General features: G+C 42.0%; 2 protein-coding genes across 3 annotated transcripts; one reads left to right on the top strand and one right to left on the bottom strand.

Annotated features, from left to right (window-relative positions):
• Window positions 1-64,889: 64,889 nt before the first annotated feature.
• On the bottom strand, window positions 64,890-206,734 carry LHFPL6 (LHFPL tetraspan subfamily member 6). Its single transcript, XM_075727689.1, has 3 exons — window positions 206,350-206,734; window positions 77,955-78,053; window positions 64,890-65,008 (listed from the first exon to the last, which is right to left on the bottom strand). Exons 1-3 carry the CDS (start codon window positions 206,732-206,734, stop codon window positions 64,890-64,892), a joined length of 603 nt encoding a protein of 200 aa, XP_075583804.1.
• An 18,902-nt stretch (window positions 206,735-225,636) lies between these two features.
• Window positions 225,637-286,649, top strand: COG6 (component of oligomeric golgi complex 6). 2 transcript variants are annotated; one of them, XM_075722260.1, is made up of 19 exons: window positions 225,637-225,759; window positions 226,384-226,527; window positions 226,892-226,963; window positions 231,355-231,413; window positions 244,062-244,173; window positions 246,188-246,270; window positions 246,511-246,581; window positions 248,111-248,204; window positions 251,842-251,970; window positions 252,072-252,163; window positions 256,312-256,376; window positions 260,431-260,522; window positions 262,269-262,386; window positions 273,118-273,249; window positions 273,789-273,956; window positions 275,930-276,037; window positions 277,579-277,632; window positions 280,398-280,477; window positions 284,132-286,649. In XM_075722260.1, exons 1-19 carry the CDS (start codon window positions 225,637-225,639, stop codon window positions 284,277-284,279), a joined length of 1,944 nt encoding a protein of 647 aa, XP_075578375.1. In that variant the 3' UTR covers window positions 284,280-286,649. The 2 variants fall into 2 exon arrangements, with proteins under 2 accessions (XP_075578375.1, XP_075578381.1); XM_075722266.1 differs by lacking the exon at window positions 225,637-225,759 and adding an exon at window positions 225,873-226,039.
• The last annotated feature ends 1,709 nt before the right edge of the window (window positions 286,650-288,358 follow it).

The following is a 288,358-nucleotide window of genomic DNA, read 5'->3' as shown; positions in this document are numbered from 1 at the left end:
TCCAGGCTTTTGTCCTGCCTTTGAGGTGCTCACAGCTACAAAAGGCCTATAGGAATATAAACATTCTTTTTCATTTCTTTGGTATGTCCTCCAATAACAACAACAAAAAAAATCTTTTCTCTTTCCCTGCTTTTCCAGAGGTAACAAAGAAGCCATTGTCTTAATCTCTAGCTTGGCAAGTTTCAGAGGGAGAGAAAGATGGGGAAAATCCCTACCTACAAAAATAATAGTATAAATTATTTTTATTATTACAATTTGTTATACTGAGTCAGTACCTAAGAGGCCCTCCTTAGAGCTAGGGGCCCCTTTGTGCTCTGGGTTGATACACAAAAGGACTCTGCAAAAAGCTGCTTGCTTGCTTGCTTTCTGTTAAGGCATTTCTGGCACTGATTGGATGCTGATGAAAAGCGCTGGCTTGGCAGCAATAGAGAGGAAAGTCTCCTGTTCATCTGCAGACAGTACAAGTTCCCCCTTCCCTCTGTCCTGCTGGCCATCAGATGGGGCCTTGAGAGCCCATCACAGGTTTCCAGGTTGCTGGGTAAAGTCCAGCACGTAGGTTCAAAACCCATCCGGCTGATTTGGGGATTGTGGTACAAAGTTTTCTTCCCTTGGGGGAATGAAGGTCACTCAAGCTCATACCCCAAACCTGAGCTTGAAGAAGACCGAGCACTGCCAGTCACGCAGAAAGCAGGCGCATGTGGAAATGTGGGTACAAGAGCACAAGGCGTGTGTCCTCAACCCCGCCAGTCAGTGGTTTTTTTTCCCATTGATTCACCCAAGACTTCACCCTCTTCACACATATCACACATGCCTATCGGTTTACTACCTTCTCAAAATATTTTATAGGATTTCAAATGCTCTGAATCCCCTGCAGTTTGTGCGCTGAGTTTGTGTAACTCCAGTGAAGCCAATGCACCCAAGCCAGTTTACGCTGGATGGAGAACCTGCTCTTGATTTCATTCTTAGGGGGATACGGCTTTGAACCTCGAGATGCCAGAAGCCACCTCCCTGTAGGGGCAGAGGATGCAACAGGAGGGAGGCAGGAAAAATCACTGACAGATGGGAGAGGAGAAGACATCTTCTCTATCACCTTTGGACGTGTGGGGGCTTTGCAGGAAAGCTGAAGAATTTCTTCCTTCCTTTTAACACCCCGATCTCAGGACTCAAACCGGTAGCTCACTTAGTGAAGCTGGCTCTAACATGGTGTGGGGCACAGAGCGACTGTAGCACTGTCATGCAGAGGGAGTGTACTTCAACTTCAGCATCGTGCCCTTAAAACCAGGGCAAAACTTAACATTCACAAGAAACAAAAATCTGCAGAGGAATTAAAACATGAAATTGTACGAGTCAATTTTTTTTTCAATGGTCTTTATTATTCCTAATCTTTCAGTGCCCAAGGTTTCTTTTGTTTGCATTCCTCTGCTTTGCGTATCCCAAACTATTTAGCTTCTGGTTATACTAAGTGTTTTTAAAGTGGAAAATAGGAGCTCAAATCCAGCAGCTATTCATTAATTTCAAAGAAATGTAATGTGGTTTTTAATATATGCTGTATTTTTTATAACTGATGCACTTTTAGGAATTGATAGTGTTAAATAAATTAGACGGTCCAGTGAATCTTTTCCAGCCCAGTGTGTTGCTGGGAATTTGGACCTGGTCCATTGCATTTCTTTGAAGCTCTTACTGCTTTTATATTTTGTTTTCTCTAATAGCCTAGTTAACACAAAGCACATTTCCTTCAGAGCCTCTAGTCAGCTCTGCATTTCACTTGGCTCCTATTTGATTTTTGGACTGTTTCTAATTGATTTCCATTAATAAGGTGCAAATGTAGGTTGGTGGTTTTTTTTGGTTTTTTTTTTTTCCTGGTGCAAAAAGAAACAAGTAATATGAAACATAAAGTTTGTTTGGATTCTATCCAAACAATTAACTCCTTTTAGTTTATACCCAGTAGAGGTTCCTTTGGGGATGCACCATCATTTCATCAGTGGTTTCACTTCTACTTCTGCATTTCTTCAAACAAGACTGACTACAGAGTGAACTTTGTTGCCTTTTCATGTTAAAGAGTACCACACTTACTTTGATAACACTCCAGGGTTGTACTATGAACAGAAATTATGCTGCATTTTGCATTCTGAGCATATTTTCTCCTTCCTCTAAATCATACATGTATGTATTTATTTGGAACTTAGTCCATGCTAATTTACAGATATTTGCATAGCCACAGAATCTTAATTTTATTCTTGATACCGTACCATCCTTTTTTCTTGACTGACTAGAGGGGGAAATTAGAAAGCAGACATGATCAAAAGCATTGTTTCTCAGCAGAACTCAATTAGAGCAAACGATGAAACATGATGTTATAAAGAAATGATTGCAAACATGGTGTCCTGTTGCTTACCATAGATTTTAAGTTGCTGTGCACTTTCATGCTTTAAAGATTATCTTAGTAAATATTTCTGACCTGGCACCTTGACTTAGCACTTGCAACAGATAGATTTGCTCCAGTATTATTCCTGCTTTCCTCAAGGCCCACTACAGAAGAATCAGGTTTATTGGGAGAAATACATTTAGATAAAATCAATTTCTTTTTCTATGCAGGAAATCCTATCTCTGGCTCTGGTACTATTAGGCTATGCCAGTCCCCTGGATTATTGCCATCTTATCCTCTGTATTACATGGGGCAGTCCTAGTGTACGGAACAAAAAGGTATTTCCATCAGCAAACAAAACGTTTTCCTATCAGACTGTGGATATTTGAATGTGTTCTCACTGCAGTGGTGTAGCATACTCTTTTCTGCAGCCTGTCCGGTCCAGTTTCACCACTGGGATAATGCAGGCAGCTTCCACACCAGAGCTGCGCCAAGTGCAGAGCCGCGGGAGCGCAGCAGGCAGATAGGGGTGTCAGATCTCCTACTGCATCGCCACCCCATCACTGGAAAGTGAACATGGCATTGATTGCAGACAAACAGACGAATCCTTCCCCCACTGTGCAGTGCACTGTCAATCCCCCAGTCTCAGCATCCTTTTTTAGGAGCCTCAGGTCAGTGCCTGTGAGCACCACCGGCAACCAGCACAGCCAGCCCCTTCAGTCTCTCTCTGCAGTCACTGCTCTCCAGAAAGAGCCGTGGTGCCACAGGCTCTGCTCTGGGAAAATGCCACCACCACCACCTTTTCTGACCCCTGGGAAGGGATTTGTTGTTGTCTCTGCTTGTGGAGGGAGAGCATTTGGCAGCAGCGTAGCACCATCAAAAGCTCACTCGTAAGTGCCTTCTGTGCCTTTCCTTGGAACAGCGGGAGCTGGGAGCGAAAGATTTCACCCGCATTGGCACAGCGTGTCCAACCTGGCTGCTTGCTCTTCACTGACCTACTTCAACAACAGGCACTCGTACTCATGAAGCCTGGGTGCTGTAATTCTTTGCTAGCCTAGCAGAAAGGTTTGCTTACTAGTGCATGGTGATTTTAAGCTGAGAAATAATGTGACTATCAGGCATCAGCTCTCCTGGTTGTGTCCTTGAGGACTGTCCTGGCTGACACATGAGATGTGGACAGCAGTCACTTGCACTGCCACCGGCCATTTGGTGGAGGACGTCAGTAACTGTGCCAGCCGTGGTGAGGCTGCAACATGCCTTCTCTCAACATGCGTCGGGACACAGCCTTTCCCTCCCTCCAGCATCACCTGCTGCTTGCCTCCTAACCATCAAAAAACCTTCTGCATGGCCCTTGTGTTCTCCTACTGAAGTCCCTCATTTGGCAAATATTATAAATATATATTATAAATATATAACTAAACAATATATATAAATATATAAATAAATATAAATATAAAAAATACTCTGTGTCAGTGGGGGTTCTACTGATTGTAAAGCTGGGCAATGAGCTTCTCACTTTTTCTCTGGTTTGTTTTCCAGAGTGGTTTCTTTTTTTTTTTTTTTAAATGCTGCTGGTAATTTTGTGTTTATAATGTTTTTGTAGCCTTTGTGATGTATCATTTCACTGCAACCTCACAGCAAGGCTGTGTGTGCTTTCCCCCAGCATGATTAATTATTTTAATAGAGGCAAGAGAAAGAAAATGGGGAATTTGTGGATAGTGGTCTGCCTTGCTTGGTGTAGGGAATCATTTCATTGTGGGTCATTAATATTCACTATAGCATAACTCAGTAATAATGTGGGAAAAAAGTCATGTGTCTGTGGACTGTGTGAAGTGAAACCACAAGCCATGTCCAAACCTCTGAGTCACCTATGCTGCTTCTCCATGCAGCTGAGTCCCAGGCAGGAAGAACTGACTGAGCAAACCCAGTGCTTAAAACCATGCATTCCAGACCTCTCAGTGGGTGCTCCTTGAAAATCTGTCCATAAGCAATTTTAGAAGGGTAGATTTAATGAGTGGGCTGAGAAAGGCACATATTTCCCCCCCAGCTAACACCTCTTGACCCTGTATGCCTGCTTCATACGGTATGGCTAGGGAGCAATTTCTTGCTAACCCCTGTATTGGCTGCATCCAGCCCTGGCTTGTTACTGTCCACACTGATGGAGTCATTTCCAGATACAAGCTTCACCTCTGTCACTTCCTGGCTTGAAGGCTGCAATAATCCATAGCTTCAGAATAGCTTTTTGACCATCCCTACACCACCTACTGTGATTGCCTATATTAAATGTTACTACTATGGTGGTGACTATGGTCAAGACTGAAGGATGGTCATCTGCATGACCCCCCTGCCACGCTGTGCTGTGGAGGCACTTACAAAGGCCTAAGTTCAACTCTGAGTTACTTATACTTACACTGACAGAATATTCATAAAAGTGTGCGGGTAGGAAAATATCTGAATGCAGAAACGGTGTATAGATCAAGTAAATAATGATATCAGTCTAGAAACTGATCTGGTCATTAGTACTTTGTTGTAAAATATAATGCCAGAAAATTCATGCTCCAGGGTTCCCATCATTCATCTGCACAGCACTACCTCAAAGAAACTGGCATTGCTCTAGCAAGGAAATGAAGATTTAATTTAAAATAAAAGAACAAAACAGCCACCAGATTTGACTCACAGTGGTTTTAGGGGATTTAATACTGTCGCCTCTGTTCCTGATCCACAAAGTGTGCATGTTTGATATATGGCCAAACTACAGAGCTTTTCAACATTTTGGACCCCAGCAACCACTTTTTTGGCCACTTACGACCTGTCATTAGCCAGGCTGATGGCCTCCATGCATGGGCTTATGGGCACAAACCATCCCACCATTACTCCCATATGTAGCAGGTCTGATTATTTGCCGTTGTAAGGAAACCTATTTTTTCAGTTCTGTTTAATGGACAAGTGTGAGCACCTGATAAATCAAGGGAAAAAAAGATATTTCTTTGCATGCTGCAGTGCACTAGGAGAGTTTACAAACTTCAGTGTTGTGGTTCCTAAAAGTTTGCAGGGGTTCAAAAAGCCAACTGAACAACTACATGGAAGAATGTCCTGGTAACTTGGGTAACTACCTGCAAAGTCACCGCTTTCGGTGACTTTGTCAACAAAGAAAGTTTCTTAGCCACAGTCTTGCTCAGGTATGCTGAAGAAGTGAATCATTCTTCTAGTTTTTCCTAGGCCATTGCTGTCAGTAGCTGTTGGAGGCCAGATGTGAGGCCAGATATTACGCCAGGTGAACCCATCATCTGACAAAGCAGAGCTGTTCTTAGATTGCTATGATGCATTCAGGGACCTGTGGAACATCTGGCACAGCTCAGGGTTAGAAATAAAAACGGGAGAGAAGGATGGACGCTTAGTTTGTGATAGGAAGGGAGCTCCAACATGTTATCAGAAAGCCTGGCCCAAGGGCGGTCACTAGACACCAAAGAGATACTAGCTCCTATTTGCAGCCCAGGTTTTACACAGCAGTGGCACTGAAGTCCAGAGAAGATCTAATTTTATATCAGTGAAAGCAAGGCTGAATGCATGAACGCAAACGTCCTCTCATCAAACAGTATCTCTGCTGAATACTGTCATGCTGAGTATGAAATTTAGCTGCAATATACATACCAGATCTGTTAAACATCCAGAAATTATTCATCTGTGATCACTAACTACAGAGGGCAGAAGCAAGGACAAGTAGCCTCAGAGGAATACAGAGAAATTGTTGAAGCAGCCAGGGATCAGGTTAGGAAAGCTAAAGTCCTAATAGAATTAAATCTGGCCAGGGACATCAAGGGCAACAAGAAAAGCTTCTGTAGGTACATCAGTGATAAAAAGAAGACTAGGGAAAATGTGGCCCCTCTCCAGAAGGAAGCGGGAGACCTGGTTAGCCAGGATATGGAGAAGACTGAGGTACTCAATGACTTTTTTGCCTCAGTCTTCACTGGCAACTGCTCAAGCCACACCACCCAAATCGCAGAAGGCAAAGGCAGGGACTGGAAGAATGAAGAACTGCCTACTGCAGGAGAAGATCAGGTTCAAGACCATCTAAGTAACCTGAGGGTGCACAAGTCCATGGGACCTGATGAGACGTATCCACAGCTCCTGAGGGAACTGGCGGATGAAGCTGCCAAGGCACTATCCATCATATCTGAGAAGTCATGGCAGTCCAGTGAAGTTGCCACTGACTGGAAAAGGGGAAACATAATCCCCATTTTTAAAAAAGGAAAAAAGGAAGACCCAGGGAACTACAGGCTAGTCAGTCTCACCTCTGAGCCTGGCAAGATCATGGAGCAGATCCTCCTAGAAACTATGCTAAGGCACATGGAAAATAAGGAGGTGATTGGTGACAGCCAACATGGCTCCACTAAGGGAAAATCATACCTGGCAAATTTGGTGGCCTTCTACAATGGGGTTACAGCGTTGGTGGATAAAGGAAGAGCAACTGACGTCATCTACCTGGACTTGTGCAAAGCATTTGACACTGTGCTGCATGACATCCTTGCCTCTAAATTGGAGAGACATGGGTTTGATGGATGGACCACTCGGTGGGTAAGGAATTGTCTGGATGGGAGCACTCAGAGTTGCAGTCAATAGCTCTATGTCCAAGTGGAGACCAGTGACGAGTGGCATTCCTCAGGGGTTGGTATTGGGACTGATGCTGTTTAACATCTTTGTTGGCAACATGGACAGTGGGATTGAGCACACTCCCAGCAAGTTTGCTGACAACGCCAAGCTGTGCGGTGCAGCCGACATGCTGGAGGGAAGGGATGCCATCTAGAGGGACCTTGACAGGCTTGAGAGGTGGGCCCGTGTGAAACTCACGAAGTTCAACAAGGCCAAGTGCAAGGTCCTGCACCTGGGTCAGAGCAATCCCAAGCACAAATACAGGCTGGGCAGACAATGGATTGAGAGCAGCCCTGAGGAGAAGGACTCAAGGGTGTTGGTTGACGAGAAGCTCACCATGACCCGGCAACGTGCGCTTGCAGACCAGAAAGCCAACCATATCCTGGGCTGCATCAAAAGAAGCGTGGCCAGCAGGTTGAGGGAGGTGATTCTTCCCCTCTACTCTGCTCTCATGAGATGCCACATGGAGTACTGCCTTCAGCTCTGGGGCTCCCAACATAAGAAGAACATCGACCTGTTAGAGTGGGAGATGATTAGTGGGCTGGAGCACCTCTCCTATGAAGACAGGCTGAGAGAGTTGGGTTTCAGCCTGGAGAAGAGAAGGCTCTGGGGACAGCTTATAGCAGCCTTCCAGTAGCTGAAGGTGGTCTACAAGAAAGCTGGAGAGGGACTTTTTACAAGGGCATGTAGTGATAGAACAAAGGGTAATGGCTTTAAACTGAAAGAGGGTAGATTTAGGTTAGATATAAGGAATAAATTCTTCACTATGAGGGTGGTGAGGCACTGGAACAGGTTGCCCAGAGAAGTTGCGGATGCCCCATCCCTGGAAGTGTTCAAGGACAGGCTGGATGGGGCTTTGAGCAACCTGGTCTATTGGAAGGTGTCCCTGACCATGGCACGGGGTTTGGAACTAGATGATCTTTAAGGTCCCTTCCAACCATTCTATGATTCTACAGAAATAATTAATTTCAGTATTTTCTTGCAACAAGGAAGCTGTCTGGCAAAATATGCCAGACAAAACATCCATACAGAACCATGTCAGTAACTTATGTGTTTAGTTCATTCACATTCTTAACCATGAATAAAAAGGAGAAATTAAATGAGAATCTTTAATTGTCTGTATAAGTCTTCTTAATGAGTACATTCTGGAGTACCATAACGATGGTTTATGAAACAGATCTATCTTCCCTTAATAAGAAAGAAGGAAATTATACTGTAACATTGGTTAATTATTGGATAACCTTTCACTCTGGCTTAAAGGTCTATGAAAACTCAAACTTGGAGAAGTAAAAAGATGTAATACATAAAAGCACAGATGTTATCAGAAAACTGAGAGAGTTAGAGGGAAAAGACCAGAAAGTGAAGAGAAAATAAATGACGTGAAAAATAACAGTGATAACTGTGGTTAACAGTAGAGCCATTAAGAATGGATCATGCAAGAATTATGAATGGGGCTGCTTGTCTTCTTAAAAATAAACACACAGAAGTGCTTTGCAGGGTCAGGACAGAGTGCTTAGGCCTGGCAGAGTCAAACCCATGGTCAGTGGAGATAGCAGATCCCGAGTCAGTCAGAGTCTTCAACTGTATAAAAATAGACATGAGAATAAATATGCTTGGAAGTTGAAAGCACAAATGTTGCGAGATCTCGATGGCGGTTTTTACTCCAGTTTGTATAGTGGTAGGGAATTGCCTTGCCAAAGCTTTTCAGCCACTGCCTAACTTTAGGCATGCAGAGAGCTGCATTGACTTAAGTCTTATCCGTCAGCATCTTCATTTTCCCACCTATGCATGCTTCCACAAAGTGCACGGCCATGTGTTTCCATGCTGCCTCTCGGTTGATAAGGATTTCTCTTCATGTATCTGTAAACTTCCACTTGCAACCTCCTTCAGACTGTGCACTGTGGTGTCTCAGAGACAGGCTGTGAAGGTGCTGAGGCCATTGCTTGTTGGATTAATCTATAGGGTTCATTGCTTACATGTCCTCACCCCTTTGTCTCATCTTACACTTGGATACCAGCTCTCCGGGAGAGGGCTGCTAGAGAAAAACACCCAGCGAGGATTAGAGCTCCTTGAGGCTCAAATGCAAGAAAAGCAATGGATTGAGTTCCTTGTTAAGCCTGAGCCTAGGTGACTGTACGAAGTGAATCAGTGAAGAAGCGTGGTCAGTCTGTTCCTGGGCTTGTTTAAGATGATACTTTATACTTCAACAGATATCTAAGTGCTTTATTAAGAATAAAGCAGGAGTCAGCAGGATAGTGGAGATGCACAGTTTCTTAGAGAAAGGAGGGAGAAGAGTTTCTTCTATCCTTGTCTAAGATATATGCATACTTCTCACAGACATACATTTTGGATATCTACCCTGAGGTCCTACCTCAGTGGTCTGCCCACATCAGCTTTCACTTAGCTCATAATGGCAAAACCAAGAGATTAATGGTGGAGGGGCTTCAGTATAGCCATAACCCTCATGGGCCATTGGGCACCTCTAAGGCTTGTCTCCAGTGGGATCTGTGCTGCCCAGTTTACATGCCAATGTCACCAGTGCTCACTGAATTACAGCCACACAGTGACACATCCACCCATGTGACACCTGGACTTGCTGGACTAGTCCAACACACCTTTCACTGAAACACCCTTTGCAGATGCTGGAAAGCAGTAAGACTTTTTCACCTAAAAAGGAGGAGAATGGATTGAGGAAATTGGATTTCACAGCTGGAAAGAATTTTGCAAAATAACCTTTTTTCACGACCACCCCTCACTGCTCCTGTGTTTCAAAGCAGGATATAGGCAAAACTGTGGCCTCCCTGAAATCAGTGGAAGCTTTGCCATTGTCTTGACTGGGACCAGAACATCCCACAGTACATTTTTGCTGCCAATGTTTGGAACAAGACTGGGGAGGTAATGTGAGGAAGTGAAAAGGAAAAAAAGGTGTTCGAACCCTGTTTCTATGGCCTGGGAGAAATCACCACTCTTCTGCTATGTGGCATTTTTAATGTGTTTTTTGTGAATCCAGAATGTAATATTTCAGTGGGAATTATGTGAGAACAGAACATAAGGAAATAATCACAAGGCAGGAGGGCATTATTTAGGAGTACATTCTGGTGACATTTCTGCTCCGGTACTAAAAGAGTAAGTGCAGCCTGACTCAAACTAAGTAATCTTTCAGGCATTCAACAAATATGGATACCACTGCACCCCCACAAGAGAAGAGTTAGGGCTGAGTGTCTGACCCACACACAATACACAGTCTCTCGTCTCCTGGTTTTTGCCTCTTCATCATCGCTGGTTTATTTATTACTCCTTAGGGATGATGTGGATACAGTAAGCAGGCTTGTGGGCTGGAGTAACCACGCAGACAGGTGGCGGGGGGAGGTCTTTGGGAAGGCCACCCTGAAGGTCAATGTGCTATTTAAAGATTTCACTGCAGCACTGTGATGACTGTAAAGCTCACACCTGGTTGCAAGCTCTGGCACTAAGCCTGGTTGAAGAGACAACTTCTAACTCAGTCCCTCCTTTCAAGTGATGCAGTGTCCTACTCTTGCTTGAGGCTTTCCTTGTCAAGCCACCCTTGAACACATCAAAGCTACTGCTGACAGGTGTAATTTGTATAATTTAGAAATCCGCATCATTAGTCAGTTAAAAGTTTTGGGACATTACTTAAAAAAAAAAAAAAGTGTTTTCTTTATTGTTGACCTGCTGGCTCAGGATTGCTTCCAGAAGGGCAGGGTGTTCTTCTGCTCACTTTGATGAAGCAGCAATATATTTTGTTGAGGTCTGAGCTGACTCCCTGTGGCTTTGGACCATTACTGAATTAAAGCCAATAAAGAGCATGCCCTCTTTTCTCTGCCTGCAAGTCAAGTCCTAGTGTGGCTCAGTAGGACATCCAAGTAATCCCTGATTAAATTAGATTTCTCTGAGCAGCGTTCAGGATGTAGCTGATGACACAAACCCACCCTCTGAACAGTAAAATGCTACTTCCTAGCAAAATCGTAGGCAGTAAACAAACGATTGTCAGAGAGACTTGAGAGGCAAAAAGCACTGTTATCAATTTTCACTTACAAATGCTTCACTCACACTAGTAACTAGGAGGAATGGCTATCTGGAGGCAAGTGGTGCAATTTAATCAGTATACTATGAATGCACCCCTACAAGACTTGTTTTCTGACCAGCTTCCTCATGTGCCCTGTACTACAGCAGCACCCAGCCTGCTTGCTGAAGCTTGCTAATGCTCAAAGGAAGCAGTTGCTAGTGTTTATGTTCCACATTCTTCCATTGCTCAATATCCAAATATTTCACAATGTAGATCCAGTTTCAAAAGTTCATTTAAGAGAGAATTCTTGTTCCAAGCTGAGTTTCCTGTTGCAGCCTGAATCCCAGAGCGGGTCATGTGCAGAATTTGGCTCATGACTCTCTGGAGATGCTGCACGGCTGATTTTATAAACAATATATAGTAGGAAATGGGTGAATATGTTTCTTATTTGAATAAATTAAATCTGGCAAATGTAATTCACTCCAACAAGAATACACGTTGCTCATGGTTTCCAGAGCATGCTGTGCAGCTCTCCCCGGGGGAACCTGGGGACAAATCTGTCTCTACACAAGCAAAACTCCCTTGCACGTCTGTTGGAGTAATGCTGAACAGAGACAATCGTTTGATCCTGGAGTCTGATTCCCCGCAGACCAGAGAGCGAACTCTGACCTGAATAATAGAAAGCAGCCTCTGCTTTCGGCAGCTGCGCTGCATGTGAGGAGCCTCTGGTGCGGTGAAGATATAAAAACTTCAGTCCTGACAAGAGCTGCTGCCTGGCTTGTCTGGTATGTGAGAGGGAGGCGAGCATGGCCACACTCACGATAGTTCAGGGGAAGTTCGCGTCCCAGCTCCTCATGGGAAAACCAAATTAATTCCTGCCTGGGACTCCCCCCGGCAGCACCGGGAGGCACGCAGGGAGCCTCAGTCAGAGCAGGGGATTACGTGTGTGCATACATCCCTGAACATGCTTTTCTGGATCTGGGCCTCTGCTCAGTATTGCATTCAAGCGTCACTCCAGTTAACAGGGACAGTCTCAAGGGCACCGTGGGGTAAATTGTCTTGTTGGCCCAAGCGACACATAAATCACAGTTCAAAGGGCTGTATTCAAAAAGCCTTTCTGGGACATGAGAACATAGTTCTATAAAGAGTAGCTCACGCTGCTGTTCCTCCAGTTCCTGATGGTGGTTGTGGAGGTACACAAGTGCAGCACAAGCCATTTGGCAGCCACATTTTGGAAGAGCACGGTCACTCTCAGCTTTTGCAAGACTCTTCTGTGTGCTTAAAGTGGAGCAGAATGGAAATTTTTTTTGTCATTACCTAGTCAAAAGAAAAATGTATTTATTGTTCTATACTGTAGGGCTTGGTGCTCCAGTTCTGCTCCCACCCTTTGGGCTCCCTTTGCCCTCTCTGCTTTGTTCCCAGGAGATGAGCAGCTCACTCCTTGTCAGTGTGCCTCATTGCCTGCACATCTGAACGTTTTCCTGGCCTGTGAAAGTTGGGAAATCTCCACAGGCTGTGAACGGCCCCAGACCCAAGTCTCCCACATCCACGATGAGTGCACAAGCAGTGAAAACATGGGTGGCACCAACAGCGTCATATCAATGGAGATAACTTGGGGCAAGCCCAGCGATGCCTGTTCCTCTACCCCCTTATTTGATTTTATTTTAGTTTCCTGGCTCTAGCTTGTTTCACCCTCAATATGTGAGTGCACTGCATTACCTCAAAAGAGGTATTTGATTCCTTATATAGTCAATGGAGAGAGGTATGCTTCTTGCCAGCTTCTTTATTATGGTCTTTGGAGATTTTCAGCTGTGGAAGGAGCTTGTGATATTTCCATGTGTGAATTTAACATTGAAAATAGTCGCTAGTATTAAAAAATGCTCATCTGAAACTTGGGCAAGGGTGTGCTGTGGTTAACCCAGCCCAGCTTTGCTGGGGAGCTTCCAGTGCTGGAACTCCAGTGACCCCAGGGGAGTTTCTCCTGAAACAAATGGGTGTAAAGGAGGTCAAAATGAGGGTGATATCCTACAGCAGCCTTCTGCCAACCAAAGACCCTCCTGCTGCCAACAGTGCCAGTCCTGCCTCTCTCGCTAGCTTTCCTGAGACTGTTTGTACAATGACGGCTCTTCTGTGGCTGCTGCACCCTTGTGATTAGCTTGTAGTGAGCTGCTGTGGCTCCCAGCACCCGGGATGGTGCACAGGAGCATGGAGCCAGCAGCTGGGCAGAGCAGCAGGCCATCCCTTTTGATGGCAGACTGCTGCCAAAACAGCTTAAATTTTCCATGGAATGGCACAGCAATCTCAATAGCTCCTACGGCTTTCTTCTTGTTAATTTTTTATTTTTAAATACACGTGTGTACCTGTCTGTGGGGGTGTGTGTGTGGAGGAGGGGGGGGTCTAGCTGTATAGTTTGTGCATGCACAAACACACACGCATATACAGACACCCCTGACCCTAATTATGCCTCAGGATACTTCTGTTCACCCCTGTGAGCCAGCTTATCTCTTACTCCCATGAACACAAATCCAAAGCAATTCCACTCATACACTGTGACTTCAAATAAGCTGCAGAAAGTTGAACTGGGCAAAACCAGACCCAGCAGGTGTTTGTTTTTTGAAGATTGTCTGAAATAGAATAACTCTTTAATCTTTTAACAACCCAGCTTTTGGCCTTTGAGTACTGCAGCATGTGCAAATGCACCACCTCCACTGGGAAATCTAACTTGCAACAATTTTGCACTGTTTCCCAATATTATTTGTTCAGGCATTGAATGATATAGACTTAGGGAATGAAAAAAAGAAAATCAGGGTATCCCAGTTCTCATGGCCTGTTGCCTTCTCAGTCTAGAGAAAGCTGTTGCTTACAGAGAGTGGTGCCTTGCAGCCAGTGTTAACATGACCTTTTGACTCGCAAGCCTATGGAAAGCTTCTTCTGTCTTTCCCAAGAGGTGTCACTATAAAGTATCACTTTACTGCCGAACAGTTCACGGGCGTACAAGGCCTGGCTTATGGATGAAACTGGCTGCCAGGGATCTGGCATGTAATTTTTCACCAGCTTTCTGATGCTCAAAGAACGAGGGCATGACTGAGAGACAAGAAGCCCTAAATATTTATCTTACGTATTGGCTTACAGGGCTTTGCAGTTCAGCTGGGTTTCTCAGATCCAACAGCATCTCTAAGCTACAGAAGATCTCTGATTGTTTAAGAGAAAAGGAGAGGACTGCTCGGTGTCTCAGACAGCATACCAAATCCCCACAAATGGTGATGCAAGTGCAATCCCATACTCTGGTTGCTTTACTGGAAACTTGGTCTCTCTTTCCTGTTCTTTCTACTAACTTGTTATGGGACTTCACCTCTCTGCTTCCCCATTGCCCTTGTTTCTCTTGAAACCTGGAGTACAACAAGCTGTTTCTCACCACATGCCAGTGAACAGCAAAATCGGGCCATGGCTCCCGTCGAGATACCAACTAGCCCAAGTGGTTGCTAGCACTAATGCCTTTAGGTCTGCATCTGCAGCACTTATGAGGAGCATCGCTCAGCAAAAGGCACTTCCTCCAGGCAGATCCAAGTCCCCTTTCCAGCACTGAACAAGGGACCTACTTTTCTGCACACAAAAGAACGAGGATTTGGCTCTCTGCTTCTTTTTTGCTTCCTATAAGCCTGCTGAGAGTAAGTTCTGTTTTATTTGAATACACCATTGTTTATTTATAATTTTGTTCTAGATGTGCGACAGATTCAGCATGTGTCACCCAGCAGGGGAACAGTAGTAGGCTGGAGAGTTAACAAATGCACTGCAGTGAAGCCAGATGGCCTGTTTTCATAAGGAGCCTCTGAAAGATGCTCTGCTGCGTAGATTCTTTTTCTTCCGTTGGTGCCCAAGATTCACAAAAACATTGTTACAGCATATTAACTCAAAAGCCAAAGCATCATGGGTCCTCACTCCACTCTGTATTTCATCTAACACCCCCTGTGATCAGAAAAACATACGAACTGACGCGCTGAATCAGCCCATCACCCTTTGTCCACAAGTGGAGCCAAAAAAAAAAGGGCTCCAGAGCACCCTCAGTTTCAGTGCACCAGGGGTGCTGAGGTGAGGGTCTCGGAGTGTTCGTGTCCACCGTGTGGCCACAGCCTGGCTGGGGGTCCCTTGCACAAACAGTTCCCTCTCTCTGCAGTCAGCAGTTGCGGAGCACCGCCCCAGCTGCCCGGAGGGTCCTGCCTGATTCCCCTGGGAGTGCCCATGCCTGTCGAAACATCCCCGCACATCAAGGGGACTCAAGTCAATGATTAGCTCCTGGGAAGTAGCTGACTTGAAAGCAATCTCAGAGTGTGTAGTAATAAAGAAGATGCTTGCTGGAAGAGTATGTAGCTGTGCTTACATTTTTCCCAAAGGACCATGCCCCTGAGAAGCCAGAATTTTTCCTTTTTTCCCCAGGATATCATTAAAGAATGTTTCATATTCTTCCTTATTTTCTCATCTCTTCCTCCTTCCAGTTCCCCACTGGGATGTTTCCCAGTTTCACAGAGCTGCATGCAGTTTCCTTTGGAAACCATTAGTACAAATTTCAGGTTTTAGCCTTGACTTGAAAGAGATGGGGAAGAGTGTCTCTTTCACAAACACTTTGCATGGAAAATGGGGCAAGATCTGAGCTGATTAGGTATTTGCAGCATCAGTACACCAGAAGGCTGGGTAATCGAAAAAGAGATGGGCAGACTGATTGCTATTATACATGATATGTCAGCATTTGTTATGATCAGGCAAGGAAAATGTTGATGTTATCGAACGGGAATGATATTAGAGATGGCTCAGTTTCTCTGCTCAGCTTTGAATTGCCTGTCTAAATGCAAAGGGTTAAATAAAAGGAGGCTATAAGTGGCTTTTTACAAAACTAAACAGCTAAGGACAAGCAATTTATTATAGAGATAAGGCAGCATTAATTGCATAGGTTTGAGGAAGCTTTTGTCATCTTTTTCCCATCTCTGCTTCAGAGGAGAAGCTATCCACCCACTCAGCTAGCCTCAATCAGCCTAGAAGGCGTTATTCCTCGCAAGGCTAGGCATAGCCAGCTAAAACTGAAATTACCATGAAAAGGGGGTTTTGAGGTGGGCCAAGAGAGGCTGTCCAGGGTGGACGTCAGAGAGCTTGAAACGCAGGAGACCAGGGGGTTGCAGGGATGGCTTCAGCGTGATGCAGAGATACCAGAGTTAACTTTAAAGGGCTTAGTGAACACTTAAAACAGGCAGTCTAGAAAAGGAAATAGTTATCTGTATCAAAGATAACTAGTGTGGTGTCAGCTCAGGGCCTTGTAGGGCATCTCACTCTGCAGAGCACAGACACTACAGGCTCTGTGAGCCACTTCCACTTGTCAGAGGTGAGCTTAGAGAGGCCCAGAGCAGCACACATGTAAGCAAACTCTGCTATTGATTTAAACTTCACTTTAAATGCTTTGAGGAAAAAAAGAAGTAATGTGTTGTTTTGAAGACACAGGCTCTACATTTCCACAAACAGACTGTCACAGGTTCTTGAAGGAAAGATTTTTGAAGGAAAGGAGTGTGTAAATTAATGAGTCCTTTTTTTTTTTTTTTTTTTTTATTTTTGGAGTTTGACAGCTAACTAAAAAAAAAAAGTGTGTGGTTTTTTTAGACTTCAGTCTTAAATGCTAGGCCAAACCAATTTGGGGAGATATATTTGAAAACTGGAACTACTTATTGGAAGTTGGCATTTCAACTTTTCTTTTCAACTTTTAAAAATAAAAGCAAAGGACTAAATTAAAAAATAATTTAGCTGTCATGCACAAACAAGTGCGGAGGTCACAGTGGCTGTCAATAGTGATGCAGAGAAAAAGGCCAGAACTGATTCTTATCACTAAAGTCTAGTGGCACCAATTGGCCTCAGTCCACACTGTTTAGGGTTAGCCCTTTCTGTAGCAGATGCGTCTTGGAGAGACACCATTACAGATATTCAAAAGAAACCCAGGGAGAAGGGTAACTATTTAGCATTGTGGACAATTAGGGCTCAGCCTCTTTTCCTCATCTTCTTTTATTTGGCAGTGTAGATGTAGCCACCATTGTTACCTTGCTTCCATTTGAAGCCTTACATTCAATATGCTTACCTGGGCTATATTTAAATTATTTTGCTAATTGATTGAGAGCAAGGATAGGATATATCCGAGTTTATTCAGAAAATGCCCCAAATCCCTATTGTGGGGTAAACCATTCTCAGTCTTTCCTGTTGAGGCTGCTCCTTTTTGCATTGCAGACTTAGATATTTATTGGATCTCAAAATATTAAATTAAAAAAAAAAAAAAGGAAACTACACTGTGACCCAATGGGGAAAGAAAAATGTTGATAAACAGGAGTTCTTGGTATCAGGACCTACTTAGACTTAGGCACAGAAAAGAACTGCACTTGGATCTTCAGGCAAAGATCTTGAACATGGAACTATCAAAACCAGACCTGGAAATGGCTAAAACAGGTCTTACTAACACTTCCAAAATGTTGGGGAGGAGTTGTTCTGGGTTTGGGGTTTTTTTTTGATAATTCATTCTGGATTACTTAGTGACTTCATCTCAGTTTAAAAAGAGTTTTAAAAAAAAACCGGCTTTGTTTCAGTGGTTAAATTATTCATTGTTCCCTCTTCTTTCCCACTACATATTGCCCAGACTTTTTGCAAGATCCAGAGCCCTGGTGGCCTGCAGTTTTCCACTTTACAACAGAGGGACAGCGCTGTAGCCAAGATCTTGCTCCAGGCAGAGGAAAATATGATTGCACTGTAAGAAATGGAAGATCCTAAGGGAAAGGAAAGATCCTACATACACATGCATGGGACCAGCTATTCCAGAAAATGATATAGCCAGGTAACTGCAGTTACAGCTCTGTCAGTATGGTTACAAAATCATCAGGATGGAAAGGACTTCAAGAAGCTATCTGGTCCTTTCTTCGCTTGAGGGTGATGTCATCCATAGGTACCTCTTCCCTGGTGTTCAAAGCCTTCTATAAAATTAAAGATAGCATCTATAGCACAACTTCAAACAGCAAATGCTTAAGCTTTGAAAAGCTAAACATTTAGGTGGGCTTTGAAGCAGATGCCTCTGTTAGAGTGCACGTTTATGTTGATATGTTTCATGTAATTGTCAAAGTGTTTTGGAAACATCTTGAGGACATTTGCCAAAGTAGGGCCTGTTTAGGTGGAAATAACAAGAGATAGTCCCTAAGTATTTTAACAATCTCACCTCTGTTTCTATGTCTGGCTAAGAGGCAGAGATGCAACGAAATGTGTATAAATGAGAGAAATAAAACCAAACATTTGGGGTTTTATCACAGGTATGTGAGCTTGGTTACACTTTCAAAGACGTATGAATTTCCCATGGTGTCAGAGCCATCTGATTATTTTCTAATTTGTCTCAAAAATAGGCAGCTGCCAAATTACAATGAAGAAAGAAAAACTATTTGATTATTTCATGTTCCTTTATATATACATATACACTTATGTGTATGTAAACATAGATACATGCACACATATGTATTAATGGAAAGGACCTGGGCTACTCTATGAAGTGCATTAGTACATGTAATAGCAACAGCAGTTATTTGGTTTAGCACACAGATGTACAGAAACTTCCCCAGCTTCACTGTAGGCAATTAGTCAAAAAGTAAATGTATTGCAGGTGTACTGATATGGTAGATGATAACGGTATTGTAAAAGCTGGTGTAGTGTTTTAGAATAGTGTTTCGGGCATGAAATAACCTTAGTCTAATTTATCTATATGCTTCCAAGCATAACTGAGTAGAACAGGTCTGAAAAACTGCATCTCTTAGAACCAAGAATCTTCCTGGTAAATACGAAATATTGTTCAGACTGCTGATCAGGTTTACAGTTACATGAATTCTATAGGTAATTGCACAACACCAGCCACAAAATTATTTGCAGAAAGATAGAAAGAGAGGAGTCTTTGGACAGTTAATATTTATTCATTTTATTTATTGATATCTACGCCCGAGGGAAAAAAGTGTTCATGATCACTTTTGTTCTGTATTAACTATGCTATAGCCTTGGCTCCTTGAAACACCAGGACATTGGAGTAAACCAGTGGCAGACAGTCCTAGCTGCTGTCTAGTTTCTCTTTGTTTCTCATGTGTTTTTTTTTTTTAACGGCAGACACTCACAGTTTTACTCAACATGATGCAGTACACAGTCAAGTGACTTTCAGTGATCCACTGTATTGCATACCAAGATGCACATGTCTGAAAGGCATGTAAAGAGAGAACATCCAAAGACCTTAGGTAGGCCACTTAAATGCACAGGGGCAATGCTATACATACCATACTTACATACATACATACATACCATTAGTCCTGCAAATGAGTTGTGAAAGAAGCAGTCAAGTTGGCTTCCTTCCTTCTCATGCTTAATTATTCAAAGGAGAGATTCTGCACAGAGTTTGGCTGTGTCTAGTACTACATTTGCAGTGCAAGTAAAACCACAGAGAGAAACAGAAGTTTCACTGGTAAGTTAAGACACTTTCGTTATCTAAGTTGGCATGTATGTATCTGTAGTAGGTGATTAAACATAGCTTCAGCTGATACTGAAATGCACATGAGAGAAGATGTACCTTCTGCTCTGTCTTGAAAATCCCCTGGGAAATGAAAGGTTGAGACAGACAAGGACAACCCATCTCCATGATGTTATCGGTGTTACTGGTTTATCTGCTTCTAAAGGCAGCCTGGTATCTGTAACCAAGCCTGGTTCTCCTCTTTTTGCTTGAGCTTATTACGCTGTGCTCTTTTTGGCTGCCTTTTTTTTTTAAAATATTGCTTTCTTAAAATAATTGAGAAAGAAGGAATTAGAGGGGAGTCAACTGCTTCCCACTTTGAGCTTGTATAGTCATTCCTGGGTCAAGTCCAAAGGAAATGTCTAATTGCTACGGGACCTTACTAGTTTCTGGTTAAGTTTCTCATGACTGTGGACCACACAACTCCCCCTTACACCTCTGCAGGATGCCAGAAGTTGTGTGCATACTGTACCAACAAATACTCTTGATTATAACTGGTCAAAGGTGGACACCAAATTGCTGCTCACTGCAGGGAGGACAATCACCAGTGTGGAAATTTCCAGCCTGGAAATTCTTTACTCTTGATATGCCTATCTTTGTTTCATTACTCCCGCCCCTACCCCCTGGGCCTGGAAAGTATATTCTGTGTAGTAAAATTTGGATTCCAAGTCTAAATGGCGTTTGATACCATACGGATATTTTGTACTAGCATATAACAGTTTGTTTCATTTCATTTACTCCTTGTAGGTAGCACAGAATTATCATGTAGAACCAGCCTACATCTCAAACAGGATTCAGGATGGTATATGATGTCTGTATACAGTGTTTCAGCAGATGGTGCAAGAAATCTTCATAGCAGATAACTGGAGAATAACAGACCCAGGCAGTTTGGTCTCAACTTTCTTTAGTCATTTTGTGTACTTACACAGAAATTTCAGCTAAAAGCAAAATCTGGAGGCAAAGGTGTAGCTTAATCCAAAGGTGATGGCGTCATTTAAAGAGGGAACTCAGTCATTAAGGAACAACTTCCTGCTGTCTCATCTTTTTCCTGTTCTTATATTTAAGTTGATCTGTTTCCACCTACCATAAAATCCAGATTAAATATTGTATCAAGCTAGTACATATACTCTGTCTACCAGAATTTGGCAGCAATCTTTGTTTTCATAAACTTATCATTTTATGAGAAATGTCTTTTTTGGATGATATTTTTTCTAATCACAGAACTTTGGGTGTATAGTTTGAAACGGAGTAGGGATAGGCAGAAAATATTCAGTAAAATAGTTCCTTTTCAGAAATAGCCATTCATCTCTGATGTTCATTTCATTCTCTCCACCTGGAGCAGTTCCACTTTCTGTAAATAAAGAAATAAGTAATATTCACTGGATTAGAAAGCAGCTGTCTCTAGAACCTGGAGGTTGGGGCACACATATGGGTTGAGGGAAATGTCCCTATGTCAGTGAATATTTAATTGGTTATGCAAAGTGAAGTAAGTCCAAAACACAACAGGAGTCCCTCTGCAGGATGGGAAAAAATCCAAAACAGGAAAATATTAATGAGGTACAAAATCTGCTTTCTACATTCCTTGCAATACAGCAGTACTCTAACGGCTTTTGAAGATCACAGATGCTTATAAAAATAGCCGTTTTCTGAACTTGGAACCTGAAAAGGTCTTATTTTAGATATAATGGCTATTTAAGATATAATGGTTGCTTTAGAAGTGGTAAGTTATGCACATGTAAAAAGGATGTACTTCACAGCGTGTTTTCTCTTTCCATCTCCTCACATTGTAAGCTGAAATAAAAGGTAAACATGACCACTTGAACAGTTTGGAACACTGCAACTTGCTTCAGGCCTCTCCAGTCTATCACAGTCTTCATATTTATTGTTATCTCCACTTGAATGCAACCACTTGATAGTACACTAAAGCCATCTTCTGTTCACCTTAGCAGTATGACTTGCAACATGTAGTGTCGAGGGAACAATGCACAATCTGAGATTGCAAGTCCAGAGCTCCTAGAAGGAAGACTGCAGGACTTCACTGCCCAATGCTATCTTGAGAGTGAGAGGACAAAGGAATCTTTCTGCCTTGCAAAAATGTAAGTGTTATCTTGATGGTACTCAGTGGTGGAGGTTTTATTCTCGACAGGAAGAAATGGCATGTTATGCTTCCCAGGAAAACTGCTCCCTCTCAGACTATCCTACCTACAAAAAGGCCTTCTGCTCAAAATGACATATTTCTGGATTTTTACTGAGCACTATGGCAGTCTGGAGTCATAGTATCTCTGGCTGCCAGGTTAAATTTAGGCACATGGTGTTACTACAAGATTTTTCAAACTGTTAGCCCTGTAATGCAGCATGAAGGCTACCGTCAGGCTGGATTCCTGCCCACTTATACCTAATTATTCATAGCAGAGGCTCTACAGCGAGTTCTCCTGCATGTCTGAGAAACCAGTCCTGTCTTGTTGCAGAGTAAAGTCAAAGAACAAAACATAAAGCTGAACTCTGAGCAGCACTTGTGTCTTCAGTTGCCACCCAAATGAGTTTTCATCCATATAGTCTGGCAACTGGTACAGTGTCCAGGTTGCCATATAACCAAGACACTTAAGACACAAAACACAAAATGTTGGGTGCCTAGATAAGTAATTTTCTATGTTATCAAGGGGGAGAGATGGGTTTCTCCAGAGGGCAATTCAGAAGAGACTGGTATTCCACACCACCATCCAGAGAATTGTAGTCTAGCCCTCCAGGCTTTATAGTTAGGCACTTAAAGTTAGGCAGTGTGGAAATATTTTCCACATTGGAAATTGGGCACCACCCCCTGTAAGTAACTGAAGTTCTTCCATAACATACTGTCCTGGTTTCAGCTGGGATAGAGTTAATTTTCTTCCCAGTAGCTGGCATAGTGCTGTGTTTTGGATTTAGTAGGAGAAGAATGTTGATAACATGCTGATGTTTTAGTTGTTGCTAAGTACTGCTTATGCTAGTCAAGGACTTTTCACTTCCCATGCTCTGCCAGGTGCACAAGAAACTGGGAGGGGGCACAGCCAGAATAGTTGATCCAAACTGGCCAAAGGGCTATTCCATACTACATGATGTCATGCTCAGTATATAAACTGGGGGGAGTTTGCCAGCGGGCAGCGATCGCTGCTTGGGAGCTGTCTGGGTATCGGTCGGCAGGTGGTGAGCAATTGCATTGTGCATCACTTGCTTTGTATATTATTATTATTACTATTATTATTATATTGTTATTATTATCATTACTATCTTACTTTATTTCAATTATTAAACTGTTCTTATCTCAACCCAGGAGTTTTTCTCACTCTTACTCCTCTGATTCTCTCCCCCATCCCACCGGGGCAGGGGGAGTGAGCGAGCAGCTGCGTGGTGCTTAGTTGTTGGCTGGGGCTAAACCATGACACATACAAATATATAAGCACTGCACAGGCAGCCTTATCCCATGCTTGAAAAGTGTCTTTGTGTTAGTGGGATGCCCAGCCCTCTGAAAATATCTATGGAGAAAACACCCAGGTGACTACCACAGATCAGATGCACAATTTTTCCATGGCTAAACAGAAATGAGATTAATCTCCCTAAAAGACAGCTCTGTTATCCAATTCAAATTAGGTGGGCAGCCGGCTGAAAATTCAGGGTAAGATTATATACCATTCCGATTGTGAAAGGCGTATTTTCCATATGGGAATTCCTATCTCCTTACAAATCACTACTGAAGTTTGGGTATCCTTGTATGTTTATCAAGGAGATCTGTTATGCCTTGGACTTAAAATGATGCAAACATTAGTGGGAGAGGAGTGCTTTCTCTTCTGAAGAGAAACTACACAATTTCAGGACCAGTGTTCTTTAATGTTTTTGTAAATGATCTGGACACAGGAATTGAATGTATATTAAGTAAGTTTGTCAACAATACTAAAGTAGGAGGAGCTGTGGACTTCTTCAAGGGTAGAGAGGCTTTACAGAGAGGTCTGGATAGACTAGAGAGCTGGGCAATCACCAAGCATATGAAATTTAACAAGAGTAAGTGCCAGATTCTCCACCTGGGATGGGGTAATCCCGGTTATACATACAAACTGGGGGACAAGAGGCTGGAGAGCAGCCCTGCAGAAAAAGATCTGGGAGTTTGGGTTGATGACAGGTTGAATATGAGTCAACAGTGTGTCCTGGCAGCAAAAGGGGTCAACCGCGTCCTGGGGTGCATCAAGCACAGCATAGCTAGCCAGCTGAGGGAGGTGATTGTCCCACCCTGCACTGCACTAGTTTGGCCCTACCTTGAGTACTGTGTGCAGTTTGGGGCACCTCAATGTAAGAAGAATATCAAACTATTTGAGTGTGTCCAGAGGATTATGACCAAGATGGTGAGAGGTCTCGAGGGCAAGACTTACGAGGAGTGGCTGAGTTCAGTTGGTTTGTTCAGCTTGGAGAAGAGAACAAGGGTGCTGTTGGGTGTGACCCAACAGGGGTCTGATCTGTGGTAGTCACCTGGGTGAGGGCTGAGGGGTGACCTCATCGCAGTCTACAACTTCCTCATGGGGGGCAGCAGCAGGGGAGGTGCTGATCTCTCTTTGGTGACTAGTGATAGGACATGAGGAATTGGAATGAAACTGTGTCAGGAGAAGTTCAGACTGGACATTAGGAAAAGGTTCTTCAGTGAGAGGGTGGTTGGTCACTGGAACAGGCTCCACAGGCAAGTGGTCATGGCACCAAGCCTGCCAGAGTTCAAGGAGCATCTGGATGACACTCTTAGTCATATGGCTTATTTTCAGGTAGCCCTGCAAGGAGCAGGGAGTTGGACTCGATGATCCTTATGGGTCCCTTCTAGCTTGAGATATTTTATGATTTATAATTCTATGAATAGGTGTTCCTTTGTACCTGGGAAGCTGAGGACAAGCTGTGTCTTTGTGGACATGCTGTGGTCCAGCATGGAGGGAACAGGGGTATGTTTAGGTGCTAGAAGAGGAATGGGAAACAAAGAAGGGGACAGGGCAAAAGCATTTTCTAGCAAAGGTGGCATTCATCATACTTCCACAAACAAGAGGTGCAAGCCGTACGTCTGAATGTCTCCTGGACAGCAGAGACTCTGAAGAAGTGGGGTCATAGAGGGCAAACAACATCAGTCTCCGAAACTAAGAGAAAACAAAATGAATGCAATCCTTCAATGCATAACTTCAGGACCAGCTAGTAAGCACAGGAAGACAATTTTATCTCTGCAAAGGAGACTTAAGCCATGGCTTCATATTTATCTCTATGCTCCTTCCAACCCCAAAGTTTTCCGCATCACTGTGCTTAAACAAGTCTTACACTCAACATTCAAGAACTGTGATAGGGCATGTGAGTTTCCTTCATCCATGTTATGAAGAACTGGTTGGCAAGTAATCTCTAAGTATCAATAAATTCCTGATAAGCTGCCATACTTAGCCCAAGGACAAGAAACTGTACAGACATTTGCATATCAAATTTCTACTGCTGGCTTTTACAATAGGAGCTAGACTTGGGCAGCCGCAGCATACATTTATAAAGCTTACAGCTGTGTTCAGTGATAAGATAAGAGGTTCTTTTGTAGAGACCACAGCAAAAGCTTTGTCTGTGACTGAAATGACACTTTTATCTCATCATGAAAGATGCCCCTTCCAGTGGAAGTCTAGCTGGCATGGCGTTATCATTTGAATTGGGTTTTTTCATGGAAATAAGAGGAAAGAAGCTTGCTGATTTATGAAGTAGTCTGTCCTTTTTTATTATTATTTGTAACATTAAAAGAAAATTAACTGCAGCAGAAAGATTTTATATCCATCTATAAACTTGGTTATCAGTATCCCAGTATTATCCAACACATAAATAAAACAAATAACTCCAAGGCTGGAAATGGAATATTTAACATCATGGTGCTGCAGTGAAGATGCTCTGGCTATGGCTGAGCAGAAACTTGCATTAGAAAGCTATTTTTTGTGGTTATTCTAATGCTTGTAATTTTCTGAAGCAGAATTTTCCTAGTCTTTCTCTAAACTTGCAGGCACATTTGGGTGTTAATTGGTTAAAAGTCTGTGAACTCTTTCTCAGTTGTTTGATACCAAAGAGAAGGACTGAGAAATCATCCCATAACTGTGAAGTCATCCATTAAGGAATGATTTTGTGGTTTTGATATACCATATAAATTTGTTCTCACCTAGCTTTAATTATCTGCAAGTTAGGCATCTAGTTTAAACTCATCATGTAGCTCTATGACTAGTGACTGACAGACAGAAAGCCTAAGAGGACAACTCTTTTCACCCATGCTGACACCTATTTTTCATTCACTTTTGAAGTCTCAGGATAGAGCTTAGATGAGCTGGTGACTTAATAGATAATTTGAATTAAATGAGATTAATTCCACCCCGAATTTAAAGAATGGCTTTGGTTTCAATTTGTAGGGGAGGGGTCCAGGACTTCTGTCTACATAGTCTATCAAAAAGAAGACAAACAGTCATACAGTCATGGTTTATATGGTCTCTTAGGAGATGTGAGCTTTGATTTTGTTTGCTTCAGCCTGTAAGGCAATCATCTAACGGCTGGACAGTGAGGTACAGTTTTTAATTGTGAGTAATTAAGGAATAGAAGGACTTACCAAGGGTGGTGATCAGTTCTTTACTACTGGCAATTTTAAACTGAGTCCTAGGTAGGATTTTTTTTGTTTGCTTTGTGGTGGTTTTGGGGGTTTTTTCCAGGGTTTTTTCTGTTTTCTTTTTTTTTTTTTAACTGAAATAAGAATTAACTCCAGGGTATGGTGCTAACTATTGTATAATACAAATGACAAGTAACAGCGTGCCTCATTATTACACTCTTACATTCAGTAACAAGATAATTTACCAGCTGTGCTCTTCTGCTGTGGTCCTCACACTGTAATTAATCTATGCATTAGCAATCAGACCAGACCTCTTGCCCTTTAATTTCAAAATCTCAGAGCTTTGTTTGGGTAACTAATATCTCAGTGGGTCAACTACTGAAATTTCATCCATAGGTATATAGGAAGAAAAAAATCCATCTTTGCAGCCTATCCAACAGCATTGGTCTGAAGGGCACAGATTTTGCCTCCTTTACTCTGGCAATAGAGAGAATTATTCTCAAAAAGATTAGGTGAGTATTATTGAGCTCTAGAGTTCACACTTCAGCTAATGACTGTTTTTCAGAAAGCTATCTATATGAAATTCCAAGACTTTCTCCATTCCCCGGGTGAGTGTGCTGCCTTATGTATAAAACAACTGCAGTCCAACATAGCATATCAGTGGGATTTCGTGTTATATTTTTATCTGTTCTCACACGGTCAAAATCCTACTCCTTTGCTTCAGCAAAACTCCCCAAAATGGCTGTGCAAATTTTGCTAGGATAAGGACAGTGAGGTTGGCAAGCAATGGCACAGCACAGCAGACACTGAACTAGAGCTTGAAGAAAAATCAAATTCTTTTTCCACCAGTTCTGACTCTTTCCTTTCAAATCAGGTCAAAAAGCTGAAAGAGCAGAACAAGCTCTGAAAACAGATCTGAAAACTCTCTAAAGTAATTTTTTTGATACACAGAAATGAAAGGTTCTGCAGTCCCCAAATTGAAAGGTTTTATTTAAAATTAAGCTGACATTGAAGTGCATCTGCCCAAGGAGCCATGGCACACATTACAATTGCAATTGCAATGCCTGAAATCCTCATTCTCCCCTTGGATGAGGCTACTTGGTAGATTATGAGAGCCCTATGTACTAAGATGAGACACAGAGCTCAGTTAAAAAGATTTACACTGTGGTTTAGCCTCAGTGTTAAACTGCCCACATCAAAACATTCCAGTGGATCACAGTACTTTATTTTTGAGTAAAACCAGTTTTGACTAAATCCAGTATCTCTGGGAGGTATTTTTTTTTCAGAAGAAAATTAGGAAGGCAGAAGGGTGTAGCAAGGAAAGCTAGACTTCCTCAGGAAATTATTTATTTTGCTGAAACAGCATTATCTCTAGAAAAATCATTTCAGTGGAAAATTCACAATATTCAGAACGACACAGAATTTTTTGATGCTGCCTTTCCACAAAGAAATGAGATACTAATTCATTCCCAAGAGGACTGGAGGGATTTGTTGTTTGTTTTGTTTTTAAAGGAGGATATATATTCAGTCCCATTGGAATTGAAAGAACATCTCAGACCTGAATAAAGATGCATTCCAAAAGATGTCAAGAGGAAAGCTTTTGCAGAGCCAGCCTCTTCAAGAGCTTGTTACAGCCAGCGCTTTCAACCAATAGCTTTAATAAGAGCTGGATTTATACACAAACATTTAGAAAGCAAATAAATAAGTAAGTGGGGGGGAGAAGAGAACTTCACAGCATTCAGTATAATATTATGAGCGCAGCATTACAGAAAACCATGCATCTGTTTTATAGTTGGTTTACATTCTTCCTTGTGTGTGCATTTTATGCACATAAAAATTAACAACCTTTGACTATCCATTTGTATTTATAACATCTGCAGTACCAATGGGTGCAGTTCTAGTTTCTCTGTCCCTGGCTTGCTAAGCATCCTAATTTGGAAAGAAAATGCCAGATAACTCTCCAGGGCAACATTCGCAATGTCAACGTCTCTTGATTCCTAGACACCTAATGTCACCAATGAGAAGTCTATAATGAAGGAAATCCCACTGACAGTGAAGCAGGATACAGATAGAAAAGGCGGTCTTTGCTTTTTCTGTTTGAACCAATCGAGGTATAAATAACTGCAGGTATTTGGTCTATCTGCTTTGGAGCAAAGAACATATTTTGACTATGTAAATGAAAAGATCATGGAACAAGATGAGCTCAGAGAATTATATTCATGCAATGACTGCACCCCTGATGGTCCTAATCAGAGCTGGGTGTTTTCCCCTGGAGACCTGTTGTTTGTGAGTAGTAAGGGCTCTCTATTGCAGTTTCTTCTCTGAAGACACTGCAGTTCATCACTGCCTTACAGAAAAACCCCCACAGCAAACAAACAAGACCTCCAGAGAACCACTGGTACAAATCCCTGAATTCAGCTGGTAGGACTATTATTGTGATATTTTTAAGTGAGATTAAAAAAAGAATTTTCTCCTCTGCTACAAATGGCTGCAGTGAAAATGTTCCAGGTGGTGTGCAGCTGGTTCAATTCAACTATTCCCATTTGCAGATAGATTCTCTAGCTGTGAGGAAGTTGCTAGTTGTTTTGCTGATAAATTCAAGATTTCTTTTGAGCCTGCTGTGCTGTGGAGGAGCAGAGGAGTACATCCAGAGGGAAAATGAAAAGTTTCTGATGAGCTGCATCCAGTAATACAGTGAAACTGCGTCTGCCTGGGATTGCCAGCACATACTTTTGATGTTAGCCCTTCCTCACCAGGAACAGACAGAAGTGAGATAGTGGATTATGATGGAAAGCTGTTTTTTTCAGAGAAGTATTGGTGAGGAAAAGGCCATGTCACAAACTTCAGGTGAACACTGAGTCTGTTGAGCTGGGAAATCCTCTTCCCAGTCTGTAGGAAAAAGTCCCATATACCCCAAAAGTGCATTGTACAAACCACAACATTTGATAAGGGTGTCTCTGAGACTGCTGTTGAGACTGGCTATGCCCAAGTCCTGTGCCCATACCCAGGCTCTGGGGAGCACACTGGGGGCTGTCTGGGGAGCACAGAATGTCTCAGAGCACTCCAGAGGAAAAGCCAACCTGGAGGCAGACCTTCATGAACAATGAGAAAATAGCCAAGGCATCCATGTGACAGGGAAATATGAATTTGGGCAAAATTTCTTTCACTTTAGTCCTTGTCAGCCATGAAAACCCTGCAGGTCTACTTAGTTGTTACAGAAACTCTCCTCCACAACACCGATGGCTCCTTTGCAGATTTTACATTTGAGAAATAAGAACTATATTTCAGCTTGAAAATGTGTTTTGCCAAATAGGGGTTTCTGTTTGTTTGTTTGTTTGTTTCAGCAAGATGAATAGCACCCAACTTAAAAAAAAAAAAGCCATAAGCTTCATATATTTATTTTGTTCATGTTTGCTGCACTGTGGGGTGAATTTACCTTGGCTAACACATGCTCACAGGAAATGAAATAAAAACTCCATGGAGAGGGATATCTCTAAAATGAGCAAAGCAATAGAGATTATTCTTAGCAATCAATATGGGTTGTGTGCAAGAGTGGAAAGGAACTAGGGCTCAGTGCTACTGTGTTGCTTTTTGTCTTGGTCTGGCTTCCAGTTAATAAGTTACAGGAAAAAAATACTAAAGGAAAAAAGTAGAGGAAAGGCATTTCTCTCAGGAAGAATGGAAATGGCTTTTTCTGTAGAGGTTTAATCTCCCATATTATTAAGAAGCAAAGAGAAATGATTGCTAAAGGGACAGAGCCAACAGGTGATGTAAATTGTCAGTAGCTGAAGTCAGAGCCCGCATATGCTTTCTGAGGATGCTGTCACTAAAAGCTGCAGTCTCATCTCACCTGCCAAGTGCTTCATTCCCCTCCCCGCAGTTCCTTGTACCAAATGAAACTCACTTTTCCTTTTTGCCATGTTAATTTTAAGCTGGAACAGGTCTTCCCACCCACCTTGCATCCAGGCTGTTGCAGGGGTGGAGGAGCTGCAGGGCTGGGAGTGAGCAGCAAAGCTTTTTTTGGGCTGGACCCATCTACGCTGGCTTAAAGTGTTTGTCAAGCACAGCCCCACTTCCAATGTCTTGCAGGCTTGGCCTCCAACTCTTAATTAGCCTGTGTTCCCTTCAGACACCCCTGGCAGTACAGGGCTCCTTTGCAGAGTCAGAAAGTTATAAAGAGCAGTTTATCCAATGACAGAGACATAGAAATATTTTTTTTCCCCCCCAATATTGGACAATTCAGGTTTTTCATTAAAATAGTGTTCTCCAGATAACATTAGTACAGAGATTTGTGTGTATAGGAACATTAGTTTCTGACTAGGGCTTAGAGAATACCAAACGTGTTACTTTACAATAATCTTCAGGAAGCAGGAAACTGTTGCTAAGACATTACTTCATATTTTATGATGAGCTTAGCAGCAAGCAAAATTTATACGTTTGTAAAATTATGAATCAGTTATCAAAAAGAGCAATTATCAGAAAGAATCTTCTCTCTTGTTACAAAATACATCTTTGGAGGGTGCTATTTAAATAACCTGAAATTCTATGCTCATTTTTCTATCGAAGTAAACGAGGTCAGACTGTACCTGGTATGATTTGTGTTGCAGAATTCTGGGAGTCCTCTTAAGAAAACTTTTCCAAGTCTACAGAAGTCTTACACACAATTACACAGTGTAACAGCTCTGGTTTTGCACTTACTGCATTTCTGAAACTGGCTGTTAAAAGAAATGCAAAGTTGCACTAACTAACCAGCAAGTTCGGTCACATGCACGTAGCTATTTCACTGTAATTTTCATGTGTTGTGTTCAAGATGTTTTCTTTAGCTTGTAAGATGCTGTATTCCGGTCACCAATCCATCCAGACAGCCAAAGTCTGCTTTCTGTCCCAGATTTGAAATGACTGAGCTCTTTTCTTTAGCCCTCTGATACCAGCTTCTGCTTCCTGACAACAAACTTGAAAAGACTATGTATTGGGTTTGCATGGCAAGGTTTTGGTAGCGGGGGCGGGGCTACAGGCGTGGCTTCTGTGAGAAGCTGCTAGAAGCTTCCCCTATGTCCGATAGAGCCAATGCCAGCCGGCTCCAGGACGGACCCGCTGCTGGCCAAGGTCAAGCCCATCAGCAACAGTGGTAGCCCCTCTGTGGTAACACATTTAAGAAGGGGAAAAAAAAAAAAAAACAAAACACCAGGACACAAACTGCAGCTGGAGTGAGGAGCGAGAATATGTGAGAGGAACAACCCTGCAGACCCCAAGGTCAGTGCAGAAGGAGGGGGAGGAGGTGCTCCAGGCACGGGAGCAGAGATTCCCCTGCAGCCCGTGGTGAAGCCCATGGTGAGGCAGCTGTGCCCCTGCAGCCCAGGAAGGTCCACGGTGGAGCAGATATCCACCTGCAGCCCAGGGAGGACCCCACGCTGGATTGTGCTAGCAGGTGGATGTGCCCAAAGGAGGCTGTGACCCCGTGGGAGGGGAAGACCATGCTGGAGCAGGCTCCTGGCAGGACCTGTGGACCTGTGGACCTGTGGAGAGAGAGGAACCCACACTGGAGCAGGTTTGCTGGCAGGACTTGTGACCCCATGGGGGACCAACGCTGGAGCAGTCTGCTCCTGAAGAACTGCACCCCATGGAAGGGACCCACGCTGGAGCATTCGTGAAGAACTGTAGCCCATGGGAAGGACCCACGTTGGAGAATTTTGTGGAGGACTGTCTGCTGTGGGCAGGACCCCACGCTGGAGCAGGGGAAGAGTGTGAGGAGTCCTCCCCTGAGGAGGAAGGAGCAGCAGAGACAACGCGTGATGAACTGACTGCAACCCCCATTCCCCGACCCCCCTGCGCCGCTGTGGGGGAGGAGGTAGAGAAAATCAGCAGTGAAGTTGAGCCTGGGAAGAAGGGAGGGGTGGAGTGAAGGTGTTTTAAGACTTGGTTTTATTTCTCATGACCCTACACATATTCTCACTCCTCTCTCCTACTCAGTTTTGACTGGTAATAAATTAAACTGATTTTCCCCAAGTCGAGTCTGTTTTGCCCATGACGGTAATTGCTGAGTGATCTCCCTGTCCTTATCTCGACCCACGAGCTTTTTAGTTATATTTTGTCTCCCCTGTTCAGTTGAGAAGGGGAGTGATAGGGCGGCTTTGGTGGGCACTTGGCATCCAGCCAGGGTCAAACCACCACAGACTAAAAGAGGTTGCTCTCTTTCAGAGAACTATCTAACTTTCTACAACGTGCCCTTTGCATGCTAAGCCAGGATTTGGGGGCTGTAGTCAACAAAGCATAAAAGCACCTGCAGGGCAATCCAGTGCCACTAAAATTTGTCTCTTGACTTCAGGGTATTTTGGAAATGACTTGCCACTCATATACAACTGAATATGAAAACCCGATAGCTCTGTATTGCTCTTTCAGATCCCAATATTCTGACTTCATTTGACTTAAATGCTTCAGTAGCCTGACATGAATACTAAAAGCAATGAACAAAAGTTCCTGAAGGCAGAATCCAGCATATTGTTGAAAAGAATTACCGCTAAAAAAGCTTCAGAAATTCATTTTTGGAAAACAAGAACTTCTCCTAGGCTTTCCTATATATATACCCCCATGCTTTTGAAAATTCATGCTGTCAGATTTTCTCACTCAGATGCAAAGTTGATTAACTTTGCCAGGCTGGAGTTGGCAACTCCAGCAATTTTCTCCATCCAGTGAAGCCAGGAAGTGTGAAAGCTGGGGAATTGTTTCCCCTTAAAGTATGTTTTCGACAATTCACATATGTGGTGTTGAAGATACAGGCAGAAGTCTGCTTTGCTTAGCTGACTATCAGAACTGGGCCTCCTGCCACCATCACATCCTCATAAACACGTTTGGCTCAAGTTTCATCACTGCTAAAATGAAGGAAACCAAACCTACTTTTTATGTCTAGTGAGTCAATACTTGACCTTGTGTCTTGGCCATACCACCCTAGGCTGCAACCTGGTTTAAGCATAAAGGCAGGTCACTAAAAACCTTTAATTCCTTGATGGTAATTCTAATATCGCATATTCTTCTTCATTTGGCTGCAGGCAGAAAGTCCAGTGAATGTCTTCAAAAGCGTGGTTTTGCCAGTTCTGCCACATGCTTCTCACATTTTCGGTGACTGTACCATATATGTGTCAGAAATAAGTGCAAGGAATGTGAGTACCTGAGGCAATACAAGGCAAGTTTTCAAGTGGATCTATAGTAGCTTTTGGAACAGAAACATGCTCCTAGCTGTGTGCCAACTAGCAAAAATCCGTCCACCCCACTCCCAAACAGGGGCTTTAATTACACTGCACTGCAGCAGATTCAACTGAAGTCTTTGAGAAGACACAACTGTCATGCTTTAAATAACAGAGGCTCAGCCCAGAGGTTGAAGCCTTACTGGAACTTATGCCTGGTGTAGACTGAGATCCTGATTCCATACAATTTGGAAGAAACTTTTGACATGATGTTTCAGAGGTCGTCTCTGTTCTGGCAGCACATCAGAGAAGAGAGTCAATTAAAATAAGTGTGCAGTTCTATGCACATTCTGCAGTGGGGGGCTTACCATAGAGTTGTTTTTTGGTATACCAAAAAAGATTTTAAACAGTCATTAAAAGTGACTTGAATCTAATTCTTTTCAGTACTACATTCCAGGGAAGGTCCTTCCAGGGAAACCATCTTTTTCTAGAGGAATGAAAAATAAACAGAGCCTTTTTAAGCAGAAAAAAAAAAAAAATTAAAAAGGGGGGTTAACATGACAGGGTGGGATGTGGCACAGGTGGGTATCTTAGCCCCGAGGGCTGCTCTTAAATTTGCCGGCAGATCCAAGGCTCTCCCATGCTTCACCCACACTAGGCCCAAGTAAAGTAATCTTTCCTGAACATGAACACGGCTGTGCTTTCAGCTCCATCACCTGAGAAATGTAAGTAGTTTCTCTACTTTAAAAGTAATTATAATTTTGAATTAAATTCAGGTGTGTACGCAAATTAGGTTCCAGTTGTACTTCCTTTCTATCTGCCTGCCAGGCCTCTCTCCAGTTTGGAGCTCCTAGGGTCATAGTTGTTTTTTTGCAGTAGCCATGCTGTTGTTGATTCTGCTTCATTTCTCTAGAACTCTTAAATACTTCTGCAAGAACAGCTGCCTGTTGTTCCTATTCCAGGATTTGCCCCTTTTATTGCTTGAGTGAAGCTTGCCCTTATTGCAATCCATCCATTCTATTTATTTTATCTCTTTGAACCCATTTGTCAAGATTTTTTGAATGTTAATCTTCTAAAAATTTTGCAGTCCTCAGCTCATCTACAAAATGTCACAGCCCTGTTTTATAGTCCATTATACAGGTCACCAGTGAAACCTTTGAACAGATCCTGAGATGGTTCACTGCAGAGCCCTGATCAGCCTTCGTGATGCAAACCATTAAAAATACTGTCCACAGTTAATTGTATGGTTTTGCTCCCAACTTGTAGGAGGACCTTCTAGGCCATATTCATCAGCTTTTCTTTTAGGGCTGAGAACAGGGAGCTCTGATATCCCAGTGCCATTATTTTTTTTATTATCTTGTGGCCATGATAAAGCCTTTACCTATATCTGTCTCACTACTGTCAGAGAAATGTGGGTAATGCTATTTTTTCATATGCCTCACAGTTGTGCTGCAGGGCTTCACTACTTGAATGTAAGATGCTCTGAAGATCCTCAGTAGTAAGTGCTCCAAATTGATACGGGTCCTAGTGGAGAGCATCCATCTATACAAAGGGAAAGAACATGATTCACCTTTCATCTCCTGTGGAAGCTGAATGGTTTAATTTCATTACTTCAGGGAATACCAGCAAGAAAACAAACACTAAAGAAATTCTTAAGTCAAGGCAATATTCATCCCCTCGCTACCAGCCACAACACAGGTCAATTGCTGAGTTTGCAGAAACCCTAAATGCTTTCCTTTGCCTCAAAACACCACTTCTTTATCAATTTTATCTCTCAGAATTTTAAGATACTCCCCCTCAGTGCACTTGCAAACACCTCGCAAATGGACTCTGCCACCCTCTGTCTCTGATTTAGAGCATAATTTCATGAATGACAAGTGATGACCTCTCTCTTGCTTCCTGTGTGGGCTGTTCTCAGCTGGCTTGTTCAGCATAGTTCTGGTCTTTATTGCATAGTGCTTCATCTTTATAGCTGTTATCAGACATTTATATCTCTTTCCTCATATGCTGGGTATTATTGGCAGAGGGTCCATTGTACAATGCATCAAACATATACTGGAAAATTGCTTTTGGCAATGATTCTGGATGGGGTTTTTTTGGTTCAGCAATCAGGCTGCAGCACACATGATTTGTACTTGTTGCTTTGCATGGGCTTGGGACTCAAAATACAGAAGGACAACAATGCTTTTCAAAATGTAAGTCTGGAATTACTCCTCACTACTCCAGTCTCAGACTGGTATGACTCAGAATAAGATCAGATGTGTCATATAAACATCTGATACCCCCCAAAATATCTGCTGTATAGATGACAGTTTTCATATACATAAGGAAATGTTCTTTAAGTATAGGTCCTCACCCTCTTGTAAATCAAGAATAAAACCACTGAAATTATACCTGCTCCTTTAGCACAGCTCTTACATGCAAGAAAGAACTCCCTGCTCCCTTTGCCCCACTGAGGTTGAAGAGGACACATCATACATAACATCATCCCAAATACCATGGGCACTTGAGAGCACTTTCAGTACAGATTGGCCTTCTTCCTCTCAAACCCAGCTCTTCTCTGTGGCAGAAAGCCTTACCAGAGCCTTAGACTCTGATGTTGGAGGGAACCTAGTAGATAATGTGGCTAAATCTTCTGAATAAGGCATGGATTGTCCCCTCGCTTCCCCTCCCATGTGAAGTCCACCACACAGTCTTAGTGAGGCTTGCCTTAGACCAAAACACCCTTGATGAAGTCAAAGGGAGGTGTTCCCATGTTAGTTTGTTCTACCAGTTTATCATCTTTGCTGCTGAAAATTCATGTTTTACTCCTAACGTGAAGTTGATTGGCATTAACAGCCTTACATTGGTTTTTATCATGTCTTTCTCTGACAGGTTAGGAAGAATAATAATAACTTGAATATTTTCTTGTCATATTAGAATGTAGGTTGCCTCTTGCTGTTGTATGCAATGAGTAAAGGGATGTCCTTGCATCTCTTATTATAAGGCATTTCTCTATTCCTCAAAAGTTTTTGTCACTATTCTGTGCATTGTTTCCAAGTTTTCACAGCTTCTTTAGTGCATCAGCTACATATATGGCTATTTGTTTTTGAGAAGCATTGTTTGCAACTCAGGCAATGTTTCACACTCACTGTCATCACCACCATTCTCATTGTTGTCAATCAAAAACCATACTAACTATTCAGGAGTAGGTCATAAATTGAAGTGGTTTGGAGATGTTGCACATCTACGCTTCATGGCCTGCCTAGAAGCATTAGGACTTTCTGTAGGTCTCCATCATCTTCCTGTTCCAACAGGTCAGACACATAGGAAGAAGTAAGCCACTGATGCATCTCTCCCCACTCTCTGCCCTTTCTCTATGAAGGAAAGAACTTTGGATCCCTGCCCCACCTGGAAAGGAGATTAGCTGCCATGCCTAAAGGGTGGAGAGTCATAAACCATATCAGGAAAGACCAGTACCCACCTAGACCACGAAATCACAGACCATAATGCCTGTTTTGCAGGTACTGCACTCTACAAAAGGCAGATTGTATCAGCACAATTTGGCTTCACACATTATATCACAAAAAGTGAATAAAGGCAATACATCTAAAATATTCTACTAAGTAGTGTCTCAAGCTGTTCACTATTGCTTTTTCCCTGTCTTTTCCCTACTCCTTCTATTACTTTGCCTACTCTAAATTCTGGTTGTAAAGTCTTTGGGAGAGGTGCTTTTTATGTCTTTGTGGAGTAGCTGGCACAATAGATCTGTCTGATCTAAACAAGGCCTTTGAGTGATGCTGCAAGGTTCATGAATAGTGATTATTGCTTCCAGCCACTAGAGAACTCAGCAGCTTTTTCAGAGAAGTTGACCTACTTAAATTGTATATCCAGGTAGTGCTTGCAGCATTTTATTAAATTGCTCTAACAAACAGTCAGAGAGAGAAATGTGGAGGATACCCAGCTATGCTCCAGGTCAAGATGTGTACCAAGAAATGAGAGCCTGCAATTACAGCGGAGGTTTTGTACAGAGACACATTACTGAGAGCTTGATACTATCCTTATGGGAGTTGAGGGATCAAATGTGAAGTACTAACACTGGATCTTGTGCTCAAGACAGTGACTGGTTTGATGGACTGAAATAGCTTGGAAATTAACTATTCAGAGCATGTCTAGCTTGTCAAACATTGTTAATGTGACCCAGATCTAGCACAGACTCGCATAGTTTGACAAGGATTTGGCTTCAGCTCAGTATTTCTCTGACCCTCTGTCATTCATTCCAAGGATTTCAGACTCTCAGTTCATCTTCAAGGCCCTGGAAGGAGCTTCTGAGATTTTTGGAAAAATTATATAGTGGTCCAGATCGAGGGTTTTAAAATGCTGATAGACAGCAAATCTACTTAGAGTCTTTCAGTCTGCTTTTCCATTCCTGAATTATATCAGAAGACATGGGGGAAAAAGGATAAACAGCAACCAATAAAAAGTGAGATGCTAAAGAACTCTCTTTTATGAATGAGGAAGTTTTCAGAAAGGTAGAGATAAAGAACAAGTAAGAAAAAGAATAGTCAAACACTTGCTTCCCCTCAAAACATGGAATATAGATTAATCATCCTTGTGCATATGTTATATAAACTCAATGGAAGAAAGAAAAGGGACAGATGTCATACTGAAAAATAAGCACTAGGGTGCTTATCAAAAGTGACAATACTCCTATGAAAAATATTGCTGCTTTGCTGCAACAGACGTTAGACAGTGTTCCATAAGCAAAAATAATTGTCTTGATATTTAATGTCAACAATTTACCACCTCCTACAGAGATGACAGCAAATATATACCTAATCCAAAACATTTTACATATGAAAACAAAAAGCCAAGTTAAGAAAAGAAGTATTTAGGCAGATGAAATGTAATGGATAAAACACTGTGTTAAAAAAGAGCTGTTGTTGAAACAGACAACTATATTTATACTTACAGGATGAGATGCATGGGCTACATCTATGTTAGCAAATAAAATAGGGCAGGAAGACGTGGTCATGGGGACAAAGGGGATGACACCCTTAGTATTCATATGAGTACAATCTCTTCCTCTCCCAAAGCAGAAGGTCTCATCCACTCCATCTGTTAGGAACAATCCTTGGTTTATGCTGTTTCCTGAGATGTACGCCAACACTGCTTGGGAGAGTATGAGTTGGTAGGGCCAAAGATGGGCCAGGGAGTGTGATATCCATTAACAGCACAGACATCCATGTGCAGGCATTCCTGCCCTGTTAAACTTAATATTGAAGCCATAATCAAGACCAGAGCTGGCCACCGGTGTCTGCATTGCTGTCCAGTAAAAACTGTGGGTGCAAAAGGCCTACAAGGGTAAAAGTGAAGAGAAGGTCACATGTGAGAGCTCTCTCACCAGACTGAAGTATAATGCAGATGTCTACCTCTGTGCTGGTCCTTCAGGGTTCCCTTCATAGTTAAAGAGGAACAGACATGCTGTGCCCAGGTTGTCAGATGACTCATGGTCTTGATATACCCATTTCTCTCTACAGATTGTACAGGGACTCTAGACAACTATTTCAGATGTGTATGTGTGCACCTGAAGGTAGGTGATATGACTCTGACCCCAAGAGATCAAAAATTAAAAAATGAGAAAGGGATATTTCTAATAGCTTGTTTCCAAGATATGGAAAAATCACGGTTATGGAAAAAATGTCTCTTCAGAGCTTTGTCCCATAGTAAGTGTTATTCTACATTTTACCAAAGCAAGAAACCACAATGTCAAGCAACCTTGTTCTAAAATAACCTAGTGTCCCAAAGGTATTGAGCCTTCTCCCTGCAAAAAAGAGAACCATAGCAGGCCGTGAACAGTTTCAGAGTAAATTTTTCACAAGGTAATAACAATTTTCTAAGTCCTCAGGATAAAAAAAAAAGAGCATCTGCATGATGGGTATGGAGCACAAGTTTATGTGGGTCACATTTCTGTCCATGGAGTATCTACAGATGTCTATAAAGCAAGGTCAGGTTAGGGTCTGGTGGTAAGTGGGGCTACTGGTAAAAATTACATGGTACTACCTGCTCAGCTGCAGATCTGAGTGTATATGTCACTAATAAAAAGGGACCAAAGCAGGCCTACACAAAATCAGGCCAGATATCTGCAATAATGATTTTGGTTCCCTCACTTTAGTGTCCAATGTTTGATTTTTATGGGAGTGGGAATTTTAAGGAGTCTTTGCTCATTAGCAAAAACCTGAGACATGAAACATGGAAAAATCATTGCCTGTTTCTGAAAATCTTACTTCAAAACTTTAAGTGAAATGCCTCTCTCATGTATAACAGAACTCCTGTGTTTCCACAATATGATAAAAAATCAGACCTAGCTTTCTATTTACCAATAATTTGGCTGTATTAAATATGTGGTGATACGTCTGAGCATTTTTTTGTCTCGTTTTTGTTACAGAAAAATGGAAAACTGTAATCAACAGCAAGAGATGGAAAATATTAATGTCAGCAAGAGTACAAGCTCAGCAGAAGGGGAATTTTCTACCTTCTAAATATGCAGCTAACATATTAATCACAAGGCTACGTGGCCTTTGGCCAGAATCCAAGGGTGGAAGATGCATTACTCTCACCAGCAGGGAACTCTCCACCGCCCCTGGCCATGAATGTTACAAAAAGATGCTGAGGAGTTCTAAGAGTATTAAGAGAAACATGGCTATAATAGATTTAACATACAAACATGAACATCCGTAGCGCACACCAAGTCTTAACAGCAGATATTATGGTTTACTTTGAAAAAGTGATTAAAGTATTTAATTATGTGCAGAGCATTCTTACAAAACAAAAACTATTAACTGTTGGGAACACAGTGATCTATTTTGCACACAGACAATACAAGATATGGAAAATTTCCAATAATGCTGTAGCTTTCAGTGGAGTTTGAATTTGCTTTGACTGCAAACAGTTTAAACACTGGTGCTGGAAGGCCAGGCTCTGCTCTTCTTTTAAAGAAATCTATCAGAATAAATGGAATTGCTTTGGATTTGCCCCAGATTCAGTTAAAGCAGTATCTGGTCCATAAAGTTTATTATGGTCATTTATACAAGTTAAAATGAAGCTCCAGGAAGATCTCTGCATTTTCTTTTATTTTATTATAAAATTACATGAGATTGAAAAAAGATACAGCTATGTTTTCATTAGGGACTACAGATTTTAAGAGAAAGGCTGCTCATTTGTATGTTTTAGAATTCCATGTTCAACTGCAATCAATTTTAATTTAATTGTAATTGCCTTTTAGGTTTCATTAAACAACAAAGCAAAACCAACACTGGTCTAAAAGCTCTCCAGACTTATCCTTCTACTCAGGTCAATATACATTTTCCTCCAGAGACAGCAAGGAGAGTGGGAGAAAGCCAAACCTGTGTCTCTGCAGCCCCAGAATTTCTCAGACTTTAGCTTCTGATTAAAATCCTCTGGGTCCTTGCTTGAAGTAGCCAAAGTATGCAAAGCTACTTATCACCAGCCAGTGACTTCCCTAAGCTCTTCTTTCTGCTTCTGCCCAGGGAGAGGCTTGGCAGGCCCTAGCTTCCTTAGGAGCAGACTTTCTCCTGTTCAGAAAACCAGGCACTTATAGGATACACTCTTGAATCATGCAGGGTGATGGAGGGAAGAGGAGAAGACTTTCCTACTCAGATTTGGACACTAGTCTCTCCTATTCTGTTTATTTGAGATGTCTGCCACCCAGATCTGAAGGGAGGGACAGATCTTGCCAAGCCCTTGGCCAATTGCTTCAGCTGAGGGTAATTGTTATGCATATCCTGTTAACTGCGGCATCTATCCTAGGAACTGCCTACAGGAGCATTACAGAAAATTTAGAATCAAACGTTTTAAGTATGTTGATCAGATTTGGCTCTAAAATTCTTTTGAAATGGGTCTGGATGGCACTGTGATGTGACACCATCTGGGTTTTTCTCCTGTTTGGACATAGAGTGGGTGGATGCTTTGACATTGACAAAATAAGAATGTTATTGGAGCAGTCCATGCTGACACTTCCCCAGTGAAGCCGGTGCCAAATCTCTCTAGGTGAAATCCTGGCCCTCTTGACATCAACAGGAACTTTGCCATCAACTTCAGGATGGCACACATTTTCCTTCTATCTTGAGTTAGTGTAAGCTCAAGCCTCATATCTGGAATAATCTCAGAGGACAGAACCTACAAGGAATAGATCATGATACAGCTTTTTACATGGTCTTCTGGCACAGATAAGACAGCAAGGAGCACTATTCCCTAAAAACATACAGGTGTAAAACACTTATTTGAAATAAACTTATTGTATAGTCTTTCTGCCATTCAGTTCATTGTGTGCACTAGCATGAAAACAATTGAAAACGGCCATAACTAGCTGAAATGTAAATGTTTGGCTTAAAGTCCTTTATGACATGGGGACTGGTAAGCCAACAAAACAAAACAAAAAAAGAACAAAATGCCTTTACTTGGCATGACTGCTGACAGAGTAACCTCCAAAAAAGATGAAACCAACAAATACTACAGTGTTTTCTACTTCACCAGCTACATTTTCTATTTACCTTGGCTATAGTCACTTAGCACCAATGAACTTGTGACAGAGAAACAGTGATGACTAATGGATGCTATGGCAGGTGGTATACATTTGAACTTTCCAGACATCAGGCAGTAATTCCTCACATAGAGCTGTGGAAAATGTGATAAAAAGGAAAATCTGGAAGGTCCAAAGGTCTTAGAAGAAAAACAACAAAAAACACCAAAAAATGAAGATTCATGTGGCTTTCTTTCCAGTAATAAAGCTGCAGATGTGGACTCAGAATATGTCAACAGCTAATTAGCTACATTGTGGCAGTGCAAATCATGTGCTGCAAAGTAATGAATGAGAAATCTCTTGCTGTATCATAGGCATTGTTAAAAGTACATATAGCTTGAGAAGAAAATACCAGATTTGTGTTCCTTAGTGACTCCTATTGTCATTAAGAATGCACCATTAATGCAGGCACAAAAGCAAGGAAAAAAAGACTTTAAAATGTTTAGAGGAGCATGTTCTTGTAACACCAAACCTTAGGCAGATTATTTAATTGAAATCTTTACATATCACACTTCATTTTTACACAGCACTTTTCATCCTGGAGGGCACATCCACGTGAGGACTGTAGCTGCAACACAAGCTCAACAAAAATCCTTGAAAATGTGCAAATCTAATTCCAATACAGCCAGCAAACAGAAGCATAAATTAGATTGTGAGATCCAAGGTGGTGTTCAAAGAACAAACACCTTGTAAGAGCAAAGAGTAAACATCAATAGGAGACAAATTAAGTACAAGTGAAGCAAGAAGCCCATGTAGAATCTGTGAGTCTAGTGGCTAGGAAGGAGCAACTAATTCAAAGGAGGAGATTGATGAGAATCAGGATGGTTCTCTGCCTCAATTTTAACCACCAGAACAGTGAGCAGTTCCCTGCCTCTCCTCCCTGATAGCCACGATGAAGTACTCATGAAGAAGATGACAGAAGAACAGGTGCTGGAATAAACTGAATACTTATGTGCCCCACACCACCAGGTCCAGGTGATTTACCCTTTAGGTCCCTTCTACAGATGTTCGTGCATGAAATAGCAGAGCTGCTGACTGCATTTGTCACAAACAGCAGCCACTTTTACAGGGACTGGAAAGTAGTAGGCATTGCATACACTTTAAAATTGATTCTAGAAGTAATCCAAGAAACCACAGTTAATGATTTAGATGTGGGAATTTGGTTGAGCTATCATGAAGCACAGAAGGCCATAAGCTTATGGACTTGGCTCACAATCCCTCAGTGGCAATGCAAAAGGCAGCAGCAGATCATGGTTTGCAGCTTTTCTTGACCCAAAAATAGTGTCCCAGCACTGGATAAAATAGGTATAATATAATGAATAACATAGTGCCAGAGCTTCTATTCCTACTGCTTCATGATGGAAGGATGAGAGGTCAAGGAAAATAGCAGGTAAGAAATTCAAATATGCTTCTTTGCACGTCTTCAAAAAGACTGCCCTGGGAATTTGCTGAGGCCGGGACTCCTGAGGGGATCCAGCGTACCTGAAGAGCAGGAACAGCCAGAGCAGTCCAAATTAACACCTCTGCAGCATTTGTAAGGTGTATGAAGTGTCATCCTTCAGAACTGATGGCTGATCTTGAGAGACAAGTACAAATGAGACTTATGGAGGCAGACAGTGCCCATTTGCCTCTTTCAAGGATTTAATGCCATCTGCTGAAGGCACCAAATTTTTGCCACGTCAAAGCCGGGCTAGATACTGACCAAGGGTTGGCAATGGTTGGATCCACTGCAATGCTACATCTGTGTGCCATAAACACTCAGCAGAGCCGTGGGATGCCACCTGGCATCATCTGCACTCCACATCATTCAGGTGATGGTGAGTTAAGGAAAGAATGATGGGTCACCATTTTCCTTGGGCAAGCACGTGGAATGGTCTGAAAGACCCACACACAGGGAAGTAGAGTTCAGCATATCAAACTCTATCAGATGGAGGGCTGATACAATTTATCTGTGTTTTCAAGAAGTCTAAGCACATAAAAAGCCAGTTCTAGGCCCATAAGTGAAACTGGCCAGAAGTGTACATGGGCCCTGAGTCCATGTGACCTTGAAAGCCCGTGTCCAGGCAGGTACACTCTCTTTGCTTCACTAATCCTCTCATCACCCTTTCAGTCCTCCCAGTGACAACATTCCCTTGCCCATGTTGGTCCCAGAACCATGCCTGGGTGAAGTCCAGGCAATTGCAGGCTGGCAGAAACAAAACCATGTCAAGGAGCCTGCTGACAAAGGATACAGGCAACCACATGTCAGCACCTGGGGACATGGCCTGGCCGAGTTTTTTTCATGTGTGCAGGTGGAGGGGCTTTGACCAGGTAGAGAGTTAATCTGATAAACACAGTCAAACATTTTTAGAAACATGTGTTCCCGAGGGCATAGATCAGGGATCATTTAATCTCAGCCTAAGGTAAGGACCTAAATCAGGGTCAAGCCCTTGAAAAGCCTATTTCTCTTCATGTGCATAAAAGAAAATTAGCTTGGGAGTAACATCTATAACTCAGACACTTAAAGTGACATAATCTTATTATGAAGCACCTGAATCTGACTGTATGAGTCAAAAGGTTATGATTTCCAGAATTGGCTCCAGTGCTGATTTTGCCTCTCACTATGCATTGCTTCCTCAGTTTACCTACCTGCAGCTGCAGTTAGGAAAGATTACGTCCTTCTGCAGCATTGAACCATAATAAAGATTAGTTAGTGCATGTGGCTAACAATAGTTTTGCAGAGCAAAGGGGTTATTAATCAAGTCTGATACTTAAACCAAGTCTCTCTATTGTGCTTTAACTATAGGAAAGCACACATCAAGCAAGAAAAGGTAGGGTAGCTGCAGACATGTCATCAGCAACTACCAGTACACGTTTGCTCTACAAGCCATGGCAACCATGTTATTGTGGCTGTCTCTACCCCTAATATGTGCTCTTGTTTTAGAGGTTTACATTGTCACCAGTATTGGATTGCCAAGCTCCTGCCTCTAAGTGAAGGCATTCACTCTTTTTAACCTGACCTCCCCCATCCACATACTTGTTGGCTCTTCCTAATGAACCCATCCATCTTTGCTCAGTGCCAATTCAAACATGTCAGTTCTTTGAATGGGAGGAAAGATCTTTAAAACATTTAGGAGTGATTTCAAAGCACTAGGATATCTTTGTTGAGCTAATAAATACCCAGCTAATTTTACAAAAGAAGCAGAGGAAAAGGAAATGTACATATGCACTTAGTGATGTCTCCAATTTTTTACATTTTTGGGCAGAAATGGTATTTTTTATTCTTATTTTAGTTCCAGTTAAGAATTATTCTAAAACATTTCTGGGAACTGGAAAAAGTGAGTCATCCTTGAGAGAAATTTATGGAATATTTATGTTTGGGGGGAGGCAGAAAACAGTCCTTGTGTGCCTGTTGCCACACATGGCTCGTGAGCATGAAAAAGGTGATAACATTTGGGAGGAGTGGCAGAAGCATTGCATTTTTCAAGTTGCTTGGATTTGGAGGGCATTTGCTCATGACTGTTCGCAGAATGCTACCACTTGTCCTGTGAGGATTTGCCTGCCTTTTCAGAAAAGAGCTTCAGTCAGAAAGCAGAGAAGAAATGGGCCTGGTGTAAACCGAATAAAATTTTTGGAAAAGCTTCACTGGGGAAAGGCAGAAGAAAGACAGATAGCTGCTGGTTTAGAAGCAACACAGAAAGAACACTGCACATGAAATCATTTGTAAAAGTTTTTTAGCAGCACTGGTTAAAGAAGTTTGATAAACAAAATTTGGTGTTTTGTTTTGAGCATGGATCAGTTAGCCCCAACTCTCCAGGAGTTTCAGCTTGTCCAGAAAAAGCAGAGTCGTAACTATAGTCGCCACAATGTGGATATGTACTTACATAGGTTGCTTACATTGCCAGTGAAACTTTCGTGCCAAGAATTTCCTCCTAAGAGACCTCTAATACACTGCATTATTAAAAAGACATGTTTTTCTCTGCAGGATGGCATGTTAAAGTACAAAATCTTCAACAAAATGACAAACACTAATCTAACTACCTCTTCATATAAGAGCAATCTGATGGCTCAGAAGAACATCTGATTTTTCTGTGTCTTAAAATACTGTAGGACTCTGTAAACCTTACTGATTTCTGAAGCCATAAAGAATAAAGACAATATATTAAATAATTTGTGGGCTAAAAATACATTTTTATTTTCAAGTACTTGCAGAGAGGAGGAACCTTAATGGATATATTCTTTTATCAATTCATTAGTATTATTGCTGTTGTTGTTTCTATTGCTGTTACTGCTGTGTTGTTATTCCTGCATCTATTTTAAGCCACAGTCAGGGTTGAGGTTTCACTGTAATTTGTATAAGTGATCCATAAAATCTACATAATAGATTACTGTTACTGCAATACATTAGAGTTTGCATGACGGGGGGCCCTTTTTGCAGTGAATGTTCTCTCAAAGGATTATGGAAGAGGGGCCAGGAATAAAGTGTGAGCAAGCCTTCTGCTGCCATTTCACAGCTCTGTGGCTGCGCAGTGGCCATGTGGGACAGCTTGTCGGGCAACACTTCCTTCCCAAGTTTTCCCGTCATTAAAAAGGCTGTGCTTAGTGTACACTTGTAGTAAGGTGGAAAAACAGACATCTTCTCTGCCTGCCTGGATACACACCAAGATATTAGTGCGTGGGATTTCAGTGAGAGCAGGGTCTTCTCAAGGGCTTAACTCTTTTTTGTACTGTCTGTGAAATCCCCTTTCATCAAGACACGTCTTTCAACATGGGCTGCTGCCACACGTACCTGAGTCCTGCTGTCTCAGTCTAGGCTGACACCTGGTCAGCTTGTGCTGTGGCTCCTGTTTGAAGGATGTGTGTGACTTCATTTGTGCATCGGAGCAGGGGAAAAGGAGGAATCTGCCTTGACCCAGTATGGGGTCAAGACACAGTTTGGACAGCTATGTGGAAGGGAAGGTGCTCCCAGATGCTGCAGTGTAGGCAGCGATTTCAATGCTAGTTATTCACCAAAAACATTAAGACAGATAACTTCTTCCACAAATCCATTTATTTCTTTGAAAGGCAGACCAGACCAAAGCAAAGCAAAACAAACCAAAGCAAACCACTTGGCTCTTACCTGGCTGCCAAACCTTTGGTGCCCGTGCACTGAGTGTGTTGCATTCTCCAGCGGGAAGCTGCAGAACAACAAAACTCCTTTGGGTCAGGGGGAGGCCAGGGCCATGGCAGTGTTACAGCCCCTCAGTCTCCACAACAAGAAAAACAAGGAGGGAAAAAAATAACTTGGTTCCAAAACATCATGGCTCTGATGCCAATATTTCAAATGGGAGCATATAGTAAGGCCAGTTTTATTTTGTGTATCTCTCAGCCTTAGGTCATATAAAACACCTAGTTCATATATGAGCCCCAAATCCCTCTTAATCCTCATGAACACTTCTCTGAGAAAGGTGAACAATATTTCTAGTTCCTAGGTGGAAAAGCTCTAGTATTGGAAAAGCTCTAGTATGGAGATTAATTCCTGACCACACAAATGGAGTGAGGAAAAATTAAAACTGCAGAGATTTTGCCAGCCTAACCATCTCTTTGAAGTCCAGAATCCCTAGGCTACCTACTGCCATAAATCCAAATATCTGCAGTGTTGGTTTAGCTCTCTTTAACCTCCTAAGGATGGCAAATGAATCTCCACTCCCTGTATGATGTTTCTGAATGAGAATTTGTGTCTGTTTTATCTCCAAGCTGGTGCAGAGGCCTCCATGGCAACTTCTACAGCTACCTGCTTCACCCAGATTTCCCTCCCCTCTGTGTGCATCAAAAGGCTGGCAGAAAACCCCGAGACAAACTGAAATACCCTCACTGACTTGCCAAGGCTCGAGATCAGCCCGTTCTGGAGGTGAATCCCACCTGCAGCTGCAGAGCTGCAGGCAGAGGCAGGACATGCCTTGCCGTGGCCACGCAAACCTGGGCTCACCCGACTCCAAAGCACAGTGGAGAGCACATGGTCCTCTCTGAGCACAAATCACAGAAGGAGATGTCGCTGCTTTCTTGGGTGACCAGGGACAGAAAGGAACCAGAAAAAAGGGAGAAACTACAGGAATTGTCCATAAGAGTATTTTAACAACATGCTCCTCACACAGCTTCAGCAAATTCATGTAGAAGCCGAGGACACAGATGTGTTTCCTGACAAATGCAGAGAAAATATTTAGAGCACAGCCCAGTGTCCAGCTGGTATATTGGAAATGTTTGTCAGACTTCATTGTCACATCCTTCTGGTTTCATTGTGAGGCCTTGACAATGCTGTCATTGTCTGAAATACTGCCTGTGTCCTCAAAAAAAAGAAGCCTTGAATAATGACAGTCCCTACTCCAGCCATTGTTAAAGGCATTTCATTTTTCAGACCCTCAAACACTATCCCCAGAGCAGATGCCAAAAGCTCTCTGTTCATAGGTACATCCCCACGTTCCTTTCAAGTCCTCAGCTCGCTTCTCTGTTCCCCTCTCCTCATGGGTCCTCTTCCAGTATCTTTCCCTCTTGATGTCCAGACAGTTTCTGACAGGGAAGAAATACCGGGAGATCCAGTCTGACAATGAAACTCTGCTGACCTGGGAGCACTCACCTCAACCAGCAGCACAGAAAATGTTCAGGAAAATATCCACAAATCCATTGCAGGCAATCTGGGTCATGCTGCAGGCATAGCATTCACTCTTCACAAAGATGGTATGTTGGCTCTGATCCTTACCAGACCCAGAGGCAAAGAAACATGATCAACAATGATGAAATGGAGTTAATTAAACATATCAGCTGAGGGTTGATCAGAAAGACTTGTCTTCACTTGGGAGCCAGTCACCAGCAGCCAGAACTCCATGGACCTGTTTCTTGCTTTCCCTTTTTCTCCCATGTGAATATAAACAAGTCTATAACCTTCAGCAATAAAGTTTTGCTCTGTTTGAAACCTGGCTAGACCAGACATGGGAAATAGTTGCCAGTGACACCTGAATTGCAGTGAATTCTGAGCAAAAACATGATCTGAGAAAGAGGTGACAGTGGATGGAGGGTAGGGCAAAGAATCCCAATCCTTGTATTTGCTGACAGCTGAAAAGGCAGCAGACGTCTTCATAAAACAGCTTTCCTCCTCCTGGGTTGACACACTGCTGTCGGATCCAAAGGGCACAAACACTGACTGCGTTGCCTGCCATGCTTCAGCAGGGAGAAATGTTGCAGCCTGCGTTTGGCAGGGTGATTTGCTGTCAGAGAATTTCATACCCTTGGGGTGCAATTACCAAAAGCTCTGGCGCCTGCCGCGTTCAATCTGTGTTTAGGTACAGTCGATAGGCAGGTACCTGAGGGGTACCCAGTGAGAGGCAGGAGGGCAGGATGGGGAGAGCACGCGGTGACCATCCTGCCCCACGCAGGGGGAGGAAAGCCAGCACCGGGATGTGGATGTGGTGCAAAGGCCGTGGAGCAGGCAGGGGAAACAGTGGGTCAGGTTTGGCCCAGGTGGTTGCTAAGCCTCACCAGCTGCATGGAGGACTGGGAGAAAGGGGCTCGGCAATGAACATATGCAAAAAGGCCAACCTGAAGGTAAAAGAGGAATGGGGAGCAGAACAGGGGCTGGCGACCTTCCAAGGGAAGGGGGTTTAATCTGGGGCTTTTGTTTTATTCAAAGGACTTTGATCCTCTGGTGGGAAACAGATAAGGGGACTGCAAGGTTTCCCACGGGTGCTATGCACGTGCAGTGAGTTGTCAGCCCATCCACCCCAGCTGCTGGGGGCTCAGCAGGCTTGGTCCCTGCTGCCCACCATGAGAATGCAGAGGCTGGAGCTGTGTTTGCCATAAACTGGGATATCACTGGGTTGTAACCGCAACATGAGGCTTGTCAAAGTGTCTCTATTTTAAGCTGGTCAGATACAGCTGATCCACTAAGGTCCTATCAGCTCCCTTGGCCTTTTACAGGTGTAAGAAGTCCCAGGAAGACATGAAGACAATGCAGTTTACTTTGCTGTAAAGCTACAATGACTCCTGGTTTTCTTCTACTCCCTGCAAGAGGGCCTCAGGATAAAGCTAATTCCACTCTGTCCTGTGTTCAAGTGCTCAGTTCCACTGCACACAATCCTAGGCTCATTTAAAAGCACTCAGCAAATAGCATATCAGAATATGTGTCAGACATTTTTTAATCTCAGGGTCTGAAAAATGTATGCAAAATCAAAATGAAAAAAAACCATGTAGTTCCATTTGCTTGCTTATGAAACCTCAGTGGAATATTTTTCTCTGCGGTCTATGCATAGAAAAAACATAGGAACAGCTGACGACCTTTTTTTTAGACTTCCTTTACTGAAAAAATCCTGCACTGATGAGTGATGTTACTAAATATAAAAGCGGATCTCTACAGTGGCCACATTAACAGATTGCTAAGTATTATGAGGCAAAAGTGTCTGTGCAGAGCTGCAAAGAGCGGAAAATAATGAAAACTTTGGAATCAGATAGAGGTGACCAGCGGGACCATGAGTCAGTAGTCACAGTACATGGAGTCAGAGCCAGCACAATCTGGATGAACCAAAACAAACACTGCAGTATTTTTGGAAGGGGAAGGCTGGCAAGCATAGCTTTACCTGGGCAAGACGAAATGCAGCAGATGGGAAGATCCTGAGGGGGAGAGAAACTCAAAGGTGGGAAATTAAGCCTCATGGTCTTTGGCAGTCAACCAGGAAGTTAAGAAAACTCAATTGAAACTGTACAACAGCAGTGGCTTCCCCCTACACATGCATGCTCTGAAGTCATGCCCCAAGCCAATGCAGCACTGTGCAGAGACGCAAGGGACCAGACTCAATGGACCAGTAGCTGCGTGCTGCTCACAGAACTTGCTGGGAGCCATGGCGGGCAACCATCCCTCTCCTCCTTGGCATTGGAAATCTTCCTACGAGGAGCTATGCTCACTGTGATACAATGAGGAAGTCAGAGTCCGCAAATGAGAGTCACGGGAGACACTTTTGTTTTTTCCAAGACTTAGACCATCCACCCAAGCTGCCAGCAGTTAGGCAGAATGTTCCTTGCACAGCTGACTCTGGTTGCTTGCAGGGCAAAGCTGTTGGTTGAGAGGGGACAGTTTTGTCTTACAGCTTCTGGAAGGGATAGAAGTGAGTGAATGGCTATTTCTACTATTGGCCATTATCTCAGCAGGCTTCCTCAGTAAAGATAGGCTGAGATCTACCGTGAAAGCTTACCTCTGTTGAGAACAGAGAGGGGAGAGTTACAGAAGTTGGGGAGCCATGAGAGTTCAGGGATGAGCAAAACAGAAATGAGCAGGGAAGGTACCTGAGTCAGATATCTAAAACCAGGGATATCTGAAGATAGGGGTGTCTAAATCAGGGATACCCACATATCTAAAACTTCCCTTGCCTGGGAAGGGAAGATGTGCAGAGCAGTGTCCATTGCACCCTGGTGGGCATCCAAAACATCCAAGGAGATAGTCAGCTTTGCCCAGTGTGGCTTTGCCTAGAGAAATGGCAATGGTATTGAAAGCGAACAGTCACCAGAGTCACCAGGATGGACTCCCTGCTCCCCTGCATCCACCTTGCATCAGTTTCCTCCCCTTGCTGTGATTTGAGGACAAGAAACTCATTCAAAATTACTGTGGAGAGCAAATGAAGAAAAGGGTAGAACAAACTGACTGAGGGAAGGAAAGTTATTAGCATGCAAATCAATGTAGATAAGTCAGGGGCCAAGGGGAATCTGAGTTTAATTCATTTAACAGAGTGGAGATGTGAGGATCAGATCTGACAAGAATTTTAACGGAGAGATAATGCCTATGTGAGTGTTACGTGTGTTTGTGTGCTTCAAAATGGCAACAGGGGACAGTGAAAGAATATATATGCTTGTGGGCTATAACATGTGCTAAAATGACTTTTCTCAACACCTCTGAGTGCCCCCTCCTGCACATGCATGCACTCTGCCAGCCCATCCAGCACCTGAATTCACATCATTGGAAAATTACCTAGCAGATTTTTTAGGAGGAAGGTTTACTGTAACTACTTGCAGTTAAGAGCACTTAAGCTGCATTTATTTGCCAGGTAGCATTGACTTCCTGATTTTTATGTGAAAGAGTTTTTATTTCAAAGGCAAGCCATAAAAGTAGATTCCCCAGTCTCTTTTCTCAGCAGCCCAAGCAATACAGCACTCCAAATCTGTCATAGACTGAGGTGGGGATATTTTTTCTGAAAACCTGTTGTTAAAATATTGGCAGCACAAGGCTGTTTTAACATCACTGATTCCAAACAAAAGGAGACACAGACATGAGGAGATTAAAAGACTAAAAACAGAAGCGTATTTTGACTTTCCAGAGAATACAAGATATGCAAGAGTTGTGTTTGTGGAGGATTGGCAGGATGAAGATTTGCCAAACTGGGAGCAGCTGTCATAGCAACCACATCCAGGCAGAGAACTGGTGTCAAGTTGGATGTCACCTGAAAGGAAATTTCCCCACTCAGAGGAACACTGTTACAGAAGGAAAACTTTTGAAGCTGTTGGCTAAGGCACCTTCATAAAACCCGCAAGATGCAGGTGAAGGAGTCCCTATCAGAAGGCAGTGACGCTTCATGGGAAGGGCAATGATTTGAGAAGAAAACCTGGCTCAGAGGCCTGGTTCTGCCTTTGGCTTGCACAGGCAGCTCTCGGCAAGATTACATGAATGCCTGCTTCACTTTCCTTGTTTCTCAAATGGGGAGAACCATTCACCGCTTTTGCAAAGGCCATTGAGACCCACCAGTGAAAAAATCCTGTGTATGCTGACATGAGCACCAGGAAAGATGTTCAAGTTGCATTAATGACTTCTGGTTTTCTAGCGGGTGTATACAGAGACATATATTCAGCGGACCCCTTTACCTCCCTTGTGGGGTGGCTTTTGCACAGCCCCACAGAGTAGCAATGCTAAGAGCTGCTCAGCAGTGACTGCAAAGTAGGTTGCCTTGCTGCACATCCTCTGTTCTCTGTTTAATGGTGTAGGGCATTTCTAAAGCCTCAGCAGAGCTGCTTTCAGCATGGACTGCCTGGGCTAAGTGAGACAGCAGGAAAGCCATGAGCTGGACACCACTACCCAGCACCCATCTGCACCAAACCCACCGGAGTCCTATGCGCTGGAAGAGAGCAGGGCAGAGGCTAGGTGGCTGTGATGACACATGCTGTAGTGAAGCTTTCCTCATGGCATGAGAGGCTGGCATCATGCTAACCAAGTGGGGGACAGCACCCACTGGGCACGCCTGGCTACCCTGGAACCAAAACCAGCCCCAAATCAGCCTGCCTCCCTAGCTCCAGCCATGCAAGATCTCACGTTTGTGCATGTTGCCTTGGTTGGGCTTGTAGTGGTGTGTAGATCCTGACAGTGCTGAGGGCTGCATCAGCCGGTGCTCACAGATTCATCTTCAACTTGCATGCTGTGGTCCTCTTTCAATGCCAAACAAGAAATATTTATCTGAACGGTGCTTTGTCCAGGCTAGCGTATCTCACTTCTCAGAGTGCACATGCCTGAGGCCATGAGTCGCTGTTCAGAGATGTCTTGGTATTGTTCATTTAGTGCCTTTAATTTAGCATAGCTGAGTGTATAAGACATATTATTATGAGAAATCTGGTTGCTTCCCTTTAAGTTCAGCCCTTTCATATTGAGAACAAAAATGATGTCATTGTGCTGAACTGTAGGATGCTAAAAGTAAGTGGGTACTTTGTCACCAGCAGTACCACTGTGGAAGGCAGTCCAATTTTCTTCTTGCCTCCCTCAGGTTGCTCCTCCACTGCTAAAGCTCCCCAGTGTGTCCCTTCATCATGTTCTGCTATTTTTAGATGCTACTTCTCCACAGGCAGTTGATCCACAAATCAAACAAAGCTATGGAATCTCCCAGTGTTATGGAGATTTTTGGAGGTTTAGTCCTGAACTGAGATCAGACAACATACGAGAATTCTTTGGCTTTTTTTCATTAGGCATGTCTCACAAGAGGGAGCCCATGCTGTGCCCATAATCCAAAGACTCCTTAAGAAACCTCAAGTTCTGTCAGGTCCCGGAAAAGAAACATCCTCAGACCTAAGGAATAATAATGCCATGGGGCCCATCATCCTAAAGGCAGCTCTCATATTCTATGCGAAAATCGTAGGTTTCTACCGGTTCTGGTTTTAATATCAGTGAAGTCAACAGCTATATCCTTGAAAAGCAGTAGCATGTTTAACATGTTTGTGGCAATTTTCTGTTTCCCTTGTATTAATTTTCAATACAGCAGTGCACTAGTAAGAAGCCAAGAGATACAATGGAACACTGACAATGTGGGAAAGTCATTACTATATCCTTCAGCTACTTGAGGTGACATTGTTTTCCTACAAAACAAATTGCTTATCACAGACTCCATTACTCAGGAGACAGTAAACAGTTTCCACAATGCATGCCTCTTAGGCACTAAAAGGATCTTCAGGACATTTGTCAGCCTCACTTGATTTTTTGGGGGAACCTTTTTTATGCAAATAAGTCTAACTTCATGGAATATACCGAGTAACATAGATGTGTTTCTTCTTCCTTTTTTAACCCATTAAGAAAACATAGGTGCCTGTAGATACTGGTGTGGATTCAGACAATTGAATTAGTAAGGAGATTGGTGAGGGGTAAACAGGTGCAAAGCTAGAGGTAAGTAGACTGGAAAAAAATAGTGCTAATATGGAAAAAGTTACCTCCTTATTTGGAGGATGACATCTTTTTGCTGTGTCCTGAAGATCAGCTGGTTCTCAGGGCAGTTAGGGTGGCAGTCAGGGTCCAAGTCTATTGCCTTGGCAGCTTAGCTGCTGGCACTGTCAGAAATGCTGTCCAAGACGTGCAGAAAAGTTCTCAATCACTTCTTTTTATTTGCTCATCTCATAGATGCCATGGTTCAATGGTCTACAGTCATCAGGTGCCAGGCACTTGGTCTCTCTTCAAGCCCACAATGTAAAGGAGAAAAAGATCTCTAATTTACCACTGTTCCTGAGATCTCTCCCCATCCACAGTGTTACAGCTGGTTAAAGCATCATCACAAGGTCAGCAGGAGGGAGCAATACCTGTGCTGCCTAAAACACCGGGCAGCTTAAAACCACCTGCCCCAGAAGCTGAGTTGTGAATTGCTGTATATCTCAAGAAATGCGTTTAAGGACTGTCAGCGCCTTCAGTCTGCATTGCTATGAAAGGAAATAAATGTTCAGATTGACTGAAATGGCTCCAAGCAGCTAAGAACATTTTATAATTTTGCTGAAGGCAGCTCTGAATGGTCCTGCTGTCTTAGCGGCAATGAAAAAGGAATAGCATGCTTTGCTGCTAAGTACATTTAGTTCTTGACTGTTGAAATCATCTGCCTGAATGAGGCTCAGGCAGCAATGTTTCCTAATTATGAAGGCCAGTGAAGTACCCTGCACTGAGTGCTGCATTCACAGGAGTTTTACTGTGGCTCCCAAAGGAAACTGCATATGAACTAGACGGCTGAGTCTTTTGTGAAAAGCATTTGCCTATGTCAAAAATACAGCCATGAAATATCCATGTATGGAGTGAGAGTATTTGCACCAGTGAATACAATGGCTTCCACCAGGAAGAGAAATATCTTGTAGGAGCAGAATTGGGGGAGGAGAGAAGGCAGAAGCCTGAGTCTTAATAAACATTTAATTAGACCTCAATATTGCTAATATTGGATAAGCTGGAGACAAAACCATCTCCATTACCTGGAACAGAAGTTATTGCAAAACTGAGCAGCAACCATCTTATGCTTATGTACATAAGTCTTCTGATGCAGTGTTGGGAATTTCAATACCAATTATTTTCATTCAGGTGTGTTATCAATAATGCTTAAAAAACAGTTTTCAGCTTATCTTATTTGCAGACCCTTATCATTTTTTCAGCAGTTTCTGTCTAGTCATCTGTTAGGTCTCTCTGATTGCTTGTTTGATAGCTGCAAGTTAGGCATAGCTACACCGCAGGCCGCAGGTCACACAAGATCGGCTCCTGAAAAGGTACGCTTCAGAGATCTGACAGCATTAGCTAAAATCTCTTTCAGAGCCCCCTTGAGAGACAGACTGGCCCAGAATGCTGCCCTATAATTTGCGTTACTTGATGTTAACAGTATGAGCAGGCATAACAACCTACAGAAGAGCCATGAAACTGCTCACCAGTACGTGACAAAATCAGAGTCACTCTTCAGACAGAGGTGAATACCACTTCTACATGTTGACAACAAATGCAGATTGCTTAATATTTCATTACAGATCTAAACATTTAATGTGTTTCCTCTTTGAAATGTCCCTGCACGTCTGGGCATGGCTGGCTTTATTTTCTACATGCTGCTGCATTGTAAAAAGGCAACTTCTTCCCTCTTACCACAGACAGGTCTGTCACCCGCAGTGTGACTTCTAGTATTGTTGCCCTCGGGACCTGAAAAAAAATAAAGGTATTAGTGATGACGACTGATACATTAGTGTTGTTGAATGGTGTGCAAGAGAGTGGGATGTAACAACAACTTTGAAAATGAAAGGACTTGCTCCAGTGTACTGTGGCATCTTTTGCTAATGGATTATCCTGAAACAAAGTACTCTGATCAGTTAGTGAGAAACAGCTTCAAACCTTCCAGAAGTGACAGCCATGCTCTGCAGCAGCAAGTTGTAGCAAAGGGCTGGAAAGCGTGATGTGGAGAATGGCAGAGACGCCCCGCTCACAGCAGGCTTTTCAGAAGAGGCAGTGTCAGGCACTTCCCGGGGTGGCTGTAAGGCACACAGTCTTGCTGAAGTCAACATGCAGGAGCAGGGTGAAACAGTTTCTGTGCAAAAGGAGTTCTGATTTTAGCCAGAGAGAGGTAGGTGCAGTAATGCACTCAGTCTTTTTAATTCCTGTGTGCACCATAATTAGGTATTAATGCCAGAAGTGGAGAAAACAAATGATATGTTGACAGCTACTTGAAAACAAATAATCTCCCACTGTAGTTCTTAATACAGCCACTGAGCTTCCGGCAAGAAGTATTTTATCCTTTCAAATGTATTGTCCTAATTATAGCTTGCATTTTAGCTGAGATTTCCTTTCTCTATTTCCCTACCAAAAGATGCTACCATTCAGTAAAAGAAAGTCTTTTACTAACCCTTACTCTTGCTGTGAAGTGGAGTTACTTTACTTTAGAATAGGACCCAGGGGCCTTACTGATAAATTGGGAAATATTTGTCTCAGGTGCTGTACAAACAGAAAGCTTACTGACACTTTCAGAGGTATAACATGGAGAAGAATAACCCAAATGCTTCATATGGAGAGTTACTGAGCCACAGTAAGTCATAGGTGCGGAGCATCTACTACCAGCCTGTAGTGGGGTCCTCATTAAATCCCCCAGTGTATGGCTAGGTTTCTACTTTCTGTTTCTTGTCCTTTCTATTTGGCAGTAGAAAGAGTCCCTTCGGACCTACCCAGCCTGGTAATATCAGCTAAGAACTGCAGCCTTACATCATATAACAGATTTTACTTTATATCCTTTGAAACGTTCATTATGTTAGTTAATCCACTTTTCATTTTCTTCCTCTGGAACAGGCAAGATAAGGACGTGCAGCTGTTTTGCTTTGCAAAAAAGGTGCTTTATTATCCAAATACGGCAGCTTGTTTGTCTACAAAATCAACACAAAACATTATTTTTTTAAAAGTTTCTGATCTTTGAAGACATAACTCTTAAATAAGTACTAATTGCCAATATTACGTGCCACATAGATTTTGCATTTGTAGGACCTTGTTTCATTTAATTCTTAAATGACAAGGAACATTTAGATAAGTACAAACCCAAGAAAGATATAGGATTTTTTTTGCTTATGAAATGTGTGTGTGTGTGTGTGTATATTTTTGCCATAGGAGAAAAGATGGACAGTTTACTGGAACATAATAAAAAGCCAGATATAGAATAGTTATGGCATTTTGCCCATTGAATCTGTGCCTGAGTTAAGCCAGTGGACTATTTACCATTGGCTCCTATAGTTTTGGGATCAGGGTCATGGAGTTTGGTCCAAGCCCATTGAAGTGACTGGAATCTTTAACAGAAACCAAAGTATTCACATGAACTGCTTGCTTTCCCTTTAGCAGCTACCACGCTTTCAAAAGCCCAAGGTTTTGAAAAATGGCCACATCTGGCAGAGGTTTAGGGAACAGGAAAAAATTATTGGGCGAAGGGGCAGAGGAATTTGTACAAAACCACCCACTCAGAAGTCCTGTGTAGGAAGCTGCCATCCATTACTTGATGAAACACTCAGTTCTTTGGTGACGAGCTGGAGCAAAAGTGTTTTGCAGCATGACTGTCTACACAGCCCAACGACATTTATTTATTAAGTGTACTTAAATATTGGTTTTGCTGGCCGGTGTGAAGAGAGTCAAAGTTACCTATAGCTCCTGGAGAATGAAAAGAGGATGAAGAAGACATTCTTGTATGCAGAGCAGGGCGGCATGTAGTTTTGAAAAGCACATGGAGCACCTTGGCCGTTGCCGTTGTCTATACCCTCTGGTCCTGGAGCTGAGGCTTGCTGCAAGGGTCTCACACACCAGGGCTGCTGCAGGAGCTGTACACAAGCATTTCCCTCTGCCCCAGGTGGGACTGCATCTGAGGGGGACAAGCAAGATGGGAGCACTCTTTGTCTTTGATGTGTTCTCTTGGGAACTCAGGCAGTGGCCTCCATGCATGTCCTATAAGAAAAATGTCTGGAAAGTTACCTGGGTGGTTACAGACTCACAGACTCACTCCTCGGGCTGCTAAGTCTTGCAGCAGACAGGAGCTAACAGCTCTTTCCATGGTGACAGCAAATTTTCCTCCCATCCCCATGGATAATGTGAGGCAGCAGCTTTCTGCCTGCTAATGTAGACCTGCATTTGAGTTAGGCTTCAGGTGAGAGGTGGTTTTTCTGTGCTCTAGCATTGCTTTACCATTCCCACTCTGACAAGCCAAACTTGTTTATAACCACTGGGGTCAAAATCATGCTTGAGGCATGTTTGGAGATGATCATACTTCTAGTGATGCCCAGTATGGTCCACAGTGCCTGTTGAGGAGATATTTGAGGGCCACAAGATATCCATGTGTGATGGAGGATGCTTAAAGCATAGTAACATAGTTTATTTTCTTTTAGGCAACCAGGAAAGCAGGCAACAACATGCTGGGCCCTGGTGATGTAGATATGTATAATGAAGTTGTGCCATATGTTCCTTTCAGATTATCATTTTCCTTGTGATGGTTTAATTTAATATGCTTGGCATAACATAGAATATCCCTAACATACTGACATTCTTAGCAGATACTTCTAGCAGACTAAATGGTCATAAAATTGTCCATGAAAGTAGTCAGAGCCTGTCTTTACTTGGCTAAAATATGCATATAAATATCAATGAACATTCTGTTTCTTGATGAGGAATATGAAAAAAGTCGACTTATTTATATTTAATGTAATAACCATCTTTCCTGCCACTAAAAGTACTGAACTTGAAACTGTTTCAAAATTTTCCTCATTTTCTCTGATCCATCATTATTTAAATCATAATAATAATAAAAACACTTAGCACTTACTCAAAAGCATATATTTAAAAGCCTGTCTGCTTACGGGATTACACTAAAATGTCACTTCTAAAAAAAGATATCTAATTTCACCATTGTCTCTCTGAAAGGTTAAGTATGTAGAGCAGAATTAATGCTTATGGTGATGTACAGATTATCCGTCTTGTCATTCAGTTTGAATTTTTTCATAGACTATTTCAAACTCTAGAATGACAGATAAATTGCAGTTGCAACTGATTTCTGAATTTTCTATCAAAAAAAAGGAAATAGAGGGGTTAAACCACCTTAGGAGCTATCTAACTCTCATGGCAAAACATTTTTAAAGGTTTTTTTTCATAGACATATATTTGTATTTTTGGGGAGGGAGCAAACTCTAGAGCATGTAGTGAAAATTTGAGTCATTTGTTAACTGTAAGTCTTGAAAAGTAATGATTTTTTTTAATAGAAAGAGCATAATGCCCTCTCAAACTCCAGAGAGGGCCTTCACATGCCTCATATTTATGCAGAAAAGCTTCTTCCTGACTTAATGCTTGAATGACAGAATTTGCATTTTCCCTCTCACAGAATACTGTGTTAGTGCTCAGGACAAGAGTCTTGGCACTGTATACTATGCTGCATCGGCAAAGTAAATCCCCAGCTGTCTGGGGTTTGGATGGGAGAATTTCCTACTCAAAATGAGTTCTCCTGAAGTCATTCCCAAAGACCAAACTTATGTAAATAAAGTATTGCACCAAGTTCTTCCACCTCCATTTGCCTCACTAGAACTTATTTATGAAGTAAATTTCCAACTCCCAGAGCTCAATTTTCTTCCTACCCTTAATTTTTCTAGATTTGTTGATGACCATTTTTTCTGTATTTAGCCATGCAAAGCAAAAGTTAAGTAGACAAAGGCAACACCTTATTTCCACTGGTAGCCCCGTATGACCGCATTTCAGTGACTGGGGGCAGTCAGCATGCATTTATCAAGAACAAACTGTGCCTGGCCCACCCGGTGGCCTTCCATGGTAAAATGACTGATTTGTGATTGAGGGAAGTGCAGTGGTTGTCATTTTTCATGTATTTTAGCAAGGCTTTTGACACAGGCTCCCACAGTTTTTTTGTACCCAGGCTGGGACATTATGGTCTGGATGGTAGGCAACCGGATGGCTAAAGGCCTGGTTGGATGACGAGGCTCAGAGGGTCATGGTTCCTGGTCAGACCCTACTGGGATGCTTGTGGTAAGTGGGGTATCACAGGTCTGTCCTGGAACCTGTCCTGTTTAATGGCTTTATCAGTGACCTGGGAGAGGTGGAGCAGTGTGCTCTCATCAAGTTTGCTGATGACACCAAGTTGGGGGGGGGACACAAGTCAATATACTAAGGGGTAGGGCTGCCATTCAGAGGGACTGAGACAGGCTGGAGGAACAGGATGACAGAGAACCTTATGAAATTCAAAAGAACAAATGGCAAGTTCTGTACCCGTGAAGGAAGAAGCCCCTGCAGTGACATAGGCTGGGGGCTGCCTGGCTGGGGAGTAGCTCTGCGGAAAGGACCTGGAGGCCTGGAGACAGCAAGCTGCACAGCAGCCAGCAGCATGACCTGGCAGCAATGATGGGCAACAGCCTCCTGGGCTGCATTGACAGGAGCAGAGCCAGTATATGGAAGCAACTGATTGTCCTCTAATCAGCACTTGTTAGACCACATGTGCATACCACATCCAGTTTTGGGCCCCCTGGTCTAAGAAAGGCATCAACAAACAGCAGCTGGTTCAGCAGAAGTCACCAAGTTGTCCGGCGGCTGGAACACTGGTACTGTGCAGGGAGGCCAAGGGTCGGGGCTTATTCAGCCTGCTGAAAAGAGGGCTTGTAGGAGGGGACGATAACCCAATAGCAGCCACCCGGTACCTATGGGGAGGTGACAGAAAATGGAGATGAGCTCTTCTCAGTGATTCTTAGTGGGAGAATGAGAGACAGTGGTCATTAGTTGAAACAAGAGATCAGTTTTAAGGAAAGCTGTTTCCCCATGAGGACAGTCAGGCTGCCCAGAGATGCTGTGCATCTCCATCTTTGGAGGTTTTCAAGGCCAGATGAGATAAAGCCCCGAGCAACCTGTTGTGGCCTCATAACTGACCCTGCCTTGGACAGGAGGCTGGACTACACACCTCCTGAGGTCCCTTCCCACCTGAATTATCCTGTGGTCCTAAGATAGCTTCTGATAATGAACAGTAGTCTGTGACCATACAGTTTGCTTCTATATAGCTCCTGTATTGGTTAGGAGTGACAGATGAAACTTGCCGCTCACAGAGTACTTTTTGGAAGCGGACTGCGACTTCTGACATCTGTGTTGCCAGAGAGCTCCAGAATACAGGGTGATCTGGACTTAGGAAGTGTCTAATCACCAAAAGAGTGTGATTTTGGAATAAATTTCCCAATGTAGTTGTAGGGGGAAAACACTTAAATATAGAGGTTGATAAATTTGTGAACAGGATTATGTGATATGATTGGCAGAAATGGCAGGGACAGAATTCAGTGACCTAGGAGCTTGTGCAAGCTTCCGTCTTTTGTTTTCACAAATGCAAGGCAAAGCTCCTCATCTTCAAGAGTAAATAAATGGGAAATTGAACATAGTAAATATTATAAATATTTCATTGACAGTTCATACTGTGAAAGTGAAAGCAATCTTTTGCCCAGTTCGAACTTATTGGTTTGTAGCTGTGAGTCTTGATAACCGTGATAATAAATGGTACTTATATTCTAGTGCAAAATGGATATCAGAACCAAAATGCACAAATACGGACAAAGTTAATTAAGCTGTGATTGGTTTATTCATATCACAGCAGCTGAAGGCTATATGATAAACAGCTACAAAGCAGGTGCAGCATATATCATTGGCTTGATTATTCAAAATTGGCATTTTAATCAATTCCAAATTAAAAAAAGGAGATTGTATACAAATTCAAAGAAAGTCAGTCATGCTATAATTGTATTGTAGCGTAACAAAAACTTAATTTTCTTTATGAAGTAATTGTGTAGTTCCAGTTTGTCATGATAAATCAAGCCTGAATCTGAGCACAGAAAATCTAAAAAAAGTCAAAATGTCCTCCATGATGCATAGGCCAGGATATAATCTAGAGAGGGTCAAATTTAGAATAATAACACTTCTATTTTTATAGCCAAGTCACTGAAACTTTGTATAGCAAACTGCAGTTTCAGTGGAAGGAAAGGCACGTTTCTGCAGTTGCACACTGTGCAAAGGCAGCATTTTTCTATTGCAAATACCTACCAAAGATCTTACTGGACCCAGGGGAACCACAGCCAAAGTTGTTTATATCTCATTCAGTTTTAACAAAGCAGCAGTCCACAACCCTAACAGGTATATTCAAACTTACTGTGAGGGGATATGGAATGCCACTGACCTCCCGCAGCAGGTTTGGGTACGGTCCTGAGCGCTTCACGAGAACGGACGAAGCCTGAAACCTGGAAGCAGGAGGGAAGAGCTGCATGTCCCACTGCTGCTGGTGCCACTGAAAGAGCATGCAGGGAGGCAAGCCCCGACGGCATGCTTGGTTGGCTTCTCAGCAGAAGTGCAGTCAGATGCGATAGAGCTATTATGGGCTAATCTGGGAGGGGTAAGGTACAATTTTGTTTTCACTGCACAGCACCATAAAGTGAATAAATAGTGCTTAGCCTATAATGAAACTTGATCAAATTCAGTTCAGCAATACCAGGACTGTAAGCTGACGTTGGTATTTCCATGCACCTCCAAAAAGCTGCCCAGTGTAATGTACAAAGCAACTGCACAACTTCAGAGTTGCAACAGCTCAGGTGTTATTAACCAGCAGAATCGCAACTAGAACACAGACGGTAACTTAGAAATATATATGACAGAAATATCACATTGGGAAAACAGAAGCAGAAAAACAAATTTGAAAGGGAATAACATCAGTTAATGTCATGATTGAAAACCCCTTACAAGTTCCCACGCTCTAAGTTCACATTGTTTTTCTTAAAGAAAATAAAAGATTGGTTTTGAGTTTTGCATGTACAGTGCCAGTGCTTTGTGCAGCGTATACTGCCTGGTAGGCATTTCATCAGTGTCGATGCTATTAAGAAAGTAAGGGCTTGTTTCAGTCACCTAAACAGGGATATGCAGTGCTGTGTGAGACGCTGAGTCTGCAGCAGCCAGGCCAGAATGGGGAAGGTCTGCCTGAAGTCCTGCAGAACACCTCACAGCATCAGGCAAAAATGTGGGATATCCTAGAATGCCTCCAGCGCCAATAGATGTCTCTTCTCAGGCAACGTAACCGAACCCTAAATGTACATGTTTTACAGGGAGAAAGGATATAGCATGGTTATAAAAGTCATGATTATTTCTGAGGATTTTTCCAATGGGAATCTGGGAAAGAAACTTTTTCATCTAGTGACATGACCAGGCATTGCAAATATTGATCAAGGAAAAATTTATTTACAGAGATTTTTCAAATACAAACATAAAATAGCACATATTATATATATATTTTTTACAAAAATGAATATTGAAATAATAAACATGGTACAGCACAATACAACATCAATGAGCTAAACATAACAGCAACAGAAATCTATGTCTGGAAGAAGTTTCCTGTTAGTTGTACGTAACCAACAGAGCTCTACAGTACTGTGAGTGGAATTTCCAATGGACAGAAAAACGTCCATTTACTGCACTTCATAAAAGTACTATAGGGAAAGGCTACATATGCCAAGTAATTACGTTGCATTTTTGTAATAATGTTGAAAACACAGAGGCTTAATAAAAGTTATATAGGGCTGAATAAGCAGTGGCTAAATGTTTGGGGAAGAAAAATGTGTAGAGAATATACAAAATACTGATAAAGTGGCTTATTGGTCCTTTTATTAAGTTTAATATATAGATTAAAAAGTGTTGCAACACTGAATTTTAAACCACCAGAGAGAAGTAAAAAAAAAAAAGGAAAAGAAAGAAGAATCGCACCAAAAAAAGTTTCCTCTCAACTCATTTTGTGCCATGGTCAACATTTGTGCGTGCGTGTGTGCTTTCAGGAGCGCCGTGCCGAGGGGCTGCGGGGTGCTACCCCAGCCCGCCGGCACCGCCGTCCCCTCACCAACCTCTCAATTAATCGGTGCACGCAGAATTTCACCATTTGCCAAAGCAGAGTTTTCCTTCCTTATATTTTTGTGGAGCAGACCACGGGCAGGCTTGCTTGAGAAAGCCCGTCCCTGTCCAGCCCAGCTGGGTGGCTTTGCACCGCCATTCACCTCCCTGCCCTCCCTGGGGCCACCCGCTGTCCCACCCCACGCCTGCTCCAGAGAGAAAGCACTTAAAAATTTCTTGTTCATCGTCATTATCCAGAAGACATCAGCAAGCCCCTCAGGCGTCTGGCAGCGCCCGCGGCCCGGGGCCGGCTCAGTAGGGGTACTGCTTCTGCTTCTTGCCCGAGAAGCAGGCCAGCCAGGTGCACACCAGCATGGCCGCCGCCGCTCCCCCGCCCGTGCAGTAGTAGGCCCAGCCGATGTGGCAGGTCCCTGCGAGGGAAACAGAGCAACAGGGCACAGCGTTAGCTGGGAGAAGGAAGGGCCACCGCCACCCTCCTTTCTGCCCACCCAGGAAAAAGCACTTTTCTAGGTTTCTGCCCACTTGTACGTCCACCTCAGACAGGGAATGTGGGGTGTAATTCAAGCAATTAGAGAAGACAAGCTGTTTAAAGGGCTCCCTTTAATTTTCCATAGTGGTTCAGCAGACAGGCCTTTGAGCTCACTTGCTTGGCCAGTTGCTGTTTTCCACACATGGGGAAACGCCACATGAGAGCAGAAGCAGAGGCTGCTGGCACCGTGAGCGCGCCATGGGGCTGGCGTCCCTCTGCCCTCCAGGCCCACGGAGCACCCATGGCACTGCACTCCACAGAGGCTACAGTCAGAAGACGGTTTTTCCCACCCTTCTCTTTCTTCTCCTCCTCCAGACAGCATCTGAGGACATTTTGATTATTTTTGACTGAAATTTTGAAGGTTTGCACATAACATGGGCCAGGGCCTGCGCCCCTCAGAAAGAGCTGGGTGGGTCCACCTCTGCCATCTCAGTGACAGGGCTCAAAACTGGACCCAGCTGCAAGGTGCTGGGTGACTATAACCCAGGACATGGCTGCAGGGAAACCGTTCATGTTCCCCTCTCACAGGCATCAATCCTGACCAGGAGGCTCCCGGTGGCAAACGATCATGGTGTTGGGGGTCCACCTGCATGGGGGCTGCTGTGGGAATGGAGTCCACAAATACAAAAATAGAGAAATTTCCCTATCCCCACCTAAGGTCAAAACTCATTGCTTAAAACTTCACTGATCTTGTATCTAATGTGTTCAATAGTGTCACAATATGGCCTCGAATACATTTAATCACCACAGTATCTTTATACAGCCAAACTCATCACCAACAAATGGTGTTGGGGAATCCCATGGTGGACCACAAAATGATTGCTCCCCTTCCAGGCACCACTGTGCCTGTAGTAGAGGAGGAGATCAGGAAAACAGCAGCTGCAGAAGGAAGGAAGCCTCCTCACAGAGATCTCCAAAAGCACAGAGATGGTTGCTGTTAATCCTCAGGATTTCAACCCATCTCAAAAGTAATTTTCACTTGGGCTGCATCATCTTGGTCATTTTGATCTTGACTATTTGGGTCTCATTACAACTGAGGTTCTCACTGTGTTGCTCTCTTGGGTGATATCGCCCTGCTTTGAGCAGTCAGTGGTCTCAGTAAGGCACAAGCAGCAATACAACACTTCCTTCTCACTCTCTGGAAAAAGCAGCAGAAACCATTTTCCCCTCCAGAGAACAGACAGTAACAACAGAGTTTCCATCTAGAAAGACAGTGCTGAAACGGGTGCCATGTCCATACTCTGTCCCAATCTTTGAGGGCCCAGCTTCCATTTCAGGCAATTATCAACTCAACTAATCCTGCCTTAGGCACAAGACATCTGTACATCTCAACATGTCCAAAGCATTAGCATGCCTCAAGGCAGACAGCACATCCATTGACTGTCTGCTGGATATTGTCAGGCCAGCTTTGTAAGGAGACATTAGTGGGAGGCAAGACTTATGCTCTTGGCCACTCTGAAAATCTCAGGTTGACACCACAGCAGGAAGTATAGTACTTGTTTCATTTTTTCTTCATAACCCTCAAAACTTTTTATTTAAAAAAAATGTCCAGTGAAATAAAGATCCAGACATGTCCAGAGGACTTGAGGAGCTGTAGCCTTGGCTTGAGCTCATTAGCCTCTCTCCATAATGTGCTGGAGCAGACAGAGATTTACTTGGTTTTGTAATCTGGTTGTGCTCTTGTAGATCAACACCATTCTTGGCTGCCTTACAGAAGACCACACAGAGAGTCTGACTTCCTAAGGAGAAGACCATCAGAAACCATGGAGAGCTGCCAAGCACCTGGCAATGTCACCAGTGCTGATCCTTGCCCAATCGCACAGCAGTCCCTGGGGAGACCTGTCTCTGGACCATCTATTGCTTTGCCTGTGTACACACACTGCCTATAGTTTCTGCTGGGAATTTAAAAACCAGACTTAAGCATACACCAGATGCCTAAATCCATCGGATTGCTTTGAAAATGATCACATTTATACCAGGGTGGGGTGTGCTAAAGCATTTCTTGTGATAAGATGGACTCCATCTGATAGGTCTTTTAAAATTGCTAAGTATTCCTAAAACTACTAGAGAATTGTAGTTGCAGCTTGAAAAAGTAAATCTTTCTCATCATGATGCTTCCAGGTAGAGAAAATAAATGTCAAAATGCTACTTTAAAAAGCATTTAAAGATTCACCTGGTAGCACTGCCCAAAGCTGTGACCTAGATGGGATTAAATGAAGTAAATTTGAACTTTTGCATGGTGTGACTTCAACTTTTCTGCCTTGACAGCGGGAGAGGGGGAGAGTGTACCTGATACATATTAAGAAGAAAGAACTGTTAAATCAGTGTCAGAGATGTGCTCAACAGATACAACATGCACATTCAGTCTTGGCTGAAGAAAATAACGTTTATTTCTCCATACCATGCTCCATTTACCCTAAGGACCACTGCCCTACTTAACGCTCTGAGGCATGGCAGGCAGCCTCTTGATCTAACAAATGCAATGTAGTTCACAAGTGTGAGTTGGGTCAAGATGAACAAATGAAAGAATGAGAGAGTGCAGGAGAACGGAAAAAAGAGCCGGGAGCCTGACCTTAGAGCAATAATAACACAGCAATAAACCTGGCCATTATTTCCAGTCTGTGTCAGGAGCAATGGGAGGCCTCAGATAAAATAGCTTGATCTGTACTTGGATGATGCTGAGCAGAACAGCGTTTCAAGCTATTGTGCTGAAGAAGAGCCTGCAGCAGGGAAGGTGTCTGAGGGTATAGGACTTAGCTATACTTTTTGTTGTAAGTATAGGTAAGTCCTCGGTCCATAGCTAAGTATAGCTTTAAGGCCAGAGAGAATCCATCTCGAAGGTTCCTGTTGAAATGAATGATTGCCCACGCTGCATAGCCATGTGTCAAAATGAAACAATGCTACCCCTGTAGCAATATAATCCTACATTGTGCAAGAAAAAAAAAGTATTTTTGAGTTAATGTTTCTGTTCTGGTGTTCTCATTTTACTACACGTATGAGCTATTTTAATCCATTGCACCCTAAAGAAAGATTGTTGGTTGTCAATAATTGGGTACTTTATTTGCAGTTTAAATTGTAAAATTACTCCTGCTTCACTTTGATATGAAACATTTTAAAAGGAAGATGAAGCTTTATAAAAAGTAGGGTTGATGAGTAAATAAATGTAACACCAAATGAAAAGAAATACACCTATAGAAATGTTATATGTAAGAGAAGATAGACCTTTTTTTCTAGCTTTATATTTTTATATTATAATAATGGGTACCATAGAAGGACCCTTTCTCATGTTCAAATTTTATTGCACTGACATCAGTGGGACTAGTCATGTATTCAGAGGTAAGCAAATGGTTAACCATTTGCAGAACTTTGCAGGGCTTTGCGGAACTGGGGCTTAAATTCAACCATCAAATAGATCAGTTTGCCTTCATGGAGCCCATCATATTAAACACCAGAAATGTTGCACTGAAGTTTCCCAGTTTTTTAAATGTCAAAACCCTAAACCAAAGAGCATCTAATTACTTGATAGAATTAAAAAAAATAGTGAAACCAGATCAATTTTCACACACACACACACACAGAGACATAAAAGCTGTTGTTTTCCTCAAGGATGCACAGGAATACATACATACAGGTAGAAGTGTGCCAGTCCATTGGGGGTGTGGAGAAGTGTGCTGGAATGTGTACATGTTCTTGCTCATAAGATGGGCTGGATCTGGTTTCATGCCAAAGTAAATTCCCCAGCAGCTGAAGTACTCTTCGAGCTGATAGAGATGACATGCACCACAGCAGCTTCCTTCTATGCACAGAACTGGTGTTGCTTTTAACAAATCAGTCTTTACCTGACAGGTCAGTATGGAGGGAGAAGCTGTGGCTTCAGTGTTTTCTTACTTCTGGATTTTTTTGTTGTTGTTGTTTTTTCCTTTTGGTAAAGGAGAGCATAAATAACTGGAGCTCTTGGTTGCTCAGTGAAGCAGGACTGTCCAAGTTGGCTCAGGTAAATTTGTAGCCAGCCATTAAGAACTTTGTTTTCACATTTGTTTTACTGGGATTGGCAGCAAGAGAGTGTCAGGATGAACTCTGAAATCACAGAATAACAGACCTTGCAGCTATAGGGCTGGATAGCCTTTTTCCAAGCAAATAAAAGAAGGAAAGAGTGGAAACATTACACTCCTCTCTTTTGTAAAAGGATTGAAAGAAATTGAAAGAAATCCAGTCCCCAAGGATAAAGGACAAAAGCAAGGTGAGTGAGGACTCTATCAAAAGAAGATTCAGCAGGAAAGACTCCCATAGAACATAAGACAATATTTGCTAAATCGAAAGAAATCAAAGAATGTGGAAGGGTAGTTTTGCAGTCATGGATGGGCTTATTAAAAAACACTTCCATGCCTTTTCTTGATTTCTGATGTGATCTTCAAGGCCATGATATGTGTCCCCTAGCTCCCCCCTCTTCAATATATAAAGCAAATAAAGATTAAGACAAATTTGGGAGTGAGTGAAATTTGGTAACAGAAACTCTGTGGATACTTGATCTACTGTGGAGCTGTGCCAGGATCCAGTTGCCAAAACAGAATTTTACCAGGATTTCTACTCATGATGTCTTATAAATAATTATCACATATAGTTATCAAGGTCCTGGAAATAACATATGATTTTAATCTAAAATAACCAATAATTGACACTTACAAAAAAATATCCAGAATATGAAAGTGTCTTGGATGCAAACCTGTTAATTGCAAGACTTAGTATCTTAAATATTTGTAACTTCTTTGCTGTTACTGTTGAGACTATCCTGGGCTTGCAGCCATGAGTATTTGGCAAACTGTAGTCGTTTAACCTTAAGTACAGCCTATTTTCCAAGATGAAGGAAAAAAGGTTTCAGAATTAGCTGGGCTGAAGAATACAAATGGTATATCTTCAAAAATATACCCTACAATTCCTACTTGCAAAAAATTGTGCAGGAACTCTAATTAACAGCTTCACATGAGAGTCCAGTACTACAGGGAATGTTAATTCATGTAATCAATCAAGGTGTTGATCAATCAAGTAATCAGAGAAAAAAGTAAAGAGTGTGATGTTAAGGGATATACAGGGATTTGGAGATACAAAAGCCACAAACAAATGTAAAAGATAATCAGCTAATTAATAAGAAGGCACAATTATTTTGAAACAAAGCCAAGATAAATTAAATAGCTGAAGAGTTTTTTCTTTACACAGTTACAATGAAAAACTGTCATGTGAAGTTAGCTACAAAAGCAGGAAAAGAAGTTAAAACTTGGAATACATCCAGAAAGGATTAAAGTAGTTATGTGAAACAAAGAACACTATATAAGGTAAAACTGCAGCTAAACAAATAGCTTCATACAAAATAATGTATCTAGTGAAGCTAGTTTCTTTGTCTGTTGTATGGATATGACTTTCTCAATGCATTTCTCTTTTTTTAAAAATACATGATTTCTTAAACATGCACAGATCAAGCTATTATAGTGACTTATAATTGCTCAAAGAAATTGTATGGGCATTTTGGTCTGTAATTAAATGCATAAAATCTTGTAAAGTTCAGAAGTGTAAAAAAGTGGAAAAAGAAGTGCCAACTTGAAATTCTTCAGTTTTGCTGTATGCAGATACTCACTCATATGATCAAATCCTCCTTTCTCTGGAGGATCACATAATTTTGTTTAATCAAATCTCAAATTTGCCGTAGGTGTGCATTTATCGTGGAACAATGAAGGAGAAACCAATACCTTGTGTTAATTACAACCCTCAAATTCCCAAATTCCCAAAAACCCTCAAAATAGCTTATGTCCTGCTAATGAGGAGCTCTATCACCCTCCTGGAAGAAGTCAGCAGAAAGCTCACCTACTGCAGGAAGTGAAATTAATTTCACCTCCCTTTGGGCATCCACAGTGCAGAGTCCCACACTGGACTAGTCCCCCAGACTCCCTCTGGAGACAACAAGGAGAAAAAGTCACTTATAAAAGTGTGTTACGTTTCATCTTAAGGAAGACATCTAAAGTACAGCAGGTGAACCCTACTCTAGTAGCACCTATTTTTCTCCCTTTCACTATGAAGGGATTCCAAGCAACTGGTTTAGCTGCCCTTTTCAAGTAATAAAGAGCAGGGACCAGGTACTTGCTCCCAGGTGATCTAAGTCCCTTTCTGGACGCTGCTGCTTATCTCCATTGACTGCAGAGGATCCGTGCGTGACTATGTTCTAACTCTGGCAACAAAGGTAAGTGCCTTATGTTAGACCGAATATATGTGGACCTTGATATAGTCACCAAAGGCTTACAAAGATTTAAGAATGGAAGTTATGCGGGTAGCACTAAAGAGGAAATGTTTCTTGATGAAACACTTTCTTTACTAGCATGTAGGCTGACTCATTTATCTAAGAACTCAGCAGCTGCAGCTCAGGTACACTCATAAAGATTGTGCTCAGCCCCAGTCAAAAAAATGAATTGGTAAAATCTCTGAGCTGTTTGCAGAGGATCTGCGAACGAAAAACCTGGCTTTGCCAGATAGATTGCTCATAGAAAAATACAGCTTTGAAGCCATTTCCTTTAATAGGATTCTAATAAATTGTCCTACCCTCTAAATCCTTTTCTTGATCGTTTTGGCACTGTATGTCAACACTCAGCCAGATGCTGAAATGATGCCACCTAAGGCCAATTAACTAGTTGACAAAGCTTTTTTTTACATTCACTGCTTTCTGTGGAGATTTTATGTTGTTGTTTTAGTAACTGCACTGTTTGCTTTTAAAGTGCTTTAAAGATCATTTACTCTAATATTTCTACAGCAAAAGTAATTACTGAGTCAAACAGTTCCCTTTAAGATATTTCAGGCCCTCTAAAAGTGGCAAAGGGGAATCTTAATAATAATAATGATTGTTGGAAACAAATATCCCTCAAAAGAGAAGTTTCTGAGAGCTTTGAAGGGCAATTCAGCTGCTTGTTTAGTTCAGGATGGGAGCCAGCCTTTTAAGTTCCTCTCCAGACAGACACTTTGGCCAGGGAAGCCCTTTCACAGTGGTTCACGGATGGATGGACAACCACAGAGGTCAAGCAAAGGTGTGCATTTGGAGCCGTCTGCTTTGATTGCTGCTGCAGCTGGGGCCCCAGACCTAGGATGTCTCTGTGCATGACAGGTAGTGATGGAACATGACAGCCAGAGAACATGAAACAACTGGAGAGGATCTAGGAGGACTTGCAGAAGAAACAGGGCAGGAGGCTATTCCCAGCCTTGTAAGCCTGTCAGGTGGCTAGGCAGGCACAGCATGCTGATGGCCACACCTGAGCCATGCAAGCCCTTGCTGCCAGACCTGTGATCTTCACTGCCCTTAACAGCAAAGAAAAGCATCATGAACCTCAAAGATGAGCCCCGAAAGTGGTTACACAAAGCAAACAGCAAGCCATGTGTGTAGGATGCTTCTTAGCACAAATGATCACCCAGCAGAATAAAGAAGTAGGTCCTAGGTAGGAAATGTATGACACAAAATGTAATCTCTCAAAAAGGGGTAGGACATAAAAAATTCTGGAGCATTGATCATCCAGGCTGAATCCTGACTGCCCAAACACACCATATTTCCCCAAAGGAAGACAATTTTTTTTTCCAAGCAGAACAACTTAAAAATTGGCATTTATCTTAAATTTAGTGTCTTCATTCTTTCAGGTTACTAAGGTAAGTACATAATATCATTTCATACATCTGGTGGCAGGCAAGTGGCAGCTGGAGGCCAGATGAAATTTCCTAGGGCACCTACAATGGCATGAATCATCTATGTTTAGATAAATTGATTGTACTTTAGATAACCATTTTGCTGTTTAGGCTCTTAGGTATTGGTCTTGTAGTGCTGTTTCACCAGACACCAACTGAGGCTCGATTTTGTGAGTTAAACTGAGCATGCCCTGTCCTCTCTGGGACCTTCTGTGGGATTTAGCTGCCTCCACAGCCACCACAACAGAAATGAGCATGCAACAACTGAGCAGCCTCTGCATGCACATTGAGGGCAATCAATGGCCTAAAATGAAGTCTCATATTGATTTTAGACATTCAAGACCACGACTAATGTATTCACATGTATACACTCACATTGCCCTTTAAAAAAGGCATGCAAGTTCAGAAGATTCCTTCATACAGTTTAAGTTTTGCAAAATGTGGAGGTTTTTGCAAATGTCTGATGCAGTCTTCACTTTAATGCATACTCTCACCTTAATGCAGGGTCTCTCACTTTAATGAGTTTCCTGCTAAACCCCTCATTTTTCAGCTGTTATTCTTGTGTGGTACATTTAGAAATGAAAACAAAATGGTATTAGTGCCTCTAGCTCAGCAAAACTGAATGTTTGCTATATGATATGCTATAAAGATGCTTGCTTTTGGGAAATTGCCTGCTAATTCCTTTTGCAGACCACAGGATTGTGTAGATCTGACTCACTTTCACACCCTTCAGTCAGCAGCTCTGTACTGCTATGCCACATCAGTGCTGTCCTGAATGGGCCCACAGGCAACTCCAGGGTGCAAATAATGCAGCATAACAATAACAGCTTGCGCAGTGACAAGAGATTAAGATGATTTTGATCCCTCCTCCAACACTTGGTAAAAGTGAAAGGCAGTCCCTGCAAGCACTGCTAGTTTATAACTCCAGTCTCCACCTCAGGCATTAGCCTGGGCCGAATGCTAGTTACACTAAAGACTTTGACTTGGTCACTGGGCAAACAACTGCGACAGTTTAAAACATAAGCATCTCCTTTCTCTTGCCCCCTTTTATTTATATTGCCCTACTTCTAAGAGTTACCACCCTAAAAACAGCAGCAGAAGACTGCTCCAGTTCATGGTCTGGTGTTCTGGTAGGAACTCTGCTCCATCCATGATCTGAGATGGGATGCTGCAGTATGCAGCAAGGCCCCAAGACCTCCATACAGATCCTGCTGACTGCCAGGGAGCTGGGAACCACAAGCACAGGAACACGGCAGAGACCTGTCATGGCCTTAACCCCCCAATAAGATTTCCCAGAGGTCATTTGTCAAAGCCCTGATCAGTCACCGTGCTTTTTTTCACAATGGCAAAAACAGATTGCTAGAGAAGAGCAAACAGCAGGCTCCTCTACAGGTGCACCAGTCTCTCTGTCTGTCTATTTATGGAGGTTACTCCCCATCCTCATTAGCAAAACAGCTCATCTATTGAATTCAATTTAATCAACAAATGGAGTTGTCCTTGGCAGGGTATCTTCAGTTGAAGAATGACTCCTCTTTGAAGACAGAGTTGTACAAACATTTTCATTTGATTGAAAAAAATTAGCCCAATTAAATACATAAATGTTTAAGTAAATCCTTTGGACATAGTTCACTTCATAAAAAACAAATAAATATCCAATTTTAAAACAAGCAGCAAACTGCTGGGCATTTCACAATGTCAGCTCAGGTTTTCTAGAAAAGACTATCCAAATCCACTTACATGTAAATTAAAGGCATGGTTATTTTTCCTGCAGCCTTTTTCAATATTGCTTTGGAATGTACACAGAAATGTGTGTGTTTCGCGAGGGCAGAGGTCCCCTCTTCACAATATGGGCTATCTATCTCAGCACTATTTGGAGTGCCTGTTACGCTAATGCCTTTTCAGAGTGCCTGAAGACATGAAGAAGCACTTCTTATCTAGCACACCCACTAAGGATTATGCTTTTTTATGGGTTCTTAGCATTGCTGTTTATTTATTCTATCTAGTTACAAGGATGTTATGGGAGGTGGGGGTTTGTCTTGTTTTGGTAAAGCAAAAATTTTCATGTAATTGCTAATTTTGCAATATTTCTGGTTAACATTACGTTTCACGGTGCACAATTCAGCTGTTTCTCAAGTGAGTTCTTGCAGTCCTTCCTCTGCACCTGCCTCATCTTTCTCATGCTCCTATAATGTAGATTGCAGTTCCTGGATTATCTTTTCTACCTCCAACCTCAATCATTTTTTCTCCTCACTTTTTGCAAGTCCAGAATGAATCTCCCTCACCACTGAATCTCTTTGCTGGCTCTGTGCTCAAACCCGGGGTGCTTTGACCCTCCTTTTCTAACCGCACGTACATGTTCCCTATGGCCCTAGCTGCAACAGTTGCTCTACCATGCTCGGAGAGGAGTCTGAACGCTGCCTGCTGATCAGCATCCCTTTGAACACCCTCTCCTTTGAGAGCAACCAGATGTGCTGAATTAGGCTCTCGGTGTCATCCTCACTAGCACCCGCAGCAGCAGGAGGTGCAGGACCAGCACTCCCACCACCATTTCTCCCATCAGCAAACCAGTGCAGGGCTCATGGCAGCTCAGCTTTTCTGAGGGCAGATTTTGAATACAGCATGTATATATGCGGTTCTTGAGACAACTCATTTCACAGATCCAGGAATAGAAAGCATACCATTGCAGCTTAATCAAATTAAATATTCAAATGAAAGCAATAATTACTTAAATTTGTCTTGAGACTTCGTGAGATTAAGTCTTTGAAACATCATTTTTGGCCTGTAGGCTATGAGTAAGCCAGTCTCTAATGATTCAGAAAAGACTATAGGGTTTGGGTTATCACCAACCAAGAGGTATATATGAAAGACAATGAGCAGTGTGGTTATTAAATGGCCCTTGGACAATACCTCTTCTTTTCAGATGACTCTGCTAACACAGCATCAACTTAGCACTGACATTAAGTAAAAAAAATCCTAGCCAAGCATTTAAATTCACTGCCAGTGCATGTGGAAAAGAGATATTTAGTGGCAGAGCTGCCTGGTGGAAATCACTACAAAAAAATTCAGCTGTCATTATAATCTGTTAATTAATGTGTTAACAGACAATTGCAGCAGATTGGCGAGACCAGCACTCCCGTCAAGTCTAGGCATGCAAAACACATGCCCTGCATGCTCCAGGTCCAGCAAGTACAGTAAGAGTACATGCCTTCACAGTTAATGTAATATAAGTCATGGTCCTTACGCATACCTGGAAGGGAAGCTGTCAGCTGAAATCTTTCACATGGGTTTCTTTATTGACTTTAATGGCAGAGGGATTCAACTTATGTAAATATCTGACTCATGAGTCAAGACTGAGATGGCAAAGGTGGTCTCAGAGACCCTGGTCTGATTGTGGGCACAACAATGTTTAAGGTCACAGTTTGTAACTGCCTAAGTGCTGTCTTCAAGGAGCTCAGACTGGCACGACACCCACCTTCTTGTCAGTTTGCAAAGAAATAACATGGAAAGGTAACACTTTTCTGCACTATGGGGAGAGCAATGACTGAAGCCTCGGAACAAGCAGGCTGTCAGGAGACACAAGCAGGAATCACAGAGCAGTGCTGCTCACATGCTTGGCGTTGAAAGACCAGGCATCAGCATGCACCAGTGAGGGTTTCAATAACAGAGAAGGATATTAGAGTTCAGAATAACAAGGTAAAGCTTCTAGAGCATGTTACACATCCCCTGGGCAACACCATTAGTGGTTGCTGCTAACAACAACATCAGCGTCCGTGGTAGAGATGGGTGCTGATATTGGTAATACAAATTTCTGGTCCCATGCCAGATCAAATGCACTCCAAAATGCCACAGGAATGGTGTAAGGGAGGGTGAGCTGGAGCATCTCTCCCAAAGCAGTGTTTTTTTACCTTTTGACCTCAATTCATTTGCATATCTTCACAAGAAACATCTCTGAGATGGAAACAAAACTCCTTACTCCTGAAGCCTGACAGAAATATCAGTGTGAAATTAAAAGATAATGCAGCAGGTTTGCATTTAACCCTAGGAGACCATTTTCATCCACTGTTCTTTGCACAGGGATTACTGCCAGGCTTCCACAAGCCCTGCACACACAGCTATGGAAAGGGCTTCTAACACTAACCGTAAGGTTTAGCTCACAGGGGCTGGAAATGGGGAGCTGTGTGTGTGCCCATGCTTGGGAGTGGGAGCTCCCAAGCCTGTGGAGGGTCGGAATGCTCAGTCTCTCATGCTCCTTCAGGAGGATTGCAGACCTTCCCCCACCCCTTCCTCAAGTGATACAGGATCAAAGAGCACTTATAGAGTAGGTTATCAGCAGCTGCATCGATCCTTCTAGCTAAACAAGGACCTGGATATGCATGCAAACATCAGTTCCTGATTATCCACATTGCTTAATCCTTAGCTCCCTGCTGGGCCCTTGTTTTCTATCAGGCCGGTGAGCTCTCTAGAGGTGGCTGTGAGCCTGGCTTTGCCACATCCCTGGCCTTCGTTCAGCGCTCAGTACAGACACCACCATTAAGACCAGTGGCTTGTTTGGGAAAGGGCTGACATGGGGAGCAAGTGTTATTTGCCAGCTTTCCAAGGATGTGAGTAACCAAAAACATACTCTTTAGCCTTGGGTTAGAAGGCCATAAACATGCCAAACTTCAAAAACAGCTGATTGCACTCATTGTGAATTACCCTCACCTGTGCTGTGGTGCCTCTGCCTACCCTGTCAAGATCTCCAGGAGTGTAAGCTCCCATATTGCAAGACTATTAAATCTGATGTCTTAAATATATATATACACATACATACATTCCTCCATTTTAGTGTGGACTTGGTAGTGTAGGTTAATGGTTGGACTGGATGATGTTAAAGGTCTTTTCCAACCTAAACGATTCTATGATTCTATGATTTTCTTTTAGAATGTTCTCCTGGAAAATATTTCCAGCAAATCTATCTGAAATCCCCTGCCTTAGCACCATACCAGAATGATGCAATATGAAACCCTAGCACACACAATTGGGTTTCTTCTCCAAGCCTGTGCTCATGTCCTCATCTTCTTTTATGCACAACACATAGAAGAGTCTAATGTGGCTGAGATGCCCTGATGATGACTCACCCAGTTCAAACTGGTTAGAAAGGTTACCACAGGTTTGTCTGACTTCTTCACTGTCCCAGCCAAGAGGATAGAGGGCACAACCAGAGCCAATCAACAAACCTATGGAGAGAAAAGAAAATAGAAGTTTATACAAGCAATTGCCATTAGCTTAAACACAGGCTGCCACTTGGGAATCAAAGTGTCAAACTGCCATTTGGGAATCTCAGGTTAAAAAAAAAAAAAAACAAAACAACTCTTCTCCTAAAAACAGTAGAAAATCAGTTGGACTTCTACTGCTGCATTCTGGTACGCTGCTTTACAGCTGGAGGCAGCCTTGGCAGTTCAGCACTAGAAGCCATCCTCAGCTTCTGGAGCTTCTACCTGAGAGCTTTTAGACTCCCCTTCTACTCTGCAGAACTGCTACATCTACTGTTTAGAAAACTCAACACGGGGTTAAACAGAAGCTGTGTTAATCACAGCATTTACAAGCTGATTGCTTCTGATTAATTAAAACAACAATCAACCATGGTCTATCAAGGTCTAGCAGGGAAAGTAAACTGTCAGTTGTGCTAATCTGTTGTCATTTTCCTTTGTTTTTCACCCTTTCAAAAGCCAGGAAAGAATGGTTTCATGTCACCTGATCAATTCATACCACAGGTACACACTCCACAAAGTTTTCTCAAATGATTTCAGCTAAAACAACTGAGCTCTTGAGCCATTTACTTATTATCATGCTTGGCTTAACATTCATAACGTGCTTTGCTTTCTCCAGCCCTCATGCTGCCCCAAACAGATGTGTTTTGGCTAAGTCTTTCCCTTCATAAGATCTTGCTGGGAATCACCCAATGGGCCCTGATTATTTCGCAGAAGTGGCATTTTTATCATATTGCATTCTCAGCTGTCGCTGCAGCAGCTGCCAAAAAGCGGGTGTAGCTTGGCAAAGCTTCTTACACAGACAGTCTAGAGACAACATTTCAATGTATGCTACAGCATTTAAATGTTACCTCCTTCATGTCAGACCTTATTTGCAAGACTGGAAACAAATCACTATGTAGATAACAGGCTGGGTGCACCTGACACTTCAGAGGCTGTAAAGGTAAGAAAGTTCTCAAAAAGTTTGCAGTGGTGCCTTTTGCCTGTTAGGTAGAGCATGGGACTGGGACAAGGTTTCAAGCCCTACAGCTGTCACTGGCTGACTTCGGGAAGTCCCTTGACCTCATACCACCTCACTTTTCCTCTCTTGACAATAAAGACAATGTGCTCACTGGCAAAGCACTTGTGCTGTCGTGCTCCTAGTGCAACAAGCCCTGGGTGTGGTGACAGAGGCACTGTGGAGGGCACAGCAGACTAACAGGAGTCCTGAGACTGATTCTGACGCATAGCCTGGAGCTAGCTGTGCATTTCTACTGTCTCCATCCTCAAGATACCGAGGCTTCTCATATTTCCGATGCGCCTCTAAGACACAGGAATCACCTTATTATGTTCTTGACTTGCTCAAAGACACACCTGAACAAGGCACTGAAGTCCAGAAGTGGTACCCTATCTTTCTCTTAGCATCTTAGCTGTTAGCAAAGTAGCTCAGCAACTCCTTTGCTGATCCTCCAAGCACATCTGCCCCTGTTTAGGGCCCAGTTTTAGCTCCTTAGGTCTTCCTCCACTAAGTTAAATTTTCTTCTTGCTACTCAAGTCTGCTTCTTCCTTTCCTTGTCGGGCAGTCACTGCCTGCTCCTCTCCCCATATCTACATCACATAATGGAAAAGAAATCCTTGAGGCAGACCCCTCTCAGATGGCACGCTCACCCAACAGCTGTGAAGGGAGAAAGGCAATTAAGGACACATGAATGCTAGGTATTTTCAGAACTTTGCCTGACCTGGATATGGTTACTTCTAATGTTCTCACTAATGGCTTTCACAGTGTCATCTGATTTTTTTCCCCAGGGCCGCAGAGCCAACGGCAGCTGCTAGAATCCATGTAAATGAGAGTTGCTTCTAATTAAATTCTCAGAAAGGATGTTTCTCAGACAAGAGAACTTAGGCCAAAACTGGGTCTATATTTGTTAAAGAGAGCTTAAGACTCTTTGAAAAAAAGACTTATTCTCACTTGAATTGTTAAAGCAAGAAGGGCACTGTGAAGCGCTGACAGCACAGCTGATGTGCTAGGAATGGGCAGGACCCAACGGGACAAGGAGGAACATCACCACTGATGATGAGAATGGTTGGGGAAGGGAGGAAGAGCAGCCAGATGCCAGAGATAGCCTCACAGGTGGGTGGACCATGGCAGCCCTGGCCACTCCTGCTCTGGTTCTGACCCCTTCCCACACTGGCCGTGATGCCCATGACCTGCCTGGAGCCAGCCCAGGCAGACCACAGCTCAGAAGCTGCTCTGGCTGAAAATGAACCATCCTGGCTGGGCTGGTTTCAATCAACTTGTGTCCTTGAACAGACTTTCTGGGAGACCTCGCAAATGCTGAGAGAGCTCCATTGCGAAGGGCAGGGAGATGTGTGCAGGGAGTAGGAGGGAAGGTAGGCTTGCAGCTGCCTGCGCTGGACCAGCTGAAACGGCAGCCAACCCTTCCTCACAAATAGGTCCTGGGAAAGCCTCCTGCCCAATTCTTCCAGAAGAACACAACAGCAGCACTGAAGGCAAGTGAAAGGACTATTAGCATAACAATGCTGCTGCTCCAAACCCAGGACAAGCTCTTACTCAGCACTTGCCAATTACTCTCCTCAGGTGGCAAGAGGGTCTAGTGCCCATTGCATTCACAGAGGGACGTTTGTTTTCAGCTCTCTTTAGGTTTTGTTGCAGTAACAGGTTGTTGTTTCGGTTTTTTCCCACCAATATTGCTCACAGCACTTTCCACTGCCACCCTCCAGAGCTCATCCTCTGTCAAACACTATGTACCTGTCCACTCTTTCTGCCTCCAATGCTACAGTGGATACAGTGGCCACAAGCCTTGGCAACTTATTTCCTTCCTTAGCCAGACCTCTTCATCCCCCTATCACACCCTCTTTCCCATTTCTGTACATCCACCTCTGTAAGTCCAAAGCCCAGTTTCAGTTAAAATAAATTCTGGGGTCAGGCTATGCCACTTACTCTGGGTTTTTGAAATACATCACAGAAATGTGCCTTGACCTGGATTAAGCCTCAACCTCTAACATTGGTCTAAATTGCAATTATTATTGATGAATAAGAATAATTACTATTAAAAATAATGCTAGATTTCATTGCTTCTTTCAAACCATGAAATTCTTATATGCTCTGCAGAGTAAACATCTTCAGACATAAGGCTTGCTTACGCAGAGACATAATATCTAGTCCTGCTCTCCAATCAGCTCACGTAAATCTAGAGAAATTGAATTGTGGGACAGGTGACAACATCCTGGGAGACTAGAATCAGGACCTACCTTACACAAAAATCCTGGCGATACAGTCAAAAATTCATTAGCAACCCAATATACTGTAATGTTAAATTGATCCAAAGGAGCAACTGCCTCACTCATATGTGGATGCTTGTCCTTAAACCCAGTCCATGCTGTCTAATAAGCAGCTCACTGCACCCACTGCTGAGCCTCACCGTTAGCTGTGCCTCCCAGAAACGAATAAACCCAATAAGGGCAAACCAGTGTGCTATGTCAGAAAACCTCCCTACCCCAGCAACAGCCGGCTCTCCAGTTGGGTATGGGCTTTAGAAGCGTTGAGTTTCATTTATGGAGCCATCAAGCACTGCAGCTTCTTTTCTGCTCACAGCCTGTGCTGACTGTGAAGATGAGATCAAACGGGAAACTGCTGCCTAATGCCAGTGCCGCTGCATGGCCCCAAAGCACGAGCGGCAGCATGCTTACGTGGGAAGGACAAGGTATAAAGCCACAGGCAAGCTCACACACTTCATTTAGCGAACACAAAACCTGCCAGAGACCAAAGGTGCTGCCAGGAGCACGGGGCTACATTCTGGTCTGGCAAAAAGGCTTATGCCTATAAATACCAATTTTGTCACAGGTACCAACTGGCCACAAGTCTTAAAGCTGTTGTTTTGACATCTCCTTTGGTATCACTGGTTTTCAGCTGGTTTTGATTCACCTTCAAATGTTTCCCTGTAGTGGTGTGTATGCGCCTGTTGTGGATTTAGGTCTATTGACAAAGCAATTGTGTTCCCCAGTACTTCTTGCAGGCAAGGTGCAGGCCAAACTCAGGGATTTACCTTCATTATAAGACTTCCACAAAGACTTAGAGCCTGCTAGTCAGTAAGAAAAAAAATCACGCATTTTGCTTTATGCCCTGAGGTATGCATATATGTTTGAGTGTGTGTGTATAATGTCCCATTGCTTTCAGCAGGATTCTGCATGACTTCCACAGGGCTGATACTGCCTTGGTCTGCATGGGCAGTGAAGTTGGGAACTGGCATTTCAGCTCCCTTATTTTATGCACTAAAAGTGTGGAGTTTGCCTCAAAGCCCATGGTATTAATAGGACTTGGACAAAAACCCCTCTGGACAAAAGGCCCTCAGCCCCTTCTTTCCCTTCTAATCAATCCACCCCTGTTTGTAAGCAACTAAATGTGTGGATCAGACCCTGCAAAAGCAAAAAGATTGCATACTATTACCGCTAATAATTCATACATGCTCACAGCCAATTTGTTTAATCACAGAGAATGTAGATCCTGCTGAACAGCTGCAACCCCCATTTAAAGATCTAAGTTGAATCCAAGGACTGCAAACCCAACGGAAATCCTTAAGCTCATTTTGCAGCTTCAGTGAGAGCAGTTACTGGTTTAGCTCAAGAGTCACATCCTGGCCTGCCCTATAGTTATTGTATTTAGCCAGCTATGCTACCCAGGACACCACACCCATCTTTACAGCTACTTAAAATTCTTAGGATGCCTATAACATTTCTTAAGGAAGTTAAAAAAAAAAAAAACCCACCGTGCTGTAATTACCATTGTCTGTCATCTTCCATTATCCACTACAGTCATTAGAAGAAATAGAAAGGTGAAGGAAATGTGCAGGTCCGTAAATGGCACCTTCTCAAAAGGGGCTGCAGCCTTGAGGTGCGAGGGAGCCAGTCAGTGGGATGGGGCCAGCCGGCAGCAGAGGCATGGGTGGCACTTGGCTGCTGTTTTGGATGACGTGCCATGCACCAGTGGAGGTGTTGGCACTGTCAGAGACCAGCTCTTCTGGAGCAGTTCTGCATTCAGGAATGAAATGGGCTCCGTGCCCTGATCCGTGGAACACTGCTGTTGCAAGTGCTGCAGCTGGCTCAATGCGCTAGTGAGGCACACGGGAGAGAGCCACGGGGCTGACTTAATGCAGCCACCTTCGGCAATGCAAAGCTGGAATTAAGTGCTTGGCTTCAATATTTAACAGGGTCCCATTTAGCCACTAGGGTCTTTGCATAGTCCATGCAGACAGCTGGATACCTTCAAAAAGTGAGCTAAAACCAGCCTATGTGCTAAGTGAGGAGCTGCCCAGATCTACAAGTTGCAAAACCACAAACCAGGGGCCAGAGGGTGGATGCCTCGACAGTAAACTACCCAGAGTAATCCTTGTCCATGCCATACTGCCTTCCCTGTCACTCTTGCTGCGCGTATAATGTGCGATCATATTTTAGTAACACTTAGCACTTGAAAGATGATCTTGTCTGTCTGGATTGGAGCTTGTGATTGAAAATAATTGCATATAGCAGGTTCTGCATATGGTGGATGCTACTGAGCAGGGGGGCGTCAGGGAAGGGGCGGTAATTACATTAGTGGCTTGGCACAGATCTAGGTTTCATCTTGGAAGTGATTAAGATATGATTTGTAGCATGCAGTAATCAGCTTACTCCAAGAGGTAAAATATTAACCGCTATTAAAATCTCCAAGAATAGCTTGGATATAGGCAAGTCTCAAACAATAAATACAAAAGGATTAATAAACCAAGAGACATTAACCAGATTTTCCTGTGGGCAAAATGACTGCACTCAGAAAGACCAAGATCAATTGGCAAAAGTCAATGCACAAAAGAAGCTTGCAAATTCGTGTGGTGGGTGGTCCTCAGACTGCTGCTGTGGCTCCAATGGGAGCCTCCACCCAAACATCTGATGTGCTTTAAGTAACCCATGGAGACGTCACACAATAAATTAATTGTCTGTAACTGTCCTCACAATTCATAGATAGCAAGTCCTGTTTTACAGACTCAGCTCTTCCTCTCACTTGCTGAGGTCACAGCGTGCCCCTGATTGCTATATGGCTCATTCTTGGTTTGTTGTCAATCCATTTGATCATTGCATCCTCAAAAGCCTGTTAAATAAAGCCAAACCTTCCCCAGTGTCCTTCCTTCTCCCTTGCATAGGGTAAACCTAAGCATATGATTCAGATAAATCCAATGGGGAAAACCATCGGTTTGATCAATAAAGAGAGGTAGTGATGGCAGTAAATGAGGCAATTTAGCTTTGGATTCAGCATCTTGCTGCTAGAAAATGCATTTTCAAATGGGAACTAAACCAATGGTGGCTTTCCTTGATTATGGGCTTTTTAAGAGCCTTCTACATGGGCACTGGAAATTGTATTCCTTTTTTGTATAACCTCAGCTCCAGTCACAGTTATACCCTATGAATGCAGTGAAAGGGACTGCCTGGGCACCGTAAAGGGCCTCCTTGGCCAGCTGGTTAGAGGGGGTCTGCACTGCTGTAGCAGGGGGGGGACAGGGAAGCCTCTCACGCAGGAAGGAGCCCAGTGTCATTGCAAAACCCCAATTTGTATTACCACCTAGAAAAATAAAAGAAATGGGTCAGGCTTGATATATGTACTGCAGAGAGAAAATAAAACCAGAACTGAATGCTGCCTTTTGTACAGTCACTTTTTAGTGAGAATAGTCGTCTTCAAAATATCTTCCTCCTTTCTTTCCCTGCATCTTCTACTTTTTCCCCTTTCATTTTGGACCTGACCAAAAAAGAAACCTTGCCATTTTTTTTTTTTTTGCTAGGCATTTCTAATGAATACTGCTTATCTGACAGATATTCAGGCCATCTGGAGAAGCTGACAGACAATAATTTGGAAGTCATCCTTTTCAAGACCATTTTAATGATGATTTTTCCTTTCACATTTTTTCTCTATTAGTCCATCTGAATCTTCAAGGATGATAGAAAGTTTTCACACTCCCATCTGCCACTTGAAGGTACAGTATTCTCTACAAGCAAAACAAAACCAATTTTTAGATGCAGCACAGACTTTGACTCTCCAGTTCTTGTGATTTAAAAACTCTCCTTGCTGTAATGGTTTTAAAGCATTTACCTGCTATAAAAGTGAGCCTGCAGCGTGAAAGTAAAATTGAGCTGGCACATGAAGATTGTCTGCTGCTTTGAGACGTATCTTAGCTAACAAACAACAGGGTTGAAGAAGAACTGGTTAAAAACCGTGATGTGAAATACTTCAGCAGACACAGCTTCTGAAGTCCCTGTTCAAGAAACTCTCCAGGAGCTGCAACCAAGCAACAACTGCAGAGTGATAGAAGTGGGTCAGAACAGGTTCAGACAAACTCCAGAGCCTGGGCAAAGCAGCAGGACCCACTGGAGCAAAGAGGGGAGCAGGGGGAGCGGGGCCATGCCGGCTGCAGGCAGCCTGGCTCCTGTGCCTGCAGAAGTCCAGCTTCAATTCAGTTAGCAAGGGATGATGTCTTTATACTGGCAGCTCCCAGCTCTTCACCCAGAAGCCTCCCCTTTTTAAGGTCACACTCCTACTGCTTCTTTTGACATCATCGCTCTGTCCTTTGGTTTCTCTGTTGTTCTTCCATTAGAAAAACATTATCACATCGGTCCCTTCCATTCCTATTAGTACCTGTCCCCAAGGAAACCCAGGCATGCACTTGACCTGGGCTTTTATTAGGCTTAAACATGAGATCAACACTTTGGGCAACAGTTCTCTGTTGAGTTAGTAGTCACTGAACACGGGGCATTTGGCTGATTCCTTATTGAGCCTGAACTGAAAGTGTATCATTTGAGAGAGGGTACAATTGCCTACAATGTGAACGAACACAATAAGGGAGTAGTCTGAGTGTCTAGGCAGGGGTCTCCAAGGGCACACAGACAGAAATGGCATTTATGCTGCGCCAAATTTCTCCCCACTCCTCCTCACAAGCATCACAGGATGGCAGAGAGCAAGTCAGTTCAGGGTTTCACTAAAGGTGAAGGCATTTCTGCCACAGGCTTTGCTATAGCAGGATGTTAGAGGGACTCTAGACACAAAACAAAATGAAACATAAGAACAACAAAAAACAGAGAATAAAATGCTACAACCTTCAGCTTTGCAGATGCTGCCTCCAGTAACACTACTTCATCTTGAACATGATGGAAATAGTATTCATGGGTTTTCAGGCAAAACCGCACCACCCTTTCCCTTCTGGTTTTGATCGCCAGGTTTTAATTCAATGCATTTGGCTTTGCTTAGCTCCCCTCCTTCCGACTGCCAAGCCCCATCCCTCAAATGAGACTTTCTGTTATTTTGGGTGATGCCACACCATGAGCACTCACTGCCTGGCAGCTGCTCGGCTCCGAACCTCACGAACAGCCACAGCGAGGAGCTGCCACCTGCCTGCTGCCGCTTCCCAGAGCTCTCACAAAGCAGGGCCGGTGGCAGAGGAAGCTGAAAAAAGGCATTACAAATGCGTGCCAACAGCAAAGTGCTTTGTCATGGGAGGGTCACAGCCCTTGCTTTCTCCCTGACTGCAGGTATGGGGCAGTGGAGGGTGCAGATGGGAGTTTTCCAGCAGATGAAGCATGACGTCGCTTTGATTTTCATTGATCGAAGGTGGTGTGCTCATTACTACAGAGATGCTTCAGGTTCAGAGGGGGAAATCTCCCCGCCTGAGATGCTACATTGCTACCCAAAAGCTAATGGCTTTGTCTGCTCTATTTGGCCCTGGGCATTTTTAAAGCAATACTGAAAGCTTCAGAAAATGGAGATGGGGGCTGGGAGAAACCCAAACGAAACAGTGAAGTAGGAGGAGTGGAGTGGAGAAATCAAACACAGAGCTGCTATTAAATGAAAGTGAATTACTAAAAGGCATTTGGTAAAAGGACAAGTGACAGCGCCGTGGCAGCTGCTGCTGTGGAAAGGAAAGATCCAGCACCAATTTCAAAGCCGTGCAAAATAGGTACTGGTACAGGGGATTTCAGGAGGCTGCAGCTCCCGACAGTTCCAACCACCGAAAATCACCACCAGAAATACTTCTTGTAACTAGATTTTATAAAGCAGCAGTAAACAGGCTCCACAGTCTGCACAGGTTGACACTAGATATTAAGAAATCCAAGAGTTTAATCCTATTTTATGTATGCAGTAGGAGTAATATGATCTTTGAGAACTAGTTGAATTACAGTGTGTAGCTGGATATTTCATTGAAAAGTCCTTTATTACCATTTATTACACAGCACCATTCACATGCAGGGGGATTTAAAGAGATCCAGGGAAACACGTACCTGCCTGTGCAATTTGTATCATCTTATTGGTTATGGTTAAGTAGGGCTAAGGCTGGCCACAGAGTCACAGTGGAGGGTATCTGGAGGATGCACCAAGCATTTAGGGAATGAATATTCACTGAAGCAGACTCCAGGCTGACTCCCTTACCACCAGATCACACAGTCCCTCTTACATTTTCATTCTCTCAGCCAATGATGATACAAGTATTTGGTACCAAGTAGAATATCCTTCTGATAGAAGCTTCACAGGTCTCAGGAGATGAGAGACCAAGGTTCAAATCACAAAAAAAAAAAAAAAAAAAGAGGAAAAAAAAAGGCTTTCACCATGGCTATTTTTCCTAGCCATGAGTGTTGGCTGTGGACAATTGGATATTAGAGGATTCCAGCATCACCAGGTTTTCTCCTTTGGGCTTCATGCAATACATACTGCTTATCTGCCCATGGATGAGATAAACAGAGGAGTATCAAGATTGTGAATACTCCAGTGTTTAGACACAAGGCACAGCACTAAACAGTCTGGATAAGCCCAGACTTGGCTGCTTTTTGTTTGCCAAAGGGGATACTTGGAGGTATGAAAGTGATTATTGTGATCATGATTCAGGGTTGAACCCGCTTTAAACAGAAGGTTGGACATCCCTTCCAACATGAAAGACTTCAGGAATCTGTTTTCACATCATTCAGGCACCTAAGCTTAAGGCAGCTGGGGCTAAAGTTATGTGTGTACACATAGGACTACTTGCATTTCAGCTGGGTAGCCCACCTGGAGACCAGCTCCTGCTCCAGAAAGAGCGTGGGTCTTCCTTTCTAGGTGCCTCAGATGGCACAGGGCATATCAAACCTATGGAGATGCCTCTGCAGCAGCAACTTAATTGAGACCCTTGTCTGTACAATCAGTGGAGTACTTGTCAGTGCAGTCAAAGCTATTTTTCTCATCCTAAAGAATACATACAGATAGGTCTATGACAAGGACACATCTAAGTCCACCTAACTCTAAGACAGCAAAGAAAGACATTCACATGGGACTGGCACACATGACAGAGCCAATAGGGAAAGCCAGACGCTCCTGGACTAGCAGCTGGAGGTGGGGTAGCCAAGGGCATCCCAAATGGCACTAGCCACTTGTAGGTTATCGACTGAATTGTGCTCCACTGGCAGTATCGACTCAGAGTGGGATTTGGCTGCCCAAAACAGGCACCTTTTGTCAGTTTAAGCACTGTTCTCACTTGATAAGCACTGTATCTCACTTGGCCTCCAGCTGCCTCTCCAGAGCACTGCAAGTTTCCCCTAAGTCCTCTGTCATACCTGCCAGCCCACACAGAGGTCTTGCAGACCCTAGGGTATCTCTCACAGCGCAAAGCATCTAGATTTAGGCTAATGAGTTTCACCGTAGATATCTATTGATCTTAATGTGAGCTTGGAAACCTACCTCAAGGGAAAATATCTGTATTGTAAACACCTTCAAAAAGTGTATGAATCCATAACTGAATCCTGCCCAAAGTTACTTACACTTTATTTTGTCTCTTATCATCTATCCTTTTGCCATCATTCTGCCCTTAAGCTGCAAATGCCTCAATTCCTGTCATGAATTCTGCCTTCCTTTATGGGAAATGACCTGAATGTTAGGGAAGAAGAGAAGATTAAAGGAAAAATCATCTTGCTCCTGAGTGTAAACCTGTATGCTCTACCTTAAAAGGAAATGATGTCTATGGAAACAAGTTGCTGCTTCAAAATGGCCTTGATCTGCCTCAGTTGGTACCACAGAGCTAGACCAAGTCAGGACTAGCTTTGTGAGTCTCTGCATCATTCCTCCCAGAGTTTTTCCCACAACAAAATGATTGACACATCTTGTTCTGAAAAGGATGTGGCATGGTCCAGTTAAAGACAGAGTGAATCTGAAGAGTGGAACTGAAATGCTTGAAGAAGTCCAGAAAACACTCTGGAGTTTGACTGTCAGCTCATTTTTTTTTGGCAAGCCATGATCACTGCTTGTACATTATAAGCTTTATGGGGGGGGGGGGGGCGGGGGGGAAAGCCTGAGTGTTATCACATGCCATCAGATTTCTTTATGTGACAACCCATCTGTGTACTCACCCCATCGTTTTGTGGCTCAGAATCAAATGTTTGACAGTTCAAAGAGTCTAGAGCAGCATATGGTATATGACATATTGTATTTAAATAGAAATCACTCTATTAGAAACACAAGGGTGCCTACTGTGATTAATAAAAGGTGGTTTAATAACTAACTTCCCGAAATACATAATTGTCCATGTAGTCATAGTAGATAAGGCATGTTCCTTTTCATTAATATGAATTTCAATAGCAACTGAAGGCTGGACAAAACTAGCCAGTGCCTTTGCTGAAGCTCCAGGCTCAAAGTATCAAATTTCCCAGTACATTAAATGATCTCACGAAGGGCCATGAGGAGAGAATGAAGGAGATACATCCTGTGTCAGTGAAGATGCCTAAGCAGACAAATGGGTAAATGGACAGGTATTGCCATATCTTTACAATACAGACTGGGCAGACTTAGGTTATTATAAACATTAAGGAAAAGTCTACAGCAGCCCAGCTCCTGAGCATCACTCCAGTGATTTCTACTCTAGATTCTCCCAGCCTTTGGAATTATTCAGGCACAGATTAAACGCCAAAGAATTGCTTTTCTGTGTCTGTTAGTCCACTGATCTGTGGAAAACAATAGTTTGTAGATGCTTGATAAAGCAACAAAGCTGCCCAGCCAATTCCTTCACTTCAGTGGCATATCCCCAAAGTAACAGGGGAACTGGAACTGAAGCAAAGCATACATCCAGTAGGGGAATACTGCATACCAGGCTTTTGCCTTTTTTGTTTTTTTGTTTTTCAGTTTGTTTTATTTCAGTTGAGCTGTCCAAGGATTAATGGAAGATCAACCACTGCACATCTCAGTAAAACTTCAGCCATACTCAAGACTTCAAAGTAGCATTTTCAGTACATGGTCTGCAGACCCTCTGGCAAACCAAGGAGTACTTCCAAGCAAGTTCATAGACACTATTAGGCAATCTATACCTGGAAAAAAGATTGAATGGGTCCACATTTCTACTGGAGAGTCTGTAAGATCCCTCAAATCAAACGAGTTTGGAAACCACTGTTCTAGATAGGAAATACAGTAAGATAAACTACTATAATGCTGTAAGAGTCAGTTGCAGTCACCAAACACAGCTGAGAATCACTTTTCCTTTTATACTGTTCTCACTGGTGCTTCACAGGTTTAAGTCTCCCTCTACTCTGCAAAAATTTACACACCAGCTTAGTTGATACACAGGCCTGCAGCCATCAAATGCATCTCCGTGCAGTGTAGAGCTCTCTGATGGATGTCATAGACAGCTAAGTGTTGTGAAATACATGGGAACTGGTGAGGAGAGGTCAGTTAAATTTATTGTTTGCTGCTGTAGCTGCAGCACTTTTTAGCAGCTTTTTAAATACCCTCTGCATCCACAAGGCTACTTGCAGAGCATGCAGCTAAGCACATGAATTAATCTCAGCTACTTTGTTTTCAGTAAGAGAGATGATAAGGTTCAGCACAGCTCCAGTGAGAACTGTGTGACACTCAAAATACTGTTCCCATACTATCAGACTGTCTGTGTTTTGTTTTGCATGATTTTTACATGCTCTAAAGTTTGCTTCACATGACATACCCACGAAAAGGATATTTTTTATTTTTAAAAACAAATGAAAAATATGGAATTTTCTGTGCTTTCTTTCCGAAGGCATTCAAACTCAATAACTGACCCAATTTGCAGAGGAAAAAATGCTCTATCAAGTCAATTTCCCTCAAATAGGTCCCATTTTTCAGTTTACCACAAAATGTGATAAATCATGATTTTGGATAGGAGCTGCAGTTTGTTACAAATACATTGCACATCTGCAGCTCAGAAAAATTTGGCGCTGCTGCTTATCCTCTCCAGAGAGAATCCATATGGACAACCTTACCAACATTTCAAACATACTTAACTCTTTCTGGTAGCAAAGACCAGTGCGAGAGAAGGAAGAACTGAGTAGAAGGGCATGCTTCTCCCATGATGAGCTCATGAGCCCACCTTTGATCTCATTTTGAAATCCTCTTCTCCCCACCCTCTTGTGAGTTATCCCAAGGCAATGGAGTAATGCCTCAGCACTGTCCAGCTCTTTGAGAGTCTTTTGCTTCCCATCTTTCTCCTGTATCATTTAGTAAACTCTTCTATGCAGAGAGCATACTTTGAAACATAAAAAAAGTCTTGGAAACTTGGATTGGAAGGGACATCAAGAAGTCATCAGATCCATCCTTCAGCCTCAAAGTCAGAATAAGTTCTACACATACCTTCCAAGAGAAATATTTGTTTAATCTGTTCTTAAAAAGCCTCTCACAGTGGAGATCCCACCACCTTCTAAGGCAATCTGTTCTTGTGGCTCTGCATCTGCAACAAAAGCTTTTCATGTTGTCTAACCTATATATTCCTTGTGGTAATTTAAGTTCGCTCCTTAAACCATGGACTTTGCTAAACCCCTACCAGGGCTCTGAGAGAGCAGTTTGTTTTCTTCCCCTTTTGTAGCACCTTTCTCTCCAATGGATTAAGCAGTCCCCATTTATTCATTTTTTCCTGCTAGAATTGGCTGTTCCATACAGCCTTCTCTATCCAGAGGATTTCTGCGGCTGCTGGCTTCAATGATTTTTCCTTCAAAAAACAAAAAGCAATGCCAGAATACTATCAGAGCAGCTGAATAATGAATCAAACTCGTTGCTTTCAACTGAGAGAAACCAAAAGGAGAGTTAAATCAAGTTAAATGAAGACCTTGAAGGTGATGGCAACACTAACTATCAAAACCCTAAAATGACCTGTGTGACTCTTGGAGCTCATTACTGTTGTCCCTAAAAACTTTTCTGAAATTATGCTTTATGAACAGCTGAAGACTCCAAGTACATCTTTGCCATAAAGGCTGTCCTTGATCAAAGCCTATCAGCGCCTTGACGCCATCCCCAGCACTTAATATTTCTGCTCCAATTTACAAGATCATTGGCTTAATGGATTAAAACTTGGTGACTGGAGCATGCAAGTGCTAGATACAAGAATACATTCTTATTCAGACCTAAGAGCAGTGAGTGCTAAGGAGCAATATAGCATTGGCTGGACCTCCTACAAGGACTGAGAGAGAATGTAAGAAAAAATGGAAACAAACAGAAAATGAACACGGTATGAGATGAACATTAGATGGCTGCAGAAGCAACTAATGACAACACTTAGACTATTTATAAAGTCTTCAGGAGGAAGAGGAAAAGCCCCTTATTTTCAACTCTCCTCATATACTAACCATTATTTGCATTCTTCATTCAGAACCAGCTGACTGACTCCTGTGGCACATCCAGCTCCTCAATGGCCACTTGTGCTGCTGATCCTTGCTTGAATCCCCTCAACTTTCACAGGTTCAATCCCTGCTTACTGCAGGGGGGGGTTGGGCTCGATGATCTCTCAAGGTCCCTTCCAACCCAAAGCATTCTATGATTCTATAATAACTTACACTTCAGATATGAAATGAGTGACCTGTGTTTGCTGTGATGCAAATAAAACCACCTGCAAGTGTTTCCAAGATAAAGTTATTTGAGAGAGTTATGCATTCACCAAATAGCTCAAGACTGGGGCTGGGGTGAGGTTTCTGATGTGCAGGTTGACCCGAGCTGCTTACAGAAGCTGCAATCCCTCCACTGCTCTTGGTCCTTGCAGCTGGCTCCTGCTTTCTACAGTTTTCACACAACTCTGTCCATACAAAATGGTGTTTTAACTAATGTATTCCAAAACATTAGTTTACTTTATGGCTTGGACAGTAGCTCGTGCAACTATGGCACCATAAGGGTTATGGGATATATATTTTAGCCTTGTGGAAGTATTACATTTAACATACAAAAGCATATGAGACCTTGCAGGCCCAGCCTTGTAACCTTGCCCAATCAAGTAGATTTAATGGGGGACAACTGGCCCCTGGGAAATCAATCAGTTTTGCCACAGATTTCAGTGAAGCCAGAGCTTTATCTATAGTCTTTAGCTCACTCTTTCTACAGGTAATTTCCACTGCTGGAAATTGTTCAACACCAAGTATATTGTACCATGAGAGAAACTCTGTCCTTCCTTGGCTTTCTATTTAAAACTAGAACAATACCCAGTAACTGCTTTAAGGGAAGTGATATTCCCTCCCTTCTGGATCTGACAAGCCTTTTCCTTGTCTAACTTACATACTCCAGGGGCACCTCCACTGTAGCACAAATTATATCCAGAAGCATCAGAAGAGCCCTATAACTAAGTCAGAAACATGGAGATCCCTTTTGTCCTGGCTTTTCTGAAATGTAAATGTTCATTTTAAAATTATACCTTCACAGCTTCCAGGACCAGCTGTTCATCCTTTTTTTCTTTGTATTTTACTGCCACTGAATCCTTGTTCTGAATTATCAGAACAATAATTAGATTCAGGAAGTGGGGGGCAGGCATTCATATCCCCCTGAGAAGAAGAGATAAAAGTTTCATTTCTAAAAGCTGATGTGCCAACGGTGTATAGTGGGGAACTGGGATTCCTTCTTAAATGCATGGGAGAGTTCAGTAAAGTTTATTAATAAAACAATTTAGATAAACTCCATTTATGCATTATTTGTACAAGTATCTTGGCAACTGCTTATTTAGCATCTTGAACACATCAGGAATTTTAAAGAGGAGGACTGAAATCTTGCCTCAAACTGTAAAAGCTTTGACAGAAGTGGGTCTGGGAAGTAATAAGGGTTTTTTCTTTTTCTGCTTCTCCTTCTTTTCCTCCTTCCTCCAACCAAAAACAATTTTCTAATATCCTTGGCATAACTACTATAATGAAGCATAATTTATTTGATCCTTACACAGCCCCCTTAGGATTACTTCTTGCAGATAGCCAATTATAAACTCTTACATACTTTATAGCCCTCATTATGTGTGACAGAGGCACACTAATAAATAATGCAAAACCCCTTTTATACCCAGTCTACCTTGTGAGAATACAGGGGTCTGGTATGGAGGGAAAAAGCACATTGTAATGCATTCTTATTTCCAAATGGACTGAAAAACTTTCTAGCTTCAGCTTGCTTCCTTGGGACACTTTCTTGTTTTCCCAGACTGGACTCCTGCGGCTTGATTCATTACTAGATAAAAATCAAGTTCAAACAGAAGTGGACCATGACACACAAACTGTCAATGCCCTGTCACTTCCTCGTGACATCCTGTCAGCTGCAGACAAGAAAGGAGGTCTGGAAGCAGGACAGCCAGGTTGAATACAAATGAATTGATATTCAGTTGTAGGCTTTTCACAGTAATGAAGCAGAAAGGGTCAAGGCCCAAGGAGCACATTTCACCCTGCCTGCTCTGCCTTTCTGGTGAAACTTCCAGACACCGCTAGTGCCCAGGTCAAGGCTCTGGATGAAAGCAAAGCAGCTCTGACTGTCCCTCAGCTGGTAGGATTCAACTGAAGGTGAGGAACTCAGGAAAGACATGGGGTTGAATATACACATACAATGTCCCGGTGGACTGCTTTATTTTTGTCTTGACATGATGCTGCTTTTTGAAGCAAAAATAGCTGCAACTATAATGACTGAGAGATGTTACTAAGATCACTACAGAGACCTGGGGAGTCATAAAGGCTACAGCCAACTTCTGTGCCCACCAGAGAATTCTGTGCAACCATTACATCACTCATATTGTTCCTTGAAACCTTCTTTTCCCTACATGAAGAACAGTGGATAATAGTTCCAAAAGGCACAGGGATTTCTTGCTTCTGTGTGGTGATTGCAGATCTTGAGGAACAGAGGGTAGGAGGAGGGAAGGTGTTCACACAAGGTTTGAACTATTGCCATCCAGAACAAAAGTAAAACTAACAATTGGATGAATCATGTAATTTTATTAGCAGACTTAGGCTGGACTCAAACTCATTCAACGTTCTTTCCTTCTATCTTTCTCTTTAACAGGGAAGGGGAACACTTAAAAAACCCAAACCATCAAGCAAATAAACAAGCCCAACCACAGCTCTTGCTCCAGGAGGCGTGGGCACAGCTACTTTCACAGCCTGTGATACGGTCTGTGGAAGCCTGAACATACAACTCTTGGCATCAACACTTAGCACTATTCACTAAATGACACATCTCTCCAAATAGTGTCTAGATGGCCACAGCTAATTACACAGTCTGAGATTCCAGCAGACATCTGGGTCTACAGCATTTTCCAATATCCCTATGTGGCTTAACACAGACATGGAATGAATGCATAGAAAGAAGGCAGAAGGAAGAGTAGCTGTATAACACAAATACCTTAGATACTGTTAAGTTTAAGCCCTGCCACTGAGTCCTGCTAGATTATGCAATTAAATCAGCAGCCCTTCATAGCTGGCTGTGGGGATGGCAACAAACAAAAGAAACAGAGACATTTGCCTTTGTGTGCAGCTACAAAGAAATTATCTGCCATTTCAACTACAGGGTTTGACTAATGTACACTGAAGCACGCACCTTCAATTAGCCATTTAACCTAGCAGATCAAGCTGTGATCTGAAGAGGCTGAGATACGGGTAAGTATTCCTCTTGCAGAAGCCATAGGGACTGGCCAGAGGATATGATAAGCAGGTATAATCCAACAGGCTGACAAATCCTGCGTTTCCAGGAATGAACAAAATCCACAGTATCTTTTCCATTTTGTACACTCCTCCACTTATGATAATCTCAGCAGCTACCTGCCTCAGTTGGGAGCAACATGTCCTTGGGAAACAATGCAAAAGTGTCAATTAAAGATACAATATACTACCTCACGGTTTATGAATGCATCTTTTGTTTGCTTTTAAATAAGTGAAATATGCATAAATTAAATGAGATACTTTTTGCAGTTTGCAGGCAGCAACAACAGCAAAACTTGATAGTGTAAACATCTGCTATTTTTGGTTAAACTGTTCCTGGAAGTCAGCTTTTATATAAAAACTAATCAAGACAAGGTTTTGGTGTCTACAGTCTGGGTCTGACTGAAAAATGTGTTAGCAGTGTCAGGGTAACTTCAACAAGGTCAGCAACAGGAACCAGAATAAGGCCATCTTCCCACCTGGCTGTCACTGAGGGGTGGTTTGAAAGGCTTCCTTCTCCCTGTCTGCACCCTTCTGCTGACAACTCTCCCATCATCACTTCTTCCTCAACTGCCTCAGCAGGATATTGCCACAAGCATTTACGTGACTTCTTGGGAACTGATACAATAGAAAATAAGCATTTTTTTCTTCCTGAGGACAAAGGGCAACATAGAGTCGGGCATGAGAGGTTGTCAGGTAATAAATACTTAAACCAATTTAAGCTATCAAAAAATAAAAGTAAAAAAATTGTGTCACTGTACCCTGCAGCAGATCACTGTGTTCCAGGTCTCTGAGTCTAACAGATCCAGCAGAGCCGCACAAACTGCAGATAGAAGAGGACAATTTGCATCCAGTCCCCACCTCACAAGGGGTGGTTCGTTCCCTGAGGTAGTCTGTTGTGCTTTGCTCCCTGAAGCACATTGCTTTCATCTGCGCTGAACGCCATGGTGTGTCCAGTTCAATTTCAAAGTTCTCCAAGGACTAAAGGTTTATGGCTTTCTTGGGGCAACTGTTCCACAGCCAAATGGATCACTCTGGTCTAACTTCAGGGGAGCCGTTAAATGGAGGCTTATATCTGTGTCTCACCAGGAAAACACATCTGCACTTAAGAACTCTCCTAGAACAACTTTTTGTATATATATACACACAGGAAGACAAGATCGCTTCCCAACACTACACAACAATCTTCTGTCCCATCACATTAACCTTTCATTCCCACTGAGGTGACAAAGACTCAGCTTGCCCCCGTCCTCACATTCACCAAACACCACACTGTGAGGACTAGCAGCACAAAACAACACCGATGGCATTCCCAGGCACATCAGCCTCAGCTGGAGCACAGCAGCTTGCCACTGCCTTTGGGAAATGTTCAGTGCCACTTGCCGTGGCCGTGTGGAGAGCTGAGCAACGGGGCTTCTCTTTCCCTTGGGTTGATTTCCAGGTGCTCCAGTTCACCACACGCAGTCTGTGATCAGCTAACAGGCAGAGGTGGCAATACGAGGGGCATTCAACAGGACCGCTCCTCCCCAAAGCAGCCTGCTCTTATGCTGGTTAATGGGCCACAAAATATGACTTTGGGGTGAATTTCATGTCACAGCTGAGCAGATCTAATGTTGTGCCATCTCTGAAAGGGATAGTTGGACATGGGAATGTATAGAGATACATTCCCAGCTATGTCTTCTTGCCCCCTTCTTGCCCCTTCCCTCGTGCAATTTCAGGCTAACAGTTCAGGGAGCTACACTGGCAAAAAAAATACAAAACAAAACAAAACCAAAACCAAACAAAAACAAAACCCAAAATCACTGCTTTTTATAGGGTTATTATTCTGCTGACATTAACTCTCCAAATTGGCATACTGATGGGTAACATAAGTGCCATGCCAAGGGCAAAGGGCCACCTCCTCGCAGGTAGCCAGTAAGCTTCTTGGGCAAATTACCAAACCCTAGTCCAGGTCAGTTTGTTTTGAGCCCTCCGTGCGATGACCCAAACAGACCAGGAGTCCAGTCTAGATACATCAAGGGAACAAGGGGCATCCAAACAGTGGTCTGGCACCTGACCAAGTCCTGGAGAGGTGGGCAGAGCCGAGGGGACCTTGCAGTGCTGCCCATGGCTGAGAGCGGCTGTGGAGCAACACGGTAAGTGGGGCTAAGGAAAAAGCCTTGGAGAAAACTGCACAGAAATGAGACAAAAAGGGAACTCAGTGCTGCAAATGTGACATCGAAGGATATTCAGAGACATACAAAATAGGAGCAGGATGAAAGCTGAAGGAGCACAAACGTTCAAGAAGATGGGAATAATTTCTATATTAAAGGCAGCTAAAAGGCCAAGGAGGAAAAGATTGTGATAGGAGCCATAAACTTAGATTACTTGCATCAATAAGGGAGAATAAACTGTTGTGTAATACAAAGGGGCCCTGCAGTCAAAAGGCAATTGGTGTTGGAAAGAGGTTTCTTAAGAGATAATCCCTTCTCAGTTCTCTGATATACAGCCTTGCTACTGTACTTCTCGCATTCGTTCGTTACAATGATCTGCCTAACTGCCTAATAAGCATCATTCCGTCTGTCATCGGAAAAGGAGTTCATGACTTCAATAAAAACCTTGGATGCAATTCTGCAATCCAAAATGCTATGGCTCTAATTTATTCATTCATTTAGTTTTCAGTGGTGCAATGACACTGGCCACAATAGTATTACATGAGGCTGGTTTAAGTATCCAGGAGAGCTCAGGGGGTGGAAAATTCAATTCCCATTGCCATGGTGAGCGATGTATACCACTGAAGAGAGCTTAACTCCCAGGGTAAGAAGGGTGGTCTCCCTGCAATATTCCTTTTGAGCACAGGCACTGTACTCACAAAGAGCATTATCAAAACTCAGAACTCATTACTCCGTCTGGGGGTGAAGATCCGTCCAAATCTCATTTGGGCGGAGGCTCCTCCCAGCGAGCGGCAGTACTGAAAACATGCTGCTAACAATCATCAAATAGATTGTATCTGTATTACACATTTAAAAAGTCCTCTGCAACGCTGTGCAAGGGCAATGTTTTCTAATTCCTTATAAACTGTCACAAGACAGGCCTTCTGAGGACTTCCCTGTCATTACCCTGCCACTCAGCTGACACTAATTCAGCTGATTTTGGATATTTCCCAAAGGCCGAATAGCGATGGGAACATAAACAACTTACTTTATTGACTCTCCGCACCATAAAAAGGAGTTGGGTGGACAGTTTGCAACATAAAGTCCCTGTGGTAGGTACAGCTTGTCTTTCCTCTGCAGAGCCATGGTAAAAGGTGGTTTTGACACCCACCTTCTGGTGCTGGCCATGATGTGATGCCTCGAAGCAGGGGTGCACGAAGCACCACACGCCGGCACTCGCTGCATGCCCAAAGGCTGTGGTGCACTGAATTAGCGGGGAGCTGCTTTGTACCCAGCTTTACATAGCTCCTGACAGGCCTATGAGCACAAGTCAAAACAATGTTATTCATATAATTGTAAAAATAACAGTGGCTTGCAAATGTTTACATGTTCAATTATATATAAGCCTTCCCCAGTGAGTACATCTGTCTCGTTTTGCTTTTCTCTGTCAGTCAAAATGCCTCTTGAATGCAGAAAGTGAATGCTGCAAATGAATGATGAAGATGGATGTCAGTAAAATTCTCCTGTCAGCAGGGTCCACGAAAAGCAGGGACAGAGAAATTGGGATTTGTATTCTCTTCTGAAGTGTTATCCAGGCTAGAATTGCCTCAGTTTGCAGCTTGCCCTTTTTAAGAAACCCTTTTGCTTTGATGAATGCTATGCAATGATTTTTTTTTCCTCCAGCATTTGAAAACAGGGACACCCCTTGGTCTGTTATCACTACCTAGAGCAAATCCCCCAGCCAGACCTCTTTCCTCAGACAGATGATGCTTTTACAGACAGAGCCACAATACTGATGCTTTTTGATGGGAGTGGAAAGAAAGGTGGCATGATATTTTACTGAAATACCAGTTTGAATCAGAAGGTAGGAGTGAGCTGCCTGCAGGAACAATCTGCCTCATACCAACAGGAGAGACAACGAGAGAAGGTCAAGGTAAGTCAAACTGTTTTGCATTTGTGGCAGGTAAAGTGCTCGCCATGGGGCTACCGCAGCTCAGTTGAGCTATGGGGCAATTAAAGCCCTGCATATTTAATGGTCAATGTGATTCCTGCATTTCATGGCTATTTCCAGTGAGTCCATGCTGCAGCCTCCAGGATCATTAGGGAGGGGCTGACTACACGCAGGTCCTGTGGAAGACGAGCAATTTCTATGTTCCCTTGTACCTGCTCAGTTTTCACTCACCCTCCCCAGCTATTAAAGGGGAGATGGGAAACTGGATGATCTATTTAACAGCATTTTCCAGATGAAATTTTGAAGTGGAGGTGTCCAGAAACAGGCTGACTCAGTCCTTGCATGGGGGGGTGGCTGCTACTTGCGAGCAAGAAATGAAACACTCAAGACATTTGCTTAGCAGAAAGTCATGAAAAACTCCAATTTTGCCCACAGTAGAAGAAAAGGAAAATCATCACAAGTTTTCTTGCCTTAACCTGTTATTTTTATTTTAATAAGACTAGTTTTTCTTGAGTTTCAGTACAGGAAAATCTTAGCCGACACATTTTAGGTCAGCCAGTGTGACTGATTTAACACAGACGGAAGAAGCTAGGGATGAAGAGTAGAAAAAATAACACATTAGGATACAGTAAATCCTATTTCAGCTCCTGGGAAGAATATTGCTTTCTCCAGAGAGCAAATGAAATGCTTGTGTCAGGGGAAAAAAATCCAAAGATTTTATTTGTGGGTCTCCTTCCTCGCCTCAACAGCAAAAAAAGAGTTAATGCTGCTGCTTGACATCAACTTTATAGCCAAGAAGATTATCATGATCCTCTTATGGATGTGGAGCACAGCAGCACCTTTCCTAAAAGGCAGCAGTCTGCAGGCAGTGCCAGGGATGGGACAGGCTTGGTGAGCAGCCCTGCTCTCTGCCTCGTGAAACTGTGGGCGGCCAGTTGACAGACAGAGCTAAATTAGGTCAAATCACTGCATCAAAGCCAGGCAAGAAAAAAAGGGGCAGATGAGGAGCAATAGTTGCGTGACCAATTTTAGGGGATGTTGTGGTGTGTGCAGAGGTCGGGTTAGATTTTTGCCTGAACCCTTGGGAGAAATGCATTATTTATTGGCATTATTTTGCCAATTATTTTAATGCAATATTTATTACTGCATTAAACAATAAGCCTAAGATCTTTGTAATGGAAGGGGAAGATGTTTGTTTGGTCTCAAGCAGAACACCCAAGCACAGCCAGGTCCTGCTTGTCCTCCCCCAGAAGTTCATTTAGTGAATTAATTGCTCCCGACAGTTCTGTCTCTCTTTCTTCCCTGCCCTCCCCCTCTCCCCTCTTGAACTTCCAGCAGAGAATTGAGTCTTTGTTACCGCTCAGGACGTTGGTGAACTATCACCTCCTCCAGCAGCCTCATGTGCCCCCATGGACCACGCTCCAGTCCGGCAGAGGGTAAAACCAGCCGCCCTCCATCCCGCCAGCAGGATCAGGACCCAGGGCTGGCCCGTGCCTATGTCTGGGTATGTTTCAGGGCTCTTCAGCACAGAAACCAGGAATTTGCAGCCATTGAGATGGTATCGTCAGAGGATTTAAAGCATTACTGGGGGGGGAGAATGAATTTAATGGATATTCCTTCATTTCTAGGCTCGCTCTCCATCATACACAGCCCAGTCTAGGTGATACATGGGCAATGAAAATGTAGGAAGAAGCAGAGGCCTTGGTTCTGTGACACTGAAGTGTCTCATTATTGGAGTTTATTTTTTCCCTCTGATCTTCTTAAGGACATTAAAAAATTGCATCAGATCCTGATCTCCTTTTCTAGATGTGAAAAATGCTATGAGGGGTACCTGCTATGCAACCCAATTACACTACTAATGCATCTGTGAAATCTAATTTGCAGGCACATTTTCAGACACAAGTCAGAAGGATCAAAATGCAGTTTATTAGGGCTGGGAGGGGAACATACTGTGGGGCCAGTTTTTATGCTGCAGTAGCTTCAAGGGTTCAGTAGCAATAAGCTGGACTACAAGGATAGAGAAGCTTTTGTCAAATTTCAATGTGCTTTGGATCATGCCTGCATTAAGAAAAAGATCACAATGGTTCTCATCAATGGTTGTGGAAACCAGATGTCACTGTTTGGTTATTGAGGTTTTATTTCCAGGAAGCATGTAAATCCTCTATCTTATCAATGCATCTCCTTTTTATAATATGAGTGACAGATGGAGTAAGTGGAAATTGCATAATAAAATGAGCAGAAGCTGATATCAGTTTGAATTTGTTCAGACACTGATGATTATCTCGTGCTTTGAATAACAGACATCTGCAGGCCTCTCATTGAAGCAGGAGTCTTTGAGCTACCATGTCACAGCTGCGAGTTTTCCTAAGTTTTCCAAATAAAATAACTCATTTAACCACCAAAACCTCAGTGTTGTGGTATCTCAATAAAATTAAACAGCTTTGACTTTTCAGGACTCACTGGCTCTTTTGCATTAACATCAAAGTCCCACAAAGGCAAAACCCACTGTGGGATTTATAGCATGTAAACAGTCAAATTAATCCAGAGCTCGGTGAGAGATTAACACAAAAGAACACAAAGGTGCAAAGCGCAGTTTAATTAGATCATCATATTCCACAATGACCAGCACATGGATTATGAAGATTCAGTTTTATTAAAGTCCTGGACTATGCTTATTTTGGTAGAGAGCTGATATTCCCATGTAATATCAAGTTCATTGAGTAATAATGATAATTATTACTATTACATGGCCCAGATCCAGTGTGATCACCTTATGCAGGGACATACCCATGGTTTAGATTTCCAGCACTCAAAAGCACTGAGCAGAAATAATTTAGCTGAAGTAAGAACTAGTGTTTCGAGACAGTGGAGAGAGAAACACGCCTGAACATCACCAGAGCATGATCCAGTCCTAAGTCAGATCTGCTTACACTGGATCTGGGCCCTAGTTATCATTATCCATGAAGTCCAGCTGAGGCTGTGATCCGTGGCTGATAGGCAATGAGCTTAATCTTGCTTTCCCCATCTCCTGAGGGTTGCAGGCTGCTGGGGCTGATTAGTCAGTCCAGCCTGCGAGCTAGGTGGGCTTGCCGGGCAATTTTAAGAAAAAAGCTGTTCTTTGGAATAGCCTTAACCAAATGTATCAAAGTCACAAAAAACAGACACAGCTAGAGAAGGAGTGATGGGAACAAAAGCCAAAGGGATGGCCGCAATAGGAATGCTTGTAAACTAGGAAATGCAACTTTTGTGAGATGAATGGCAGTGAGATGTGAGATAAGTGGTGTGAGCTAGCAAGGACATGGAGTGATGGGGAGGAGAGTTCGTATGGGAACTTGAAGTGGGTACGTGGGAAGAAGCGATGAGCACAAACAAAGTGTCGATTCAGTAGATTAATGGAGAGTGAAGAAAGTAAAAAGCAAAGGATGTTTTTTTGCTTAGAGGGATAAGTAAAATGCAGTTGTCCCATAGAAGTATTCACAGATTTATCTGTGCTGCTTAATAAACCCCATGCCAAGATGCACGGGCACTGTGTGGTAAGTGTCTGCACCGTCCACAATTCTGAAGCTTTAAACCTTTCCACCTGGGCCATGTTGCTCCCCTTAGCACCAACTCTGCACCTTCCTGGGGGGAACCATTGATGCAGAAGCCTGCCCAACAACTTCTCACAACTCTGCTGGTTTAGGAATACTTTTAACTGATCATAGAGGCCATTTATGCCTAACTTGCTGCTCCTTAACTCCATCAAAATGGAGGAAAATATTTCTAACACATGTAAAACTCAGGCCCTGAGCTTCTTCAAAGACCCCAACAGCTTAGTTACTATGAATCACTCTGTTATGAGTCATTATGAAATCTGTAAGGCTGCTTTTTGTTTATCTAAGAAGAATCAAAACCTTCATCACAGGACTCCCTTTGTGACAGACCAGTTGGGTATTGAACAGTTGCATATTGTGACATGAAATAATTTTTCTGAGAATGATTTTTTCTTGTAATAGAGCATTAACTGCATTTGTACAATACAGAAGTACATTATTTTCTGCATGGTTTTGTTTCCAGCCACATTACCAGGCAGAAAAAATACTTATCATTCACAAATGTCAGTTCTGAAAAATAATTCTAAATCACAATAAATCATACAAGAAAAATGCTCTAAGAAAGCCCCTTACTGCTTCATTCATGCCCTGGAGCTTGCTGATCATTACATATAAAACACATGCTTATTCTAATAAAACACATTAAGATTTTATGGCACAGTGTCTTGAAATCGCTCAGAAACAACCTAGAAATGTCATTAGTGGGTGACTGTGCCATGTGAATTATAGCTTTTTCTCAGTATATTATTTCATACTCTGAGAAATTTGATCTACTCAAATCATAATTATTTTCATTTTCATCTGAACATTAACCCTGCTCCGTCTATGGGTGAGTGACTAACCTGGCTCCAAGTTCATTCCCCTCAGAAAGCAGAGCACACGCCAGCACATTAGGAAAACAAAGAGCCAGTCTCTGTTTCATGTAAAGCTGAAAACATCTGGTAAAATAGTTCTTGTTATATTTGGTGCACCCTGAACGGCTACTTCGAGATAGCAGGACAAGCAACAGTATTTCAGAGGAAAAAGGGTAATAATGTGTTATTTTCTCACTTGGCAAAGAAGATGCTAAATAAATCATGCGAATTATTCAGTGCTGAGGGTCACGTTGTAATTTCTATTTCTGCTCTCTGCTCAGTCCGACATGACTTTAGCACATGCAGAGGTGAGAGAAAAAGTCCTTTCTTAATCTCTGAAGTATGGCTTCCTCAATACTGATTGCAAATTGGGTTTTTCTAGGTGAACAGTCAGAATCTGGGGCACCTGGAGCGACTGCAAGGAATGACAATGCAAGGTTAAATAAACATCTCCATCATCCTAAAGCTTTCTCTACAACTGGGCAGGTCTTCCCCATTTTCCTCCTTTTCCTTCCTGCATCTTTCCGAATGGTGTGCTGAGCCGAACACTTGTGCTGGCAAATCTCTCTCCATCCTTATGTCACCCCAGAAGTCTCAGCAGGGCGGATGCTCACAGTTGCTGTGCTTAACGTGCAGCCAAATCCCACTGGAGAGAGCACGTGGAGCGGATCTGTGTGTGGTGCAAGCAGCCTTCCCCTGGATATTTATGCCTCCCTGCTTGGGGCTCAGGTCCGACAAAAGTTATGATACCTGAAAGTACTCTATCAGAATAGCAATAAACATTCACTAATGCAACAGAGTGCCCGACTTTCATGAAGCCTTTCTTCACAGGCACTTTAAACAGTCGCCTTGACGTGGCATAAATCCTGGGTGACATGTTGGATGCCATGAATCAAATCCACACTCCAGGAGCTGCTGCCAGACAGCGGCTGGCTCCTGAAGGCAAGGGGAGAGGAGCGCAGGAGGAACGCCCCTTCCCTGCCTCACAGTGCTCATTCAGCGCAAAAGCTACAAAGCTACAAAGCTAATCAGCATTGTAAAAACATGATTTCAATGCCCCTAACGTGGGATGGTAATCTTTGCTCTGCTGCCCTGCTAATTTGTCTCAGCTGTCTTCTCTGGTCTTCCACACTGTGAGACATGCTAGATCAGTGCTCAGCACCTTGGGTAACCCAAACCTCCTGGGACGCCTGCCTTTTGTCCTGGGACATGTGTCCGTCACCAGCTGAACCAACCCAGCGACTCCATTCTGTCTGCCCGCAGATGCACACTTTGACCACAGGACTGCGAGGACCTTGCAGCTTTCCCCTCCTCTGTGTGTGTGCCTTTTGCTGTGTCCTGGCTGTATGCTGGGATGAGGATGGGTATGCGCATCCCCTGGCTTAACCCAGGGACACAAGCAGGAAGGGTAACCGTGGGACCAGGACTCCACAGTGCATTGGAAACACCACTGCTCTGCTCATCAGAGAGGCTAATCCCAAGGAACTGGGGGGGGAGGGAAAGGGGAGATTTTTATTGTTTCACGGGCCTTTATTGTTTTTTCAAATATACCCAGCCACGTTCATAAACACGTACGGGCTTGCATTTGGGGAAGGGGAAGGACTCAGTCCCCTTCTCAAAGGTAAGCATTTTGTCTTACATGCAGTACACGCTTTGAAATGGATGTTGTTTTGAACTGCAAAGTTAGACCAGATGTAATCTTGGACCAGGGATTGCAACTTCAGCTGAGAAACACATGCTTTTCAGGTGTTCTCACTACTCCTGATTTGGTTAGCTGATTACTACTTCTTTGGCAATGACTGCAAAGCAGAGTTTTTGTAATAGATAAATGGGAATAATTTCATATAACACAAATACAAATTGATCAAGTATAAATAGATCAAATATGAACAGATGTAACAATTACAGTAGACTGCATTTTGAGAAAGACTGCTTGTCTTTCTAAGAGGTTGGTTATAGTATCAGCCAGATACATTTCCTTGAAATATGATTGTCAAAGAATTGAATAATGGCTCAAAATATAGCTAAATGTTATAGTCATATTGTTTCTCTGTAAACGATAAGCTTAAAACTTAGAGACATCACATAAGTACCATATACCATATACTTCTGGTGTGAAACAAGAAAGCTTGTTTAGTCCATGGGGACATTTGAAAAGCATTAATTTTCATATTTCAAAGGCATATAGCCTTCCTATATGATATATCGCCTACGTGATGTTACAAAGTCATATAAAAAAACAAAGTCTCTTGTAAACTAGAAAGAAAGGAAAGATTCTAAGGAAAAATGTAAATGGAGGAAATGGCTCAAAGACGTGGAAGAAAATAAGTAATCTAAACAGCTGTAGTATTGCAAATGCAAAAAATAATTTCAGATATAAGACAAACATGGTCTCCAGTGATAACTATACAGCTGTGTAGATATAAAGATGAAGAGATACAAAATTCATTTTATAATGTCTTTTCCACTTGGAAAGATGCAGTCAACTTATGTCATATTTCCTTCTTTAGAATAATGACAGTAAAAACCCGCAAAATATGTCTTTAAGGAAAAGCAGTACTTAAATATTGTCATCTTAGGTGAAAAGTAATAAGGAAAAGGCTGAAGTGATGGGGAAGGACAGAAAAGATGCTACAAGAGCAGACTGAATTTAGTTCAACAATAACAGAAGATTCATATTGATCTGGAAATAAGAAATCTGTCATCCAAACCTTCTGTGGTGATGGTACTCCTGCTGCTACAATAACCTCAGAGCAACCAAGACATGGAACTCAAGTATAGATGGTGGTATAAGATAGATTGAATTAAATGGGTTTATACTGGAATCTGTCATTTGTCAAAGAAGAAACTTTTTTTCCCCTTTCACTCTAAATGTTTCTTAGACTGAAGATGGAACCACTGCCCCCAAATGAGGGTGAAAGACCTTCCTCTGCAAGGTCATGCCCCATAGTAAATTTATAGGACATGTGAACTCGAGGTTCTCATAACAAAAGTTTAAATTTTCTTTCCCTGAGATGACTGTCCCATCAGTCAGACTAGGGACTCTTACCAGACTGATTCCTCTCTTTTTAGCATCATTTGATCTTTCTGATCTACCATGTAAAAGCCTCACACCACCACCCAATGCTCACAGCTCACCGACCTTTCATTTAACCCATGGTTATCACTCAAAGTATGAGAATGATTTTGAATTCTCAGAAATGTAAATGAGAAAACCATGCTGCAAAACAGGAAGCTTTTTTTCCCTAAACTCTTCCATACAGCAACATGTAAGAATAAGTCCGAACAGACTGAAGTAAATTTAAATACCTTTTACATTTTTTATCAGACATTTCTTTCTGGGTTTTCTAAAGAAGATACTGCTTAATGTGCCTAGTTTTTCCTTCCAGGCTGACACAGGGGCTAATGTGCTAAAATTCTTGTGGATTCCTTGCTATTAGGTAGAAAAGGCTCATTTTTCTCTTTATTGAATTAGCTACAGAAAAGACAGAAGATCTTTTACACTTAACAATCTATACTCAAATGCAGTAAGATAGTTGCAGTTTTATAGAGCATCCTTCACTAAATGAAATCCTAACAAATGAAAGTTCAGCACTTAGAAATACGCATCTGTTCAAACTGTCACGTAAAATCTTTTGCCTTTAACTTCTGTTATATCAAAGTTTCCACTTATATCTAGAGCTACAAAGTCAGACTGATTGCCAATGTTAGAAATGGATGAGTCCTTTAAAAGCTTTCTCCTTTAAAATCATTTTATGCAGTCTTCAAAGCAATAACATCAGAGACATTAACAGCCCCCGAGGCATTATTTTACAGACCACATAGAAAAAAGGAAATATTTTAATATTAAAAAGTCTTTTATATAACCCTCCCCAGTCAGGGAGTGGGGGAGACAACCCCTGCTAAACCTTTTCAAAGTATGTGATCCAGCTTTTGCTGCAGATCCTGGAGTGTCTCAGGCTGGGTGTCAAACCGCATTAGCTCCCCTTCCATTGCTCCATCCACGAGGAGGGAAGCTGACGGTGTTACTGCTGATGACATATGGAGTGTGACAGCATCAGTATAGGAAGGTGTATCTTGGAAAGTGCAGCAGTCAATATGCAAAATATAAATCGATTACATTTCTTTGTAGCTTTAATAGCTGTTGCCTGCCAGACTGAAGCTGTTCAGACTTGGTTACGCATTGCTGATAGCACTTGGATGGTGTAGTAGTACTTGCTTTCAACAGGCATTACCTATCTTCTGTCAAATCTTTCTTAACCTGTCTGTGAAGCTATTCACACAGCTTCACTCCAGTAGCCACAAGCCTTTGTGAGGAAGCACACTACCTTGTTGCAGGCTAACTTCCAACAAGAAATATTTCTCCATGACCAGTTATGTAGTACCCAATGCAATGTCAACAACTGAGAATAATGAAAGATTCCCAAAACGCTCCTTAGACTGCTCTCACATCCAATGCCTCACTGTTGGGTGAGGTTTGCATCTTTTTGAAGTTTGTGCATCGCAAATGTTCAAGGGCCTCAGATCCTGAATCTGAACTAAGCTTTAACTCAGCCACATTTTCCTTGATGACAGGGTGGGAGCTGTGATGTGTTGGGATATGCTTCAACATTCAAATATTTTCAGGAAAAAGACAGTGAACTAGTAAGTATCAAAGCAAAGAGTAATTTCAACCATTACAATTGGCCTAAGAAAATTAAAAGGAAGGTTACGCTGATTTCCCAACAAAATCCACCTGATTCTTACTTTTTAATACACATACATTTCTAAGATACCCTCACCAAGCTTTCTGGCTAATACCAATAGATGTTATTATGTACAAGCAAGAATGCATTATGCGATACAAGGATATTGCCCTTAACACTTTTTCCTCAAAAAGCCAAAGTGGAACGCATTATGTTGTTAAGAAAACTTCTCTCTGAAGTAGTAAATCTCAAATCATGCTCACCGGTCTCAGTCTGTGTCCTTATCTGACACAGATATTGATCTGCAGTAAAAATGAGGACAGAGCTATGCAGAGGCCCCTTCAGCATCCAGATTGAAGGGTCTCCTCACATGCCAAGCGATTATATGAAAACTAGCTCACTGTTGGCTTGTAGCCCCCTACTCTCATACCAGGCCTCACCAAGCCATAGCAATTGAACAGGATGGCACCAGTCTGCTTTACTGCAATGCTCCAGTACTTCCTTCCCACTTTTCGTGACTGAAGCCAACCGTGCACGGATTTATTTCTCCTGTCCTTATTTATTGTTGGTTCACCTTGCTTGAAAAATGGCTGCTTCCCACCTTTGAAAGGTACCTAGTGTTTTCTAATATCATCTAATAGAAGTTCTTATCAACTGCTGTAATGTATTTGGCATCTCCGCAAAGCAGCACGCTCTGCTGGACCACAAGAGGAAACTGCAAGCCTGCAAATATCCCTGTCTTCTTGTCACTGTGCTCTCCAAGGGTGCACCTGCGAGGGAGGGTGAAGGCAAGAAGGCTGCCAAGGTCTGGACCTGTGCTGGGTGGTAGGGCAAGAAGCAGGGAGAACCCACGGTGGTACCTCAGGGGTCTTCTTGTCAGAGCTGATGTACAAGCAATCCCCAATTTCAAGTGCACACTCAAGAGACAAATGTGAACGCTTAGTTGTGTTCCTTAAGCAAGCCATGTGTTACGTGGGTTTGTTTTGAACTGGAAAAGAAAAATAGGGTGCTAGACATCTGGAACTTTCCCACTGGTGTAGCAATGCATCACCTGGATCTTTCCCTGATTCTTTTTATTGTAATTCTGCTGCAAAATCTGAAGGAAAAGTTCCAGTATATTTCTGACAATCCAGCTGCATCAAAAGAGCTCCCACTTCTAACACCTGACCATCAGGTACTTCAAAACTAAGCTTCTTTCCTTTTCCCTCCCCTTTCCAAGGCTTCATTCATGCCAGAGAATGTCACAAAACACCTGCAAATCAGACATGGCAAATAAACTTGTAGAAATGCTGAGATAAAAGTTCTTCTCTATAAGGTTAACATGTTACTGCTGAAGAAAGAAGGAAAGCATCTCCTCCCCCCGACCCCACCCAGTGTTTAATAGATGTATAGTCCATGTGCTGGGAGCAGATGTCATAAAAATGGTAGGAGCTGTGGTGAGTGAAATGCTTTGTCATGGACATTCCCAAAAGAGAGGGAAAATATGGTTCACAATTATCTGACAGGCAACCTGCAGGCCTTCCCAGTCTCTTAAACTTTGTTCTGGAAGCAAATAGTACTCTAAAAAATCATACTCTAAAAAGAAGGACTTGAAATATAATAAGCTTCTATGAACAGCTTTAAACTTATGATCTACATTTATGACACTTTAAATACAACAGATGGATCCACATAATTAGCATCTTATCTGCATACATTTGTACATATGAAAAGAATACTCTTAATGAGCAAGCAGGGAGCCTGTACTTTCCTAATACTCTGAAGTCTTTGGGTCACAGCTCTCTCTTTGCACCAAATATAAAATTTCTACTGGCATCACAAGGAGCACCACAGGTGGAGGATACCTTAATCCTTTAAAAGTGAAGAAGGCTGTTAGATGCCCTGCCTCTCTCACCTCCCCACCCCCTCACTTTCTATAATTCAAAATGTGAAAGGAAGAGTAAGAACAACTTTAGGAAAAACTAACCTTACTTCAAACACTGTCAGACCATCTAGACTTAACTTTTTAAAACCTCCACTAATCACATGGAGCCTGACAGAGCTCCTGCTACGAGCCTGACATACTCAGGTTTCTATTGTAGCCAGTAGTTTGCAGAAAAGACAAACCATTTTTGCTTGTATGTCATGATGGATGCTCCAGGCACAAGAAATACCAATGACAGATCATCTTATTTCTTCTTTCAGAGATCAAAATTAATCTTATCAAAAAGGAAGAGAAGTCAAGAGATTATATGGGCTTATAAAAAATGTATAAAGGAGAACTTATCCTTGATTTTTGAACATTCAACTTTTTGTGCTTTAAACTGCCCAGAGTTTGGGCTCCAATATTAACAGCATTCATACACTGACTAAAATGAGCCTACATTTCACTGACTTTCATTTATGCTGCCTTGAACTATTTAAGCACCTGAACCAAAAGTCATACATCAATAAACAACAAGCCAGTGGAGAGGTAAGGAAATAGTTATAATGTGGTCTTACCCTTACTCAGACAGGAAAAATACCCATCTGAATGTTGTTTTAGGTCACTATGGCTGAATTACCTCCCCATAAGCACTGTGAAAGAGGTAAGTATTGAGGAGACACTGGAGGAGACGAGAGGTGTGGACTGGTGAGCAATTTCCATGGGTGAAAGATGTGAAGGAAACACTCCCAATAGTTGGGAAAAGATGTGGGAAGGAACAAGTGGAAGCAATTAAAAAATGAGACCTATCACTCTTGTAAATCCTTTTAAGTTTGGGTTTTTGTTTTTTTTTTTCTGTATTGGCCCTGTATACAGCAAGAACAAGTCTGAACACTTTTCATATTTTCACTTGGAAACTGGACCAATCCTTTTAACTGACGTTTTAGTAAAAATGAATTTATACTTGAAATTGTGAATTTGATAGTTTCTGACAAACTTTAGAAGGAAAGTCAGATGTAAAGTTCAGATTTGAATAATGCAAGTACTGAGCAGCAGGGACAAGCAGTTACAGACATAATGTGTTGAAGACGATTAAAGTCAGAAAGATGTGTCTGCAGCTTCAGCACGGCAATTCTTCTGCCATTTTTTTAATTTGAAGAAAATTAAAGTAGGCACCATATGCCAGCAAGAGGAACTGCAACAGATCTATTGCTAAAACACATTAATTTTTTTTTCCTTCTTACTTTCTTTTTCTCTCTTTCTTTACATTCTCTCTTTCTTTACTTTCTTTCTTTCTTTCTTTCTTCCTTCCTTCCTTCCTTCCTTCCTTTTTCTTTCTTTCCTTTCCTTTTTCTCCTGCCTCCCTCCCTCCTCCTCTCTTGTTCTCCCTCTATCTCTCTCTCCCCTCCCCATCTTTCTCAAAAATCCCTTTTGCAAAGAAATTGTACAAAAGGAGCAACGAACAAAAGAAACTACCATGCTAGAACTGTATCAATAACAAGTTTGATAGTTTTTGTTATCGATTCAGCAGAATTTGAATCTACTAAAAATCTCTGAGTTTCAATGTATTCAAATTTTATAGGATTAAAAAATCTGAAATTTTGGATTGTTCTATCTCAATATTTTTCATCTCTGATTTTGTTTTAAGACACAAATGATAATGATTATCTTTTGTATACTAAATGATTTAATTTTACAGGAGGATTAAATATATTGACAATGATATACCCTTCCCAAGGAACAGAAGAAACTACAGCTAATCCACCACAAGAAACCACTACTGAGCTTAACAGAGGCATTAGCTAACACGTGATAGTGCAGAGCACGCTGCTGCTGCTGAAATAAAATTAAGGCACCTATTTGAAATGAGAACTTTTTGACAAAGCCGTGCATGTGGAGTGCAGACGTATTTCAGGCCTGTGCGGTGCTGCACCTCTCCCTTGGTGCAGGACAGACTCAGCCAGGTGATGGTAACGGAGGAGCCCGCAGGCAGCTCCCACCCGATACTAACAATTACACCACCTGCGTGGCCTTGCCTTTATCTGACAGTGCAGCAACAAGTTCTCATGTGGGCGTCCACTCTGCTTGGCAGTAAAAATGATGAATGGATTTTTTTTTCTCGTAAGAAAACCCTATAAGAGCTCGAATGACCAAAATGGGGTAACCACTGCAGAGACAGGGTCTGCGTGGAGTGCTGCGCCCCGACTGGAGCGTCACACCGCACAACTTGGCGTCCCCAGCATCTCACAGCAGACAAGATTATTTATGCTATTGCCTTTCTCTTTATAGTGTTGGAGCCAACAAATGGCACCTGAAGTAATAGTTTGCAGAGCCTGAGTGCCTTTCTTACCAAGGTCATAATGAACCAGCACCTCCCGGTACAACACAGGTGCCTATGTCTGGGCCACGGAACCAAGGCCATTCTCCCAAGAAGACCTTCTGCCTTTGAAAAAGTGGTTTTGAATGAAGCTATAGTGGGTCAGTGCCAAAGAGCAGAAAGGACAAAGCCGTTCTGTGGCCTTCTATACACATGGACACTGTTAATGTTACAAACCATATTTCAAAGTGACTTGCAGCTAGTGAAAAGATCACATTTACCATTTCACCCTCTGCTTTAAATTCCTATCAGCTTTTCTTATTTTTCACAAACAAAAGAAAAAAACACGTGGTGAAAACTAATGTAAAGAAAATAAAGACAAAATGTCCCTTTTCAGAAAAAACAGCAGAGATCAAGCTGCTGGAAAAAAACATCTGCTGCTTGGTTTCATGTTGACATTTCTCCCCAGAGGAAAAATTAAACTCTTTCCGCCAGGACTCGGTGAGACACAAATAATGGTTAGAGGAAAGCGGAGAGTTACTGCGCTATTTCATTTGGCAGCAACAGTTGTGTTACCCTCCCCAGTGACAGTAAGACACCTGGAGGGAGGTTTGCAGCAGAAGAATGACCTGGGCTGAGCGGCCCTGGAGCCACACGCGCAGGTTTTTAGGGTTCCAGAGAGGGTGGATTTGGTGGTAATTCCTCAGGATGGGGTTAGAGCCTCTGCAGCTGCACTCACATCAGAGGATCTCAAATCAACAAATGTCCATGGCATAAGTGGAGAGCTGTCCCTCCTGGCCAATGTCACTAGCAGGCTTGCCAGGGTAGGTAAATAAACATGACAAAACCTTATAAGGTGGCTCATTCTGCTGGCGGATGTTCAAGTAGGACTCCAGAGCGGACACCTCAAGCCCATGGCACGTGTTGCTGCCCCGCAGTTGCCACCTCTAAGCCTTGGACCTCGTTTTTTCCCCCAGATATCCCCATTCTTTAGGCATGGACAGGATGTAACACAGAAGGTAAAATAACATCTTGTGAACTTCCCAGCTGATAGCTGCCTGCTTAAACTAGGTCTCCTTGGGACTCTGCATAGCTCTCAGCTTCCTGGTCTAGTGCCATGCGAAAGTGAGCTGATTATTCGGGGCAGTTTCAGAAGAGTCCGGCCCCACCAATGCCGAATGCCACTGAGGATATTCTGATCCTCATGAGGGCTACTGACGCCTTCAGACATTGCTGAGTCCATTAAAGAAGTGACATAATTAACCAGCTCAAAATCACCTACAGTTAGAGTTCATCTGAAACCTTCCCTTTATTTCACTGACAGCTGTCTGCCCTAATAGTGACTGAGTGAAACTACAGCATTCACACAAAATCTCCATCATTCATGAAAAATCTGAGAAAAGTTTGCCATTAAAACAGGAAAGAGGTTAGAATTACCTGATATTTCATCTACGACACAGATGAACTGCATCTGTTGAGGAGAGCTCAAATGAGACACAGTAAGCAGTTTCCAGAGTTTCCATTTTTCATTCCATTTTCCAGCTGGTCTGAGTCAAGTTCAAGAGGCACAAATGACTTGTCAAAAGGGATCAGACATGAAGGAAATCAGTAACCCAGTCAAGGCTGAGAACCAGTTCCTGGAGAATCAGAGTATTTTACTCTTGTCAGCAAAGAACTGGCTAGTGAAATATTGATGTGGGATTCACAAAAAAGAGGTGTTGCTACACGAAATATGCATAATAAAGATTTTCCAGGCTATGAAGAGTATCGTCCAAAATATTTAGGATGTATAAACCCCCAAAAGCCAGAGATGCTGACAATGATGTTTGAATGAGTACAGAGAGAGTTTTAGCATTCCCTTGCTGACTGATATATTTTCTTTTCAGCATTTAGTTTCAACACAGGCTGGAGAGTCATTAAACGTCAGGAGAGATCCTGTTTTGGAAATGAAGATGTCTGTGTGGGCGTAAGATTAAATGTTCCCCCATCTTTCAAATGACTCAATGTCTGAAAGACCCAAATGCAATATTTTGGTTGAAATGCTGCTTAATCCAAGCCTAGCCATAACTTTAACCATTCATAAAGATCTGCAAAAGGGCAAAGTATGCTATCTGTCATTATACTGAATTAGGAGATTTTACGTCCCTTCTGTTCAGTGCTTGGTTCTGTTGCCTGTGTTGTCAGGATTAAGCAAAACAGCACAGACAGCAGGATTTTATAATATCTTTGACACGGCTGCTACCACCTCTAGTTATTATTGGAAAGCTATTTGTCTGAAGCTACAATCTGTTTAGCAAACGACAAAACCACAAAGTTGGGAGAGAGGAGAGCAGGAGGGAATTTTCAACAAAGAGTGTGAATTGTGGTTATGGGCTGCGACTTGTATATTCAGAATTTGAAGTATTCTGTGGGATTAAATGTGGGCACAGGTCCACAAGACTGTATCCAGTTTTAGGGTGCCTTGTATCAGAGCAAAAATTGCAACAGCCACACGACATAAAGTACTGAACAGGTAAAAACTCACTACAATTATTCAAATTTGGTAAAAATTTTGAAAGCATTGCTTTTTCCTTGATGACTTTGTTTCAAAGGACCTAAATCACTTCAACTTCAGGCTGGACCACATGTCATCTGTCCCCCTGCAGCCAGCACAAAACTCCATGTGCAGCTTGGCAAATTCAACAGGAATATGACCATGATGGCTTAGTGCCTGTCCTGGATCCCTCTGGTACAGCCAGGTGATTTTGCAGTGCAAAGATCCAGAATTAATGAATGCGGAATGATGACCTGATTTCTGTCCAGATAACTAATTGGTGATGAGCAGAGCTGTTCCCCCAGAGCGCGTCCAGAAACGCACACTGCAGCAGCCATCACTAATGAAACGAGGGGGGCTTAACACGCTTCAGCTGAGTCTATCTCCGGCATTAAGCACTCAGCCTCTGAAATTCAGCCTTCTGTAAGATCTCCACCAGCCGTGAGGCAACATAATCACTGGTTACTTTTGAAATTATTCACCATAGCTTATGCCCTCTGGATTTCAGAAAAAAACACCTGTGACTGTGATTTGTGGTGAGATTCCTTCACCAAAACCACTGCAGGCCATGAAGATTAAAACAGCATGCCTCAGAAACTGAGCGATTCACCCTCGAGTTATTTGATGGTTAGAGTGTATTTGTGTCACTACAGCATGGTGTTGAGTCACATCCACCAAACTCCAGTAGCTACTAATACTTGGAGTAGCAGAGAAGGGACTACAGAGGTGGGGGAAGACTTTCCCCAGACTGGAGGAAAGCCATGAAGATGACATCCCAACCCCCTGACATTCACAGCTCTCCATGAACTGCTGCAGGGACTTGAGGCAACGTTGCTGCCCCAAGGAGAGACCCAGGGAGCTGCCACCACCCACCTGTAAACTCACAGCCCTTCCCGATGGGTGCAGCCACGCAGCAGCTCCGGGGCTGAGATACGCTCCTCTTTCCCCACTGGAAACATGGGGTTGTGCTCCGGACCTTCCTCGGGGCTGAACTCAGCCTGCTGTGGGAAGGCAGCGGGGAGAAGGAGCTCAGTCCCACAGAAGCTCAAAAGTCATCAGGCGGATGCATTATGGAAACAATTACAGTTTCCTTTCTCCAGGGAACAAGGCTCTCAAATATTGTATTACCTTTCTTCTAGCAAACCCCATGGTATTTATTTTCTGCTACACAGTGTATACATTATCTACATGAATCATTAGTGCTAAACAGCGTTACAAAATGAGAAAGCAGATGATAGTGTTGTTTAACAGCATTAAGCTATAAAATGAAGGCTGCTTGTCAAGCAAGTAAAACACCAGAGTTGAAACTGAAACAGTTCAGCAATGAAAATACAGAGATAAATAATTATTGAGTAATCCCCTATATTATTTCTAGCAGGGTTACGTCATAATTGTCCCCTGCATCTAAAATGAAAACAGCATTGGCTTGGAAAAAAAATAAAAATCAGATAAAGCCAAAAATATGTTTCATTTTTTTTAGTATTTGTCAATGAAACAAAAATCCCAAACAGATTTATTTCTGTGTCAGCACTCTGAACAACAACAAAGGCCACGAAAAGCTCATTTTTGGCACATTTGCACCAGGGCAGTGCCAACAGCCCATCAGTTCATGCATCCACCCAGGGCACCTCAGCAGCAGATTTTGTTCCCTCCCAGCCTCCCCTGCCCCACGTCGGGGTCATTGCAGCCAAGTCCAGGGCTTGGACTTGCCCCCCTTTGCCTGGAAGAAATAGCTATTCAGTGAGACAAAGAGTGAAAGAGCCTGCTTGGGAAGGGGAACTCCTATTTTTCCATCCTAGTGTAATAACTATTTAAGTACATTATACTGAATAAAATAGCTTCCACAAGTAGAACCAAAACCAGCCCCCTCCGGAGAACAATTTAGCTCGCCAGGGGACAGTGAAGGCAGCACCTGGCTCGAGCTCTCAAGTCCTTTCAGAGACCTCCTGCTTCTCACCATCCCCCTTGGTGACCCTCGTCCTGAAAACATCTTCAGCAATTTCAGGGCAAGTTCCCAAATACTTTCAGGATGACTAAAAGTCATGCTTTTCAACACAGCAACTACTCAGCAAAGGGGAAAAGATAGGAGGAACGCTGCTCGGTGCAGAGGCTTGCACGAACCAGAGCGAGTGCTTTACGAGCCTGGTTTTGTCATCGCCTGGTTCACTGGCTGCTGGGGTTTCATTAATCAACAGAAAATATCATCCTTGGCTAATTTGGAAAAGTCAATCTGTTATGAGCTTTCACTTGCTAGAAATGATCCTGGATGAAGAGATCAGCGTGGATAGAGTGAGTTTTAAAAACAAGCTTTCAGCAGTAACCTGTATTGTCAGGTGTCAGAAAGCAGAGTCCCCTGCTAATGCGTTTTACAAGTAAATCCTCTCCTCTCCCCACACTGCCCTCACTACGATATCTATCTATATCACTATTATTATTTTCTTGACAATTCCTCTAGCTATCCAAAAAGACCATTTAAATGTCCTACCATTCCTCTGAGAGTTTGTCCTTTGAAACACGTTAAATCTTACTCAGCTATGTATACCTTAGAGAAAATAAACTGCTATGCCATGATTAATCGTCTTGGATCCAGATATATTTGGGAGGTGGAGATGCACTGAGAATCGGTGAAGATGTTGAAGGCTATTAGAGAAAATTGAAAAAGAAAGAGAAAAATGAAAGCCTCCGTGCACTAACTAGAAGTGGGGGCAGGGGGAATAAACAACCAAAAACGCAGATTAAGAAAAAAACAGAACCACAACCCAAACAGAACCTCTTCTTACTACATGCAAAATGATGTCACTGAACATCCTACTGCTCTTAGGGAGAGGGTGGAAATGAAAACACATGGCAATGATTAGTCACATGGAGGAAGACACTTGGATACTACAGGGAAGGGAAGGGAAGGGAAGGGAAGGGAAGGGAAGGGAAGGGAAGGGAAGGGAAGGGAAGGGAAGGGAAGGGAAGGGAAGGGAAGGGAAGGGAAGGGAAGGGAAGGGAAGGGAAGGGAAGGGAAGGGAAGGGAAGGGAAGGGAAGATGGTCTAGAAGGGAAAGCAGAGCTTCTATGTAAAGAAGAAAAGGAGAAAATGTTATGATAAAATTCTGGTACTTAAAATGAAGAGGAAATAAAGCTATAAAGATTAGATTCCTCTCCTTTTAAAATGAGATCTTGGTTTAATTGTACCTGGCTTTTAAATATCCTGGGTCCAAACCACTATCATCCTAACTGACTTTGAAATTGCATTTTCCAAGCAAAAACCACTGTTGTAACAGCTGCTTCTGGAAAATTTATGTGCCTGGAATGCCATATACCTGCTATGCAGTTCCAGCGGCAGTGATCTAGCAGGAAAGCCACTGGGGAGTGAGACCAGATGGTAAGACAGAAATAGGAAGTTTCTGCTTTTTTTATTTTAAATAAAGAACAAATGGAGGAAAAGCAGAGGAAGCTAGGAAAAGGCAAAGTGCAGAGGAAAAAAGAAAAGAAAATGAGAGCAAAGCCTGGTGGAACATGAAAGGGCATGCAACTTGAAATCAAGGTAAGATAACTGCTCGTGATCTGCACAGAATTAAAACATTCGCTACAGGTAACATGGACATCAAAGGTATAGTCTGCTTTTTGCAGTTTACATGTGTTTGTGAGCACAAGTTTCTTCATTTGGTGATTCTTCCTCAGTTTGACTCTTCAGACAACATCCTATGGCTTTAGTACCAGATATCTGAAATGAGAAATCACTAAATCCTGCTTTTTACTTGTATGGTTCCTCTCACCCTGCTTTCCTTGTTAGGCAGTTTTCACACACAAGTTTCACTCCCACAAGGAGTGCTGCTACCAAACGATTTAAAGGCTTTCCTATCTGAGGCCTGAATATATTATCCCACACACACTAGCAGTGCTATGGTGTTGCCCCAGAAGGAGATGCAGTCCATGACAGACCAAAAAGCCAAGAAGGAGTTCAAAAGTCAAATACAAACCTCCTCTGAGGTGCCATGACCTTGTCTTCTTAAATCTTGTTGGTTTACCTCCTCTTTATGGAGAGACCGCCACAGCCTCTTGTTTTTATAGTTACTTTTTAAACAGTGTCCAGCAGCCCCGAGGAATCCCGACTCCAACCAAAACCATGCTGCCACTGCTCCCAGCGGGCATCGCAGCAGCGAGGATCACTGACGGCCACTGACCGCGTGGTGTCTGGCACCGCACCAGCACCATTTGTCTTGTTTTGTTAACTTCACAAAGGGCCGGGCTGCCTCTCTGCCACAGAGTCCCATCAGAAAATAAGATCAGATTAAAAGGCTCAGGGCTGGTGCCAAAGTGATATTCAAACTATTCTGAATTCCTGCAATCATCTTAAATATTACAAAACAGCAAGCTGCATCCTAATTTCCATCCCTTCTCCCACTTCATTTATTTTACATTAAGCAATAAATTCCTCAAGTTACTACTGAAATCCTTTCTCTGAGCACCATAACTAATTAATCCCTCTGCAAATGGATAGTGTTGTTCCAGAGAAACTGCAAATATGGTGCTTGTCAGTTCATTTGATAGTGCTCAATACATGTGGCAAAGCCTCAACTTCATGATCAAAGTTGTATCGACACTTAGCCAAATGAAAGCCCTCTTAGAGCTACAGGGGAAATATGTCCAAGGCTGTAAGCAAGCACATGAAAATTACTCTGATTTTATTGATTCTCCAAGCTGGCACTCAGTCTCATGTCTTTCACAGATACACTGCCATTGCACATTACAAAGATGCCTCTTCTTTGGTTTCACCTTCCCCTCAACAACAGCCTTCTTTGCAGTAAACAGAGGATGTAAAACATGAATCCTATCACAGAGTGAATGCACATCAGGAACAAGGCATTGTCCCCACTGGCCGTCATGTCACAACTTTCAAGAAGTCCCAGGAACAACAGCATTTTGAGGCCAAGAATTGCTAAATGATTAAAACTCAACCAGATGCACTGTGAAGCAGCAGCAGCCTCTGTGGAAAATTCACGAAGGTTATCCTTTGAAAATGCTAATCAAAAGAAAAATGATTCGCTTTGGTACCAGCCACTCTTTAAAATAACAAAGAGTGTGCTCATTTGGATTGCAAGACTATTTGTGTAAAGAGAGGAAGAACATTGGTTTAGCATAATGATGAGGTCATGTTGTCAGAAGCCAGCCCAGGCGAATGTGTCCCGACGGGCCACTGGTTTAAGGCAACAGAAAGAATCACCGTACTGGACTGCAGGGATTATTTTTTAACTCTGCATATTTTATATTTATATTTTTATTTTTTATATATATTTATATTTTATATCATTATATTTATATCATTATATTTTAACTGCAAACAGCACACTTCACTCTGCATTAGTGAAAACTAAGGTACGGAGTGCTTTTTCACAATTCAGCAGCACGTGGGCTTTGGCATTGCAGAGTCCATATCCTTTTCTAAAGCCCAGTGAATAATAGGTATTGATAGGCATTACAAGAAGTACATGTACATTATTTCAACCAAATGTGCTTGGTTTTGATATCCGGGACTCTAGCTGAGAATGCATCCCAAAACAGAGAAGACATTATCTTTGTATTCTAGTAGTTCACCAAGAAACTCCCAACTTTCTCCATGCTTGTATTAAAGCTCCTACAACTGATGGGAAGAGAAAGAAAACCCTACTCACAGAGCAGAGCTTGACCAATATTTGGAAATTAATTTTAATACAGAGCTGCCGTAGAAAGTATGGGTTGGTAATTCCTTAGGTTGTACTTCCACCGGCACGAGACGGCCAAAGCCTGACTTCACTGATTGTCCCAGGAGGCAAAGCAGGTTTAAGTACAAAACTATTAAAATATGTTACTGTACGAAGAAGTATTGCTGGGAGAGTGCAGTCCTCATAAATACATCTCTGCAGAGATGAAGCAATGTCAACTCAAGCCCAGAGGGGCTGTGAGATCTCCATTCTTGCAGGTATCCAAAACTCACTTGGACATAGCCTGAACAACTGCTGGTTCTGCTTTGAGCAGGGGCTTGGACCAGAGGTCCCTTCCCATCCATGTGAACCTGTGGCTCTCTTAAGCCAGCTTGGAGCACAGGCAGAACTGGCTGCAAGCACCTGTACTCATGTAGATACATCTGTTTCACAGAGGAAAAGAAATAGAGAAGAACGTGCCATTTCAAACAGGAAAACACTCACCATTTAGCCTTCTGATTCCACTCCAGTGAGGTAGGTATTAGCCATACTTTGCAACTCGGGGAACTGCGTCGCAGAGGGCTAGACTAATGTACCCAAACCCACACAGTAAATCAATGGGCAGTCCTGGGTCTCGGGGCATTTCAGTTGGTGACCTTGCCCTTTATCCTTTATTCCATGCTATTTCTTAGAAGAATCAGGGATTGTCAGAATATGCCAGTTAAACAGAAAATGGTTCATATTTTGACCTCATTCAAAAGAGTTCTTTGAAGTGATTAGTTTGTTTGTGCATTGTAGTTTCATTTACACACAGTTCAAAGGTGGAGCATTCTCCTTTTATATGCAAGCAATTAGAGTCTATGCTTTTTCCAATTAAGTGACCCCTGGTCTTCTTCTAAGAGGCTGTAAACCAGAATTAGGATGATTCTAGGGGGGGAAAAGAATCCTTAACAGTAATTCATGCTAGTTGGCCCCAGATGAAGTACGAAATTCAGATGATGAAGTGAATTCCTCTATCAAAGGGTCTTATTCAACTGAGGTGTGGGAATACCCTCCTGTGATAAAAGCACATATTAGTCAAGAAATAGCTTTCAAGGATGGCTGCTGCTAACCAGCATAAATCAAGAACTGCAATTGATTAACTAATTTAAACACTAAAGACAGCTTTGGTTGCTATGGCAATAAAAGAAAGGTCGAAACCCTGATGACCTTGGAGGCTCATGATCCTCTGGAGATTTCAGAAACTAAAGTCTGGAAATATATTAAAAGATATAATGCTAGCCAGATTGCCTTGTAATGGCTTGGCTGTTTTGTCAGCTGGAAGACAGACTTCACAGCATGTTTCGCACTAGTCTCCAGTGTGCAGCTAGCTCTGACTATCTGGTATCTTTTCAGCATCAAAAATCAGCTGGGACATCTGAGAGCCTCAAACATTTCCTTTGAGCTCCATTGTTGGCCTGTTACTCTCAAATATCAGTTCCCTTTCTCATCGAGCACTTTATTAACAAGTTCTTATGGTTAAGTTAGCTTCCTGGGTAGCTGCTACTAAATTCATTGTACTTTTCATCCTACGTATTCCTTAGAGGTTTGATTCAGAGCCTTTTGATGCATAAAAAGCCACTTTAGAAAGTGGCAGAAAAGGAGCGCCTGAACGTCCCAGGAGAAACCAGCACAGCCCACGGAGCTCAGTGGAGCCTCGCCGATTTGCACGACCTGAGGATGCAGCCGGTGACATTTATGAAATACCTGGCCAAATGTTACACCTGACTGCCGTTTGATCTCCACTGTCTTCAGCAGAACATCATTAGGATCCTACTGCTTAGAACTTAGAAGCTCTGCCCGTACCAGGTCCAAATTCATCTGTCACGTTTTATTAACAAGCATCTGTGAGAGGCAAGAAAAAATAAGATGCCTCTGTGACCACAACAGCCTGATTGTGTAAAGCATTTGCCAAAAATGTCTCGAATTTCAACAATAACATAGGCCAGCCCATGAGCCTCTTTTGGGAAACATGTTCTTCATTTCGAGACATACAAAATAATCGCATGTCTTGTGTTTGAGTACAAACACTGATTCCTTTTGTCAACATGGTAGGCAGTTTTTCTGAAAACAGGGCTACTTCTATGCAGAAGGGCTTCACTGTTTCAAAATAAATGCTGTTTCCAAGCAAAAAGCCTCAGAACATCAAGATTATCTGTTATTCCCCATTGCATTCATAAAGATTCAGATTACATTCCGATCTTACTTTCTAGAAAATATCTAAGCCTGCTTTCCTCAGTTTTTATTTAAGAAGTTTATCTATAATTGGCATTACATTAGTATTGTATTGTACGTTAACCAGGGTAGCATCCACACTTGTTCTGCCTAAAACCACAGCCACCAAAATTACCTGCAAACTGGCAAAACCCCTGAAATACGTGCATTCTTGAGCACTTAATTTGTCTTTAGGTTAGCCATTTAGGCTTATTTGTCTGTTTACTGGTTTTAAAATATTTTAAAAGCTGATCAATAAATTGGAGTCACGTGCTTCTTACCCACCAGGGGATTTTACAGACTTCATGAAGAACCAGAAAAAGTCAGTTTTGCCTGGGCATCACAGAGGAAAGCAGGACAAGAAGGAATCAGTCAGTTCATTGGCTTAAGGAAAGTGGTAAGATGCACAGATTGAGGACAACGCTTGAGGTTTTGTGTTACAATGACACTTCAGACAGTGCCTGATTCCTCTTCAGCATGGCAGGTATAGGGCACCAGAGAGCATCAGTTCGGCTACAGTGGTCCCTTACTTTGCAGACGGGAAAGCATCCAGTTGGCTGGCTTTATTTTTCTGAACAAGAACACACTCTGGGTCAGCTCCATAGGACATCAGGCTCATTTGAATATTAAATATTTTAATTGCCAGATATCTTTATCCTCTCTTTTTTCTGCCCTGAATCCATGAAAGCTTCTGTGACAGCTGCATGCTGTTTATTTATGTGAGAGCAGATTATGGCTCGCTTGGGAATGTCAGTCTTGGTGCGCAGAGCTCCCTCTGCATTGCTCTAGCAAAAGCAGAGGGACCTCATCCTTCCACCATAAAACTAGAGGGTGCTGGAAAGGTTTTCACCTGTAAACTTTATAGCTATCAGCATGTCTATAACTTTCAACCTTACTGTACAGTACTGATATGTTATAAACCTCCACATCCACCCACAGGAGAGCTGCTGTCATCCAGATATCCACCTCTTTTCCCTCCTGGACAAGAGGGTTTCTGAGGAGGAATGGTAGACACTGCCCTGGTCCACCTCTGCATGGCACATCCACCCAAACCCAGTCTCACTTCACTGTCAAGCTGTGGTGATAACCAGGCATTTCACTAGGAAAGCTGAAAGTCTCACAAGGAGAAGTTCCAAATGGGAAAGTCTCAGGGAGCTGGGTCCCTAAATTCCCCTTCCTCAAGCAAGTTCCCATCCCTGGTTCCTCCTCCCTGTAACACTTCACAGTCCCCAGCTAAAAAAAAATAAAATAGCCTCCAGGTCTTTTTTACAACATTTCTAACTCTTGGCTTTTTTCCCCCATCAATAGGAAGACAGAGTAGACACAGGGGAATCGGCTTGAGGAGGAGGGAACCGCTGCCGTCCCTGTGCAAGTGCCATCCCATCTGCCTCCCCGACTGCCCTGCGGTGCCTGCCACACGTGGGGCTGTTGAAATGGCTTCAGCCCTTCCAGCTGGAGCCCTCCTCAGGCTGCAGCACCGGGACGTGGCGCAGTGTATCATCCTCATGAGCGACTGCATCCACAACAGGGGGGACAGAAAATGTATACAAGCCAGCAGTGAACTGTCTCTCCTTAGCATTTCCTCTCCCCTGCTTTTCCCAACCCATACTATTTCCTCCTCTTGCCTTTGCTCTCCTCCCCTACCAGCAGCAGATGATGTCCTAGCCACCATGTGCTGCCGTACCGTCACAAGGTAATGCGTCTAGGTTTCCCCCTCCCCTCTTCCCACCTCCCCAGCTGCGTGGTGCTTGCCCAAGGTTTACGATGGAGGAATGTTAATAGGAAAACCCAATTCAACCAGGCAAACATTTAGCAGATATTCCCCTCTGTGCTGCTGGCTCCACATGGCTCCACATGTGGAGCCGTCAGAGCGTGGGCTGTCGCTCAGGGCTCATCGATCGCTGGGCAGGCTACACACAGCATGTTTTATCTTCTTGCCCAGGTGCACCACGGCAGGAAGCAATCGCTGCCACCCAGCCGCAGCTCGCAGGTGCTCTATGTGCGCCCCAGGACTTTTCTACGAACCCCCTGTTGTGCACTCTGCATCCTGTGGCTGTGAAAGTACTATAACAAGTTTAAACAACAGCGTTTTACAAAGTGCAACTTGAGCCTGCGTACTTTTTTGTAGCCTTAGGGATTTTTTTCAGTCTTTTTCTTAAAATATATTTGGTCACTATAACTGTTAACCTGCAGATCACTGAGTTTCATAACGAGCCTCTGGATGTCATTTAATTCATTTTACTTAATTTCAGACTCCAGAGGCCTTCCCTCAACCAAAGTTTGGGCCCAGTTCACTGAGTGCATCACCTGAGGGTTGAATCCCACCTGCAAACCCAGCTGTCCCAGTGTCTCTTCTGTGGTGGCCTCAGTGAGGATGGGCATCCAAAGCCACCGCACCTGGGCAGGTGCTTAAAGAAATGGGGAAGAAAGTCCAGCTCGCACCTCACGCACCTTTCTCAGACTCATCCCTATGAAGCCAGAATGGGTTGAGGGCCATCTCACTGTCACCTTACCCCTCTCCTAAGGTTGGGCCAAACAAGATGCTTTCCACAGGGCCCAAGAGGAAACACTGGGGAGCAACTGGGAGCCACTTCTTATGGTGAACTGGGAGATAAGGAAAATGTTACGACAGGGGAGGATGAGGGCAGGTTGTATCTTTGGCCTGGGCTCCAACTTTAAGGGGGCAACCGATTTTTTTCTAAACATTTTATTTTTTGCAGTTTTCTCCCCCTCTGGTTCTTTTGTATCCTGTATGGAAAAGGTAAAAATACTGTTTATTACCAAGGATCTCCCGATCATTTTTATTTGGCAAACATTGCCCTCTCAAGAAGTCAGTCCCAGGAGGGAGTAATACCCAGTTGTTCCCAAGTGTTTAAAAAAGCCTCTGGTTTGATGAAGGAAATACCAGTGCCACAAGCCTCCTTTCGTCTAACACATTACCTCAATCCCACTAGCAAAACTGGCTCATGCATATTCTCCTTCACTCCATAATTCCCTGACATGATTCAGTAACCCTAAGGAAGGGCAACATGTTATAATCCATTACTAGCCCTTTTCCCATCAATGCCAAATTGTTATAATTTATCACTCACCCCAGGCAGTTCAAGTTTATTCCATTTGATATGCAGACTGACATTCACAGTCCTGGGATATTTGACGTTTCTTGCCTGAGTTTCCCATTTTCAGAGTATGTTTGGGCTATATATTCAGCTGACAAATACAGTAATAATATTAAGACAAAAGTCATCTTATGCAGTTTGGGCACAGGCCAGTTTATACAGCAGAATCTGATGTGCCTAAGCCTTGATTGATGCTCTCCACATAAATTCCCCTAGTAATTAACCTGGAATAATAACTCACAGCCATGCTTAGGAAACCACCCTCTTGCCCTCCCCAGCTACAGACACATCATTTAAAGTCAAATGCCTTAGTGGCTGTTCCTGGAAGGCTGGGGAGGAATGAAAGTATAAACATGTCTGAGAGTGAGAGGGAAGGTGGGGAGGAGGGAAATCACACAGCAGTGGGTTCCCAGTTGATATTTTTTTATTTTTGGAAGGATGCATTGTCTTGTTCATTTTGCTGATGTGAATTAGGGAAGTGGATGTGGGATGCAGAGGGTGAGCTGATGAGGAGGAGGATGGAGGAATTCCAAGTGACAGGGACAAAGGAGCTCTGGAAATTTCTGGACTGATGTTCACTTTGCCTGCAGCGGTCTAGCAGGCTTGATTCTCCATTATGCTAGGAATTTCATCCTACTCTGACCAACTAAAGTGAGCTTAGCTTACCAGCAAAAGGCTGCATTTTCATAAATAGGAAAATCCAAGAAGAAAGAAAAATCCCAAAGGTATTTAAAACCAGGAGAAATGACCCTCCTGCTACCTATGCAGGACTCCCCTCCCTTCCTCCCTCTCTCCCTTTTGCTGTGCCTCCTCAAGGAGCAGCCACAAGGAGCAGACAGAATAAAGGCTGTCACGCTTATGGTCCTCAGGATAAGGAGTGTATCAAGGGCATAATTGGAGTGTGCTGCTCTCCTGTTACTTGTTTCCCAAAGCCTGTAGAAAGATAAGCATAAATTAGAGCAGCTCTGAAGTACCTATCTTCATATCAGGAGCTGGCAGGCCCTGCAGTACACCCTAGAAAACACAGGACCCAAGAATTCCCCACGGTAGCTTATGCTATCTTTACCTTTCCATGTCTTTCCCCAGAAAAGAAACAGACAATTAAGCCCAGTGCACTTAGCTCATCAGTGTATGGCTGTGCTTTTATGATTGGGGAAAAAAAAAAGGAGAATAAACAAAAAACATGCTTTAAAAAGCACTCCAAACATACTTTAAAAGAATAAGCAAAGGATTTTGTTCCTTTCTGCACACCAGTCTCCCAGGCCGTAGCAACAGTAGCACCCATGTGGTTAAACCAGCATGCGGCAATGTGCACGTGGAAGAACAAGAACATCTTTAAAAATGTTTCAAGCTGGTCCTCCTACAGACAGGCATTTGGAACAGATGGAGAGGGACAGAAACTCTTCCTGAACTTTAAGACAACAATTATGGATTTACTGGGTCAGATCAAAGATCCTTCTAGTTCCCTATCTGGCCACCTGAAGAAGAACAGAGCAAGCATGTACAGACACTTCCCCAGATCATTCCTTGAGGCTTGCAGACTTTGCAGCTTAAGGACTTTCCCAGCCAGAGGCAACGTCCTTATACTCAACAGCCCTTGGGGAATTTTTCTGCCATGAGTTACTCTAATAAAAGAGGCAGTTCAGCAGTTTCAGCAATTGCTATGGACGTTGCTCACTACCTGTGTGAAGAAACACCTCCTTTTGGTTGTTTTGAACTGCCTGCCTGCTAATATTCTTTGATGCCCTTTAGTTTTTATAATGAATAGGAGAGTCTGCTATTCACTTCTTCTTATAACTCATTATTTTATAAGTCTTTCACATAACCTTTTCAGGAACCTCTTTTCCAGGTTGAATAGCCTTACCTACTTAGCCCTTATGTAGAAGCTATTCTGTAACTTTTATCAAATGTTACCATTTTTATTAAACTCTATTTTTTTTTCTCCTTCTATTACATCTTTTTAGGGAAGGAGGGGACAGAGAACCAGTATTCAACACAATAGCCACAACCTGTGGAAACCACAGTGTGAGTGAGTATGCCCTGGAGTCTTGCTCCTAGACAAAATCTGGACAGGGCCACCCCAGCCCCTGCATTCTAACTATGCTCCCAGGACCTTAGCAGCCAACAGTTCTTAATGAGAAATAGTATACCTAGCTCTTGCAGAGGCGTAATCCATCTCCCTCTTGGCTCCTGTCCTGGTTTCGGCTGGAATAGAGTTAATTTTCTTCCTAGTAGCAGGCATAGTGCTGTGTTTTGGATTTAGTATAAGAATAATGCTGATAACACACCAATGTTTTAGTTGTTGCTAAGTACTGCTTATGCTGGTCAAGGACTTTTCACTTCCCATGCTCTGCCAGGTGCACAAGAAACTGGGAGGGGGCACAGCCAGAATAGTTGATCCAAACTGACCAAAGGGCTATTCCATACCATTTGACATCATGCTCAGTATATAAACTGGGGGGAGTTGGCCAGGAGGCAGCAATCACTGCTCAGGAACTGCCTGAGTATCGGTCGGCGGGTGGTGAGCAATTGCATTGTGCATCACTTGCGTTGTATATTATTATTACTGTTATATAGTTATTATTACTACTACTGTTTTACTTTATTTTATTTCAATGATTAAACTGTTCTTATCTCAGCCCAGGATTTTTTCTGACTCTTACTCTTCTGATTCTCTCCCCCATCCCACTGGGGCAGGGGGAGTGAGCGAGCGGCTGCGTGGTCCTTAGCTGCTGGCTGGGGTTAAACCATGACAGCTCCAAACAACTTTCTGGTACCCCTTCCCCACAGGCCTTAAGGATCTTCCACTAGTTGTGGTCTCCTCAGCAAAGCTCTGAATGGACCTCCAGAGAGCCTTAATACTTCTCCAGGCTCCACGTCACAGTTCAGCACCTGCTGGGCTACCTCTGTGGCGAGTCGATCTGTCTCTCCTCCATACACCAACCACCCAGCTCATGTTCCCCCCTTACACGTCTACCACCCAGGCACATTTGCAGTGCTTAAGGGAAGAGCAGCATGAAACAGAAAGAAGGAGCCATGTCTTTTGGCTTCCTGGTCAATTTATCAGTGAGCTTGAAGAGGAAGCCAGAGTTCCTGATAAATACAGAATTAAAAGTAAAAAGGGAAGATCACCCCCAAAGAGTGTTTCCTGTCTCTCTGCACCAGAATGTAACACCACAGATGTCACGAGCACACCACTTCTCAGTGGAAGCTGCTGGAGCATGCCTGGTAAAGAAGCAGCCCAGATCCCCTGAGCAGAGGCAGACAAATGCACCTGGCACTGCAGAATGTCTATGAGCTGATCCACAGGACCTGTGTCCCCTCAGTTTACAAGCACTTAAAAAAAATTAATATGTATTATGTTATATTATATTATATTATATTACATTACATTACATTATATTATATTATATTATATTATATTATATTATATTATATTATATTATATTATATTATATTATATTGTATTATACCAATATTACATTTCAGGATGTTTCACAAGTAAGCAACAACGCGATAGCTTCCATGAAATCTTCTCTCTCTCTGCCCAAAAAATCTACTCAGCTGTAAAGAGATTCCCGTTGTTGCTCGCACATTGTCCCTCCCTTGCCTTCAATCCATTTAGGTGGAATTGCTGAGCCAATCCACCTTAGGAATGTGTGAATGTCTGCTGAAGCTGTTCCACAGCATTATGGAGAATCAGGCATTGATAAAAACAGAAAGTGCAATACAACAGTATACACAGCATATAAAAAGGGAATATTGATTATGCAGCTGAGGTTAAAATATTTTAAAACTATGTATTGCCCATCACCTAATTTTGAACAAAGCTTGTGTTGAATATCTTAGTTCAACTTTCTTTTCACTGTTTGTGATCAGCTATTTATGCTTGTGTTCGCTTAGTGCTGGCTTTCAACAACAGGGATAAAAGCCAGTCAGAGCATTAAGTATTACTAGTTATTGTGTGGCTATATAAAGTGATTTGAGGGCCCTAGGTTTGTTAGGGTCTTTGCATTTAATTTTGTTCACCTTGAGAAGGAGACTTACACAACCACTCCACTTCCATGCAGCTGGGATTTCTTGTGAGTAGGAACTAGCACTTTTGAGGACAGCATTTATATCAAGGCTAATGAAAGCAAAATAATTTGATCAGAAAACTGACATTCTACATGAAAGTAAATTCAGGTGTTGTAAGCGATGTGGATTCCACCTTGATAAATCACCAACCTCCTTTCTCGTTGATTTAGCACTGTAATAAAAGACAATGGGCTGCTCTTTTTTTTCTCCCACTGGGTTGTAATGATTTACAACTGCTTTTTTATTTCCTTTCACACAGCGCCCTGGAGCTGCCTCCAACCTTTTCCCCATAAGCACTAAGAATTCAGATCCTTTGTTCCAGGGGAATAAATGTAATATTCATCATCCGGCGGTGTGCTAACTGGTGGGAGGCCATCCGAACATGAGGCAGCCGCTGCCTTCCCTCCTCACTTTGAAGATGGGTTTCCTCGGCTGTGTCACGGGCAGTTTGCGCTGTGGGAATAAAATCGTCCCTGCCTCAAAGGGACTGATCTATCTTCTTTCACAGAAAAACCAGGAGGTGCTGGGAAGTGCCATGGGAGCACTAGTAAGTTGCTGTCCTGTTATGAATTCATTTGCAGGAGCGGGGAACCCATAGCAGATGGGCACAGGCATCTAGAAGCTAGAAGTCCTCTTTGCAGCAGCTGAGGGAAAGGCAGCATGCTCCCCAGGGGCCTCTTTGGAGAGCTGAGCCTAAAAATGACGTCCTGCTGCCATGGATTCACAGTGGCATGGCTGGTAAGGGAACATGGATCAAACCCAGTGATGTCTTTGGAGCCTGACTTCTGGAGGAGCTCCAGCTGGAAGTTAGGTGGCAAGTTCTGACCCAAATGCCTAAAGACAGTAGTGAAGCTCTTCTCCCTCCTTTTCACACACACCTGCCCATGCCTCCCTTTTAAGAAGTCTCCATGAAATCTTTTTAAGAACTAAACAAAGCAAGGCCTCCATCCAAGCATCATACCAGACAGGGCAGAATAAATTATCATCTTCATTTGCATCAGTCCTTCGTCCCACCTCTCCACCCTGTCATCAAAGTCAACAAACCTATTACCATAAGGAGCTAAAGGGTTAACAACATCATGCATTTAAATCCATATTTGACACCCAAATGAATAGACTTGACTTTGCAGTTGAGGCAAGAATCAGAGGGGGTTAAGCAGACTGCACAGCTCTAAATATCAAATGGATTTGATTTTGGGTTTGAGGCAGTGTCAGATTTTGGATTAAAGATGTCTGACTCCATAAAGTCTGCAGATGAAATATTCTCACTGGTAAACAAAACAGATCCAACTAGAGAGCAAAGACAGCACGTGTCTACTTGAATAGTGAAAAGACCTTGCCTTTCCCTATATTTAAAGCTTGATACACCATTCCACTAGTAAATAACAACTGTAAAATCTCAAAAGCATACTACTCAAGATAGGAAAACCCTGCACTTCTACAGGAGGGAAAACCATATTCGGCTCTCAAATGACTGAGTACGGAATTGTTCTGTAACATTGAATTTGCAATGTTGAAAACAAGTTAATCTCATGAACAAAAGACAAGGCTACAGGAAAGCAACTCATCCCTGTGCTGTTACTAATGATAAATGTGTGTGCTCTCAGCCTTGGCAATACAATGCACTCTCCCCAGATGAGTAATATGCTCAAACAACCAGCCTCGGAGACAGAAAATGGGACAATTTATTTCATCTTTATTTAACGGTCAGCAAACAACACATTATAATTAAAGCAGGTCCTATCTTCCATGGCATGCCCAAGGATTTTAATCAGATGGGCCTTCCATGGATACACTGTAAAGCAAGAGGGAAATTTCTGAGAAAGTTCATTAGTAAAAATGACCTTTTACAAATGAATTAAAATGTATATGCACAGGCTGAGACTACAGCTTGGACCACACACTCTTGCAAACGAATAAGAAACTCCTCCACTCGCTATTTCCCTCCTGTGGCTTATGTAGGCACAGAATAAAAGATATCCCCTCACTTTACAGGGCTGGTAGACAGCCAAGAATGGGAACAGGTGAAGCCTTCAAGCCTACTGGCCAGTAGCATGAGATGCTTTACTGCTAGTTCAGGGCAGTAGCAAATTACTTCCCAAGTGCACAAGTAGAATAATTGCTCTTTCTGGCGGATGCTGCTGAAAGCCATGGATGCATGCTCACAACACCACAGATCATGTCCATACCAAGGGTAGCAAAGAGAAGAGAGGTGCAAGGCCAGGAGTCCTCCTCTGCACTGTCTTTTGGAGTCTATGCCTCCCTTAGAAGTAATTCATTTATTTTACTGCATAGCCACTAAAAAAGTAAATTAATTTGGGGATAATTTAAGCTATTTTCCCTTTTTTCCAGCCACTAGAACAAAAAATAGGGGTGGGGTTATCAGTTACCCCTGGCTGTACTGGTTTCACATTTGTTTTTTGGATTCTGCTCCCCACCACTCACTAGGAGACACATGCAACAAGCCCTCCTGTGCACTGCTCCAGACCAGGTGATAAAGGCTGGGAGAGGACATCCACATGTGTAGTCATTGCATGTATACGCTGACAAGAGATCTTCACGCTTAGTTAACTGAAGTTAGCTGTAACTGCCTAAAGGTGAACTTTTAGAGAAATCCAGGTGCCCAAACACACACATCTAGTGCCATTTTAGACATCTCTGCAGAGTCAAGATAGCTGCACAGGCCTGGCAGCTATGGCACAGGACTTACCCTCCAGAGTGTCAACCAGAGACCAAGAATACCCTAAAGCACATGATGGCTAGTAAGCACCTATGTTTTGGCACCTGAATGGCTTCCTTCATCTAAGTTAGTTGCTTAGCCTGTATGTATGGTCAACATATAGAGACAGGCACCTCTGGAATGTGATTCATCCCGTGTTGCGACATACCTATCTTAAACATCATTTACAGTTTTGGCACTGGCAGCACACAATATTCCCATCCCTTCTCTTTTCTCCCCAGACTTCACTGCTCCTCAGAGATGTTGACTCAGCTTTTTGAGAGGACGTTCTGTAAATCAGATGACAGAATTAGTCCAGCTGAAAAACAATGGGGGAAAAAAAAGAAATACAAAGATTGTTCTGTATGGTTGTTTCCCCCCACCCTCGAATTAGGTTAACGCATTTCAATGCATAACCACATGAAGAGCAGCATTGACCCATCAAAAGGAGAGACATGAGAGAAGGAATGAGCAGCCAGAGCAGGAACTGCTTTAAAGCAGCACTGCTGCCAAGAGAAATATTCAAGGAACCACAGCTTTAGGCTAAATGTTTCACCTGAAGTCACCTGAGACAAAGCCCTTCCCTCTTGTCAGGGAGCCTCGCTCATCTGGACACTTTGGACCATATAACCATTGCTTTACCACTGACAGCGAGAGCTTTCCTGTTAAAGGAAAGGACATCTACAAAGCGCAGCTTTTCCTGAGGCAGCAATGGGAGCTGAGGCTTTGCAAGCCATTTGGATGGTTGTTCTGGACAGGTGGGTTTCTAGTGTCATTTGTCACCTGAGCACTGAACTGTAACACTTGGGCTATATTGCTATTTATCAATGAAAACATGAGCTTCCCCTCAGTGATTCCTCAGAAATGCCAATTCCTTCAGCTCCAAAGAGGCTGATGCAGTCTGAACGTGTCATGTTAAGAGTCTACCTACTTTGCTTCCTAACAGTATACTCTTCTCTTCCCGCTCCATAAGAGGTCACTGAAAATGTGCATAAGCAGGGTGTCCAGGACCTAATGTTGTATTGTAAATTAACAAAATTACATGAGCAGGTACTGACAGGCTTGGAACTTTTTTGAGAACACTTCATTAGTCTTTGATAAAATGCAAATAATTTTTGTTAACCTGCTGTACCACAGTCCACAGTGCTTAGGCGTTGTTTTCCTACACAGGCTAATGATGGGAGAAGAAAATTAGATTTCTCACAATAACACTTTTCATAGAAGGTTTATACACAGCAAAACTATAGGTACAGTATGACCATCACAGGTGTAGATGAAACCTTGATTGTATTTATATAAATGGGAGCACTGCCAGTGACTTAAGCAGGAAAAAAGGTGATAGGAAAATTCCACTAAACTACTTTTTTCTGCAGAATTTGGTGATTCATCATTTAAAAAATGTTTCAGATAGGCAAAGCTTCAGAAAGGTCCAAGGAATTCTGAACAGGAATCTGAAATTGGGGTTTTTTTAGTCATCAGCTCCTCTGCGGTCTGCCACGGGAAAAGTCAGAAGATAAGGACCCTCTGGGCTCCCAGCGTCAACAGTAAAAATACATGGAGAGTAGTTAACATATTCTTTTGTTTGTTATGGGTGGCTGAAGGCAGAAAGTCTTGCCTGAAAATATCCAGGTTTTGTGGGAGCACAAAAGACCAGTGTTAAAAAAAAACCCCAAGGTTACTTGATTTATTTTTCTGCCAGTGGAAACCAGATACTTTCTGAGGTTGATTTTGATATTGCTATGTGTTAAGACAAACTGCAACATTTCCCGCACTGGTGCAGAACAACTGGTCCTTCAAAATCCCACAGAAACTAAAAAGGTACCCTGAGTTTACCTCCTCTGATGATTACAAGTTTTCAGTTTTACTCAGATACCAATGCAGCATAACAACAAAGACTGTGCACAAAATAAATATAGTGATATTTACAGCAGAAAAGAACCCAGTAGCAAAGTTCAAATCTCCTGTAAAAAATAAGCATAGGACTTCAGCACTGGGCCACAACCAATTTACAGAGAAAGTAGACCTCATCACACTAATGACGGTTTTCATTTAGTTCTTTCACACAACACTCAACAGAAAAAAAAAAAAAAAAGGGTTTTGAAATTGCAAGCACATTTCCCAGTCCAGCAGAGTAGATGCCTACATTTTTGATGTCTCCATCTCTCTGAGCCTGTCAGATATAATCTGGAAGCTATGTAGTCCTATTAGTCTGGCACAGTGCTTGAACTAATTACATACAGAGACATGGCAGTTTTGCAATTTCCAAGTACAGATGGAGAATCCTTGGTTGGCTCAAGCCTACACCTACTAACCTTTCTGCACATTGGTAAGATACTTAGAAAAAGTGGAAAGCGTAGCAACATATACAAATAGCAGAGAGGAATATGAGTTTGAATGGCTCTACATTGTGCAGAAACTTAAAAGCAAATATCTCACCTGGCAAGGAGGTTGCATTTTTTAGTGAAATGCTCATAGGAACAACAGACTGGACCTATTTTCCAGGAGTCTAAAGAACAGGCCAGCAGTTTTATATTTGTCTTGGTGCTTTTAAACCAGTAAAGTCTCCTCCTTTATGTTCTTCCTCCAGCCGCACACTGATTTTCTCATTTCCTGAAAGCCAGCTAAATTCAAGTTTTTATTATGCTTGCTGGGTTGCAGCAGTCCGATTTCTATGGAATAGACTAACTTTTCCCACACACAAAGGTAGACTACACACATATGTGTGCTGCGGTTGGTATACACTAAGAGAGGACTCATCTTACCTCCATGTGGATGTCCTCATCTCATCTGCTCACCTACTCTTCCTTTATAGTCAGCTGAGAGAAAGAGAAGTTTCTGCGCCAAAGCAAGACGATTAAAGTCGGCCAGATGAATCACAGCCTAGAAGTGCACACTTCTTCCCCTTGAGTATAAAGGGTGTCTAGACAACTATTTCAGACATAAACATTATGCAGTAAGCATTCAAAGCTGGGATGATGAGTCCCAACCCTAATATTTTAGCCCTATATTTTTGTAACTTACTTATACTGTTTCTAGGGCCATTGGTTATCAGTTTGACTCCACCTCATAAATACATGATACATTCCACCTCTCTCTGATAATAGTATATTAGGCATAAGAAAGGAAACTTGTGAGCAGGTTTATGTCATTAGACAGCAATGCATGGGTCAAATTCTAGTATGCATCTGGTTTGACAAGAAAGCAAGAGAAATTGTGACTGAGACCTCTACAGATACAGAAGGGCAGGGTACCTCTTCTTGGATCCTTATTTACTGCGACTCACCACATTTGCAGTCTCTCTAAGGAGGTCCTGCTTTGTGGAAATACCCTGAAGATGAGCAAGTCATGAAGATGGTGTGGAGAAGCTAGGCTCTAGATCCTGTTCTCTCCTAGACACTGATCTAGGGATACAGTTCATCCCTAAAGACATAATAAAAGGTATATTAGGTAGAAGGTAGGTCAGCAGCCTTCTGACCTTGCTCATTCAAGAAGTAGGTACCACATCTGGGCAACCGAGGATGTAGAGGAATTTATGTGACTTTTTGGTGCTGTCTGAAAATAGCCATTCATGCAACTTATAAAGAGCTTCCAAAGCAATCCTTTCAAAGCTGTCAAAGCTTGGAAACTTTTCCTTTTGAAAGACCATTTGAAACAATCTTTAGAAAGTGTCATCCACAGACTTTAATCTCTCGATCACATGATATGTCCATTTGCAATAGCATCTACCACAGTGCTTTCTTAAGTGCTATCAATCAATAATGGATGATTCACCAATTGCCTGTATTCTTTTTAAATAAGTGAAGAGGCTCTGAGCATACCAAATTACCACATCATTTGTGATGTCCTAATGGAGTCCCCACTTAAATCAGTTAGAGACAGGAAATCAGGAAAGTGCAGTGATCAGCTGAGGTTTCCAAGCATAACATTAACAACAAAAAACCAGGCCCAGGAGCGAAATGATTTTACCATATTGTGAAAGGCTTTCCCTGAGTCCTCTGAGGCTACGCTAGCCAACCCTTCACAACGGCTGCATTCTGGGCCTCAAGTAGCACTGATGTGTAGCAGCTTACAGTGACACTCCTCTTGACAAACTTTAGTCATCTGAAAGTTGGCCATTTAATCTAAGCTACTCATCAAAGCTCCCCCTACAATCAGTGAAATGAAATAGGTGCCAGGAGTGTACAAAATTACTCCAGACTACATAAAAGTTGCTCAACAAGATACTCTCGTGGTCCAGTTTGCCACCTTCTCAATTGTGCCATTACAGCTATTTATGGGATGAGGCTGTAAAGCCTACCACTGAACAGAGCAGCATAAAAAGACTCTTTGTGGGGGACAGTCCCTAATCATGGAATCACATTACTGTTGAGGTTGGAAGGGACCTCTTGCGATCATTTAGTTCAAATGCCCTATTCAATCACGGTCAGCTAGTCCAAGTCCAGTCAGGTTTTTGGACACAGTCTTGGGCAACCTGCTTTAAAGTATGCAATAACCTTACCTCTCGCCCAGTGACTATGTAGTGGCTGGTTCCATGAGTCATTTTGCATCCATGGAAATAAGCACTACTACCAAGTTGTCTGGTACAACCTCCTCCACACTCTCTTCCCTAACCAACAGTGCTACCATTCTGGTAGGTGCAACAACAGCAAAATCAAGGACATAATAAAAAATCATTATGCTTGGTAGTGCTCATTTTCTGTTCAATTATTTCCCTGGCAAGTTCATCATGCAAGTGCAGGAGCATCGTGCTGACACAGGGAGAGGATGGAAACACATGGCTGGGCATGTAAGGGAGGACCAGACCATCCTGTCAGAGAGGAGGGCAGATGACCCAGACCTTCACCCTTCAGTGTAAATTAGCCACTAAATCAGCTCAGCTGCCTGTGAAACCATATCCTTAATTCCCATAAGACTCTCTTCTAAGGTTAAAAATAAGCCAAATCTATACAGTTTCCCTCTTCTAGCATGGTCCCAGCAACAGCTGTACCAGCACATCCAAAGGGAGGGGAACTGCAAATTAAGGAGCGGAAGCTATTCAAGCCAGATTTGCCATTGAAGTTGGCATCTCAGCAAATGAAACCTTTAAACACACCTTTATAGGATGAAATGAATTGCCCCTTGGAGGTGCTTCTTTCCCTCTACAGTGACTAAAGACATAGCCTAGATAACTAACTTGGATTAGACAGCTGGTGTGTAGACAGCTAAAGGCAGTTGAGATGAATCCCCCTCCTGTGGTTGTATCTTGCTGGTAAGAAAGCTTGGCCTTCAAATACTCTTGCATTTCACACATTTCACATGGAGAGCTGAAATACCCTGTCCCTTAGCAACCACCAGAGGCCATTCATTTAAACTCGCAAAAGCTTTTGACCAACTCCCTCACTAGAGACTGTTATGAAAAATGAGTAGTCATGGGATGAGAGGTAACGTTTCGTCATGCATTGGAAAATGGCTAAGAGACTGAGATCAAAGAACGAAAATAGTCAGCTTGCTTTTACAGTGGCAAAAGATTAACAGCAGGATGCCCACAAATTCCACGCTAGAACTGTTGGTTATTGCATTTATTAATGATACAGAGGAAAGAGCAGCAGTTAGCATTGACAAAATTATTTATGTTTAACCCTTCAGCAGCAGCCAAGGTATGGGAAGGAGAAGCATAAGGGATTTTGTATCACATACATGCTCCCAACTGATACAGTTTTGAAAGTGATCTTCCCATTAGCACCAATATGGAGCATCCAGAACTGTTTTCAGATGCACTGACTATTATTGGTGAGAGGATATTAGATTAAATTCAGTTAAAGCATCAGAACACACAGTTGTTTGCTCCTGCGTAATGTTGAAATGGGCCACTAGACAAAGACACAAGACTTTGGCATGGGGAAGATAAAAAGAAACACTCTATAGGCTCTCATTGTAGCATTTATTATTTAATGGAGTACCATTAAATTAAGTAACATTGTGAAGTCTCCTGTGAAAGCCACACTGCTTTGTCTTCTGCTGGTTTTCCATCTAATCTAGGTGATTGTCATCCAAGTCTTCCACTACAGCCAGCATCTTCTTTTCCTTTTAGTGTCTCATAGAGTTTACCTGCTCCTGCTCTGGGGAAAATAATTAAGTGTGGCATGTGGTGGTGTTCAGAGGCTGGGCTAGTCTCTAAAGCTCATAATACGCCTGGGACCCCAGGAATGCAATTTTTACAGATGAAATAGCCCATTGCAAGGAAAAATTCACATGCAATTCCTGAAGCTGCAGAACCATCACAACATAGCAATGGCCAGTCTATTGCTGAAAAATGGCAAAGTAATAAGGTAGAGAATGTTTTCGCCCCTTAATGTGGTTGGACACCTCTAAAGCATTCCTTTCAGAGGCAAAGACAAAAGCTGCAGAGTTGCCTATAGGGTATAATTAATCCTACATCATATTAAACCACAGGTGTAACAAAGTTGTCCCAGAACCCAGAACAAAAAATTGTCAGCCTTTTTAAAATACAGTCTGCAGGTGGCTACATGAAACCTTTGCACTAAAATGATAGGGCTTTGCCATCTGAAATGCATAAGCCTATACAAAATCTAACTACCTGCTGTAAATTGAAGCAATATAAAAATAAAATTGAACAATTACCTTTTGTGGGCAGTGTAGATTGAGCTATATATCAGCTTTAACATGACTCCAAAGCAGTAAAGTCCCACCAAATGCAGCTGAAAGGGCTCCAGCAATGCCCTATTTAAACTTTGGGCGAGGGGTACAGATGGGGTTCAGGAGACAGAATTATCAGAGGGATCATGGCAGTGGCTGGGGGCAGGGAAAGCCATTGTGTCACCACATCTATTCAAAAGCTTGAAATGACTGGAGGAGTTCAAAATGAAAAGAAAGAAATGACAGAGAAGCCACAAATGATGAGACCCAATTCTGCTGTCAGATGCATGCGCAAGACTCCTACAGATTTCACTGTTCTGGATGAAGGGAAATGAAGGTGTTCATGCTTATAATAGCTCTTCTTTCTTTCACTCCTTGCTTTGATCTCTCCTTAGGCAAAACTGGGACTGAACAAAATCATTCTTCTCGGAACAATGACAGGACTTTAGAGATATTTCTCTATTGTTAGCCAGCTCTCCACTAATTCAGAAGGTGCCTCGGTTTGTTCTTTAGCTTGGTTTATAAATTATACTGATGATCCTGCTTAGGTAGAGAAAGCTGTGGCAGGCAGTGGTGGAGTTTTAGGGGGAATAGGTTTTCTGCTTTTGGGCGCTGGGAGATCCTCTGTGGGATCTCACCTAGCTAAGTAAGAGTGTTTTGTCACTGCAGGAGCACGCATGTTCCAAGGCAATGATGTTAGCTGCAATCTTGTCCAATCTTGCACCAGAGATGTTTAGTGCATATCTAACAGACAGGTAGGCATACCCCTGAGCTCCACTACTTGTGTTATGAGCAGACTACTATCTACTCTGATCTGCAAGCCCTTACAGCTACATGACTGAAGTAATGTGCTTAAGTTCAATCTTCTTGCAAGCCTTTGAGTTAATATACTATGAAATAAGGCATGTTAAACTCAAACACATCCTGGCACCAGAGCAGCTTCACAGAACCTGAAGCCATCCAAACCAGAGTGAAGGCACAAGGCCTCGCCTCAGCCTGCTCTCACTTACATGAAATGTTTTTCCTATCCACTGAAATCCGATGAGAGACAATTAGCCCAAGGAAGGCTTACTCGTAGGAGTAAAGCTTGGCAGAAACAGGCCTTGTGAAGCTGAGATGGCAGCATCTCTATCACATGCTGGTGTGGAATAATTCCCACCTTGGCCCTGACAGTCTATCTTCAGCTGGGAAAGCCCCTGATCCCCAAAGGACTTTGTCTAAGACAACCGCCATGAAATAAACACAAGCTACCACCCATAGTCAGCTGCAGGCAACTTCAGCTTCTGCCCACGTTTATGGAAATATTTCCATGCCAAAGTATGCAGCAGACTTTTTTGTTATATCTCTTGGCCAAAGATAATCAAAGAGGGGGAAAATAAAATCAATGTGTGCATGTTACCACTTATCATCACTTACATCCCTCACGGCACCTAAAATTCCTATCCCTCCCCAGGTTTTTGGCTGTTCAGGATTAGGCTGATCTGGAAACGTGTCTTCCCATCCTCAAAAATTCCTGGAATTTCAAAAATGTTTCCTGTTCTCCTTTAGAATTATCTCAATATTGTTTCCTGAAAAATTGTGAAACACCAACACCAAATCCCTAAACACTCTTTCCCTAGAGGAGGCAGCAGGCAGGTTGATTAGAGCTTCTGTCTTGGTCAGAAGGTTGCAGCTGATGTCCCAAAATCAACTGATTCAGATCAAAGACCTGAGCCAGAGCTTTTCATGCCTGAATCTGATTAAATGAATGTGTGTCTCCTCAGAAAGCCCCCAGCCACCTCTGCTTACTATGCCTCTTGTCATGATGGAGGCAGGCAAGTGTTTTTACATATGCTTTATGAGTGAATCAGCCAAGATGCAAGTTTCAAGGTTTAACTTCTCTAGGGTCATCTTGGAAGATAATGGTAAGGAGTCTTCTCAGCTAGAAAGATGCTAAACATAACTTTGTGACCCTTTTAGAGACAATTGCTGCTGCTGAGCATTGTGTAACAGTGACCTCCAGCTGACCTGCCATCAAGCACAGTTTGACTAGGTCTCTGTGACTGCAGAAGCTCTCTTGAAGGCCATTTTAGTGAGCCCAGATCTGGGAATTTATATTCTGGCATGGCCAATGAAAAATGTGCCATCATTGAAGGGCTTCACCCTGAGGCTGGGGTCAGACAACCTGTAGCAACGTCATTTAAGCCAATGGGCAGCTCCTCACCCCCACCTCCAGTGACTTGTGTCCACCACACAGAAAGCAAATGCAGGGCATCCAATGACCTTTATTTTTTCCCTCCTCCCCTGTTATTTTTCTCAACCTGACCAGTTCCCTGGCTCAGTTTGCTATGCAGTTTCACAAACACCAGCACCAGCACAAGGCTGGTGCCACCAAGAGCTGTGGATGGAGACTGCTCAATGCAAGTGAAAAAGACTTAAGTGAAACAGTTTGGGCTGGAGAGCACTTAGCACAAGAAGGGGATGTTCAAACCTGATAGGAAAAAATTTCGATGGCCTATATTTTCAAATGTATTTGAGGCACTTAAAGATACAAGATTGATTACTTCTGAATAGTAGGGTAGACTCTACTATACAGTAGACTCTGGCATCATGTTTGGCTTTGGAAGTTAGCTTGGAGGTTTTTGTTAGTACAATCCCCCAAAAGCCATTAAATCTAGTAAATGGTGGTAGAGTCTATGACCTGCCCCTCAAATGGAGTACTTTACTTAATAAAGGTTGTCTGAGGTGCTATCTTGCTTGTTATGGGTTTAGGTAGTAATTCAGAGACCTATAATAAATACATTCCAGTGATTGCACCCTATCACAGTTTCCTTTGAAGATACTTTTACAAGAATTAGTAGGTTTCAATATTATCATGACTATTTAAGATTGTGTTTAAATGCCTCAAGGTCAGGTCTGAACTTTTTCTCCCATGTAGGAATGTAAGACCTCAATCACACCCCAGTGAGAGAATGCACTGTTTTTTCCCCTACTTAAAAATCCATAATGCCATTAAAAATGAATACGTTATTGTTAAATAAATGTATGAAGCTCCAATTAAAACTGTTTGTATTTCCTGCCCTCTGTCAATTATTAATATTGCCCATAATAGAGAGATTAATACCTACACAGTAGGGGATAAACATCCAGAAAACAATATAAGCTTTCTCTTTGGAAAGAGAATTATTTGCTCAGGTTTCACACCCAACAGGAAGCAATTCTGAAGCAAGGAGCCTGCTTTGGCACCGCTCAGCACATGATTGAGCTGAATGAGTTGCTGCTCAAAGTCCGGTCACAGAGAACTGGCAAGGGCATGGCCCATCAGTGGATAAAACCCATGTGTTTGCATCCACAAAGTCAATATGGGCGGAGAAATGTATTTATGAGAACAAGAACTGGAGTCAGAAGCTAAGCAATTAACATTGCTTTCATGCCCCTCTGTAATTAACGCAGATCAAAGAGGACCCGAAACCATCGATTTCACCAGAAACAGGAGACAGCAGAGTAAGCACCAGCGCTAGCAACTCCACAGCAGGAACAAAGCACCTATTGCAGCCACAGGCATGAGGCTGTAACACTAACACAAAGCACCCAGAAAAAAACTTTGAAACAAAAGAACAGAATTTTAACACATGGAGGTCTGTCAACATATGGACAGTGTATTAGAAAAGCTGTTGTTTTACAAAACAAGTAAGTAGAGTTTATGCTAATACCACTCGCATTTGTTATTCAAGGATGTGATGAGGAGGAAAACAATACGAGATGATCATTCTATGGGCAAAGACATTAAATACAAAACATATATATTCATCGAGAGAAGGAGGGAGAAAAGGAAAATGCATCATAGTTCTTTTGATTGCATGTTTACAAGCTGGTTTTCTTTATTTGCATGCCTCAGCTGCATTGGTAGTAGGATTTTGTTTCTGCAAAATGCGTTACATTTAAGTTCAGGAGTGATGAGCTGTGTGCTTGGCACCACCAGGCGAATGTGTTTTGACTTCCCATTTGTTTGCCCATGAGAAACCAACAAATACACGGTGCTTTGCAATTAAGAAGAATAAAACTCAGAAATTACATAGAAAACAAATCAGAAGGCATTGGTAGAACACGACTAATAAGCAAGAAAGACTAACTCAAAACCATGAAAGCAACACTCAAAGGCTATACTTCTCTAAAGAAGAGAATAAGAAGCAGCAAGCACTTGTCCACCGCATTGTTCCATTTCCACAATTGCATTTGAAAAGTGATGTCTGTGTGAGCTGCACTCACGGGTGATATTAAGGATAATAAAAGTGCCACAACTACAAATCAGCAAATCAGTGTAGTATACGTGAAGCACAGAACAGGAGGGAATTATAGAGCAGGAAAAATTCTCACCAGGAGATAAAGGACAATAAAACAGAAACTACTTTTGCCTATATCTGTTGTTCTTCTCTTGATAGCATTTCCTGGTGTCTCTTTTATCTTTCTTTTTTGATCTGAAAGGTAAAATTCTCATCTGTTCCATGACACTTTTCCACTGACTCCACAGAATCATAAAACACTGCATTGGAAGGGACCAAAGATATGATCCAGTCCTTGTTCTGAGGCAGGATCAAACATATTTTACAATTTGTGCTAATTCCAGGAAACTTTGGATTGGCAAGTAACCTCTGGGCTGAACATCAATTCCGCCCTTTTACATATGGCAGGTCCAATATGTGCTTTTTTGTCTAAATACAAAGAATCATAATGGATGTCAGTCCCTATTGGGATCATTCCAAGGATCATTATTAGGGTCTACTGTTATGGAGCTGCATTAGTTGTTGCATACTTCATGTTGGATCAAGCAGTGGGCTTTGTTGGCTTATACTGTTTCCTGAAGTGATCTTCATTGGCTGTACACACCAAGAGACTAATAATGGGGTTCTATTCAGTAAATAATATGATGTCTGGCACATCCATGAACTTCCATGTACAGTAAACAAACATCATAGCAGTAAATTGCAGTCAATTGCTTTGCTTGAGCATCTTGCCACAAATACTAATAAACAAAGTAAGAAATAAAAGGATGTTTAAAGCCTTTAAAATAATTCCCATTCATTGGGCTTTACAAAGGGCTGTGATCATTTACAAATGGAATCTTTTCTATTTAGATGCCAATAGCGGTTTCCTTTTGATCAATCTGCCTACAAATGAATTCAGACCCGCTGAGAGGCTTTAGGGGTAAAGATCCTGGAATTTCCATTAAATGCTGCTACTGAATGTTTGCATATATCTGATCAAAAATTACCATGAAATATTTCTGATAAGTGTTTATTAAAAGCTGGAGCATGGTAAATTGCTAAGTGTACTAGCTTAAAGCAGTTTAAGCAGAATATGGCTTCTTGTCACAGTCTTAAATTCAAGCAGCTATTCCAGATGAAGAGACCTGTATAATCAGGGAGCTTCAGAATCAGAGAAAAACCAGTTGTGTCACATAACCTCTGCACTCCTGTCTGCTGCCTGGGCTAAAGACAAATGCACAGCATTCAATGTGCGCCTGCCCGTGCCAATGGCTGGTGCTTTAACTATCAAGTGCTCAGCCACTATTTTTCACATTAAACTGTGTTTCTCTTTTACTCAGAACAATGCCGCCTACTTTTATGAAAGGCTTGAAAAAGGCTTCATCAGATAAAGCATAGTGAAAGTGCAGCTAGTTCATTCTTGTCTCTTGTGAAGGCTAGCAAAAGTGGCAATTTTAAGGCTGCAGGAAAGAGTCACTTTAACCTGGCTTAAATCCAGACCGCTCAGAAGAGGTCTTCTGGCACTCCCCTGGCTCTTCTTTCCAGCTCCATCAAGGTTCTAGCTCTAGTGTTCGTATAGCTGCATGGTGGGGCTCCTCTCATCAAGTTAGATAGTACTCTTCTTTTTTTTGTTTTTTTCTTTTTTTTTGTTTTCTGGCCAAGTTAGCTTCCAGCTGCACCACTTACATTGTATGTCTAGCAATGCAAGTGTATGAAAGCTTATACTGCTCAAGGGAGGTGGCAAGAATGAGCTACATGAGGCAGAGAAGAAGGTGGGCCCACCACTCTTGGAGGCAGCACTGGTGTCTCTGGAATGAGAGAGCCTCTATAACCACAGCTTAATGTTCAAAAGGCAAAACCCTGTGATGAATGTAGCATTCTCAGTGACATACCTTCCTAATTTAAGGAGGCAATCGACTACCTCAAAAGAAAATATCTACCTTTTAGGTAAGGGTGTTATATGATGTGATCACCTGCAGTAAAAGAAGACTAAACTCAGTGACACAGGAGCTTCCTTTCAGTTTTACAATCTTATTATTGCCTATTAATAATACACTGTGACTGACTTCAGGATGGGTGCTTCAGTCTAGTAACGACTATACAGTCACACAAAGACCAAACACAATTTCAACCCACTAAAAAAGAGAGGGGTAGGGACTGAGCTGAAGCTCTGGGACACTGCTTGTCCCCTTGATTGCTAAAGTTAACACACCTCCCAGCTCTGTTTTTGCTTGCTCCAACCAGCTTTCTCCAAAATAAACCTACTTTAGAAGTCCTAAGTATCACGGATGCAACCACTCAACACCATTTAGGCTGAGGGCCAGGGATTTAGCAGACACAGAGCCAGAAAATCCCTGCCTGAAGAAACTACAGTCTGGGGTTCCTGTTACCTGAGAGCCTTGCTAGTGGGTGCATGGAGCCTCTCTGAAGTTCTGGGAGCCCTATGGGGGTACCATGAGGGTTTGGACGAAAACTAGGAACTAGGAACTCAGGGCAGGCCGGGAAATGAATGGCCTATAACTCTTTGGGGATCAACAGGCTTGTTCACAGGGAAGATTTGAAGGAAAAAGGAATTAAGAAGTATGGGAAAAGAAGGAAGGGGAAAAAGTGCCAAGAAGCAAAAAAAAAAGAAGAGGCAGGAAGAAAAAAGAAAAGGCTTCGGGAGAATAAAAAGAAGGCTGTAGGCCAAAATGTTTGTCAAGCGCTCTGAGGAGAAGCAGGATTTGACAGTAGTTTGTAAGAGCATAATGCAGCAATGTGGCAGGGTGGATCTGAGAGAAGCAATGAGATCCCAAAGAGGGTGAGCATCTGTCAGAGTCAGTCTCTGTCCAATTTCACGCTCCAGGGAGAGTGGGGAAGCTCAGGCCACCTCATTTTCCACCCAACCAAGTCAGGCTGACACCCTGCGGCATGAAACTTTCCATGTTGTAGGCATTTATTCCTTGAGATTGTCACCCCATAATGAACAAGGACCACAGCTAGTCATCTGCTTATTCGAGGGAGCGCCGGGATCCTGACAGCCTGTTAAGCAAACAGCAAAGCTAGGGAGGAGTGGAAAAGGTGTGGAAAGAAATGTGAGAGATCTCACAGATAATGTGGAGTGGAGGCAGCGATGTAATTATAACCCTAGTTTTATTTTCACTTGACGGCCCAAAAAAGGAAGGTGAGGAGAAGCTTTTAAATGAAACATGACATTCCCTTATTAAAGTCTGATTTAGACTTCAGCAGTCTTGCCACTTTGCATACGTTCCAGTGCTCCCACCCCACGGGTAGCCAAACGGTAGAAGCTTAATAAAATAAAATAAATTTAAATGGTAATTTCCTGAACAATGAGGGCTTGTTTTCTGAGCAAACAGTCCGTTTGGTGTTGTTATAAAAGATGACAGAACTAGCCATGTTGTAAATATGAGGAAGAGAGATATGGTCTCATTTATAGACTTAAAAGTCCTGTTATGCATCTTTGTTTCCTGAGCAAACAAATCTCTTGTGGGGACCGCATGGAAAAATCTCATTATCCAGTTATGTGTGGGCTGCCCTCGTTGGAAATGACTGCATTGCTGCCTGTTTGTCAAAAGCATCATTGTCCAGCGTGGTCCACTGTGGCCTTGCCGAGGTCCCAGTATCCACTGTTGCAGTCTGATCTAAGCAGCTTCCACTCATGTCAAAGTGAAACACAATCAGCAGTCCCTGCCACATCTTGGGGTGTCCTTAGGTGGCAAATCTGCTGCGTTTCTGGCCTGTGAACCTGGGAGTCAACAAGGTTGGTTTGGGTCCAGAGACAGCAGTAAGTAATCCCTTTCAATCATTCACAGTAATCTCTCTTACGCCCCATGAAGGACATCCCAAGCAGAGCATTTGTATTAAGTAGGACATATGGCAGGTGGCCTTACATTTTAGAAAAACTAGAAAATAACTGAACAACCCTCAGGAACATTATTAATAACGCTTTCAGACGAGGAAGTGTGGGTTTCTCTATCTCATCAGCCTGCCACTGCAGCCACGGTTTGCCATAATAGGATTCAAAGCTCCTCCCGAGATTGTATCTGCCCTCAAGGGTAAATAAAGTCAGAGCTGGAACTTTCTGACACAACTTTGTCACTGGCTTATTAATATTGGCAGGCAGTGACCAGAGAAATGGCAACACCGGCGGCACAGCAATTTTAAGGAAACATTTCCTATAATGGAAGTAGCAGCAGTGGCAGCCAACAATTGCACAAATGCTGTTGGGAGGCTTTTCCTCACTTACTTTTCTATGGTGCCCACTTTTCTTGATAACGCGCAGTGGGACACTGCTCTGTTGTTGCTGAGTTCAATGGAAATTGCAAAGTTGCCACATAATTTGATATTATATGCATTGCGGGCCTGACCCAAAACGAACAGACATCAATGGCATGACTGCTACTGTAACTAGCAAGGACTGTGGTTTGGGCTCTCCTGGAAAGGTGTTCCCAAGCATAAAGCCTTACGGAAGATTATTAACTAATTAACAACAGCACTGGAAGGATGCTGTTTGGAAGGCACCATTAACGTTTCAAAATTACTCTCTTTAAAAACCAGGGTTTGGTTCAGGTTTGCAAGTCAGCCTCTACGTAAGGAGTGCTATGGGCATTCTTTAATCCTTATAATCCCTTCCAACTCACACATTTCTAAGGATGCTATTCTGGTCTCTCCTCAGGGAGATTTTTGGGCCGTCTCCCAAAACTGCAATGTAGTAAGCACACTGCTTTGAAAAAACTCTCAGAGGTCATGAGTTTATGCTTAGGTATTTTTAAATGCTTTGTTATTCAGTGCTGCAGTAAAAAAGGCCTGATGGTTGCCAAACTGAGAACGTAGCTCAGGGTTTATAATGGTTACCTGGGGTGTGGGTTAAAGAACAAGCTACTGTAGGTCCCAAGCCACATCTCCCTCTGTATCTGGCTCTGCATATGCTCTTCTCTCCATGGCAATGCCCCGAGGTGCATCAGAGCATCTTGGTCCTCAGGGAACAAAACAAGGTACCTCAATATCACGGTCAGGTACAGAAGTAAACACAAGTCTGCCAGCGCAAGTCTGGCACTGGGACCAGCTTTTCTTTCTGGCTGACCAGCCATGGAGACAAGAAGGCAGGAGGGTAGTGTTGCAAAAGTGACTCCGCCAGTGCCGCCGGCTCCTGCTCAGCAGAGCTTGATCTTTCAAAGCTATGCAGTTCTCTTCACAACTGCGTAACAAGATGTACGCTGTGAGAGGCAAAATCTAATTCATCCCGGCATCATCCAAAAGCTCATCAAAGCTCTTTCAATACTAGGTACCCTTTGCTTCTTAGTTAAGGAAGAAGCAAGTCTCTTCATCCAAGAGTACTGAGGGAGCTGGCAGAGGAGCTTGCCAAGCCACTTTCCATCATCTATCAGCAGTCCTGGTTAACAGGGGAGGTCCCTGATGACTGGAGGCTTGACACTGTGACACCCATCTACAAGAAGGGCCGGAAGGAGGACCCGGGAAACTACAGGCCTGTCAGCCTGACCTCAGTGCCAGGAAAGATTATGGAGGGGTTCATATTGAGTGAACTCAACAGGCAAATGCAGGTCAACCAGGGGATCAGGCCCAGCCAACATGGGTTCATGAAAGGCAGGTCCTGCTTGACTAACCTGATCTCCTTTTATGACCTGGTGACCTGTCTAGTGGATGAGGGAAAGGCTGTGGACGTCATTTACCTGGACTTTAGCAAAGCTTTTGACACCGTCTCCCACAATATTCTCCTAGGGAAGCTGGCAGCTCATGGCTTGGATGGGCGTAGTCTTTGCTGGGTAAAAAACTGGTTGGGTGGGCGAGCCCAGAGAGTTGTGGTGAATGGAGTTAAGTCCAGTTGGCAGCCGGTCACGAGCGGTGTTCCGCAGGGCTCTGTTTTGGGGCCAGTCTTGTTTAATATCTTTATCAATGATCTGGATGAGGGTATTGAGTGCACCCTCAGTAAATTTGCAGACGACACCAAACTGGATGGGAGTGCCGATCTGCTGGAGGGTAGGATGGCCCTGCAGAGGGACCTGGACATGCTGGATTGATGGGCCAAGGCAATCTGTATGAGGTTTAACAAGGCCAAGTGTCGGGTCCTGCACTTCGGACACAACAACCCACTGCAACGCTACAGGCTTGGGGAAGAGTGGCTGGAAAGCTGCCTGGCCAAAAAGGATCTGGGGGTGTTGGTAGACAGCCAGCTGAACATGAGCCAGCAGTGTGCCCAGGTGGCCAAGAAGGCCAACAGCATCCTGGCTTGTATCAGGAATAGTGTGGCCAGCAGGAGCAGGGAGGTGATTGTGCCCCTGTACTCGGCGCTGGTGAGGCCGCACCTGGAATACTGTGTCCAGTTTTGGACCCCTCAGTACAAGAAGGACATTGAGGTGCTGGAGCGTGTTCAGAGAAGGGCAACAAGGCTGGTGAAGGGTCTGGAGCGCAGGCCTTATGAGGAGCGGCTGAGGGAACTGGGGTTGTTTAGCCTGGAGAAGAGGAGGCTGAGGGGAGACCTTATCGCTCTCTACAACTACCTGAAAGGAGGTTGTAGTGAGGTGGGTGTTGGTCTCTTCTCCCATGTAGTTAGCAATAGAACAAGAGGAAATGGGCTTAAGCTGCGCCAGGGGAGGTTTAGGCTGGAAATTAGGAAAAATTTCTTTACGGAAAGGGTGGTCAAGCATTGGAACAGGCTGCCCAGAGAGGTGGTGGAGTCACCATCCCTGGAAGTGTTCAAAAAACATGTAGATGTGGCACTTTGGGATATGGTTTAGTCTAGTCTACCCTTGATTGGTTTAGTGTGGACTTGGTAGTGTAGGTTAATGGTTGGACTGGATGATCTTAAAGTTCTTTTCCAACCTAGACGATTCTATGATTCTATGATTCATCCAGTGGGATGAGACCACAATGTCTTCCCCCTGCTCCACTGGAACAAAAAAAAACCTTTTTAGAGCAAATGCTTTGAAAATCAGGGAAGTAAAGAATTCAGTATGCTGAGATACGACAGCTTTTGTACAAGCACCCTGATAAGAAAATGATTTAATATAGATACACAGTTGCATCCTTTGAATTCCCATACACTCCAAAGGCAACTCATGTCATACAGAAGGTCAGCTTGAAGCCTAAATGCACTAAAGACCTTGAGTGGTTCTTACCTGATGTCTATTTGGGTCTTGGCCACGTGTTTGGAATTAAATGCTAGGTGTGTGCGTGGGACTTTGAGGACACATGGGTTTTGTGCTGGCTTGAATGCTGAATTACTCCCAGTGAGGAACCCTTTTTGAATGTCTAAATATCAATATTTATCATGGTTGCTTTTGAAAGAAACCGAAGATCTCCTGGAAGATTTCTTTACTAATGCAGACATCATCAGTATATATGGGGTCATTAAAAGGGTTTCATTTTGTGACCTTTGTCATGAAACACTCTGTGCAGTGCAGTTTGCAAAGGGTTGTGCAGGGACTTCGAAGGAGACTGAACCAGTCACATAGCACTGGTCTTCCTTGAAAAGTGCAACTCAGACTCCATCAAGTTCTCTACAAGCTCCAGCATTTCATTCTGCCATCGTACCCACAAGATTTGGGGGCCACAAAGACAGAGGCCTTTCCCAGAAAACTATGAAGGGAAGTTTGCAAAGATACTGATGGCGGAGCTGCAGAGACACAAGATCTGCTGCAACTTCTCCTGAAAGTTCAGGTGCCCAACAGCTCTGCAAGCTGCATCCTCCCAAACTGCTGCATCCTTTTTTGAAGAGACTGGGAGGTTTCTGGTTCCCCAGAGATACAGAGGAAGGAGCTATATGTTCTGCACTGAATGACCTAATGTAATTTGGGGACAAAGCAGCTATTAATCACTTTTATTGATAAACAGTAGCTTTTTTAATAGAAAATCTGCCAGCAGTGTCAATTATTCATACACATACATATGCATATTCTATACAAAGAATGGAAAACAGACTTCCCCCTTCTATCAGCACTGTAACTGGTATAATAACTTCTGAAATGTGGGCATAGGTTTTAATAGTTTTACAATATTGTTTTACATCACTCTCATTCCCTAATTTATCTCTGCCAGGCAGCAAGGCAGGCTCAGAGCCATATGAATGCTGTGATTAGCTAGCTGGCTGATTATCTGTGTATTAACATCAGTGAGAGTTTCCTATTGCCATGCTACATATAGAAGCAGAGAAAAAGATGCGTTGATCATATTAAGGGCAAAATTCAATAATAGATGGATTGCATATCTGACGACAAGAGCAAGCTCTTTCCCCACACCTCCCTTGAACATAAATTGCAGCAGTTGGTGTGATTCAGCAGTTTAAACCTTTTTTCTCCTCCAGCTGTGAGAAGTTACCATGCTCCAGGGCTCTGCCCCAGACTGCTTCCCTACCTGTCAGGGTGAGTGGGTTGGAGGGGGCAGCAGGGATGCATCTGGGTCCCGGCCAGCAGCTGTCCTGCCCCAACAAGCCCTCTGCACCCTGGGTCCTTTTCCCTCCTGTGCCATGCTGAGGAACCAATACCACCAATGAATGCTACAGGAATGTTAAAAGAACAGGTTCCCTTGCTGCCGGTGTCATCACACCGTATGGCTGCTTGTATTAGAGGGCTGGATTTGATGATCCAGGTCGCCTTTTGTTCCCATGTAAGAGAGGAATGGCATTTAGGTACGGAAGAGGTTCAAGAGCAAAGCCTTCTCCTCCATGAATGTTGAATACTGTCGCTGACTGAGAAGCCCACCTTGGCTGGTTAAACCCTTGGTTTCAAAATACATAAATAAATCTAAGTAGTTCCACAATGCAGAGGTTCCTGAGGAACTAATTACAAGCTCTTCTTTGTTCACCGTAGGTATTTTTCCATTAAAGTCGCACCAAGTTTTCCCTGTGTTAACTTACATGCCCCAAAAGCCCAAATTCTGTGGAGGCTTAATTACAGTTTCACGCTGCCAAATCCCTTTGGTGCATCTTCTTGTAAGTCGCGCTTAACATATGTTATCAGCAAACTTAAGGCCCTGCAGCAACAACAACAACAACAAGGACCCTGAACAGCTATTCTGCACATCTAGGAGCCTCCAGGAAAGAAATGCAAAGCATTTCCAGCCAGCTTTCATATCATCCAAGTGATGTCATTTATTTACAAGCCACCTTGCATTCCTCTGTGCATGCCACAGATACTAGGCTGCAGAGAGGAGGTTTTAGCCCAGCAACACGCTTCATGCAAGGACTCCACCTCACCAGCATGAGGCTACACATCCCTTGGCTACACGTCTGCCATGTTACGAGCTATGTGACTCGTAAATGTTTCTCACCTTTGGATAAAACAAAGCACAAAGCTACAGCATGTTGAGACAGAGTTTTTCTACAGGCAACCCTGCCTTCTCAGCACAGAGAGAGCAGCTCAGGTGCTCTTTCACAGACTGAAGCATCCATAATGCCCCTATACCCACTGGGACCAGAGATCTCATCAAAGCTGACACATTAGGTCCCTGTGTGCCCTTGGCAAAGTCATCTGTCCTCCTTAAAGCTTAGTAAACCACGCCACAAAATGAGCTGAAAGAAAGACCTTTATAAAAAATACACACGATTTGAAATTAATCCAAACAAGCTTTTTTGCACAACTTAATAATTTCCACACGAGGCACAGAATAACATAGCTGGGAGGAAAAACATCTACACAAAACAGAGGACACCTTTTTTCAGCTGTCCACCCCTTCAGAAGAGACCTGAAAGATCAAATGGTGCTAGACCACCCTTCATTTTTGTTATCAAGTTGGAGGGGAGAAAAATTTGATGGTTATGCAGATTATCAATTGGAAAGTTCCTTTGTAGCAGCTGAAGGTGGATCCTGACCAGGTGGAGCACTAGCCTTATCCCATATGACCATACTGGCATCCTAATGTGACTTTTGACTAACATTGTTAGCATGAATACCTGTCTTAAGTTTTATACAGCATCCATCATGGGGATATTAAAGCAGTATAGCTCAAGGGGAGTGAGTAATTCTGAAGTCTCAACGTGTGGTAAGATGTAAGTTTGTTTCCTAGAAAGTTAATTTCAGAAATCCTACAGTGAGGTTAACAGGATTAGTTCTCCAGTTGCCACTGACTTGCAAGAATAATACCAGATAAAGACTGGAGGGAGAGAAGGAGGGGTGAAAAGGAACTGTGACTCTTCAAAATGCTGGTTAATTGCAAAGAATCTGCTATTGCTTAAGATGTGACTTGCTGACAGGGAGAAAAGTATATCAAAGTGCAGAGAAGATACATCAAAATATCAAAATTCAGCTGAATAAATCTCAAGGGATGACAGAGGATCCAACGCTTAGAACTCATCTAGAAGGATTTCTCATCCTGCTTGCATTAAGCAGTCTTTTTTCTTCTTTTTTTTTTTTTTTTTGCATAGTTGACTCCTATTACAACAGAGTGTGAACAGGTTTTTTTTCAAGATCCATCAGAAATTATTCCGTACAGACCAGGAGCTGGGACTTGAAGCTAACAGTTGGTGCAGATAAAATATCCATGAAAATAAGGTTAGGGAGTTGCACATCCAGTAGGGATAAGAGGTGGCTGATTGCCTACCCTTGGAGGTGCACTACATTATCCATGGTGAATGTTACTTCGAAGGTAGATTAACTTCAGCAGTCCAGAAGTGATTGCTTTAAAAATATGAATATGTCATGTTGTCTCATTTCCTGATGTGAGCGCTGATACCCTCCCATGCATTCCCCGCCCTAAGCTAGGGTGAGGCACCAGTCTCATGAAAACCTGCTTCGGGGACCAAGGGAAAGAGAGGGTGAGAAGTTTTCCCTAGGGAGCTGCCTTTGCCAAAGAAGCACACAGATAATCACTACCTGGGAAATTTCCACCAGCCTGAGTGACACTTCCAATAGCCTGAATCAGCTCAATTTCTCCACGCAAAGTTACAGTTCAACCTACTCATTAGGCAATCAACAGAAATCAATACTCTGCATTGGCAACTGACATCCTCTATCTAAAGGACAAACTGTCATCGCCGTGGTGGCTCAGTGGCATCAGAGGTGACAGCAACAAAGAAGCTGAAGGCAGAAAGAAAAACTCATTCATCTACAATTAACTGCCGCCAAAAAGTCTCTTCTTAAATAAAGGCAGGGTAGTGCTGGGCTCGGGCTTGCTGCAGAAGGGCATTTGCTATATGCCCCCCATCCCACTTACTGTCATGCACAGGTAAGAATCTGTGTGAAAGCCATCTTGCCCTCAGGAGGAAGCAATATGGAAAAAGCCAGCAGGGAAGAGTAATTTCTGGCACTGTGGTTTATCAGAGGGGCCGGTTTACACCCCAACAGCCTCACTCAGTTCCTGGGGGGCAGCAAACTCCATGTGGCACAGTATCCTACCCCCTATCTGTACATCACTCTGGGTGCTGCTGCATATTCTGTATCTATGTGGTCCTTCTCTTTCTAAATTTCTCCACCAGAGAACAACTGGGAGGACAGTTTGTCACCATCACCTTAGGCTTCCGTCAGTCAGAGTCCAGGTGACAATTCAGAGACACAGCAGAGCATTCAGATATACACTCAAAGACCCAGAGTGAGCCACCTGGTGCAATTAATAAAAAATGATGGAACAAGCATAGGCCATTTGGTTCATCAAATTCACTTAGCTTTTCTATTTAACGCTCTATTTCCTCCAAGAAGGCAGCTTATGATTTACCTAATAACACCAGTGTCTTTCTACCTCGATGACTTTTGCTTGGAAAGCCAAGTGAAAATATGTTTTATTCTGTTTGCACGTACATATATACCTAGTTTTGTTGTGAAGACATCCAATACACACCACTTCTCCTATTCTCTGCCTGTCCCTGTTGGGGGCTACCACCAATTTAGGTAATACAGAGCCTTACTTTTACCACCCTTGCCACCCTCTGGCCCAACACTACACCCCAACTCAGAAATCCTTTGGCACCGGACTAAAGGAGAGGAATGCACAGGTGCGTTCCCTGCTCAGCCTCCTCATTACTGCCGAAAGTTGGCAGGCAGTGTCCCACCCACTTGGAAGAAGTGTCCTGAGGTTACTCCTGAACTTAAATGCCATGGTCTGGAAATAAGAAGGTGAAAATTTTCACAATTTTCCATTTAAAATTGATTTCCCCAGTTTTCCGTTCCTACTTTCCTCTGTCAAATCCCAAGGAGCTTCTTGACCTGCAACTGCCTATTCATATTAGAGTGCGCATGCAGCATCCCTAAGCCTCCCACAGTGTACCAGGGAAATCCACCTTCTTAAGACCTGCCCTGTTTCCTCCTCCTGGTCCCCTGAAGCAGCCAACAGCTTTGAACAAGGAGTTCTTTGTCCGATCGCTACAGCACTACACAGGATATTACCAGAAATTTAAAAATTTATGTTTTAAAATTCCCCACAGATGCCTTTGTAACGGGGTTTCTCCCAGGGCCTCCCAGGGTCCTTTCCCCTTGCCCTAATGGACACAAGCTTCTGCAGCTCTCCCCAGAAGAAGGACTAAACTCAGTTTTCCTCACATCTTCAGAAGATTGGCTGCAAAGGCTGAAAATGAGGAAATCCGAGGAAATCAGAGCAGGTGCCACATCCTGCTTTTCCACTCCCTGACTGTAACCCATCTGATGAAAACAATGCTGCCACACCGAAGAGCCTATTGCTGCGCTCAGGTAACTTAGTGGTTTCTCAGGTTTTGATTTACTTCCTGGAAACTGATTTCTCAAATGTTCACTCCTTTCAGTAAACCAGGCAACTGCTATTCCAAAGGCTTGCTTTGTGAGCTGTCCTCATTAGCTTCATTTATTTCATGTTTTTACCTACCATTTTCTTTATATTTTCACATTAAATTCCATTTGCTGCACAGTGACCCAGTTTCACAGTACATTTGACATCCCTTTGATTTTTTTTTGCTGCCTGCTCTGCACTTACAGGTAAAAGCAAGCATAAGAAGTCTGCAGCTGGTTTCTTTGTGCGGGTCATTTAGACAGATTAGAAACACTGGAGGAAGCACTAACTCCTCTTCTGGCTTCAATCAATACTTCCTCCAAGTTTGACACAAGTCCTCCCTATTTTCAAGCAGTCCTTTGCTACGTGATATGCTGCCTGCCTGATCCCTTCAGGTTGAATAGCAACCTGGCAAGTGGCACTTCAGTAGGTTGCTGCAGAACCCAAATGGCGTGTCATGCCAAGTCCCGTCATTACCAAGCCTTCTTTTTTATGTATGCGTATATATGCTTGTTATGACAGAGGCACTAGAAGGGAGAATAAAGCTAACAGAAGGGAGAGGACGTGTCAACCTTAACCACGCTTTCCCTGACTGTAATAATTGAACAGCTTCCAGCAAAAATATTTAGTTACGTTCATTGTGTGCAGGCTTCAGTGCCTTACCGTCTCCACACATTTGCTAAAGTCACCCCAGTAAGTGGATGCCTCTGCATACTTATTCATTTCAGCTGAAATGTTCAGGAGTCTCAAGCATTACTGATGACCCTGAGGATTCAAAAGCCACCTATGGAGCCCTCTGTCATTTCCTTTCCACTGCCTGGGGAGAGGTAGGAGCCTTAGGATCAGCACCCAGTGATCGCCCTCGAATCAGCCCTGTGGCAGGGGAAGATCAGAGGCTCAGCCATCTCAGGACAAAGCTGCAGCTGGTCTAAAGCGACCGATGCTGGAAACAGGAGATGTGTGCAGGCACCTTGACTGTGACAAGTCTGGTAACCGCCCCGCTCCGCTTCCCTCGATGTGTGAGTCCCAGCTTTGAGGTCACCGTGCTCACCCACCACGTGGCTGCAGTTTTGTCACCCCCGGGGCTGCCCCGGCCAGACAGGCTGCCCACCACAGCTGCCACCCTGAGCCCCCTCCGTGCTCAGCTCTGCACCCTGGCACAGGCAGTATGCGTGTAGAGGACCCAGAGGTTGCCTTGGGTGTCCCTCCTTTTCCTCCATCTTCCTTTCTCTCAGAGCAAAGCCATATTTGTAGGAGTGCTTTAAATTCTCCCCCACCTCCATATGTTTCCAAAACCCCGCTGCGAGTGGCCCCTCTCTTCAGGTCCCTTTTGATCCACAGGATTTCTGCAGCGGCTCCCCCTGTGCTTTGCGGATCAGCATTCACCGGGACGGGGATCCTACAGCCAGGATAACACCATCCCACAGCAGAAGACTGCTCTGCCCTTCCGAGCATTTCCTCCAGGGCTTTTCTCTCCCTGCTTTCAAGATCTCTCATCTCCTAAAAACCCCGGGGCTCTTTTGCTCACAGCTCTATACTCTCCCCACTTTTAACATAAGTGTGAGTCAAATTCTGTTCTTTGTCACTCCCATCTCTAGACCCGGCGTCACGGAAGAGATCAACAAAGTTACTCTGGATTTACACCGGCATAATGAGAGACAAAAACTGGCCCTTTGTCTTTGTATTTGAAATTCTTCCCATCATATTTTTTATTTGCGGCAGTGTTATTGCTAGATTTACTTTGATGTGCCTGTTTGAAATTCATTAATCTACAGCACGCTCTAGGAAAGCTCTTTATATTTGTTCTCTACTTAGAATATAAAATTACTTTGCTTTACAAAGTAAGTTATAATATTCTAAATTTATGACATTACTATTATCTGAGGAATCTCCAGCTATTCATGCATATTCCCCCTTTGTTTCAGGCCCTTCAAAGTTAGTACAGCTAATTCTACATTTTCTTCTCTTGGCATCAATTGCACATTATATTAAATGCTCTTAAATTACAGATCCTCACTGCTTTTCCTGGAAACTTGCTGGTTCGTAGCGTAAGATTAGATCTGTATATTATATGCAAGGTTTTTTTAACAGCTTAGGTTTAAGATGCAGATAGTACAGGAACCTTCAGTGTGATGGTATCCTTAAAAGCATTAAAAAAATTACATTAAGCTAAATGATGTCACTGCTAATCAGAATTTTTATCCCTTCCTTTCCTGATTAGTGCAGCCTGCACAGATTTACTGAATATCTCTGCTAGCTCCGATGGCTTCACCTCATGGCATCTTGAGTCAGCATTTCTGGCTGCAAGCACTGCCGTCAAGTGAAATTCATAATGTAAATTAGCATTCAGCACTGGGGCCGAGAAGGTCATTAGCAAGTGTTTCCAAATGACTTGTGACAATCCCACCTCCTCACCAGACCTGCTGTAGGAAAAATCTTAATTATTCCTGGAGGGAAGGGGGAAGAGCTTCCTGGTGTTCAGCTGGACAGCTGGGCAGAAGCAATGGCAGAGCCATGCTGTGCTGTGCAGGGCGGTGCCCACGCCACCACGTCCCGCTGAGGGCTACGCGTGCATCTCTCCGTGCCCAGCGGTCCCTGCGACGGCAAACCAGGCAGTCCCGGCGGCAGGGAGCTGCCCCCGATGAAGGGCATCTCTCACCCCTGCATCCTTCAGAGGAGCAGGGGCTGGCGCCTCCCACCCATTCCCCATCAGGAAAAAGCCAGGCAGCCTGGTGTGTCCGTTGTCCTTTTCCTAATTCAGTAATACAACATGCTTAATATAAATTATAACTTATATTGCAGTCATTCAGCTATACAAGTGTGACCTAGTGCATTTGTTAATTATTGGACTTCTGAGAATTTTCTCTCTAATTTCACACGTGCATGCCTGCGTTTGCCCATGTCAAAGCTCTTATTTGTAACCTAACCGATAAAAGCAATAAAAACCTGTCTACAAATTTGCAGGCTACAAATTCATTCTCTCAAAGTTTCCTATGTAAAGTGCATGCAGTTGCTTTCACGTTTTGTTTCCTTTGGAACGAAATCTAATTTTTTATATATAATTATATGCAAATATAATTATATAATTTTTTAAAAATACCTTGTTAAATATTTAATGTCAGCAGTGAGCTCATTAGCTATTATTTGCTTTGCTGGGAAATGCCAGGTGAAGAGCAGGTTGTTATTTTTTGCCAAGCTAGGACAGAAAGTGGAGGTTCGTCTAGCCCAGGACTCCGTCAGACGGGCCAAAGGAGGGTGCTGACAGACCAGTATGACTTAAGAGCAAATATATAGAGATATTTGGGCAGAAAATATCTCCTTATCTTGCAACAAGAGTTTCCAGCTCAGGGATTTCCTGAGTCAGAGAGAGTATTAACATGAAGGTTTACGATTACTTTTTGCAGCATCACCTTTCCCCCACCCTTTGCCCAGGCGGCTGTGGCCTCGGCACCTCCACACTGCTGGTAGCTGCCCGGAGGAGCAGGTGCCAGGTAAGATCAGACTCTACCGGGGGGAGCAGGCAAGAGGGAAGATAAATGGGATTTCTCCCAGGAAAAACTAAGGCAGATCAGGGCTCCCGGTGATGCATCTGCACTCCACTGAGCTGGTGACAGCTCGGCCCTGTGCGGTCGTATCTGGTGCTAGGGGAGATTCTCCCAGGGTGATCTAAAATAAAAATACTATCTGTCTGCCAGCAGCTGTTTCTCCACGGTGCCCCCACCGAAGCAGCAGCCTAGGAGCAGTGAGTTCCCAAAGGATGCAGCAGCAGCGGTGGTGAGGAGAGACGGCTGCTGGCTCGCCTCCCACACCGAGCATTCGCGCACCCCTCTGCTGCCATCGGTGCGGGAGCCGCTCTCGCCAAGGCTTCTCGTTCGCAAAGGCGGGGATGAATGTAGATTTAATTTCGGAGGCTTCACCCATGGCCCTCGTTTGAAGCCTGTGCCAGCCGCGGGGGTGGAAGCTGTGCAGGAGACAGGCAGTAATTAAGGCTGGATTTTGAAGCAGAGGGATTCCTCCTCCTCTCACCCTCCCTTCCAGCCTAAGCCCCCGGGACCATGTTGCCAGAGCAGAGATAAAAGGGCAGGTTCCCTTCCCTGAGTTTATTAAACAAAACACAAAGGTGGTAGGACAGGACCGGTGGCGTTGCTGAGCTGCCAGGTCACTCGGGCTGGCTTCAGGACTCCTGCACGTGCTGTCCATGCGCTCCTCCACAAGCAGGACTGCATCTCCCACATGTAGGTAGCGTGCACCCCGAGCCTCTCTCCCACCCAAGAGACATCAGGAGGACTTGGCACCCAGCTACCCATGGAGCAGGCGAGAGGCTGCATACCCTCTCGCATTACCTGCTACCCTAAAGTCAGGACATGGGACCCAAAAGATTGTCAGAGTCCTAATTAAATGCATAAATTGTATGGAATGATGCAAAGTGCATCTGTGGCTTTGAAGGACTATGACAATTTCAGGCAGATGGCAAGATAGGAATTGGCATTTCTTGCAGCACCCAGCCAGAACAGATGCAATGCATAATGAGGGTCAGACAGCAACGCACAGCGTAATTCCCTTCGCTCTCCCAGCAAACACAGAAACGCTAAGTCACTGTGTCCCTACAGATTTTGTTGCTGGAAACACGACGAGTGTCAATTGTCAAGGTAAATTAGTAATGCTGCATAAGCAGAAGCTGGAGGTAGAAAGGGAGCTGTGAAAGAGGCAGCTCTAGTGACACAATGCTTCTTAAAGCAGTTTCTTTAAACTCTTTCTTCTCCCGTAGGCACATTGATGTTTGTGAGGGCTCCACAAAGTCAGTAACTCCCTCTGAAACAGTTTTTTGTTTTGAATTGCTGATAGGAAATATATTAAGTTAATTAAAACTTGTTACAAGGGCAGAGATTCATGAGGCATCTGACTACAGAAGAATAATGCACCTACCTGGCTACCTGTCTCGCTGGTCCATTTCTTTGTGAATTACAGTATTTTAACTCATGAAATAGTAAAACCTCAGAGCAAAGCAATGGAAAGTTACTCTGGGCTTAACTGTCCGAGAATTATATTCAGGAAGAAAAAAAGTGTAGGCATAATTTGTCAGCAGGCATAAAAATAGATCTTCTTGAGGCATTATCTGAACTTGGGAAAAATATCTAATTGGCTGCCTGGGGCCCTCCAGTATTTTCATTTTTCTAAATGAATTATAGTATATTCACTATACAATAGGTGGCTACAAGTATGGAAGTGTTTCTGTGCATTCATTCACAGCTCATTCACAGGTTGAAAAACAAAGGCAACCAGGTGTAATGAGGAATCCCTGTTTAGGTGGTTGCGTTTCTTTGTTCTGCTATTTCACTGGCAGTATTCAAAACCCAAATTTGCATGAGTTAAAATCTTGCTCAGGAAAGCTAACTCACACTTTGGGGTTCTGCTGCCATGCCAAATAATTCAAGCTGCTTAAATGGATTTGCAAGGTGGATGCTCAAATGCAGATTAGAATGTGAATCCACTTCCCAGAAAATCATCTAATTTATAAACGAGGAATCTTCAAACCTTGAGGTAGCCAAAGTCACTTGGCTTTTAAAGCAGATTACTTACAAAAGGCTCTGGCTACCAATCTGCTGGAAACTGGCTGCATGACTCAAAACCCCAGAACAAAAGATCAAAGAGTGCCTCAGTCAAGCAAAATATTCCACTGCTGGGTAAATAACTTCTGCTCTGCAAATAGCATTTTCCCAAATGCCATATCATGATTCAGATCTTCCGACAGGTGCAAACACAGGCTGGAAAAGTGTGAGAAAACGTGTCCCGTGACCTACCAACTTGTGAGAATGAAGTGGTAACCTGAGCGCACTCAGCACCTTTGGAAACTGGGATACAGGGGCCATAATGCTTGCGAGAGCACAGGCATAACCTTAACGCAAGGCGGTGCTGGTTAATAGCAGCACCTTTAAGGTGGGAGCCTTCAAGATGGAGCTTTCAGCTGTCCAACCACCACCCAACCATAAAGGGGCAGCTCAGCAGACCTGCCCCCCAGCTGTGCCCCTAAAAACTGGATCTCCAACTTCTCACCGAGTCCCATCCCGCTGCATAGGAGGTGGTGTCCCCAGATGGAGGGGACAGGGAAGGAGGGGCAAGGCAAGGAAATGCTTACCCAAGAGACCTCTCCAGTGGGCATGGCTGCTGGTGGGGACAACCTTGCCCCCTGAGAGAGGCATTGAGTACCCAAAGGTCTCACTGTCTGCAAACGCTGTCACATGGGCTTTGTACTTTCCTGCATCACCCCACGAGCATACAGACCTCAGGGGCCAGATTCCCACCACACTGTCTGCAGTGTGGTCAATTTTTGCTGTGTAAAATGAGTGCTGGGGGGGGCTTAAAATGTGAGTGAGGTTGTAAATAGCCCAGCAAGGCGTGAGGGAGACTACAACATCTGGCCACTCATCTTCTATCTCTATCAAGTGCCAGATATAATTATGAGGACAGGTAACAAATAGACAGGAGTAATAAGAGAGGAAGGCAAATCTCTTGAAACCTGAACATGAAACCACAGCACCTTCACCCTTCAGAGGCCCAGGCAGTCCAGTAAAAAAAGAGCCACATCCAAGAGGCTATGAATCTGTCTCTTGTGACACATGCTATCAGCTTAGCATGGAGCAGCAGTGCTCAACAAGGAAAATAATTCTTTTCCCAGCAATCACCACCAAATCATTGTGGAAGAGAACTAGAGAATTTTGACCAAAGAACATTAACTGGAGATCTAAATTGTAAAGCCTGCAGCATTGACATAGTCTTCTTGCAACCCCCGAAAAGCATATTTTGCATTCCAGCTGACTCAAGGCATGTCCTGGGTAGTGGATAAGAGCATGTCATGGAGCACGCCACAGAGAAGCCTGACTTTGAAACAGCAAGCTCCAATACTCATTGGAGAACTAACACAGAAGAAGGAGCACTATGGGGCCTTTCTGCACTGCGCTGCTTTTTGCCTCCTGTCCACTAGTGCTCAAGAAGTGGTGGAGAAAAAAAAACAGAGGAAAAAGAAATTAGTGACATAAATGGCAGTCAGCCCTGCAGTGTCAAGATTCTGTATAATCTTCACATCTTACTACAAACCCATAAGATGTGGCTCAAAGAAAAGCCATTTGGCCCACTGCACCTACTGGCTTTTGGCTTGGTCTGTGTCCTTAAGGAGAAAACAGAGCAAGAGTACTTCAAAACAGCATGACTTACAGTTGGGTGTGCAGGAATGGGTTAAATCATAGTGTAAGATAGTGCAGCGGATGCACATTTTATGATTTTTCATGTTTCTCTGCTGTCATTCGCAATGCTTTCCCTAGGGAAATCATTTCATCACCTCTGTGATGGTGGGATGAATGAAGACTGACCCCTGCCTAGGAAGCCAGATTTATTCATGTTAGGTGACTGCATCCATAAAATAAAAGCCGTCTTTTGCTAGGATTCCTGAATGTCACTCTTTTATTCCCTCTTATTACTTATATATTTTTCTCTGTCACTACCCTAGTAAATTAATCTGTATTTTACCTTTTATTTTATTGGAGTTTTTTATGTAAATCTAACTAATTTTCAGGCTGCATCTCTCTGCATATCTCTGTGGATGCCACAATTTTGTCTTTGTAAGTAACTTTTGTCCATTACAGGCCAAAAACATCTTTTCAGTTACTCCTGTGCAAAACCAGAATAACCCACCAATAAGCAAAACGTGGCCCCTAGACTAGGCATGTCTGAAGATGCTCTGGTGTGAAATAGTTTTCTCAGATGCAGTAACTACCTTGTCCAGAAGGTGATATTCATTTCTCCTACACCTAGCTAGCAAAAAGTTTTGCCTTTGTAGCCACCCTATGTAGGGAAGAAGGTGTGTAGCATCACAGGGCAATTATCTCCTCTCTCCTATCACCTACCATTTCTCCTTGTTAGCTGTCAAGGGAGTCTATACCAGTCAGCTTAAGCAAGATATGTACTTTCATATGTTCAATACATCCCACCAGTAAAGAGACTGTGTGGAGAGTTAGTACAGAGTAGTGAGAGCACTGTAAATTTGTGCCTGAGCCTTATCTCACCTGGGCAGACAAAAGCTTTTATTATAACCTCCATTCCACCAGTAAGTCTTGCCTATAAATATTAGTCACATGGCACGGAAGAATCAATTTTTATGAAGATGACAAACTAAAGTGCAAAACTGAGCATTTATATGCAGGTTGCCTTTGGGCTGTTTGACAATTCACCAATTAGTCCTGACCCTCCTGGATCTAACTTTAAATATTTCACTTCAAATGTTTCTACTGTTTCAAGTACCCTTTAACATAGCTGGAATTTGATCTGCCTACCACTAGGACATTATTTAACATAGTCTCTGAGTACAGAAGAATAGAAGAACACATTCTTTTAGTTGCTGTATTCAGGGGAGAAAGATTGGGTTTATTTAGTTTCATGTTGTAGGGCCAGATTTCTTCACTTCTATTCAGACTGAGTAGTCCTTTATTTTCCAAGTAGCTCAGTTATAAGCAAACAAAGGTTGTTTGTCTTTACTCTGGTTTAAACAGAAGCATGCTGCATAATCTGAATTATTTTGGTTTCACATATAGCTGTTCCTTCTAATGGCATAATCTGATTCTTCTCATTGTGCTAAACGACCTCACTTAGACCCATTTATGTTATACTGGAGTTCAAGATTTATCATTTTAAGTGTTATGCTCTTTGCTGGAAACAAGACCTGTCACCCTGACTTAGTTTTAGGTTATTCTGAGTGGATCTTTGGCAGGTACAGAACCTCTTTGAAAACAGTAGCAGCTTCTCTGAGTTTCACAGTTTGGCAACAAATAGACACATAGGATATTTCTCTTTCTTTTAGTGGGATGTGATCTCACTTCTTTCTTTTTCCTCCACAAAGCTGGGCAAGTGTAAAGATATTTTTAATGCACCCTTGGGAAGAAAAGATTATCAAGGAATATTTGTTTGGAGTTGTCGCTAAAAGCTTTGTTTTCAAGGATACAGGCATTTAGGATATGCCTGAAAGCTTCTTCCTGCTCATTCTGGTTAGGTATGACAATTTTCAACCTTTGATTCATGAGTTCATTCCCTAATCAGGGCTACAGCACATGTCAAGCTGTTCACTTTGAATGAAAAGCTTTTCCAGACTGAAAACTCAATTTACCCCTGCTAGTGAGATTCAGATAGGCAGTTCCTCAAGGGGTCCCAGTTCTCATCTGATACACTGTGTTCTTCGCAGGCTCTGGCAGAAATCAAGCGGAGTTTCATTTACACACATCTGGAACATGTGTACCCTATTGAACAGGACCTTTCATTTGCACATCAGATGAAGCTTTCCAGTAGCTCAACTGAGCCCCATTCACTTGCTGAATATCACCCCTGTTACAAGAGTCTATGACAATGGCATGCCTATATATCATAAAGACAAAAGATTACTGCACCGTAGGAGCTGTCTATCAATCCATTGCCTATTATCCTGTGTAATGAGTTCCCTATAACAAAGTGATACTTTTTATATCTTTTTTGACAAATGAGTTATCCCCTAGGAAAGCTTCATTAGATGTCCGTCATAGCCTCCATCACAATGCTGAGATCAATTATTTATGTTAGTAGCACCTAGGAATTTGAGGTAGGGTGCCGTGCAATCCCCAAACGTGTGCATGCACACTATGCACATGCCGCTGTATACTTTACTAGTATAGGCCTCCTACTATTTTCTTTCTCTCCAGCTATTTTACCTGATCCAGTCCTTCTTTTACCTTCACACTGTGAAGATGCACGCCGCTAAGTCTGAACTAGGCTTTGTGCAGACTTTTGCTGGAATCAAATGTAGGCAATTCCATATGAGGGCAAGATTTCTGCTCACAGGAAGCAATTAAGAACATTAATACAAGTATCTGAAACTGATCGTTGAAATTGAAGTCGTTAAACTAGATTAAATATATATGTAGGAGATCCCCTTTAGGCTGGAAATGGCCTTTTTTCTACTTAAAGGAGAATTAGCTGTGAAGGCTATCTACTACCAACACACCAAGGAAACCAAGAGTCTAGAGAACATTACACTTAGAAAGGTTTTAAAGGACTAAACAAGGGATTTCCACTTAGAAAAAAATCCACTGGGGACCTGGACTAATGAAACCTATGCAGTGTTGCTCCAACTCACCTCCTAAACATATTACCAGAAACATCTAGAAAATGCAATAGAACAACATTATCCTGGGGATTTTTTAATAATCTCCATGCACTGAGACTGATGTAAGTCTCATGGCATGATGCAAAATGGTTCAAATTGATTTTAAAAAGGGGATTTCCATTCCCTAAAATAGCCCGCCAATTTTAGAATAATTTTTGTAGAACCCTATTAGACAGCCTGTGAGAGTCCCTACAGAATGTTATATATGTCTCCATAAGCAGGCAAGGTCAAATGCTGTGTGGAAACTGAGCTTGGCTCTACATTAATATAGTAAGTAGTCCTGACAGTGGTGGGGGTCAATGTCCTTTTTCATAGAAGAACTGATTGCTGTACAACTAGATAATTTGCATTCACTTGGCCATGGGAAATCTTGGGCTCACTCTCTAGGTGATTTGTCACCTGGAGCTCAGGATGTGCACTACAGATCATGACAGCTCTTGTTGGAATAATTTCTGAGTAATGGAAGGAACACAATAGGTTTCCTAGGTAATCAGGAGGAGGCAGAAGTAGTAAAGGATTGAACCACAGTAGGAGCAACAGAGAAAATGAAATTCTTATTCAAGATGGGCAAGGACTTCACTAGATCAATGTCAGATTATTATATATGCTAAACCAAGCTTTATGACAACTGTGATGGGGATTGGTAACAATCATATCTCAGAGAATTTCAGTGTTTCTCTTCTGGTTTTACTTACAGTCAGATGCTGTGATTCATTTCTCAGAATAACAGAATGCAGTATTTTCTTGCTGGAAGAGAAGTTCATGCACCCACAGCACTATCCTGAAGCTGGGATAGTACATGCAGAATCTACTTCTTCCATGAACTATCCCAGTGTAGTTAACACACTGCCTCTTCAGGGTATGAGAGATGACAAGTCCTCCCCAAAATCAAATGATCACACAGGCTTTTCCATAACCTGTCAAAGCTCCTGAGAAGGAATGTCAGTATCATGACCTCCAGCTATGGAAAAGGAAGCTGAGGTACACAGCTGTGAGAAGATTTGATAGGGGATATCCAGGAACTGATTAGAAAAGTAAGAAATCCTGATTTCCAGGCAGTCCTTTTTCCAGTGCTTGGGCTTGTATCCCAAGCACCTGGCAATATAGGGGAGGGGCAGGGCAGGGCAGGGCAAAGAAATTCACAGTGTATTTTTGAAGTTCTCACATGAGCCTGTGTTCTTGCCCCCCTCTGAGCTCACATCTAATTCAATGAGAGCATCCAAGAGATGCCTAAAGTGCTCTTCTAAGCTAAATGGGTTAGCCTATGGTGACAGAAATCAGTTCCTCTTCCTCCATATAAGAACTAAAGGCTATATTCAGACTGCCTACAACAAACTTGAGATTTCCCTCATCTCAGTTTACCCACCCAGAACCTAGGAGTCCAGTTAATTAGAGCTTGAGTCAGTTGCCTAAACATAAGCATCTGGTGCCATCTGAGATTCCCTAGGGTATCTCAGATGTCTGCACAGGCCTGGCATGTATGACATAAGATCTATGGGAAACCCATGCAATTTTGGAGTGGCAGCTGGAGGCCAGGTAAGATTCCTTTGGGCATCTCAAATGATGCTAAGCACCTGTGTGAAAGCAACTGAATGGAGCTTTTTAGACTGGAACTAGGAAGAGTTACCTGCAGATATTGATTCAGCACATTTTAGATGAGAATTTCCCATTGCAGGTGGCCTGTTTCTCATCACTGACTACAGAGGACACCTACGGCAACCACATGCAAAAGTTCAGTTTCATAGGTGCCTAAAGCTGGGAGGGATGAGGCTGGGCCGTAGCCCCTAGTTCTCTGTTGCTTGATCCCTTCTGCACTTCTCAGGTCCTCTAACAATCACATGGAAAATGCTGCCATTGGGATTTGGAAGAACTTTATATCCACTTTGCAGAAATATAAATAATTATGCAAGGCAGGGAGGAAATCAGGCCTGTTTTCTCCCCACCTCAGAGAGATATGAGAAAGACACCGTGAAGAGTAAAATAGTTGAGTCGGATTAAATTTACCATGTCTGCAAAATTTTCTATTAAAAGGTTACCTTTGATATAATGCTTCAGCCTGCAGACTTTTGCTTCCCAGCCATTAAATTCTGTTGTAATAAACTTTTACAATATGCATCATTATAGGAAACTTAAATAGGCTTAGCTCTTGAGTGAGACTCAGAAAGACAGTAAAATAGAGAGAAGAAATGAGAGGTGTCTGGCTTCTTGAATATTTAAGAAAAGGTTCTTCTTTATTAAATAATGCATATGAGGAGAGGGATTTGGAATTCTCAGTTTTCAAGGTCGGGGTGGAAGGAGGTCTGTCTGTAGAGCCACGAATTCCTGATCTCAGCTCCTGCCTCTGCCTCTGCCTTTGCTGTATGGCCTTGTGCAAATCAGAGGACTATCCAATGACTGAGCCCCTTAGTTCCAGCTGGGACTGAACCCTTGGGGCAAATGGGCTATTAATACTCACCCCCCTCAAAAAGTCATGGCAATTTGTCTTTTTATTCTTCACAGTGTTGTTCTCCTATCTGTGGGGAAAGGCTTAGAAAATATAAATGGCTCAACGTTATAGCAAAATGGTGGCTGGTGGTTTAAAAGTAAAATTCAGGGTCTCTCTTCTGCTTATAACGAGCACTGCAATGCAGAATGGGCAGCTGCAGAGAGCCCAAATGGGAGATAGGGAGGATCAGTCTCCTTGTTATTACAATGGCTTGTGGACACATTTGGCCTCAGGTATGTTCTCCTTCCTATTCTGCTGGTAATTCATTTGTTTAAAGTGTATATAATTGTCCACAGAGATCACACTACATTCCTTCCTAAAGCTCTGAGCGTGTTGGCTATTTAACAGACCTTCTGTCACACACGGGTGAAATGAAAATTCCTTTCCTACAGAAGAGTTACAGTACTTTGTACATCTCTTTATGAAGAAGGGGGGATTTATATCCTATTTTGTTCTTTGTGTACTCTTGGAACATCAGCTATCAGCCTTAGGATGGCCAGGGAGCATACATCAGCTAATGTTGCATTTCATGGCCTGGTATAAACACAGAGAATGATAGCTGATCCTCCCCACGTATAATGTGGAGTTAGACAGGGGCTGAAATTTGTCCATGTTCATAAAATAACAAATCTTTCACCCAGTCTATATGAGGAATGGAGCAGAGGCACTGCACCACCTCCAAAGTCTTCTGAGAGAGAGAAGGAGGGGAACGTTAAGAGAGAAAAAATGCCCTGATATACTCCTTTTCCAATTTATTATTCTGCTTTCCCTCCCCCAGCCTACAGAGGGTTGCCTTAAAAAGCAATGCCCTACGCTCATCAAGTATTAGATTCCTCAGGATTTTCTCTGCTCCTGTTGCTCAACAGGAGATTTCAACTATTCAAGAGTCTGTGGGTAGGCATCTTGCTTGGCTGTTTGGGCCCCTGTGCATCTCTGGGAGACCTGATTCCTCCTCTTGACTAAATGAGCACAGAGAGATCCGTGCAGCAGGGAGAGGCGAATGGAATAGTCTGAAACATCGGCTCATGATTTGCATTGCAGTGTCATTTGCAATCAACAAGAGACTCCAGTGCGCTCCATTTAAGACGCTGGCTTTCTTCCCACTAGACTCAATAACACACTTCATTCTTACAACACCCTGATACTTCATTTCTGGCAGTGCTTATTCTAAAGGTCAAAGGACTCACTGGTTTTCTCAGTTGGCAATACTATTTTATTTAATTGTTTTTAACTGCAGAAGGCAGAAGACCTCTCATCTCTCCTGAGGCATTTTTGCAGACACAAAGGAACTACAGTCCACAGGGCAACCTCTGTTAATGAATGCCAATACGGATTCCCCAAACTAGTCCTTCAGAAAAAGCAATAGTAAATTAACAGACCTGCTGGTCGAGAAACTCCAATTCTGACTCAGACGCAAGAGTCACTATCACAGCAAAAGGTCCCACAAGTTCCCACTCAGAGGCAAAAACATAAAATTTTTTAGTGTGAGTGATATTTATTGGGTTTGGCCCTGATTAAGGGAAACAAAAACAAGAAGACATGTTCATTAAGGACCCCACTCTGGCTTTGCAACTTCATTTTAAATTCAAAACACTGCCCGTCAACACACAGGGAAGAAGACTCATTGAAAGGTAGACTATGCTCTGTCCTTAGATGCATGTGAAGCACTGCTACTGAAGTCAACAGAGGCCAGAATCTGGCCTTATAAATCTTGGCAGGTCCTAAACTGACATATAATTTATTGTGAAAGGAAAACTCCATCTTCCCCATAGCTTTGGAAAAGGAATACAGGCTGGTGGCCATTGCAGATCCCCTTGCCTCTAATGGTGACATCCAGCAGACTTTGTTCCATGCTCTTCATTGCCTATACTTATCGCAGACCTCAATTTTGACATCTTCTGACATTGATTCACTTGAGAAGGGTAATAACCATTCAAAGAGTACGTACCTTGTAATACAAGCTAAGCCAGTGAAAACCCTAATTTACTCAGGCAAATAAAAAAGCTTTGGCTTAGTATAATGTGTCACTTCTTGCAGCATTCCCCCCATTGTAGCTAACAGAATGTTACCAAGAGCGATGCTCTAAAACCTGAGGCTGGGGATGAAATACCCTCAATGCAATGTAAAATATAGGGCCCCCTGTACGGGCAGGTAAGGATCCCCCAGGTCACTTTACGTCCCCATGTCCTCATTGCTTGGCAACTTTTTCCAGGACTTTTGCTTCAAATTGGAGTATGTTGGAGATTTATCCATTTGGAGGGGCTGTCCCAGCCAAAGGAAGGGGAAGCTCTTTTTTTTAAACACACGGGGGAAACCAGTTCCTCGTCCTCAGTCAGGTTTGCAAACCAGTGTTTACCTTTGGCAAGGGAGCAAGGAAAGAGTGTTTGCAAGCCTCTGTTTCAGTGCATTTGCCTTCCTCACTGTTGGGAGGTGCAGACTTTGTTCTGACCATGGGCTGGGCAGTACAGTACAGGTTTGAAGAATGCCTTTCTTCTTGGCCGAATTCGTTGTTTGGAAGCTGGTGACTGCTGCTGCTGCTGCTATAATTGCTGAGTGTATTGCTGCCCGAAGCAAATGAATGAGTAGGAGGAAAAGTAGGAGGAACAGAAAGTGCCATTAAGCTACTCTTTGCTGAGTTTGTGGGAAAAAAAAGACAAGCATAATTCCTGTAGGCACTCAGTATGGTGATGAGTGCAGCAAAAGCAGTCGGATATTACATACTAGCATATTAGTAGGATGAAGAAGGCAAAGGAAGTCTCATGTCTTTACATCCCAGGAAGCCTTTCACAAGGCTGTTCTGTACCAGGGGTCTCACTCAGGGCTGCACTGATTCTGTGTAGCCTTGCAGATTCTGTGGCAGCAGCAGGCCCCACACTTACTCTATCATCAAGTCGGAATGTGGCCTTGCCTCCCTGCAAAGTTAGAGGTCCCTTCTGCAAAGCACAGAGGGTCAGGTCTAAAATACACATATTAAATAAAAGCAAAAAGTATGTAGGTATTGCCTTATCTGTAATCATCTTTGCTCCTAGACACGTTTGCTCAGAAAGTATAAGGTATATTATGAGCTCAAATTACTTTCTTAGAAAAGACTATCTATCAGCATTCTGTACAAGAAAGAAAATGCAAAAGGTAGAAATCTATCTTTTACTGTAAAGGCCACTGAAAATTATTTTTCAATTGAAGCAAAGTTCATAAAAATAGGAACTCATTTTCAGATCAAAACAGTTTATGGAACTGTTTTTTAATAAGCCTTTGATAGCCTTCCTGCTGCACTGGCCATTTCTCAACATAGTTCTGCTACAGGAGAGACCATTGAAGGATATCAGAAAGGCAAAGTATGCAGGAAGAAACAAAATTTTTTGTTAAACGAATTGATATAGCTGGGGATACAGGCAGGCTTTTGAGTATCCCAGCTTTTCTTCAAGTCATTTCCAGAGAGAAGCACAGTGGTTAGCCCAGCAGTGGAAACACTACATGATAAAAAGTTGGTTCATTTGAGAGTGAAAACCTGTGCTGATTAATGTTGAAGGAGGCCCACAAGTCCACTGTAAATTCATCCAGGGATGGGAATGACAAAAGACAAGGCAGGGGAGCAGCGGGGATGCCAGAGGTAATTTTTTTTCCTTCAAGGGAAGCAAATGATAGGTAGAACTCCCTAATCCAGCAGGTTTCAGACTCCTATCTCTGTGTAACTTGTAATTATGTGATTTATTAAGGAGTTTTTTCTTGTTTAAGTTGACAGAAGGAGATAAGCCAGGTCATTGAAACTCCACAGCCACTTCATGCTCTGGGAGCATATCGGGAGTTGTAGCACAGGAGTCCAGGCAGAGAGGAAGGAGAGCTATTTGTTTATGTTGTTGCTGATTGAATCTGCTGCTGGGATCACCATTTTAAGTTGGAAGTGTATTTAAAGTGGAATTGACTCAACCAAAACATTCAGCAAATCCCCAGACATACAGATGCAGAACAACAGTGGCAAACTTCCAGCCTGCCATAGCAAGCATTCAAAATCCTCTGGAAATAAATGACTTCAAGGCTTTAAAAGGATAAGAAAGGACAGCCAAGCCAGACAGATCTCAGGGCCCATTCCTGAAGGCCCCAGACATGCATAACTTCAGCTGATTTCCAATCGTGTCATCTTTCCAGGACAGGCATTAAGAGACCACTGCTTTTGTGCAGGGGACAAACATGATTGCCTTCCACCCCAGCACTGTGGTTTACATGAGGACGTATGAGTGGACATTTTGGGTCAAACAAAGGGTCTACCAAGCCCAGTTCCAGCCTCCACCAGTGCCCATAAGCCCATGCCCAGTGAAAAATAAGAAATGGGCAAACATTTACAGTATTTCCCCCACATACTATCTCAGCCTCTGACTATATTCAGCCCAGTGGATTTTCTAAGCCTCACGTGCTTTGTCTGTTTAACAAACCTTCATAAATCTCCTCCAAGTTCTTGTCCAGTCACTCCTTGAACTTCTGCATTCATAACATCCTTTGCAATGGGTCCATTGCCTGTTACACAGACAACTGCTGCCTTCTGCTACTTTTGAACCTGTCTCCCAGGTAGCTCCATCTGATGGACTTTCATCCTTGCCCAGGATGAAACAGTGAATGTTTAGCCCTTATCCACCCTTTCCATACCCAGGATTTTGTAGTTCTTTAGCATATCCCACCTATGTGGGATTTTCTAGGCTGAAGAGTCCTAGTCTAATAGCTTCTCTTCTATTCCTTGGCCCCAGAGCTAGGCAGAGCCAGTTACTTTGCCCTGGCATCTGCCAGACAGGTACAGGTGGTCCAGGTGAGTTTAAAGACGGAAAGAGGCCTCAACATTGGGCTACTGCAAGGGAGAAGTGATCAAATCCAGCCCCGTGCTCAGAAAAGCCCTGCTAGATGGCACGTGTACCAGCCACAACCCAGCTCTTGGTCATCCCTGGTCACAGGACACAGAAACACGCATCTCCTGCCTCGTGATGGAGGAGGCAAAGGCTGTATTGCTGCAGTATGACCCAGTTGTGGCCCTTCTCCACGTGGCTGAAGACCTTTCAGCAACTGGGCATAAGGCAGCAGTAACCTCTAACAGAGCTGGGAGCGCTCTGAGATGCTGTTGAGATGCTGAATGGTAGGATGGTCCCTTGTCCCAGGGACTGCACAGTCTACGGTAGATTACAACTGAGTGAACGATGTTGGCTATATTTCACTTTATGTGATTGACATGAGATATGAGATATGTATGACATCAGTCATATCGATATGTCTCATACATTTCATGGATACATTTTGCATTCCAGACCTATTCTAAATACCTTTGCCTTAGCATAATAATCTGTGTTTGTCCCATCCTATGTTTTCTTTTCATAATTCTCAAGAAAATTAAATAGAAAACTATTCTTATTGAACAAATTGGTGTTTCACATTTAAAAAGAAGGCATGTATTTTCTATAATACAAGTTTCCAGAATCATTCTATCTGTCATTTGTGAAATGACTGTACTTTCATTAGACAAGACAAATTATCTAGAGCCCCAGGAAAAATTAATTTCATGGGGATGCGAAAGATTGAAGACCTATTGGTAGAGTACAATATATGCTTGGCAGATGTCCCCTGCCTAAGGCATGAAATGGCCTGACTATTATCTTGTCTATGGTTCAAAAGTAATTGTACACATTGCACACAGAGCGACATACGCTCACACAGCAAACACCTAGTGATGATGGATAACACTATTGATACAATTCACATCTAAAAACTATAAGGGCTGGAAAAAGTTTTGTAAATTTTAAAAGGTAGTATAAATTCATTAGCTGCAAAGAACACACAAGTTGCATTCAAGGAGTAGAGCTGTGACAGTAATTGCTGAATTGAATATTTTTAAAAAGCCCTTTTGTTCTTGTTGGCATCAAAGCTATTGTTGAACTGCACTGTACTGTCAGCAACGTGAATATTAGGGGTTTAGATCCATGCATGTGAAAGATCAAAAGCAGTGATGAAGGATTCTGTAATTATTAGTAATTGCTTCCCAAGTGACCATTTTTTTATAAAGATTCTTTATAAGAAAGTGTTCACTAAAGACTATGGGTTGAACTCATATTTTCATAGCAAAAACATGAGCCTATGGAAATTATTTCACACATTATCATCATAGCTGGAAACTACCACTAATAAGAAATACAAATGCTACATAAAATCTGGATATCATGATCACGATTATTATTTGTAATTTTAATGCAGATTGTAATGATACTTTTTCAATTAGAAGAATTTAAAGACTCACAAAAAAGAAGTCAGTTAAACTAGTTTCAGGTTGAGCAAAGTCTTCGTTTCTCTAATTCTGTGTTCAGAATTGCTTCATTCAAGTAAAATATAAATGGTGCATCAGCTGTGAGCAACCCCTGAGTCGTAAGTTGTGAGTAAAAGGTACTTTCTAGGCTCAAGTCTCCATCCACTTCAAAGCATGTAAATCCTTACACAGACATATAACTACAAGCACAGACACAAAGAGAATTGCAAAAAAGCAAAAAAAAGGTGCAAAAGCTGAGTCATGTCCTCTTCTCACATACGACCACCCATCCCATTGCCAAATCAGATCAAATGCTTAACCTTAGAGCTTTACTTCATATTTGATCCTAAGGTTTGCCTTGGAGCTGCTCTTGCTTATTCCAGGACTGAATTTGCTCTGAATAAATAAAAATCAAAACCATGGCACTATTAAAAATAACTCGTACATGACAATAATAGCCCACTGTATCTCATTGGAAAACATTCAAAATATTTATGAAATTGTGGTGTTCTGCTGTCCAGATGTAGCATGAGGCAGCTTTCTCCTACCCTTTGCTGATGATGGAGATCACCTGTGAGTACATGACCTACACAACAGCTGCATCTTAGTCAAGACAAGCACCAGGAGGGAATACCTCCACTGTGAGCTTGTAACTCCTGTGTGTTTCCTAGTGGGGCATTTTGCAGTGCACAGCTGCAGCTGTACAGCTCCAGGACTTCTTCCTTCCTACACATCAAAGCCCAAATGCAAAGGGTCAACCGATCATAGAGTATGCGAGATGCTGACAGGGGAGGGAAGGAGTCTGGGCTTTGCAGGGGAGATGCCACAGTTTTGCAGGAGTGGTCCCTACCTCTCCTCTAGATCTGATTCTAGAAACAGCACGTATTTAATTTTAAGTGCTTGAAATGGCCTGTTAAAATCACTGCTAGGATTAATTACACTCTTATGCTCCTCAGGGAAAAAACCTTACTGTGTCTGTCTGCAAAGTGCCTGTTTGGATGCTGTACAAATTAATAAAGAATAATAACAGCGGTGCCTGCATGAAAAGCCAGCCCTTAAGAATCAATCTCGTTCTACTGAAACCAATGGGACAACTCAGAGCCTTCCATTACATGCAAAAAGCAAAATTCAGTATGTGGTTTGTTTATGACCTCTGAAGAAAAACACATAGAAAACCCCTTCAAGATACCCTTTAATGTGGCCCAGGTTTTTTTTGTTTCAGTTAAGTAGCTTTGTTCAATATGCTAAAGCACCCTACTGAAGTCATCATGTGGCACTGCTATTTCTTACATTAAAATCTGTTATCCCTCACAATATAGCCACCTTTACCACACCAAATGGCTTAATTCCCTTGTGGTTTCCTTTCTGTCATGGTTCAGTCTCCCATCTCACTCATAAGACACATTGATACCGTAATAAATATATCTGCTGCAGGATAAATACTAATTTATCATACAGGGGAAGTGTGAGTTCTGCCCTGACATACACAAGGCTGTAACAGGAGACTTTAAACAGTCAGCCCAATAGCTTCATTATTCTCCAACAACTCCCTCAATATCATCTCTCAAAATAAAGCCAATTTTTCTTCACTTTCATCAGTGCGAATCAGGAGTAACACCAGCGAACCCGATGCTTCCCCTCAGGTAAGGAAGAGTCAGGGCTTGTGTCTCCTATTCATGAGGTAAGTGGGGAAACAAATCATGTCACTGTTTTGTTTATGTTTCATCTAATTGTTCAAGGCACAGCTTGCATTCATCCTCCTTAGTGACTGACTGTATTCTGCACTTCCCCACCATAGCTTACCCATTCTTCAGTATGGATTTTGATATCTGTCTAATGTACTGTGACTTGTGCCACATTTTTCCTACAAGTTGCATATTCCGTGCCGGGGGCGAAGGCAGGGGGAAACCCCAAAGGAGAAGCCCCGAGAAAGCCCACCAGGATGACATCTCAGATGACAAGAAACATGGAGGCCCATTCTCCTTTCAGCGCAAGGGAGGGTTACACACACAGTTCCCATTACCGTTAATGGTAGTTATGCATGCAATTTGTCCCATACACTGAGAGGAAAATAAACTTGAGAGAGGAGAAAGAGAGAGTATTCAAGGGGAAAATATTTAATACGTGAAGTTTGTGGCTGCCAGTTGGTAATGAATGTGGCAGGCATAATAATGGTAATAACAGGAAAAGACACTTACATATCTGAGTTAGGATTATTGTAATATGGCATATGTACAGAGAAGGAAACCATCAAGGAAACCACTAAATATGATTTTGAGGAGACAGCAAGAAAATATACTCAAGACTGAAGAGAAAAAGAAAAGGAGAGCAAAAGCAGGGCTTGGAACAAGCCAGAAAAGACAGTGGAGAAATCAGGGGTATTTTCACCTAAGGAAACAGCAGCAATCTGAGAGAATACCAGGAGAACTGGGGAAGGGGCGAAAACAGAAGAGGTGCCAGCAGCGTGAGGCAGAAGGCACAAAGGTATTTCCATCCATCAGAAGACAAAAGCAAATACATTCAGAAGAGACTGGAATAAATTAGTTTACAGGATGATAAGTGACTCAGACTGTTCAATACAGGAGTGTTTAGGTAATTATATTATGGACCAGAAACAATCACAGAGGCTAAAGCTTTACAAATCAGTATTAAAGGGGGACTCTCAAGTGGTGGATCCTAGTGATTGAATACTCTGCTGGCTCAGACAGTATGAAACACAGCCAGAGGTGCTGGGATAGCACTGGTGCTGCAGACAGACAGACATCACATGTGAAATCATAAGTCACGGAGTATCACCTTCCACTTCTTCCTGGTGCCAAACTCACTGGCATTTACTGCTCATTGTCCCTTTATACAAGAATAGCAATACAGACAAACAATACAGATACAGCAATACAGATAAGATGCAAATGCAGCTGTGGTAGGAGTTACCACAACACAAATATCATTGACTTACACAAATAATGCATTTTAAAATGGCTCTAAGACTTGAGAAGTAATTGCCAGTGGGGAATCACCACCAAAGTAGGGTGGCTTTCAGGTAAAGTCCCTGACGTACATGCAGGAGCACCATATACTGGAGCACAGACAAATGATCAAGCCTCCATCATCTAGGACAACCATTTTAGGGTAGAATTAATAACCTCTGATCGATTAACTGCTCTCTACTTTGTAGAGAGAGACCAGGTGAGCAGCTTAAGGCAGCTATCTTGTATGCAGGTGGATAAATCCCACCCTGAGTGACTTGGTCAGCATCACAAAGAAAATCTTTGGTCTGAGTTGTGGTCTCAGGCATCTCTACAGCTGCCTTGTTCCGTCTCTGAACTGTTACAAGCTTCTTTCACACGAATGGAGCTACATTAATTTTAAGTAGGAACTTGGCCCATTGTATACAAAACAGAACATAAATCAGGAATAATTATTCTAGCACAAAATGGAGATCCCATTTAAAATACTGATAAATCTTGGTTCTGTAGAACAAATATTACTGAGTCTAAAGCCTCTAGCTGAGGAAAAACAAAGTAAATCCAGGTTTTGGAAAGTATAAATTATGAGGAAACACTGATCAGATGTTGCTTCTATAAATAATAACAGCTCATTAATTCTCACTTTGCTAATTCACGCATATTTAAAGAACTCACCAACCCCTTTACCCCCAAGGGGACTCATCCCACTTCTCAGCAGAGTTTAATTTATGTTAGTAGCAAGATCTCCTATTTCTAGGAATTCATTACATTTAAAAAACCTATTACAGTATGTTTCATTGGCAGGCTAGAAGATATTATCATAAATAATTGAAACTCAACTACAGTTGTTCAAGGCATTAACAAACTACACTGGCAAGGCATCACACTTGAGTCTTTTTTCAAGCACATCCTTTCATTCATGGCATAATTTCATGCCTATGGAGTGGGTCCCAAAAAAGGTCTACTTAATCCAGAATAGGGGCTTACATGCTGCACAGTGTTCTGAGTGGTCTGCTGTGCAGACACAAAATTCACATTTAATTGCCAAGCTTAATTAATGAACAAAGGATGCTGTCACTATCCATGCGAGCAAATGCAGAGTCTCCCATCAATTAAATACACAGACATGGGGTCATCCAGTGAAGATCCTGAAACCAAGGTAAGAAAATTAGTAATGTGAGCCCTCATGTTAAGTAAGGCACAACCTGTAGTGCCAACGTTAGCATTCATAGAGCAGAGCTCTCTTATGTGGGGATGATCTGAAGTGTGAAATGCAGCCAGATAATCAATCAGGGAAACGGGTCTTCCACATGGACAGCAGGCAACCACTTCCTTCCAGAGTTGTCCTATGGGATGTACTCAGTGCAGCAGAGCATAACAGATGATAAAGCATTATGCCGTGGTGTCATTGAACTGATTCTAAAAAAGATTGTGAAGTGTTTTCGTGCCCTACAAAGCCAGCTTGAAGTAGGAGAACCACATCAATATGTGGCATGGGCGTACTCATAGATCATCCCCTAGTCTTAGACTGACTGCTACCAAATAAGGTTGTTCAGAGGGGGCCGGATTCATCCCACCAAACTTTACTCACCTAATAATTAAGCATCTTATATGAGCTAATTTTCCAGGCTCTCTCCATACTGACCAGAGGCACCTCCAGCAGACTCTTTATTCTCTCTTAATATAGGCAGGATCTAACACAGGTGGGACCAGGCTCCTACTGGAGGTGCCTGTCTCCCTTCACTCAACACAGAGAATCTCGACAGCTGGCTGAAACCACACACCTGAAGAACTGAGGGCTGCCATAATTAAAAACAGGAGCAACAAACTTGTGTAAGCTTGTGACAAGGACTAACAAGCTGAGACAGACAACTGCAAACTCCATCTTATAAGAGGAAGTAAAACAATTCAAGATTTAAAAAAAAATACAATGAAAGTTAAGTCTGAGTTGAGATTGCGGTCTATATAAATATATCAGAGCAACTTTACAGAAGAGAGGGAAAATAGCTATTTAAGCAAAGGGTCAACACTGGCCCAAGAGCAAATAAGTATGTACTAACAATACATAAATTCATCCTGGAGATTAGAAGAATACTTCTAACCATCAAAGGACTGAGGGTCTGGAACAGCCTTTCAGAGTAGTGAGATCTCCTATTTTTGGAATGTCATTGCTTGTAGAGAAGCTGCTCTGCTATGTTTATGGCACGCTTTTAAGACATTATCATGAAGCATTTAAAACTGCTTGTGTAACCCTTATTGAAGTACAGGATACATAAATATCAGATAACTATTCTGAACCAGGAAATGACCCCCTCCAATGTGAGAGACCGTGCACATGTCAAAAACAACTCCACATTTAATCCTAAGTGTTAGGATGATTTAGCATGGATGTTTAAAACAGGGCTCTTTTTGTTTGACTGCCAAGTTTCAACCCCAGCTTCCCTGCATGTCAGGATCCGACTCTGCATTGTTATCACTGTCACCGAGATCACGAGTTTACCCTCGTGCCCCACTTGTTCCATAGAAAAAGCAAGTGATCATGGGCACTGGGTTCACAATGGGCAGCCATGCGGTAGAAGCTAACTTCAGCAGCCCATTGCAAATTAGAGATGAGAGGAGAAGGCTAAAATAGAGCAAGCTGAACTTCAGCTATAATTTTGGTATTGTGGTTTTGATATTTATGCTCATCTTAAAATTACATAGTGACTTGGCACTGTCAGACATCAGACTGGACTTTAAGCAAGCAAATGTACAGCAGACCAAAGGGAGAGATGTGTAAAGAAATAACATTGCAACGCGCTTTATGGGAGAAATTTGAAATCCACTGCGTCTCTGGCAGAGGGGCTCACATTTGCAGACGCTTGGAGAGCAGTAGTCCTAATTGGTGGCGCTTAGTAACATACACTGTGTGAAATCAGTTCGCTCTGGGATACCAATGCAATTCTTTGTAGCTTGGTAAGATTTCTGGAGCCTCTGACATCTTCTGCTCCATCATTTGGAAAATGAAAGCTTCCAGAGGATCAAAGTCCCTGGGAACACAGATACCTTTGCCATTCTCCCTTCTGTAAATAAAAAAAAATCTTCAATATTGGAATCCTCAGTAAACTTGTTCTTTGTGAGTTTTACAGCCACAAAGAGAAGATAGTTACATATGGAGGACCATGTCTTAAATTTAAAGTGCAAGACAATGAATGCAAGGCAGATTAAGTAGTGAAGCTACTAACATGACGTGATGGATCAGTTTGGTGTAGTATGTAAGGAGGATACTAACAGCATCATAAAGCAACCAAGCATAATAACAAAAACACTTCAGCTGACACAGCTCTGAAAAACGCCTTTTTTATGAGTGTACACTTCGCAGAGAAAAAGCATCAAATTTTCACATCCTTGTTGCAGGCATTAAGTAACAATCAGCTCTCAGAGAAAAGTGCTGTGATGTATTACAGCATTAGGTCTTGCTGAGGAAGACAGACTGTACCATGATTACATGCAAAATTAAACCTGAAAAACTGCATTAGAAATATCCATGACTTTGAATTTCAGATCTACTTTCTTCCCTCCAGAAAGTACTGTTTAAATGTTAGGTACAGGAATCCCACTGACAAGCACTCCTGAGTACAAGCTTCATTCCATCCTGCAAAGAAGCAATACAATTGCTTCACTTGTGCTCATTAAATATACAGTGCATAAACTCTGGCTTTGGAAATCTCATCGGCAGGAGGCTACCTTCTTTCTTTTTTTTTTTCACACTCCTTGAGGATTACTGAAATCTCTGCATTATCCACTGAATAATGATAATGTTCTGCAACCTTGAGCTGTGACTAAGGATTTGGTCATAGACGCTACAAGGTAGGGAACCTAGAGGCTGCCATTGCAAAAATGAATTATAATAGAAGTTATTTCCTTCCTAAACAATTAAGCACACAACCTTGTTTACCCCATGTACTTCTCACTTGCTGTGTGTACTCAGAAAAATCTGGCTACAAGAGACAACCTGCTATTTTTGTGATGATACTGTTACGCTCATTGAAAAAAGCCCTCACGGGGCCCTCACGGGTTCAGCAAGCCTCTGTTAAAACTTCTTGCTCTGTAACTCCAGCCACTGCTTCTCAGACTGTTCTGGCTGCCTCACTTACATGAAAATGTTCACTTTCCACATTCATCATCACCTACACTTTTATCTACTGTTACTCTTTAATATTAGTCCTTTTAGGACTCCACAGATATTCCCATTGAGTTCAGTGGCAGGGTCAGGCCTTAAGGCTACAAGTGCATGGACCTTTATTTGGTGATGCATACAGTTCCTGGATTCCACTTAGTCATATCTGTGACTGGTCATTCCCACTCCCGCAGCATCCTTTCAATTGTGCCACCACAAACGTTTGTGCAGCCGTGCTGGGAATCAGATAGGGGAATTGATCCAGCTAAAAATAATCTTTTTTTTCTCCAAATCAATTTTCAGGCAGAACAGTTCCTGATGTGGCAGGGTGGTAGAAAGCTGGTGGCAGCAGGATCAGGAGGAGGGGCTGGGAGAGCAGGATGTCTTCCTGGTGCCCCAACATCTGGTTATGCTGTCCTAAACTGATTGGGAGTACAAGTTTTCAAGACTGTCCTGTTGTGAGAATACTAGCATGGTTCTCAAGTCTGATCTCCAGGGGCTCTTTTGTGCCCTGGTCCAGCCAAACGCAGTTATTAACCACACTCACAGAACATAGACAAACATCAAAACTGGTAGAAGTTCTCGGGCCTGATGCAGGCATCTCGAATGCCTTCACAGGACAAAGCTACACCCAGCACCGAATCTTAACAAGGGAGCAGAGGGGCTCAGCAGCAAGTTACTATGTGAGATGAGACCCTCCTGTAGACTTCCTGGAGCGTAGACCTTGCTACGTAGTGCAATGCCCCATCATGATGCGGTGACACCTATGGTTTCTCTCCCTTGCCAGGAACACAGGCATCCTCACACAACCACTCCTTGCTAGACTAAATTCTTATGCTTGCTGTTTGTTGCACTGGTCCTTCAAGCAATAAATGGCTTGAATAAAAAAACAGAACATGAGGAGAACTACTAGAGGCCCATAATAATTTTCTAAACCATTACAAAGTGTATTAGGAAACACAGGCATGCATGGCCTGAGGTGCTTACCTCTTGAAGAAGACAGAAAATGATGAAGCATATGCTATTATCTGGAGCACATGGGTACAAAAAAGCAGGTGACATTGTTGATCAGTGCCAGGAAAGGGATAGAAATGATGTCAAAGAGAAGCTGCCTTTAGCCACTTTGGGAAAGACTGAGGAGAAACAGCAGAAGTAGAGTAGCCAGTGGATGAGGGACAGAGGAAGTAGAACAAAGGCGAAAAACAAGTAAGGCAACAGTAAGCGGCATTGTAGGTATTGGAAAATGTTCCAGTGATGGTGGGAGGTGAGCGTTTGGTGAGCAGATGCGGTGCCAACACTTCCAGACTAAACGTCTCCCACAAGGTTGGTGGAACTGGGCTTAAGTACCCCCTGGTCTCTCGCCCTGTCCTATGATCCCAAGTGCAAACAGTGCAGAAATAGAAATCTAAAGAGACAGGTGGCTGTTAAAGGAAGTACCTCAGAGTCAGTCTTGGGCAGTAAAGAAAAAGCTGAGCTCCTTGAATACCTTGAATATCCTTGAATATGCCAAGGATACTACAGACACTTTGGTAACATAGCACACTTTCTCCGTCATGAGTCTTGGGGCTCATTCTTACTGCCAGTTGCTAAGTAATGTTCAAAGATGGCCAAAAATCTATCAACATGTTCTGAATTTTTTGTCTTTAGTAGGAGGTTGTTACAGTGCTGTGAGGTGGTCCACTGGCTCAAGAAGAGGAGAGGTAGGTGTCTGGGTAAAAAAGTTGTCTGTAGTGTGGAAACGTGAAACAAACTTTATAGAAGTACTGCAAACCAAAGGAGCAAGACAAAAAAATCAGCGTAAGTGCTTCAACAGGATAGGGATGATTCACAGAACAACGCTTTGCCTCATACAGAAAGGAGTATCAAAATGTCATTTCGGGAACCCTCTCACTACTTGTACACTTCCTCAGTTTCATCTAATTGTTCAGACTACTCCTCCTGGAATTATTACTCCTCATGACCAAAATTACGCTTTTCACTCAAGGAGATAGGTAATGAAGCCTCTGAGCAAGTCTGCAATATAAAATTACCCAGAGTGAAAACAAGTCCTTTTCTCTTCTCTCAAAACATGGACCAAAGCGATTGGCACTGGATACCTGGTTGTCTCTTCCCTGCAGACCCAAACAGCCGGCTGGCCACCACGGCCACTCTGCAATCGGTCATCGGGGTATCCAGGTTTCACTTACTTTCCAACAGTTCCCTTCATCTCCCTTCCTATTAGCCTGCTTCTCTGAAGACACAAGAAGCACAAAGCCATGCTTCTGCATGCATTCCTCATAGCCATGGATTTGCCATTTCACCATATTTTAGCGGGGCTTGAAACTGGTTGGTGTTACAGCCCGGCCTGCCTACCCTCTGCCTGCAGGAGGAACACAAGGGGACAGTGCTGATAGTCTGGCTGTCAGGAGCTCAAACCCCATGTCCTGCAGGTGGGTCCTTCACTTGCACATGACCCTGCTGCAGCCAGCCACCATGCCAGCCGGCCATGCTGCAGCGCCCGTCCGCCCGTTCCTTTGCTAACCCAACAGGCTCCTCGCCCCACCTCCTCGGTCAGAGGTGGGCTTCTCAGGAAACTTTTAGCAACGGGGTAACTGCAAGAGTCGTAGAGGAGCCAGATGAAGCCACGTGGGCCCAGGAAAATGTAAGAGCCAGCACAGAGCAACTCACAGGAGCAGCAAAAAACGGGCCAACCTGCAAAAAAACTGCCAAAGGAGTGCACCCCTTCACCAAGCAGCTTGCACAAGCTCCTTGGGCAGTGGGCAATGTGTATGGCTGTCTGTGAATCTGGGCTGAAATACTCTTATTACTGGGGTGAGTGAGGCAGCACTGGTTTGTTAATAAAAGCACCAGAAGAATGCGACCAAGAAGAAAGGAGTTTTAACATTCAAAAAAAAATTATAATTTCTTATAAATTATAAAAGAGAGAAAGTTTTGAAAGCAATTTTTGCTGTCTTTCCCTCTGGGAGCTGCCTTTTTTATTTCCCAGTAAGTAACTGAGTGGTATGATGAGGATTAAGGCAGAGCAGATTCAAGTCATATTAGAAACCACTGAGAAATAAGGCTGGTTCATCATTGTTTTAAGGTAAGTTCAAGCACACTTTTGCAAATGATTAGTGGCTCAAAGCCATTTCAAGTACCTTGCTCACAGAAAAAGGTATAATAATAAAAAAAAAGGCAAACTGTTGCCTTTGTGGACATGCAGTACAGATATTTGCAGCGATAAAACTGTCAATAAACTCTTAATTTAGTATTTTATTTCCACTGAGCTTAGTAACTCTCCAGATCCAAGTCACGTCCACGAAGAGTTAGGATACACACAGGTCTGAGGAAATAAAACCCATATGGGTCAAATTCCTTTCATTGTAAAGGGAATCGGGGTTGTGCCTGTGCACCTCAGAAAGCAGGCAGGTGCATATCTGGATTTCAGTTACATGAGATGTGAACCTGGAGAAATTCCGCAGGAATCAATGGCATTGTCCCAGTGTAAACAGGTGTATAAGAGTATAATTTAAACTGACAGGCGTACACAGGCTCCAGTCACTCCAACACTGTTTACAGCATCAAAAAGGATGTATTAAATACAGTAGCATGATAAGGAATACCTTTATTCTGCAGAAAACCCTACCTTAGAGAGGAAGTTGAAAGCACTTTTGAATTTTAAGCAGCAATAACTTCAGTAGGAGGTTCTCTCTGGCAACAGTAGAAAAGGCTGAAGAAGACATTCACACAAAAATGCATCAAATCCCAGAAAATAGACAAGACTAGGTCATGAAGCTGAACAGGATTGTTTAAAGCAGCTGGCAACTCTATAATTTATTTCACCTGTCCTTTTCATACTACCAGGGAGAGTCTGCCACACATGTGAGAACCAAGCCACATCACTGGATGCCTGATGTCGTGCCAACCCTCATGAATAGCAACAAAAAAGTCTATTCCGTTTAATTGCCAGGTGTCAAGCAAACTCATTACAGTGCATGGAAGGCACTCTGTGCAACTGATCAATCTGAAGAGACTTATCTTTGTGGCTGCTGTCTATACAGTCATAATTAAATAAAAGCAGATGGAGGAGGCACTGAATAATTATGATTGCAAGATAAATAAAACGCAGGGTAAGTAACTTCAGAAGTGTAATTTAAGCATCTTACATAAATAAAAAGTATGAGCATCCTCTGTGATATGTTTTCACACTGAGGTAGTTCAGAAAATTAAAATAATCAAGAAAACAATAAAGTGAAGTATTAAACTAAAAATATCAAATATATGTGACACACGCATAATAGGCAACAGGTACAAAGTCATTCTGACTCACTCTTCCCACATGCAAATGCAAATTCTCTCTGTGTCCTCTGCTAACTGCATATGCCAATTAATCTCGCAATCACCTTATCACAAAACTCTGTTGTTTGGCACTTTTATTTCACAGCACATAAAGGAGCTGCCCCAGTTTTTCACAGGCACAACTCCATAGAGACCCCATCACTGGGACATGCCAGAGGGTCACTTTAGCTGTGCCTTGCCTGACAGGCTCAGCTATACAGCATTTCCTGCAATTTTTGCAGTGAGGTGTATCAATGCCATCAGCTATCAGATGTAGATCCCAAGTCACCGTGCTGCACAGTGTATCGAGGTCCCACTCCTGCAAACAGTAAAATTTCCATCAACATCAAAGCACTGCTGTTCCCCATCGGTGCCCCAGGTGTAGACGCCAAGCCATGGCAATCGATCGTGCTGCCATGCTCCTCACACAAGAAACTCTTGGGCGGTGCACGGGCTGTCAGCCTGGCTGTGGGCACCTGTGCTTTCCTCCTGCCCCCCAAAATGCTGTGAGGGAGAAAGTTTGCTTCTCTTTGCACTGACAGGGAGATATGGGCGCATATTTCAATGAGATTGTTCACCCTCGGCTGAGGCACCCAGCTGAGCATCCTTTCTGAAATCAGAAGATATGAAAGAAAGAAAAACTTCTCAGATGCCTACAGCTTGAAGATTAAAATGAAGGAAGACAGCGTATGTGAGGGGAGCTTTTGTGCAATGTTTTGTACCTATGTTCCCCTAACACACGTATATCTCAAGAATAGTTAAGAATAAGTGGGTTTTGAAGTGCACTGCCAACCTAAAAAGCATGTTCAGTCCACTACTGGTCTTAGATGTTTCCTTCCTTGTGAATATGATGTTGTGTAGCCTGCTGCAAAGTACTGTTTGTTCAGTGCCATGTAATCTGCAGAGCTATTAATTGCTTGTGTGAAAGATCCAGTTAGAAAGTGTGGCGAAACACCCTAGTAACTCTTTTGAAAGACTATATAATCCACATTTAATTAATCTTCTAAATACATATTTGCACAACAGATTAAAAGTGCAGGAATTATGTATTTTACATATGCAAAAGATGACCACATAATGGCTCCATGAGATCTTTGATCTAAAATCCCCTTTCTGATCTGTGTGGCAGATCTATCCCTTGCTTTTTTTGTTTGTTTGTTTGTTTGCTTGCTTTTCTGGCCGGAAGCATGTAGGATTATTGGTCTTTGTAAACAGGGAGAACAGAATGTCCTTAACAAAACTCATCAAGCACAACAAAGCAGCTCTAACCTACAAATCTATCAATGGAAAATTTTACATTGCTTATAATGGTCTTTCAGTGGGTTTCAGCCTGTGACCCAAGACGGTATGAGGTGTCATGGACCTTTGTGAGGGGACCACAAAAGGTAACAAAGCACAGCAAGCTTAGCCATGCCTTTCAGCAATCTAGGGAGTCAACCAGTTAGGAAAGGTTGAAAACCAGTAATCTAAACAAGCGTATATAATTTTTGTACATAAAAGAAGCTATGACCTCTTTTGAACCATGGGATACCATTTATTATTACAAGAAGAGCTTCACAAAGAAAACAAAATTAGCTGTGTCTTTTAGTTAGGACATGCCTTCTGCACAACTAGACTAAAAAAAGCCATTTAATTATGGCAGCAAGGAGCTCAACAGGATAAATTGCCTTGAGAATCAGTGTATGTTACCTTGTGACCAACGCTGTTTGCACAGTCACTCATCAGCTCAGGCTGCACACAGTATAAATTTCTGTCTGCCTCAAAAATGCCAGGCAGATAATCCTGTAGTCATAAATTAGTGTAAGGAAGAGGCACATTATTACACCTGTACATTTTAGTAGTGTTTCCATATGGCAACTCTTCCAGTGGCTGCTCATGAGCCTACGACTTGGAAGGCCTCTACTCAATATTTCTTTAAACATAAGTTTTATATGCTACCTTCAGTAAGTTTCTAGCCTCCTATCTGTAAAATGGAAATAATATTCCTTGCATTTGTGCTAAGAGACATTGTGAAGATAACGATTTTACAGAAAGGTACTTTCATAACTTAGAATATTGAATTCTGTCATTCAACTTTGCCAGAGATGACATCAAATTGTATACCCAAATGGTGAAGAAAAAAAAGCAATTATGCAGTTTTAAGCTCCCTCAAATCTCCTTTTTTTGCCATCCTGTTTTGCCCTCATTATCCATCCCAAAGACTGATTGGCTCTGTTAACAAGGCACGTGCCTTCTCAGTTTTACTTGTGAGCATTTGGAGACAGGCTGCAATGAAAAAATTTGATTGTAACTTGTGAATTCGTATTTAAACCTGTTGAGACTGTAGGCATGTGTCAACATTTGCTTTCCATTCTCATTTATGTACTGTTCAAGATTACTGAAAACCACGCCACCTCTCCCTTTGGTTTACAGCCTTCCCACTCTATTTTCAAAGTGAAATTGTATTCCCGATCTGGAAGCAGCACCTCTCACCACCTGTTTGCAAGACAGAAGACTCTCCGTTGTCCTTGTGTCTTTAGACGTTAAGAAAAATCTCTGATACTTTAAAGAGAATCTGAGCAGTCTGGATTTAAATGGGAACAACCACTGGCATAATGACTAAGGAATGCTTGCCGGATATGGCATAAAGTACTTCAAAGAGTGTCCTGGGAGGAAAGGGGAAAAATGTGAAAAGGAATCAAAGAGATTTCATGAGAGAGACATGAATGGTTTCCAGGTGTAATATCAAATCCAGGTCACTGTGTCAATGGATCGGCATGTAGCTCACCAGGTACCAAATTCAGACATAAATGGAAGTAGTGGGGGCTATTATACTCTTGCCAAAGTCTAAATTAAGACAACTTTCACAACGAGTAAGCAGAAAAATATAAGTTAGGGGAAAGAAACTAATACAGTCCAACCCCTCTCTGTCACAAACTTCTTCCCCTCCTAGGGAACCTCCTAGCTACCTTGGCTTTAGCATTTGGAGTGGCAGCTGATTCTATGCAGATCCTCTCTATTTACTTTTGCCCTGTTCACTGGATGGTCTTTTCCAGGCTGGGAATACGGCAAAAGAGTTGCAGTTTCAGAACTGATTTAACAATTAGCTTATGCTCCCTCTCCACCTAAAAATGCTGGCCAGCGCCACCACACCCAGAAGGGCTACACTGCCCTTCTGCTGGGAAACATAGAGACCCATCTACAGACACACAGTCCATCCCATCTTTCTACAAATACCAGGTGTTATTAAAACAAAACTACCGCTTATCCCTCAATTAGGGTTTTATTTTAGAGAACAAATAAAAAGTATGATTTCTTAAAAGGCAGAGTATTTGATCTGATGTTTTTCAAACTGGATCCTAACAGCCTTCATTAAGGCTGAATTAACAGTCTTTTGAAATGCATAAAGACAACCGCTGACCTATTTAAAACAAAGATAAACAAAACAAACAAAAAACCCCAACCACTCTCCAAGACAGATTCATTCCCCTTTCTTATTTTTAGTACAGACAGCCGTACAGCCTAAAATCACAACCAAGTATAAATTTTGAGTATTCTCATGAGGGCCACTGAAATAAAAGCATTTGCTTGCTGAGCTTCATTGACTGAAAAACATCTTGACTGGCTATATGTAAAAACGCTGCTTATCTCAACTGTTTCAAGAGATTAGTTTGCATATTTAATATGCTAATGTCTCACAAGTGAGACGATTTCCAAGTGACTTATTACGGGACATAAAACTTAGCAGAGCCCTGAGTCATTTAAGCTGGTACCTTAGTCAGTAAATGCCAGCTACACCATTGCACACCACCTCAGAATCTGTCCATGGCAGTAAGCCAGTTCTGCAGATCCTCTTCCAAAATCCAGGTTAGATTCTGTCTTTCAGCAGGCTATTTCTCAGTGGTTTATATTTTCACTGTCATCAGCATGTCAGTAAGACTGCATATCTTTTGAGCTCTGATTAGTTTTGCCTTGACACTATTGAAATGCCAAGTATAAACTTCAACTCAGGTTCAGAAATGTTAATCAGTTTTGAAATATCCATAGATTGCATATATATCAAAGCCCATAAATACTCAGAGACACCTGTCAGGTTCTGCATGGCATTAGCACTCTTGTTTCTTTCTAGCTGAAGGCCCACCAAGTCAGGTTTCATCAGCACTGAGAAGGAAATTTATCATCTTGAAACAAAATGCATAGTCTTGTATTAACGTCTTCCAAGATATAAAATATGAAGATATAACTCTTCTAGGATTTACATTTACTTGCATTCTCAAATAATCTTTTGATTAGTTACTCTTTCAGAGCTGACACTGGCCACATTGGTAAAACATTTCTGTAAATATTGACGTCTAAAATAATCCTATGTATCGGATATCTGCACAATTACATTATAATCATAATGTGATTATTGTGGTTTAAACCTCTACCATTGTGCTAGGTATAAAATTTATAGGAATCTCCAGACTTCAGGATATAAACTTATCATTAATTATGTGAAAGAGGAAGAAACTTCCCCCAGAGCAATTTTATTGCTGATCACTCTGCTGTATTAGGTCTGCTACTTACACTGGAGCATTTTGTGCTGGAAACACTGAGTAAAGATCCTGAACATCATGCCCTCATACTAAGACAAAGAATAATCTGTATTCTTACATTCAGCTTAGTAGGGAAAAAAGCTCACAGAAACTATTAGTTATGCCTTCATCCATAAACCAATGCATTCAGCCAACCTGGAAAAAAACAAGCAAGATTTCAGTCCATAGCCGGAGATCCATGCACTGAAACTGTGCTCTGGAAAAATGTTTTCAATCCCCAGAAGAAAGGGTGAGGCCACCTTTTCCAGCCTGATCCGAGCCAGGGCTGATTTCAGCAGCCCCGTGCCGATTTGCACTGGCTGCGTACCCGGCTCACTGTTCGGAAGCGGCACCTGGAGCACACAATGCTTGCAGCTGCCACTGCCCTCCGGAGACACGGGGGATGCTTGGGGACATGGCTAGCAAGACACCCTTGCTTTCTTGGCACAACTAAGCCTCTTCCTTCCCAGTAAACTCAAGCCACTGCCTGAGATGTAAACCACAGTCAGCCTATCCACCAAAAGGATGTTAATGGGTGTATGCATAGGGCTGACCAGCCCCATCCCATGGGAAACCTCCAAGGAAGAGGGGCTCCTTGAGGAAAATCCTCAGCAGGTCTTCTCCCACCAGGAGCTACAGAGCACAAAGCTCCCTCCTGTGAAGGAGGTGGGGAGCTGCCCATAAGCTCCAGCTTTCCTGAGGTGCTTAAGGAAAACCTGAGGTGTTTAAGGAGGCTCAAGACTGTGCATTTGGAAATATTTTGTCTACGAAGGGACTATGGAGACTTTGGGGTAGAGGAAAGCAAGATGCTCCATTAGTTAAACTGAAAGGACTTGAACTAATACCTTCTAAAGGGCATAAGGAAAAGTTTCATCAATCAGAAGTCTCATTCTGGAAGTGATTTATGGTCTCCTAAGCCTGGCTGCTCTTGGCTTGCAGTGAGGCACAGGTCTGTCAGTCTCTGAGCTACCCCTGAATGCAGCACTCACTTTTAAGAACTTTTAAGCTTCAATTAATTTTTAATAAGGTAATTCTTAAAATTTTACTGGGAAGCCATAACACATTATTTTTGGATGTTCTGATTATCCCAGCAGACTGAAAAAGGGCCAGCATTTCAGAAGTGCTAGCACTCTGCAAATAAAGGCTTTTTAGAGTGCACCTCAAAACCACTTTTACTTACGCAAACCCACTTATACTTGCACAAATCTGCCCAGCATCTGCCTTATACACAGACTTGAGAAAATGCTGCTCTGTGCTGGGGAGGAAGTAGCAGTGATGTGAACAAAAGATGCCAGGTCCATGCCAGGGCGTTCGCATTCCCTCACCCCACCTACCAGGGACTGAGTTATCAGATACTAAACAGAAAACAACCACATTTGCTCTCTGCATTCCTGCACTCATACACACACACACACACTTTACTAATCAACCAGCTTCCTCATCTGTTTTTGAAAAGAAAACTCACATAGACTTGCTAAGCAGCCCGGGTTGCAGAAGGCTTGTCTCACAACCTTGGGCTGTCAATCCAGCAGCAGTCTACTAGCTCTGCTTTTAAAAGAAAGCTGTGATTAGCCTGAAGGAAATAAAACTTGCCTCTTACAGCAAGCTCTTTAACTGCACTTTTGACAGTCTTCAATGATACCACCAGAGAAGGAAGGGAAGAAGCTCCTTTTTGTTATCATCACATGTGAAAAACACTTGCAAGCTGACCTGGCTTCCCATATATTAGTTTTCTCCACAGATTTGCAACGGTGTCTTCCCCCACATGCTCTGCCAAATTATTATGGTACAAGCGCTTCACAAAAAAAGCACAATTGCTTGAGATTACACTAGAGTCAAATGTTGATAAAAAGGTGTCACAGAGGGAATGAAAACTAACTGCTGTGAAATTTAATGAAACCCACTGTGTGCCAAGGCCACAGGCAGCCAAATTGAATTTAAAAAGGTGCCAAGCAGGGATGCTTGTAATCAGACTAGCCACTATGTTAGATGAGATAAGCAGAATGATTTTTCTCTATCACAAGATCAAAACAGACTGCAATTCTTATGCATGAGATGAAAAGTTACAGTATTTATCCTCCCAGCTTCCTGTGTTCTTAGCACCGGATCTCTGGCTTAGTGGTTTGAAATGGAATTTGCCATCTCCAGGGTAAGGCTTGTCCCAGCCCTCGCAGGTCACCAAGGTCTTTCCTGACACAGTTTTTATTGCAAATTGTTACGGAAAAGAGGAACAAGCTAAACAAGAGTTGTGAATGGCTCAGCATAAACCATCCGCAGCTGTGGTGTCCCCTTCCACAGCCTGGGGAATTAATTGAAGTCAATGGAGGAGAATAGGAAAGAGAAGATAACGCTAATGTAGGAGAAGGAAGCAACAGACTCTGTTCAACAGACAGCTCAGTGGTCGCAAGGAAAACAGTTTCCAAAGCATTACTCCACTGTAGCCTGTTAAGAAATCATTTTACTCCTTAATTATTATAACAGCATTACTTTGAAACAGTGTTAAGAAAAGCCTGATCTCGCAAACAGAACTGTGCTTGCATTCATTTATGGGAGTAATCCCCCAAACTCTGGTTGAGGACAAGGGACAAAAAAAGCTGTGCAGCCCATCTTTGTTGGAAATAGCTTCAGCTACATTCATTATTTCAGTGGCTTGAGGAGTTATCAGTAGTTTGGGGGACAGATGGGAAGGGCACATCAGTATTTGCCTTGGCCCCAGGCCACGCAGAGAGGCTCAGGGTCTGCACCTTCGCCTCACTGATGGGTTTCATCATCGCAACCTGCTCGAACTTGCAGCCTGGCCCTCCCTGGTCTGCAGGTGACCCTGGAATACTTTCCAGAGGGAAAGTTTCTAGCTAGAGAGATTTCCAGTACTGAACAAAGCTCTCCAAAGCCAGCCACTGGGTTTCTTGTAAAAGGACTTCTCGAAAAAATGTCCTGACTTTTATAACAACCTCTTGATTTTGCAGAATGCGCCTGTAACGGTTTGGGGGTTTGTCTTGGCTGTGAAGAGCTTTATCCCAGTATTTAGTGCCATTTGTCATGTTTTTACTGCTGTGCTAGAAAAAGGACTTGCAAACTAACAGAATTCCTTGAAATCTAAAACACGCTACAGCGCAGAAGTCTTAATTTTTGTATTTTCCTGCGTGCAACCCATACAACATCTGAAAGACCCTCTGCAAGTCAGCAGTGGCAGGGGATACGTGTGTCTGCAGGTACGGCAAATGGAGCTTTACAAGGGGGTGAAGCTCCTCTCCCCTTGCAGCTCCCTCCTGTCCCACTCTGCCTGCTTCCTTCCCCGCACAGCACCCTGCTTTCCTTGGCCGGCTTTGCTGCTGTAACCCTGGCCTCTGACTTCTCCCACCTCCACTCATAGCTTTCTGAGGATATGGTTGAAGAGCTTTTAGAGGATGCAGGTTATCTGAAGAGGAACCTCTACCCATGAAAGTAATACATTTGTCATATGTTACTTAGCCAACATTTAGAGGTCTCCTTTTCCTTAATCCTCTACAAAGCACACAAGAAATTAGTCAGAATCAGTTCTTATCATATTAAAAATGCAGTAAACTCAAAGCACCCTCAATTTTCCAGTCGAACTTTGTTTCAATTAGGACTTCTCTGGAGCAGCAACTGTCTCTGTCTCTTCCCCCAGCATGATGGATTTCTAGAATCTCCTACATTATTACAACCACCACCATAACAGAAGCAACACTGTACAACTGAGGATGTTTGCACAAATTTGCCAGGCAGACGTACTAATCTCCAAATGACATTTAAAGCTTGTAGTCATGCAGCAGCACCTGGGCTGAGTCAGAGCAAAGTTTGAAATGAAGTACAAAGACATTTCCTCTCACACATACACTCACAAAGGTCCCTCAACATCATGCTACCCCAGTTTCTATAGATTCCCAAACCTAAGCACTTTTTAGTATGTCCTGGTAACCCTTCCCAGTAACTAGCATTCAGCTATATTATGCCTGACCTGAATTGCTTGTGATGCTCCGAATAACAAGTTCATTCTGATTTAAAAAAAAAAAAAAAAAAAAAAAATTTAAAAAAGGTATTCATAAATAAGCTTTCAGTTAGCTGCAGACTCAGACAAAAGCCTGAACTCGTGCAGAAGTCAGGCAGCACACTCCTCAGAAGCCGTAAGGCTGTTTCTTACACTCCACTATGTTAGCGGGTTTCATATCCTTTCACAGGGCGCTGTATTTCAGAAGCAGCTTTTGTTCTTCCAGATCGATCATTCATGGCTTTATCTCAAACCCTTTCTCCTCAATGCAAGGGACAAACTCCATATCCCTTCACATTTATTAGAAAACCATTATTCTCAAGTCAACAATACCACTTTATATTACAAAGGCATCTTTAATAGGAGACAATGCAAGACAACTGAAGTGTCAGATTGCAAAGGAAAGGGTCAAATCTTTACATTACTACAGAAATTATACAGTGTTTATCAGAACTCCACTTTTTCTGCTTCATTCTCTCTGGAGCCTTTCAGATCATGTTACAAGATAAAAATAACAATGATTTGTAACAGGTAATTGTTTAGGCTTTCTTTCATTAACATTTTCTTTATATTCCTACAAACTACTGCCAAGCTTACGTAAAAGACTGTTAGCCCAGTTAAGAACTTTACCTGCAAATCAATTTAAAAAGTCAGTTCTCATGAAAGAGTGAGGTTTATCAGGTTTATGCAGGAAAACCTGGATTCAGCTCATGGTACAGCAACCTCCTCAAGAAACAGTTTTGTTCTAAGGCGTTAGTCCTACTGCAATTAATATTCCGTACCCAGGGAATTAGGTAGGATCTGGCATCCAGTGAAGGTCTCTGCCCTGCTACATAGCAGCAACCTCCTCCAAATCCCACGAGCCTCAGCAAGTAGCAACAGCGCTGAGCTCCAGATCCTGCCCTCCCCTGGGTCCCGTGGAGGAATACTGCTGTTGATTTCAGCAGGTCAGGCTCTAAGGAAAAGCCAGTCTGGAGGGAAAAAAAATCTGCCTCTGTTCTCATATGTACCTGTGACATCAGGGGACTGACAGTGGAACAAACAGTGTAAATGAGCTCTAATCAAGCCTAGTGAACCAGCCTTATCACCAGCATTGTCAGGGTGCACTGACCATGCCCAGTTTTTCACGCCTGAGGAGATACAGGACAGGTACTAGAAGGGATCTGTCAAATGCAATATTGCCCCTCTGATCTGTGATGTCTTGTGGTGGGAAAGTCATCCCAAGACCAAGGAAGAGGATGTCCTTCTTGGTCCTCTGTGACTTAAGGCCATCTCCACGTGGTCTGAATGCCACTTAGGACCTTGCACTTGGACAACATAAAAAGCTTAACATCACTGAAGTCAACAAAGGTATTCCACAGAGCCAAAGGGACTCCTTGAGCAGGGAGCCAGCCAACATGATGGCCTCCAGAAAGCATGCGGCTGTGGGTGGAGTTTTGGTTGTACAGATACATTCTGTGTTTCTTAATTACACCATGCTCCTTCCTAGCTGCTCACTGCATGGAAACAATACCTTGGTTGCCCTCAAGTTCTACACCTGACTTCACTGAAGTGACAAAGGAGATTGAAAACTGTCTTATTGTACTTTATACAGCCGAAGTTAAAGAGCTTAGAAGGTAAAAAAGTGTATTGGAGAAGTAAAAGGATATCAGCAAGGAAAGGAAAATGCATGTTGAATATAATGAAAAAATTTGAAATGGAATGCCTAGTAAGCTGAGTTTCCTGAGAGAAGTGAGAAAAAAAACACATTACATAGACACTTAACACCAGACTGGACAAGATCCTGGAAAAAAATGCCATTGGGAACAATCCTGTCCTGTCTGTAGGGCATATGACGTCATCCGCACTGGAAAATATTGAAACATTTGAAGCCTAAATGAAGTTCTCAGCGATATTCAAATATCTCATGGAGCTCAGGAAGACAAACAAGCCAGATCTTTCAAACCACAAACAAAATTGCTAACTCCAACCCAGATTCTGCTCTAATCAACACAAATGCAGAGGATCTGAAGTGAAGTAACTCTGCATTTACTTTGACTCTACACCAGCAAAATAGATTATTTGCTCCCCTGCCTCATGTTTTCTGAAGTTTCATTAGGTTATGCAAGCAAAGCCTTTTGAAATGAAAAGCATCACAGAAGTGCTGAGCATCATTGTTCCTTTCCAATAAAAGAGGGAAAAAAAAGCAAGAAGCCTGAAATTCATTCTACAGATAAATAAAACAGCACTCCGGGACTTCTTTAGATCAAAAATTCTGTTCTTAATGCAAAATTCTGCTTAAACTCAACATAGCTGCAGCAATATTCAAAACATCACTTGTATATTCAACATCAATAGGAAAACAAAGAGAAATAAAGAGATTCTTCCCAATACTTTAGCAGTATCTTTTATTTTTTCTAATACATCACCATTTCCATTTTAAACGTGCTCCCAAGGCACCTGAAATCTAACTTGCAGAATTTGCTCCAGGCTGAAACTCTGAATGGCTTTTTCTTCCCCTGTATTTAGCTAAAATTTATATTAGGAGTAAATATAATTGAAAAAACAAAGCTGAATGTGTGTTTCGAAGCACAATTCAATATAAACAAGCTAGTTCACTCTGGTAGCTCTTCAAGGTGAAACTCAGCCTCAGAACCACACCTACTTTAGGCTAATGTCACAATCAAATACCTCTAGGATAGAAATATTGATGCCATTTGTACTAAGACACACAAAAATTTGTAGCCTGTAAGGGCCCTGCTGCTTTGTTAGTAAGATTTTGAAACACCAGAAGAGTCAAGATATCTCAAGTGGTTGGGACAGAAAGAAAAAAACAAAGACAGCAAAGTGTGAAGGCCACTCTCTGCATCATTTGTCTTCAAGTTGCATCTCCACTATTCCAACAGCATTACAACTCCCTGCTTGCTCTGTGCTGCTCATGACCTTGCTGGCAGGGATAGCCTCCTCATGGCTACTGATTCTACAATTTATGACCAGTAATGTTTATTACTGATTCTTCCTTGCTAACCTGCTTCCTTAAAATGGTTGGTGTTAGCTTAAATAGCAACTCTTTGCCAACTCAGGTCTCCTTCAGCGGGACTCCTTAGGGAACAATCGCACAAAAAGCTGTGCTGTTAGATCTGTCGGGGCAGCTGTCGTTAGCAGGGCTACAGTGGGGACTTCGAGCAAGGTGAAGGCAGTCATGGGAAACCCGATCCTCTCTTAAGAGCATACAGAATCTAAGTCTGTACATTTTTCTTACCTATTTCAGCTAAGTACCTACTAACTTTGATTCCCCTCCAGTCAGATTTGGTGGCCCATGCATAGAGGAAAGATTCAAGCAATGCAGGCTACATCTGATTAAGAGAGTAGGAATCTAAGTAATGTCATTTATAAACCAAGAATGACAGAGGACATACATTACATCAGTTTGGCTTCAGTCCTGAATTTGTCTTATATTTTAACTTCTGTCTGAATACAGCAGAGAGAGACATAGCTAATCTTCAATAAAACTTATTGTACAAAAATCTGTTAAAGATAACATCACTGCCTAAATTCCCTTGTTATGAATGTCTTCCCAAACGATAACACTTCCCTGCCTTACTCATCTGGACTCCAAACCTGAATCCAAGAATTTGACTCTGTGCTGTACCACAGTATGTGAAGGCACCTTGTGGTGCCGGAAAGCAGACACTGAACATCGGTACTAGCAATCAGAGGATGCAGTTTAGCAAGTTAAAGTCAAGCTGAAAAGGGATGAAGCTGCAAAACTATACACTGCACTTAATCTTTTGGTGGATGCCTATAGAAAACTGGAGAGAGAATTAGTTATGAAACATACCAGCTATGAAGCTGCTTCTATACAGGTTGTTCTGGTAAAGAAACCACAACATAGCACAGCTTGAATGGATTAAAGGCAAGCTAGCCATTGGATCTTAAAAAAAAAAAAAAAAAAAAATATAATGATCCTCAGGAAAATGTAATTTTGCAATGATATATTCTTGGTGCTACATTTTTAAAATTTGCATTAATGATCTGGAAGAAAAGCAGTCAGGGTAAGTCACCACTGGAACAACTTACGAACATCCTGCTTTTCTTGAAGTTAATTAAATTCAGCCTAAAAGTTTTTTTCTCAGAGATATACTCTTGTTCAAACTGAAATTACATGAAGGCTGTCCTGTGACCCATGCTACAGCAGACCTCAAACTAAACAGTCACAGTGTTCTCTGCTGACCTTATTATTGCTGTTATGAGCCTATGACATGACATGTAATCACCCACTAGCAACATTTAACAGTCCCACGTTCCTTGTTTGCTCTTCCTCTGTTACCTCCTGGTGATGTATACATTCCTTTCATATGCCCCTCTTGCAGCACCTTTATATGTGCTGGATTAATACCTGGCCTGCAGCTTTGTCTAGGATGAGGATTGCCCTGTCCCAAGTCTACATCAGCACAGGAAAGTCACTGAAGCTGCAAGTGTCTTGACCATCTCAGATCTTCCCTGTCCCCAGCAAGGCTCTTCTCAGTTATATTTTCTCTTTACAGGCAGAAAATGATCCTGACCTTAGTCTTCCAGGCAGAAAGCAGAGAGACTCAGCTCAGCTACCAGACAAAGTAACAGTTACTGGTCACTGCCCTGCAGGTTTTTTCCTCCAGCTCCCCACAAACATTTCCCAGGAGTTTCTAGTCCCTGTCGTTAACTGGAGCTACCCTCACCAGAGCCCCTAGTGACTTTTTCTTAGACAGTCTCAGAACTGAGACTGCCTTCGTTCTCCTTGACCCATGCGTTGTCTTTGATTGCCAGCCACATTTCTTGAAACATGACTTAGGTTCAATGACTACTCTCCCAAGAGACTCCTCTCAGTTCTTCAACTATTTCCCCAAACATTTCCTTTGAGAGACAGCTTCTCTACATGGTCCCACAGTGCTATGAATTAGTGCTCTGCCCCTCTCTGCCCCCTACTTTTTAGATCCCAATGGTCTCGCATGCAAAGTCAGATTCAGCCATTAATACGCTAACAACTTGCATATTTCCTTTGAATCTGTCTCTTTAAAAACTCCAGCCCAAAATCTCAAAGGCTTTCTCTAAAATTTCCTCACAGACAACACAGAGCTATCACCCTACACTCAATGTTCTCCTCATCTTGATGGAGCACTCTTCATTCTTCTGCTTTCCACACCTAGCAAACCCCTGTTCTGAGCAGCCTACGGATGATGGAAACTATAATGGCCACTATTGGCATGGGACATGTGGCAAAGGATTTTGCAGCAATTTTGTGTGGTGTTGAGAGCTTTTTCCAGAAGGCCACATTTTTTTTTTCTGAGCTGAAATCAGAAGTTGTTAGGATCTGTGAACCCTTTTTCTCAAATAATCACAGCTCCTTTCATCACTCCTGCCTCCAATTCAAGAGCTCTCCAGATTTTCTGAACAGCAATTCAAGGACCATCGTTTCAGGAGTTTCAGCACTCCCATGAGACACGAGGGAAAACAGATAGAGAAACGAGGAGAGGAAGAGAAAGCACTGCTGAAAACTTCGCTCATTTACTGAAGGGAGCAGCAAAACTTGTGCTTTACTTGAGTACAGACAGTGATAGATAAAGATAACAGTACAAACCACATGGCTACCCTGTAATCATGGAGAGGGATGACTTCCCACATGCCACTCCGAATCAGGTCCAGAGAGGTGTCTAGTCAGCAGGTTGTTTCATGCTCTGTCCCTTGGGCTCATACCCCTCTGAGCTTGGTTTAGCTGTCCTACACAGCCAAAGGGAGTTCTGAGCTAGTGCAGATTTCATCTATAATTTCTGTGTGCTGACCATTTTAATGAAAAGCTTCACCTTGCCAGCATAACGCTCTTTAAATTGACCATCCTTGCAATACTTGTGTCTTTTGATCCACTGCCTCTCATAAAACTGGCTAACCTTTAAGTTCATTATGTTCTTAAAATTATTGCTATGTTCTTAAAACCATTTCTCTGCATTCAGAGAGTGAAACTATTCACCAAATTAGTATGTCATATCTGAGCTACCTACCTGCAAATTTCTAGTCTCCCCATTTAAGTGGAATCGACTTGACACAGCACAATGAAAAGAAGACCAGTAATTACAGACTCCAATTTGCCATAGATTTGTTAAACTTCACTTCCTGCTGTCATGCCCTCAATAGTTATGGTCAAAGATACATCCTTGCAATCTGTTCTAGCTACATTATGTATGCCTTGGTCTTCCAAACATTCAAAGGAAACTGGCTGGAAACACTGCACTTAACTGTTATCAGTGAAGACTGTATCCATCTACATAACTGTGCCCTCAAGAGGTTACAGACAGCATAACTTTCACCTCAGTTGTCAGTTCTTTGAAGCAATTCAACAGATATGTTCGTGAAGCATGTTCCGAGACACCACAGCAGCAGCTTGTCGGCCGTGGACTGCAGGCCACTGACAGCCACCGCAGAAATGGCTGGCCCTGGGGTGTTGGCTACTTCTTGTTGCCCACTAACAAATTGACTTAGAAAAAGCTAAAAATAGTATTGTTTTTCATGTAAGCAATTGCTGTAATGGCTACAGAGCTGCCACGTGAACATGCATGGGAAAGGAAGCGGTTCCCATAACCGCAAATGGGAGGAAAAGTCTATGATGCAATCTTCCTACTAGGAACAGAAACTCAGAGTGTATCATCCTAGAGTCATCTTAAAATACATGTATGCTCTGTAGCCAGGATTATCTGAAATAGCAAATATAGACTAAGTACGTAAGATCAACCCACATCTAAAGACCCTTCTGACTCTGCACGGATCTGCAGGTTCTGCCATTCAATTTTTATGAGAAGAGCAGATTTATGGTATAAGCACTCATGAATAATTCACTCCCCTGAGTTGCCACATACAACTTGGGGAAATCCCAGCTGTAAAACCTTGGCACCATTTAGCTAGTGCAAGCTGCACTACTTTTATACAGGTGTTATTCCACTGACCTACTTGGAGTTACTCCTCCCTCACACTGCTAGGAGAAGAGAATCAGGCTGTTTGCTTACCACCTCTGGTAAGCAAACCTCTCTGCCACCTCTTCACAGTAGTAAAAATGCTTGCAGTGTTGGAGTAAGTTAATTTTAGCAACCTTAGTGCTTTGGCTCACCACAGCTTCAGGGGCTTGTACATCTCACCCACTCTTGGGCCTCCCAGAATACTCTGTTGTCAGTTGGCTTAGCTCCTCATCAAGTCCATGTTTTTAAATCATGTTGAGAAAATTACTTGGATCCTAGACTAAAGGAACACCACTAAAAGCCATAAACTAGCTACACTGAGCATGTCTTTATGCTGGTTTCTAACTTCCAGAGAAATAGGGTTTATTCCAACACTCATCCTCTGCCGCTGGAGCTACAGCAGGGTGTAGGTGCAGGTGACTCGGACAAAAAGAAACAGAAAGTGAAACTGCCTAGCCATCTCCTTGCCCTAGCACAGAGAACGAATTAACAGTATCACTCAGTGGGCTGCTTATTTCCCCAGGCTTTTTCTTCATATAAAGATAGGAGGGGGTTCTTTTCCCCAATCAAAAAAAAATATATATTTGTAAGGGTTTTATTTGGTTATATCTCCAAGTGGAGGCCAATTAAAATGACAATCACCATACTGCCATTGAGCCATATTCAAAGCACACATCGTGGCATATAACTAAACCTACAACTGTAGTACAGGGAACAAAGAGCTGGCGTTCCCGGTTAGTAAATAAAGTGAACAGCTCGTGGCTGTCTTGACATAAAACAACCTAATATAGTGCCTAAGTTAGACATCTGAATAAAAGGAGTCATGTCATTTGAACAATAAAGCTATGCTGATTTATAGTAGCTAAAGATCTGACAAAGGATGTAAGGATCTGAACTTTACCCTAATATGTCCCTTCAGTTCATCCAAATTACTGGTTGTCACCACCTGGCCTCTCCCTCGTGTCCCCACAGTTACTTTTTAAGCAGGTTAAGAAATGACGGGTTCTCACTTTGTTCATTTCTTACACACTTCCAGCAGTGCTGAGTGAAATGAGAGACAACCATAAAAGCCAGTAGAGGGGAAAATTAGACATGCTGTGTAACTAATTTATGAACTGTAAGCAAAGTTGTTGGCAATTTTCGTTTCATATCACAAGTTCGCATTTCTTTGAATTGTCACCTACCGAGGACAAGCACTACCTGCTCACACCCTTCCAGGCGGGATGGGATGCTGCCTGCTCAGCTGAGACAAGTTCCAGGGGTGGCCATGGTGTGGTCTGAAGGGACCTCTCACCTCCTTGCGCAGGAGCCACCATCCCGCCTCGGAGAAGGGTGCACGCCTTCAGCCCACACCAGCATCCCAGGGATGCGGGGTTCCTCCCACGTTCCCCAGCCGGCCGCCCACCGCTGGAGCTGCCGTGTTGGGTGGGGTGGCTGTAAGCAGACACAGGCACAGCCGGCCCCATTCCACGGGCAGGCAGGGGAGCACCTCCATGAGAAAGGGGCCAAACGCAAATTAAAACCAGCCAAGCCGAGCCAGCAGTTGGAAAGAGTGGGGTGGTTAAAGCACAAGCCTGTGATGGCTCTAAGTGAAAATAGCCAGACCGAGCCAGCTTGTAGAGTGTCACTGAACCGAAAATCCCCTCTACCCTCTGGCTGCCCGGCTGCAATTGTGTAATGGAGCTGGCTTCAAGAAGCCACAGCTCCCAGCAGAGTTAACTCTCCAGCAGCTGCTGCACTTTCAAACTGTCAGACAGATTAAACACAGGAATGCCCGCGGGTCACAAAGCTGAGGGAAGGGTGCAGCGATGGGGTCGATTTGCTCTAAAGTGCAGAAACTAGTAAAAAAGTCAAAGGCAGGGCTCCCCGTGGCCGGGACGGAGCTATGCCAGCATCGCCTGGCTGGAGGCTTGCACGGGGCCCTTTCCTTGCCTCAGTTGTCCACCCTGAGCTGGACAGTAGCAGGGTTTTTGTCTTGTGCTTCCTTAGGGCTGCAGATTCAGGATGTATCCAGACTGCCCTTGCGGGGTGAGTTTCTGTTTGGAGGGGAGAGAAGTGGGGGTCCCACTGCAGTCTGCTCTTCCATGGCATGAGCTGGGGCACATGGCTGGGACCGGACGCTGCAGGGCACCCGAAACGCTGGTGCTTGCACTGCCCCGGCACCAAAAGCTTGGGGAAACACATCCCCTTATGGGGGCGAGCGCGCGCAGGCGGTGGAGCACTTGCACCAGGCAAAAGTGAGTGCCACTGATCCGCATGTCACCGATGACAAGAGAGTGATGATTTACTGGGAAAACTGCCCTATAAAAAACACACTTGAGGATCCTGTTTACTGTCTCATACCCTTCAAATACTCCACAGTTACAAATACTCCATACAATTACAAGCTAAAAAAAGGAGGGGAGGTAATTCTCCCACACACCGTCTAGCCCATCGACTCAACAAACCCGCGGCACCCTCAGCCGGCAGCGTGGGTCAGGCAGCCCAGCGGGGCTCCTCCTGGGAGATTGTGGGCCACCTCTACCAGGAATAAACAATCCCCACTTCAGGCCTGGGCCATGGACTTGTTGCCAGATCCACACAGATGCAGAGAGCAGAGGTGGAGGGAGCTGTGCCGATGATGGGGGTAGGAAGGAGAAAGAAGAGAGGTTGTTCCCACGTAACACAGCCTCTCCTCTGCAAAACCGCGATGCTCCATGGGGCTCTGCAGCCCCCACGCTTCTCCAGCTACCTCCATCCCAGCTGAGCTCCACTGGAAACTACAGCCCACAAAAACGTCGTGAAGATGCTGGCCCACAGAAGTCAACTCACCATGCAACTCTCAAAGGTTGCACAACAACCGGGCAGGGACTAAGCACAAGAAAGTAACCACAGGCGACTGCATCTTTGGGACACTTTCAGGCATCCAGACAACCAGCTCAACCATCAGGGGAGCCAAATGGTCTCCCTTGCTAGCAGAAAGTTTGACTCACCCCCTCCTCATCCCAAAGCACCAGGGGAGTCTCCACATGTGTAAACCTACAGCCTGGATGTCCCCATCCCCTCCCCACATGAGCACTTACCCCCCAGGAACTGGATGCCTCCTGCCACCCTGCCCACGGTCCTGGAGATGAGCTCGGACACACAGCAGCCCATAAGCGCCGTCAGGGCCACCAAGAGGAGCAGCCCGCAGCCCAGGCCCGTCACCACCGTGCAGATCCTCCACTCGGCGCTCGGGATGGCCTGGAAGGAGGCGTAGCGGCCGCACTGCTCCACCATCACGGTTGTCTGGCGGCTCTCGTCCCGCACCGGGTAGGAACACCTCCGGAAAGTGCCGAAGGAAACCGACTTCTCCAGCTGAGACCCCAAGAGCCAGTAAGGCATGAAGAAGCCCACGCAGGAGGCGGCAGCGCAGAGGAAGGAGAGGAAGGCCCAGATGATGCCAGCACAGGTGAGGCTGGAGGCCATCTTTGTATCTGCTCCAAGACCCCTCGTGATGGGGAGACAGAAAAGCAGCTGTGTATTTTAGAGGAGGTTTATGGATAATCCAGAGTCTCTCAGCCTTGACAAATCCTTGCACTGGGAGAAGCTCGGATCCTAACAGCTGGGGGGATGTTTCCTCCCATCATGAAGTCGAAGGTGCCTAATTAAATAACAACACACAAAAAAAGGAGAAAAACACAAGTTCAGTAATACCGATGTTAGGAAAAAATATTTATCTGCCAGAGCGTTTTTCCTTCCTACAGGACTTTTCATTAAGGCATCTCACTTTTCTGTCCCATCCTTGCAAGCAGCCACTAGAATCGCTGTCAGCGATACCAGCTGCTGGGGACGGTGAGGCGGTGGTGGGAGGCAGCCCGGCCGGCGCAGGCTGCTGCGCGCATCCAGGAACGCTCTGCAGCCACCTTCAGGGGCTCCCCGTGTACTTGCCTACTCACTTTTCTCCACCACACGCCTTGATCTTTCCCGTACCGACAGAGGAAAAAAGACGAGGTCTCATTTATCCTTAGCTAGTCGGGCCTTCCTCCTGCGATGCCTGGGGAATGTACTTCACGTTATAGATGGCCCCGCAGCTTCAGTGCAAAACTGCTCACAGTGCCTAAGGCTTTTCAAGATCAGGCCCTTGTGGCAGAGGTAAACCTCATTAACACACCCCCAAGAGAAGTGTTACGAGGTGACATTTTTTCCAGCACTCCTTTAAGTTGTTGGCATCCCTGTGCAAAAGGAGCCTTTTATCGCTTGATGTCCAGAAGTGCCAGGAACCCCAGCTCCAGGTGGGCTCCTGGTAGGTGAAGGCATTGCCGCATCTTTTGGATCGACCCCCACGCAACCTCAAGCAGCACATGATTAAAACACAGGCGTCTCTCTTAATATTGCCGCTTGCACTCAGCCCAGCTCCTTCTCTTCTTTGCCTCTTCCCAGCTCAAACCCAGGAGCCTTAACCCTTCTGCACCCTTCTGGGACAACTCCCAGCCTCTAGGCTCAGTACCAGTGTGACCAAGTGCGTTGGACTGTCACAGAAACCTACACGCTGCTTCCCAGAGGTTGGGGGTGTATTTCTCATTAAATCCACGCTGGATCATTACTCCAACTGCATTTGTAAATTTATGATCATTTCTCACAGTTGCTGCCAAGTTAATTCCAATATCTATTTACAGAGGTTTTGGGTTTGGCTTTTTTTTTTTTTCCTAAGCATGATTAGATGCCAATCAGTGAATTCAATTCATGTTCAGGCAATAAAATTAATACTACCTCAGCACAAGTAGGGAAAGTAGAGAAAGAGCCTGTAAGTGAAATTAAGCATGTGCACCACACAAAAGTTTTGTTTACTTTTAAAACACTAAGAAAAAGAAGTCTCTTCTATAACGTTAAAAAAGGCCTGTGCTGCTACTCAGGAAGTATACACCTATCTACAGAAATGCCTTTCAACCTGCAAAACACCAAACCCCTGGGGATAAAAACTTGGGAGAGGGGCATAGGGTGCCTCCATCCCTCCAGAGGCATCTTCTGGAGAGAACCTGCCTGCATCTTGGCGTGGCACCAAACGTCTAAGGCAAAGTGGGTCACGGCACTTGGGGAAGATCATTCCCTGAATCGGGGGAAGGGATACGGCTGGAAATAGGGGCCAACATGGAGGGGTTGCAGGGGTAGGACCCTGCAAACCCGCCGGTTCCGGCGGGGCAGCAGCTTTGCCTCCCCGGAGGCTGCCAGCCCACAGCCCGGGCTCTCTCGGGGGAGGCGGACTCGCCCCTCCGGCCCCGAAACCCCGCTCCCCGCCCTCGGGGGATAGGAGGGGGCGGCGGAGAGATCTGGCTCCCCCCGAGGGAAGGCGGCGGCCGGGAACCAAAACTCGCCGGGGTGATGCGAGGGGAAGGCTGCGGGGCGAGAGGGTGCGAGGGGGACCGGGGGGGGGCAGGGGCTGGGAGGACAGGGGGTCGGGGAGGGGAATGGGGTCCGGGAGAGAAAGGGGGAGGCGGACGGGCAAGGGCTGGAAAGGCAGAGGGGCCGGGAGGGCGGGGGATCGGGGGGCCAGGAGGACGGAGAGCCGGGAAGACAGGGGGGCCGGGAAGGGAGAGCGGTCCGGGGGGGCAGGGAGATCCGGGAAGGACGGGGGCCCGGGAGAGGAAGGATGCGGGAAGGCAAGGGAATGGGAGGGCTGGGGATCCGGGAGGGGAAGGGAGTCTGGAGGGTCCGGTGGAACGGGCAAGGGATGCGGCCGGGCAGGGGGGCGGGGATGAGGGTCCGGGGGTGCAGGGGATGTGGCCGTGCAGGGGATGTGGCCGTGCAGGGTGGGTAGGAGGCCGGGAGGGGAAGGAGGTTCTGAGGGCTCGGGGATCCGGAGTCGCGCAGGAGATGCAGGGAGTGCGGGAGGGCAGGGGTCCGGGAGAGGAAGGGGGTGCAGGGGGTCCGGGAGAGGAAGGGGGTGCAGCCGCGCAGGGAGTGCGGGAGGGCCGGGAGGAGCAGGAGGGGCGAGGGGCCCGGGGGCGCCGGCGTGGGGCCGGGCAAGGTGCCGGGGAGGCAGAGGGCTACTTACTGACACGCCGGGCGCCGGGGCTGCCCGCCGCGGCTGCCGGGAGCACATGGGCGCGGAGCCGGGCGCGGAGCCGGCGGCTGGCGGCCGCCCCAAGCGACTCTCCCCACGGTCCCGGCGCGGAGGCGACGCGGGCGCTCCGAGGCGGGCGGGACCGGGACCCTCCCCAGCCCGGCCCGTCCTTCCCTCCCTTCCTCCGCACGTTCCTCTCTCCCCCCCTTTGATTCCTCGGGAGGCAATGCGCTCCGCCGCCTCTCCTCCCCCTTCCCCCGCCGCCGCCGCCTCCCCGGGCGGGACCGGCCGCGGACGGGGCCGGGGGCGAGGGGCCGGGCGGCGGCGCTGCGGGGGGGGGGGGGGAGGGAGCGGCGGACGGGGGGAAGGGGGGGGGCACCTCCCCGAGCCCTCCCGGGGCGGGGCGGGGGTCCCGGCTCTGAGGGGTCGCAGCGAGGGGGTGGGTCCCGGCTCCCCGAGCCCTCCCGGGGCCGGGGCGGTGGGTCTCGGCTCCCCTAGCTGGGGCGGTGGGTCCCGGCTCCCCGAGCCCTCCCGGGGCCGGGGCGGTGGGTCTCGGCTCCCGGGGTCGTCGGGACAGTGGGTCCCGGCCCCCCGAGCCCTCCCGGGGCCGGGGCGGTGGGTGTCGGCTCCCGGGGACCGGGGCGGTGGGTCCCGGCCCCCCGAGCCCTCCCGGGGCCGGGGCAGTGGGTCTCGGCTCCCGAGCTGGGGCGGTGGGTCCCGGCTCCCCGGGACCGGGGCGGTGGGTCCCGGCTCCCCGAGCCCTCCCGGGGCCGGGGCGGTGGGTCTCGGCTCCCGGGGACCGCAGCGGTGGGTCCCGGCCCCCCGAGCCCTCCCGGGGCCGGGGCGGTCCGGGGGCGGCGGGGAGCGGTGCGGGGCTGCCGAGCTCCGCTCCGCCCGGCGCGGTTCCGCGGCTGCCTGCGGTGTGCGTGGGGCGGTGGAGCCGGGGACGGAGGGGAGGAAAAAGGGCAGGAGAGGAGAGGAGGAAAAAGCCGGCGGGGAAGGAGTGTTAAAGGGGAAGGCTGCAGCCCATACATGGGAAAATACGGGCTAATCTCCTGATGGTGTGCGTGTGATAAGAAGCGTGTGTGTGTGTGTGTTTGCAGGCATGCCAGCTGCTGATCCAGCATTTTGATGGCCACAGTTCGGGAGCTGGTCTACGGCGAGAGTAAATGTGACCAGAGTACGAAGCAGCTCATCCCGGCTGGGTTAGGTCAAGCGGAGAGACAGGAGCCCCAGTCCTTTCGCAGAGTGTCTTAAGTGGGAAAGTTTTGGGGAGGGGTTGCCTTCTGGGGGCGAGGAGGGATGGTGCACGCAGAGCCTCTGGGAGAAAGAGATTTCCTATTCTGCTTTTTCCTCTCCGCCCTGCAGCCTGAATAAATTCCTTCAGACAGAAGACAATTTTATGCCAGGTTTAAATTATGTCAGCACCAGACATGCAAAATCTCTTTGGTAGTGTTTCTTTTACAGTCCTGGAACGTGGCATGTGATTTAAGTACTGATCATTAATATTATTAATGCTAAATGGAAGTGAGGTTTATTGCACTCAGTCTGTGTTTACACCATTTAGTAGTAACAACAGTCATGTTCAGAATTAAATTACAAAGCCACTTTATTGGATTTTTTTTTTTAAGTAAGACTTTCCATATTTTCCCCTTTAATGCAAAGTCTTAAAATCAGAACACTACTGAAAATTTTCTCAAGGGGTAAAAAATGGGTTGGAAAGTATCTAGCAAGATCGAGTTTTGCATCCTAACTTTTCAAGCGTATTCTTTAAGGAAAAGTGCTTCAAATCAAAGAGGTAGGTTTAAATATAAGCTGAGTGGTAGAATAATGTGGTTCACAGGGAAGACAATGAAGGCATATCCACAAAAGAGCCATCCCCCCTGACTACCTCTACGCTACATCCAATACATCTATCTATATTAGCAAGTAATGTGGATCAGTCTGATGCAATCAGTTGGTGCTGAGGACCTGAATGATGTTCACACTTTTCCATAGTTTTTTCTTCAGACGCACTCCAGCCTGGGCCTATGGACTGAAGGCCTCATGAGCACTCAGAAAGCATCAGATGCACCCCTGGCGCCTGTCTTCTGCTTTAGTGCCATCTGCATCCGCTTTGTGCGCTCACCACTGCTGGGTAAAAGAAAACGTGGCAAGTGTGGATGATCTGGAGATTCACTCCAAAAGCGTGCCCTTGACCCACACCAAAACATGAATGTGGATGTGCCCACGGAGTGGCTGACAGAAAGAAAGGGAGCTGGTGTGACTTTCCCAGGGCTGAGAGCTGGAGCCTGCTCCGCAGCATACCATTCTAGCACCCTCCCCTCAAATCAGCTTTCTGCCTGGTGCCAAGCCTCCGCCCCCGAGAGTGCACCAGCTCTCCTGTCTCCACTTCTGCAAGGAGCTATGCACTTCTCGATGAGTGCAGACACTCTTCACTTGCTGCTCTCATGCCTTCACCTGGCTCAGTCAGGTGTTTTACCTCCTGCTATTCATTTCACCGACACCTGAAATGACAGGGATAGCAAGCTAACATTGTGACATTTGAACTGTGCTCTTGGTGTAAAGAATGAGAAGAATCGAGTACTGTTATTAAATCCTCAATTGTCTAAAGACCCGGTCTGACATTCTTTCCTTAGCCCAGGGCCTCGGTTATAACGAAACTGTGATAAATGTGTCTAAATTAGGCATGTGTTGGGATTAGACATGAGTAGAAATTGCTTGGCATTAAAATGACTGTGGAAAAACTTCTGTTTCACACATGTAAACAGTTTCTTAATTAAAACTGGCTTTGTAAAGCTGGGGAGAAGCAAACAAGGATGCATTTATTCATGCAATTTATCTCTTCCATGGTATATGCCAAGGACCCCAAGTCAGTGTTTGCTTTGCTAATGGCATCTCTACAGCAGTTCATTTACTTCCCTTATATGGCCTTTACATTCACTCCCTGAGTTGCTGCCATTCTGCATTCCCTCATGGAAACTGTACGCTGAATTCTGCATCTCTCCTGAAGCATCTTATCTTGCCAACTGTCTCTGAATGCCCCCGCAAGCTGGCTGCACGACTTAGTCACTTGTAGGGAAATGAGCTTTATTTCACAATCCATTTTTGTCAGAGAAGGAGTTTTGTTTTGATTAGAAACAAATTAAACACATTGTGTGTATAAGTTAACATCCAAATTCTTATTCCATTTTTTCCTAATGTTTACAACTCAACATGCTTCAACTTTATCAACATTTGCTGCCCTTTTCAGGGAACATTGTGCTTAGAAGTATTTTTACTGGGAAGGTTAGCTGAAATACTTCAATCCACATCTAACCCGTCTGAAAGAAAAAGAGAGTTATTACATGGTGCTTCAGGATCTGCAATCTCTCTTGTAATCACAAAAGCAGAGAGACCTCCTCAGAGCAGAGCGATGACAAAAGTCCTGGTCCCCAGGGTCTTGTCTATAGTGAAATAGCAGCTGGTTTTAAAATTGGTTCTGGTGTTTGGAAATTTAAGACAATCTGCTTTTGAGAAAGCTTCAGAGTTGGTCAACGGAACCTGAGCTGCAGATTCCCCACTGCTGGAACCACTGGAAGTCAGACTGGGTCAAACACCCACAAATACACTGTCAGAAAACTACCCTAGCAGGGAAACAGGAATATATGCTTATAGATTTTACCATTTTTCTTCTCCCCGATCCATTGACTAAGCTGCTGTTACAGCTGGGGCCCTACAGACTCGATGGAGCTAATCAGCACAGCAGAATAAAGAGAGAAAATCCTGCCACTGTACCTAAATCAATCCCAGCTAATATACACATCACAGGCTCGGCCACAGACTCTTTCATTACAGCATATCCTGTAAGACAATCCACTGTCATATAAAATGCCATAGGGGACTACATACGTTCCCGAACCCTGAGGAAAATGAAGCAGCTAGCGAACCTCCAACTCATTCTTCAGTCTTTGACAAGAAAAAGAAACAAGATGTTTTTATCTTGCAGGCCACCATCTGTTTTTCTCTTGTGTGGTCCGCAGGCAAGTGATTGCACCGACATGGTTCCGAGCATCTTACAAAACTGGATCTTCAGGTCGTGTCTCTACTCGATTTTAAATGAAAAAGAAAGGTGTAGGCACAACAATAGACTTGAGGCTATGCACTGGGAGCAACAGAAAGTCAACCCAATTATTCAAATACAGTCACTGAAAACCAAACAGACAAGTACTGTTAGGGAAATCATCTAATAATTAATATATTTGCCTGAAATTATGTCCAATCTGCAGCAGCTGGAAAAAAACCATCAACTAAACAGGCAGAAAAAGAGAACCCCAAGTCTAAAACCTGCAAGTTTCTCAGAGGAAGGTAAGAAAACAGATTCAAGTCACTAGATCCTAATACATCCGTATGGTGTCTCTTCCAAGTCAAACACATTGCATGTTTCCTGCTGCGGGTGGAACTAGACTCCCAAGATTTTGGGATGTTACATCTAAACCTGAATCCTGGCCTAAAAACTCAGCTTTAAACAAAAGATCCTCTCTCCACTTCCATCCCCATACTATATTATGATTAGTACTTATTTTTATGGTGGTTCTCATTGTGGTGAAGTTTATAAATCCTGTTACTGACAGTTCATGAACAGAACACATTTCTGAAGGACAGTTGTCTTACTGGATATAATGCTGTTGTTGCTAACATCAGTCTTTTAATCTCTGGGCGCACCTACAAATAACACGTCAATGTAAAGCAAAAAAGGGAAGCATCCTTTATTATTTGCCATAAACCCTCCTTATGTTGTTTCACCTTTATAAAGTTATTACTTATCATCTATTATATAAAAGCCACCAGGTGGCCTGGGTTTTGCAAGGCTCTAAAATAGTAGCTACAGCAAATCACGCTACTGATTATCTCTTTTGTGTCCTGTTGCTGACAAGCCTGGTGGCTTGTGGGAGAGGCAGGAGAGGTTTATCCTGCACCAGCCCTGCGGCTGAAGGAAGGAATGCCTGCTCTGCCCTCGCAAACACTGCCAAGGTGACAGAGTTCTGGGATGATGGGTCCCAGACCTGTCCTCCTTCGACAGGGAATTGGCTTAGTCCTGCACAAACTCAGGAAAAACATGTGGATGATATCAATCCTAAATTTCCACTGTTCCCAAGTGGACTTCGAAAAATAAGGAAGGTTTGGATGATGAACGAGTGATTTCCCTGTAAGAAATGCTCATCTGCTGGAGGACTGTTTTCTGTGCATATAGACCCAACAGAAATAATTTAATCATGGCGTCTTATTTATCAGGGGGACATCTGTCTATCTTCCCTAGATGCTGTTAAAGAAAGATGTGGTGAATGTACAAAGAGCGGGTCTTGCCACGGTGTTTTCTTGCACTTTGTGGCGCGTGCGTTCGGAGAAATGAGATTGTTTAACGATGCACGCACCAGTAAGAACGTTCTTCTTTTTAATTTAAAGCCTCAGGTAGGGATCAGCTTTTAGTTGCGGGCTGCATTTTCAAATCGGGGCCAGAAGCGTGCTAGCCCCCAGGTTATCACAGCGGCAGCGGGCCCGTGGTACCTGGGCACGGCAGTGGAGGGCACGGGGCTCTGCGCTGCTCGGCGGCGACAGTCGCCGGGTGGCCGGGAGCGGGGGCACGGAAGGGGAGGGCACAGGGAGGCTTCACACCTCCCGGGGCCCTGGGGAAATGGCACGGGCTTAGTCCTTGCCCCCCGTGAAGCGTCTGATGCGGGCTGCAGATGGAGAAAGGCATGTGACGCGGGCTGCGGATGGAGAACGGCGCGGGCGTGAAATGTCGGGGCAGAGAGCAGAGCTTGTTTCACCCAAAATTTGTGTGATTCCTAACCACCCTGGTGCCACTATCTTGAGGTTCCTGAGGTGCATTTGCAGAACATGTAACGGTGACCTCAGTGGCACAGTTTGCATGAACTGTGCGTATCTGTGAATGGGATGCAAGGCAAGCGTTGCGTTCCTCCCCACAGCCTTTTGCCGCAGAACTGCAGCTGAGCTGCCTCTCCCCCTGAGCTCTAGCAATCATTTGCATCTAGGTCACCATATTAGATCACGTTCCTGGGGATGAGGCTAATGATTTCTGGGGTTTTTAGAATGGAAAGCTCAAAATCCTCTTGTTGGGGACAAAGGCCAATTCATTTTACAAGTGGCAGCTCATTTCCTCCCTATCATACCCTGAGGTTCGTACAGATCTCAGGCAGTCCGTGAAGCTGGAACCTCTGAGATCTCGCATGGCTCCATTCACAGAAAAATTGTAATGCCTGCTCTTGTCAGCTGAAACCCAAACAGTACCCACTTTCCAGTGTATCAGCTCCCAAAACATGTTCTCAGTGGGGGAAGAACCAAGGTCATTTTTTTAAAGCTCTCTAAAAGGCTTGTCAATAGGAAATCCAGTACATATATAGCATTCATATACCTGCATAGGTATGCATTTATGTATTCTGCATATATACCTATACCTCCACATATTAAAATACTGCACAGGGAGTACCTGAGACCCATATTGCACTGTAGAGCCCAGGCTACCTGCCCTGCACCATGCCTGGGGAGCAATAGGCACCTATTCAGCCACAGTGGCTTGAATCATGTTCTGGCCATGCCTTGTGCTCACAAGGAAGCTGCAGCAAGCTGGAGAGGTGTGCATCGTGGTCTGGGTGTCTGTGTTAATCTTTGGCTTTGGCCGGTGTTACCCTTGCAAATTACAAGTTGTTCTTCCTATGTCATTCAAATCCATCGTTTCCTGTTTCCACTAAAAGCTGCATGCTCTGGGAAGAGCTCTTAACTGCATGTAAAAGGGTTCTCTCTATATCATGTTGTAGCAAAATAACCTAGTCATAGATTGTGCTTCTGCAATATAACTACATATTTCAATATTCCTTTTCCTGATGAAAAAGCTAATTAGCAAAGTCGTTACAGTTGCCACTTATAAGGGGGAAGATAGTAATTCCATTAATGTGCTCACAGGAACTTCATTTATATTACCTCTTAACCTTTACAAGGATATTATCATTTCAATAATTAATTGCTTTTTGCCATTTAATTTGCAGTTTACCATTTTCAGGGGAAATTACCCATTAAACTGAGGACTCTTTTTTTTAAAAAAAATTCCTTCACTGAAATATACACCATAAGCTGTCCTTAGAGAAGCTAGATATTTGCTAAGCCACTTTCATGTCTGAGAAGAGAGGACTCTGTGGTAGCTCTGCATATTAAAGAACTGCCCATCGCTTGGGCCTTTAACGATCTGAGGGAAAATGAGGCAGAATGGGGCTGAGGCAGCGATAAGGAGGGAATTAATTCTTATTCTCTTCCTCCAAATTCAGGAAGGCAATATGTCCTTCCTCTCCGATTGACACAGTGAGAGTTGTCTTTCCCCTTTCTTCACAGCCATCTTGTTTCTTCAGCTGAAGTTAATTTACCCTGCAATACCCATCCGTGAGTGCTTCTGTTAACTTCAACTTCAGTGACTGAAACAAGAAAGGAACTTTGGCTTAGTCTTGTAAAATACAGAAACTCTGGCCATGAATCACCAAGCACTTAAGCACATCTTCAAGCCAGTGCCTGACACTTTGGAGAATGGAGCTCAACACACATATGTCTGCGCACACTCAAGTCTCAAGTAAAACAACTATTCATTTCAATGAAGAAGACACAAGCTGATAATCCCTGTGGTGGTGTGCTGGCATAATATCTCTGCTACTGATAATAGAAATTGTGTCCAAATCTCATCATGCTAAAAGAAAATTGGATTAATATTGGTATGTGAGAAGGTGAGTAATGCATCCCAAGTAGGCATACCTCTGACAGAGTGAAATATATACCTCTCAGAGATGGATTTGCATGGGAAGATGGAGAGGAGGTGACAAAATGAATAAAGAAAGGAGACACAGGAGAAGAGGAGACAGAAGAAGCAGGTATGAACTAGACTGCACCATTGATTTATGAATGAAAATCTAAAAGTTTATTCTGATTCAGGTGCAAAAATTAAACTAGCCCTTGGGCAGTTCTACCTTTGCAACTGGCAAGTCCATGATATGTCACCAAAAATGATATGCGTCTGGATGATATGTCACATGCCTACAGGCACCAAGTAGATCATTTTACTGTGAAAATAAGACATTTTATTTATTTAATTGTAACATCAAACATCCTGGGTTTTCTACTGCCTTCCCCATGAGCGTAAGGAGAGTCTGGGCTTACACCAGCATTCAAACACAGTATTTAATTTCTGCAGCACTGAAGCTGGGGCATGCTCTTAGTATTATCTGCAAAGAAGTCAAAAGCCACAGTCAGACCAATAGGGGTAAAAAAACTGAGTGTCCAGTCAATGGTCCATCATACAAGTTTTCCATGCAGCCAGTGGAGAGGACTAGGTAGGAATCTTAGGATGAACTGCCTTCTGAAAGTGCCTTTCTTTCACTCCTTTGATAGGCAGGAGACCTGGATGGTTAGCCATGGACTTCAACCCTGACTTTTAGATGGTAGAAGACTGGTGAGATGTATCCCACTATAAGGAGTTAATTCTGTCTTCAAGTCTTCAGGTATCCAAGTCAAAGAGAGTGAGAAGAGATTCAGACCACTTAAAGAGCTCCCTATATCAGCAGTGGATCAGCAATCACACCACTGGTAAAGCAGCAAAATAATCTGCTTTTTGACTAGTGAAAGGAAAGCCTAGCTCCATGCCAGCATGGGCATTTTGTGCCATAAGCTTTCCGCAGTGAGGCACAAATATTGCTTGACGACAATCTGCTAATTTCTGGCAGATTGTGCTGCAATCTGCAATCTGGTTAAGGCACCTGATGCTTCTCTTTAAGGTGTTACCGTGCCTATATCATTAGGACTGTAGACTTTATCACATAAAAGGCCATGTATGGGACAGAAGTAGAAAGAAGCCACGAATCATCAAAATTAACATGAAAATATCCTTTCAAAACCTCCAGATTGGCAGTTCACTCAGCATGACATTTGCTTTTTGAAAGGCATGTGCTCTGCATGCACAACAATGTTTTAAGGTGTCATTGTTTAAGGGAAGTTGACAGTGATGGGCGATGTATAAACAGGCTGATGATATTCTGAAGAGAGCTCTACCTGCATGGACAAGAAAGTCCTTGCTAGTTTATATGCAAAAAGAAGCTTGGGGCCTATTCTGGGGAACTTGATAGTCGCTTGTAAATAATACTGTAATTGGAGGTTGCTGGAAATTCCCTCCCACCAGGGAACGTGTGCTTCACAAAGCTGTCGACGCCGTGCTGTACACCAGCCGAACCAACCTACTCGGCTGCAGTAGATGCTGACACAGAACTCCTGCGTTGGCAAAACCTTCATCTGAGCAGCAAAATGCACAACGTTTTTTTCCTTTCCAATGTAATCACTGAGTGACATCAGTACTATCCAGCCATCTGACAGCCGCATCACTCAGCATGGCAAAGCTGAGCTGTCTTCCCTCTGCGTTTCAAAGCAGCAGCCCATCACTGCGCCCCCACCTGCTGTCCCGCAGCCACCCAGCGAGGCTTGGGACAGGCTAAGTCGCTACCACTCTGCCCATTCTTGGCAGAGTTGCCCAGACTCATTCCAGCCTCACTATTTCAGATTGCAAATGGATAAATATGCACCAGAGACGCTGCAGTTTAGAAGCAAGGTTGCTTCCTACAACACTTGCCTTCCCTTCGGGACATAATTATTGGCTTCCAGTGTGTTAGTCATAGAGATGCCAGCCCTGCAATAATGCCATGAAGGCAAAAATGACCACCAGAAAGGGATGCAGATAATTTTAGCAAGAAACTGCACGCTTAAACATATTTCTCCTGAAGGTGAGCAGATCTTTGCAGAGAAATTGTTTGCAACTCATCTGCAGTGAGTGCAACCAGTGTCAGCCGCTAAGTAATAAGTTATTTTTATCCACTGCAGCTCTCCAGCATCTCTGAGGGTGATGGCATCTCGCCAAGGCTTTGGAAGGGCTGCATGAGCTGACACACAAAGATGAATAGTTGAGGCAAGCCCGGAGGACACTTCTGAGTCAACTTTACAGAGGGAATCAAATCCAAATATACCAGGTAGCTCCACACTGGAGTTGCTGAGAAGTTGTTTTGCTTCCCTCCTGACAGATGTCAGAGAGTGTGACTTCTGGCATTTTGGAAACTTTTACTTTTCCTGCTATAGCAATAAAGTTCCATTAAATTCACCGAAACAGAATTGCTATGAGCACTAAAGCAACCTGTTTATGACACCTGTACCTGTAAAATTAGGTTGATGCTGTAATGCTGCTATGAAAATAGTCATGTTTCTCAATATTTTATGACTTGCACTAGCAACATCCCTAAGATGCAGTTTCACAAGACAATGGGTTTTGTGGTGAAACTGCCCCACTCTTGCCCCCATGCTACACCATTACTTGTCTCCTCAAGAGTTCCTTGTTCCCTCATGGTTCCAGATTCACTTTTGCCTGACAAAATTGTCAGGTGCCCTTTAAAAGCGAGGTCCTATCCCCCAGTTTTCCCTGGCCATATACTCTTGTCCCTCCTGTGCCAATATGAGCATTTGTGCGGGATTTGCTGGGTTACAAAGGTGAGAAATCTATCATCTTATGCAACTACATCCCAAGGAACAGCTACCAGATCCAGTATAGCAGTTATTAATGCTAAGAAGTGTACTTTGGATAGTGACTATGGTAAAGAAACTGGCTGGAGCTGAGAGAAGCTCATCATACTACCCTGCCTGCATAGCAGAAGTGTGCTGGGGGCTAGATGCAAAAAGACGGGTAAAAGTTATACAACAATTTTAAAAGGGAGCTTTGGGAAAAACAAATAGGCTTCAAAACAGAGACCAGCCAATTGATGCAATAGAGAAAATGAAATGGAAAAGGCTGCAAAAACGCACTTCATTATGTATCTTATTACTGTGTCTATATTTACGCATCTCTTGTCCTGCCAAGCAGAGTGATAGTATCTAGGAATCCTGTACAAATCCTGAATGACAGCAGAATATGCTATATTTATCACGTGTTTCCAGTGACTTGAACTGTAAACACAAAGCAACCATAATGGTTGGATTCTGGGGAAAACAAGAATTGCCTAAGCTCTGCAGGCATTTCAGTGATGAAAAGTTATGGTTCATCACTAGCTATGGGGGCTAAAGGCAGTGGTCTGGATTTCCATTAAGGGATCGCAATGAACAGTCTGTTCACAGGAAACACACCACGAAGGTCAAGGGAATTAAAAACTAAGAGAGTTGACTGAGATCCATAAGACATGGAGATTTGACCCACAAGTCTGGATTAAAATACAGAAGTTGGAGGAGCTGTTGAAAAAGGGAGCTCTGACAAGTTTGCAGCAGTTACAAACTGTGTTAAAACTTATGCTGCTCATGTACCTACTCAAAAAGCATTTTTTCTAATGCCATCATTCCCATTATTTATTAGATCTACATTTGGCTTCTCATGATCCATGTCATGGCCGTATCATGATCCTATAGATGGCCTTGTGTTGATTGGCTGACATGAAGGCAATGCCCAGTAATTTAGGTATCATTCTCTAGATCTTCTTTGCTAGAGACTGACCTCAGCTGAGATCAGGACATAGTAAAGGGTGCTATTGCTTTGCCTGGTGGTGAATAGTTGTATTTTTTGTTCAGTTGTTTGGGTTATTTTTATTTCATCTATAAAACAGAACACATTCCAGAGACTTTTTTCCAGCAGGACATAGGCAGTCATTGCTTGAAGAGAAAGAACAGCAGGTGTGGCATACACCATTAGCATTATATCATGTCCTGCTTCTACTTTTTTTTTGCAAAAATATTCCCCTTCATTGCTATATTGTTGTTATCATGCTAACTATAATCTCCTATATTACAGATCTCATCGGCATACCAACAGGCATGTGCAAAGGAAGATAATAAGCTTTATAACTCTGCCACAGAGACTAAGTGTCACTAAGGTGATGCAGCTAGTCAGCCACAAGCAGACACTAGTTCTACTGGTTCCAGCATCTAAGCCGTTCGTTTCTTTTTTTCTAGGTGAAATTTGGGCCCTCACTGAAGTGAGTGGCAGCACCATGACCAATGCTATTGACCTTGCCAGGGATGTGGCCATGTAGTTTAGATGACTGGTTCTCTGAAGAAGTCCTGTATTCTGTAACGTTCTAGAGCCAAATACATTTAGACCAAATCCTATTAGTTTTGCTGACACAGTACTTCCCTTGAAATCAATGGTTAGGGTTTTTTTAGCAGGAGATGAACAGGAAGATTTCGTGTGTTTGGTATGCATTAAAGTGCATACTGTACTGCTAGTGTTATCTTTTCAGTGAGTTATAACAAACAGGAGTTTTACAGCTCCTCAACCAGGTGGCTGATTCAGCATCACATATATTACAGCCACTACTGCTGACTGTGAGGCATGACAATAAATCCTCAAGTGAGATAGCATGAGCTAACTGAAAACTTCAGAACCATACATTCTTCTGGAGCTTCAAGGGACATAGACAGGCTTCACTACATAACTACGTGTTGCTGTCAGGGTGAACTTTGGCCAAGTCACTCGCAGAGTCATACCTTAATTTGCAGAACGGGGTCAACTCTGTCTGAGCTTTTGAAAAATTGTTAGCTCAAGGGATGGGCTGATTTGGTCTGCTGAAAAGTATCAACAATATTAACCTGTCAGAAAATAAACCAACAAAAAATCCAACTCTAGTTGACTTAAAGACACAGGACATTTTCCTGTGCTCCCGCCTATCAGCTGGATTTTCTAGCCCAACCACAGCACAAAATGACATCAAAATGCTGGAGAAAGCTAATGAATAGTTTGACGGCAGAGAACTAGTGAAGAACATAAGGCAGTGATGGATTTCTTTTGGGGTATGTTGTGTGCAGTGCAGAGCCTGGCAGAGCTGAGTTCCACTCACCTGATCTTCTATAGGGGCTGGAGCATAAAGGGCTGTTATCACTCTCACAGGGGTGGCATAGCTGAGCAGCAAGTTGCTATAGCCAGCTTCCTGCAGATGCTCTTCTTCACTGCATCTGAAAGCATCAGGGCCTGTAAACTGTATGTAACAGTAGCATTGTCAAATTCTTTTTATCTACTACACTGTAAGAAAATACAACTAATTATGGGCATTTGTTGTATGACCTTTCACCTCCCTGACTTCGCTTCATAACCTTTCCTGTTCCTATGTCCTCTGTGCATCATACTGAGGCAAGCTCTGCATTAGTCTGTATTTCCTTCCTTCCTTCCTTCCTTCCTCTCTTCTACTATTCTTCTTTTAATGTATTGTTACATTTTCTTCTTCCTTCATCACAAAAGTCCTCATTTCTCACCCTCATTTGCCTATGACAACACCCATAGCAAGAGCTATTCCTCCTTCTCTGTATTTAAGAAAACATTTCCTTTATGTCCTGCTCTATCACTCCTCTTTGCCACAGGGTAGGGAAATACTAGCTCCAGTCATGTCTTTGACCCCAGTCAACCTATCCATCCACTGGAGTTTTATTCTTACTTAGCCTTTTGAGGAACAGATTCAGGTGACTACTGCAAACCTTTTTGTCTTTCCCTTCAAAACGTACATGTACCTCCAAGCATTTGAAAATACAACTGCATTATTAGCTCGGGCTACTTAGACAGCAGGTGGCATTCCACAGACCGCACACTCCTTGTTCTGCAGGCTAAACTGTGGTCCTGTCTGTAGTGCACCAAATGTGCTTTTTGTGAACACTTTCACCAGCTGCATAGTGATAACAGTTATTTTGCTGTCTATTCCTGGGGGAAAAAACCAAAACCAAATATAATAAGGAACTGAGATAAGAAAATCAACAGAAAACACCACATACCAGACATTTCTTTGCTGATACCTGTAGTTTTGCTGCTGTATCTAGCTTTGGTAAGGGAACTTATGCTTGAGTAAATTATATACACTACACAAATTGTCTTCCGTTGATACACAGAAACCGATATTTGAAATCAAAGACCCTTCTGGCAGTTACAGATCACAAAATCCCAATTGTTTTATCCCACAATGTACACCCAGTTGACTTAACAGGACAACATTTGCTGGTGGACAACCAAACTGGTAAGAATGTCATGTCAAAACCCACCTTCGTGACACATACAAGCCATGGCCCAGCAGCTGAGTTTTAGATGGTGACCTCATTGCACAATCACATTTGCATTTTTGTTTAAAAAAATCTGTTCTGAGGAAAAATCTAGCCTGTAAATATTACCTATATCAGAAAAAGAAAGGATTTTTTTTTGTAGCTGAGTCTAATATTCCGAAAAGAAGAACAAAAGATAAGCCCTGGTGTCCTCATACAAATACTTCTTTCAGTTGTGGGAGATTAAAAAGTAATCCCTCGATTATTTCTTCTCATTTTCCTGGGATAACACATGCACAGATAAACACATGCTGTTTCAAAATCCTATTGGTTCCTGCCAGCCCAATATGTTACATTAGCTAGAAGCATTCTGGCGCGTGAAACACATTCTTGAAAACATGCACATCCATCAAGGAGCATCTGAAAGCAGAACTGGATGCTTCAAAAGAAGATGCATGTACCAACTGACAGAGGAAAATCTTTGTGGTCTTGTATGTTTGTGGTATAACTTGCTGGACGAGACTTGGCAATAGTTTTGACCTACTTGACACTTGCGGTTCAGATGTTCAAGTCTTTCTGACTTCAAGGTGTGCCTTCACTCTGTCAACTCATCCGACAGGTTAACAGCATTTGAAACATTGTTCAAACTGCTAACAACACCCAATTTATAGTTGGGGGGATCTTTCTAATAATAGGATTTTCTTGACATGCTTAAATACTAATTGTTCACACCTGTGATGACTGCATGCTGTTTTATCTCTTCTGACATGGAGAAGGGAGATCCTGGCTCCTGGAAGCTTAGTCAGAAATAAAGGGCATCTAGGAGGTGATAAGATCAGTGAAATAGGGTGGAGCAACAGAAATGAAGAAGGGAAACAAGGTGTCTGAAAATACTTGGAAACCAGCTTGCTGACTAGCCAAGAGTAGAAACAAGGCACTGCACAGGCTGTTCAGAAAAGCTGGCCTTTTATGTAGAGGATCCATGTGAGGAAGCAAACAAAAATTAAAAATTAAATAGAAAAATATCCTATCACTGTCCCTATCATGCTAAGATTTCAGGACTGGGGCTCTGGTCATACAATTTTTTCTTGAGATAAATCATAGAATCATAGAATCATTTAGGTTGGAAAAGACCTTTAAGATCATCAGGTCCAACCATTAACCTAACACTACCAAGTCCACCACTAAACCAATTAAGGCTAGACTAATGACTCAATCTAAAAGAAAAAAATAAGTGAATTAAAACATTCTGGAGTTCAGTGCTCCACCGTGGGCATAAAGGCAAAGGCTAATCGATTCGCTTGCACTTCTTTTCAGGAAGAGCCTACAGAGGAGCAATGTGAAGTCCCCAAACTTCTGAGGGGTTACACCACCACTTGAGTCTTTGCTTGTTGATCCACACACCATCAGACAAAGAGAAACAGACTTTCAACTGCATACGCAAGGCGCTGTTGTTTTCGGAGCTAACGCCCTGGCGGGACCCTTGTCTTCTAAAACACAGCTGTGTGCTGTATATAGTCCCCTGCTTTCCACAGCATCTTACCTTCCTCTGCCTACCTGCCTTTTGTCCTTTGGGAGAGCCCACAGAAATGCCTTCATGGCACCTCAGCGCTTGACACGGGGCACGGCGTGGCTGCAGCACGAGAGCGGGGCACGCAGCCGGGCTGCGGCAGGTGTTTGACCCGTACCACCGAAAGCGGCACCGCCGTGGGCCCCGGTCCCGGGTGTGCAGGGGAGCGAAGCCCGCGGCTGCCGCGGCGGGGGACACGGGCCCCACCGCGGCCCCGGCTCGCGAAGCCACGTCTCCTTCGCTCGGCGGCGGAGAGGCAGCTCGGCCGCTCTGGAGCTGCGGGGAGACCTCGGGGGTAAAACCTCCATGTCAGTAAATGCACAGTCGGAACGAGACACCCTCCTCATTTTGGCACACTTTTACTGTCATTGCTATTAGCATATACAATAACGAGTCCACTTATTTTTCCTTTTTAGCTATGCTCATAATTAAAACATTTATTTCATGAAATAAATAAGGCTCTCCGACCTCAGGAAGCGAACCCTTTCTTATCACCAACCCAAAATCTCTTATTTATTCCCCTGAGTGCCACCTGTACCAGGGACCAAACGCCCAGCGCAGCCAAGCGCCGCGGGCCTGCGCCCGGGGCCGGCCCGGAACCAAAGCCCCGGGAGCGCGTTTCCGCCCGAGCCGGTCCGCCGCCGCGGCGCTGGGTACGGGCGGCTGGGGGGGGCCGCAGCCATGGCTGACACTGCCGCACCGCCGCTCGCCGCTCCCGCTCCGGGGCTCCTGGCTGCCCCCGGCAGCAACCCGCTGTCCCGCAAGCTCAACAAGATCCTGGAGACTCGCCTGGACAACGACAAGGTGGGGCGGGCGGCGGCTGAGGGGGCCGGGCCGCGGCCGGGCCTCGGGGCCGGGCCTGGGCCTGCCCTGCGGGGAGCGCCCTGCGGGCAATCGGCCGGATGAGCCGTCAGAGGCTGCGAGCCCCGATAGGCTCCGAAATTGGGAAGCGAGCCCTGTCATACCCTCAGTTCCGCTGCGGAGTCGCAAGCTGACGTTTGCAGCGTTAATCAAAAATAAAATTAATTTCTGCTTCTCCGCTGACATGCCACGCACCTGTTCGTTCCCTCCGAATCGTAGGGAGGTTTGTACTGCTTAGCTTGGGGGGTATTTCTCAAACTTTTTCTGATTGATATGTTTTCTAGCTATGGATGGGTCATGCTTTAACCAAATGTAATCTTACAGATTTAAGCTATTCTAAAATAGTAGACAAAGTTGTGTGTTCTAATAGGAGAAGAAGAAAGACTCAGCAATTATTTTAGTTATTTACCAAGAGATCTGGAGTGTGTTTAGGTAGCTTTTTCTCTGAAACCATGTAGTAGGTTTTTCTTTTTTTTTAATAAGACCATGAACTTGGAACGGTTACAGACTATGTAATGCACTTCTTTGCAACTGTGTGGAAAGTTAAGCTCTTTTTTTATTTTCTAGGAAATGCTGGAAGCACTCAAGGCGCTCTCAACCTTTTTTGTCGAAAACAGTTTGCGCACCCGAAGAAACTTGCGTGGAGACATTGAACGACGAAGCTTAGCCATAAATGAAGAATTTGTCCACATATTCAAGCAAGTTAAAGAGGTAGCATTTTTACAGTGTGACTAGCTATCTTGCAAGAGTACTGCTATGTAATTTAACGTTTTAAAAAAGGAAAAAGGATGAAGAGAGATTTTGACTTTCTACGACAAATATACTTTTACAGTAAAATTGTTTCATCGTTTGTTTCATTTGATGAAAATCCTGCACAGAGAGAGGTGATGTTTCAAACATAAAAATCCCAAGTGAATGTTGATCTTTAGGGATGCATTCTCTCCATTGACTAACAGGGAGCCTAGAGCAACTATGTTCCTTGTAACTTGGGCATCTCATTTTGGTGGGATGAAGCTGGGCTTAGGCATGACATTTCTGATTTAAAACACAGTTACTGTTATTTGAACTTATTTAGGAGCTTGAGAGTATAAACGAAGATGTGCAGGCGATGAGCAGCTGCTGTGAAGATATGTCCAGTCGTTTGAAGGTAATATTTAAATAGATATGCTTCATGTATTTTTCCTTTTGAGGTGTGACTGCTTCTTGTAAAAGGATAAATAATTATTTTGGAAGATTAACAGCAACACAGAGATGTTTCCATAGTGTGTGTATTATGTTACTTTAGGATATTAATATGTTTCTTCTTACTTATTTAGAAAATGTGTTGAGGAAGTCATTTTAGTTTCTTCCAAATTGCAATTCAGAATGCAGCAATATACTTACTTTGAGAATAGCAATGTGATATCCATTTGTATGTGAGCAGAGAGAAAATATTTTATTAGATAGGCAGTGTGTGAGATTAAAGGGTTGATTACATTTGTGTATTTCCATTTAAAATTTGTGTGCTTTTCCCATTGATTACGTCCGAGTTATGTGTTCATATAAATACCTCAAGTATATTAATGAGAAAGTATCTTGTAATCCAAAGGGGGAGGCAGATCTGGTGTACCATCTTCATTCTATTGGCTTTGTTTCATAACATTGTCTCGCAATGCTGATACGCAACAAAAGCAATTCTGTTTCATATTAATCCTGAATCCGTAATATTCTAGAGGCATGTCCTAGTTTTGGCTGGGATAGAGTTAATTTTCTTCCTAGTAGCTGGCATGGTGTGATGTTTTGGATTTAGGATGAAAATAATGCTGGTAACACACTGATGCTTTAGTTGTTGCTAAGTAATGCTTACACTAGTCAAGGACTTTTGAGCTTCTCATGCCCTGCCAGTGAGAAGCTGGGAGGGGCACAGCCAGGACAGCTGACCCAAACTGGCCAAAGGGGTATTCCATGCCATATGACGTCATGCCCAGTATAGAAGCTGCAGGGGGTTGGCCGGGGGGCAGCAGTTGCTGCTTGGGGACTGGCTGGGCATCAGTCAGCAGGTGGTGAGCAATTGCATTGTGCATTGCTTGCTTTCTATATTGTTATTACTATTATATTGTTATTATTACTACTACTATTTTACTTTATTTCAATTATTAAACTGTTCTTATCTCAACCCGTAAGTTTTCTCACTTTTACTCTTCCGATTCTCTCCCCCATCCCATAGGGGCAGGGGGAGTGAGTGAGCAGCTGTGTGGTGCTTGGTTGCTGGCTAGGGTTAAACCACGATAGTGGGGGGAAAAAAAATTGTTTCATAATGCATTACTAAATCTGGCTTGGTTTTAGTGTACAAGTTCAATATTCAGAACAGTGATGAGTTTAAAAGGTTTATGGGTGCTGAAGTGTAGATGTTTTGCCAAACCAAATCTGTTCTGAATATATAGCGGATAAGTTATAGTATGTGAATGAGAATCCTTCACTAAAAAATCCTGTGGAAACAGTTGCGTTTTCCCCTCCTAATATGTGTGTGGGGATATTAGGTGTCCCCCTACTTAGATGAGTAGGTTTCATACTCATTGTATGTCATTCCTATAAGAATGCTTGCAGTTTGATGAACTTGTTCCAAAAGTGTCAGGGTACAGTGTAGCTCACTGCAGTACTTAATTTTCAATTTTGGAAGGCAATGAGTAATGCACCTCAGAGGTCTTGGATCTCTTTGAACACTGTTAATGTGGATGTATTCCCTACTGCAGTTCAGGAACAGTTTGATTAAACTCTTAGATGTGGAAATGAGTCAAGTGTCCATGCAGATTTTTGCTCTTTTCTGTCTTTAGATCATGAAGTGTAACTATCATCTATGATTTTTTTTTTTCCCCCCGCTCCCCAGAGTAGAGCCACCCTGCAGTGATTTCTTTTTCTGTTAAAGTCAGTAGGTAGTTTTGTTCTGTGCCCCACAGGAGGTTTTCTCTAGAGCCCTGTAGAGCTCGTAACTTCACTCAATTCAAGCCCTGTTTTCTTTGTCTGTATGAATGTAAAGTGAGTTAATAAGCTCATGAACTAGCACACAGTTGCCAAATACTGTGGTATTTTATCTGTAATAGGACATGAAGACTTGCTCAAGCTGAATAAGAAGACAAAAATGAAATAAGTAGAGCAAGTAGAAGATATAAAGAGGAGGATCTATAGCATATAAGGCAGAAAAGTGTGCTAAGAGAGAAGAACAAATACAAGATATGAAAGGGGCTATACATTGATAAGCCAAAAAGCTTTTTACCTTTTTTATTTCCTAAGTTTATAATACCATCCAATCCAAATAACCAGATACTGTCATATCTGATTTCAGGGTAGTGACTTGATAAAAGCAGCATCTGAAAGGGAGAGGAGGAGGCGGCAAGTGCTGGAATCGAACAAAACACACATGAAATTAATTGTTACTCTACCCTTAATTGGTTTAGTGGTGCACTTCGTACTGTTAGGTTAACGGTTGGACTGGATGGTCCTAAAGGTCTCTTCCAACCCAAACAATTCTATGATTCTATGAAAATGGAGTTGAAGGATAATGAAAGTTTTAATTAGTATATTGAGGTGGGGAGGAAGAGGAAAATATTTCTATTTTGGATCTGCAAGAAACATCAAATACCAATTTTCTGATTTTTCTGGCATGTCTGACTCTTTTCTGCCAGTTACCTTGTTTTGCTTAGATGTAAGCTCTTAACATTACATACATACAGTAATAACAGTATCTGGCATGTATTTGAATGCATGTAAATAAAAACTGGCTTCCTGATGTATCTAGCTAGATCCAGAAAAACTGCTTTTCCTTCCTTTCTGCTGTCCTACTGTTAGTATTTTTCTTGGCAATTAGTATCTCTGTCCAGAAAGTACTGGAAAGGAAGCAAATTTCTTCTTCTGTCTTTCTGCTTTATTAAAATCTGCAACTCTGAAGGAAGTGGGGTGCGGGAGAAAGTCTGGAATTAGTAGATTTCCATACTGAATAGTTCAGGTCCAGTCTTTTGTTGTAATAGTCTTTTTTTTTTTTTGTTAGGCTGAAGGATAGAAAATCATTATTATTTAAAAAAAAAAAGTTGAAAATACAAATACATTAAAAAATCTAAATATTATTATTTATACAAGATATAAAAAGCTTAAATTATTTTGGAACTACTAAATGTTCAGTAAATTCTGTTAAGCTTTTATTTAATTCTTGTGCTAGTGCATAATAGTTTCCTTTAGAAAATTCAGTAGCTGGTACCTCAGCGGTGCCCGCTGTCTATATCCATGGAACAGCTCAGGCTCTCTCTGATGACTGAAGTTGTACTTGAGTGGTTGCAGTCCTTTCACCTTTCAAAGAGTTCCTGTACCTTGACTGCTTTTCCATTGTAACTAATGTAGTGTGGCAGATAGAAAGGCTGAAAGGAATCCATGTGCGTATATACTTGCAGTAGACCTCTCACAGGTTTCAAGACTGATATCTTCATTTTGGCGAACACCGTAATTTAGACCTATTACAGTCTTGAAATTATTTATGCAGAATATCTTTAGAGCTCTTTCCCCTTCTTCACTTACAATATTATTCCATACTGAATGCATTTTGATTTTGGGGTTGTTTGTTTGTTTGGTTTTTTTTTTTGTAAAATCTTATTTTTCTGCCTAAAAGATCACTGGTGGTGTCCAGTGGGAAACCAGCAGTTCTGGATGTCTTTTGTCCCCTTGCTGAGGGATAAGTTTCTGAACTCTTTAAGTTCAGTTGCAGCAATCCCCTTAGTCGTGCAGCTGTTGGCTGTAGCAGAACTGTTTCTGCATGGATTCCCTTACATTGCCATCACTGAATGTTTAGGGCTGTGGTGGACTTCTTAAATGCATTGCACTTGGTCCTTACAGCCCTGTAAGCTACTTGGACTGTAGAGCTAAACTTGCTAAGACCAGCCCAGACAGCTGTATTCATGTTGTCTAAAATGGCTGGATGGACACTGGTACTGGGCAGTTCAGCATCCAGAGGAACTTGTTTCATTTTTCATTTTGTAGCAGCAAACAATTTACAGTTGATGGACAAACAAAATAATCGGAACTATTTCTAATATTTATAGAATGTTTTTGTATTACATATAAATAAAAAATAAACCATTTGTGAATATAAATGTATATAAAGATGAAAATATATATGGATAAGGATATTTATTTATTATTTATTAATTTATTATTTATCCCTGGAAGCATTCAAAAAATGGGTAGTCGTGGCACTTCGAGGCTTGGTTTAGTCTAGTCTACCCTTAATTGGTTTAGTGTGGACTTGGTAATGTTGGTTAATGGTTGGACTGGATGATCTTAAAGGTCTTTTCCAACATAAACGATTCTATGATTCTATGATTTTTTCATGCCTGAGAATAGGGAGAGTTAATAAATACTTATTTCAGAAAGTCCCTTTGTCTCACAGAGTAGACGCTTTAAACTGCTGATAGTCAGAAAGCTTCAAAAGTATTATATATTTGAAAGGTTGTGCAATACATTTGATATGTTTGTGTTTGTTTCACATACTTAATTATTCTAATTGTATTCTAGGCAGCAAAGGAACAAACCCAGGACTTGATAGTAAAAACCACCAAACTCCAAGCAGAAAAGTATGTATACCACTTTATTTATTTCTTGAAGACATGATAGTACTGATGCAATTTTCTTTTAGCTGGTTCTGCCACTCTTTTGTGTAATGACTTTGGGGTTTTTGTTGTTTTAATTTGTATTTTGTTCTTAAAACTGTCTGTGTTTGTAGCTCAATTGGAATAAAAATACAAACTCTTAGTTTATTACTAGAGGATACAAAAAGGTAAGAACATGTGTTAGTACTTGTCATAAAAATTGACCTTTTAGGGAAGAGAATCAGTTACAGTAGTAAAGCATGCTGTATATAGATGTGGTTTATCTAGTGTCAGTTGTTTTGTAACAGATACGGACCTACTCAGTGTCTCATTAGTTTCACAGGGTTCTTGTTAATGCTTCATATCCATTGGAAATCACGCTTGTTCAGGGACCGTATCTAGGAACAGAAAGTTGGATTATAGCCTACTCTGCCATATTTAAAGCTAACTGTGAAACACATTAAGTGCTGTTTAGTGAGCCTTATGTAGACCGTTTTTTCCCTTGGTTCTCCAACCTCTTGTGGAAGAAAGGATTTGTATTTTGCTTTTTTATTGATGGGAAGGGGATAATAGCCTACAACAGATTCAAGTGGTCTTTATCGTTTTTATGGCTAGGGCCTCTGGTTTTTACAGCTTTAGCCTTTGTCAGTGTAGAAGAATGAATCTCCTTGCTTTATGAGCTTTCTTCTGAAAATTATATACAGTTCACTGGAGATTAGAAATAATTATTTCCAGTGATAAGTTTCTAGTAGAAATTATGACTTTGGATAGCTCCAGGTGCACTTCCAAAATCAGTAGGTTCATGTTGTGGACTTTGGTAGGAAGTGGATTATGTCCTGTGAGAGTCTGAATGTGAGGTTAGAGTGTAATCTGTACATATTTTAAAAGTTGAATTCAGAATAACTGCATAAAATACAGTACTGGTTCATATAAAATGAAGGATTTGGCAAAGTCACGGTTTAAGTAAGTGAGCAGAAGTCAGGTCTTAGAAAATTTGTTATTTTAAATAAGAGTATGTGAAGTAGTAGGACCAAGAATTGGTCATCTGTTTTCCGTATTCTCAGGAAAAGGGAAGCTGCTTTGATTCCTTGTTCTGAAGCAGAATGGAAGATACCAAGACCAATCCCAAGTGATTTATGTCTAATTGGCCTTGAATTCCATTAAAGGAGATTATGCAGACGGTACATCAGTATTTCTACAATATAGTCCTTACTGTCACAATAGTTTTGCTTAAAAGACTTTCTGCTAATTCCTTTAAGACACAGAACATCCCCCTAGTGTGAGGGAGAAAAAAGGTTTGGGAAATAGCCTATCCTTCTAAGGGTCTGACCTTAGAGTGCACATGTAGGAAAAAGTTCCCTTTCGAAAGGCTGTTTTGTAAGTTTACCATGAAGTACCCACTAGCAGAAGCCAAACAGTACTTGTGATCTTACAATATGATGGTTATGGAAGATTCATAGTGCCATTTATTAACAAAGTTAACTTTTTTCCTGGCTAAACTTAAGAAAAATTTAAGCAAACGCTGCAATGGGAAGGCTGGTTTGTTCTGCATGGGACATTTGAGTCATCTTTTATTTGACTTATTAAATGACTGTCCTGATGCATCTCTTTGGTTTACAACAGGCACATGAAGAGGCATTGGCTACCTAATGTTAGGGGTTTCTTGAAAAGCTGAAATCTTGCCTGCAGTCAGAAAAAAGACAGGTCTTAAATTGCTGATTCCTTCAACTTAACAGGTGACATTTCTTAGCCAACGAAGGAGTAAATGGTGAAACTGGGAGGTGTGTCTTCTCTGTCTTCTGAGGGTTGTCCTAAAAATGCTGTCTGGTTAAAATGCAGAGATGAAAGCTGGACCCATTCAAAAAGAAGGCGGTTGAAACAGTGACTCTAAAGCAAGAACAGTCAGTCTAGAACAAAGTAGTAATTGCTGACCGTACTGGTTTTTAGAGTTCTTCCTATAAAAAGATGTCTCTCTTCTTACTATGAAAGTTACAGGAGTCTCCAGATTTCAGCAATCTCAAATTTCCGTTTCTACTCTCTGTAGTCCCACCAGCTGTTTATTTTATGATAGGCATTTCAAAAGAAAACATGCCTAGAAGTTTCTTGAAGTTTAGGATAATGGGAATTTGTATTCAAATAGCATCAGTACAGTAGAATTTTTGGTGTATTTTTTTAGTTTAACATGAACATATATTTTAAAAAACAAATTCCATTTTATGTACCACAGAATTTGAGTTAAGTTCTTAAATCAGTGTTGAGGAATGGTATGTTTTTAAACATTATCCTGAAAAACAGAAATCAATTATGTTCTTCCTTTTCAGATTAGTTATGTTCTTCTTTTTCACAGTGATAGTTACTGAACATTTTGTAATAGCAGAGGTAATACATTCAGCCCTTTTCCTGAACCAGTTGTTTACACTGTCCTTACGGAAGTTATTTTGACTCTGCCCTTCTCAGTGAGCACTACATTAAGTCCTCATCTATTTTCATGTTTTGTAGCCATTTTTAAAAAATAACTTCAGAAATTATTTTGATTTGCAGTAAATGATTTGTCATACTAGCTGTTGGTCAATAAAAAGGTCTTCTATTATGCTTAGCTTTTATCTGATTTACTTCAGCTGACCATGTTCTCATAGGAGGAAAATGTTATGATTTGATTCAGTGTTCTAAAACTGAAGGGAGACAGTAAACTTCCAGATGCATTTCATGTGTTTATGGTAATTAGGGATTTACCTTTTAAAAAATATTTAATTTTTGTATTTGAGTGAAATTTTAGGCAACATGGGCCTCTGTCTTCACTCATAATATGATGAAGATAGAAAGTTACTTAGGCAAATAACTGAGTATTTCACAGCTTCCCTTCATTTTCTAAGAATACATGTTAGCTCTGGCTTTGATCTAAGATGTCTAGTTGTCTTTCTGTAATAGTCTTAAGACTGTTTTCAGTAAATGACAGGTGGAATCTCTGGGCTGGTCAGTTATTGTGGAAAATAATTTTTTTCAAAAGCTGTTATAGTTAGTATGAAGTTTAAAGCGAACTGCAATTGAACAAAGTGATCACTTCAGAAGCAGAGAAAGAAGTCAGTAGCCAAAGTCTTTTTAATTGGAGATGTAACTTTATTCCCCTAGCTATACAAAGCAAATAAAGGAAAGATTGAAATAGTAAGTGAACTATTTTCTTAGATTGCAACATTTTTTGACCTTGCAAATGTAAATATCTCTTCAGAAATTTTTTCCCTATGTGGCATTTGAACCTGTGTAGTGGTTTTTTTAATCAAGAACTGCATGATAGCAGTAGTGGATAAAGTTTCCCGAAGATGTAGGGTGGCCACGGGAACTTGAGTGTGAGGATGAACATTTTAAGTAAGAATGCTTGTTCATGCTTTCATCCTTGCGTGTATGCTTTCTCTTCTGCGGTACTTGCGAGGGGATGGCTGTCTCAGTGGTTCTGTGCAGGTACTAGGTTTATTATAGTAATTAGTTTTTGCTTTCCATTATCACCTATATAATTAAGTGTAGTTCAAGATGATTTTCAGTTTTCTAAGTTTCTTAACTGAACTCCTTGTTGGTCATGCTAGTCTCTCAAATTTGTGGTTTGAAGGTATAGTGGTCCATTTGCAGTATCCTACAGGTAATCTTGATAAGCTATTTGGGACTTCCTGTGTTGGTAAAATGTGTAATTTAAGACATTTGGTTAAATAAAAAATAAGACGTTCATCTCTGAAGTTAAAACTGCTGCATTCTCAGGTGGTTGCTTCGCAGCATTGTTTTTCTTGTAATTTTGTGAGCTTTAGACCCAGTTTGGCATAAATGCTAAATAGAATGTGTTACTTCATGTAACAAATTTATAAAGTAATCTTCCATTAATACAATTGCATTTTTATAGTTCTAAATATGTCAGAATTGGTGCATTTCTTTGGTCAATTAGGTTGCTTGTTCTAAATCTGTTTTCTCTGTAAAGACTAGTTAAAAACTGTACTGTACATTAGAAGCAGAACAGTTTTCTTTCACATTATTTAAGTTATGGAATCTGCTTAACATAGGAACTAGGGTTTTCTTTTTTCCTCTTCTCAAAACTGGGACTTATCATAACTTCATAGAACCATGTAGTGTGAAATAAAGTAGTCCAAACTGTTCAACCCATTTCTCTATAACATGAGGTTAATTTATTGCTGTTCAGTAATGTAGAGTCTTAAATAGAATGTTTGTTGTAATGTGTTTCACAACAAACTTTGATAATAAAGAAGAACTGAGGTAGTGACTTTAGACAATTTCTGTGAATTGTTAAAAATCCACTTCTTCAATATTTTCACTGGATTTTTATACATTTAATTGAGCACACTAATACTGCTTTCAGGTTGCATTAGGCTTTTTATGTATAGTAATGAGGAGATTAGTTTGTTTACAAACAACATCTGCTGCATTTTAAAATACGTGGATTTGTTTATTGCCATTGCTAATAGGCTGACAGAAAAAGGATCTTGCTCCTTGAAGTGAGATTTTAATAAATGCTTTCTGTGACTTGTCAGTTCTCTTGTTGTACCTGAGTTTGGTTCTTTTTTCCTTTGTGCGAAGCTAAAAATGTACTTGCAATATTAAACTGCTTCACCTTGCATTGGGAACAAGTGTCCTGGAGTTCAGTACATTTCCCAAATCAGAGAAATAACAGCACAGTTCTAAAATACTGTATGCAGAATGCCAGAAGCCTGGCTTCATAGTAGTTCTACCAGCCACTTAATGGTGAGGTATTACGCAAGACTGTTTTTGAGGTTAGCCACAAATGACAGTCGTGGATCTAACAATTGAAGAAAGAGACCAGAGGGTAATAGTTACAATATTAATTCTTATAAAATTAAATAAGAGCAATTATGTGAGTGTATGTATATGCACAGGGAGATCACAGAAAATAAGCCTGCAGAAATAGAAAATTGGTGAGAGTCCGAAGTAGTTTTCTGGAAATAAAGATGACCGTACTCTGAAAACTGTATGAAAGAATGGAAACGGAAATGGCTCAGATATTTTTTTTGAGTCATGCTAATGTTTCAGAGCTTTCATTGAGATTATTCACTTAAACACCTTTACACATTATCTTGTTGTGCTAGTTTCTATTAATTGTGTTCTTAAACAGAGCAAAATGTGTGTTTTGATGTCAGAGTCCTTATTAGTTATGTTCATTCCAGAAAATCAGTTTCTGTAGCACTAGGATTGTCTCACTTTTAAAAAATACAGTTAAATATGATTCCCAAACATATTTTGGAATGCAGCAGTGGATACTTCAATTCATTTTAAGTGAATGACATTCAGACTTGCTCTTTATTTAAATTCAGCACAGTTCTTGGAGTTCAATGAATGATTTCACTGTCACCTCTGTGCTCAATACAAGGTCAAAAGTCTTACGAAAAATGTTTCTTAGTGAATATCTGCTGCTTCAGTAGTGCTACGCTGCGGGTCTCTCATGCTTGTCTCTTGGTCGTGCTTTTTTCATTTTCTTTTTAAAAAAATATCTTTTTCGTCATAGTCAATTTGGAAATGATGCAGGAAGTTCAGGAGTATTTGTAGCAGGTTAGAGAGGTTTGCTTTCATCAACGTATGCTGAGAAAAGTGGTGATCTGGTGGTTTGCACTGATGAGATGTATTTCACGTCTTGACCTTTTGAAAGTTGTAATTACATTTATTCCTGTGAATAAGCTTCATGAGAAAAAGCAGTGATTGCCTAAACTGAATTATAATTTGATGTGGGGGAGAGTGAAGGCTTGAAATACTGAGGCTGATTTTCCTTCCTGATTTGTACCAAAGTAAAGCATAGGTAACGGGGCATATAACATAGGAATCAAAACAGCTGAAATGGATCTGAAGGAAAAAAACCCTAATTTGTCATATCCTAGCCACGACCAACAGAGGAAGTGCAAAGCCTTATTTCCTGCCAGCTTTTCTACCTGGCAAAAACATACTCTGAGGCATGAAGTACTCTCTTGATCAATATGAAATGAGGCATGGTCTTACAGGTTGAGAAACATTCATGAGAAGTGCAGAATCAGTTACATGATACCATTCCTGACTGATCTTTGTCTAATCTGCTCTTAGAAGAAAAGCCCACGAACAGAGAGCCCGTGGTCTTCCCTGGAAATTTATTTTGGTTCTTTATTGTTTTCCTACTACCTGATTTAGCTCTCCTTTTGCTGCTGGTTGAGCTCATTTGTTCTGATCTTCCAGGTGGATGTGGAGAACAGTGTGTTATTGTCATGTCTTTGGCAACATTTTTGAATTAGGTGGCAAATTTGAAGCTAGACTAAGCAGTCGTCTTTCAGATGTCTTTATATCAGATTGTATAAAAGATATGCTGAAGATATCAGTCTGTTCGGTACAATAATATCAAGTAGTTCACCTCTACAAGATGGAAAAGAATCTATTAACTGGAAATAAACTCCTTTTTAATGTAATCTCTGTTCACAAGTTAGGAACCATATCTTGTATCTTAACCATTGCTAAACACTGATTTACCTGGTAAGTGTATATATCACATGATTCCTGTGAAGTTTTGCATGTGAAAATCGCTTTTCCGGACTATTCTGTAGATAGATACCAAGGATGTTTATAGAAAGCGTGATTGGTATGTAAGTAGAAAATTATTAAATTCTATGAATTTATTTACAGTATATAAGCTTTTTTATTCTAGTGTTTAGTAATCTGTTTGGCAACGTTTGAATCATTTCAGTGCAATTAGTATCATCTGTTGCTAAATTTTTGATTTAGCCTTTTTCATTTTTACCTATTTATTTTTAGAGCAGAATGTATTATACGGCAGGGCTGCAGCATTGCAGGCTAGCTGTCTTTAGATAGGGATTACAGATGGGAGAAACCTTCTAAGTTCAAGTCCACTCTCCTGCTGCTAGCTATCATTTGCATGATGACTTTCATAAACTCATCAACTGTTCGACATATAACTAGTTAATTATTTCTGCATTTTTTATATGTTGCTGTTCTTGGAACACTGACCTCAAAAGCTTGTTTTTTCCAGTAAAAGTCTTTCCCTAATTTCCAACCTAATTCTTGGATATAAATTGGCTGGTTTCTCATCTTGTCCTTTGACTTATGAGCTTGCATCATCTCCTCTCATAAATTAGGTCCTCCATTCCCATGATTATACTGCTAGCTCTGGTCTAATGGGAGTCCATTGTTCTTGAACACAGATGATCAGGATTGCGACCTGTTTTCCAGACGAGGTCTTACTAAAACCTTCTATAATCTTACTGCTATTTTCCTGTATCCTGGGAATGTTAGACAATTCACTATGATTTTCTGTGCCTTCCTGTTTTTTAATTAAGGAGAAAATTTTGTAATTATATTCTCTGATGGAATTGGTCACTGAATACCTTCTCACAGTATTTCAGTTCTTTAATAAAAGATGTGTTTGACAGAGAAAATGTAGAATAAAAACATTTGTTCTCAGCATTTATAAATGCATTTTTGCACGTGGTACTTATTCTAAAAAACGGTTTCCTAACACTTGTGTGTAGATGTTTTGTTATAAAGTCTTGTATATTGCTTTCCATAAAAACCATCACAGAAAAATGATTTTTCCAGCTGCTGCTGGAAAGCATTTGTACATGTTTGTATTTATGAGTTAGAAATACTCTGTGGTTTTGAGGCTTTAAAAGTGTGTTGAATCCTCAGTACCACAAATTGAAAATAATTTCAGAACATACTGCTATGACTTGTTCTAGGTAGAGGAAGCTAGCAGACTTTTATGTTGTACTTGGTGGCAAGATAAAATTAAACTTTGGAAAAGCCTGTTTCTCCTCCGCCTCATTTTTTGGGCTGTCTAGGTGATAATCCTAACAAATAGTGCGCATTTGTATTTGGTTCAAGGGAAAAGTGCATGAAGTGCATAGTTTTCCCAGCCTTTTGAGTTCTCTTGCAAAAGAATTCTGTCTCCCTGGCAACGATTAAAACTGGGGAAATTGCTCTTTGTTGGAGTCCCGTCCCCGCCCAAGCTCCAAAGTCTACCAGCACTTGGCACTTCCCCCTTTGCATCCGTGCTGCGTTCCCATGATCTGTTAGTTTTGTTCCTTTATGCAAGGATAACTTTTGTAAAAGGAAAAAAAAAGAAGCTTTGGGATAACAGCACAGTGTGGCCTTTCCTCTACTGTGCTGCACTTGCTTAGAACATAGTTTAGAAATAATTATGTTTACAGAAAGGCCAGTGGGTCTTGAAATGTCCAAATGTGCACAGGTACTGATAGTTGTGGGTTATATGTAAGATGGCCTTACTCTAGCTTTTGTTGTTACCTGCATTGTGTTTTGCATAGCACTTATTGCAGTGAAATAATTATAGCAAACTTGAGTGATATTTTAATCCATTTCCCTGGTTTAATAAGATTGATTAAATTCTAGTTAAATATCTGTTAGCTTATGTCTGAGGAAAAATATATATATATATAAAAAAAAATTAAATACCTATGCAACTGCATTGGTCTCATTAATACTGTATACTGCCAGATAGATGTCAAGGGTACGTAGCACTTTACATGTGTTGTTCCTGATCCATCATCTAGGATATAGGATCTCTTTCTCATGCAGATTGATAACCAAGGCAACTTTCATAGCCAGCATAAGCAGAGGTGGCTAACCTGGGTTTTGAAACTGAATAGCTTGTTGAAATCCCATGTCCTTTGTAAAGAGATGAAAAGAAATAGCTTTATCAAAATTCAGACGCGTGCTTTTAGGTTTAGAATAGATGTTTCTCACCACTTCTGAATCCCTATCTTGAGAAAGATAGATGAAACATTGCTGCCACCTTGAGGCTGTTGTTTTGTATTTACATTGTGGAACTTTTAACTTGCAAGGATGCTACAGTTTAATATATTGACTCTGTTTTATAAAAGTTAATTATTAGGAGTGTGCACAGTGGGTCAGTGAGCAGTTACAGCAGGTGTTAGCCAAAGACACAGCCAGGGATGGGAATGGCTTTAAGGCACAATGTTTGATTGAGCCTTGTTCTCTGTAGCAGCAAAAAAGGAATGGAGGACTGTGCAGACCGAGGACTTACTTGCAGGAGGAGAGAGGTTGAGTAGTGAGGTCTTCTGCCATTGTTCATTTTTATAACCCCAGGAGTAAAGGGTGCACAGAATTCCAGTGCGGACTAACAAGCATGCTGTTTGTACAGTTCCTGACTCTGGTCCTTGTTCTTTGAAAGTCTACAACCCTAGTTCCAACAAATCTGCAAAGCAAACTGAAAAAAAACCTGTTATGCCTGGTATATTGCACTTCTTAAAATCAGACTTCCCCCTGCCAGTTTGATGAAAGTGTACATTCAAAAAATTTGAAGAGCAGGATGTAATAGTAAATGGAGATCTTCTGTAAAAGCACTTAACAGTTTATACACTCAGGAGATATACAAGTTCAAAGAACAGAAAAGTTTCTCAACATCTGGTCTGCTCCTGTTTATGGGAGATCTTGTTTCAGTTGAAACCACAGAAGATGTTGCATTTGCTTTCTCCAGTCCCTTTCCTACCTTCCTCCTTCTCCCTGAAGGGAGGGGTAATGCAGTGTAAGTCTTTTCAGCTTTGTGGTTTTATATTAAATTGAGATTTCCATCACAAGAGGAGAGACTCAGAGCAACTATTAAATAAAGTTGATTCACTAAATTACATTGTCTGTTGTTTCAACCAAATACAACGATGGTGACATTGATGGATTAGGCTTCCTCGGCACAATGGCATGGAACTGGAATGTGCTGTTCAAAGCACCATCACTGGGTGAAATTTTAAGTGTCCTTGCCTGATTTTCAATTTGAGTAGCTATGTCATATGCCTCTAGGTTTTTGGAGGCGTTGAGAGGGGAGGGTCTTAATATTTATTTTTATTATTATTATTATTATTATTTGTTGTAACTGACTATGGAAATGAGCTCTTTTTATACTCCAGAAGAGTTGTGAAGTGTAGTTTTCATGAGCAGTTTCATAGCAGCAGTGAACTAAGTAGATATTGCCCCCTTGCCTCTGGCAGCTCGCTGTGCTTGCACTCTCCTTAGTACACGGGGTGTGCCTGTACAGAACTTAGTACCCCACAGTCCCTTAGTACAGGCCTGTGGTAAGCTGAATTAGAGAGTACATATAACCTCCACCCCCAAAAAATAAATAAAATAAAGACTTGTTTTTTTCCTGCCAGATTTGTTCCCTGATCTGATTCACTACATGATAGTACAAACAATGGTTCTGCCACAGTGGAAAGGGCAGTACAGGGCAGGGATGAGAAGGGATGGCTGAGGCAGCCTAAACAGCATGGCTCAGGCATTGCTGCAATGATGGAATATATTACTACAAAGCAGACCTGATCCATCTTTCATCTGTGTTGTGAGAATGACGTAGTTATTATCATCAGAAATTCTCTCACAAGCCTAATATTTAGTTAAAAATACTCTTTTCTTAGTATCCTCCTGTCTGTTAATTCTTGTGAGTAAGTTTTGTAGATGGCTTCTCTTGTTTTTTTTTTTTTTTTTTGTCTCTGTCTCCAGCTGAAGTTACACCATGGCTTCCTCTCTTCAGATTTTATCGCTTGATCTTCCTGCTGAAAAATTACTGAATGTGTTCAAAATGGTATTCTTCTATTCTCCTTCCACTGTGTTGAGGTCTACCACACTTCTGTGTCAGAAAAGCATACCAGTGGGGCTGGAAAACAGTGCCAGGTCTGTTTAGGTTTGAAGATAGTCTTGCATGTCCTCACCCTGATATGAGAGATTTAGATAAATTTATTCAAAGAGAAGATGGGGCAACTTCCATCCCTTCAGACCCATCACCTCACACGTCTCCCCTCTCTGTCCCCAGAATCTTTTGGTACTTTCCATTCTGTTCTAAATCTTTCCTGTGCCCCATTCCTTGTGCTAGAAAACTGACTTCACCTCCTTGCCAAACCATCATGATGCTTATCTATCTCTTTCCTGTCTTCCAAACACATTTCCCTTCTTCCTGTACCTGCATTTTCTTGTTTCCAAGCTGTGTATACACTCTTGAGCCCTCCCTTTTCAGACATCTTCCCTATTCTTCCTCACTTGCATTGAGCTACCACCAGATTGCTTGGAAAGTGCTATAATTTTTCAAGGATGCATCTGCTGTCATTGCCTGTTTAGTTGGCCAAAATTATCCTCCCATCACTCCTGTTCCTTCCCTGAGAAAGATTCAGCATCATGGAGACCCTGCATTTGCAATTGCAGTTGTAGAGTTTACTTAGAGAAAATAAAATAGACAGTTGGGTTTTAGGCATTGCAAAACTGTGCACGTAAAAGCAAAATGACCACATCTGTATAGGACCCTGGGGAAACCTGACTTACCAGTTAGAGGTGTGGTATTAAAGCGTATGAGGTTTTTGTTTTCCTTTTTGCTTTGGTATCTTCTGTGTAACTTACAAGTACTGGGTTGCTTTCCCCTTTGTTTTTCATAAATTTTACTGCTGAAATACTGTTGGATTTTATATCCCCTTCCTTCTCACTGTTCAGTATGATAAAGCACTAACAATTGCGAAACATTTCATCTGGTCTTTAAAAGAGTTTGTGGAACAGCAGGATGGGAAGGCCATCCCTGTCTACAGAAGAGAAGCCAGTTTTCTGTGCTTCTTACAGCTGAATGCAGTCCAGACACTAGTTGGGTAGTAGGGAAGTGGTAAATAAGTAAGTAAAAGCTTAATTTTCAAGCTTTGGTCTTGCAAGGAAATTTAATTGTTGCAGTCAGTATTAGAAGTGTACTTGCCTGTCTTACCACCCTATAATAACACTGTATTTATCCTGCAGGAATTACATTGGAAGCTGAAGTGGTCTTAAAGTAATGGAGCCTTGTTCTTCTACAAATAACTAAGTAGTGTCTTCTCAATGTCCTGAAAAAGTAGTCCTTATTTCCTAGAATGCTGTGTGCTCAAACCACAGCTTGAGCAATTTTTCTGTTGCTACAGGAATTCCAGTCTCTTCCTGTGGAATAAAACTATATTCATTTGGGTCCTTCTTTGGGTGTAAGGTGTGTGTAACAAAACGTGTGCAAAAAGATGCTGCCCACGAGATGGCGTTTGCATATTACATCCCTGCTGTGTTTATTTCAGGAAGGGTAATCAAAGAGAGAATTAGCCATTACATTTTGATTGCTTGTGAGATTCGTAAATTTGTATCCCAACTGTATGTTGGTAAAAAGAAAAGGATCTGTTCTACAGAAAAGTAGATTAATCTAATGATCATTTTCTCATTTTGGGTGGTACAGTTTTTTGTGTCTTGGAAAACATGAGCTGCAACCCCGTTCTTTCCTTGATGAATTTGAAAGGAAATAACTGCAAGCATTGCAGCTGTACAAGCACAAAGTGTCTGGATTACATAACTTGTGATACAAAGGCTAAAGGAATATTTTTTTTAAAAACTTCGTAGTTTTCAAATGTGCTAACTTTCTTTGTATTGTCTTTACTCAGTAATCTATGTAAGCTTAATAGAAAGTTGTATGTGAAGATGCAACTCAAGTGTTTGATGGCAAGAATGTACTATTAGAATTTAATAACAGCAGTTTCTAATGATAATTATATTTCAGAAAGTATGAATATGCAAAATAAATCTGAGATAAGCATAAAAAGATAATGTCCTCTTCACTTTGCTTTGTTACAGTCAGAGACTAGAAATGAAAGCACAAGTTGCAGACGCATTCATAGCAAAATTCCAACTGACACCAGATGAAATGAACCTCCTTCGAGGCACGAAAGATGAACCAATTACTGAGGTAGCTCAATGAACATTAAAAGCTTTGCCCTGAACTAAAATGTAGAAGCGTCCTAGCTGAATTGTACATGAGATCTTATTATCAGTTTGTAATTTAATTTTTTATGGAGGAATGTACCTTTTAACAGAATAGCGAATTTCTGTTGAGTTTGAAATGTGTGATGAAAGATTCATGTAATAAGAAAGAAAATCAGCATTAAATTCTAGTTTGTATAATGAGTTTGAGGGGCAAATGAGCTATCGTGTGGTTCTACACTTCAAAAAGACCTTTATGAATCCTGAATTTTCAGTGAAGATGCTTTAAAACTTCATCACACTCAAATAAAGCAAATGAGAAATTTGCAGCACTTCAGCAATATGTAGGACTACTCTTGTGCATATGTGTGTGCATTTTGCAACTGCATATATATAGGTATTCAGTGACTTGAAACGATACAAGTTGAGACTTTCCCTCATTATTAATTGGTTGATGAAAATACTAGGTGCTGATTTACTTTTAGCTACCTTCCAAAACAAGTTTTTGAATATGTTTATGGTTTGAATAAGAAGGCACATTGTTCTGCAGTAAAAGCAAAATGAATAATGAGAGAATTGAGTACTCATAATAGATTTTTATTATTGTAGTTGCATAGAAATCTTCACTTAAATGTAGGCTACCTGCTGAGACATACTATCTTGTTTCCACAGGCATCCTGTTTGCAGTTAAAGCATTATTAAAGACATGGAACAGATAACTATAAACAGTGCTAATGAAAGCATAGATGGAACGTGCTAAATGATTGTGCACTTGAGTAATTCTGTATGCTTTTGTACCAACTATTACTGTGAAAGAACATTAAGGTTTCTAAAAAGCACATGTTGCAGGGAGCAATGACAGCAACACTGTGCCATTTATTTAGTGCTTGGTTCACAGCAGAACGATGACTAGTCCTTTTGATACTTTGATCTGTCTAAAAAATATGCAGAAGTAACTGAGATATAATTGTAGTTGTGCTACTGAAATGGCAGACTTCAGTAAAATCATGTGTGTGCTTTTCCCCTATGGTAGAATTAACCAGCATACTTAAAACATTTTTAGTCAGACTTCTGTTTTGGCAATTTTTTTTTTTTTTTCCCCGCTGAAGGAAGAGTGATTTTGGTTTTTATAACGTGATCTTCAACACAGTTGATGCAAGGCAGTAGGTTAAATCAGTGTCCTACTTCACTTAGAATATGTGTATTTTTATGTGACTTGAGCCAGAATGAAACTCTACTTTCCTGAGGCAAACTATATTCAAGTCACAAAAGATAAACCAAACAGTTATATCTGAATTTGCTGGTCTCCTCCATGATGTTCGAAAGATGACTTCATAAGTTGACATGCATTTGAAAATGTTAGTGGATTGCCATTTGCTTTCTAAAACAGTAACAAAATAATCTTTTTAGCCCTATGTCCATGTCTTCTAGGGTGTTTTTTTCTTCACCGCTGCTGTTGTAAAGATTGGGGGGTGAAGATTGTCCTGGAAAAACTTGGTCTAGTCTATTGCAAATGTTTAATTTTTTCTTAGAAATTGTTACCCCGTTATATGAAAACAAAAAATATCAGCCTGTAGTTGTTATACTTTATAATGTTTCAATTTGCTCTTTAGTCGCTAGTGGTAATGAGGAGATGATGATGGAAGGCATAGTAATGTCCTTCAAAATCTCCCCAAAGTGTTACCTAATAAATGTAAAACATACACATGCTACATAAAAGGTTTAAACCACATCTTTGCTGCCATTATTTTTTTTTTTTTTTGTGGAAGAAAGGTGTGGTGCATTGGGAAAGAAAAAAAATCCTCAGGCTCTTAAGGTGGAATGCAAGGTGAGAGGTGGTGGAAGGAGGGGGCTTGTATTTTAAAAGCAGCACTTGGAACACAGACCTGCAAGGAGCACAATAAATATGGCATTGAAATGGGGAGTATAGAGGGCTAGAGATTTGAATGAGAAGTTACTACTTTTAAACACTGCTTTTTTTTTTTTTTTAATTGATTTAGGATTTTTTCAAGGCTCTAGGAAGAGTAAAGCAAATTCATGATGATGTCAAGATTCTCCTCCGGACAAATCAGCAAAGGGCAGGGTGAGTGCTACCTAAATGCATGCAAGATAACCATTTACTCATTAAAAGCAGAAGTTACAGCAAGGTCTCATTCTTTACTTCATATGACTACAGAGTATTTCACCAAAAAAAAAAAAAAGAATAGTAACATATTTTGAAATTTTCATCATTTTAATAATGGTATTTTTTATTTGATTTGTACATGTCTTTGCTAGTACTACCTAAAATAGTATTTGCAAATAAAATATTTTTGTCTTGTAGCTTGGAAATTATGGAACAGATGGCTTTACTGCAAGAGACATCTTATGAACGACTTTACAGATGGACTCAAAGTAGGACTAAGAATGTTTTTATGTTTATGAATATTATTATGATGATTCCTTTTAATTCCTTGATGTGAACTGAACTCAGAAAAAAACCTTTCCAAGATTCATTAACAAGGCTTTGAGTTTTCTTCCTTGTGAAAGGTTTGCCTAAAAGCTAGCTTTTGTGAACCAAATAGTTAATTGGAGATTGTCTCCTTTTTTGGGCCTATCTCCTATCTGTTTGTAAAACTGTATTACTTATTTGTATTTTCAGATGGTTTTCCACAGAGAACAACAACTACGCTTAGATAGTCTAAACAAGTTGTTAAGTGTATTGCATTTCATTTTCTTGCAGGTCACAGTGAAGTTTTTGGTTTTGACAATTTGGTAATAAGATCTAGTTTGCTGTGAGGAGTAGCTTATTACCTTTAAAAGAAAAAAAAAGGCCTTATTTTATCATAATGCTCTTTTGAGTTATAGTAGGTGATTTTTTTTTTTGCATATGTACTCTGGATCCAAGCATCAGTGTTCGATGCAACATATTGATAGTGTAAAATGTAGATGCTTTTGTATTACTTCTCTGTTCTCCCAAGACATTGACAGGAAGATTTGTGAAAAAAAGCTGTTGCAATGTGGTATTATATTTGTTAGCTGTTCTTCAGTGGATGCTGAAGCCTCAGATAATGGTTATGGTTTCACCCTAATGAAAATTCATCATTTTTATGCCAGTGTTTGCTTTTGGTTTATATGACTTCCACATTCTTACATGGAATATATGAGATTATATAGTTAATCTGATTAAAGTAAAAAAAAAAAAACAAAACCAAAATCAAACAACAAAAAAACCCCACCCCAAACCCCAACAAAAAAAAATCCCCCCCAAAAAAAACCCAAACCAAACCCACAGCTTGCTTAAATATGTGCTCACTTTTTTCTTAGTAGTTTACCCGGAATGCGGTAAACAATTATAAAGGAGCCTGACAGAATTCTGATGATTGAATGATTTAACGTTTGTACGTGGGCACAACCAGATACTAAGCTTCCTTTTATTATTGTTGAGATTTGTGATGGACATTCATTTTACAGCTAAATACTGCTTATGGGGGGAAGTCAATTTCATTAACACGAACTAGGCCAGGTAGCATATTCACAGAATCGTAGAATGCTTTGGGTTGGAAGGGACCTTTAGAGGTCATCCAGCCCAACCCCCCTGCAGGGAGCAGGGACAGCTTTAACCAGATCAGGTTGCTCAGAGCCCCGTCCAACCTGACCTTGAATGTTGCCAGGGATGGGGCCTCCACTGCCTCTCTGGGCAACCTGTTCCACTGCTTCACCACCCTCATCATAAAAAGTTTCTTCCTTATGTCTAGTCTAAATCTATTCTTCTTTAGTTTAAATCCATTATTCCTTGTCCTGTCAACGCTGCTTCTATTCTGAAGGCTTCAATTAAAAATCAAAAACCTTTGAGTTTTTTACTCCTTTTCTTGTTTGACAGCTTGTTATAAAAGGTATTACAGTGTAAAGAATGCACTTCTATCTGTGTTGATATTTTATAGATGAATGCAGGACTTTGACACAAGAATCATGTGACATTTCTCCAGTTCTTGCTCAAGCCATGGAAGCCTTACAAGATAGACCTGTCCTGTATAAGTAAGTAAATGTTCATGATTATCTCAAACAGCAGTGAGTATTTCCAGCCTATAAGATTTAAAGACGGGCATGAATTACATTGCCAAAGATGGTGGCAATTTAGTCTTGCATCAGATTTTAAAAGAAAAAAAAAAACCCAAACATATTTCAACTTCTTTAAATTTCAGAAGTCTTTCTGACATAATTATGGTACAGTAAATGTCATTGGACTTCTTCCAACTTACTGGTTTCTAATTAAAGTAAAATGTCAGACTGTTTTTATTTTAATCTAAATAAATTGTGAATTTCTGCTGCTCTCGTAAGGTTTTTCTGAAGAAAAAAATACTGTCCAAAGCATGTGATTGTCTCATTTAAATTCCCAAAGTAAAAAAATTGATAAAGGCTAATTAGCTTTTACTGAAGTGCTCCTGATAGTAAAAATGTCTTCCATTATGAGTTGTACGAGAATCTATTCAAAACAATCTACTGCATATGGGCCTCTAAAGCGTAGGGGTACATATATATATATATATATATATATAAAAATACACTACTATAGTTCTTGTTCAGAATTTGCTGAAGGGACTGCTTAACATAAATTAAATGGTAGGTAGTAGAGACAACTTAACCACGAGGTGGCACTGTAAGAACTGTTTTTATTGGGGTGGCCATACCTGAAGAAGTGATACTTACACTTCCTTGCTTTTTAGGCTTTTTTGAAAAATGCATTCATCACATTTTGCAACTATTGCAAATTACTTTTAGCCACAGGCATCCAGGACAGTATAGTGCTAGGCAGTCTTTGAAAAGCTAGCCTTGTCTTTAAAGAAAAACATGCAAAGGTGGGGGTATGTGACACTGTAAATCTCCATGAAGCAATTCATGGGGAAAATGCATAGTGCAAGTGGACCTTAAAAATTTTGTCAGTATGACAGAGCAACATGCAACATGCTCAGTCAGTTCTGCTAATTAATTTGAGGGAGAGATGGTGTCACTCGACCTCCCCAGCTATTGCATATGGTGCACTGCAGTACACTGGGCCATTGCTGGGGACTGCGGTCCTTTCTTGCATTTGCTGCTCCAGGCCCTCTTTCACAGCTGCAAGGGATCAGTCACAACTGTCTTCACAACATTTTATAGGATTCTTTATAGATACAGTTTATATTTTCTGTAATAAATATTTTGTTAAATTATGTTATTTTCAAATGTCATAACACCATTGTTTTGCTTTCTTAACATTTATGGAAAAAACCCTCCATCTTCTGTATAAATGCACATCTGGCCAGTTTAAAATTAATCTGTGAAAGAGAGTTTATTTTTCTTCTGACATCCCTCTCAGAAACGGCAGTACTAGTATTACCAAAGGTAAAACTTGGTAGGTAGGTCTTTTCTTCTGCCAAAAAGGCAAAAGTAAACATTACTGTAGAAGATGCAGCCATATGTCTTTCATCATAGATTATCATGCTTAACTACTTGCCACAGCAGTATTGTCAGAATTGCAGTACTGATGCTTTACATTTTAAACCTTAAGATTTAGCTTATTCCCTTCCAAAAATTTTTGTATACCTTTAGTACATAACAAACTGCTGAGTTCAAAATGTAAAAATTATGTCATAGAAGAAAGTAATTTTAAATTGTTGTTGGTTTTATACATATAAGCACTGCTGTGTGAATTAAACACTTATCGTCCAAATCATTGCCCTTGCATCTGATAAAGATTGTGATTTGATTGGGTGAAAGGGAATAAGATGGAGAAGGGCAGGAGTTTAGAAACAAAACTAAATTCTTGTTTTCTTTTGGGTACTGCAGTCAGTAGGGATCTGAAATAAACATTTCAGTTTGGTTTTTCACTTCCTGGTTCTAATAGAAAAATTGAAAACTGTTTTGTAGAAAATACATGGCGTCATAGCTCAAAGCAGTGTTCCCCTTCCATCTTCCCCTCTGATTTTCAAAGGTTTTTCTCTACCTCCTTCCTCTTCCCTCAGTGATGATTACTATACTGGATGTTTAAAAAATTGAAGCTGGGTTGAAAAGAATCCAGAAGTTGTTTTCTTCCCCTAACATGTGTACGTGTAATAACATAGTAGTAAATACTGTGTTTCTAGTGTAAATAATAGTTATTACTGAATTTTTTAAGATGCAGGGTTTTGTCACAGTTATACCCTGTTCTACTGAGGGCAAAAGGAAAATCAATAGTTTTCTTTTTAAAACAAAATTGTCATTATTAAATGCTGTTTTCTAAACTAATAACAAGATCACAAGATCTGTTTTGCTGGTGTCTTTTTAGTGATCTATTATATAGCTGTTTATTGGAGGGGAAAAAAAAAAAGCTTAGCTGGTTTCTACAAACACTTGAGATTTTTCACTGCAACACTGCTACTCCTGGACTGTAGGTAGTCAGTAGATCCCAGATCTCTCCCACTTTTAAATGCATCATTTTTGTAAACAGTAATTTATTAAATACTTTTGTCATTAGCCTTTTTTTTTTTCTTTTCTAAGTTGCAGATACTTGCTCTCTGAGTTAACAAGTACAGTATATGAAGAAAAATACCTAAACAGAAATTTCAGGATTCTTCAGTGTGCTTTTTTCCCCTCTCAAATAGTAATGTAGATAGAAAAGATAAAAACTGAAGGGTCCCTTGGACTTTTAATAGCATGATAGAAATCTAATTGAACTTAACTTGGAACATATTTGAAACAGTATATTATTTTCTTTTGTATTTTGTTCTCCACATCTGTTTAATTGTGAATGCAGTACTCATTTAACTTCAGTCAGTGAGTAACATGCTTTTTATTATTATTATTATTTTTATATCTGTTCAGCTGCTGGGTGTCATTGATAAGTGACACCATGCTTACTCTTTGGCATTTCATCAATTATATTGGAAAAAATACACTGCCGTGTGTGGTTTTTTTTTTTTCTTTTTCTCCTTTGTAATTTATGTGTTTTGTTCAAAATGCTTAAATTCAGTTTTTCAAAAAAATAGAAGTGTTCCGTGACTTGCAAAAATCCTGTTTCTAAGCAGATGTAACAGGGATCTTAGCAAGTGTTCACTTCCCATTCTTCACTTGCTGTCGTGCTTCAGCCTGAACAGGAAAGTAGCCTGCTCCAAAAATGAGCCATGTGTATGTTCTTGGTACCTCCTCTGGTACCAGCAAGCCATTTGAGATTATGCACTGTGGGCTGTAATTGTCTATCCATTAAATGTCTAACTAAGACTCGTTTGATTAAAACCAGTGAACAACTATCAAATGAAAATAACTTTTTTGCTACTAGTCATGTGGTGGCCTAGAAGAAGAAGAAAGCCTTGTGTTGTAGTCCAGTAAGTTGCTGCTTCTGTCAGTCAGCTGGACCACATGTGAACAGGAGTCCTAGACCTGTCAATGCATGCTTATATGTACAAAAATGGAAAAGCTGATTTTTCATTTATTTATTTGTGTGGCATAAAAGGATGATGGGGTCAAAGAAAAGTTATATTTAGTATCTGTTTAGAGGAGTCAAGAAAATCAGAAGGGTTTGAATGCTTCATAGTAGAAGCATTGATGCAAGATTTCCAGAACTATAAAAATGGTTACTTGTATTAACTGTGAAGTTGAGGTAACAAACTGCGATGAGGCAAACTGTTTTGCTTTACCCATTTTCATGTTTCAATAACAGGTACACTTTGGATGAGTTTGGAACAGCTAGGAGGAGCGCTGTCGTCCGTGGCTTTATAGATGCTCTTACTAGAGGAGGTCTGGGAGGTACTCCCCGCCCTATTGAAATGCACTCTCATGATCCTCTGAGGTACAGTACTAGCGAGAATAATCCTTCTTTTGCCTGTTGGCACTTTGAATCCCTGACACCATAACCTGCTGATTTACACAGTAATTTCTGTCTTTATTTAGGTATGTAGGAGACATGCTGGCCTGGTTGCATCAAGCTACAGCTTCTGAAAAAGAACACCTAGAAGCTATGTTAAAACTTGTAACTATTCAAGGTAGTACTAGATTTTAAAACATAAATTGGGAAGTGATAGAAAGTAAGTCTGTGATAAGTCAGAAAGTGCGATTAATTTCTTGGGCTGGGCTTCAGTTATGAGAGTCTGAGCTTAGATTTTCCTGGAAATAATTTCAGAATAGCTGGTGGTTGCATTTTGCCAGAAGAAAGCCAAGCCCTTAATGAAGAAGAGTATTTCAAAATGTACTCTTTTCATTTTACTGTGCTTATAATAGGTTTACACTAAACTTACAAAAGGAACATTTTAGACTGTAGTTGAGAGTTTAAAAATTGTCTTTAATGTATATGAATACATGCCTCTCTGAAAACATTGCCATAGGGTTGCTTATTGGTATGTTGAGGATATGTAATTTTTTTAAATACAATTCCTTCTTCCTGTAATTCTCTTCCTTTTATGCTACAAGTAAAATGGAATTTTCTTCTGTCATGTAACATATCATTATAGGTTTACCGAGGTCAAAGTAGGCTGCTTACAGACACATGAAGCTTTTTAATATCAAAGTTCTCCTTCATTAACAGAACTACAGATTCTCATGCTTATTCTTCAGCCTCTTTGCTCTCTTTTAAGTACATGGGACCTATAGTTTTAAGACCTTTGTCCTGTAGAAGTTGTAGTATGATTTGCCTGCATAGCTTCAGCCAAAGACTTGTTTAATAAATTAAGCATGTGTACTCAGTTGTAACAAACTTTGTGTAAGAACTGACATTTGATCTGTATCTGGTGAGCTCTTCAGACTGTATGTCTTAATTGAGTTCTGCTCTGGGATTTAAAGGTAATATGCATTCTCATTTTCCTTACTGCTGGAAGTATTAATTGGGTTTCCTAATTAACAGTATATGAGCAAGGAGGCTGTTTAGGAACTGTTGTAAATCAAACCAAAAGAATGTTGTTTTGTTGTTTTTTAACTGTAGTTACAGTGTACTATAGAAGTTTAATATTTTTACTGACAGTATCTCAGGGGGACAGGAAAGCAGGCCTTGCAATGGTTGTGTGGTAGACAAAAGGACATGGCAGTTCTTTGTAGATGACTGATTGATGCTTTTGCTGTAATTGGAGAGTCCTTCTGGAGAAGCTGGCCGCGTGGAGGATGCTACTGTATCTGGTTCTGCTGTTGACTCTGCTACTGCTGCTGCCCAGGCCTGCATTCTGTTCTGAAATTCTGCCACCTCTTCGCCCAGTGCTTTATTTAACTGTTAAATCCCTTGGGCTTCTGGCAGGAAGTCAGGCTGAGATGCTATGACCACATAATCAGATATGTTTAGAGCATTTCAGCCATAGATCAGAGTAAACTATTTGAGAATACAGAGAATATAAATGTTTTAGGAAAAAAAATTCCAAAAAAATCACGAAGCCAAAACTTTTTTCCCAAGACACTAGTATAAACAAGAGATTCAGTATTTCTGTCTGAGGCAAAAATAGGTTTTCCTAAGCTCTTCAGGAATGGGTTTGCCATCACTGTTGTGCAGTTTTCAAGAAATGTAAAGAGGGTTTCTTGGCTTCGTACTGGGAGCAACAAAGCCAGGGAGATGCTGTCTGTTAACTATTCCTCTGCATCTTTGGGAAATGTTTTTGATGCCAAGGATGGTTTTATGCAGTAAGATCTGTAAGACAAAACAGTACTTAATGGGATACCACTGGCTTAACAAGAACAGTTTATGGGAAGTGCAGCCTTATGAAGTACCTTGACATTAAATGCTTTATATAAATACCGATTCTGAATTGATAGTGGCTAATCAGCAAGTACAGTGTCTGTGGTACTGAGAGATTGAAGTTGAATTCCCTGTACTGTTGTACAGTGTTCGGGTGTCCAGTTGCGCAGGCTACAGCAGAGATTGAGTTAATTTCACTTAGCCATTTTAGAAGTGGACATCTTGTTTATTTGCAGTTATAGATAATGACAGAGGTTTGCATCTCCAGAGGACAAATCTTCCCAACAAAAGTTAGATCTAACATAGGCATTTTTGGAGACTTTAATCACAGCTGTTTGTTTGGGGTTTTTTTCCATTCCCTATAGAGGGAGCCAAAGCAACTAGTATAGATAAGACACCTAACTGGAGGTCTAAAGTTAGGTGACATGGACCTTTCCCTGTAATAGGTCAGTCAAATGTTTTAATTTTAATTTCAAATTGAGTAGCTTTTTGCAGATGGAACTGCAAAAAAACCAAAAAAAAGCCTTTAAAGAGAACAAACTGTGTAGCCCATAATCATGTATTCAAGAATAGCCTTTAAAAAGTTTAAAAATTTTAAGCTTGCAAATGTTAACTGTTTAAAATTAATCTGACCAAAAACACTATTAAATTTTAAGCACTAAAACCACATTCAGAAATGTTTAACTATTTTACATTGTACTGGCCAAGCATAAAGCACCTGGTTCTCTTCTTTGGAGCTTAGGTATTCTGCTAACAGGAGACTTCCAGTCTTACAGAGATCTTGCATTTGAAAGGAAGGGAGAATTGCAGGCATTCTGTTTAAGAGAAGTAGTATAAACCCATTTTTCATGGAGTTACAGGAACCCAGCTGGAGAGCAGAAGCCAAACGAAGTCCAAGAAAGATCTCTCCCTTATGGAAGGATACACAGAGAAAAATGATACATGGTGTAGCAGGCAGCCAGAAGTGTATCTTCAGTAATGAACTGTTTTCTAAAAGTGGTTTTGGGTCTCTGAGAATTGTTAATTCCATAATTCTTTTATGTCAGTATGACATACTAATAGTTGCAACAGCTGTGCTGAAAAATTTCTTTTTGCTGAATCTAAAACATTCTAATGCGACATGAAAGTATATGTGAAAGCACAAGCATGCAATATGTCAAGATTGTAATTCCATGTCCTTTGGTATTTGAACTTGTATATTTTTGCAGCTAAAACTTTCATACTCAATAACTTGTTGTTAAGTCAATCTGGTCTAGATATACTATTGCAAATATGTGCTAGGTGCTTGTTATATTGATGAACAGTAAAAGTGTGACTGTTCCTACTAAAAAATGTGTAAATTGTTAGGGTGTATCTGGGAGCTAGCCATTACATAACAGAACATACATCTTGTGGTTTGTAATCTTGCTTTCTTCCTTGATAGCAATACTCAAATATATAAACTTATTTTTATTACCTTACCAATTTAGTATGCTGAAATTCTTACAGCCACCACACTGAATTTAATTGTTTCTGCTTATGTGGCTTTTCACATATCTCTGTGCAAAGAGACATTGTCACAGATCTCTGATCTTTTATAATTTTTACTCTCAGAGGTAGTCTCTTTTAGACTGAAATAAGATCTTAAAAATATAGCTTCAGGTCACCTGATTTCTATCACATGTCACAGTCAGTTTGTTTACTGTTCATTGCATGGGTCCCATCTGAAGATGAACTCCTGTTGACAAGTTTTAAATTAGAATTAAAGTATTGCTGTCTCCATAAATCTATTCTGAGTTGTTACTGAAGTGAGAGCTTGAAGATCTGTTGCTTTCAGTTTGATTGATTTATGACAGTACCGGTTGCCATGCAACAATTCATTTGTGTTCCATGATAAGATAGGGCAATATTCTCTTTTGTATATAATTCCATGAAAGATGAGTTTCAATTGCTGCTGGGGAGGAAGCATTTGCTAATGCTGCAGCACACGGCAGTGTGGAGGTACATATGTGATTTAATTTGTAACAATGCCATGAGCACGTCAGTACCGAACACTGACAGACATGTGTATTTATGGTTCAGGCCTTTCGAAATGGTATGTGCTGTTGCTCCTTGAGCAACTCACTGGCCTTTTTTTTTTTCTGTTTAGTTTCATGAAGTGCTGATATTGAGCTTTACTATGACAGTTTCTTGCTAGACCATTTATTTTCTTCCCTCCTTCCTTCTCCCTCAAATCCCCAGGCACTACGTTGTGCTAGGAAGCAATTGTATAGGATAGGGTGATGACTCTCCAGGACTCTGTTTTGTCATGCAGCTATTTCTTAATGGCTGCATTTGAAGTTCAGTGGAGGTGTAAACTAGTCTTGTGGAGAAGAGAACATGCAGTTCATAATGCATTTTATGGCGGAGTAGCTCCTACATTTGTTTGTTTGGTGTACAGTCTCAAAGAATTTCAAATTATATTTGCATAATCTTAGCATGTGCTTGCATTAACTGTAGGTGTGGAAGAAAATATTCAAGAAGTAGTTGGGCACATCACAGAAGGTGTCTGCAGGCCTCTGAAGGTGAAGTATTTTGTTTTCCTTAGCATTCTAAATATAAAAATTTTTCTGTCATGTTTTCCCAGAACCTCTGTCCCCATCTCTACAATGTATTTTCATTGCCCTTGGTTAAGATTCAGATTCTCCACTTTGAGAATCCTAAACCCCTTCAAAATAAAAAATTCCATAGTTCATAGACACCTGGTTTACATAGTCATATAGTGAGAGATACTAGGATACTAAATCTATATCTTGATTTTATTTTACTTTTCCTAAAGTTCAGGAGTGCTTATGTACAAAAATTCAGCTTTTGGGTAAGCATATAGGAATGGCTGTAGTGGGTCAAATGAAAAATCAATTGAACTTATACCCTGTTTTTCATGGTGACCATTAACATATACTTAGGAGTGTACAGATTGTTCAGGTGTGTCATGATGCTTCTGCAGAATCATTTCCTTGCCTGATTGTGGACATACTAAGGACTTAGTAAACCATAGCTACTGTCTTTGTATTAATAGACCTTGGTAGATTTTTCTTCCTTGAATATGTCAAGTTGATAGAAAATGTTGGTAGTCACAACATACCCTGCAGGAGAGAAGTGCACAATTTAACTGCTGTGTAAAAAGCCAGCTCCTTTTGGTTTTGTTTAGTTTAATAACTCCAGCTTTTGTATTGATAGGGACCATGAAAAGTTGTTTCCTACTTTTCATCTTTATGCTACCCTGATTTGCTGTATTTCTGTCACATCCCTCCACATTTGTCTTTTTTCCAAGATAGAGCATTAGTCAGTTTAGGGGACCCGTTTGATAGAAATCATTAATAGTGAACCATCAAATGAATGGCTGCCTTGTTTATTGGATGTTCTTCACATAAGCACAAAATAAAACCAGGTGATGAAGCTGATACCAATAATTGCATGACTATGCTAGTTCCATACAATGTATAAATCCAAGTGTTTTTAAAGTAAAATCTAGTATACTAAATACTATTATAGTAAATTTCTCTTAGAATGCTGTAGCTATAACAACTGTGTCCAGTTGCCAAATACTTAGTCTCAAATAGCTAACAGGTAGGTTCTGAATATGATACAGAAGTTCCTGTTAAGAAAGAGAGAAGGTCTGAAGAGAGGTAAAAATCAAGAAAATGCCTTTTTATAGTATCACAGAATCACACAGAATGGTTGAGGTTGGCAGGGACCTCTGGAGGTCATCTGATCCAAACCTGCTATTCCAGCAGGGCCACCTAGAGCTGGTTGCCCAGGACTGTATCCAGATGGCTTTTGAATATCTATACAAGGATGGAGACTCCTGTCTGGGTCACTTGTGCCAGTGCTCAGTCACCCTCACAGTAAAAAAGTGTTTCCCGGTGTTTAGACAGAACCTTCTATGTTTCAGTTTGTGCTCATTGCCATATGATTATGATCATCCTTCACAGCCTTTAGTTTTTGACCTGTTGAAAAACACCTGTCACATTAGACAAACAAACTGTTATCACAGCTTTTTTGGAAGATATTTTCCAAGTTCTTCTTGCATGCTTTAATTCTGTTAATACCGAATGCTGATGCTTGAGTTCAGTATTTCTGTGCATTCCAACAAAGTAATTAAGGATAGAATCAAACTTTTGTGTAAGTCAGAGGGATTTTTGGTCTTGAGTTGAGTACTTACAATTTGTACAGTTTTGTACAGAATACCTTCCATTTTGATTGCCAAACTCTTTACACTTAATGCGCTTCTGTTATCTGTGGAAATATCCCGCGAAATATTGTCGGTAGTTAGTTAGTGTGCTAATAAAAAAGAAAAAACCTGAAAGAACAGTTAAAGAATTCCCACTGTATTCTGTATGTTATTAGAATGCAACTTAAGTTAATTCACTGCCAGTCTAGACTTCCCAATGTAAAATAAGCATTTCTTATTGTCTCCCCTGGGGAAATGTTCCATAGCAAAAAAAAAAAAGCGGAAAAAAAACCAAAAGCCCCCAACCAGGAAAGCCTTCATACAATGCAGCTGGATAATTGCAAGCCTTCGTGTTGGGAGGAGCAACAAAAATAGACTCAGTTTGGAGGAGTCTTTTTTACGATATATTGTTCTTTCTGAAGATTGTCCACAATCAGAAAAATAACTGCATTAAGTTCAGGGAAAACACTCTTTGTTGTAGTCATATGGCACCACACTATACTGCTTTTCTAGTAGATTTCTGCTGGTGGTTGCAAACCTGTCACTTTGATTTGAGTTGATGCTGAAATATAAAATAGCCTGATAAAAGCCTAGTCATAGAATTTCCACAAGCACTTTTAAATACTTAGGGAATTATGTAGATTTCTTAGTGGTTTATGCCTTTCCATGTGAATGTACAATATGATAGTTTCCTTACTTTTGAAGAAGGATTATGCTTATATGCAGTGTAAATTGTCCACATTTCTTACTGATAGTTGGTTTGACTTCTAGGCATTCAAGTGAATCTTGAGTACTCACTAGTGGTAGATCTTGCCACGGGCCTGTCATTTCAGATGGAAGTAGGATGGCCCTAAAAAACATTTAAATTGAGGTTCTCATCTTTTCTATAGCACTTAAGATGAGGTCAAAACCAACAAAATGTTTTTAATGCCTTCTGTATACTTCAGATGGTCTCTTATGGTTAACTGACTACAGGATGCATAGGACTAAGAAATGATAAGAGCTTTAAGTCCAGGACTTCTCTGAGCAGGTTAGATTTAGTCACTTGCAAATTTTGGTTCTCCTGTACAGTGAAGACTTCTGTATGGGAAGCAACAATGCTTCTTTTCCTGCTGTGGTTTCTTTAAATCTCATTTTTGTTTCCTAACCCTAAAATCTGCTGGGTTTTTTTTTCCTCTCCTTCTGCCTATTCTGTCTTTTTCTATTTCTTAATTCTTTTCTTTATTTTTAGTTATTGCTATTTTTGGGGTTTTTGTCAATATTTTGATTTTCCTCTTTTTCCCCTGCTTTTCTTATTCTATTTTGCTGTACACCTAGACTGTACTCAGTATCCATGCCCAAATGACCTTTTATGCAACATTGGAGACAGGTATTTGTATCTATACCTCTGTATATACATATGCATTGAAGAGCGAAGTTCACCTGAGTGTTGAAATTAACATCATGCATGGAGCTTTGCGAATAAGAGTCTACAATTACTCTTTGGTTTTGGTCTCTGACTTAGGTGCAAAGGGAGAGGATTAAGGAAGCATAATCTTGGTTAATTCTCCCTGCAGCTGGCTCTGACGAGAAGGCACTGCTGCACATCGTGCTTCGTTGCACAGAAGAGTAACTTGGGAGAGTGGGTGGTGGCTGGTGATCTGTGTGTAGCCCTTTCACACACAGGCACGTGGGAGAACAGTGCAGTGATAAGTCACTGTCTATCACTGCTTCATGAGTGCCCAAAGATTGACCCTGGGGCAGCCTTTCATGAGCGGATTGAGACTGTGTGTACCATGGAGACAAGACATCAACTGTCCAAGCGTAAAGAAAGTCAGCACTGTTCCGTCTGTGTAGCCAGTTATCTCCTGGTTGAGATAAGTCAATGTAGCTGGTCATTAGTTACAAATGTATCTAATTACATACTGATAGCTGGTATATAATCTCTCCTTTAAGTGAAGGAGAGATTAATCAAGGTGAAATTTTATCTTTTGGGTAAAATACCTAATACTTTGGAAGTTCTGAATTGGTGCATGATGCTAATGATCAACTGCAGCTTTGCAGCTGTTCTTGCTATTTAGTGCTAGGGAGAATTCCAGTATGTACTGATATTAATCCATCAAATGATCTCATTATTTTGAAATTTTCAATAAGAAGTTGCAACAAAAATCTATAGGGAAACGGGTTTTCTTTTTGTTTTGTTTTATTTTTTTTTGAAGAATACATATACCTGCTTGTTTTCTATGCAGAGGCTTGACAGCCAAGAAGCACTTTAGTTCAAGCAGAATGTTATAGTTAACTGGATGTTCTCTTGTTAAATTTATTTCTGGTTAAATTTCTTTTTCAAAAATCAGACATATAAAATCATAGAGGTTGGCTTTTGGAATGTATGACCTGAAGGATGCTTGTATTTCTTTATTCTGCAGGTTAGAATTGAGCAGGTGATTGTTGCTGAGCCAGGAGCAGTTTTACTGTACAAGATTTCTAATCTTCTGAAGTTCTACCACCATACAATCAGGTATGCAAAATTACAAAGTATGTTAAAGATCTCCTTTTTTTTATTGTATATATAAAGGTTAATATAGTAAAAAGAGTATTTTTGTGGCTTAGTTTTTGCTCTGAACTATGGAATCAAGGAGAAACGTGCATGATATCAAGGAAATGCCATTTATCTGTTGTCATTCCTCAAGTCATATGGAATCTGCTTTGGAATACAGCATCAATTTGCCACAGAAACTGTTTCTTTATTGTTTTGTGTAGCTACAAGTAGTATACAAAAAAATACACAAATCATTTAAGACGACAAAGTCAAGTCCCTTTTGAGAAGATGCTAGAATTAAATTATCTCTAGAATTTCAGTTTTTCTTTTCTTCCTTAAACAACTATGTTTTGATACCATTTATTCTAATTTTGCACTTGCACTGTTCTATTGGGAAGATATTTGTGTAATTCCCTATCTTGCTGTTGAAGGTGCACCAATCTTCTTCCAACCTGCCAGATGCCACCAGGAACACAGAAACTGGAGAAAAACCAGAATCTCTGGTTTTATACATTGTGGCATTTGCAGTAGTTCCTATTGGTTAGAAACAGCAATAGCAGGAAAATTTTCCCTCACAGCCTTGGACTGAACTGCTGAGAATTAGAATCACTAATATTAATATTTGAGCTTCTTTTCTGTCTGAAAAGACATTTAGATGTTGGGCAGACTGGGATAAGTGGTTCTTGGGCATCTCACACTGTATCTAAAATCCTCAATTGTGATGGCACTACAGGTCTATGGTAGAACACATATAAGACTTTTTTTTTTATTATTTTATAATATGGAACAAAACATATTTTATTCCTAATCTCACTGTCAAAAACAGCTGCAGGATATTAGCTGTCATTTTTCCGTCTCCAAAGTTTGTGTTTCCCAGTGGTTATAAAGCTTTGCACAATTGAAAATGTGATGTTAAAATGGAAGGTCATAGGCAGTCTTATCTGTTGCTTTCTGTCTTGCTAACGATACATTGTTTGAAGGCCATTGAAGTACCTTCTGTCAGCTGAGTAACTTCCTCTGTATGGAGGAAGTGCACTTGACTAATGAAGGGAAAAATCCAATTTGAGAAATTCTCTATTAAATGCAACAAGATTATAATCTGAAAATCAAGCTACAAGTTTAAATTAGTCCTATTAAGACGGAATGAATTTTTACTGCCATTTTTGTAGCTTAGAAGTGCTTTTACTTTAGACAGAAGGTGTATCCATGAGAAGTGTATAGTCACGCAGTGTCATTTAAAGCTTATGCAGTGTTTATGCTAAGTATAATAACTTGACACTTGGAATAGCAAGGCATGAATTCTTGTATTTTTGGAGATGCCTAACATCGCAATGAAGAAACAAGAGAGATGATGCTATCCCTAAAGGACAGTTTGACAGAATAAAGTTATCAACCCTTCTTGTTTATATAATCTCTTTTCTATAATGAAAGTAGATTTACAGAATAACAAAAAAAAATCTAGTCAATTTTAGAATTCTACTAAAAAGTTTGGTCAAAGCTTTAGATAGGCTGTACTTTCATCTGCCTAATGACGTAGTTGATAACGCTTGTTCTCAGTCATCTTATGAGTGAATCTCTCAATTTATATGGAGAACTGTTCCCTGCAATTATTTATTGTAAATTTTCAACGTTGAAAAAATTGTATTTGAAATACTGTCTAAAGTATCTGACCCTGTCACGTTCCCCCCCTTCAGATTATTTGATTAATCTTGATTTTGTTTTCAGTGGTATTGTGGGAAACAGTGCAGCCACACTGTTGACAACAATTGAAGAAATGCATTTGTTGAGCAAGAAGATATTCTTTAATAGCCTGAGTCTTCATGCAAGTAAACTAATGGACAAGGTTTGTTTCAAAATCATACAGCTTTCATGTTACAAAACACACACTTTCATTTCCCTTTTGTATAGTAAGATTATTAGATGAATAGCTATTTTATACTGCAGCTTTTCCTAAAATTGAAGTTTTGTAGTTTCTATATTCTAGCTATGGAACTACATTAAAAACTTCCTGTCTACGTTTTAATTCTTCTAATAGTTCTGTTGTTGTGAAAATATGGCTAAAATACTGTTGTTGGCAGCATTTGTTTATAGAGCAACAGAGCAGTTTACATATTTTTAAATGACAAGCAAAAAAATTAGGAAATTTCTCCAAGTGCAATATAGCAAAGTTTGAACTGGATTGAACTAGATAGTTGGTATTAACACATCATCAGATCAGTAGTTAATTGCTCATGTGCATAATTCCTTTCTTGAAGGTATGAAGTATGTTCCAAGATGGTAAGCTAAGTAAAAATAAAATTCAGGCTTTTTTTGTCTTTCATAAAAAGAGTTTTATCACATGAACATTGCTGCCGTTGTTATACCGAACAACTGTACCTAAGCCAGAATCGCTTTCCTGGTATCTTTTCCTCTCCTGGTGATCGCTTTGAATTGCATTTCAGTGAACTTCCAACTGTTCAGTACCTAATACAGTTGTTCTTAAATTCTCCCTGCTGTATTTGTATCATGTTGCTGTTGGTGGATCCGCCCATTAAATCTTACCTTTCTAAAATCTAAGCCAAGTCAAAGCAAGTTGTTAGGCTACACATCCCTCACCGTTTCTGTGGTGGGTTGACCCTGGCTGGACACCAGGCACCCACCAAAGCCGCTCTGTCACTCCCCTCCTCGATTGGACAGGTGAGAGAAAATACAATGAAAGGCTCACAGGTCGAGATAAGGACAGGGAGGGGTCATTCACCCATTACCGTCATGGGCAAAACAGACTGGACTTCAGAAAATTAGTTCAGTTAATTGCCAATCAAATCAGAGTAGAGTAATGAGAAATAAAACACCTTCCCCCCCACTCTTCCTGGGCTTAATGTCAGTCCCAGTTTTCTCTACCTCCTCCGCCGCAGCGGGACGGGGATGGGGGTTGCAGTCAGTTCATCACACGTTGTCTCTGCTGCTCCTTCCTCCTCAGGGGGAGGACTCGTCACACTTTTCCCCTGTTCCAGTGTGAGGTCCCTCCCACAGGAGACAGTCATCCATGAACTTCTCCAATGTGAGTCTTTTCCACGGGCTACAGTTCTTCACAAACTGCTCCCATGTGGGTCCCTTCCACAGGGTGCAGTCCTTCAGGAAAAAGACTGCTCCAGCGTGGGCTCCTCTTTCTATCCACGGGGCCACAGGTCCTGCCAGGAGCCTGCTCCAGCACGCGCTTCTCACGGGGTCACAGCCTCCTTTGGGTGCATCCACGGGCTCTGGCATGGGGTCCTCCCTGAGCTGCAGGTGGATATCTGCTCCACTGTGGACTTCCATGGGCTTTTTTCCCCCCCCTTAAATGTGTTATCACAGAGGCGCTGCTACCGTCGCTGATGGGTTTGGCCTTGGCCAGCGGCGGGTCCATCTTGGAGCCGGCTGGCATTGGCTCTGTCAGACATAGGGGAAACTTCTAGCAGCTTCTCACAGAAGCCACCCCTGTAGCCCCTCTGCTACCAAAACCTTGCCACGCAAACTCAATACAATTTCCTAAGGATCTGATCTTCATCTAGCATCCCTGACTGAGATGTGATGAGTTGACTAGGCCCTAAAATCAGGAAGAGATGCCTTTCTTTATTCCTAGTTATTGCACCACCCTAGAATTCAAAAAAGCCCTCACATTACTGGTTTTTCCAGCTAAAAAAAAAAGTTTGGAAGTGGAAAACAAACAGTGAAGTTTTCTAAGTGTATTTACTAATTATTTGTGCTTAACCTACAAGAAAAATGCAAAAAATACATGCATTTAAAGAAACTTTTCCTTGTGCAAAGCCTTGTAGTTCACTGACCATTCAGTGGGACTTTCTGAGTTTGATCAGTGTTCTGTGGTCTCAGTTTTCTCATTCTGCACAGTTTACATCTGGTCCCAATTTCCTATCTTTCTGCAAGGGCTGCGGAATGACTTTCTCAAAGGAACAGTTGTTCCTCGTGATCTTCTTTTCCATATATCCCACTGACTCCTTTAAGTGGTTCCATTTATTCATCAGGTGACTCCTTAGTTGCTACCACCCACAGTCCATACTACTAAAGTCCACTTAGTACATTGTTGTCATGGGGTATTTCCATTTGAATGCAGTGTCATTGGAATAGTAGTTCCTCTGCTACTAATGCCTCTTCAAGGGTCAGTTAAAGCTTGAGTTCATAAAACCTGCAAAGGACAGGGGCAGTATGAATTTACACCAAAAAAAGAAAAAGAGCTTACATCTTGCTATGGGCATATGCTAGCTGTATATGAATTCCTCAGAATGTTTTATTTCCTAATACATAAGCTAAAAGAAAATGTCTGTGTACTTGTTCCTTTTATGAAGAGAAATCAGTGATGGACCTTAGCAAAAATATATGACTGCTCTTTACTTACAAAGAATGTGCAAACAAAGTAGTGCTTAAGAAAAGAAGTTTTCTTGGCTTGAAACTGTAAGACAGCTCTGTATTCATCTCTGTTGTATTTAGCTCTGTTTTATTTATCCTGCTGGGTCTTACATCTGTACTCAAACAAGATCCAGCATAATTTTTCTATTCACATAACTCAAAATCTTTGTACTTGTGTTTTGGGTAATAAGCTGTTTTCAGTTTGGAGACGAGTAGAATTCAGAAGGAGAAGGAGTGATAAAGGAATTGTGATCCCCCAGTTCGTAGTGTGTGCTCTTTATATCACCACTATGGGAAGACTGTGTAATCCTCTTTGCCCTCTTAGTTCCCCTTCCCTCAGCCGCCAGCCTGGATGCAACTGGCTCTAGATGCTGCCATTGTTTTATAAAGGAGTCTAGTTTAGTTTTACTAATGAAGGCAGAGATTGCACTGCCACCTTCAGTGGCACTTTATTGTGAATAATGAATAGCATACCGAGCATACCATGTAATGTAAAAAGATCGTAGTATTGCTCTTTCTCATAAACGGATTTTATAAATTAAATCTGAAACATTGACAATTTTACATTGCATATATGCGCTATGAAGATCTTTCCTCAGGCTATAATTGAGGTCAAAAGCTTAAAGAGACTCAGAAGAGCATTAGATAGATGAGTAACAAAGGCATCCACAATTACTTATTAATCTCTTGTGCTTCAGGAATTAACAACGAGGTAACTCTCTGGGTGAGACGGAGTCTTACCATACTGATGTGTAGTTCTTGTAACTTAGAGTTTTAGACAGTCCTTTGAGGCACCTTATATTATTTCCCTTTATGAGTGGACTACTGAATTGATAGAATGATGTCTTATCTCCTCATGACTGAAATTAGTTTAACTTCACAAAAAATACAACATTAATAGGCTGGATTACACTCAGAGAAACATTAGTTTCCACAAGATAAAGACCCTATTTTATCATAAATGTAATTCTCCTGTTACTTAGTTTATTCTGTGTTAACATACAGACAACCAGTTTTTATGCCTTTTCATGTGTCTTCATTAATTTAGTACTGAGTGTCACAATGCTTTTACATTTTGAGGAATCTCAAGGTTGCTTTTTATCATCTTTTTTATTAATATGTGTTCAGACCAAAATTTTGTATATGTATTACTAGGATTCTCTTCACATCTCAACCTTTTTATCAGCTTTTTGCTAACTATGTATGCATTGCAACTGCTCCCAGAATTTTTTTTTATTTTCAGGGAAGATTAAAGCACTGGAGAACAGACCCTTTGTGCTTACATATGCGATTGCAAAGGCTTCGTTGCTGCACCTGATCTGCACAGAGAGAATACTCACTTGTAAAATTAGTAAATTACTTTTCATTTGGACAGTCTGGAAATCATGGTTCCTTATTTCTGCTTATATTTTGCATCTTAAGGCATTGCTAAGCTTGTTTCAAAGAATGTCAGCTGTCCATTACTTTGATTAAAATATGATTCTTAAGGCAATTTAAATAACTTTGGAAATAGATTAAAATACAAGTAGGGTGTTCTTAAATAGAAAATACTTTTATTTCTATGAGCTTAAGTGCCTCTTTTGTTTAGATCATTAGAGAGTGGTGAATATAGCCTGCATGAGTTACAGCATTTTAATGATGGTGTTCCCTCAGTATCATCAGTTGTTGCTGATAATCTGAAAATCATAATGAAGAAATTCTGAATGGAAGTCAGTTCTACAATTTTTATTTAATTTAGAGAGAATTTAAGTGTTTTCTTAATTGCTGGTTGTAGCTACAAAATTCCAGAAGACTTAGTCATAATTACCAGTGAATTTGTAACTTGACAGGAGTCTCTTTAGCCCTGTGCAAATTCTCTTGTGCTGTGGTGTGGGGAGAACTGTCTAGAAACACTGGTGTGTTACTGTGTCTCGCTGTGGTATGCTTTTTTTAATACCTACAGTCCATCTAGTAGTTGATAGACCAGAAGAGTATTTAAGCAAATCTTTCTCTTAAATACAGCTAGTTGGGAACTTTTTAGACAAAGCAGGTTTCATTAAATATGCTAACTCCTCAAGATCCCTTCCTTTGGATGTGTAGGAATGACAGGATGGTAATTCGACTCCGATGTCCTCATCGCCACAGGCAATTTAATTCCCTAGGTTATTGATTATGCCAAGTTGAGCATTGCCTTCAAACTGCCTGGGTTTTTATTTCTGAAGCACAATGGGAAAGTGAGACTTCAGGCTGTTCTTTTTAGGACAAGAAAATAGCTTCCTCTTCACATCTATTTTTGGGAAGAGTCCCATATTACATGAGAAGTGTCACAAGCATGGAGCTGTATGGAAACTTAAAGGCGGTCTTAGATCAGGATTCTCCCTCTTGGTTGTCAAGCCATCAGTGTAAATGATACAGGGAAACGCCTAGTTACTTCAGAGTACTTACTGGCTTGCTCAGAAGCACTTTCCTATGAACATTTTTTTTCATGACATCAGAAAATCTCAAGCATCCAGGCTGTAATCTGAAAATAAGGTAGTCAGCAGTTCTCACAGCTTCAGACTCTTAAGTCTGAGAAACCCTTTTTATGGTGTTCTCATTCAGACTTCTCAGGTAGCTCTTCACAATCTAAAATCCATGTAACAGAAATATTTAGCATACTGCCTGAAAGTAAGTCCATTGTTATTACAGAAAGGCAGTACACAAGGGAGTTCTCTTTGGCTCCAATACTCCTTGAAACCTGTTGTGAAGCTTGGCAACAGAGTCATTGCAAAGCCACTTTGTTTTCAGGGTTTAAAATGCCATTCACAGCTTTGAGATTCTCAGGTCATCGTAGAGCTCAACGCTGACATATAGAAGCTGTGCATCGCCACACTTCTGTGTCACTGAATGTTCAGTGCATGAGCTTTTACTGCAAATGCTGTCTCTCCTTTGCATTGTTGGCTCTTATCCTTCAGAGGCAGTGTTGAGCAGTCTTGCCACTGCTTTCTAACTCTGGTAAAAACTGGTTTGTTCTGGTTGTTGGTTCAACCAGAATGTTTTTTGGCCAATGTTAGTGTCCCTGTGCTGAAAAATCATGTTTGTATTTGTTTCTTTTTAGCTTTCTTGGACCTAGCCATGGGTCTACCAGCCACACTAGTAAATCAATCAGAATTATAGGTTCAATCCTTATGTGTCATTTTATATGTTTCCTTTGACCCTGTGCTAGTAAATCAAATATTTAGGGATTTGGGATTCTGCTTGTGTCACTCACTGTTTGGATCTAACTAAGAACAGCCAGGTACAGGTTACCGTTTTACAGATGATGATAAATCCGGGAGAAAATACTAAATGAAGATAATTACCAGAACAACAGAAACCATTCCAATTAAACTGGAAGCAAAGTTAGGAGCGCCTAATGCATTGGAGTGGATGGACTGCTCTTTTCAGTTCTCTCATATTGAGAGAATTGTCATATAAAATCATGAGTCCACTGGTGAGGCATTTTAACAAGCCTGTTTGACTAACCTATTCCAGCATGTTTTATTGGACCAGCTAATACAGTAGCAGAGTGGGAATTTTCAAGCACACCTGTCCTTACTCTGGCTGCAGTAATACTCCAGAACAATAATTAAAGGAAAGAATAATTGCAAACATTGAATTAAATGGAATGAGAGTTATCATAAGGGTACTAAAGAGAGATTATGCCAAACTAACCTGTCATCTGCTGTCTGAGCTGCTAGAAGACTATTAGTAGAGTACCCCAAATCAAGTTTTGGGATTGTTATTCCTTAATGCTGTTCTTTTTAGAGTAGGTGTTCTTTTTACAGTAATGCTGTGATTGCATTATCTGTTATTTGTCAGTGGGAGAGGTTTTAAAACATTGCATGGGAATAACTGTAAACTCTCCCTCATAATTTGGTTCCTGTCAGAATGAAACCTGTTAGGTTTCTGGGAAACCAGATGTGGGGCACATTAAATGAGACTGGTTGATGTTGTGATCTGAATGATGTTGTGGTTTTGAATGGATCCACGTGAACAAAACAAAGCTAGCAAAAATATTTCTGTTGTCTTTTCTTCCAAGACCAACTTCATAGCTGAAAAGAAAAGCATGCCATTAGGCATTCTACTTTGGTGATCTCTGTAGGATCCTAATAGGGCTCAAAAGAGCTTAGGACAGCTTCTCTGAAGCTTCCCTGGTAGATGTGCACTCAAGTTTCTTAGACTGGTGCTGTTTAACTATGGTGAATATTGTCTCAATTTGTAGAATGAACTTCTGTAGTTGATGCTAATCAGTTGTAACTGACAAGATGAAACATCCAGATACCTTTTTACAAGGTTCCATGTCTGTAGTCTTTTATTTCCACCCCCTGCCAGTGAGGTTTTTAAAAGACTGTATTAAAAGCTGATTAGGCCCTTAAAAAAGCCACCAACCTTTTGTTTGTCACTCCAAGCAGTGCTTTCTCCAAGGAGTTCTGTGTTTAAAATTACCTTCTTGTTTTATTTAATACTAGTGTCACAGCATTGCAGAATGCATGTGTTCAGCAGAAACCTCTAGAGATCATTTAGTCCAACCATCTTGCTCAAAGAGCGTCAGCTAGAGCAGGTTTCCTAGGAATGGTTATAGTTCAGTTTTTAATGTCTCCAAAGATGGAGACTGCACAACCTCACTGTGCAACTGTCTCCAGAGTTTGACCAACCTCATAGTAAAAAATTGTTTTCCTGTGTTTCAGTCTGTGCCCATTGCCTCTTGACCTGTCACCATTGAGAAGAGTCTGGGTCCCTCTTCTTTATTCCTCCCATAACATATTTATGCATACTGAGAACATCCCCCTGAGCCTTCTCTTCTCCAGACTGAACACAGCCTCTCCTTGTGTAGGAGACACTCCAGTCCCTGCCTGAACTTTGTGGCCCTTTGCTTGACTCCTTCCAGTATGTCCATCTCTTTCTATACTGTTAACTTTCTAATGTTCAAGTAGGAAAGTATATAAATAGTTTTGATTGCTTGCGTATATAGTATTTTCAGTATTTGCAGGTGCACTTATGAGCTTCTAACAAAGCTGCTCTCCTTAATGGTTGCTCCAGTCTTTAATAGAATTAACTGTATTTAATAGGAACAAAAATTGCACATATTTTTTTTCCATTTAACCTTCTTTGTAAATGAGAAAGGGAAGCAATTAACATACATGCACTCTCTTCTTGATTCTTGATACTGCCTTTTCTTTTTTCTGTATTTTCCTTTGCTGTTTGTTAAATTCTTCAAGACATCCTTTGAGCTACTTGCTCTTGTAGACAGAGAAGCCTGCTCTGGATTGTATATTTGGAGGAAGATTACTGGCTTAGTAACTATTCCCCATTGATTGAACTTTAAATGAAGATACAACCTTTTTTTCACTAAACCTCATGTACAACTTCTAGTCTCCATTGTAATTTTAAGAGAATTTGTTTCAGTTTTGTATATTGGATTTTAAAAATTAGGAATTTCTTCTTGTTTTCTTTGCAAGGCTGAACAGCTGCGTGGCCTTGTTTCTGCATGACTGAACTGCTGGTTATAACTGATCGGACACTTAATACTGTGTTAGAGTATGTTTTAATGCTGTTGAACTAGCTGCTACAGAACTTCTCTGATAATTTTTTAGTTAGCTTCTGTCTGGCTTGCATCTGAAGCAGGTACTTCAAAAGTAGAATTCAGCATGCATTTCAAATCTATTTTTCTGGAAATAGGATCAATTATAATAATCTTCTAATGTATGTGGAACATTCAGGGCATCAGGGTTTTTTTTTATTAGAATAGCAATTTATCTCACAAATTCAAGTTGGTAGGTTCCTCTATAAATTAGGTACGTCTGGTTTTAAATTTTCCTTTTTACTTCTGAAAAAAATTCCAATATATATTAATGCGCAAGAAGTTAGAATTTTCAAAATGAATATAACACTGCTTTAATTATCCTTCCACTCACTGTTACTTCTGCCTGTATTGCAGTAGTCAGGAATTTCAAGCTAACCCAAACAGAATCTAATGATCTAAACCTTTTTTCCTTGCTGTATTTTCTTCTTCCGTAATGTTGTTCCTTGCTCCCATCTAGAAGACAATGCACTTCAAAAGAACAGATTAAATGAAAGATGAAGCTAATTTAGAAGCTTCTGACCATCAGCTACTTCAGGAGACAAAAATTCTGTGCAAAGAAGCTGGAAATTATCATTGCCGTGATGTATGTGTGTGGTGGAAGTGAAAACTCCATCAAACTCAAGTCTCAAATTAATGCCAAAATATCCCTGAACACGGTCCAGTTCAGGTCTGAGAACAGTCTGTTCAGGGCACAATCAATACCCCTAATAATAACAAGAATAAACAAGAAGAAAGTCACTCAGTGCTGTAAATTTCGGTAAACTTTACTACTAATCAGCACTGAATAAGTGCCTCTTTCTGAATTACTGTTACTTCAATGCTAGAATATTTGTTTTATGCTTTCAAGACTGCTTAGGCTGAACAACAACTGTTCTCTGAACCTATTGGATTTAGTTTTCCATTAGTTCCTCGAATTCAGTATACTATCTCTTGGAAAGTGAGAATAGAGGAACACTTTGTATTCAGAAAGATGCAAAAAAGTTTTTGTTTGAGCTGTCTTGGTAACTGTGTGGGGACATGTACGGTATCTCAAATGTTTTGAAACACACCAAATGTGAAAGCTAGGCCTGGCTCCAAAGGGAGCTTGTTTCTTCTTTCTCTGGTGGCATGTTCATTAGGTACAGATTCATTTTCAGAAGGCTCTGTAATGCTCCACTCTGAAAATGCCTGTTATGGTCTCCTCCTTGGTTTCTTTGGCCATCAGCCTCTTCCCCTTTGATTTTTTTTTTCTTCCTTGAAGACTCAGACATCCATGTTGTTATGCTATTAATCAGTAGTTCTCATTTGGGAAGGAACATGTAGCCTGTGGCTTGGGGGTCCATCCAAAGCTGCCTTCCTTTCTTGTTGTGCTGGAGTCTTAAGAGTGTTGTAGAAGTGCATGCTGCCTTGCTCCGCTGTGCCCAAACTGCTTGAGTGAGATGCACAGGCCAGTCCGGGCCAAACTTAGTTCTCCCTACACCCTTCTGGAAAAAAAATTATGCCTTGAAGTGTTAGCTTATTCTGTATTGCTGGGGGTCTCCTTACTCCCATGTGATCCAGCCAGATCCGGGTTTGCCCTTGGATAGGCAGGAGACAGGAAGATGGAAAGAGGATTGTTGGCAGAAGGAAACGAGGCCAGCAGCCTGGGTTGTAGGAAGGGTCTGGAGGCAGCAGGAGGCCGGTTTGAGGCATCATTGAAGACAAGAAGATGCAACTACGTTTGGAGTAGAACCCGAGGAATGTGGATTGGGAAAAAGAGACGTGCTAAGTTGCATATTATATAAACATTTTATAAAGTGTTTAATGGGTATTTGCCTGTTAAAAAGAAGGGCTAAAGTATGTGAGCCTGTGTTAAAAATAGCATAGAATTTCAGTCCATTTCAGGTGCTTCAACTTTTCATAATTTGACTCAGAAAGTATGGGGTTTTTGTCCAGGATTTACAAACTTTTCTTTTTTTTTTAAACACCTGCGATTCCTACTTCTCATCTTTGAGGTAGGCCTGCATTCCAGTTCTTGCAGTATCATTGTAGTTTATGTAGGTGTACTTGAATTAGCTTGCGCAGATTTAATTTGTGTACTAGTAATTTAAGATACAGACTTGTTAGGGATTAAGACTGTTGCATCTGAATGCAGCTCTCATACTCAGCATGATAGGGGCTGTGCAGCCTTGTCAAGAAGATGACTTCATTCAGCTGCTGCAGTATGACCCTAATATCCCAGAGCATTGCCTGCACTAGCTTCTGGAGTGTTTACGAGAGGTCCTGCTCAAAGTGAATTCAGTGGTGCCAACAGTGTGGCTATTCTTTGGCACTTAACTTAGCAAAGGTATTTTTTTTACTACCAAAAACGGTAGTGGTTTCTAGGTTTCTCTAGATTATAAAATAGGCATAGTCTGAATGAAAGGAGAAATTCAGTTTTGCCTGTCAGTGAATGGGATGGTTATGCTGAAAGTTGCAGGCAAGTGTTTGAAACAGGCTAGATTTGTCCAGTGTCAAATTAGAGTTCTTCTCTGCATGGCTACATGTAATTTTATTATTATCTGGTTGCATTTGTGCTAACAGATTGGATGGTGTTTGCTGTAAATGAAAATAAAAAAAAGCCCACAAACAGATAATGTTGTTCTTCAGGTTGAACTCCCACCTCCCGATCTTGGCCCCAGCTCTGCACTAAATCAGACACTTAACTTGCTACGGGAGGTTCTGGCATCTCATGACTCATCTGTTGTTCCACTCGATGCCCGTCAAGCTGACTTTGTGCAGGTATGAGAATGTTTGACTGCTGTGAAGAGGAGGGGAAAAAGAAAAGTATGTGTAAGTTAGCCTTGGTACACAAAAGATGGGTGAAACATTAATCTTTTTTGTCTGGTCCCGTTTTGGAGCTTTCTACCAAATCCGAGTTTGTAATGTGAATAAGAGAATGACTAACAAAGTGGATAATTACGGTACAGTATGGAGTGCTACTCTTAACGCAGTATCTAAATTCTGTTATCCAATTACTACTCCATTAAGTAAATACACCCTCAAGATTGCACAATTACCAATTATCTAATCTGGGTTACTCTTCCTCCTGCTAGGTTGGAATCTGTTCTTCTCAGGTTTTTATACTTTTTCCATCACTATGGTAGCTGATCACCTGCTGACAAATCCAGTAGAAAACTGCTTTCACAGTTGGAAACTCTCATTTCTCTTTATTCTGCTTTGGGGAATAAATACATGATAGAGACAGAATGAACTTAGAAGCCTTGTGTGACATGATTTCCTCCCTCCCCTCCCTCTTTTCTGTGTGTTTGCTATTCTAGGTTCTTTCTTGTGTGTTAGATCCATTGTTACAGATGTGTACTATGTCTGCTAGTAATTTGGGCACAGCTGATATGGCAACCTTCATGGTAAATTCGCTTTATATGATGAAGACTACTTTGGCTCTCTTTGAATTCACTGACAAACGTCTAGAAATGTTACAGTTTCAGGTAAGCTTTAACAGCCCCAAAAGGAAATGGAAGTTATTACTGATTTTTGCAGACTGTAAGTTGTGATGTGAATGTGTTTATCTTTGATAATGTTGGCTTTGGGTCAATTCTAAATCAGGGAAATGGGATAAGAGGGCTTCTTATCAGAGACCACAAGCAAATAGCAGGTATCAGAGCTTATGGTACACAGCATCTTTCATTTTAACAAGCAAAAAAGTTATTAGAAGATTTGTTTTGGTGTGGTTTAGTTGCAGATAAACCCATATCAGTGAACATTTTTGAACATTCTAGTATTTATCTGCAAACTGTGTGAGAAGAAGCAAATGGAAGTTGAAAGCTCAGTCACATGGCTGACTATATGTAGTTAATACTAGATCATCATCTAGTTTATACTAGAATATAGTATAGCTGAAGTTACTACTTCAGTCCTCCTTTCTGCCTTTCTTTTCTCATTTGTTTGGTTTCACCTAACGTGCCAGGGTAGTAGTTAATCTGTGGTATCATTTTGAAACGGAAATGTAGTTTATAAACCATTGACTTGGGAAAACTTAGGCACTGACCATTTATAGTTTTGCTGCATGAACATCTCTGCAATATATCTCAGGAGAGCTTTTTGAGCTGGGGGGCTTAGAAAAAGATCACAACTTCTTATTTGAAGGCATCAGTAAAGATTGGCTGTGAGACATTTTTCGCTTTCTACTCCTAATTAGAATTTCTAGCACCTTTTAGCTCTGAAACAAACAGACAGACAACCCCACCAAACTGTCTGGGGCATTTCTGATTTCCATTATCAGAGTTTCTTTTTCACAGTAAATGTTGCCGTTGATTTATTCTTCAAATCAGCAGTAGAACTGAAGGTTATGCATTTAATACCATTTACTTTCTTCAAACGTTTTACAAATAGAGGAAGAGACTGAAAAAATATCTTTAAGATTATACATAAGTAGGTTATTAAAGTGGAGTTAGAATGGCATATTTAATAAGAGAAACATTTTTCATAGGAAAAAAAGAACTCTCTAAGACAGATAAAATCTCCAAATTGAAATATTAAGATTTCCCTCCTGATTTAAAAAGAAAAGTGTGGTTTTTCTAAACAATTTTAGGAAGTAAAAAGGTGAACTCTTCAAATATCAGACATGGAGGTCTTGGATTTTGCTGGAGTTTGATATATTATAAATTCTTGCTTTTCTTTAGGATTGGAAGAAAAATAAATGAAATGTGGGGTAGCTATCTGTAAAAATGAAGTAGTAATGGATATATACCCAAATATCTTTCCAAGACTACTCAAACTAAAAAATGATTGCTGCTGTTGTGACTGGATTTATTGATTAGGTTTCTCTGCAAAGTGAAGATTATACTAAGAATGTAAAATATATTTATGACTTTTTTCATATGAAGATAATTGAAGCAAAATCGATAGCTTTAATTTCATTGTCTATTGTTATTTCAGTTAACTTTTTTTAAATACATGTTTATTGTTACTGAATTTAAAATCATTACTGATTATGATTTAGTTTCAGTTTTATTTTCCTTGTGAAAGACTGCCTCTTTCTCTTGTTTATTATAAAACTGCCATGCTATTATCAATATTTTCAATAAGAGTCGGATGGTTTTTATCACATATTTTCAAAGAACTATAGCAAAATAAAATTATTTTGTAAGATTAGAGCTTTGGTATTCTTAATTTTTGGTGCTGTTGAATTTAGAAATACAAAATAAAATAGGTTCTTCTGTTAGTCAGACATGAAAGAATTACCTATATTTTTGTTATTGGCTCCTTGTAATATTGAAGATGTAGATGGATAAAATTATTATACTGTATGTATTTGTGGGTTTTCCTTGTTTGTTGATCACTCTCCTTTTCAGTCGTGTCTTTTCTTCTTATTTGTGTGTCTGCACCTTTTAACCCCAGAGCTTGTTCTAGTTAATATTCTTATGCATATTTTACAAATACCTTATGCTTAATATTTCAGATTGAAGCTCATTTAGATACACTCATAAATGAACAAGCTTCCTATGTGCTAACAAGAGCTGGTCTAAGTTACATATATAACTCTGTGCAGCAACACAAACCGGAACAGGTAAACTTATATAATGTACATGTTCAGGAGGTACTGCATTCTTGCCAACTAGAAGAATTTTGGCACTAATATTTTTGTAAATTAAGCTTCCTCTGAAAGCAAAAGCTCAGTAATATCTGTTGATTTTTCACACGGGACCAGGACTATTAGACAAAAGGCACCTTGCAACTACAGATTTCCCCTACGCTGTATATTCAGCAAGCCTAGCAGGTTTGGTATGCAACAATCCTGTGCAGCTTATCTGTGTACCATCAACAGGCTCTGTACACCACAGGCATCCTGTACATTCTCAGAATAACTGTATATGTAGTTTAATATGCTTCAGAAAATGTCAGAGTCAAGCTGGCTTTAAAACACAAATGCTGAGTATGTATGCCACTTCCATGACACCTAGAACGTATTGGACCTACTGTGCGTGTAGCATTCAGGTTTCTTCCATTGCATGCTATACTGCTGTATGTATGGAGTGGATAGATATCCTGCATGCATTAGATAATTACTGCTTTTTTCCTTCTGTGAAAAACTGGCAGATGAGTTTGTTAGTAATTTGAAATAATTTCTTCTTTTGTCCTTATTCATTGCTCTAGCTATTCTAGCACCAAGACAGTGAGATTCTAAATGAAAACTTGAGATTTTTTAGAGTGAGGTGAAAACTGGAATTCAGAGCTCACGCTCTTCCTTACTTGTGACCCACAGTTATGTGATAGGTGTTAATGCAGCCCCTCTTTCCTTCAGCTGTGTCTATGTCCTTTTGTGATCTTTTGTGAAGGTGAAGAACAGTGTTTTCTGGAGAAAGCAGAACTCTGTTGGAGAGCTTTATGTTGTTTCTTCAGCCAATAATTTTGCATAAAGTGCCCAAACTCAACAGATTTTTATGTATAAAGATGAATAAATAAATGTATAAATAATCTGATTAATAACTCAGCTTGGTTTCCTATCCACGAGCCTATGTCCTGTTCTAAAAGCAATTTCAAATCAGCCAGGGCAGATTGTTAATGGAATGTAGCAGTTTTCATTTATATCTGTCCAGTTGCCTGCCTGCAGAGGTAACGTTGTCACCGGATTTGCTAGGGTGTTAGGCAGCATGTATACATTGTAATGCCATACCAGCATGGAAGATTTACTGGGAAGCAGGCTTAAATTCTGCACGGTCCTGGAACAGATGAATAGAGGGAAGTTGTCTTCTGTAATTCTGGAACACCAAGCGGATGTGGCCAGTTTGCAGTTCAGTTTTTATCCTAGACCTTGGGGAAGGCTTTTTGGGGGGTTTATCATTTAATGGTGAAGAAGGAAGGAAAGATGTTGAGAGGGCATATTAAGAACTCCGTATTCTGAGTTTTTCATTTAAGAGGGCAGTAGAATACAAATGAGGTGTTCCAGCATTTCAGTAGTGATACGGTGATTCAGTTTCCAAACATTTAAGATCTGTAGCAGAACCAAATAACAAAAAACCCTAAACTGACTGTAGAATTTATTATTTCTTATCATTTTCCGTGTGCTAGTATGACCTTTCCCCCTTCCCTTTGACTGCTGATTCTTAGGGTCCTCTTTCAAATTTGCCAAGTATGGATTCCGTGTCCCTGAAGGTTGCAATGGTAAGCATTTTACAATTTTGTATTATGGTGGTGATGCTGTGACATGGGAAAGAATACTCTTAATTACGTGATGTAGTAGATATTCATCTAACGAGTCATACTCTTTAAGAATAGCTAAATTACATGTCTGGGAATAGTTTCTTCATTTGTAGTAATTTGACCACTTGAAGTAATATATACATAAATTATTTATGAATGGGTAGTAATAGAATATTCGTTTCTAAGCCTTGAGAAACAGAACTTTACTTACAAGAATGCTATCCCATGAGTTATCTTAAATTGCTAAAAGCAAATACTTACCTCTAATTAGTTTTAATCAAGTGTCTTTTTTGCCTGTATGCTTTGAAATATAGGTTCTGCTATAATTTATAATTTTAGTCCTAAGGCTTTGATTTTATGCAAATAGTTCAGCTAAAGTCAGAAGCTAGGTGCTGGGCATATGTCACAGTTTTATTTTTTTAAGTTGAAAGCTACAATATATTTTAAAACAAATTATCAGCTGGTATTTTTTCTTAGAGTGTGTGAAGGCTATTTTGTATAGAGATAGCAATATCACAGTTCAGTAGGCAATAATGTGATCTGTCACGCTTCTTGCTTAGCCAAGTTTAGCTTTATTCTGAACATTTAACTGTAAATAAGGCCCACTCATCCAGCAATACATGTATACCCTCACGAAATAAAGGTCTTTTTAAAAGAATTTTTTTTTTAAAAAAGGGGTTTTTTTAAAAAATTGTATCTTGAATCCATCCTGATTGTTTCACTGTAGCCTGTTTTCCTCTGTTCCAAGTTTTAAACAATGATTCCCAAGCTGGTTGGATGAACAGAGCTCTGGCACAGAGCACTCATTCGTTTACTCGGATCAGCATGCATTTTTATCAATATTTATAAATTTTGCATTTAAAATACCTTCTATTTATCACAGTCTTGTAGACCAATGAGGAATTTGAAGACTGCAGCTTGGGGACCATCTCTTTAAAGTATATATATGTAACTGTTATCTATAGTGGTACATAAGCATTGGAACAGGCTGCCCAGAGAGGTGGTGGAGTCACCATCCCTGGAAGTGTTCAAAAAACGGGTAGATGTGGCACTTCGGGATATGGTTTAGTCTAGTTTACCCTTGATTGGTTTAGGTGGGCTTGGTAGTGTAGGTTAATGGTTGGACTGGATGATCTTAAAGGTCTTTTCCAACCTAGACGATTCTATGATTCTATGATAATAATTTCACTTGAAATAGTTAGAGAAGAATCCAACTGTTCTGTTTTCTTCATTACTTTGTTTAATGTCTGCTTGTGTGAACACACTAATCAGAAAGGAACCCAGTATACTGAAATCAAACCCACATAAATCCCATCTTCAGCCTAATATGTTGCCTTCCCAGGATTTAAACCATGTGGAGGGAGTACTTGCAGGCAGATTCACTGCCTCCCAACTTAACCTGGAAGTTTTCTAGGTGCCAGCCTTTTAAGTTGTTCATATGTGCTTACAAATGCTGTTCTAGTCCATACCTCCCTTTCAGCTAAAGCTCCCTTGCTTTCCAGACAAGGGCAGATAACCCCAAAAAGTTAATTCATGAGAACCGAATGGCTTCATTAGTCATTTGTGCCCACTTTTTGCACATTTAAATGATGGATGGATGTGGATTTTAGGATTTCCCATCTTGAAGAAGATTTCATCCAGTGTTCGGGAAGGTTGCCATCATTAGATAAAGTTGCCTAGGGCCTTGCCTGAATGAGTAATACCAAGGATGGAGATTATACAGCTTTTCTGGGTAACCTGTTCAGTGTTTGATGACGCTCCTGGTGAGAATTTTTCCTCTTACTATCTAATCAAAATTTTCCTTAGTGTAATATGTGTCCAGTATTCCTCATGTTTTCACCTGTGAGAAGACCTAGCTCTGTCTTCTCTATAGTCACCCATTTGATCATAAAATTATAGAATGGTTTAGGTTGGAAGGGGCCGTTAAAGATCATCTAGCCCAACCCCCCTGCCATGGGCAGGGACGTCTTTCACTGGATCAGCTTGCTCAGAGCCCCGTCCAACCTGACCTTGAACACTTCCAGGGCTGGGGCATCCACAACTTCTCTGATAGATAGTTGAAGACAGCAGTAATGCTCTTTCTTGGTGTTTTCCTCTCCAAACTACTAGGATCAAAGCACCACAATTTTTTCACTATATTATATGGGGGAGAAGTAGGCCTAGAAGCAGTTAAAGGAGCTTGAACTAGGTCCCTTGCTCTTGTTTTTCCCAGCGTAAGTGCTCATTAGATTATTAAGCAGTGACTCCCTGCCAAAAAGTAAAAAGAAACATGCAAAAAGAAACATGCAACATGTCTAACTTGGACAGACTAGATTTCTGTCTGGAGGCTACTGTATTGCCTCTGCACTGAACAGACTAGGTCTGATCTTCAGAGGTGCATGCATACATGCACCAGCTGTGTAGGAAACTTACATGGATAATTATGGAAGCTGGATTCTCATTATTTGCCCCTCCACCTGTACTCCTCAGAGTCAGAAACTTAAATTTTGGTGACAGGGGTGCTGAAGTTAGACATTTGGTTTGGACTATTAAGTTCTACCTTAAACATCTGTATATTATGTTAGGCTCTATCTAAAATATATAAAAAGAGAAAATTTTATCAAATAAGAAGGTGCCATTTTAATGTAATCACTTTTCAGAGATCTGTGGTTTTACCTATTTTTATATAACAGCAAGTTCTTAATATGTTGATCTCATATTCCCTTCCCCACGCCTGCTACCCCTAGGCTCAGTTTGATCGCTATTTGTCTGCTCCAGATAGTCTACTAATGTCCCAGCTGAATTTCCTTCTGAGTGCCACTGTGAAGTAAGTACCTTACCTTTGAATTTCTATAATGCCTGCATAATGATCAGAAAGATGAATTTGGTTAGGTTTTAGTGGATCATGATGAGAATTCAAGTTATCAGCTGTGATCATATTTGCATTGTCCTTCAGGTCACGATTCAGTTTTGTTCTGACTCTCCTCTTTCTGAACAAGCAGTGAGGAATACGTAATTCTGTAACTTTCTGAAGTAGTTACTCTTGATTTAACGGACACCATCAAAATGAATTATATTCATCTATTTTGAACATGTTCCACTGTGTCAGCAGTTTTCATTAACTTAGTTGTAAAGTGTTTTAGAACAATTTTGTAAACATTCCAAAGACAGACAAAATATGTAATTCTCCACTCAAGATTTCTTTTATCCTCACTGCTCCATCAGGTCTAGAATTGCCAACTTTGTTGTCTTCTGCTGTGGAGTACTGGCATTCTGTCTCATTGAATACTGTGCTGAGATTACTTTTTACCTGATATGATTTTTTAATAGTGATTTCTTCTTTGAAGTATGGAAGCAAGAACTTCAATACAACTGAACCCTAAGGCTAGGGAAAGTGCCACGAATTTCTTTCCAATTAAATGTGAACCATATGAAGACATTTTGTAGTACTTAAACTCAGAGAATTATATGCTGCACTGATCAAAAACTTTTCTTGATGTTTTTTCACACTTTTGTGAAGAATGCAGCTTAGACTACTAGATACTAGAAATTGAGACTAGCGCATCACATTTTATGTAACGCAACAATATTTGGAGTCTCATTACTACTATCTGTCCTCAGCAGGATTGTATTACAGCATCTTGCAATTAAAAAATTACATATGTCAAGGGAAAAATATTTATTGTTGGGAATTCATTAGAATAGAATAGTTCGGTTGGAAGGGACCTACAACGATCAGCTAGTCCGACTGCCACGTTCTCCTGCTATTTGCTCAGGTTCTCCTCATCCAAAGACTTCCGGTTACTTCCATGCCATATGCCTGGTGCATGGCTTGGCATGGGGGATATTGGTGCTTTTCAGTAGTTCGTTGGGTCTCTCTGCTATGGCTACCATTCCCGCAGCTCAGCCAGCAGAGCTGACCCTGTTATGTGAGAGCTGTTCTGCTCCAGTACAGATCAAACAGGGTAGCTTGAGCAGTAACATCAGTGAAGCATTGCAACTTCTGCTTCTAGGTGTCAAGCTATTAAACCTGTATTTTAGCTCTTGGTATTTTTTTTTTTAATGTAGGTCCATTTAAAAATCGTAACAACAGTAAATGTATTTTGAAAGCCTCGATTTTTCACTGCTAACACAGAAGCAATTTTTCAGAGGTAGACTTTATGCTACCGTAAAGACTCAGGCACAGTGAAATTACTTTAACTTAATCATTTCTTCTGTCAGACGAACCAAGATAGACGGGTCATGTATGCACTCTTAGCCTTATCCCATTGATAAGGTTTTTAAACCTCTCAGCACAATTTAAGCCAAATTCATGTTATCTTGCAACAGTGGGCAGGTGAGAGGGGAGCCTGTGTGAGGCTGATTGCTATAGCTGCTACAGCTCAGCTAACATGCAGGAGTTTATTAACCTGCTATAACTCAACACTATAGGTCAGGTTCTGCTCAGAATTAAAAAAAAAAAAAAAATCTGTTATCCCGTTAGCCTTCAAACATGTAGCTTTAAACACCAAGCAATCATTTTGAAGTTAAGATACCTATTTACAGAGATGCATGCTTTTAGAATCACGGTCTTAATAGTCAACATTTTCTGTAGTAAATAAACCTTCAGAATTCAAAAGTTTCTCAAAATTCAAGCAAAACATTTAACCAGTACTGTAATTTTAATCTCTGGCTATAGTAGTTGAAATTTTCAAGTTAGTTTTGCAGGCATTTGATGTCAGTTTTGAAGATGTCTTCCTTGAAATCACATAATTGTGATTCACTGTTCCAATGGTTGAGCTGAAACCCAAGAGTTCTTTGATTCTCAAAATCAGACCACATGCTTTTGATAAGGGACCAGTGTATTAATACTCACTGGCAATATCATTTAAGCTTTACAGCTATGAAGAACATTCCTTCCACCATTTGCCAATGCATGCTTTTGTCTTTCATGCTCATTTAAAAAGTTTCAAGCTATTTATTTGTGTGGTTGTTGGTCTTGAAAAGCTCTTTTCATTTGTGTTGGATCACAGAAACTGAATGCTGGAATTACTATTTTTAGAAAGTGCTGCCATTTGTGTTAGTGATAAAATGTATCATGTTGTTATGGCAACTGAAATCCTAATGTACTGATTAATGACACTGGCATTATGTGATGGAAAGACTCATTTGATGCTGTTCAGTCCTCTGGAATATTTTAATGAACTTTTTCTTTTAATTTAATATTATTTGGTGCGAGACAGTTAGTTTTATATGAATTCTGTGTGCAATACTTTCTTAAAAGATTGTCATGTTACAGTAGCTTAGTGATCCCAGACTGTGATCAGAGACAGTTGTTTCACCTGAACACCTTGAATATATTTCCCTTATAATAGTGTTACTAGATTTGCTATTATAAGGCCAGTCTTTTTTTCAGCTATTCTAATAACCTATTAACGCTGGCAGTTGATCCTGTATATTGAAAAACTGGATACTGTGCATCAGAATAAAATGGAGGTTTTGTCTCTTAATCTTCTTTGTCATAGCTGCCGTTTCATAATATTTCCTGAAAAGACGAAGTTCTACGCACTTGGTCTTTGAGATTTCTTTAACTTCTCATGTCATTTCCCAACGGTTGGTGAATTCAGCCCTGATCTTAGTGGATGCAGTTTTAGTGTCTTTGTTCCTTTGCTGTGTATTACAGCAGGGCTGAATCTGGATTCATGGTTACCTTGGTTTCCTCAGCTTCTCCTGGTATTTTACTTGCATGGGTTTGGCTGTAAAATACGTGTAACTACTGTTTCTGATAGATAAAAGTGAATCTGCAACTGTAAACACATCACTATGGTGATTAAAGTAAACTGATTCAATGGGCAATGTAAAAATAAAAATATTGGTCTTCAAAAAATACTAAACTTTCCAGTTAAATTTAGCATCCAGTCTCTGTGCATTGTTACTCATTTAGATCCAGAAAAATAACGGGACATACTTCATAGCACTGTTGGTAAAAGACTGTAGCAATTTTTGAATCTCTGACCACTATCACTTTCAGCTCTTCCTTTTTGACTGATGATCAGGTGCTGTCAAGATAAAGCAAATAGAATATATTTGCCGGTAAGTGAAAAAAAAAAAAAGTGTCTATTTACAAAGGACAGCAAGAAGCCACAGGAGGTAGAAGGTAGATGACAAAGATTATCAGTCTTTTAAAAGATGCAGGGGAGTGCAGGTGAAAAACTGATGTATGCAAACTAAATCTTTCTACTATTTTTTTAATGATTGCAGAAATAAAGAAGCTACTTTCTTGTTATCAGGGTCATATATGCAAGTTTATCTATGATACAAAGAGATTAAGAAGCCTTTTGTTTTAAAACTTTAAGCTGTTTTCACAGTTGAAGTAAAAGAGCTTTTTAATGTAACTGACACTGATTTTTAATGTGCATTTTTAGCATGTCTTTAATTCCGTGTATGTAGTACCGTTATATTGGCTACGATTTGCAAATTATGTTTTTGTTTTGTTTTTTAGAGAGCAGATAATAAAACAGTCAACAGAACTGGTCTGCAGAGCTTACAGTGAGTTATATGCAGCTGTGATGGATCCTTCAAATGAATATAAGGATCCAGAAACCATACTACACAGATCTCCTCATCAAGTTCAGGCACTCCTTTCATAGTCTTGCTTCCCCCAGATTTATCAGAATCCGTAATTCTGTATTTGTTGAGTATTTGCATTGAGTTATTTTTCTGTTTTGAATTTTAATGTGTAACTATGTGGTTAAAATATGTAGGAATGCTGTTTTGTTTAATCTGCTTGGCAGAAGTCTAGTCTTTCCTGTGTCTTTGAATACCTATAGAGGCCAGAAAATAGAATATAGATTAAAAATTATTTTAATATATTCCTCTAATGGAAATGAACCGTGACAATATGCAATCTCTTTGAAAAAGAAGAAGCTTTTTCCTTGCTGTACATAATCCTTTCAACTAGAGGTTGAACCAGTGTCTTTTATGACCTCACCAATATTTTTATTTGCTCTTTTCCCTGTTCTTTCACTCTTTTTCTCAGCCTATCATCAGTAAACGCTTATAATTGTAATTTTAATACAACTGATATACTTTGAATGTCTCAAGTGCATCACTTTTACAGCTCAAACCATTTCAGAACATTTGATGCTGTTTTTCAAATCCTGTTGATTAAATGTTTGAGGCAAAATTTGTGTGCTTTTGGAATCCATTATCATTGTTGCCAGTTCTGGTATTTCTGTAAGAAAAAGAAATATTTGAACACATGCATGTACATAACCTGGAACTTAATGCTTTTTAAGTTATTTGTATAATTTTGTTTTACTGGAAGGATTTTGTTTTAGTGCAATCATTCTGTAGGAATCCTTGTATCAGTTGAAACTTGCTGATCTTTTAAGGCTGGGACCAATAACAATGTAGGTTAGGAAGATGGTTTGCATGGCAGTATGGCCTTTCCTCCTTCATATGTACATGGTTTTTGCTTTGCTTTTTTGTAAGTACAGGAAAAGTCCTTCTGCTCTGGTACAAGCATTTATTCAGTTAATAATCCACCAAGATATTTTTCGTTGTTTACATGTCTGTAGTGGTGCTCCTAAAAATTGTGGTTAAGTTCACCTGTGGCAGCCACAGGTTGTCCTGAGGATTATGTGGGAGAGCCGGGGTGCGTAGTTGTTCTAGGCTGATGTGTAGAAAGCCATGAGTGAAGGTTTCATTTCTTTCCTCCTTCGGTGCAAAGCTGAACCTGCTCTGTGTAGAAACACTAATTATATGGAGAGTTACAATTTAGGGGACCTTTGCTTCAAGTAAAAGAGGAAAATAGATAAGTAGGACACTTGTTCTCTGTTGGGTCTTATGATAATTTTCTGTAAATTCCTTAAACATATTCTTCTTCTAGGCAAGCCTTGTTATGGAGAAACCTTCAGGGGAAAAAAACAGTTAGTAAAAGAAATTTGGGGTATTTTTGGGGTTAGGTTTTTTGTTTGTTGGGTTTTTGTAAAAGATGGTTTAGACCAGCTGTTTTCCTTGCAAGCATTTCACTTTTTCCTTTTTGTTGTTGTATGGGTGCCACAGAATTATTACAGTTGCCTGAGTTTACACTCATATTAGATGTGGCTTGCTTATATACATCAAGGGGGAGATGAGCAGTCATTCATATTGAATAACTTACATATTTTATTTTTATCAGTAGTAATATTCCCCATATAAAATACATACTTAGTGGCAGCCAAGTCTGCAGTTTAGTGTATGCTTGCAAAAGAGCAAGAAATAGAGAAGAGCGGCAGCGATACGTTTTAGTCTCTTGGAAAACTCATTGCACAAGATATATCCAGTGTGCTCAGAAAGCAGCTTCCTTGGTAATACCACAATAAAGCAATAGCTCCTTTTCCAAATGGGCATAATTTGTTGGTATAATAGAAAAAGATTTGAAAGTGTAAGTGTCCCTGGAGTTCTTGGATCAGGCATAAATTCTTCTGTAAATGTGAATGTTAGATTTATTCTTTTTAAAAACTCCAGACCTGTAAGACAAAAAATTCTAGAAGCTTAGAAAAGCTCTAATGGAAGATTATGCTCTTGCACTACGTAAGGCACTCTTAATTACTCAGATTTTGCATTACCGTAGTATACATTCAGAAGGCTGTTCATTGTTGTTTAATAATGTTAATATTGCTTAATATGCCTATAATTATTATCTAATATATGAAAATTACATCGGTTGTGAAAGGATTATAAATTAGCTTGTTATTAGATTAATATACTCATAAGAGTCACCTATCTGCTGAAATTACACTCAACCTCAGTCTCCAATAATCAGTTAGTAGTTTGCATGAGGATTAGTAAGAAGTTGCTTCCTATCTTTGAGTCCATGTAGAGACTTATCCATGATTTTATCTTCTCTCAATAAAGCAAAAGCTATAAAAGTTGTAACTTACAAAAATTAAAGTCAATCACTAATTTTGGACTGTGCAATTAAAGTAAATGACAAAGGGTCACTAATGAGAAAGGACGTCAATAAAAGCTTTTGATTTACTGACTTCTGTCTTCCATGTTGTTATTTCCTCTCGCTTGCCTTCCTAAGAGGAGGAAGGAAAAGGTGATTAGGTTTTGACCTGCCTTTTCTAGCTTGGCATTTCTGACCCTTTTATTTTACAAATTCCCAGGATTTCCACACCAGGAACCGTGAAGCTGCAGTCCTCTAATTGCTCAGTTAGACGCATGACCCATAAGCGTTGCAGCAAATGGAATCATTCTGGGTGTCGGTACCGGCTCCATGTTCAGACCAGTTACTGCAGGTCTGACTTGAGCATCACAGTGCATGAAGAGATGCTCACCTGGCTGGGCTGAGTTAGTCACGGCACTTCTGCTGTTTGTCCTTAAATGCTTTATGTGGAGGGGCATGCCTTCAGAGAGTGAGTCCGTTACTCTCTGCCAGGCAGCAATATGCTTGGGAAAGCTGGGTAAGGTAAAGAGTGGTGTTTGAATACTGCCTACAGTAGGCAGCGCTCTCGGTGTTTGACACTCTGACAACGCAAATCTGAGAACAGATGCGTAAAAGGCCTCTTTTTGCATTGTTGTCTGATGCAAAGAGCACTTTTGTGGGAAGTGGGAGAGCTGGGTTCTGGGCCAAAGGAGTTTGGAATTGACATCTCCCGCCGCCTTGGAGAGCACCCAAACCCTTGGCTGTTGTATAGTATGAGATGGGGCAGCTCCGTTTCTTCTCTCTTGAATTTAGCAGCTGTGCATAAATCAATGCAAAATATGGGAGGCATGAGATAGAATAAGCAAGGAGGAGTTTGGCCCTGTGGCATGTACGTGAGGGCTCTTGTGAGGCTGCCAAGGTCTAGATCTTCCTCCAGTTGTTATGTAGGGACCATATCTTTGACCTCCAACACATGAGTCCCTGAAACAGAATCAGGATCCCAAGGAATTTGTCACCCACAGAACATCCAGCAAACAGCAAGGTACACAGTTGAGTTTGGGTTGGACCCAAGGTGGTTCATCCACACTGGTGACAGTGCCTCTGTGTTCAATCCTATGTGTACAGTTTTCTCCTCCCCTCTTCATAAATATGCACACAACTATGGAAATATAAAAGTTGTTTTAATTATAGCAAGCACATAGCAGCCCAGCCACAGTGATTTTTTGTTTCCTATTATAGGAAAAGAGAGGCTTAAGGAGGTTTGGAAAGGTGATAATACATTTGTTTTGCAGCATTTCAGAGTGCTCCTCCCTATTCTCTGAGATTTATGACTCTAGCTCTGCATTTTGTCTGTTAATAGACTCAGCTATAATTATTTTTATTAAAGTTTTTGAAATATGTGTTGGAGGAAAATACTTTCAGAACTGCTGAACTTTTCCATTCATTTAAAAAACTGTCTGTTCTTTGATCCCTTTGCTTGCCTTGCTGAGTCACTTTGCAGGCAACCCAGGGGGTGGGAAGCTTATAAAATTTTGAAAACTAAACAAAGGGGTTAGACATATTTCCATGAGTAAAACACACCCTCCAGAAGTAACACAGACATGGGTGTGGGTTTGTTTGAAATCCACTGCCACCTGCTTCTGAGGGAAAATGCAGAAAAAGACGTTTGCTTATGATGAGGGCACCCATCCAAAACAGCCATGGTAGGGTTAGATGCCGTAAATTGATGCTGACTTGATGTTATGTTTGAATAGTTCAGAGAATTTTCAAAATGCAGATCAGAAGAAACTGGCAGTGGAAGTAAAAGGTATGTCA

Source organism: Pelecanus crispus, chromosome 1 (assembly GCF_030463565.1).
Source record: "Pelecanus crispus isolate bPelCri1 chromosome 1, bPelCri1.pri, whole genome shotgun sequence".
Lineage (NCBI taxonomy): Eukaryota > Metazoa > Chordata > Aves > Pelecaniformes > Pelecanidae > Pelecanus > Pelecanus crispus.
This window is presented reverse-complemented; position numbering and strand designations above follow the sequence as displayed.

Coding starts and splice junctions, on each gene's coding strand:
- LHFPL6 (XM_075727689.1), bottom strand. CDS start 206,734: ATGGCCTCCAGCCTCACCTGTGCTGGCATCATCTGGGCCTTCCTCTCC. Junction 78,054..206,349: donor AGGCATCCAGTTCCTGGGGG/GTAAGTGCTCAT, acceptor TTCTCTCCATAG/GTTTGTTGATTGGCTCTGGT. Junction 65,009..77,954: donor TTCTAACCAGTTTGAACTGG/GTGAGTCATCAT, acceptor TTTCCCTCGCAG/GGACCTGCCACATCGGCTGG.
- COG6 (XM_075722260.1), top strand. CDS start 225,637: ATGGCTGACACTGCCGCACCGCCGCTCGCCGCTCCCGCTCCGGGGCTC. Junction 226,528..226,891: donor TATTCAAGCAAGTTAAAGAG/GTAGCATTTTTA, acceptor GAACTTATTTAG/GAGCTTGAGAGTATAAACGA. Junction 277,633..280,397: donor TGTCCCTGAAGGTTGCAATG/GTAAGCATTTTA, acceptor TGCTACCCCTAG/GCTCAGTTTGATCGCTATTT.